The 267,914-nt window shown below is 59.7% G+C and overlaps 21 protein-coding genes and 1 long non-coding RNA gene across 35 annotated transcripts in view; 11 read left to right on the forward strand and 11 right to left on the reverse strand.

Annotated features, from left to right (window-relative positions):
• Positions 1–6,221: 6,221 nt before the first annotated feature.
• LOC138098595 (methanethiol oxidase-like) lies at positions 6,222–10,960 on the forward strand. Of its 2 annotated transcripts, XM_068995238.1 has the most exons (10): positions 6,222–6,276; positions 7,037–7,225; positions 7,424–7,544; positions 7,657–7,839; positions 8,347–8,528; positions 8,741–8,819; positions 9,101–9,222; positions 9,318–9,410; positions 9,791–9,909; positions 10,347–10,960. In XM_068995238.1, exons 2-10 carry the CDS (start codon positions 7,055–7,057, stop codon positions 10,507–10,509), a joined length of 1,233 nt encoding a protein of 410 aa, XP_068851339.1. In that variant the 5' UTR covers positions 6,222–6,276; positions 7,037–7,054; the 3' UTR covers positions 10,510–10,960. The 2 variants fall into 2 exon arrangements, with proteins under 2 accessions (XP_068851339.1, XP_068851338.1); XM_068995237.1 differs by lacking the exon at positions 6,222–6,276 and having other exon boundaries at positions 6,816–7,225.
• A 784-nt stretch (positions 10,961–11,744) lies between these two features.
• LOC138098418 (methanethiol oxidase-like) lies at positions 11,745–19,984 on the forward strand. Its single transcript, XM_068994978.1, has 13 exons — positions 11,745–11,766; positions 11,856–11,948; positions 12,868–12,921; positions 13,263–13,375; positions 14,046–14,231; positions 16,490–16,610; positions 16,875–17,057; positions 17,373–17,551; positions 17,839–17,917; positions 18,014–18,135; positions 18,211–18,303; positions 18,933–19,051; positions 19,714–19,984. The coding sequence occupies exons 2-13, from the start codon at positions 11,906–11,908 to the stop codon at positions 19,874–19,876; spliced, it is 1,455 nt and encodes a 484-aa protein (XP_068851079.1). The 5' UTR covers positions 11,745–11,766; positions 11,856–11,905; the 3' UTR covers positions 19,877–19,984.
• Positions 19,985–21,851: 1,867 nt separating this feature from the next.
• RFX5 (regulatory factor X5) lies at positions 21,852–31,938 on the forward strand. The gene is made up of 10 exons (XM_068995305.1): positions 21,852–21,996; positions 22,328–22,361; positions 22,496–22,578; positions 23,012–23,137; positions 23,263–23,379; positions 23,632–23,713; positions 23,975–24,176; positions 24,546–24,643; positions 24,729–25,288; positions 31,691–31,938. The coding sequence occupies exons 1-10, from the start codon at positions 21,878–21,880 to the stop codon at positions 31,935–31,937; spliced, it is 1,668 nt and encodes a 555-aa protein (XP_068851406.1). The 5' UTR covers positions 21,852–21,877; the 3' UTR covers position 31,938.
• An 877-nt stretch (positions 31,939–32,815) lies between these two features.
• PI4KB (phosphatidylinositol 4-kinase beta) lies at positions 32,816–53,561 on the forward strand. 2 transcript variants are annotated; one of them, XM_068995534.1, is made up of 13 exons: positions 32,816–32,931; positions 33,194–33,280; positions 35,762–36,647; positions 38,215–38,259; positions 41,537–41,764; positions 44,275–44,502; positions 46,011–46,120; positions 46,408–46,512; positions 46,887–47,010; positions 48,458–48,723; positions 49,889–50,021; positions 50,096–50,216; positions 51,673–53,561. In XM_068995534.1, the coding sequence occupies exons 3-13, from the start codon at positions 35,790–35,792 to the stop codon at positions 51,852–51,854; spliced, it is 2,400 nt and encodes a 799-aa protein (XP_068851635.1). In that variant the 5' UTR covers positions 32,816–32,931; positions 33,194–33,280; positions 35,762–35,789; the 3' UTR covers positions 51,855–53,561. The 2 variants fall into 2 exon arrangements, with proteins under 2 accessions (XP_068851635.1, XP_068851636.1); XM_068995535.1 differs by lacking the exon at positions 38,215–38,259 and having other exon boundaries at positions 32,825–32,931.
• Positions 53,562–54,937: 1,376 nt separating this feature from the next.
• On the reverse strand, positions 54,938–66,523 carry ZNF687 (zinc finger protein 687). Its single transcript, XM_068995533.1, has 9 exons — positions 66,423–66,523; positions 59,525–61,666; positions 59,007–59,185; positions 58,207–58,383; positions 57,391–57,553; positions 56,707–57,003; positions 56,367–56,479; positions 55,853–55,994; positions 54,938–55,498 (listed from the first exon to the last, which is right to left on the reverse strand). The coding sequence occupies exons 2-9, from the start codon at positions 61,646–61,648 to the stop codon at positions 55,022–55,024; spliced, it is 3,672 nt and encodes a 1,223-aa protein (XP_068851634.1). The 5' UTR covers positions 61,649–61,666; positions 66,423–66,523; the 3' UTR covers positions 54,938–55,021.
• A 1,542-nt stretch (positions 66,524–68,065) lies between these two features.
• LOC138098459 (putative PIP5K1A and PSMD4-like protein) lies at positions 68,066–98,646 on the reverse strand. The gene is made up of 25 exons (XM_068995027.1): positions 98,575–98,646; positions 94,337–94,371; positions 93,694–93,783; positions 92,760–92,890; positions 91,791–91,908; positions 90,774–90,926; positions 89,869–90,168; positions 87,690–87,892; positions 85,751–85,834; positions 84,470–84,518; positions 83,795–83,879; positions 83,223–83,360; positions 82,525–82,657; positions 82,010–82,081; positions 81,730–81,793; positions 77,740–77,903; positions 75,905–76,045; positions 72,935–73,049; positions 71,970–72,056; positions 71,107–71,175; positions 70,446–70,661; positions 69,807–69,915; positions 69,242–69,373; positions 69,051–69,118; positions 68,066–68,300 (listed from the first exon to the last, which is right to left on the reverse strand). The coding sequence occupies exons 1-25, from the start codon at positions 98,642–98,644 to the stop codon at positions 68,133–68,135; spliced, it is 2,994 nt and encodes a 997-aa protein (XP_068851128.1). The 5' UTR covers positions 98,645–98,646; the 3' UTR covers positions 68,066–68,132.
• Positions 98,647–99,077: 431 nt separating this feature from the next.
• On the forward strand, positions 99,078–102,676 carry VPS72 (vacuolar protein sorting 72 homolog). Its single transcript, XM_068995230.1, has 6 exons — positions 99,078–99,217; positions 100,118–100,270; positions 100,375–100,486; positions 100,844–101,023; positions 101,248–101,389; positions 101,993–102,676. Exons 1-6 carry the CDS (start codon positions 99,101–99,103, stop codon positions 102,360–102,362), a joined length of 1,074 nt encoding a protein of 357 aa, XP_068851331.1. The 5' UTR covers positions 99,078–99,100; the 3' UTR covers positions 102,363–102,676.
• Positions 102,677–104,927: 2,251 nt separating this feature from the next.
• TMOD4 (tropomodulin 4) lies at positions 104,928–109,804 on the forward strand. The gene is made up of 10 exons (XM_068995457.1): positions 104,928–105,317; positions 105,949–106,073; positions 106,148–106,304; positions 106,784–106,906; positions 107,937–108,026; positions 108,340–108,470; positions 108,589–108,696; positions 108,825–108,968; positions 109,320–109,464; positions 109,711–109,804. Exons 2-10 carry the CDS (start codon positions 105,951–105,953, stop codon positions 109,731–109,733), a joined length of 1,044 nt encoding a protein of 347 aa, XP_068851558.1. The 5' UTR covers positions 104,928–105,317; positions 105,949–105,950; the 3' UTR covers positions 109,734–109,804.
• A 340-nt stretch (positions 109,805–110,144) lies between these two features.
• SCNM1 (sodium channel modifier 1) lies at positions 110,145–113,639 on the reverse strand. Of its 2 annotated transcripts, none has more exons than XM_068995258.1 (8): positions 113,556–113,639; positions 112,965–113,035; positions 112,521–112,609; positions 111,838–111,926; positions 111,354–111,439; positions 110,860–110,981; positions 110,677–110,773; positions 110,145–110,320 (listed from the first exon to the last, which is right to left on the reverse strand). In XM_068995258.1, the coding sequence occupies exons 1-8, from the start codon at positions 113,604–113,606 to the stop codon at positions 110,221–110,223; spliced, it is 705 nt and encodes a 234-aa protein (XP_068851359.1). In that variant the 5' UTR covers positions 113,607–113,639; the 3' UTR covers positions 110,145–110,220. The 2 variants fall into 2 exon arrangements, with proteins under 2 accessions (XP_068851359.1, XP_068851358.1); XM_068995257.1 differs by having other exon boundaries at positions 112,521–112,661.
• A 196-nt stretch (positions 113,640–113,835) lies between these two features.
• On the forward strand, positions 113,836–116,114 carry LYSMD1 (LysM domain containing 1). 2 transcript variants are annotated; one of them, XM_068995270.1, is made up of 3 exons: positions 113,836–114,036; positions 114,592–114,875; positions 115,490–116,114. In XM_068995270.1, the coding sequence occupies exons 1-3, from the start codon at positions 113,941–113,943 to the stop codon at positions 116,100–116,102; spliced, it is 993 nt and encodes a 330-aa protein (XP_068851371.1). In that variant the 5' UTR covers positions 113,836–113,940; the 3' UTR covers positions 116,103–116,114. The 2 variants fall into 2 exon arrangements, with proteins under 2 accessions (XP_068851371.1, XP_068851372.1); XM_068995271.1 differs by having other exon boundaries at positions 115,357–115,572.
• A 515-nt stretch (positions 116,115–116,629) lies between these two features.
• LOC138098613 (rho guanine nucleotide exchange factor 11-like) lies at positions 116,630–153,125 on the reverse strand. 2 transcript variants are annotated; one of them, XM_068995267.1, is made up of 40 exons: positions 153,017–153,125; positions 147,451–147,545; positions 147,029–147,127; positions 145,604–145,653; positions 145,438–145,495; positions 144,823–144,968; positions 144,336–144,407; positions 143,587–143,706; positions 142,948–143,139; positions 142,248–142,370; positions 142,077–142,148; positions 141,500–141,601; positions 141,102–141,203; positions 140,756–140,798; positions 140,144–140,240; positions 139,859–139,999; positions 139,430–139,453; positions 138,424–138,559; positions 137,290–137,389; positions 136,654–136,683; positions 134,962–135,097; positions 133,598–133,777; positions 132,648–132,695; positions 131,740–131,999; positions 130,258–130,404; positions 129,321–129,400; positions 129,088–129,213; positions 128,894–129,011; positions 127,375–127,553; positions 124,470–124,545; positions 123,459–123,629; positions 122,608–122,695; positions 122,278–122,376; positions 121,978–122,060; positions 121,420–121,593; positions 120,573–121,247; positions 119,511–119,603; positions 118,554–118,759; positions 117,061–117,223; positions 116,630–116,712 (listed from the first exon to the last, which is right to left on the reverse strand). In XM_068995267.1, exons 1-40 carry the CDS (start codon positions 153,046–153,048, stop codon positions 116,687–116,689), a joined length of 4,962 nt encoding a protein of 1,653 aa, XP_068851368.1. In that variant the 5' UTR covers positions 153,049–153,125; the 3' UTR covers positions 116,630–116,686. The 2 variants fall into 2 exon arrangements, with proteins under 2 accessions (XP_068851368.1, XP_068851369.1); XM_068995268.1 differs by lacking the exons at positions 116,630–116,712; positions 117,061–117,223; positions 118,554–118,759; positions 119,511–119,603 and adding an exon at positions 119,635–120,294.
• Positions 153,126–156,714: 3,589 nt separating this feature from the next.
• LOC138098669 (uncharacterized) lies at positions 156,715–159,528 on the reverse strand. Its single transcript, XR_011146635.1, has 2 exons — positions 158,874–159,528; positions 156,715–158,641 (listed from the first exon to the last, which is right to left on the reverse strand). It is a non-coding gene; the product is annotated as an uncharacterized lncRNA (long non-coding RNA).
• Positions 159,529–159,596: 68 nt separating this feature from the next.
• ETV3 (ETS variant transcription factor 3) lies at positions 159,597–173,094 on the reverse strand. Of its 2 annotated transcripts, none has more exons than XM_068995377.1 (5): positions 173,023–173,094; positions 170,610–170,665; positions 167,473–167,710; positions 164,189–164,304; positions 159,597–160,765 (listed from the first exon to the last, which is right to left on the reverse strand). In XM_068995377.1, the coding sequence occupies exons 2-5, from the start codon at positions 170,653–170,655 to the stop codon at positions 159,678–159,680; spliced, it is 1,488 nt and encodes a 495-aa protein (XP_068851478.1). In that variant the 5' UTR covers positions 170,656–170,665; positions 173,023–173,094; the 3' UTR covers positions 159,597–159,677. The 2 variants fall into 2 exon arrangements, with proteins under 2 accessions (XP_068851478.1, XP_068851479.1); XM_068995378.1 differs by lacking the exon at positions 173,023–173,094 and adding an exon at positions 172,805–172,824.
• Positions 173,095–174,140: 1,046 nt separating this feature from the next.
• LOC138098635 (SLAM family member 9-like) lies at positions 174,141–179,386 on the reverse strand. Its single transcript, XM_068995306.1, has 7 exons — positions 179,106–179,386; positions 177,058–177,393; positions 176,031–176,294; positions 175,795–175,944; positions 175,401–175,492; positions 175,097–175,156; positions 174,141–174,263 (listed from the first exon to the last, which is right to left on the reverse strand). The coding sequence occupies exons 1-6, from the start codon at positions 179,179–179,181 to the stop codon at positions 175,112–175,114; spliced, it is 963 nt and encodes a 320-aa protein (XP_068851407.1). The 5' UTR covers positions 179,182–179,386; the 3' UTR covers positions 174,141–174,263; positions 175,097–175,111.
• A 54-nt stretch (positions 179,387–179,440) lies between these two features.
• LOC138098460 (germ cell nuclear acidic protein-like) lies at positions 179,441–180,231 on the reverse strand. The gene is made up of 2 exons (XM_068995028.1): positions 180,222–180,231; positions 179,441–179,970 (listed from the first exon to the last, which is right to left on the reverse strand). Exons 1-2 carry the CDS (start codon positions 180,229–180,231, stop codon positions 179,441–179,443), a joined length of 540 nt encoding a protein of 179 aa, XP_068851129.1.
• Positions 180,232–181,454: 1,223 nt separating this feature from the next.
• Positions 181,455–189,471, reverse strand: LOC138098711 (SLAM family member 8-like). 3 transcript variants are annotated; one of them, XM_068995441.1, is made up of 8 exons: positions 188,930–189,471; positions 185,847–185,939; positions 184,776–185,117; positions 183,826–184,131; positions 182,861–182,980; positions 182,237–182,328; positions 181,724–181,884; positions 181,455–181,536 (listed from the first exon to the last, which is right to left on the reverse strand). In XM_068995441.1, exons 1-7 carry the CDS (start codon positions 189,000–189,002, stop codon positions 181,732–181,734), a joined length of 1,179 nt encoding a protein of 392 aa, XP_068851542.1. In that variant the 5' UTR covers positions 189,003–189,471; the 3' UTR covers positions 181,455–181,536; positions 181,724–181,731. The 3 variants fall into 3 exon arrangements, with proteins under 3 accessions (XP_068851542.1, XP_068851543.1, XP_068851541.1); XM_068995442.1 differs by lacking the exon at positions 185,847–185,939 and having other exon boundaries at positions 188,930–189,468; XM_068995440.1 differs by lacking the exon at positions 188,930–189,471 and having other exon boundaries at positions 185,847–186,601.
• Positions 189,472–195,141: 5,670 nt separating this feature from the next.
• Positions 195,142–224,170, reverse strand: KIRREL1 (kirre like nephrin family adhesion molecule 1). 2 transcript variants are annotated; one of them, XM_068995197.1, is made up of 15 exons: positions 223,949–224,170; positions 204,405–204,554; positions 203,490–203,639; positions 202,756–202,913; positions 202,077–202,227; positions 201,058–201,163; positions 200,322–200,470; positions 200,094–200,221; positions 198,994–199,120; positions 198,274–198,374; positions 197,883–198,081; positions 197,044–197,151; positions 196,810–196,949; positions 196,181–196,258; positions 195,142–195,597 (listed from the first exon to the last, which is right to left on the reverse strand). In XM_068995197.1, the coding sequence occupies exons 1-15, from the start codon at positions 223,998–224,000 to the stop codon at positions 195,142–195,144; spliced, it is 2,253 nt and encodes a 750-aa protein (XP_068851298.1). In that variant the 5' UTR covers positions 224,001–224,170. The 2 variants fall into 2 exon arrangements, with proteins under 2 accessions (XP_068851298.1, XP_068851299.1); XM_068995198.1 differs by lacking the exon at positions 203,490–203,639.
• A 10,103-nt stretch (positions 224,171–234,273) lies between these two features.
• CD244 (CD244 molecule) lies at positions 234,274–245,656 on the forward strand. Its single transcript, XM_068995029.1, has 7 exons — positions 234,274–234,396; positions 236,828–237,160; positions 237,247–237,849; positions 244,502–244,606; positions 245,008–245,093; positions 245,369–245,434; positions 245,552–245,656. Exons 1-7 carry the CDS (start codon positions 234,324–234,326, stop codon positions 245,654–245,656), a joined length of 1,371 nt encoding a protein of 456 aa, XP_068851130.1. The 5' UTR covers positions 234,274–234,323.
• Positions 245,657–248,213: 2,557 nt separating this feature from the next.
• On the forward strand, positions 248,214–250,905 carry CD48 (CD48 molecule). The gene is made up of 3 exons (XM_068995254.1): positions 248,214–248,442; positions 248,868–249,188; positions 249,741–250,905. Exons 1-3 carry the CDS (start codon positions 248,382–248,384, stop codon positions 250,580–250,582), a joined length of 1,224 nt encoding a protein of 407 aa, XP_068851355.1. The 5' UTR covers positions 248,214–248,381; the 3' UTR covers positions 250,583–250,905.
• Positions 250,906–252,519: 1,614 nt separating this feature from the next.
• On the forward strand, positions 252,520–259,508 carry LOC138098612 (signaling lymphocytic activation molecule-like). Its single transcript, XM_068995266.1, has 8 exons — positions 252,520–252,676; positions 253,002–253,231; positions 255,163–255,483; positions 255,893–256,174; positions 257,339–257,446; positions 258,436–258,530; positions 259,204–259,350; positions 259,449–259,508. The coding sequence occupies exons 2-8, from the start codon at positions 253,180–253,182 to the stop codon at positions 259,491–259,493; spliced, it is 1,050 nt and encodes a 349-aa protein (XP_068851367.1). The 5' UTR covers positions 252,520–252,676; positions 253,002–253,179; the 3' UTR covers positions 259,494–259,508.
• Positions 259,509–259,512: 4 nt separating this feature from the next.
• On the reverse strand, positions 259,513–262,833 carry LOC138098611 (SLAM family member 7-like). The gene is made up of 5 exons (XM_068995265.1): positions 262,773–262,833; positions 261,841–262,134; positions 261,491–261,760; positions 261,200–261,226; positions 259,513–260,622 (listed from the first exon to the last, which is right to left on the reverse strand). Exons 1-5 carry the CDS (start codon positions 262,825–262,827, stop codon positions 260,492–260,494), a joined length of 777 nt encoding a protein of 258 aa, XP_068851366.1. The 5' UTR covers positions 262,828–262,833; the 3' UTR covers positions 259,513–260,491.
• Positions 262,834–264,978: 2,145 nt separating this feature from the next.
• The window catches only part of LOC138098724 (SLAM family member 9-like), a 7,976-nt gene continuing 5,040 nt past the window's right edge, over positions 264,979–267,914 (forward strand). For 4 of the 5 annotated variants that reach the window (XR_011146638.1, XR_011146640.1, XM_068995459.1 and 1 more), the window contains exons 1-3: positions 264,979–265,038; positions 266,175–266,363; positions 266,730–267,086. Coding sequence is in view for 2 of the 5 variants with exons in the window: in XM_068995459.1 (XP_068851560.1) it covers positions 267,026–267,086 (61 nt within the window). In the remaining 3 variants the exon portion in view is untranslated. Of the gene's footprint in view, positions 265,039–266,014; positions 266,364–266,729; positions 267,087–267,914 lie in introns of those variants that run through there. The other variant, XR_011146639.1, reaches the window with a different exon arrangement.

Consider the following 267,914-nt stretch of genomic DNA (forward strand, 5'->3'; position numbering starts at 1 on the left):
GGGGCTGGAAGAGTCACTGGGGACTGTCCCCAACCCCCTGGGCCAGGAACGGTCACTGATCACTGTCCCCAACCCCCTGAGCCGTGCCCAGCCCCGGGTGGCACCAGCAGCACAAAAGTGGCACCAGCCGGGGTGGATTTCCCCCGAACTGGGCTGAGGTGGCCCCAAAACAGCCCCGGCAAGGGCAGAGATCCCGGCGCAGGCCCCGAGGGCTCGCAGCAGGGTCCCCTCCCGAGGCCACCACCGGCCTGGCCGCCAGCAGTGTCCCGGGAAGGGACACTCAGCCCCCTGGAATGCGGCTCCCGGCTCTGGGAAGAGCTGCTCGGGCAGTGGGGAGGGCACAGGGACAGGGAATTGCTGTGCCAGGAATGCGGGGACACCGCGGAGGGCCCGGGAGGAGCCCGGGGATGTCCCCGGCAGCGGGGACAGCTCAGCCCCGCCGGCCACGGCTGCCCTTGAGGCTCCTCTGGCTCCGGGACAGCGCCGGGCACCGGGCGCGGGGGCACAGGGCAGCGGCCAGCGCCTCCCGGGCCCTCTCTGCACGTCGGGAGCAGCAGAGTTGGGAAAACGGATGGGATTTGGGGTGGGAAAGCACAACAAAGGCACTTCCAGGGCAGGGACAGCAGCACAGGGATCGGCACCGAGCCCAGCCAGAGCCTTCCCTGCCACCGGGGGAGGCCCAGCGGTGACCCACGGTCAGCCAGGGCCACTCCGAGGCAGGAAGGGGTTAAACAGAATCTTGCGTGAGAGCGGAAATCGCGGAAAAAGCGGCTCCGAGGCTGACGCGATGAAAGAAGCCGAGATTTAGGCAAAAGCAGCGCCGCGGGAAGGAATTTGTCCCTCACTTCGCCGGGATGGAGGCACCGCGGGAGCCTTGCCGCGGCTGCGGGATGGAGCTCGGGATCCGCCCGGGATCGGGAAGATCCCAGCGCAGGAACCGCTCCGGGGCGTCGGGAGCAGCCCAAAGGAGGGGGGACAGCCAAGGACCCCCGGAGTCGCCGTGGCTGCCCCGTCCCTGGCGGGTCCCGGGCCGGGCGGGGCTCGCAGCCCTCCCCGCATGCCCGCGGCTCCTTCCCCTGGCGCTGCACACCCGCTCATTAGCGAGCTCATTAGCCCGCCCCTCATTAGCGAGCCGCGCTGCTCCCGGTGGCTTCCCGTGGTGACGTCCCTGGGTCCCTCCCTGTCCCCGCTCGGCTGTCGCGTGTCCCGATGGCGCTGATAAGAGCGAGATAAGCGCCGGCTCAGCACAGCCCGCCGCTGCTCCCGCGGCCGCAGCACGAGCCCCAGGACCCTCCGGCCACTGCCCCCGCCCCGCCGGCCACCCCTGCCCTGTCCCCACCGGCTCCTCCGGCCCCCAGCGGGAAGGACACGCCGCAGTTTTGGCCGTGGCCGAGCCCGGCCGCTGCGGGGAGGGGCGGATCGGGACGAGACCGCGGCTCTCCCGGACCTTGGAGAGTCCCCGCGGCTCGCGAATGCCCAGCGGGAGCTCCCCGGCTCCGGGAGCAGCTCCAGCCTCCCGCAGCTCTCCGGGAAGGCTTTGGCTTCCCCCGAACCCTGTCCCGAGCCCCTGGAGCTGCCCCGGCGGGTCCGGGGCTGCTTCATCATTTCCCGTTCCTAAATCCCCTTCCCTGTGCTCTTGTCCCGCTCTCCATCCTCTTCCCAGAAAGTTACCGGGGCATCCTCATGGGAAGAAATAAATGGAATCAAGTTCTGCTCCCCGGGAACGGGGCCAGGACAAGAGGGAATGGCCTCGAGCTGTGCCAGGGGAGGCTCAGGGTGGATATTTGGGAAAATCCCTCCTGGAAAGGGCGGCCAGGCCTTGGAAGGGGCTGCCCAGGGAGTGGCCATCCCTGAAGGTTTCCCCCTGAGGGATTGCTGGACATTGTTCTGGGTGACCAGGGGGAATCAGGTACAGCTTGGACTCGGTGGTCTTGGAGGGATTTTCCAACCTCAGTAATCCTGGAATTCTCTGAAAGGTCCCAGTAACACTCAGCGCAATTTCCAAACGTTAAACCCAGCTCCGAAACTCCTCAAAATGAGCAAATCCTACAAAAACCACAGGAAAAAAAACCTTTTGGGAGAGCTCGAAATTCCCCTGCTGCAGCCTGGCCGGGAGGAGATAAAGCTGCGGCTGATAAGGTAAAGATGCTGATAAGAACCGAGCTGAGCTGCGATTATTTCCTGCTCCTCCCTGTGCCTAGGTGAGCTCGGCTGGTTCTCCCTGTGTTCATCTGCGGCTTTTCCATGACCAGAAGCGGGACCAGTGTTCCCCCAGCCCGGTTTGGAAAGTTTCCCGGCTTCTGCACATCCCCACTTCCCATGATGCGCGGAAAATCAGATTTCTCCCGTTCCTGACACTGCAGATCCCGTTTATCTCCCCGATTTGGAGCGGATTCATCCCCTCCCGCAACCGCCGAGCCGGGATCTGTCCCTCCCATCCCTAGGGAGCCTCTGGAGCTGGACATTCCTGCCCCGTGGACGGAGGAAAGGCCACCCCGAGCCTTTCAAGTCCCTCATTCCAAGCAGATCCAGAGGAGCGAGCGACGCCCTGGAATTATCTCCGGCTTTGTCGGCTCCCCAGGACTGAACGCCTGAAAAGCTTCAAAGTGTCGGGAATTTTGGGTTCCGGCCCAGGGCAGCGGCCCCTCGCCGGCTTTTCCAGTTTGTTTAGTGAGTCCGGGTGTTCCCTGGCACAATCCCGATCCCGAGGGAATTCGGGGTTTGGGCGTTGAGCTCCCCGCGTGTCCCCCTCGGCAAGGACAGGGACAAATCTCCTCCCTCCATCCTGTTCCCAGCCCGACCTGCAGGATCAGCGTCCCCGCTCGGGGCAGGGTTCGGGGGAAGCCAAAGCCTTCCCGGAGAGCTGCGGGAGGCTGGAGCTGCTCCCGGAGCCGGGGAGCTCCCGCCGGGCATTCGCGAGCCGCGGGGACTCTCCAAGGTCCGGGAGAGCCGCGGTCTCGTCCCGATCCGCCCCTCCCCGCAGCGGCCGGGCTCGGCCACGGCCAAAACTGCGGCGTGTCCTTCCCGCTGGGGGCCGGAGGAGCCGGTGGGGACAGGGCAGGGGTGGCCGGCGGGGCGGGGGCAGTGGCCGGAGGGTCCTGGGGCTCGTGCTGCGGCCGCGGGAGCAGCGGCGGGCTGTGCTGAGCCGGCGCTTATCTCGCTCTTATCAGCGCCATCGGGACACGCGACAGCCGAGCGGGGACAGGGAGGGACCCAGGGACGTCACCACGGGAAGCCACCGGGAGCAGCGCGGCTCGCTAATGAGGGGCGGGCTAATGAGCTCGCTAATGAGCGGGTGTGCAGCGCCAGGGGAAGGAGCCGCGGGCATGCGGGGAGGGCTGCGAGCCCCGCCCGGCCCGGGACCCGCCAGGGACGGGGCAGCCACGGCGACTCCGGGGGTCCTTGGCTGTCCCCCCTCCTTTGGGCTGCTCCCGACGCCCCGGAGCGGTTCCTGCGCTGGGATCTTCCCGATCCCGGGCGGATCCCGAGCTCCATCCCGCAGCCGCGGCAAGGCTCCCGCGGTGCCTCCATCCCGGCGAAGTGAGGGACAAATTCCTTCCCGCGGCGCTGCTTTTGCCTAAATCTCGGCTTCTTTCATCGCGTCAGCCTCGGAGCCGCTTTTTCCGCGATTTCCGCTCTCACGCAAGATTCTGTTTAACCCCTTCCTGCCTCGGAGTGGCCCTGGCTGACCGTGGGTCACCGCTGGGCCTCCCGTGGTGGCAGGGAAGGCTCTGGCTGGGCTCGGTGCCGATCCCTGTGCTGCTGTCCCTGCCCTGGAAGTGCCTTTGTTGTGCTTTCCCACCCCAAATCCCATCCGTTTTCCCAACTCTGCTGCTCCCGACGTGCAGAGAGGGCCCGGGAGGCGCTGGCCGCTGCCCTGTGCCCCCGCGCCCGGTGCCCGGCGCTGTCCCGGAGCCAGAGGAGCCTCAAGGGCAGCCGTGGCCGGCGGGGCTGAGCTGTCCCCGCTGCCGGGGACATCCCCGGGCTCCTCCCGGGCCCTCCGCGGTGTCCCCGCATTCCTGGCACAGCAATTCCCTGTCCCTGTGCCCTCCCCACTGCCCGAGCAGCTCTTCCCAGAGCCGGGAGCCGCATTCCAGGGGGCTGAGTGTCCCTTCCCGGGACACTGCTGGCGGCCAGGCCGGTGGTGGCCTCGGGAGGGGACCCTGCTGCGAGCCCTCGGGGCCTGCGCCGGGATCTCTGCCCTTGCCGGGGCTGTTTTGGGGCCACCTCAGCCCAGTTCGGGGGAAATCCACCCCGGCTGGTGCCACTTTTGTGCTGCTGGTGCCACCCGGGGCTGAGCACGGCCCAGGGGGTTGGGGACAGTGATCAGTGACCGTTCCTGGCCCAGGGGGTTGGGGACAGTCCCCAGTGACTCTTCCAGCCCCAAGTCCCAGTGCGGAGCTCCCCAAATCCCACTTTTGCCCAGCTGGCCCCACGTCCCCACCCGGAGGTGCCACCCTGCGAGGCCGCCCCGTGTCCTGCCCCGGCTGCTGCTGCTGCCTCAGGAGGGCTCAGGGTGGATTTCCTGAGGGTCCGCGTTGTCCCCTGGGATTTTCCCGGTTCCTGGGATCCCCTCAGCTCCCCAAGCCCATCCCACTGTCCCTGAGCTCCCAAACTCCTGTCCCTGGGCAGAGGCTGCTCTGCCGGGCCCTGCTGGGCCCCCGGGATCCTGGGCAGCCTTTGGGTGATCCCTGGGATCGGGCTGTGTCTCCTGCCGGGATCAGGATCCCAGAGGAGCCTTTGGGTGATCCCTGGGATCGGGCCGTGTCTCCTGCCGGGATCAGGATCCCAGAGGAGCCTTTGGTGCCTCCGTGGGCTCGGCCCCTGCAAGCCCCGGGAGCCGCTGGTGGGGCCGAGGCTCCGGCCGGGCTTTGGGAATGCTCTGGGCACGGGGCTGGGTTGGATGGGGCCGGATGGGAGGCAGGAGCAGCCGTTCCATGGGGAGCGAGGCCGGGATCAGATAGGGCCGGCGGTGTTTGAGGGTTTGGGAGCTGCAGGGAGCAGCAGATTTGGCCCCAGATTGGCGGCGGGGAGGCGGAAAGAAGCCGCAGCGCCGGGCTGGCACCTCCCAAGCGCTGGGCAGCCCCTCCCTGGGCTTGGCCTCGCTCCCCCCACCCTTTTCCCGGGATAAAAGGCCCCCCGGGAGCAGCCTGGGCACGGCACAGCCGCTCCAGCCCAGAGACAGCAGCTGCCCCTCCAGCTCCAGCTCCTCGGCCGCCACCACCGGGCACCCCCAAAGCTCCAGCCATGGGTAAGGGACGCTCGGAGCCTCCCCCCGCAGCTCCGGGCCCGCAGCCCCGGCCCGGGCACAGCTGGGCACAGCTGGCTTTGTCCACAGCCGGGCAGGAGGGGGGAGCTGGGGCCGAGCTTTGGCCGCGGTGCCGCTGGTCCCGAGGCTCTGCTGGGCCCTGGGGAGCTCCTGCGGGGCTGAGGGGCCCTTCCCTGCTCCAGGGGTCCGGGGTCCAGGGGGATTTTCCCTGCTGGACCTTCCCTCCCGTCCCGGCTCAGGGTGACAGCTCTGTCCCCGTCCCGGTCTCGGTCTCGGTGGCAGCTCTGTCCCCATCCCGTCCCTGCTCTGTCCCATTCCCGCGGTGCGGAGGGGTCCCCGAGGGGCTCCGAGGGCCCCGGGCAGGGCTCGGCTCCGGGCTGTCCCCGGGGTCCCCTCCTGGAGCCGGGAGGTGCCAGCACCGCCCCGAGCGCTCCCGGTGGGTCCCGGGGAGGGCTGGGGCGGCCCCGGTGCGCGGGGCGGGAGGGACCCTCTGCGCCGGGAGCCCGGAGCCGCGGCCCAGGGCCGGGCTCACGGTGTCCCCTCCTCTCCCCAGACAGATGCAGAGCTCCGTGCTACGAGTACCCCTCGTGCCCCGACGTGCTGAAAGGCGAGTGCTGGGAATGGGGCTGGGACGGGGCTGGCATGGGGGAATTTGGGCTCTTTGGGATCCCCCGAGCTCGGTGTTCGTGCTGAGCCCCTTCCCCAGCGGGAGAACTCCGGGAGGTTCCCCCCGGCTGTTCCCGGGGCAGGAGCGGCCCCGGGGCTGGACGGGGCAGCGGGAGGAGCTCGCAGCATCCTGGAAATCATTTCGGGCGTTTCTGAGAGTTGCCCGGAGCTTCTCCTGCCCTTGCTGGGGGTTCCCGGCGCGGTTTGAGCCCGCTTTTGTGTCCCCAGCCCCGAGGGAGGAGGTCGCCTACGTGACCTGCACCTACAGGTCCACCTGCATCGACCAACCCGATTTCCTGGCCACCGTGGACCTGAACCCCCGCTCCCCCCACTACGGCCAGGTACCAGCTGCCTCCTGCTGGGCTTCCTGGGGGGAGGGATCGCTGCGGGGGCTCTGCTTCCCGAGGCCTCCGGGGCGGCCTTCGGACTCTTTCTTCCTGGGAAAACCCGCTTGTCCCGCGTCCCCTCCGCTCCTGCCCGGCCCCTTCTGGGCTCGGGGCAGCTTTGTGTCCCCCCAGCCTGGGCTGGCTCTTGTCCCCCGTCCCGGCCCTGTCCCGTTCGGAGCCACCTGGGGAAGTTCTGGGAGTTTTGCCGTCAGGGGGCCGCTCCTTGCTGCTGCCCCGCTGGCTCTGCAGCGCTCAGGGATTTTTCCTGCCGGCAATCCTCCCCTTCCGTGCGCCATTCCCGCTCTCCCCCTGCCAGATCGTGCTTGGATCACCCCCAGCTCCCTGTGCTGCCTCCGACTCCCTTCCCAAGTCCCAGCACATTCAAAAATCCCCCTTGGAATCAAAGGCTCTCGGAAGGCAAAAGAGGCTTTGGAGCATTTTAAACGCGCTTTAAGCTCCATCCTCGGCAGGACTCGGCAGAGCAAAGCCCCAGCCCGGCCCAGAGGACGAACAGCAGCTCTGCACAGCCACAATTCCCCGAATTTCGGTGGGAATGCTGAGCAATCCCGGCGGGCAGCTGCACGTCCCTCATTCCCCGCGAGCAGAATTCTCCTGGCCGGGCGCTCCCGGCCGTTCGCAGCCCCTGTGCAGGGACGCCCCGAGCCCGGGGCCGCTCCCGGCGGGGCATTCCCCAATTTCCCCCGGCTGTGCCCAGGTGATCCACCGGCTGCCCATGCCCAACCTCAAGGACGAGCTGCACTGCGCGGGGTGGGGCCCCGCCTGCGGCTGCTTCGAGAGCGGCGCCGCGGCCAAAAGGACCAAGCTGGTGCTGCCCTGCCTCATCTCCTCCCGCATCTACGTGGTGGATGTGGGCTCCCAGTGCCGGGCGCCCCGGATCTGCAAGGTACGGCCGGGGGCAGCCCCGGGGGGCACGGGGAGGGATGGAGAGAGGGATGGAGGGAGGAGAGGAGGGGGCTCTGCCAGGGAGTGGCCAGAGGCTGGGCTGGACCATCCTGGGGGTCTTTCCCGGCCCCAAAGGATTCTGTGATGCCGGCAAAGGCGCCGAGCAGGCGGAGGCTGAACTTTGTGCTGATTTTTGCAGATGATCGAGCCCGTGGATGTGTTCTGGAAGTGCAACAAGGGCTACCTGGCTGTCACGCACCCCCTGCCCAACGGGGACATCCTGATCGCCAACATGGGCGACCCCGCTGGCAACGCCAAAGGTGAATTCTCCTGCCAGAATTCCCATTTCCCTGCCAGAATTCCCATCTCGGGAGTCCCGACGGAAACGCGGGAGCCCGGCTTTGTCACCGCCGCGTCCCTCGTGTGCCCCAGGTGGCTTCGTGGTGCTGGACGGAGAGACCTTTGAGCTGAAGGGGAACTGGGAGAACGAGTGCGAGGTTCCCCCGAGCGGCTACGACTTCTGGTACCAGCCCCGGCACAACGTCCTGGTCAGCTCGGCCGGGGTGGTGCCCAAAGTGGCCGGGCGCGGCTTCAACCCCGATGACTTCAAGAAAGGTGGGGACACGCGGGTGGCACCAATGCCAGCGCCGAGCCAGGGGCTGCCGGGGGCCGGTGCCCCCACAGAGGCCGATTTGTGCCCCCGGCGCCTTCGCCGGGCTCGGGCTGAGGGTGGGCAGGGGCTGCACCGGGGGCGGGCTGGTCCCGGCTGCTCCCAAATCCTGCATTTCCCTGTCTGCTCCCCAAATCCTGCATTTCCCAGACTGCTCCCCAAATCCTGCATTTCCCTGTCTGCTCCCCAAATCCTGCATTTCCCTGTCTGCTCCCAAACCCTGCATTTCCCGGCTGCTCCCAAACCCTGCATTTCCCTGTCTGCTCCCCAAATCCTGCATTTCTCTGTCTGCTCCCGAATCCTGCATTTCCCTGTCTGCTGCCCAAATCCCGCCCTTTCCCAGTTTCTCCTCCCCAAATCCCGTCCTTTCCCTGCCGATCCCCACCAGGAGCCCTCCGGGGAGGGATCCCTGGCCCCGCTCGCCCCCGACCCTTTCCCCCCGTGTCCCGCAGGGGTCTTCGGGCGCCGCCTGAACGTGTGGAACTTGTCCTGCCGCAGCCTCACGCAGTGCTTCGACCTGGGCGAGGATTCTCTGCCCCTGAACGTGCGCTTCCTGCACAACCCCGACGCCGCCGAGGGCTACGTGGGCTGTGCCCTGAGCGGGGTCGTCTTTCGCTTCTACAAATCCTGCGAGGCGAGTGCCGGGAGCGGCCCCGGGGCTGCCGGGGGGACCCGGCCGGGCCGGAGCGCGGGGAGGGGCGCGGGGAGGGGCGGGGAGAGGGAGGGTCCGGAGCCAGAGCCTGGGCGGGCCGGGATGAGCCCGGTGTGCCCCGCATCGGGATCGGGATCCCCGCAGCGGGATCGGGGGCACCGGGGGCTCAGCCGCGGCTCTGTGTCCCTGTGCAGAGAGACAACTGGGCAGTGGAGGAGGTGATCCGCATCCCGCCCAAGGACGTGTCGGGCTGGATCATGCCCAAGATGCCAGGTCCGTGTGCCCCCGGGGGTGGCATTCCTGTTCCCTCCGCGAGGTCTGCAGCCGGGCAAAGCCTGGCTGACCCCAAGGTCTGGGTGACCCCAAGGTCTGGGTGACTGTAAATCATGGCTGACCCCAAAATCTGCCTGATCCCAAAGTCTGAGTGAGCCCAAAGTCCGAGTGAGCCCAAGTCCTGCTTTAGCCCAAGTCCTGCTTTACCCCAAAGCCCAATCCTTGAGCCCAACCCCTCGTGCCCTCCCCCGGCGCTGCCCTGAGCCCGTGTGTGCCCGCAGCCTTCATCGCCGACCTCATCATCAGCCCGGACGATCGGTTCCTGTTCGTCAGCAATTGGCTGCACGGGGACATCCGCCAGTACGAGCTGAGCAGGAACTGCAAGCCCCGGCTGGTGGGGCAGGTGAGCGGCAGCCCCTGGCCCGGGGGGCCGAGCGGGGCGCGGGGCCAGCGGGGCCGGGCCCGGGGAACGCTCGTGTCCCACCGCGTCCCTTGCAGGTGTTCGTGGGGGGCAGCATCCTGCGAGGGGGCCCCGTGACCGTGTGCAGGGACGAGGAGCTCAAGTGCCAGCCCGAGCCGCTGGTGGTCAAGGTGAGCGCCTGGCAGGGCTGGCAGCGCCCGCGCCTCAGCCTGCGCTCAGCTGCTCTGAGCGGAGCCGATTGCATCGGAGATGTTCCTGATCCGCTCCTGCTCTCAGCAGTCCCTGAGCTGCTCCTGCTCTTGCTCTGACCTGCTCCTGCTCGGATTTGACCTCAGTCCCGCTCTGACCTGCTCTGACCTGCTCCTGCTCCGCTCCTGCTCTCATTTAGTCCTGCTCCGCTCCTTCCTGCTCTTCTCTTGCTCCTGCTCTGCTCCTTCTCCTGCTTTCCCCCTTCCCTTCCCCTGCTGGGATCCAGTCCCAGTGCCCCCAGTGCCCCCAGTGCCCCCAGTGCCCCCAGTGCCCCCAGTGACCCCAGTCCGTGTGTGCCCAGTGCAAGCGCGTGTACGGCGGCCCCAGCAAGATGCAGCTGAGCCTGGACGGGAAGCGGCTCTACGTGACCAACTCCTTCTACAGCACCTGGGACCGGCAGTTCTACCCCAGCATGGTCAAGTAAGGAATTCCCGGCTGGAAAAGGCTCCCCCCTTTTTCCCGGGGGCGCTGCGGGAATGGGAGGGGCGGGGGGCGGGCAAGGGGCCGGGACCCGCCCGGGGCTCTCCCGGAGCCGCTCCCGGCGGAGCCCCCGGGCGGGTCGGGACTGAGCAGAGCCAGGGATGAGCCCGGCCCGAGGGGATCCAGTCCTGCCACATCCCGTCCTCATCATCCAGAGGGAATTCGGGAGCAAAACTGAGCCCGAGCCCGTCCTGGCCCATCCTGCCCAGGGATTCGCTCACTCCCGGAGGGAATTCGGGAGCCAAAGCCGGCCCCGCTGCCGTCCCCTTCTCCCGGGGCTGGCAAATCCTCTCCCGGGCTCCGCAGCGGCTCCGGGCGGGCTCCGTGGCGCAGCCCGGGGCTCGCTGTCGCCACGAGCCCCCGCTGTCCCCACGCAGGGAGGGCTCGGTGATGCTGCAGCTCGACGTGGACACGGACAAGGGCGGCCTGGCCGTGAACAAGAACTTCCTGGTGGATTTCGGGAAGGAGCCGCACGGGCCGTGCCTGGCGCACGAGATTCGCTTCCCCGGCGGCGATTCCAAGTCCGAGATCCTGCCCTAGGGATCCCGGGAAGCGCCCGCTGTCCCCTCCCCCTGCGGTGCTGCGCTTGGGGTCCCGGCGGGTGATGGGTGTGGGGTCCCCTCGGCTGATTCCGGGCTTTGGGGTCCCCTCGGGTGTTGGCTTTGGGGTCCCCGTTCCCGCTGGAATCTCGATCCCGCTCCGGGCAAAGCAGCGCCGGGACCCGCGGCTGTCCCTGGGATGTCCCCGCCATGTCCCCGGGCTCTTCCCGGGATCCGGAACTTCGGCAGCCTCGGGAGCAGCGAGGGAAGCGCCCGGCCCGGCTCGGTCCCTGTCCCGGGACATTCCCGGGACATTCCCTGGAGCGCTCCCGGCTCCCATCCCGTGCCCGGCCCGGCTCGGTCCCTGTCTCTGTCCCGGGACATTCCCTGGAGCGCTCCCGGCGCTTTCCCGGCAATCCCGAGCCCTTTCCCGACGCTGCTCGGCCCCGGCCCTGCTTTAGCCCGGAATAAATAAAGTTGTTCCCCGCATCAGCCGCAGCTTCCCGAGTCTCATTCCCAACTCATCCGGGGGAGACAAATCCCGCCAGGGGCTGAGGGTGGGAGCGGGGCTGGGAAAATCCTCGGGATGGGGCACGGGGTGTGCAGGGATTGCTGGAAGTTTCTGGGAGAAATTCCCTTTGCTGGTTCCTCGCCGGTGGTCGCGGGTTATTCCATGGATTCCCCATCCCTGGAAGTGTCCAGGAGCACCCTGGGATGGTGGGAGCTGTCCCCGCCCCTGAATCTTTAGGGATCTTTGGGATCTTTTCCATCCCAAACCGTTCCAGGATTCCTTGGGCTGGGTCGGATGGGATTTTAGGGATAAATCCCGGAGCCTGGCCTAGGTTATTCCATGGATTCCCCATGGAATTGCCCAATTCCAGCCCGGACAGCTCTTGCAGCCACCTGGGACAGTGGGAGCTGTCCATGGGGGAAGAACGAGATGAGGCTCTAAGATCCCGTCTGTCCCACAGTCCTAAAATCCCAAAATCCCACAATCCCACGATCCCAAGATCCCTCCTGACGCCCGACTCGGCGTCCAGAAGCCGGAGCCGGCTCTGACTCAGCCTCACCCGCCGCAATTAAACCCCAGCCGGGCCCCACTTTTCCATCTTCCCCTTCCCGATAAAAATCTGCAACGTCCCAAGAACCATTCCCGCCCCCGGGAATGTGGGATTTTCCCTCCCCCATCCCAAAGGGGCCCCTGCAAGGGTCGGGAAGCTCCAAATCCCGCTGGAGCCTCTTCCCTGCACGTCCTCAGGTGCCTCCCACGCCCCCGGGGTTTTTGGGATCCTCCCCTCGTCTCCCATTTTTTTCCCAAACCCGATCCTGTTCCCTTTATATTTGGAGCTTCCCGGAGCTGCTTCTCCTCCTCCCTGGAATTTTTCCCGGCTGGAACGATGGAAGCTGAATCCGTCCCTCCGCAGGTGGAATCCGGCACTGGTAAGAGGCTCCCAAGAGGAGAAAATTTGGGAATTTTTCCTGCTCCGGAGTCTTCCTGAATCCTTTAGGAGCTGGAATTTGGGGCTTTGTGGCTCTGACAGGCAGAAAACACGGGAAAAAGGAATTTTTCCCATTTTCCAAACCCCAAATGGATTTTTTTCCTATTTTCCAAACCCCAAATGGATTTTTTTCCCACTTTCCAACCCCCAGATTTTGGGGTTTCTCTGCCCAGGAAAGGGAATTTTTTTGTCACGTTACTCAAAATCCCATGGAATATGCAGGGATTTGGATGATTAAAGGATCTTTGATGATTATTTGATTTATTCTCCTGGAATTTGGGCTGGTTCCATTCGGATATTCCCCAGCAGGGTGAAAATCCTGCTTTTTCTGGGGCTGGATTTGCAGGAAAAATCCAAGGAAAAGGGAGAAGGCTTCTGAGCCGTGCAGTTTATCCAGGATTTTCCAGGATTTCCCGGGATTTTCCTCCTTTTCCTCCTCCTCCCCACCATAAAAAGGATCCTTTGTTGTTTCCTCGCAAATTCCCATCCACATATTCCCAGGAATTTTTGTGTGGATAAAGGGCTTTTTTGGGCAATAATGGCCCCGAACCAAGGCTCGGAAGTCCCAAAGAAAAGCAGGAAGAGCCAAGAGCAAATTCTGGGATCGGCTCACGCCACAGGGAGGGGTTTCCTGGGATAAAATCCTGGAAAAATCCTTCCCCTCAGGGAGGCTCTGGAATTCCTCAGGGAATTTTTAGCCGCCCCAAACCCCTTTTCCCGAAATTTCCCAGCTGTCCCAAACCCTTTTCCTCGGATAGTCGCACCCGGCGGGATCAGCTCCAACTGGGAGCGGGATTTTTATATAAAAAGATGGAATAAAAGATGGGGGTTTTGGTCTAATTCCCGATTTTTTTCCCCAGGAAAATGCGGATCCTGTGGTCCTGGCTACGCCTCCCCTCTGGATGCCATGAAAGGTGAGCCCAGGGAATGGGAAGGGTTGGGATGAATCCCATCCTCTCACCAGGGCGTTATCCCGGACATCCCATCCTCCCAAAAAAAGTGGGACACGGACATTTACGGGATTTGGGATGGGTCACCTCGGCTTTCCTTGTCCCGCCCTTAATCCTCCCCTCCCGGGACTGGGAAACGATTCCCTGGAAATTGGGGAGCTCTGGGATTCACCTCTGGAATCAGCGGGAAAACGCGGATCCAACCATTCCACGGAATTCCCGCTCCCGGGAGAGGCTCTGGGAAGGTTTTTCCTCATCCAGACCTGGATTTTGCCAATGTTTTCCCAACATTCCCGTTTTCCCAGGCCCTCGGGAAGAGATCATCTACGTGCCCTGCATCTACAGGAACACCGGGAAGAAAATTCCTGATTTTCTGGCCACGGTGGACGTGGATCCCAAATCCCCCTGCTACAGCCAGGTACCTTCCGTGGACTTTGGAAAAATCCCAGATTTCCCAGGATCGGTGCCTGGGGATGGCGGGATGAGGGTGTGGAATTTGGGATGTGCCAATGGAATCAGAAAATCAGGGAATTACGGAATTTTTAATGCTGGAAAAGGTCTTTGGGCTCCAACCATTCCAGCACCAATTTCTGTTCCCAAAGTGCCACATCCCCACTTTTTTTGGGACATTCCAGGGATGGGGATTCCCTGCCTGATCCCCTTTTCCTGGATGGAATTTTCCCCAATATCCAATCTAAGCCTCTGCTCCCAAAACCCACGGAAAACCCACCCCGAGCCCCATGCCGGGATCCCCCTTTGGGGTGGATTTTTGGAGCTGGAGCTCCCCAGGTCTCTGTGACCCCAAAAACTGGGCAGGGATCGAGGTCAGGCAGAGCTGGGATTTCCTGGAATGGTTTGGGTAGGAAGGGACCTTCAGGATCGCCCGGATCCACGGGCAGGGACAGCTCCCACCATCCCAGCCGGATCCAAGCTGGAACTGGGCGCTCCCAGGGACGGGGAATCCACGGAATAACCTGAGCCAGGGAAGGATTTATCCCTAAAATCCCCTCCGAGCCAGCGCAGGGAGTCCTGGAACGGGGACACCTCCCGGCCCCGGGCCGCTCCAGCCCATCCCGGCCCTTTTCCAGGTGATCCATCGGCTGCCCATGCCCAACGTGGGGGACGAGCTGCACCACTCGGGCTGGAACGTCTGCAGCAGCTGCTTCGGGGACCGCGGCAGGAGCCGCAACCGCCTGGTGCTGCCCGGCCTCATCTCCTCGCGCATCTACGTGGTGGACGTGGGCACGGAGCCCCGGGCGCCGCGGCTGTGCCAGGTCCCGGGAGCCGCGGGGTTTGGGATCCATGGGGTGTGGGAGCCGCGGGGTGCGGGATCCGTGGGGTGTGGGAGCTGCGGGGTGCGGGATCCGTGGGGTGTGGGAGCTGTGGGGTGCGGGATCCGTGGGGTGTGGGAGCTGCGGGGGCGGGAGCCGCGGGATTTGGGATCCATGGGGTGTGGGAGCCGCGGGGTGCGGGATCTGTGGGGTGTGGGAGCTGTGGGGTGCGGGAGCTGTGGGGTGCGGGATCTGTGGGGTGTGGGAGCCGCGGGGTGCGGGATCCGTGGGGTGTGGGAGCCGCGGGGTGCGGGATCCGTGGGGTGTGGGAGCTGCGGGGGCGGGAGCCGCGGGATTTGGGATCCATGGGGTGTGGGAGCCGCGGGGTGCGGGATCTGTGGGGTGTGGGAGCCGCGGGGTGCGGGATCTGTGGGGTGTGGGAGCTGTGGGGTGCGGGAGCTGTGGGGTGCGGGATCTGTGGGGTGTGGGAGCCGCGGGGTGCGGGATCCGTGGGGTGTGGGAGCCACGGGGTGTGGGAGCTGTGGGGTGTGGGAGCTGTGGGGTGCGGGAGCTGTGGGGTGTGGGAGCTGTGGGGTGCGGGATCCGTGGGGTGTGGGAGCTGTGGGATTTGGGATCCATGTGGTGCGGGAGCCGCGGGGGCGGGAGCCGCGGGATTTGGGATCCGTGGGGTGTGGGAGCCACGGGATTTGGGATTAATGGAGTGTGGGAGCTGTGGGGTGTGGGAGCTGTGGGGTGCGGGATCCGTGGGGTGTGGGAGCCGTGGGGTGTGGGAGCCGTGGGGTGTGGGAGCTGTGGGATTTGGGATCAATGGGGTTTGGGATCATTGGGGTTTGGGATCAGTGGGATTTGGGATCAATGGGGTGCGGGAGCCGCGGGGGCGGGAGCTGGGGGATTTGGGATCCGTGGGGTGTGGGAGCCACGGGATTTGGGATCCGTGGGGTGCGGGATCAATGGGGTTTGGGATCCATGGGGTGTGGGAGCCGTGGGGTGTGGGAGCTGTGGGGTGTGGGAGCCACGGGGTGCGGGATCAATGGGGTTTGGGATCCATGGGGTGTGGGAGCCGTGGGGTGTGGGATCAATGGGATTTGGGATCCATGGGGTGTGGGAGCTGTGGGGTTTGGGATCAATGGGGTTTGGGATCCATGGGGTGTGGGAGCTGTGGGGTGTGGGAGCTGTGGGGTGCGGGAGCTGTGGGGTGCGGGATCAATGGGATTTGGGATCCACGGGGTGTGGGAGCTGTGGGGTGCGGGATCAGTGGGGTTTGGGAGCCATGTGGTGCAGGAGCCATGGGGTGTGGGATCAATGGGATTTGGGATCAATGGGATTTGGGATCATTGGGGTTTGGGATCTGTGGGATTTGGGATTGGTGGGGTGTGGGATCTGTGGGGTGTGAGAGCCGTGGGGTTTGGGATCAGTGGGGTTTAGGATCACTGGGGTTTGGGATCAATGGGGTTTGGGATCAATGGGGTTTGGGATCTGTGGGGTTTGGGATCGCTGGGGTTTGGGATCGCTGGGGTTTGGGATCAATGGGTTTGGGATCTGTGGGGTTTGGGATCTGTGGGGTTTGGGATCTGTGGGGTTTGGGATTGCTGGGGTTTGGGATTGCTGGGGTTTGGGATCACTGGGGTTTGGGATCAATGGGGTTTGGGATCTGTGGGGTTTGGGATTGCTGGGGTTTGGGATTGCTGGGGTTTGGGATCACTGGGGTTTGGGATCAATGGGGTTTGGGATCTGTGGGGTTTGGGATCTGTGGTGTTTGGGATCTGTGGGATTTGGGATCGCTGGGGTTTGGTATTGCTGGTAGATCAGGGAAGAGGGTTTGGGGCAGGCTGGGGGTTTTGGAGGAGCCTGGTGGGAGGTGGTGGTGGGAACATGGGTTGGGAATCCTGTAATTATTAATGTTGGAAAAGTCCTGGAGGGAGGTGGGGGTGCAAATGCTGGTTGAAAACCGTGGAATTATGGAATTACGGAATTGTTAAGGTTGGAAAAGCCCTTTAGGATCGAGTCCAATCCCCCGACACCGCCAGGTCCAACCTGGTCCGTGTCCCCAAGCGCCACCATCCCAAGGTTTTTGATCCAGGGACAGGGACACCCCTTTCCATGAAGGAATTTTCCCCATTATCCAACCTAAACCCCGCCCAGTTCTCCACCCGACCCTCGTTTTCCACGGGAAATCCCACCCCGAGCTCAGGCAGGGTGACACGAGGTTGGGAAAAATGGGATTTGGGACGTTTTTCCAGGTGGTGAATCCCGAGGATGTGTTCTGGAAGTGCGGCCTGGGATACCCCCACACCTCCCACTGCCTGGGAAGCGGAGAGGTCATGATCAGCACCTTGGGAGACCCAGCTGGAAACGGGAAAGGTATCCCAAATTCCCATGGAAAAGGGGCCGGGACACTGGGAACCGCCCCACAGGAATTGTCCCCCATTCCCGCTTGGAGGCTCCACCCAGGCCTCCAGTGGAGCTCGGGAAGGAGGATTTGGGGAACGCTGGGGGTTTGGAGGAGCCTGGGGGGAGCAAGGCTGGGAATGGTGGAATTTCGGACTCCTCAAAGCGCCCGGTTTTTAGCCCACACGAACATTAACCGGGATGACTTCCTGGGAATTTTTTTTTTTTGGGAATCAGGGGGATTCATCCTGCTGGACGCCGAGACCTTCGAGGTCAAGGGCACCTGGGAGAAGGGGGACGAGGCTCCCCCCATGGGCTACGACTTCTGGTACCAGCCCCGGCACAACGTCCTCATCAGCACCGAGTGGGGCATTCCCAAAGTCCTGGGATACGGATTCGATCCCAACGACCTCGGCAAAGGTCAGGGAACGCCTTGGAATATTCCGGGAAGCTGAATTTGAATTTGGGTTCTGTGTCCCCACGGAGGCTGCGGGGTCTCGTGTGTCTGGGGTTTTTTGGATAATTCCAGGGATGGGGAATCCATGGGATAACCTGGGCCAGGGAAGGATTTATCCCTAAAATCCCGTCTGAGCCAGCCCAGGGAATCCTGGAATGGTTTGGGATGGAAGGAACCTTCAAGCCCCGTCCAGTCCCACCTGGACCTGGATCCCACCCACCTCAACCTCCAGAAATTCCCCCAAATTCCCCCAAATTCCCCTGTTTTGCCCTTCCCAGGGCGTTACGGACGCCGGCTCAACGTGTGGGACTGGAGCACCCACAGGTACATCCAGGCCATCGACGTGGGCGAGGATTCGGCTCCGTTGGAAATCCGCTTCCTCCACAATCCCAACGCCTCCGAGGGCTTCGTGGGCTGCACCATCAGCAGCGCCATCCACCGCTTCTACAAGACCGAGGTACCCCCGATTCCCGGGAATTTGGGGCTGGAATGGTTCCGCTTTTAGTGGATTTAGAACTTCCTGGGAATATTCGCCTCAGGGGTTGTTGTGCCCAACGGGGTGAGGAGGACTGGGAGTGTTTTCCACCAAAACAGCTGGAAAATTCAACGGTTTTGGCTCCCAAAGCCCTTCCAAGCATCCCAGAGCCCTCATTCCCTGTGGATCTGGGTCTGGATGAGGATCCTGAGGGATTTGGGGTGGTGGGATCCCATCCCAAGGTCCTGCCCCACCCTCTTGTCCCACAGCGCGGCGATTGGGCGGCCGAGAAGGTGATCCAGGTGCCCAGCAAGAAGGTGGAGGGCTGGCTCCTCCCGGAGATGCCAGGTGGGCGCATTCCCAGGGCCTGGGATCATTCCCGGGGTCGGGATCGTTCCCGGGATCTGCCGCGGGACCGTTCAGCTCTGTAATTCCTTCCCGAAGGATTCATCACGGACATCCTGATCTCCCTGGACGACAGATTCCTGTACTTCAGCAACTGGATCCACGGGGACGTCCGGCAGTACGACATCTCCGACACGCGGCGGCCCAAACTCGTGGGCCAGGTGAGGCTCCAGCTGGAATTCCGGCGGGTTCTCCAGGGGATTTTTGGGATCGGCTGAGCATTTGGTGTCCTGCAGGTGTTTGTGGGTGGCAGCATCACCAAGGGAGGGCCGGTGAGGGTGTGTGAGGATGAGGAGCTGCAGAGCCAACCGGAGCCCTTCGTCATCCAGGTGGGTCCCGAAATCATCCCAGAACTCCGCCTTGGGATCGGCTCCGTCCTTCCCAAATCCCACCCCAGGATCGGCTCTGTTCTTCCCAAATCCCCCTTTGGGATTGGTTCCGTCCTTTCCAAATCCCACCCCAGGATTGGCTCTGTCCTTCCCAAATCCCCCTTTGGGATTGGTTCCGTCCTTCCCAAATCCTACCCCGGCATCAGCTCTGTCCTTCCCAAATCCCCCTTTGGAACTGGCTCCATCCTTCCCAAATCCCCCTTTGGGATCAGCTCTGTTCTTCCCAAATCCCACCCTGGGATCGGCTCCATCCTTCCCACATCCCCCTTTGGGATCAGCTCCATCCTTCCCAAATCCCACCCCGGGATCGGCTCTGTCCTTCCCAAATCCCTCTTTGGAACTGGCTCCATCCTTCCCAAATCCCCCTTTGGGATCAGCTCCGTCCTTCCCAAATCCCACTTCAGATCAGCTCTGCTCTTCCCATCCCAAATCCCCCTCTGGGATCAGCTCCGCCCTTCCCAAATCCCGCTCTGGGATCGGCTCCGTCCCCCCCGGGCCGGGCACAGCCCTGGATCCGGGCGGGATCTCCGCGTGTCCGGCGCCACCCGGAATTTTCCCCTCGATCCCAGGGAAAGAAGATTCCCGGGGGGCCGCAGATGCTGCAGCTGAGCCTGGACGGGAGGAGGCTCTACGTGAGCACGTCCCTGTTCAGCGCCTGGGACCGGCAGTTCTACCCCGAGCTCATCAGGTCAGGAGCCGCTAATTACCCAGTAATAAAGCACTGGCATTAATTAGCAATTTATAGTAAGCAACAAGTAAATACTAAATAATTGCTAAAGAATTGCTAAATAATGACGAAGTAATTGCTAAATACTGAATAATAAGCAAGAGACAGCAAATATCGGACAATTAACAAATAATATAAATAATAATTAATAATTACCGTGATAAATAGTGAAGAATTAATAAGAAATGATAGAAAATAAATGATAAGTAGTAAAAATAAACAGACAAATAATAAACAATCGACAAATAATTACTAAGCAATTACTAAATAATTACTAAATAATTACTAAATAATTAACAAATTATTATAAAATTATAATAAAATTATTATAAAATTATGATGCAATTACTATAAAATTATTATGAAATTATTATGAAATTATTATGAAATTATTATGAAATTATTATGAAATTATTATGAAATTATTATGAAATTATTATGAAATTATTATGAAATTATTATAAAATTATTATAAAATTATTAACCGACAAGAAATTTATAATTAATAATTAACAACGATTAATAATTAAGAACAAATAATTAATAACGAGTAATTAATAACTGATAATTAATGACTACTAGCGACTCATGAAGTGGTCTCGGTGTCCCCACCTGTCCCGCAGGGACGGGGCCGTGATGCTGCAGCTGGACGTGGACACGGAGCGGGGCGGGCTGAGCGTGAATCCCAAATTCCTGGTGGATTTCGGGAAGGAGCCGGGCGGGCCCTGCCTGGCGCACGAGATGCGCTACCCGGGGGGGGACTGCACCTCCGACATCTGGGTGTGAGCGGGAATTCGGGAATTCGGGATTCGGGAATGCGGGGACTGCACCTCTGGCATCTGGGTGTGAGCGGGAATTCGGGATTCGGGAATGCGGGGATTGCACCTCCGACATCTGGGTGTGAGCGGGAATTCGGGAATTTGGGATTCGGGAACGCGGGAATGCGGGGACTGCACCTCCGACATCTGGGTGTGAGCGGGAATTCGGGATTCGGGAATTCGGGAATGTGGGGACTGCACCTCCGACATCTGGGTGTGAGCGGGAATTCAGGAATTCGGGAATTTGGGATTCGGGGATTCGGGAATGCGGGGATTGCACCTCCGGCATCTGGGTGTGAGCGGGAATTCGGGATTCGGGATTCGGGAATGCAGGGATTGCACGTCCGACATCTGGGTGTGAGCGGGAATTCGGGATTCGGGAATTCGGGAATGCGGGGATTGCACCTCCAACATCTGCGTGAGACCCCCGGGATTTGGGAATGGGGGAATTTGGGGTTTGGGAATTGGGGAATGTGCGTGACCCGCGGGATGAAATAAATCCAGAGGGATCCTTCCTTTTCCTGCTCCACAGCTCTCCTTGCACGCACCTTGCACGCGCGTCACACCCATCGCGCACTCACATCCCCCCTTGCACACTCACCCCGCACAGGTGTCACACCCATTTTACACTCACATCCCCCCTTGCACACTCACCCCGCACACGCGTGTCACACCCATCGCACACTCACATCCCCCCTTGCACACTCACCCCCGCACACGCGTGTCACACCCATCGCACACTCACATCCCCCCTTGCACACTCACCCCGCACAGGTGTCACACCCATTTTACACTCACATCCCCCCCTTGCACACTCACCCCGCACAGGTGTCACACCCATCGCACACTCACATCCCCCCTTGCACACTCACCCCGCACACGCGACAGCCCCCTTGCACACCCCCCCACGTGGCCTGCCCCACGTGACCCCCTTGCACACTCGCCCCCGCCCGTTGCACACTCGCACCCACGTGACCGCGCTCCCCCGCCCGTTTGCACGCTCACCGCACGCCCGTCTCCCCTCGCGCCGCCCGCCCCAGCCAATCAGATCGCTGTTGCCAGGCAGATTTCGGCCCCTCCCGCCCCGCCGCATCCGGGCGCTCAGCCCCGGCCCCGGGGGGGGGGCGGGCTCAGCCAATCACGACCGCGGGCGCGGCCGTATCCGGGCAGACCAGCGGCGCCGCAGCCAATCAGAAAAAAGAAGGGGCCGCGCGGGGCGAGCGCGGGGCGCGTCCACTTTCGGTTCGCGCGGGGGGCGCGGGGCACGTGGCGGGACCCCTCCCCTCCCCCCCCCTCCGGGACCCCCCGAGCAGGACGGGACCAGGTGGGTGCGGGGCCGATGGGGGGGGGGGTGGGGACAGGGCTGGGGACACCCCGGGGACACCCCGGGGACACCCCGGGCCCGGCCGCGGGAGGGGGGTCCCGGCCGCCGGTGCCGCCCCGGGTCCGGAGCGCGGGGGTCGCGCCGGGCCGGGGCCGCCGGGCCGCGGGGAGGGGCGCGGAGGGTGGCGGTGGCCCCGGGGATCGCTTCCTGGTGTCCCCGGGGCCCCGGGGATCGCTTCCTGGTGTCCCACGGCCTCCCGTCCCCCGGGATCTGCTCCTTCCTGGTGTCCCACGGCCACATGTCCCCGTCTACCCCGTCCCCGGGGGTCTCCTCCCGGTGTCCCCGTGGCCCCGGGGGCCTCTTCCCGGTGTCCCCACGGCTCCCTGTCCCCCGGGATCTGCGCCTTCCTGGTGCCCCATGTCCCTGAGGAGCCCCTGTCCTGCTGTCCCATGGCCCCACCTTCCTGGGGACCCCCTGTCCTGGTGTCCCCAACACCCCGACCCTGCCAGGCTCACTGGAGATGTCCCTGTCCCATTTCTGTGGCCACCCGTGGCTCGTGTCCGTGACCACACGTCCATAACGGGGTTTATTCCCGTTTTTAAGTAAAATTCCCGTTTTTTCTCTTCCCAGCAGGCCACAGCTGCCATGGCTGACGAGGAGCTGGGTGCCCGAGGAGGCAGGAAGGGCACTTTGTCGCCCGGCAGTGCCCGGGGCAGTGCCACCGAGTCCAGCACGCTGCTCCAGGAGCTCCGGGGCAACATCTCGTAAGGGCAGCGCCTCGGGAATCCCTTCGGAGCTCCCCAAGTGGGGCTCATGGGATGGGGTTTGGGAATTTGGAGCCCCTGGGCACCGAAGGGATGAAAGATGGGGACACAGGAGGGCAGAGGTGCCCGTTTCGGGTGCCAAACCAGCCCAGCGCTTCCCTGGCATGCCGGGATCCCGTGGGGATCCATCCCATGGGATGCGGGCTTGGGAAAGGGCTGGGAGCCCTGGAATGTGGGGTCTGGAAGGACTTTGGCAGCCTCGGGAAGAGTTGGAATTGAGATCCCAGGATTTTTGGGATCATCCCTGACTCGCGGTCTCCATCCCACGCAGCAAATCCGTGCAGAGCAAGGTGGACTCCATCCTGGTGAGTGTTTCTATGGAATTCCCACCTCTCCTGGCTGATCCCAGGATCACCCTGGGCACTGCTCCTGATGGATCCTTAACCTTTTCCGTGTCCCCGGTCCCTTCCTGCTGTCCCTGCGGCCCCTGGGAGCGCAGCAAGATGTGCAGAAGTTCTCGGACAGCGACAAACTCTACCTGTACCTGCAGCTGCCCTCGGGGCCCAGCCTGGGCGAGAAGAGGTGGGGTGGGATCCATGGGATGGGATGGGATGGGATGGGATGGGATGGGATGGGATGGGATCCATGGGATGGGATGGGGTGGGGTGGGGTGGGATGGGATGGGATGGGATGGGATGGGATGGAGGTGTTGGGATGGGATGGAGGTGTTGGGATGGGATGGGACGGGATGGGATGGGATGGGATGGGATGGGATGGAGGTGTTGGGATAGGATGGGATCCATGGGATGGGATCGATGGGATGGGATCCATGGGATGGGATGGGATAGGATGGGATGGGATGGAGGATGGAGGTGTTGGGATGGAGCTGGGACGAGGATGGAGGTGGGGCAGGGATGGCTCAGGATGGAGCTGGGATGAGGGTGACGATGGCCTCTCCTCCCTCCCGCTGCCTCTCCCACGCCTCCGGAACGCCCGTGTCCCGCGGGAACAGCAGCAGCTCCCTGGAGCTGAGCTCGCTGGGCACGGCCGAGCACATGCACGCCTGCAGCTGGATCCGCAACCACCTGGAGGAGCACACGGACACCTGCCTGCCCAAGCAGGACGTCTACGACGCCTACAAGTGAGCCCGGGGCCCTGCCCTGCTGTCCCCGTGTCCCTGGGGGAACCCCCTGCCCTGGAATTCCGGGAATGTCCGGAATTCCTCCGGACTGTCCTGGGAATGGCTCCTTTTGTCCCTCCCCGCAGGCGCTACTGCGACAACCTCGGCTGCCGCCCGCTGAGCACGGCCAATTTCGGGAAGATCATCCGGGAAATCTTCCCAAATATCAAAGCACGGCGCCTGGGAGGCCGAGGACAATCCAAATATCCTTCCCTGTGATGGAATTTGTGGCGGCAGCCACTGTTTTTCCCAGGTTTTCCTGTTTTTTCCCATTCCTGAGCCTCCTGTGTCCCCATTCTGGTGTCCTGCTCCATGACCCTCCTCCTGTCCCCATCCCGACGTCCTGTCCTTTTCCATGGGCTCATCCCGGTGTCCTGCTCTGCCCCATGGATCTCCTCCTGACGGGTCGGTTCCCGGTTTTTTGGGCTCGGGAAGAATCCTTGACTCTTCCCAACGTACTGCTACGGTGGGATCCGGAGGAAGACCGTGGTCAGCCTTCCTCCCCTGCCCAGCCTGGACCTCAAAGTGACCGAGACCGTGAGTGCTCCGGACTTCCGTGGCTGAGTTATGATGGGATAATGACCCAAAGGAGGGATGGGATGGGATGGGATGGAGGCATTGAAGGGATGGGGGAGGAGGGATGCAGGTCCTGTCCTGCCCCGGGACCTCCTCCCGTGCCCATCCTGGAGTCCTGTCCTTTCTGGGGGGCTCATCCCGCTGTCCTGCTCTGCTCCACGGCCTCCTCCTGTCCCTGCCACCCCTTCCCCGATCTCACCGCGCCGTCCCATCCCTCGGCAGCAGTCGGAGCTGGCCGAGCTGGTGCAGTCCTACAGCAGCGAGGTGATGGAGGCCGCCTGCGCCCTGACCTGCGACTGGGCCGAGAAGATCCTCAAGCGCTCCTTCAACAACATCGTGGAGGTGGCGCAGTTCCTGCTGCAGCAGCACATCATCAGCTCCCGCTCCGCCCACGCCGACCTCGTCATGGCCATGGTGGTCTCAGGTGCGCCGGGGTCGTTGTCACCCGCGGGGGTCCCCGGCACCATCCTGGGGAGCGTGGGCTTCCTCATGAATATGGATGAGGGGGCGTGGCACATGTACATATATGGCATGGGGGTCGTGGCCTCGGTACGGAACGAGCCCAAGGCGCGCCCGCGGGTTCCGTGTTTAACGAAAATCGGCGTTTTTGGGGGGGAAATCGCCTCGGTTGTCACTGTCACCACCGCGGGGGGTCGGGTCGGGTTGTCCTCCCCCTTGGCGGTGCCCCTTCCCACTTGCCATGTCACCCTCCCACTTTCAGTGTCCCACTCCCTGTGTCCCCTCCCACCCCCACCGTCCCCTGCCACCCCGGTCACTTCCCCTCCTCCCACAGAAAACACGGACAAGCCCCCCCAGGACACTCGGCCACCCTCAGCCCCCAAGAAGAACGGCCTGGACCCCTCGGACAGCAGTGACCGGAGCCAGGAGCAGGTGAGACCCCCTTCCCCCATCCCGAGCCAGGGGATCACTCAGGGGTGCCCACGTCCCACTGCCACCTCCCTCCCCGCAGGCCAAGAAGGACGCTGTCCCCAAAGCCAATGTCCAGCCGCGGCCGGAGAAGAAGAAGCCCCCGGAGCCCCCCCGGCCGGCCAGCAGCCCCCAGGTGAACGCCCTGGTCGCCCGCCTGCCTCTGCTGCTGCCCCGCATCCCCCCCTCGGAGCGACCCCCGGCCCCCGGCGCCACCCCCGTGCGCTCGTCCCCTCCGGTGCTGGTGCCCAAACTGACCGCGGCGCCGCTGGCCGGCACGGTCAAGGTGGCTCTGCCCCTGCCCGTGGGCACCGCGCTGGCCCCGGGCGCCGCCGGCCCCGCGGGGCTGCTGAGTCCCCCCGCGGCCATCCCCGTGCTCAACGTGCTGCTGCCCGGCGTGGGGGTCCCCGCGGCCGAGACCCCCGGCAGCGCCCGGGCGGGAGGGGACGGCGAGGGACAGCGCGCCAAGGCCACCAAGCGGCCCCTGGAGGGAGGAGGGGACGGGGCCGCGCACAAGAGGCGGCGAGGGAGGCCCCGGAAGAGGCCGGAGGACGCGGCGGGGTCACCCGAGGACGGGGATGTCCCCAAGGGGGACGAGGGCGGGGAGTCGCCCCCACGGGGGTCTCCTGCTGGGGGGTCGCCCGGGGGTGGCAGTGCCACTGTGCCGGGTGGGGACAGGGGGGTGGCTGGCGGTGCTGCTGAGGGTGGTGGGGACAGGATGGAGGTGGACAGTGACACGGTGGCTGGTGGGGACAGGATGGACGTTGACAGTGACACGGTGGCTGGTGGGGACAGCCCGGTCAGTGACAGTGCCACTGTCCCCATTAGGGACAGCATGGTCAATGGCAGTGCCACTGTCCCCATTAGGGACAGTCCAGCTGGGGACAGTGCCACTGTCCCCATTAGGGACAGTCCAGCTGGGGACAGTGCCACTGTCCCCATTAGGGACAGCTCGGCTGGGGACAGTGCCACCGTCCCCCCGAGGGACAGTCCAGCTGGGGACAGTGCCCCTGTCCCCATTAGGGACAGTCCAGCTGGGGACAGTGCCACTGTCCCCATTAGGGACAGCCTGGCTGGGGACAGTGCCACTGTCCCCATTAGGGACAGCCCGGCTGGGGACAGTGCCACCATTCCCCTTAGGGACAGCACAGTCAATGGCAGTGCCACTGTCCCCCCAAGGGACAGTCCAGCTGGGGACAGTGCCACCGTCCCCCTGAGGGACAGTCCAGCTGGGGACAGTGCCACCATCCCCATTAGGGACAGCATGGTCAATGACAGTGCCACTGTCGCCATTAGGGACAGTCCGGCTGGGGACAGTGCCACCATCCCCATTAGGGATAGTCCAGCTGGGGACAGTGCCACTGTCCCTGTTAGGGACAGTCCAGCTGGGGACAGTGCCACTGTCCCTGTTAGGGACAGCACGGTCAATGACAGTGCCACCGTCCCCATTAGGGACAGCCCAGCTGGGGACAGTGCCACTGTCGCTGTTAGGGACAGCCCAGCCGTGGAAAGTGCCACTGTCCCCCCAAGGGACAGCACGGTCAATGACAGTGCCACCGTCCCCTCGAGGGACAGCCCAGCTGGGGACAGTGCCACCATCCCCCTTAGGGACAGCCCAGTCAATGACGATGCCACCATCCCCCTTAGGGACAGCCCGGCTGGGGACAGTGCCACTGTCCCCATTAGGGACAGTCCGGTCAATGATGGTGCCACCGTCCCCCTTAGGGACAGCACAGTCAATGACAGTGCCACCGTCCCCCACAGGGACAGTCCAGCTGGGGACAGTGCCACCGTTCCCACGAGGGACAGCACAGTCAATGGCAGTGCCACCATTCCCCCGAGGGACAGCACAGTCAATGACAGTGCCACCGTCCCCCACAGGGACAGTCCAGCTGGGGACAGTGCCACCATTCCCCCGAGGGACAGCACAGTCAATGATGGTGCCACCGTTCCCCCGAGGGACAGTCCGGTCAATGACGGTGGCACTGTCCCCTTGAGGGATAGCACGGTCAATGACAGTGCCACTGTCCCCGTTAGGGACAGTCCAGCTGGGGACAGTGCCACCATCCCCATTAGGGACAGCCTGGTCAGTGACAGTGCCACCATCCCCCACAGGGACAGCCCAGCTGGGGACAGTGCCACCGTTCCCCTGAGGGACAGCCCAGTCAATGACAGTGCCACCATCCCCATTAGGGACAGTCCGGTCAATGACGGTGCCACCGTCCCCCATAGGGACAGCCTGGTCAGTGGCAGTGCCACCATCCCCATTAGGGACAGTCCAGCTGGGGACAGTGCCACTGTTCCCATTAGGGACAGTCCGGTCAATGACGGGGCCACCGTCCCCTGTAGGGCCAGCCTGGTCAGTGGCAGTGCCACCATCCCCAGTGGTGGCTCTCCAGGTGCTGGCAGTGCCAGTGTCCCTGTCAGGGACAAGCCGGTCGCTGTCAGTGCCACCATCCCTGTGACGGACGAGCCAGACATTGGCAGTGCCACCGTTCCTGTCAAGGACAGCTCATCCAGGGGCAGTGACACTGGGGACAGGCCGGTCACTGGCAGTGCCACTGCTGGGGACAGGCCCGTCACTGGCAGTGCCGCCATCAAGGACAGCTCACCCAGGGCCAGTGTCATCGAGGACAGGTCCATCACTGGCAGTGCCACTGTCCCTGTCAGGGACGGCCCCTCCAGGGGCAGTGGCACCACGGGGGACAGGCCGGTCACCAGGAGTGCCACTGTCCCCATCAGGGACAGCCCGGCTGGTGGCAGTGGCAGTGTCCCTGTCAAGGACAGCTCACCCAGGGCCAGTGGCACTGGGGACAGGCCGGTCACTGGCAGTGCCACTGTCCCTGTTAAGGACAGCCCCTCCAGGGGCAGTGGCACCTCTGGGGACAGGCCGGTCACCAGGAGTGCCACCATTCCCATCAGGGACAGCCCGGCTGGTGGCAGTGGCACTGTCCCAGTCAGGGACAGTCAATCCAGGGGCAGTGCCACCACTGGGGACAGGCCGGTCACTGGCAGTGCCACCATCCCTGTCAAGGACAGGCCGGTCACTGGCAGTGCCACTGTCCCTGCTAAGGACGGTCCCTCCAGGGCCAGTGGCACCACTGGGGACAGGCCGGTCACCAGGAGTGCCACTGTCCCCACAGCTGGCAGCAGTGGCACCGTCCCCGTCAAGGACAGTCCAGCCAGGGGCAGTGGCACTACTGCAGACAGGCCGGTCAGGGGCAGTGGCAGCATCAGGGACAGCCCGGCTGGTGGCAGTGCCACTGTCCCCATCAAGGACAGTCCAGCCAGGGGCAGTGCCACTGTCCCTATTAAGGACAGCTCATCCCGGGGCAGTGGCACTGGGGACAGGCCGGTCACTAGGAGTGCTGGTGGCAGTGGCACTGTCCCTGTCAAGGACATCCCATCCCGGGGCGGTGCCACCACTGGGGACAGGCCAGTCAGTGGTGCCACCATCCCTGTCAAGGACAGCTCATCCCGGGGCAGTGCCACTGTCCCTGTCAAGGACAGCTCACCCAGGGGCAGTGGCACTGGGGACAGGTCCATCACTGGCAGTGCCACTGTCCCTGTCAGGGACGGCCCCTCCAGAGCCAGTGGCACCTCTGGGGACAGGCCAATCACTAGGAGTGCCACTGTCCCCACAGCTGGCAGCAGTGGCATCGTCCCCGTCAAGGACAGTCCAGCCAGGGGCAGTGCCACCATTGGGGACAGGCCGGTCACCAGGAGTACCACTGTCCCTGTCAGGGACAGCCGAGCTGGTGGCAGTGGCACTGTCCCAGTAAGGGACAAGCCGGTGAGTGGCACTGCCACTGTCCCTGTCAAGGACAGCTCATCCCGGGGCAGTGCCACTGGGGACAGGCCGGTCACTGGCAGTGCCACTGTCCCTGTCAGGGATGGCCCCTCCAGGGCCAGTGGCACCATGGGGGACAGGCCGGTCACCAGGAGTGCCACCATTCCCATCAGGGACAGCCCGGCTGGTGGCAGTGGCACTGTCCCAGTCAGGGACAAGCCGGTCACTGGCAGTGCCACCATCCCTGTTAAGGACAGCGCAGCCAGGGGCAGTGGCACCAGTGGGGACAGGCCGGTCACCAGGAGTGCCACTGGCCCTGTCAGGGACAGCCTAGCTGGTGGCAGTGGCACTGTCTCCATTAAGGACAGCTCATCAAGGGCCAGTGCCACTGCCCCTGTCAGGGACAAGACAGTCCCTGGCAGTGCCACCATCCCTGTTAAGGACAGCGCAGCTGGGGACAGTGCCACTGTCCCTGTCAAGGACAGCTCACCCAGGGCCAGTGGCTCTGGGGACAGGCCGGTCACTGGCAGTGCCATTGTCCCTGTTAAGGACAGCACAGCCAGGAGCAGTGCCACCACTGGGGACAGGCTGGTCAGGGGCAGTGCCACCGTCCCTGTGAAGGACAGCTCATCCCGGGGCAGTGCCACCACTGGGGACAGGCTGGTCAGGGGCAGTGCCACCGTCCCTGTCAAGGACAGCTCATCCCGGGGCAGTGCCACCACTGGGGACAGGCTGGTCAGAGGCAGTGACAGTGTCCCCATCAGGGACAGGTCACCTAGGACCAGTGCCAGCGGGGACAGGCCCGTCAGGAGCAGTGCCACCACTGGGGACAGGCTGGTCAGGGGCAGTGCCACTGTCCCTGTCAGGGACAGCCCAGCTAGAGACAGTGCCACCGCTGGGGACAGGCCGGGCAGGAGCAGTGCCACCGTCCCTGTCAGGGACACGTCACCCAGGGCCCCTGCCACTGGGGACAGGCTGGGCAGGGACAGTGCCACTGTCCCCATCAGGGACAGGTCACCCAGAGACAGTGGCACTGGGGACAGGCCGGGCAGGGACAGTGCCACTGTCCCCATCAGGGACAGGTCACCCAGAGACAGTGGCAGTGGGGACAGGCTGGGCAGGGGCAGTGGCACCACTGGGGACAAGCCGGGCAGGGGCAGTGGCACCGTCCCCATCAGGGACAGGTCACCCAGAGACAGTGGCACTGTTGACGACAGGCTGGGCAGGGGCAGTGGCACCATCAGGGACAGGCCGGGCAGGGGCAGTGGCACCGTCCCTGTCAGGGACAGCTCAGCTGGTGGCAGTGCCACTGTCCCTATGAAGGACAGGTCACCCAGGGCCAGTGCCACTGGGGACAGGCCTGTCAGAGACAGTGCCACCACTGGGGACAGGCCAGTCCCTGGCAGTGCCACTGTCCCTCTTAAGGGCAGCACATCTAGGGGCAGTGCCACCGCTGGGGACAGGCTGGTCAGGGGCAGTGCCACCGTCCCCATCAGGGACAGCTCATCCAGGAGCGGTGCCACCACTGGGGACAGGCTGGGCAGGGCCAGTGCCACCGTCCCCATCAGGGACAGCTCACCAAGGACCAGTGCCACTGGGGACAGGCTGGGCAGGGCCAGTGCCACCATGCCTGTCAGGGACAGGTCACCCAGGGCCAGTGGCAGTGGGGACAGGCCAACCACTGGCAGTGCCACTGTGCCCGTCAGGGACAGGTCACCCAGGGCCAGTGGCAGTGGGGACAGGCCAGGCAGGAGCAGTGGCACTGTCCCTGTCAGGGACAGCCTGCCCAGGGCCAGTGGCACTGTCCCCATCAGGGACAGGTCACCCAGGGCCAGTGGCAGTGGGGACAGGCCAGGCAGGAGCAGTGGCACTGTCCCTGTCAGGGACAGCCTGCCCAGGGCCAGTGGCACTGTCCCCATCAGGGACAGGTCACCCAGGGGCAGTGGCAGTGGGGACAGGCCGGGCAGGAGCAGTGCCACTGTCCCTGTCAGGGACAGCCCAGCTGGGGGCAGTGGCACTGTCCCCATTAGGGACAGCCCGTCCAGGGGCAGTGGCACTGTCCCCATTAGGGACAGCCTGTCCAGGGGCAGTGGCACTGCCCCTGTTGAGGACAGACCAGTCAGGGGCAGTGCCACTGTCAGGGACAGGCCGGTCACTGGCAGTGCCACCATCCCTGTCAGGGACAGCCCGGCTGGGGGCAGTGCCACTGTCAGGGACAGGCCCGTCACTGGCACTGCCACTGTCCCTGTTGAGGACAGGCCGGTCAGTGGTGATGGCACCATCGGGGACAGGCTGGTCACTCCCAGTGGCACCATTGAGGACAGGCTGGTCACTCCCAGTGGCACCATCGGGGACAGGCTGGTCACCGACAGTGGCACCGTCCCTGCCAGAGACTGCCCCTCCAGGGACAGTGGCACTTTTGGGGACAGGCCGGTCACTGGCAGTGCCACTGTCCCCGTCAGGGACAGCCTATCCAGGGCCACTGCCACCATCGTGGACACGTCAGTCACTGGCAGTGCCACCATCCCCATCAGGGACAGCCCTTTCTGGGGCAGTGGCATCATTGGGGACAGCCTGGTCGCTGGCAGTGCCACCATGCCCGTCAGGGACTGCCCATCCAGGGGCACTGCCACCATCGTGGACGCGCTGGTCACTCTCAGTGGCTCCGTGATGGACAGGCGGATCCTGGGCAGTGTCACCGTCCCCGTCAGGGACAGCCCGTCCCTGAGCACTGCCACCATCGTGGACACGCCCGTCTTTGTCAGTGCCACCGTCCTGGTTGGGGACAGCATCCCCAGGGTCACTGCCACCATCATGGACTCGGCAGTGCCCGGCAGAGCCATCCTCCCCTTCGGGGACATGCTGGCATGTGGCAGTGCCACCATCCCTGACAGGGACTGGCCAGGTAGGGACAGTGCCACCATCCCTGACAGGGACTGGCCAGGCAGGGACAGTGCCACCGTCCCCTTTAGGGAGTGTCCATCCAGGGGCAGTGCCACCGTCCCTGTTGGGGACAGGTCGGTCGGTGGCAGTCCCACCATCCCTGTCAGGGAGTGTCCATCCAGGGGCAGTGCCACCCTTGGGGACAGGATGGGCACTGGCAGTCCCCCCCTCATGGACGCACCTATCAGTGGCAGTGCCACCATCCCTGTCAGGGACTGCCCATCCCGGGCCAGTGCCACCACGCGGGACAGGCCTGGCAGTGGCAGCACTGGGGACAGGCCTGGCAGTGGCAGTGCCACCGTGCCCGTCAGGGACGGCCCCTCCAGGCCCATCACGCCCGCCCGCGTCAGCGTCATCAGGGATGGCAGGACGGGCACCACGGTGACACCGGAGGCCCTGGCACAGCGGGGCCACAGCAAGGCCAGGTCCCCCCTTGGGGACCCGCAGGGACAGCCCCGCTCCGGACACCGCGAGGGACACACGAGGGCGGGGACAGGGATGGGGTCCCATTCGTCGCACCAGTAAAAACCAGTCACTCCAGTGCGGCTGTCCTGTCTGTGAGCCGGGGAAGGGGACACGGGCACTGGGAGGGAGACACTGGAAGTGCGGAGGGGACACTGGAAGTGGGGAGGGGACACGGGCACTGGGAGGGGACACTGGAAGCGGGAAGGGGACACTGGAAGTGGGAAGGGACACTGGAAATGGGAAGGGGACACTGGAAGTGGGAAGGGACACTGGAAGTGGGAAGGGGACACTGGAAGTGGGGAGGGGACACGGGCAGCGGGAGGGCACACGGGCACTGGGAGGGGACACTGGAAGCGGGAAGGGGACACTGGAAATGGGAAGGGGACACTGGAAGTGGGAAGGGACACTGGAAGTGGGAAGGGACACTGGAAATGGGAAGGGGACACTGGAAGTGGGGAGGGGACACGGGCAGTGGGAGGGGACACTGGAAGCAGGAAGGGGACACGGGGCACTGGGAGGGGACACAGACAAGGGGGAGGACAACCTGTCCCGACCCCCCGGAGTGGTGACAGCGACAACCGAGGCGATTTTTCCCCCAAAAACGCCGATTTTCGTCAAACGCGGAACCCGCGGGGGCGCCTTGGGCTCGTTCCGTACCGAAGCCACGCCCCCGGCCGCCAGGAGACCACGCCCCCACGCCATATATGTACATGGCCCGCGCCTCATTAGGCAAATTAGCATCTAAGCCACGCCTCCATGTCCATATAAGCGCATAGACCCCGCCCCTTCTGCTCCAGAGACCCCGCCCCTTTCCCCGCGCCGCCGGTCCGCTAGGGGGCGCTGTGGCGCGGCGGCCGCCCCTCAGCCCCGTGAGGCGGCGCCGGGCCGGGCCTGGGGAGGCTCCGACCGGCCCCGCTCCGCCGGCCCCGCTCCGCCGGCCCCGCTCCGCTCCGGCCCCGCTCCGCCGGCCCCGCTCCGCCGGCCCCGCTCCGCCGGCCCCTTCCGACCCTTCCGCTGCTCTCCCCTCGGCCCCGCTCCTCCCCGGCCCCCCGAGGTGAGCCCGGCCCCGCCGCACCCTCGCCGGCCCCCCCCCCGCGGCCTCTTCCATCTCCCTCAGCCCGGTCTCCCCGGCGGTTCCGCGGCCGCTCCGTGTCCGGCCTCGCCTCCTCCTCCTCCTCCTCCTCCTTCTCCTCCTCCTTCTCCTCCTCTTGTTCCCCCCGCGGCCTTCGTGGCGCAGGAGCTCGGCGAGAAATCGCCTTTTCCTCGCGGAGGATTTTTGTGGTGATTTTTGGGTGTTTTTCCGCCTTTTCCCGCAGCAGCCGCCGGTGCCCGGGATGAGCCGCCCGCGCCGGCCTCAGGGCCGGGCTCGCCGAGCGGAGCCGCGCGGGATGGGATCGCTCCAGGTACCTCATCCCAATCCCTTTCCTCTTCCTTTTCCAGGGAATAACTCCCAAAGCCCCGCTCCCCGCGGGGGAAGTGGCGCAATTCCCCTTCCAGAGCCTTTTCCAGCCGCTTTTCCTCATGAGGATTTGCCAACCCTTCCCCCCTCCGGGCCATCTGGTGCCTCTGAGGGCTTTGGAATTGCCCAAAATCCCCTCTTAAATTCCATGGATTACGTAAAGATGGGATTGGCGAGGGTCACTCATCCCCTCGGGAATGTTTCCCCTGGAAAAACTTCGGCTGGAGTTGGTGGGAAGTTGAATAATGAGAAATAGTTACCTTTAATCCGCCCCTTTTTATTCCCTCCGCTTCCCTGTAATCCGTGAGGGAATAACTGGGTGGAAAAGGGGATTTTCCAGCTTTTTTCTTCCGGTGCTGGAAGAGTTTGTGAGGTTTTGGAGTCATTCCTGGTGTGGATGCCATGGATCTGCTCCTGCAGGATCAGCCTTGGGATTGGTGGGGAGAAAACAGTCCCTGATTTTTTGCTTGGAATTCTGAGTGGGATTTCAGGGCTGTGCTCCTGGAATTCCCCGGGGATTTCTGCTCCTGGAATTCCCCGGGGATTTCTGCTCCTGATTTCCTGGAAAATTTATGATCCCACAGTTCAGGGTCCATGCTTGGATGGACCTTGGTAGCCAGGTGGGAACGTGGATTCCTGCTTTTCCTCCTGCTTTTTTTCCAGCTTCTTTCCCAGCCTTTGGAAAAAAAGCCCAAACCCTGGGATACCTCGAAAAGGTGGAATTTGCATAAATGAAGGAGTGTGGGAATGTGGGACCTCGTGATCCATGGGAGGAGGGAATTTTCAGGATTGTGGGATTGCTCCAGGCTTTGGGATCCTGAGGGATCTCTGGGAAGAGGGAAAAACCTGGATGTGTTTTTGTGGGATGAGCCGAAGGCTTTGGGAAGGGATTCCTTGCTAAATCCTTTTCCAAAGGGTTGGGACAAATCCCAGAGGTGGGAGAGGGTTGGGCGTTCCCAGAGTTTGGGGTTTTTTTTGGGATTGGGGAAGTTCATTTCCATGGAAATCCCTGGATTTGCCTCTTTCCCATGAGGAGGAGCCAAGGAATTTGGGATTTTCAGCCTGGAGCTTCCCCTTTTCCCAGTTCCACAGAGGAAGGTGGGGGTGGAGCAGCTTGTTAATTATTCAATTATTAATTAGAAATGGTTATTAATTATTAAAATCACTAATAGCTGGCCCTGGAAGTTCAGAATTGGGATTTAGGATATTTTTCCTTGGCTGAGGAATGTTGGGAGCTGGGGTTTCTCATCCCTGGGGAGTTTCCCATCCTCTTCCTGCAATTTATTTCATCCCAAACATATTTTATTCTGATATTTTATCCCAAGAATATCTTATCCCAATAATATTTTATTCCAACAAAATTCAATTCCAACAGTTTTTTATCCCAACAGTTTTTTATCCCAGCGATCCTTGAGCCAAGTGGGAGCCCATCCATGGGCTCCATTTTGGGCCTGGAATTCCATGAGAATTCCCCCCCCGGAGTGGGATAAAACAGGGATGGGACGTGTTGAAAAGTACGAGAGGAGGGAGAGAATCCCTGAAATTTCCTGCTTGGAGCCCCAAAAATGGGGATGGAAAAGCTTTTCCCAACTTTTCCAGGCTTGGAAAATCCTTGGTGGGCACTGGGATTGCTGCTCTCCCTCTCAATATTTTAATTTTCCAGGAATTTTTTTATCCCTGATAATGTTTAGAGGAGCCCGGCAGTGCTGGCAAAGCTCTGTCGGACTTTTCCCTGGTCCCAATCCCAAATTTCCACCACTTTTTTTTTTTTGGGATTCGTTGAAAAATTGGAGCATCTGGGGATTTTTTCCGGCTCTCGAGAGGTTTTTGGGATCTAAGAGCCACAAAAATTTGAGGAATGTGGGATTTGGAGCACTGGGAACGGCGGGAACGGAGCGCAACTCTTGGACTTTGGTCAGGATTTGGTCAGCTGGGATTTCTTGGGGAAAAAAGAGGAAAAAAGAAGAAAAAAGAGGAAAAAAAGAGGAAAAAAGAGGAAAAATGGGCTCTGGGAATATTTAGGGAGAATTCCTGAGGGTTTCCTCCCTCCTTTCTCGGGGAGTTGGAGAAATAAAGGGATAAAATCCTTAAATTAACAGGGAAGTTTCTTAAATGGGAAATATCTGGAATTAACAGGGAAAAATCCAGAATTAACAGGGAAAACCTTAAATGGGAAAAATCTTAAATGAACACGGAAAAATCTTAAAATAACAAGGAAAACTGCTTAATTAATAGGGGAAAAATTCCGTCCCCAATCCCATTTCTTTCCTGTTTTTCTCCCAGTTTTTTCCCGTTTTTCTCCCAGTTTTTTCCCGTTTCTCTCCCAGTTTTTCCCATTTCCCTCCCATCTTTGAGTCCTGCAGCCCCTCTGCTGCTCCTCCTCCTGCATCCCCTCCCTAATCCCGGTTTTCCCCGTTCTCCCCAGCTCTGAGCCGCGCCGCCCCTCCTCGGCCATGGGCGACTCTCCCGCAGCCCCTCCCCTCGGGAAAAGCCCCCCGGAGCCGGCCAATTCCCAAGGGAACGGCGGGGGGGGCTCTTCCCTGAGCGTCATCACGGAAGGCGTGGGCGAGCTGGCCCTCATCGACCCCGAGGTGGCCAAGAAAGCCTGCGAGGAAGTCCTGGAGAAGGTGAAGCAGCTCCACGGAGCCGACGGAATTCCCAACGGAGAGAGCTGCCAGATCCGCTGCTTGGACGAGCCGCCGGGATCCCGGATCCAGGAGGAGGAGGAGGAGAGCTCCAACACGGTGAGGACGGCGCGGAAGCGGCAGAACCAGGCCAAGCAGTCGTGGCTCCTCCGCCTCTTCGAGTCCAAGCTCTTCGACATCTCCATGGCCATCTCCTACCTGTACAACTCCAAGGAGCCCGGAGTGCAGGCGTACATCGGGAATCGGCTGTTCTACTTCCGCGACGAGGAGGTGGATTTCTACCTGCCGCAGCTCCTCAACATGTACATCCACATGGACGAGGACGTGGGCGACGCCATCAAGCCCTACATCGTGCACCGCTGCCGCCAGAGCGTCGACTTCTCGCTGCGGTGCGCGCTGCTGCTGGGCGCCTACTCCTCGGACATGCACATCTCCACGCAGCGCCATTCCCGCGGAACCAAGCTCCGCAGGCTCATCCTCTCCGACGAGCTGAAGCCGGCGGCGAGGAAGAGGGAGCTGGGCGGCGCCGCTCCCGGGCCCGACACGGGGCTGTCGCCTTCCAAACGGACTCACCAGAGGTCCAAGTCGGACGCCACCGTCTCCATCAGCCTCAGCAGCAACCTGAAGCGCACGGCCAGCAACCCCAAGGTGGAGAGCGAGGAGGAGGTAACGGCGGGATGTTCCCCTGGGAAAAGGTCTGGGGTTGGGGCTGGGCGTGTGCTCCAAGGCTCAGGCAGCAGCCCCGAGGTAAATTCGGGATATTCCCGTGGGAAAAAGGTGTTCTGGGTCTGGGGCTGTGCTCCAAGGACGTGGTCGTTCCTTGGGATTCATCCCAGAGATGCTGCTCCAGGTTTGGCGTTGTGCTCCAAGGCTCGATGTGTCGGGAAAATGCCGTGGTGGTGCTTTGGGATTCATCCCAGAGCTGCTCTGGGGTCATGGTGGTGCCTTGGGATTCATCCCAGAGCTGCTCTGGGGCTGTGGTGGTGCCTTGGGATTGATCCCAGATTTCCTCTGGGGCCATGGTGGTGCCTTGGGATTCATCCCAGAGCTGCTCTGGGGTTGTGGTGGTGCTTTGCGATTGATCCCAGATTTCTTCTGGGGCCATGGTGGTGCCTTGGGATTCATCCCAGAGCTGCTCTGGGGCCGTGGTGGTGCCTTGGGATTCATCCCAGAGCTGCTCTGGGGTCGTGGTGGTGCCTTGGGATTGATCCCAGAGTTCCTCTGGGGTCATGGTGGTGCCTTGGGATTGATCCCAGAGTTCCTCTAGGGTCGTGGTGGTGCCTTGGGATTGATCCCAGAGTTCCTCTGGGGTCATGGTGGTGCCTTGGGATTGATCCCAGATTTCCTCTGGGGCCATGGTAGTGCTTTGGGATTCATCCCAGAGCTGCTCTGGGGCTGCGGTGGTGCCTTGGGATTCATCCCAGAGTTCCTCTGGGGTCGTGGTGGTGCTTTGGGATTGATCCCAGATTTCCTCTGGGGTCATGGTGGTGCCTTGGGATCGATCCCAGAGCTGCTCCAGGTTTGGGGTTGTGCTCCAAAGCTCAGGCAGCAACCCCGAGGTGGAGAGTGAGGAGGAGGTAGATTTGGGATGTTCCCGTGGGAAAAGGTGTTCTGGGACTGGGGCTGTGCTCCAAGGCTCATCCTGCTGGGAAATGCTGTTCCAGGCAGGTGGAAGTGCCTTGGGATTCATCCCAGAGCTGCTCCAGGTTTGTGGCTGTCCTTTGGGATTCATCCCAGAGCTCCAAGGCTCATCCTGCTGGGAAAGGGATCTCCAGGGAGGTGCTGAAATTAGGGATAAACTGAAATCTAGGGAAGGAAAAAAAAGGTGGATTTGGTGCTGGAAAGAGGCTGATCCGAGGTCAGAAATCCAAGGAATTCGGAGCTGGATCCCTCCTTGTCCTTCTGGGGCGGGATAATGAATCCCGGAGGAGGAAAACCAGGAAAATCCTGGGGGTTTTGTGGGAATTTAGCACTCGGATCTGCTCCAGTTTGATCCCATCCCGCTTGAGATCCATGGAATTTTCCCTCCTGGAATTTCTGTCTCCCAGATGGGAAAATCAGCAGAATTCCAACAGGATGGGACCAAAAAAAAAATCTGGGAATTGCTGGAAGTGAACCTGGAGCTAAACTTTGCTTTTTCTCCCCCTTTTCCCTTCTCCTTCCTCTCTTCCCTATGGAAAAAATTCCCAAAAAAACCCCTGCCACCGATCCCCCCTTTTCCTGCCTTTCCCAGGAATTCTCCTCGAGTACGGAAAGCCTGGATAAGTCCCTGGCTCCCGTAAGTTCCGTTCCCGTGCCGGAGGCTCCCTCTTCCCACGGCAGCATTTCCTCAATTCCACCCCTCTGGAATTGCCCGGCATTCCCCAAAAAAATCCCGGGATTGCCGCCACGGCGTTTCCCACCCAAAATGCCCTCGGAATGGGAATTCTGGGAAAATTCTCCCATTCTGATTGGGATAAAAGAAAGGAAAATCCCCCTTTTCCCACCGAAATCCATCCGGGAATGAGGAGATTCCCGCTTTTCCGGCCGTGTCCATTGCAGGTGGAAGAGGAAATGCTGTTTCCTTGGAATTTGGCTCCCAAAATTCTTGGCCGGATGGGATTCATTCGCTTTTTTTTTTTCCCTTGTTTTTTTTTTCCCACCGATCATTCCTTGATTTATTCCTTTAATTCCTTCCTTTTTTTTTTCCGTGAGAATTCCAATCGAATCCCGGCGTTTTCCCTGATTTTTCTCTCCCGAATGAGCCCTTTCCCCCTTTTTTCCATTCAATTTTTGGAATCCACGGCATCTCTCCCTCCTCTCTTCCCGCCGGGATTCCCAGTGGGAATGTGTAGTCCATGATTTCCTCCAGCGTGAGGATTTTTGGGAAGAATTCCAGCTTTTTTTTAGGCTTTTTCAGGAATTCCTGGATGCCAGCCCAGCTCTCATCCTGCTGGGAATTCACGGGGATCATTCCCGCGCCTCGATTTGGGAATATTGTTGGGATTTTATCCCAAATTCCGGCCTTGTCCTTCCGTTCTTTCCCAATCCCAGTGGTTTTTAGGGATAATGGGGTTGTGGGAAGCTCCAAGCCCCGAATTCCCACCCAGAATTCCAGGAATTCCTTTATTTCCACCCATTCCTGCTCCTCCCAGCCCAGCCAGTGGCTCCTCTCCGGGGTTTTTTCGGGAATCCAAAACATCAGCGGAAAACAGGGATAATTCCTCTTTCCCTGTGGAATCTTTTGCTGGAATGGGAAGCTTTGATGTGGGAAGCATCCTTGGGAATGGTGGGATGAGGAATGGGATGAGGAAGACATTTCCCTCTGGAATGGGAGGAAGAGGGATTTTCCCAGCCCCTCTGCCTGGAGGATCCAAGATCTCCACGTTTCCCACCGGACTCAGAATTCCAGAGGCTCCGAACGGATCCTGGAGCTGCTGGGATATTCCCAGGTGTTGGAAAAGATCCTTAGGAAGCGTTTTGGGATCCTCGGAAAAGACGGGAATGAAAAATTCCCGCGGCTCGAGGCGGGGCTGATCCAGAGGGATCCCTGGGCTCATCCCAAATCCCCACCAGCGGGAATTCCTTGGGATATCCCGGTGGGAAAAGCATTTCCCGGTATTCTGAGGGACAGCATCCATGGAAAACCTGGATGGGAGGAGCAGGAATATCAGAACCACCGGAATTCCATGGGAAAAGCCAGGCAGAGGGGGCGGAAGCATCCGTGGGATATCCCGGTTTTTGCAGGAATGGGATTCAATCCATGGAGGGGAAGGGATTTTTGGGATCTGGCCGGGAGCAGGAGCCTTTGGAATATTCATCCCGTGCCTGGAGCGAGGTGGGGGCAGGGAAGCCGAGCGTTATCCCGGAATTCCTGGGGAATTTTTGGCCGTGGACTACAAATCCATCGGATTCCCAGCCGGGAATCCCCATCCCGATCCTTCTTCCCCTGATTTTTCCCGATCCCTTTCTTTCCCAATTGGCCATTCCCGATTTTTCCGGCGTTTTCCCTTGCTCCCCTCTTCCCGATCCGTGGCTTTTTGCATGCGCCTTTTCCAGCATGATCGGAGCGCTCGGTGATCCCGAAAATCAGCCCTTGGTTGTTCCCGGATTTTAGGAATGTGGAGTGGAAATTTGGGATCGATGCAGGAGGGGCTCCTGCATCCAAAGGGAAATCTCAAATCCCGCTGGGATGGGATGGTCGGATTGAGGGCTGGGGGGAGGATCCTCCTGGATTCCAGGGATCCGGATCCTCCCAAATCCCGGGAATCCGGAGGGTTGGGAGTGAGGATCTCCCAGGGAGCTGGAAAATCCCAAATCCCGGGAATCTGGAGGGTGATCCAGAGGGATGGGAGTGAGGATCCTCCCAAATCCTGGGAATCCAGAGGGACCAGGAGATCCCGCTGGGAACGTTGGCTCTGGAATTCCAGGGAGGATTTTCCGGACAGTGCAACGGGAGGGGGGAAGGGAAAATGCTGGGATCCTGCTCTGCCAGTGGATGGGATCCCACATTTCTGGGATCCGGGAGGAGGGAGGGGTGGGAAGAGGGAAGAGAATCCTTTGGAATGGGATGGGATGAAGACATTTCCCTCCGGAAAAGGGAAGGGTGGGAATTTGCTCTGGCAGCACCTCCATTTTCCTCCTTTTTCCCAAACCTTTTGCTTTTCATCCCAACCTTTCCCAACCCTTTTCCAGCCAGTCCGGGGTGGGAAGAGGGAAGGACGAGGAACAGGGAAGAGCAGGAATTCGATCCCAGTGGAAAACCACCGGCATCACCTCCACTTTTCCTCCTTTTTTTCCCAAACTTTTTATTTCTCATCCCAGCCCTTTCCCAGCCCTTTCCCAACTCTTTCCCAACCCTTTCCCAGCCCTTTCCCAACTCTTTCCCAACCCTTTCCCAGCCCTTTCCCAACTCTTTCCCAGCGCTTTCCCCACCCTTTCCCAGCCCTTTCCCAACCCTTTCCCAACCCTTTCCCAGCCTTTTCGCAGCTGCTCTGGGATGGGAAGAGGGAAGAGCAGGAAAAGGGAAGGGCAGGAATTTGCTCCCACTAAAAAACCAACGGCATCACCTCCACTTTTCCTCCTTTTTTCCCAAAATTTTATTTCTCATCCCAACCCTTTCCCAGCCCTTTCCCAACTCTTTCCCAACCTTTTCCCAGCCTTTTCCCAACCCTTTCCCAGCCCTTTCCCAACCTTTTCCCAGCCCTTTCCCAGCCCTTTCCCAGCCCTTTCCCAACCCTTTCGCAACTCTTTCCCAGCCCTTTCCCAGCCCTTTCCCAGCCCTTTCCCAACCCTTTCCCAACCCTTTCCCAACTCTTTCCCAACCCTTTCCCAACTCTTTCCCAACTCTTTCCCAGCCCTTTCCCAACCCTTTCCCAACTCTTTCCCAGCCCTTTCCCAACCCTTTCCCAGCCCTTTCCCAACCCTTTCCCAGCCACTCCGGGATGGGAAGAGGGAAGAGCAGGAAAAGGGGAGGGCAGGAATTCGCTCCCACTAAAAAAAAAACCACCGGCATCACCTCCGCTTTCCCTCCTTCTTTTCCCGACGTTTTCGCTTCCCGCGGCGGCCCTTTCCAGCCAGTCCGGCTGGCTCCGGAGCGGGAGTTCATCAAGTCGCTGATGGCCATCGGGAAGCGCCTGGCCACGCTGCCCACCAAGGAGCAGAAGACGCAGCGCCTCATCTCGGAGCTGTCCCTGCTCAACCACAAGCTGCCGGCGCGCGCCTGGCTGCCCACGGCCGCCTTCGAGCACCACGTGGTGCGCGTGCCGCACTCGCAGGCCGTCGTCCTCAACTCCAAGGACAAGGTGGGAGCGGCGGGAGGGGGCTGGGGACGGGGGTTTATGGGATGGGAATGGTGGGAGGGAGCTGGGGGCGGGGGTTTATGGGAGTGGGAATGGTGGGAGGGAGCTGGGGCGGGTGTTTATGGGACGGGAATGGTGGGAGGGAGCTGGGAACGGGGTTTATGGGATGGGAATGGTGGGGATTTATGGGATGGGAACGGTGGGGATTTATGGGATGGGAGCGGCGGGAGGGAGCTGGGGTGGGGGTTTATGGGATGGGAATGGTGGGGATTTATGGGATGGGAACGGTGGGGATTTATGGGATGGGAGCGGCGGGAGGGAGCTGGGGTGGGGGTTTATGGGATGGGAATGGTGGGGATTTATGGGATGGGAACGGTGGGGATTTATGGGATGGGAATGGTGGGAGGGAGCTGGGGATGGGGTTTATGGGATGGGAATGGTGGGAGGGAGCTGGGGGCGGGGGTTTATGGGATGGGAACGGTGGGAGGGAGCTGGGAACGGGGATTTATGGGAGTGGGAATGGTGGGAGGGAGCTGGGGCGGGAGTTTATGGGATGGGAACGGTGGGGATTTATGGGATGGGAATGGTGGGAGGGAGCTGGGGATGGGGGTTTATGGGATGGGAATGGTGGGAGGGAGCTGGGGACGGGGATTTATGGGATGGGAATGGTGGGAGGGAGCTGGGAACGGGGATTTATGGGAGTGGGAATGGTGGGAGGGAGCTGGGGCGGGGGTTTATGGGATGGGAACGGTGGGAGACTCCTGGAGGTGGGGATTAATGGGAGTGGGAATGGTGGGAGGTGGGAGGGAGCTGGGGATGGGGTTTATGGGATGGGAATGGTGGGAGGGAGCTGGGGGCGGGGGTTTATGGGAGTGGGAATGGTGGGAAGGAGCTGGGGTGGGAATTTATGGGAGTGGGAATGGTGGGAGGGAGCTGGGGTGGGGGTTTCTGGGATCAGAATGGTGGGAGGGAGCTGGGAACGGGGATTTATGGGATGGGAATGGTGGGAGGGAGCTGGGAATGGGGATTTATGGGAGTGGGAATGGTGGGAGGGAGCTGGGGTGGGGGTTTATGGGATGGGAATGGTGGGGATTTATGGGATGGGAACGGTGGGGATTTATGGGATGGGAACGGTGGGAGACTCCTGGAGGTGGGGATTAATGGGAGTGGGAATGGTGGGAGGTGGGAGGGAGCTGGGGATGGGGTTTATGGGATGGGAACGGTGGGGATTTATGGGATGGGAACGGTGGGAGGGAGCTGGGGATGGGGTTTATGGGATGGGAACGGTGGGGATTTATGGGATGGGAACGGTGGGAGGGAGCTGGGGCGGGGGTTTATGGGAGTGGGAATGGTGGGAGGGAGCTGGGGCGGGTGTTTATGGGACGGGAATGGTGGGAGGGAGCTGGGAACGGGGTTTATGGGATGGGAATGGTGGGGATTTATGGGATGGGAGCGGCGGGAGGGAGCTGGGGTGGGGGTTTATGGGATGGGAATGGTGGGGATTTATGGGATGGGAACGGTGGGGATTTATGGGATGGGAGCGGCGGGAGGGAGCTGGGGTGGGGGTTTATGGGATGGGAATGGTGGGGATTTATGGGATGGGAACGGTGGGGATTTATGGGATGGGAGCGGCGGGAGGGAGCTGGGGTGGGGGTTTATGGGATGGGAATGGTGGGAGGGAGCTGGGGGCGGGGGTTTATGGGATGGGAACGGTGGGAGGGAGCTGGGAACGGGGATTTATGGGAGTGGGAATGGTGGGAGGGAGCTGGGGCGGGAGTTTATGGGATGGGAACGGTGGGGATTTATGGGATGGGAATGGTGGGAGGGAGCTGGGGATGGGGGTTTATGGGATGGGAATGGTGGGAGGGAGCTGGGGTGGGGGTTTATGGGATGGGAATGGTGGGAGGGAGCTGGGAACGGGGATTTATGGGATGGGAATGGTGGGAGGGAGCTGGGAACGGGGATTTATGGGAGTGGGGATGGTGGGAGGGAGCTGGGGCGGGGGTTTATGGGATGGGAATGGTGGGAGACTCCTGGAGGTGGGGATTAATGGGATTGGGAACGGTGGGAAGGAGCTGGAGGTGGGGGTTTCTGGGATGGGAATGATGGGAGGGAGCTGGGAACGGGGATTTATGGGAGTGGGAATGGTGGGAGGGAGCTGGGAACGGGGATTTATGGGAGTGGGAATGGTGGGAGACTCCTGGGGGTGGGGATTTCTGGGATTGGGAATGGTGGGAGGGAGCTGGAGGTGTTGGTTCCAGGATTGGGAATAATTGGAAAGGTCTGGAGGTGTCGATTCCAGGATTGGGAATGGTGGGAGGGATCTGGAGGTGTCACATCCAGGACTGGGAATGCTGGGACAGCTGGAACTGGGGACAAACCCCCTGAGAACTCCCAATCCCCCCGGAGCACCTCTGGAATCTCCTTTCCCTCCATACCCACAAGAACCACGGATTTCCCCCCAACCCGGAGAGCATCCGGGATCATCCGTGTCCCTTCCCCCGTTTCCCCAGGCTCCCTATTTAATCTACGTGGAGGTGCTGGAATGTGACAATTTCGACACGGCGAATGTCCCCGCGCGCATCCCGGAGAATCGCATCCGGAGCACGCGCTCGGCCGAGAACCTCCCGGAGTGCGGGATGGGCCCGGAGCAGCGCGCCGGCAGCTTCAGCACCGTCCCCAACTACGACAACGACGACGAGGCCTGGTCCGTGGACGACATCGTGGAGCTGCAGGTGGAGGTGGGAGCGCCGCCAGCGGGCTCGGACACGGGGCCACGGCCCCTGGAGTGTCCCTAGGGTGTTCCCGTGGAGTTTGGGACATTGGGAATGGGCTCGGACACGGCCTCATGGCCCCTGGAGTGTCCCCAGGGTGTTCCCGTGGAGTTTGGGACATCGGGAATGGGCTCGGACACGGGGCCACGGCCCCTGGAGTGTCCCCAAGGGTGTTCCCGTGGAGTTTGGGACATTGGGAATGGGCTCGGACACGGCCTCATGGCCCCTGGAGTGTCCCCAAGGGTGTTCCCGTGGAGTTTGGGACATCGGGAATGGGCTCAGACACGGGGCCACGGCCCCTGGAGTGTCCCCAGGGTGTTCCCGTGGAGTTTGGGACATCGGGAATGGGCTCGGACACGGGGCCACGGCTCCTGGAGTGTCCCCAGGGTGTTCCCGTGGAGTTTGGGACATTGGGAATGGGCTCGGACACGGGGCCACGGCCCCTGGAGTGTCCCTAGGGTGTTCCCGTGGAGTTTGGGACATTGGGAATGGGCTCGGACACGGGGCCACGGCCCCTGGAGTGTCCCCAGGGTGTTCCCGTGGAGTTTGGGACATCGGGAATGGGCTCGGACACGGGGCCACGGCTCCTGGAGTGTCCCCAGGGTGTTCCCGTGGAGTTTGGGACATCGGGAATGGGCTCGGACACGGCCTCATGGCCCCTGGAGTGTCCCCAGGGTGTTCCCGTGGAGTTTGGGACATTGGGAATGGGCTCGGACACGGCCTCATGGCCCCTGGAGTGTCCCCAGGGTGTTCCCGTGGAGTTTGGGACATCGGGAATGGGCTCGGACACGGGGCCACGGCCCCTGGAGTGTCCCCAGGGTGTTCCCGTGGAGTTTGGGACATCGGGAATGGGCTCGGACACGGGGCCACGGCCCCTGGAGTGTCCCCAGGGTGTTCCCGTGGAGTTTGGGACATTGGGAATGGGCTCGGACACGGGGCCACGGCCCCTGGAGTGTCCCCAAGGGTGTTCCCGTGGAGTTTGGGACATCGGGAATGGGCTCGGACACGGGGCCACGGCCCCTGGAGTGTCCCCAAGGGTGTTCCCATGGGGTTTGGGACATTGGGAATGGGGTCAGACACGGGGCCATGGCCCCGGGGTGTCCCCAAGGGGTTCCCGTGGAGTTTGGGACATCGGGAATGGGCTCGGACACGGGGCCATGGCCCCTGGGGTGTCCCCAAGGGGTTCCCATGGAGTTTGGGACATTGGGAATGGGGTCAGACATGGGGCCATGGCCCCTGGGGTGTCCATGGCCACCAAGGTGTTTCCATGGAGGTGGGAATGTCGGGAATGGGGTTTTCCAGAGGGTCCTGGCATCACGGTGTCCCCAAGGTGTCCCCAAGGTGTCCCCAAGGTGGCCCCAAGGTGGCCCCAAGGTGGCCCCGGGGTCGGTCCCGCCCCAGTCCGTCCCAGGTTGAATTCCCGGTGCGATGTCGTTCCGGGCTCCCCCGACGCCGTTTTCCCGGGATTCCCGCAGCTCCCAGAGATGCACACCAACAGCTGCGACAACATCTCCCAGTTCTCCGTGGATTCCATCACCAGCCAGGAGAGCCGGGAGCCCGTCTTCATCGCCGCCGGGGACATCCGGTGAGCTGGGGAGGAATCCCAGAACTTCCCTCAGAAGAGCCTGGAATTCTGGGAATTCCCCCTCAAAAATACCCCGGGATTCTGACATTCCCTGGAGGAAAAGTCTGGGAATTCCCCCTCAAAAACACCCCGGGATTCTGACATTCCCTGGAGGAAAAGTCTGGGAATTCCCCCTCAAAAACACCCTGGGATTCTGATATTCCCCGGAGCGGAAATCCGGGAATTTTCCCTGGGAAATGCGGGAGCTTTCCCAAAAATCCCTGGAGCCGCGCCGTTCCCTCCCGCAGGCGGCGGCTGTCGGAGCAGCTGGCTCACACCCCCACGTCCTTCCGGAGGGATCCCGAGGATCCGTCGGCCGTGGCCCTCAAGGAGCCCTGGCAGGAGAAAGTCAGGTAGGGGTTGGGAATTCCAGGGAATTCCAGGGAGAACGATCCGCGGTTCACCCGGGAATCAACCGCGGCCCTGCCCAAATGCAGGGATTTGCCCAAAGCCTGGGCTTTGCCGGGGATTTTTAGGCAGATCTGAGGTCCGAAGGGTTTGGCTTCTCCCGGGATAAACCCATTGGAATTCCAAGCCCTGAATTCCTCCTGGAAAAAGCGGGAAAACCCCCGGGATTTGAGGAATTTTGGGTGGTCTCATCCACGTCCTGATGGAAGAGATTCCAGGAGAGAATTGCGTGCTCAGAGCCGGCTTGGGAAGGAGCCCGGGCATTCCCAGAGCTTTTCCCAACCCGGAAGGATCCCGCTTTTCCCGACTTTCCCCTCAGGAGAATCCGGGAAGCGTCTCCCTACGGACACCTCCCCTCCTGGCGCCTCCTCTCCGTCATCGTCAAGTGCGGCGACGACCTCCGGCAGGAGCTGCTGGCGTTCCAGGTGCTCAAACAGCTCCAGGTGAGCCCTTCCCGAAGGGAATTCCCCGAATTCCCGAAGAATTCCCCAGAATTCCCCATCCCTGAAGGAATTCCCGCCTTTTTCATGGGGTTCTGTGGGGTTTGTAACGGCATTTTAGGGGGTTTTATGGGATGCTGCTGGCGTTCCAGGTGCTCAAACAGCTCCAGGAGAGCAATTCCCGAGGAATTCCCCAAAAGGAACCCAATCCCGAAAGAGTTCCCTGCTTTAGATGGGATTTTGTGGCATTTAATGGGATTTTAATGGGATTTTATGGGATTTTAGTGGGATTTTAATGGCTTTTAATGGGATTTAATGGGATTTTTTGGGATTTTAATGGGATTTTAATGGATTTTAATGGCATTTTATTGAATTTTAATGGGATTATATGGCATTTAATGGCATTTTGTGGGATTTTAGTGGGATTTTATTGAATTTTAATGGGATTTTAATAATGGGATTTTATGGGATTTTATTGAATTTTAATGGAGTTTTAATGGCTTTTAATGGGATTTTATGGGATATTAATGGGATTTTATTGAATTTTAATGGGATTTTAAGGCATTTTATGGGGTTTTAATGGCTTCTAATGGAATTTTAATGTTTTTTAATGGGATTGTAATGAGATTTTAATGGCTTTTAATGGTATTTAATGGTATTTTATTGAAATGTTACGGGATTTTATTGAATTTTAATACCATTTTATGGCATTTTATGGCATTTAATGGGATTGTATGGCATTTAATGGGATTTTAATGGGATTTTAATGGGATTTTATGGTATTTTATGGGATTTTAATGGGATTTTAATGGGATGTTATGGTATTTAATGGGATTTTAATGGGATTTAATGGGATTTTAATGGGATGTTATGGTATTTTATGGGATTTTAATGGGATTTTAATGGGATTTTATGGGATTTTAATGGGATATTATGGTATTCTATGGCATTTTAACGGGTTTTTATGGCATTTTATGCCATTTGATGGGATTTTAATGGGATTTTATGGCATTTTAATGGGTTTTATGGCATTTTATGGCATTTGATGGGATTTTAATGGCATTTAATGCCATTTGATGGGATTTTAATGTCATTTAATGCCGTTTGATGGGGTTTTAATGGCATTTAATGCTGTTTGATAGGATTTTAATGGGATTTAATGCCATTTGATGGGGTTTTGATGGGATTTAGTGCCAATTGATGGGGTTTTAATGGGATTTAATGCCGTTTGATGGGGTTTTAATGGGATTTAATGCCGTTTGATGGGGTTTTGTTGGGATTTAATGCCGTTTGATGGGGTTTTGTTGGGATTTAATGCCGTTTGATGGGATTTAATGCCGTTTGATGGGGTTTTGTTGGGATTTAATGCCGTTTGATGGGGTTTGATGGGGTCGATCGGGCTCTGGCCGGGCTCTTCGGGCTGTGACGGGTGTCGTGGCGTTGCCCGCAGTCCATCTGGGAGCAGGAGCGCGTCCCGCTGTGGATCAAGCCCTACAAGATCCTGGTGATCTCTGCGGACAGCGGGATGATCGAGCCCGTGCTCAGCGCCGTCTCCATCCACCAGATCAAGAAGCAGTCGCAGCTGTCGCTGCTGGATTATTTCCTGCAGGAGCACGGGAATTACAACTCGGAGTCGTTCCTGAGCGCCCAGAGGAACTTCGTGCGCAGCTGCGCGGGCTACAGCCTGGTGTGCTACCTGCTGCAGGTGAAGGACAGGTAATTCTGGGAATTTAATGGGAATCCTGGGGTGTGCGGGCACAGCCTGGTGTGCTACCTGCTGCAGGTGAAGGACAGGTAATTCTGGGAATTCTGGGAATTTAATGGGAATTCTGGGAGTCCTGGGGTGTGCGGGCACAGCCTGGTGTGCTACCTGCTGCAGGTGAAGGACAGGTAATTCTGGGAATTCTGGGAATTCTGGGAGTCCTGGGGTGTGCAGGCACAGCCTGGTGTGCTACCTGCTGCAGGTGAAGGACAGGTAATTCTGGGAATTCTGGGAATTCTGGGGTGTGCGGGCACAGCCTGGTGTGCTACCTGCTGCAGGTCAAGGACAGGTAATTCTGGGAATTCTGGGAATTCTGGGAGTCCTGGGGTGTGCGGGCACAGCCTGGTGTGCTACCTGCTGCAGGTCAAGGACAGGTAATTCTGGGAATTCTGGGAATTCTGGGAGTCCTGGGGTGTGCGGGCACAGCCTGGTGTGCTACCTGCTGCAGGTCAAGGACAGGTAATTCTGGGAATTCTGGGAATTTAATGGGAATTCTGGGGTGTGCAGGCACAGCCTGGTGTGCTACCTGCTGCAGGTCAAGGACAGGTAATTCTGGGAATTCTGGGAATTTAATGGGAATTCTGGGGTGTGCGGGCACAGCCTGGTGTGCTACCTGCTGCAGGTGAAGGACAGGTAATTCTGGGAATTCTGGGAATTTAATGGGAATTCTGGGGTGTGCGGGCACAGCCTGGTGTGCTACCTGCTGCAGGTCAAGGACAGGTAATTCTGGGAATTCTGGGAATTTAATGGGAATTCTGGGAGTCCTGGGGTGTGCGGGCACAGCCTGGTGTGCTACCTGCTGCAGGTGAAGGACAGGTAATTCTGGGAATTCTGGGAATTTAATGGGAATTCTGGGAGTCCTGGGGTGTGTGGGCACAGCCTGGTGTGCTACCTGCTGCAGGTGAAGGACAGGTAATTCTGGGATTTAATGGGAATTCTGGGAATTTAATGGGAATTCTGGGATTTTGATGCGCATTTAATGCGATTTTATGGGGTTTAAGGGGATTTTAATGGCATTTGATGGGATTTTATGGGAATTTATGGGATTTTTATGGGATTTTGTGGAATTCCAATGGGATTTTATGGAATTTTTATGGGATTTAATGGGATTTCCCCCAGGCACAACGGGAACATCCTGCTGGACGCCGACGGCCACATCATCCACATCGACTTCGGCTTCATCCTGTCCAGCTCCCCCCGGAACCTGGGCTTCGAAACCTCGGCCTTCAAGCTCACCACGGAATTCGTGGACGTGAGTGGGATCCGGGCGCTTCCCGGGGGCGCTCCCGGCCTTCCCGGCCATTCCCATTCCCGCTTTTCCCGCAGGTGATGGGGGGCCTGGACGGGGACATGTTCAACTACTACAAGATGCTGATGCTGCAGGGGCTGATCGCGGCCCGCAAGCACATGGACAAGGTGGTGCAGATCGTGGAGATCATGCAGCAAGGTGCGCATTCCCGGGAGGATTCCTGGCCATTCCCGGAGGCTCGGAGGGGTGGGACAGCCCCTGGAAGCACCCGCGGGCTGCTCAGGGAGATCCCACATCCCTGTGGGTCCCACGGCCCTGAGGCTGCTGAGCACTTCAGGGGGTGAAGAGGGAATTCCCGGGAATTCCCGGGAGTTTGGAGGGGTGGGAAAAGCTCTGCAAGCACCCCCGGGGTCTTCAGCCCCATTCCAAAGGCCCCTTCCCAGGGATTCCCAGCTCCCCCCGAGCCCTCGGGGGCTCCTTTTTTCCCGTTCTCCCCATTCCGGATGGAGATTCCCAACTCCCCTGATCCCATCCCATCCCATCCCATCCCATCCCATCCCATCCCATCCCATCCCATCCCATCCCATCCCGTTTTCCCTGCCGCCGGGCTCCCACCTCCCTGATCCCATTCCCCCATTCCCAGCCCCCATTCCAAACTCCCATTCCATCCCCGTTCCATCCCTGTCCCCATCCCCGTTCCATCCCTGTCCCCATCCCCATCCCCATCCCCATCCCATCCCATCCCATCCCATCCCATCCCATCCCATCCCATCCCATCCCATCCCATCCCATCCCCTTTTCCTTCCCCTTTTCCTTCCTCCTGGTCTCCCACCTCCCTGACCCCATTCCCCCTATCCCAGCCCCCCTTTTCCCACAGAATCCCAACCCCTCATCCCATCCCGTTTTTCGTGTTCCAGGCTCGCAGCTGCCCGCCCCCATTCCAAACCTAGAATCCCCCATTCCCTGCCCAGATTCCCATTCCAAGGGCAGATTCCCGCTGTTCCAGGCTCGCAGCTGCCCCCGTTCCCCCATTCCCTGCCCAGATTCCCATTCCAAGGGCAGATTCCCGCTGTTCCAGGCTCGCAGCTGCCCCCGTTCCCCCATTCCCTGCCCAGATTCCCATTCCAAGGGTAGATTCCCGCTGTTCCAGGCTCGCAGCTGCCCCAGTTCCCCCATTCCCTGCCCAGATTCCCATTCCAAGGGCAGATTCCCGCTGTTCCAGGCTCGCAGCTGCCCCCGTTCCCCCATTCCCTGCCCAGATTCCCATTCCAAGGGCAGATTCCCGCTGTTCCAGGCTCGCAGCTGCCCCCGTGCCCCCATTCCCTGCCCAGATTCCCATTCCAAGGGCAGATTCCCGCTGTTCCAGGCTCGCAGCTGCCCCCGTGCCCCCATTCCCTGCCCAGATTCCCATTCCAAGGGCAGATTCCCGCTGTTCCAGGCTCGCAGCTGCCCCAGTTCCCCCATTCCCTGCCCAGATTCCCATTCCAAGGGCAGATTCCCGCTGTTCCAGGCTCGCAGCTGCCCCCATTCCCCCATTCCCGGCCCAGATTCCCATTCCAAGGGCAGATTCCCGCTGTTCCAGGCTTGCAGCTGCCCCCATTCCCCCATTCCCGGCCCAGATTCCCATTCCAAGGGCAGATTCCCGCTGTTCCAGGCTCGCAGCTGCCGTGCTTCCACGGCTCCTCCACCATCCGGCACCTCAAGGAGCGCTTCCACATGAACCTGACGGAGGAGCAGCTGCAGCTGCTGGTGGAGCAGATGGTGGACGGCTCCATGAGATCCATCACCACCAAACTCTACGACGGCTTCCAGTACCTCACCAACGGCATCATGTGAATTCCAGAGGATTCCGGGGGAAAAAAAAAAAAAAAAGAGATACCCCGGGGGGAAAAAAAAAAAAAAAAAAGGATTCCCAGGAAAATTCCCCGTTTTTCCACCCCCCCACCCCCCTCTAAGAAAGGCCCCCCAAAGCTCGGAGCCCGCGCGGATCTCGGGGCCCGAGGGAGGGGTGGAGGCTCGGCGGCTTCCCGGGCCAGACTCTGCTGGAGGAATGGGACAGAATTCCATGGAAAAGCCAGGAAAAGCAGCGGGAAAAGCAGAGCGGAGAAGCCCGAGCGCTTTTGGGGGAATTCCTGAGTGGATCATGCGGGAATGAGGCGGGAATGGGGATGGGGATGGGGGATCTCCCCTTCCTCATGGCGTCATTCCCTGGAATTCGCCCCCATCCCAATGGAGTGTGGGGGGTGGGAGGGGGGGAGGGTCCGGCCCCACCCGTGGTTGTCTCCTGAAGGGTGGGAATCCCAAAATCCTGGAATTGCTGGAATTCCCGGCCCTGCGTGGTCACTCAAAGTCCCTGCTGCCCTCCTGAGCACCCGGGGACGCCCGGTGGCAATTCCAGGTGAGATTCCAGCTGGGAATTTGGGTGGGATTCCCTCCAGGTGAGAGATTCCAGGTGGGATTCCCAGTGGGACTGCGGGTGGGATTCCAGCCAGGTGGGGAATTCCAGGTGGGAATTCCTGGTGGGGTTCCCGAGCCCGGCGTTCCTGCCATTCCAGGAATTCGGGGTTTGGGCTGCCCCCCTCCCCCCCGCCTTTCTCTGGTAATTCCGGCCGGGAATGTCGGGCCGGGATCGGGATGGACACGGGGGGGGTCGGGGGGGCTTTGCCCCGATCCCAAATCCCGAATCAGGAAGGATCCGGAGCTTTCCAGGGAAGGGAAATCCTGGAATTTCCCCTGCCCTCGCCCCGGGCCCGGGCGGGCAGGGGCGACGCTCGGAGTGTCCCCGGTGTCCCCCCAGTGTCCCCCCGGGACCCCCCAATGTCCCCCCCGGGGTCCCCAATTTTTCATCCTTTAATTTTTAGCATTAAAAAACCCCAAAATTCCCATTTTAAACCCCGGGGGGGGGTGGGGACACCGGGAGGGGACAGGGAGGGGACCCCGGCCCTTCCCAAGCCCCTTTTTTGGGGGGCAGGACCAAAATTTGGGGTAAGTGGGAGCCACCCCAACCCCCCCCTTCTCCCCTCCCCATTCCCATTCCCAGGAGCTTTTCCTGGGAAAAGCGAAATCCAGGGAAAAGCGAAGCCAGGGCACAGCAGGGGTGAAACCACTGGAGTTTAATGGAGTCAATTCCTACAGAATAAAGAATTCCTGAGAGCCTCCAGCGCCCGCGGCTTTCCATGGAGCACATTCCCCAAATCCCGGGGGACAGCCCCGAGATCCCGGGGGGACACATTCCCAAAAATTCCAGGGATGCGGCCCCGAAATTCCGGGGACACATTCCCAAAATTCCATCCCCTCCCTCCCTCCAACCCAAATCCAGCTCAAGGCACTGAAATGCTGGAAAACCGAAGGGTCCAAAGCCATTTTTCCATAGTTTTTTTTGGGAATCTTTTTCCTTCTAAAACTCGTAGAAACTTTAATTTCTTCTCTATTTTCCAACAGAATTTACACCCGGCCCGGGGGATTTGGGAATGGCCGATTCCACCTGATTTTTCCCAGTTTTTTTCCACCCTTTTCCCATCCATCCACCTGCAGGGAAAAGGGGAGGGAGGCTTCCCCAAACTCCTGCTTGGAAAAAGTAAAAAAAAAAAAAGGGAAAAAAAGCCAAAAACAAAAGAAATCAAACCCAAAGCAGCTCCTCCATCCCGAAAAACGCAAAAACATGGGAAAAAAACCTTGGAAAACCGAACCAAATCCCGAAATGAGCACAGCAGTTGTTGGAATTTGTGGATTTTAGTGTATGATACAACTGTACAGGGAAAGGGAGAAGTTATTCACAGGGAATTCCGGGAATTCCAGGAATCTCGGCGCCAGGGACGAGTCCGAGGGGGCTTTTCCAGAGGGTTTTTTTGGGGATTTGAAGCAGGAAAGGTCCCTGGTCCCGAGGGAGAGGAGCAGCTGGAAAAGGCCTGGAAAAGGCCCCAAACCTCTCCCCCAGTCTGGGATTTGGGAGCAGCTTTCCCACTTTTCCTTCAGGAAAAGGGTCCTGCCTGGGATTTGGGGGATCCCTTCCCAGTCCTGGCTTTTCTGGAATCGTTATTCCTTTGCCAAAGGAAAAATCTCCTTTTTTCCTCCTTTTTTGCTCCTCTTTTCCAGCTTTTTTCCTGCTCTTTTCCTCCTCCTGCTCCCTCAGGAGTGTCCGGCCGCGTGTCCGAGTTTCCTGCCCAGGGACCTCCAGAAATTCCAGGAGTTTGGAATCGGCTTCTTCCCAACAAAACTCACCAGAAACATTCCCAAACAGGAAAAGAATTCCAGGAAAAACAAAGAAAAGCCAACAAAAAAGGTGGATTTTGCTGGAAAAGCTTCCCTGGTCCCGTCCAGCTCCGGGAATTCCTGGGAAGCACCCGGCGGGTCCCAGAACAGCGACAGGGAATCCCAAATCCCCCCAAAATCCAACATTCCCGGGGGAATCCCGGCCGGATTTGGGATCCTCCCAGCCTGGATCCCAATCCCAGCGAGGTCTGGGATCATCCCAATCCCAATCCCAATCCCAATCCCATCTTTCCCTCGGACACCGGGAAGGGCTCGGGGAGGTTTTATGTACACGGCGCCAACTCCCGGCTCGGAGCCGATTCCCAGGGCTGATCCCGGAATTCCGGGAATGCTGAAGTTCCTGGGAACGCTCAGCTGTCTGCGGGGCCGATCCTGGAATTCCGGGAACGCAGAGATTCCTGGGAACGCTCGGCTCTCCTCGGCGCTCTGCCGGGCGCGGATGAAGGCCACCCCAGCGTTCTGGGAATGCCGAGATTCCCACGCTCGGGGCTGGTTCTGGGGGGATCCCGGAAATCTGGGAACACCACAATTCCTGGGAACACTCAGTTGTCCTCGGGGCCAATTCTGGAATTCCAGAAATTCCAGAATTCCCGGGAATCTCAGTTCTCCTCGCTCTGCCGGGTGCGGCTGAAAGCCATCCCGTGGGTCCGGAAGTGCCAGGATTCCCAGGAACGCTCAGTTCTCCTCGGGGCCGATCCCGGAATTCCAGGATTCCCGGATTCCCGGGAATCTCAGTTCTCCTCGCTCTGCCGGGCGCGGATGAAGGCCATCCCGTGGGTCCGGAAATGCGTCTTGAGGCTGAGCTGGCTCTCGAAGCCTCTCCCGCAAACTTTGCATTCCAACTTTCCCTCGGATCCGTCCGCGCCGGCTCCGGAATTCCCGTTCCCGCCGCCTTGGGAAGCGCTTCCCGAATCCTCGGGATCGGCCGCTCCCTTCTTCTTTTTGTGGGAGATGAAGCGGTGGCGGTTGAGGGAAATCTGGGACGTGAAGCAGAGGCCGCATTCCCGGCACTGCTGGGAATTCCCGTCCGTGCGGTGCTGCGGGATGTGGGCTTGGAATTCCGCCCGGCTTCCCGCCAGGAATCCGCACTTGCGGCAGCGGAACGGGGCCTTGCCGCCGGCTTTGGGGGTCTTGGAAGGGGGGGTGGTGCTGTCGGGCTCCTCGCTGCAGGAGTCGTCCGAGGAGAGCTTCCGCTTGCGGCCGGACCCCTGGGAGAAGGGGAAAGCTGGGAATTTTAGGGGTTTGGATTCAGGCTGGGGTTGGGAGTTGTGGGTGGAGAACGCCTTGGGAACTGGGGCGACTCCCAGCAGGAATTCCGGGATGAGGAGTTTCCAACTCGGCCCCAAACCCCCCAAATTCCCAGGAAATCCCAGGGAATTTGTAGCTGGCAGTGTCTGGAAAAGGGGGAATTCTGCCTCTGGGAGCTGGGGTTGGACAACCCCTCAGGAAGTGGGGCCGCTCCCAGCAGGAATTCCGGGATGAGACACCCCCAATCCCACCCCAAACCGCCGAAATGCCCGGGAAATCCCGGGAAATGCCGGGGGATCCCACGGCGTCCCCACCTGGGCGGGCCCGGAGCCGAGGCGGGCGATGACGACCTCCTGGCTCTTGGCGGGGTCGGTGACTTTGATCCCGTGCCGCACCTGGATGTGCTTCTCCAGGATCAGGCGGCTGCTGAACGTCCTCTTCCCCTCCGTGCAGTACCTGCGGCAAACGGCAAGGGAGCAGCCGGCTCTTCCCGGGAATTCTGCCTCTGGAACCCCCAACCCGGCTCATCCCGGTTGGTATCAAACCCTGGAGTCCTTCCCAGCCCCTCCCAATTCCCAGAGATCCAATCAGGGGCACGCCAGGAAGGGATGAGCCACCCTCCAAGTCCTGCTTTTCCCAGGAATTCTGCCTCTGGAATCCCCAACGCCAACCAGGCATCGACAAAGCCCCCGGAATCCTCCCCAGATCCCTCCCCGTTCCCAGATATCCCAACCCCCACCCCCTGCAGCTTCATCCCCCCCACTTTTTTCCCCAAACCCCGCCAATTCCCTGTTTTCCAGCCCCGAAATCCCGGGGAAGCGCCGGTACCTGCAGGGATAGACGCGTTTGATGCCCTCGTGGTTGACCCGGACGTGCCTGCGGAGGCTCGGGGCGGAGCAGAAGGAGCGCTCGCACAGGTGGCACGGGAATTTCTTCACGGACTGCCGGGAAAAAGCCGTGTCCGGGATCCGGGAGGGATCCACGAGGATCCACGAGGATCCAAGAGCCGCGATTCCCGCTCCAGCTCAAGGTGGGAATTTGGTTCTCCCTCAAATCCCCGCTCCCGCCTGGGATTCATCCAGGCGGGAATTATCCCAAGAATCTCAATCCTGATGGATTTTCTCCCGGGAATGCCAGGAAATTCCCATTCCCATTCCCAAATCCTCACCTTCCCGTGCTCCTTCTTCATGTGGGACACGTACTCGTCGCGCTCAGGGAACCAGGAGTGGCAGACGCCGCACGTCCACCCGCTGCCCTTGGATTTATTCCCAGATTTCCGCTGGAATCGGCTCCGTTTGGTTTTCCGCAGCTCCGGGGAGCTCGGGGGCTCGTCCTCCTCCGTGGAGGACGAGGATTCCTCGGAAATCTTGGACACCGGAGTCTCCAGAGGCTCCGGCTTCGGCGTCAGCAGCGCCGGGGATTTCTTGGAAGCGTCTTCCTTGGATTTCTGGGGCTGGTGGGTGTTCTGGGAAGGGAAAATTCGGGATTTGGGGGCGGGAATTTTGCTGGAGGAGGGAATTCTGTCCGGCTGTGGGTCAGCAGGGAACGGGAGGGATCAGCCAGACCAAGGGCAGGGACGTTCCCGCTGTTCCAGGTGGCTCCAGGGATGGGGAATCCATGGGATAGCCTGGGCCAGGATCTGGGATTTATCCCTAAAACCCCCTCTGAGCCAGCACGGGGAGCCCCGGGAGGGTTTGGGGTGGAACAGCCTCAAACCCCACCCGGCCCCGGCCGGGGCTCCCGTTTCCCTGCACTCCCCACCCAATTCTCGCTCTCCGGGGACACTCCCAGGGCTGGAATCCCGGCACTCCCGGCCGGAATTCCGGCATTCCCGGCCGGAATGCCGGCTGACCTTGAGGTGCTCGAGCATGGTGCGCTTCTGGGCGAAGAGCAGCGGGCACTGCGGGCAGCGGAAGACGCTGACGCGCTGCGGGAGCAGGTGCTGGTCAAAGTGCGACGAGAGCAGCGGCTTGTGCGTGAACACCGTGTCACACATGGCGCACTTGTAGATCATCCTGGGCAACGGAAACGCCGGGATTCGGCACGGGAAGGGGGGAAAAGGGATGGGAAAGGGATGGGAGAAGAGGGGGGGGAGGGGAGGGGGGAAGAGGGAGGGGAAAGAGAGGGGGGAAAAGGAGGGAAAAGGGAGGGAGAAAGTAGGGAAGAGGGAGAGAAAAGGAAGGGGGAAGGGAAAACAGAGAAAGAAAAAGGGAAGGAAAAGGAGGGGAAGGGAAGGAAAAAAGAGAGAAAAAATGGAAAAAAGAGAAAAAAATGGAAAAAAGAGAGAAAAAATGGAAAAAACGGAGAAAAAAGGGAGGGGAAAGGGAGAGGGAAAAGGAGGGAAAGGGAAAAGGAGGGAAAGGGAAGGTGGGGGTTGAGCTCATCCCACCCACGGAGGAGGCCCTGCCCACCATGGAATATCTGAGGCTGCATTCCCAGCTCTCCCAATCCTGGAATCGCTCAGGCTGGAAAAGCCCCCTGGGATCAGCACCCCCACCATTCCCAAGCGCCACATTCCCAGATTTTCCAGCCAGCTCCACCACCACCAACACCCCCCACGTTTCCCACACCAAAGCATTCCTGAAAATCCCATCGCAGCCTCTCTGGGATGAGCCCGAGGCCATTCCTGGGATCGATCCATGGGAGTTCCTTTCCTGGGAATACTCACTTGGACTGCTGGTTGCTGAAGCCCGGGTGCTGCGTGTAGACGTGGGCGTGGGCGCTCGGGGCGGACTTGAAAGCCATGGGACAGATGGGACATTTATGGAAAACCTCGCAGTGGGAACTCTGGATGTGGGATTTGATGGAATTGACGCCGCCGAACACCACGGAGCAGCTGGGACACCTGGGGAATTCCAGCAGGGATCAGCATCCCAACCAGCCCTGGGGAACTGCAGCTGAAAGCAGGATCCCAGCAAGTTCTGGGGAATTCCAGCAGGGACCAGGATCCAAAATGGTTCTGGGAGCTCGGAAAATTCCAGCGGGGATCAGGATCCAAATCAGTGTTGGATTCTTGGGAAATTCCTATCAGGGACCAGGATCCCAGCAAGTTCCGGGAAAATTCCAACACCAGGATCCAAACAAACTCTGGACTCTGGGAAAATTCCCAGCAGAAAAACCGGGATCCCAAAAAGGTCTGGGAAAATTCCAGCAGGGATCAGGATCCCACTCAGTTCTTGTTTAGGCTGGAAAAGCTCTCCAGGATCACCAAATCCAACCATTCCCCCAGTACTCCCAAGGCCACATCCATGGGTTTCCCTTTACAATCCCGGAATCCGGGAATCGTTTGGGCTGGAAAAGCCCTCTGGGAGCACTCCCACAGCACTCCCAAGGCCGCATTCCCAAGGCCACATCCATGGGACGCTTCCGTGGCCAACGTGTCCGTTTCTGAACCTCTCCACGGACAACGCCTCCAGCAGCGCCTCCCCTGGAATTCCCGGCGCTCCCGGCGTTCCCGGCGCTCCGTACCTGTATCCCACCCTGCGGGAGAAGTGCAGGCAGGAGTCCTTGAGGTGCGCCTCGAAGTTGGCCAGCAGGAAGTTGCCGCCGCACTCGGGGCACACGTGGGGCGGGCGGCTGCGGTGCATGCGCTGGTGCGCGCCGAAGCTGCAGCGGTTGGGCAGGATCATGGGGCACGCCGAGCACACCTGCAAAACCGGGATTCGCCCACGGAACGCCGGGAACGCCGGCCCCGAGTGCCTCGGGGGGTGGGGTCCGGGCTCCGTCCCGCCGATCCCGCCGGGATAACGCGGCTCGGGATCCGCTCGATCCCTCTTGGATCGCCCCAGGAGGCCGCAGCTCCTCCGTGGAAAGCTCTCAGGGAAGGTGGGTGGTGGATGGAGGGATGGGGTGGGATGGGGTGGGATGGATCCACGGATGGATGGATGCTCTCACTGCTCTGCCATCCTCTCCCAGCCCCTCCTCGCCATCTCCCACCTTCTCCCGCCATCTCCCAGCCCGTTCCCAGCCCTGCCCCGTGCCCTCACCGTGCTGCTGCTGCTGGAGGCCACCCCGACCTGCTGGAAATGCGCCGCCAGCCCGGCCTTGTCCTTGCACTGCTCCTTGCACTCGAGGCACCGGAAGCAGCTGTAGCTGCTCTGCTCCGAGCCCAGCGGCAGCACCGGCAGCTCCTGGGCGCCGTTCCCGGCGTCCTGCGCCACCTTTCCCGCCGGGAACGCCAGCGACACCAGGGGGGTGATGTCGGGCTGGCCGATCATCTGCTCCAGGGCGATGGGCCGCATGACCAGGTGCGAGCACTGCATCACCAGCCCCTTGTCCTTGTGCTCGCGGGCGTGCAGCAGCAGGCTGCACTTGTTGAAGAACACCAGGCGCTTGGCGCAGTGGTTGCAGGTGACCTCGATGCGCATGCTGCGCCGGTCGTAGTGCCGCGCCAGGCTCTTCTCCAGCGCGAAGGCGTCGCCGCACTCCAGGCAGCGGTAGCCGAAGGGCGGCAGCGCCAGGCTGGCCTCGGCCGGGGGGCTCAGGTTGGGTTTGTAGGTGGGCAGCAGGTTCTTGCTGTTGAGGATTTTGTTGAAGGCCTCCACCAGGCTGGACTGCGAGCGGGAGATGACGGTGCCGGCCACGCTCGGCGCCGCTTTGGGCAGCGCCGCGCCGCCGTTGGCCTTGGCGCTCTGGGCGGCCGCGCTCCCGTTGCTGCGGCCGTCCCCCTTGGGAAGGGGCTGCGGCACCAAGTTCAGGATGTTCTTGGCCACGGATTTTCCGGGTTTTCCCGGGAGAACCACGGATTTCTGCTGGGCCACGCTGGCGGCGATGAGCATGGCGCTGCTGGCGCTCTGGATGGTGGCCACGGGCAGCACCGTCCCCTTCAGCTTCGCGCCGTTCCCCAGCTGCACGCTGACGATCTTCGGCCCTTCCGCCGCTTTCAAAGGGCTGGGAAGCTCCGTCTTGTCCTTGGCTGCCTCCGCGGCGATCCCGCCGGGACACTCCAGGCTTTCCTGGGAATTCTGCTTGGTGGAGGCCGGCTCCGAGTCCGAGGACACCCTGGTGACCGTCCTGGTGATGCTGCCGCAGGAGGTTTTGATGGTCTTGATGCGGACTTTGAGCGGCCGCGAGGAATTGGAGGACGGGGAATTGGTGCTCTCCTCCTCCTCCTCTTCCTCCTCCTCCTCCTCCTCGCCGCTGGAAACGCTCGGAGGGCTTCCCATGGACCTGTCCAGCATTTCCTGCTCCTCCTTCAAGGAGAGGCTCTCCAGCTGTTTGGGAGAACTGGGGATGTGGATCCCCGGAGAGGAGAAGGATTCCCGAGGGCTCCCAGGGGAGTGTTTGAGCTCGGCCGCGTTCCCGGCGCTCCCGTCCAGCGCCGGATCCGATCCCGGCCACGCGGCCACGGGAGAATCCTCCGTGGAATAGCGGACGGTGACGGATTTCAGGTGCTCCAGGGGGCTGTCCCCGAGGCTCACGGCCAATCCCTTGGGACTGGAGCTCCGCGGCGTCGCCTCTTCCGAGTCCGATTCCTCCTTTTTGATGCAGGGAATGGGATGGGCTCCGTCGGCGGCCGCTCCCGCCCGGAACGGCGGCGGAAAAGCCGGATCCAAGCTCTCTGCGGCTTCTCCCAAGGGCTCCTTGCAGTCCAAGGACGGGGTGGGGGACGGGGCCAGCGAGGGCACAGCCAGGGATTTCTCCTTGGCTTTGCATTCCCGGGACCTGTCAATCAGATTGGCGCCGTCCTCGTTGGGATCGGGGCTGAAATGGGAGAACAAATCCAAAGCTTTGGCATTCTTCTCCTTCCCCCAACACTCCCCGTTGGACGACGCCTCCACCCCGCGGGAGCTCGGGGATCTGGGAACGTCAGCGGCTCCGAAGCCGTTCTGGAGGAGCCTCGGGGCCATCCCGTGCCCGTCCTTCCCGCGGGATTCCAGGTTCTCCAGCTGCTCCGGGCACACGGTGTTCTTGACGATGACGCTGACGGCCGAGATGTCGGGGTGGGGCAGGACGTGCTCCGGGGCGGCGGCTCCCGGCTCCCCCGCGAGGGCTTTGCCGTGGGGCTCGGGCTCCTCGTGGTGCGAGTGGATGGCCTCGTTGGCGTCGATGTCGGGGATGTCGAAGGCGGCCAGGAGGTCGTCGAAATCCGGGGTTTTCATGTCCCCCATGGCTGGCAGCGGGGGGGGCTGGGGGGGAACGGGAAAGGAGCTCTGGGAATTCGGGGCTTCCCCTCCCTCGGAACACCAGCAAATCCTGAAGTTCCTCAGCCTCTTCCATTCCCATCCCTTTCCCACCCCTTTCCCATCCCATTCCCATTCTCATTCCATTTCCATCCCATCCCATCCCATCCCATCCCATCCCATCCCATCCCATCCCATCCCATCCCATCCCATCCCATTCCCATCCCATCCCCTTCCCATCCCATCCCATCCCATTCCCATCCCATCCCATCCCATCCCATCCCATCCCATCCCATTCCCATCCCATTCCCATCCCATCCCATTCCCATTCCCATCCCATCCATCCCATCCCATCCCATCCCATCCCATCCCATCCCATCCCATCCCATCCCATCCCATTCCCATCCCATCCCATCCCATCCCATCCCATTTTATTTCTATCCCATTCCATTCATTTTCCGTTCCCATTTCCATCCCTTCTCCGTTCTATTCCCATTCCATTCCCAAAATCCCCTCTTTTAGGGAGATTCTGGAAACGGGGATTTTGGGATTTGAGGCGGGGACAAGGAGAATCCAGAGGCTTTGGAAAAACAACCCCTGGGAAGAGGAAATTCTGCTTTTCCTGGTTTTTCCACCCAAATCCAGGTGTTTCCCACCAGTCCCAGGGAACTAGATCTGGCCCCAATCCCAAATTTGAGGACAGAGATCCCGGACCCATCGGGATCAGGGAACATCTCCTGGGTTTTTTTGTTGGAGCTGTCCCTGGAATTGCCTTTCCCAAGTCCATCCCATGGGATGAGAAGCCTGGGATATCCGGGATGTGGAAAAAAGGGATGGAAAACCAGGAACTGCAGCTCCTGTCAAGCCCTGCCCCTGGGGCAGGCGAGAATTCCCAACCTTTTCCCTCTCCCAGCACAAACCAGGATCGGGATCCCCCTCGGAGCTGCTCCCGGGGGGGTTTTGCTCCCTTTTTCTGCCGGATCCAGGCTCAGGAATGGGAAAACTCCGGAGGTTTTCCCGCCGGGAGCTTAAGCCGGAGCTTAGTCTGGGTTTATTTTTAACTCCCCGGAGGTCAGGCCAAGGGGATCCGCTCGGGATCTGCTCGGGATCCACGGGATCACCGGGAATCGGCGGCTCCGAGGCCACATTCCAGAGCCCCCCCCCGGATCCCGGCTCTGGAATCTCCCCCAAATCCAAAGGGGAAGAGGCTCCAAGGGGAAAAAAAGAAGGATTTGTGCTGGGAAAGCAGCAGGGATTTGGTTTGGGAATAAAGGGCTGGAAAAGGGGGAGGGGACTGGAGAAGGGAATTCCCGCTGGGAAAAGGAGGAAGATTCCCAGGAGATGTTCTGTGCTCCAAAGCAGCCCCTGCCTGGTTTCCATCAGGATCCCCTTCCCATCCCAGAGATCTCCCTTTTATCCCAAAGATTCCCTTCCCAGCCCAGCCCCTAAACGCCGGGAGCAGCCGGGAAAGCCTCTGGATCCGGCCCCATCCCGGCTCCGGCCCCATCCTGGCTCAATCCAGGCCCTGTTCCCGACCTGGAGCTGAGCCCGGGATCCGTCACATCCCAGGGACAACAATTCCCTGTTAACCCCCGGAATTCCGGCACTTCCAGCAGGCCTGGAAGCTCCAAGGGTTTGGATTTTTAGGGAAAAAGCTCCATTCTGGAGGGGGAGAGGGAAAAGGGGTTTGATCCCGTGGTTTTCCAGCTTGGAAAACCGGGAGAAAGGGAAGAGAGCCACGGATCCAACCCCAATTCCAGCCCCAAATCCGGGTTATTTGGGAAGTGATCCCTGCTCCAAAGCTCTTTTTCCCCAGGAAGAACAGCGGGATTTAAGGAGCCCAACCGGGGTTTCCAATCCCCTTTTCCTGGGGTTTCCAATCCTCTTTTCCTGGATTTTCCAAGCCCCCTTCCCAAGGGAAACCTCCCAGGCAATCCCCCGGGATGTGAGGGGAAAAGCCGCCGGTTCTGTGGGAAGAATCCCAATCCCAAACTGCTCCAGCCCACCCCACATCCAGAGGCTCCCGGAAAACCCCCGAGCAGGTGGAATTCCATTCATTTTCCCTCTGGAATGTGCCTTTTCCTTCCCAAATCCCCTTTTTCCTGCCCTTTCAGCCCATGAAAATCCTCCCCACAGGGTGCCAGGGAGGGAATAATCCTTTGGAAAAGCTGGGAATTGTTCTCCAGGGATTTCTCACTGTCCTGTCCCATTCACATCCAAATCTACCGGAATGTCCGGGATGGATCCGGGATTTCCTCACCCCAATCCCTTCTTCCCATGAATCCCAAAGGTTTGGGATCCCTTCCTGGGGTTTGGGATCCCTTCCCGAGGGGAACAGGCAGCTTTTTTTGGGAACAAACACATCCAGGCCTGGAAAATCCCAAGGGAGCTGTTTGGGATCAGGAGCAGGGCTTGGAAAACCTTTCCCGGCTCAATTTCCTATGGAAAAGGAAGCGGGAAAAGCAGGAGAGCCACGAGCAGAAAAACAGGGAGGGGCTATCCCAAAAATCCACCAGTGGCAAATCCGATCCCAAACTCCCCACCCTGATCCCAAACTCCCATCCCGATCCCAAAGCCCTGATCCCAAACTCCCCATCCCGATCCCAAACTCCCATCCCGATCCCAAACTCCCCATCCCAATCCCAAAGCCCTGATCCCAAAGCTCCCCATCCTGATCCCAAACTCCCATCCCGATCCCAAACTCCCCATCCCAATCCCAAAGCCCTGATCCCAAAGCTCCCCATCCCGATGCCAGGCCCCTGATCCCAGACTCCCATCCCAACCCCAAATCCCCGATCCCGCCCCCATCCCGGTGCAGCTGCTGCCTCCCGAGGGAGCCGTGTGGGATTAAATTCCCAGCGTTTGCAGGGAATTAATTCCCGGCCATCTGCCGGCCCCGGAGCCGCCGGCACCACCCGGGGCTGGCCCCGATCCCGGGATCCCGACAACTCCAACGGGAAAGGGAATTTTCCAGCCCGGCAGGAGCCGGGAGGGTTTGGGATTCCTGTTTTTCCCGGGATTCCCGCCAGGGCTGCATGGGTCTGGGCAGGGATTCCGTGGAATTCTGGGGTCTTCCCAAAGATTCAGGATGCCAAGGCACCCACCCCGATCCCAAACTCCCCATCCCAAGCCCCTCATCCCAACCCAATCATTCCCAGTTTTCCAGGGGGTTTTCCCAACCCAAAATCCCTTTGGCCAGCCAGGGAATCCCGCTGAAATTCCAGGAATAGAAACGGAAAAGCTCCTCCATGGGATCCCAAAAAACCCCAGGCAATTCCCTCCCTCGCTCCCAGCGCATCCCAACGGCTTCTCTAGGACCTGGATGCCAAAACAAATCGAATTCCTTGGAATTCTCTTTCAGGAAGAGGGATTAGATCTGGAAAATCCCAACTGCGATGGGATAAACCTGGAAAACTGGAATTCCTGGGAATCCCAGGGCATCCCAGGAGATCCTGAGGCACTTCCAGGCCTCTCCAACTGCTCTGGAAGAGCTCAGGGAAAATTCCAGGGGAAGAACAGCTCGATTCCCAAACCTCCCCGCTCCCAAACATTCCTAGGGAATTCCCTGCTATTAAGTTAATTGTGGGCAGGGAATTCCAGCCTCCCACGGGATCCTGGGATTTTCCAGGGGCAGGGCCCAGGAATGGGGAGGGGAAGAGAAGCTGGGATTGGGAAGGAAAAACCCTGGAGAAACTTCCCTGGGAAAGATCCATTCCTGGGCCTCCTCCTTTTCCTTTCCTCTCCGCACTTCCCAGGTTTTTTCCTCCCACCAGAACCAGGGAAATCAGGGAATTCCTGAATTCCCAAAACCACTCAGGAGCCTCCCAGGGCATTCCCAGGAGGAATCTCCTGTTAATCCACCCTATTCCCAGTTTTCCCTTCATGCCCAGGTGTTCGTTTTTCCCTATTCCCAGATTTTCCCTTATTCCCATTTCCCCCCAGTTTTCTCCCAGCACAAAGTCAAGGCGGATTTATCCCCAAACCCAGGATGATTCCCGCTTTTCCCACCCGGAATCCCACCAGGAACCTTCCCAAACATCCCTGGAAATTCAGGAAGTTATTCCAGGCCTGGAAACCTCCACATTTCCCACGTTCTCCCACCGAAAAACCCTTGGGAGTCACGGAATTCCCACACCCCCAAACCCCACTCTGAAACTCCCGGGGTTCCTGGGAACCTCCCCGGGGATCTCCAGGGATCTGGGAAGATCCAAAGGGATCCCAAATCCCTCCCCCCTCCCGGATTCCCATGGCCGCTCCTCAAAAAAATCTGAAGGAGGGAAGGAAGGAATTTGGGGGGGGGATTCCCCGTTTTCATCCTCCCCCCAAAAAAGCTCAGTCCCAGGAATTCCAGGTGGGAAGAACAACCCCCAAATCCCTGGATTCTCCCAGGAGCTCCCAATCCCCCTTCGCTCCCTTTTTCCTCCGGGAATTCCCGAAGGGAACGGCCGATTCCAAAGGGGGAAACGCCACCGGAGCTTTGGGCTGCCCCCTCCCCAAAAAATTGACAAAATCAGGCAATGACCCTGATCGCCCCAAATCCCGGGATTTCGGATTGGGAAGGGGCGCGGGGTGAACGTGACCCTTCAAAATTCCAGGATGGGGGGGATGACCCCGATCCCACAAAATTCCCGGGATCTGGGGGGCTGTGACCGCCGCCCCCCTCCCCCCCCGGGCCCCCCTCAGGCCGCGCTTCCCGCCCAGGCCTCGCCCCCCCTCAGGCCTTGACCCCCTCAGGCCGCTCCCGCCCCTCAGGCCCCGGTACCTGGAGCTGCGCGCGGGGGCCGCTCCCGGCCGCCGTTCCCGGTTCCCGATCGCGGTTCCCGATCCCGATCCCGGTTCCCGATCCCGATCCCGATCCCGATCCCGATCCCGATCCCGATCCCGATCCCGGTCCCGCTCGGGCCCCTCGGCGGCGCCGCTTCCCCTCCGCCACTTCCTGCTTGGCCCCCCCGCCCCGCCGGCCGCTCGCGCCGCGCTCTCCCGCCCTCGCTCCGCGTCTCTATTGGCTAAAACTCCCGTCACTCATCGCAAGACACATTCCCATTGGTCTCCTCAGCTGTCACTCAATGATGATCGCGACCATCCGCACTCCCCATTGGCTGAGTAGGGCCCGCCCCACGCCGGGGGTGTTGATTGGGGAACGCGGGTGTCATTCAACCCGAGAGGCCCCGCCCACCCCGGCTGGTGGCGCTTCCTATTGGTTGCTGGTGCATCTCCTGCTGATTGGCTGAGAGCGTTGTCTATCAATGAACCCCCGCCTCATCTCGCTTCTCATTGGCCAAGGCGCGCTGTTTCTCAAGCGCGGGTTCCGGCCGCCATTGGCCTCAGGGAGCGTCCATGGCGGCGTCTCCCTGCTGGGGGGCTCCTATTGGGCGCGGGATTTCTCCCTCGGCACCAAAACCCGCCCACACCGGTCCCGGAATGGCTCCAACCCCCTCCTCCCATTCGCTGCCAGCGCTGTCACTCACAGAGGCATCTGAGGGATGCCTCGCCCACGTCCTCCTGCCGCGCGATGCCATTGGCGGAGAGCGCTGTCACTCAAGGCAGTCCCGTCTTCTCGCGCTCCCATTGGCTGAAGCGCCTAAAAACCCGCCAAGCCAACCCTCGGCGCTCATTGGTGGCTGGATCTGTCACTCATTATCAACCCGGCCCTCCTCCCAATCTCATTGGCCAGCTCAATGACAACATCCCCTTCTTCCGTACGCTGACTGGTCGGTTCTCCTGTCAATCAACAGCCAAGCCCCGCCTGTCGCCCTGACTGTAAACAGGCCGCGGGGGATGCCGGGAGCTGCTGCAGGGGGCGGGGCACCAGTGACACCAGTGACACCAGTATGGGGGGGGGGTCCCAGACCAGTGACACCAGTGACACCAGTGACACCAGTATGGGGGGGGGGTCCCAGACCAGTGACACCAGTGACACCAGTGACACCAGTATGGGGGGGGGGTCCCAGACCAGTGACACCAGTGACACCAGTGTGGGGGGATCCCAGACCAGTGAGACCAGTGAGACCAGTGACACCAGTATGGGGGGGGGGGGGGGTCCCAGACCAGTGACACCAGTGACACCAGTATGGGGGGGGGTCCCAGATCAGTGACACCAGTGACACCAGTACAGGGGAGGGTCCCAGACCAGTAACACCAGTACAAGGCAACCCAGAGGCCCAGTTTCCCCAATACAGGGAATTCCAGGGGCCCAGTTCCCCCAGTCCAGGGATATTCCTGGTCCCAGTTCTCTCAGTCCAGGGACATTCCCGGTCCCAGTTCCCCCAGTCCAGGGATATTCCTGGTCCCAGTGCCCCCAGTCCAGGGACATATTCCCAGTCCCAGTTCCCCCAGTCCAGGGACACATTCCCGGTCCCAGTTCCCCCATCCCAGCGCCCCCCCCCGGAACCCCCGGCACAGCAATTCCCAAGAAATTCCTTTTATTGCCGCAATTCCCGCCTTTCCCGCGGCATTCCCGGGAGCCCGGCGCTCATTTCTTGTCCTCGTCCTTCTTGTCCTTGCTGTCCTTGGCCGCCTGCGAGGCCAGGGAGCCCATGGCGTTCCGGATGGCCTCGTTGTTGGGATCCACCCCGGGAAGGTTCTCCAGGACGCTCTGCAGGAACTCCGGGTCCTGCATCACGTCGTAGTCGTCCTCCTCCTGCGGGAAAAGCCCCAGGAATTCGGGATGAGCTGGGATCCGGAGGAATCTGGAGGGATCCGGAGGGAGGATGGGAGCAGGAAAATGGGGCGGGGCGGGAGGAGCTCAGGGATGATCGGGATCCGGGGATCCCAGCGGGGCTCGGGCGTTCCCAGGGATGGGGAAATCCACGGGATAACCTTGAGGATTTGTCCCGAAAATCCCATTAAACCAAGACATGGAATCCTGGAATGGTTTGGGATGGAAGGGACATCCCATCCTATCCTATCCTATCCCATCCCATCCCATCCCATCCCATCCCATCCCATGGCAGGGACGTTCCCCCTGTCCCTGGTGGCTCCAACCCGGCCCGGGACACTTCCAGGGATGGGGAATCCATGGAATCACCTGGGCCAGGCTCCAGGATTTATCCCGAAAATCCCAAATAAACCAGCCCAGGGAATCCTGGAATGGTTTGGGATGGAAAGGACCCCAAAGATCCACGGGCAGGGAGAGCTCCCACCATCCCAGACAGCTCCAGGCTGGAACTGGGCACGCCCAGGGGTGGGGAATCCATGGGATAACCCGGGCCAGGCTCTCACAGGGAAGGATTTATCCCAAATATCCCATTTGAACCAATCCCTGGAATCCTGGAACGGTTTGGGATGGAAGGGACCTTAAGCATCATTGAATTCCCACCCCGTGGACGGGCTGGGGCCGGAACAGGCCAGAACATTCTGGAATGAGCCGGGAATTATCCCCCAGCCCCACCTTGGTGGGCTCGGACGTGTCCATGGCCGTGCCGCTGTCCACCTCGGCCGCCTCCGCTTGGGCAAACTCTGGAAAACACCGAATCCCGCCCCAAAAAAACGGTGGGGATGCAGCCTGGGGCCCCGCGGGCGGCGCCTCCCGGGGCTCTCCCGAGGCTCTCCCGGCGCTCTCCCGGCGGGAGCGGCACCCACCGGCGCCCTGCAGGGACATCTGCATGGCGTAGGCGATCTGCTCCTCCTCCGTCATGGAGCTCAGGTCCGGCAGCCCCGCGCGGCCGAAGTCCGGCTGCCCGATGGTCATCTTGAGCAGGGCGTCGTCCGACTCTGCGGGAAGCCGGGAGCCCTGAGCGGCCGGGAACGGGCGCGGCCGGGGGGTTCCCGGTGGGAACTCGGGGGGGGGGGGGGGTTTGGGGTGGATCCTTTGGGATTCTCCTGGATTCACCCTGAGGAACTCCCAGAGAATTCCCTGAGGAACTCCCTGCCTGCTTTGTTCATGGAATCCCGGAATGCTGTAGGCGGGAAGGGACCTCGGGACATTCCCCTGTCCCAGGTGGCTCCAAGCTGGAATTGGACACTCCCAGGGACGGGGAATCCATGGAATGAGCCGGGCCAGGGCCTCCCCACCCTCACAGGGAAGGATTATCCAACCAAACATCCAACCCAAACTCACCCTCCTTTTTATTCCCCCTCATTCCCAGATCTCCATTCCCAGCTCCCCATCTCCTCATTCCCATCCCAATCCCAATCCCAGCCTCACCATCCCCCCCAGCCGCAGCAATCCCGGCCTCCGCCGCCGACGCGGCCGCCGCCCTCCGGGCCTCCTCCTCCTGCCGCTGCCGCTGCTCCTCCATGGACACCCGGAGCGCCTGGAAAACCCCGGAGATCCGGATGTGGGATACAGGGAGAGCTGGGAGCGAGGGATCTGCTGGGACTCAGAGGAGCGGGAGGCCTGGGGTTTCATGGAATTCTGATGTTGGAAAAGGTCTCCAAGACCATCGAATGCAACCATCGAGGACCCGGCGCGTTCCCACCAGGACGGGAAGGGTTTGGGATACAGGGAACGGTTGGGAATGAGGGCTCAGAGGGCTCTGGGAGCCCGTGGGGGTCAGTGCTGGAGGCCTCAAGGGATTTAGGGATTTGTGATACCCTGAAACTGGAAATTCCCCCATCGCTGCTTTCAGGCCTCTCAGACTCTGGGATTTTCAGATTTTGGGATCCTCAAACTTCGGGATCCTCACCAGTGCGAGCTTGGGATCAGCACTGGGATCCACGCCGAACTCACAGTCCTGGCCCAGCCCGGCCGTGGGGTTTGCAATGGGGGAACCGAGGGGATTCGGGTTCTTATGGGATTCCGGCCCTGCCCATCCCCAATTCCCGGGAACTCCGGGATCCTCACCAGCGCCAGCTCGGGATCAGCACTGGGATCCACGCCGAACTCGAAGTCGGAGGCGCCCAGGCCCAGCATGGCACCGCCCTCGCCCGCCAGGATGGGGGAGCTGATGAGGGCGTCGGCCAGGCTGGGCCCCGGCGGCACCGTCACCAGGTGGGAGCCGCTGCCGTCCTTCCCGTTGAGCGCCGTGATGAACGCCGTCAGCTTCTCCGTGTTGGCTTCCTGGGAAAAACCGGGATGTGGGAAGGACCGGGGGGCCCGGAGCTGCCAGGCGGTGCCGGAGGAGCCGAGGGGTTTGGGGTCTGTGGGATTGAGATGCTGGGAAAGGGCTCCAAGAGCGCCCAACGAGGCCAAGCGGAGGCTTCCCAGCAGGAGTCAGGGATGGGAAGGGTTCGGGATACAGGGAAAGGCTGGGAATTGGGGTTGGCCGGGCCGGACGTCGCTCGGAACTGAGGAGCCAAAGGATTCGGGGTCTGTGGGATTGTAACCTCGGGAAAGGCCTCCGGGATCATCAGGTCCAACCCCCAAGGACTCAACACCTTCCCAGCAGGAAATCAGGGATCCCAAAAAACGGGTCAGGATTTTCCAGCTCCCACACGGGGACAGGGGAGGCGTGGGAAAGGCCCCAGGATTCCTCCCTGGAACTGGGGGATCCCGGGATTCTCACCTCCTCCCCGAAGTTGATGATGTCCACGTTGACCTTCTCCTTCTTCAGGCGCTTGGCCAACTTCACCAGCTGGGAATGGGGAGATTCCCTGGGATCGGCGGGATCTGGGATCTGTCCCAGCGCCCGGATCCCACAGAAACTCGGGGTTTGGCCCCGCATCGGCTGCCCAGCTCCAAGGGATCCATCCCAGGATCCACCCCAGGGATCCATCCCAGAGATCCATGTCAAGGGTCCAAACAAGGGATTCATGCTGAGGATCCATCCCAGGGATCCACCCCTGTGACCCACCCGATCCTGGGCTGATCCCAGAACCAATCCCAGGCTGATCCCAGAACCGATCCCAGGCTGATCCTGGGGCTGATCCCGGGGCTGATCCCAGAACCAATCCCAGGCTGATCCCAGAACCGATCCCAGGCTGATCCTGGGGCTGATCCCAGAACCAATCCCAGGCTGATCCCAGAACCGATCCCAGGCTGATCCTGGGACTGATCCCAGAACCGATCCCGGATTTTCCGTGAGCCAATCTTGGGCTGATCCCAGAACTGATCCCGGGGCTGATCCCAGAACCGATCCTGGGCTGATCCCAGAACCGATCCCAGGCTGATCCTGGGGGTGATCCCAGAACTGATCCTGGATTTTCTGGGAGCCAATCCTGGGATGATCCCAGAACTGATCCTGGGATGATCCCAGAACCGATCCTGAGGCTGATCCCAGAACCGATCCCGAGCTGATCCTGGGGTTGATTCCAGAACCGATCCCGGATTTTCCAGGAGCCAATCCCGGGCTGCTCCCGGAGCCGCTGCAGGGCCCACCCCGGCCCCATCCCGTGTCCCGAATCCCGAATCCCCGCCCTTGGCACTCACGTCCTTGTCGCTGTCGTGCACGGGGCTGCCCACGAAGGCGATGATCCTCATCTTGTGGTTCTTGCCCTGCCGGTGCTTCAGCGCCAGCTGCGGGAGCATCCCGGCATCGATCCCGGCACCCGGGGCCGTTCCCGGGAAAACGGGGATCCCCCCACCCCCACATCCCGGGATCGGCTCCCCGGGGGACGCTTGGATGGGGCTGAACTCAAATTTCCACGGATTCGTGCGGCATCTCCGTGGATTCAGGGTGGATTTCCATGGATTTATGCGAATTTAAGGTAGATTTCCAAAGATTTCGATTGGATTTCCATGGAATTGTGTGAAACTTCCACGGATTTAGGTTGGATTTCATAAGATTTATGTTGGATTTCCACGGATTTAGGTGGGATTTCCATGGATTTACGTGGCATTTCCTAAGGTTCAGACTGGATTTCCATGGATTTAGGTTGGATTTCCATGGATTTAGGCGGGATTTCCATGGATTTAGGCGCGATTTCCACGGATTTAGGTGGGGTTTCCTAAGGTTTAGGTGGGATTTCCATGGATTTAGGTGGGATTTCCTAAGGTTTATGTGGGATTCCCATGGATTTACGTTGGATTTCCATGGATTTACATGGGATTTCCTAAGGCTCAGACTGCATTTCCATGGATTTACGTGGGATTTCCTAAGGCTCAGACTGCATTTCCACGGATTTAGTTTGGAATTCCTGAGATTCACGTTGAGATTCCCATGGATTTCAGTTGGATTTCCACAGATTTACGCTGGGCCTTAAAAACTTCCCCACCACTTCAACCAAGAAAAAAAACCCAGGGAAAACCCCAAATTTCCTCCGGCTGAAAACCCGGGAAGAGCCGATTTCCCGCGCCCACGCCGCTGCCCTCGGGAAAAGCCCCGGGAAAAGCCCCGGGAAAAGCCCCGGGATGCCGGAATTCCGGGGGGGAGGTGCCCAGGGAGCGGGACTCACGTGAGCCACGCGGATCCCGGTGCCGAAGGTGATTTTGCCCTTGGGCTGCACCGTGTGGAGCTTGGACAGGATGCGCCCGGTGTCCGGAGTCAGCGTGGTCAGCACCTCGCAGTTACTGCGGGACAGCGGCCGCCGTGGGGGCTCCCGGCAATTCCGGAGGGAATCATCCCCCCCCCGGGAGCGACTCCTTTGGGAATCTCAGAGGGGATTCCCTCCGGAACTGAGCTTGGCGTCAGCTCCGAGGCTGGGAGCACTTCACAGTTACGGGGGCAATTCCTTTAGGAATTACTTTGGGAATCCGGGAGGAGATGCTCCCAAAAGTCCTCCTTCAATGCTTCCAGGCCAGTCCAATTCCGACTGGGAACGAGCCATTCCCAGCACTCCCCAATGACCCCAAAATCCCCCCCAATCCCACCAGGAAGGAGCCATTCCCATCTCCAGTGACCCCAAAATCCCCCCCATTCCCGCCGGGAAGGAGCCATTCCCAGCACTCCCCAATGACCCCAAAATCCCCCCCATTCCCACCAGGAAGGAGCTATTCCCATCTCCAGTGACCCCAAAATCCCCCCCAATCCCACCAGGAAGGAGCTATTCCCATCTCCAGGGATCCCAAAATCCCCCCCAATCCCACCAGGAAGGAGCCATTCCCATCTCCAGTGACCCCAAAATCCCCCCCAATCCCACCAGGAAGGAGCCATTGCCATCTCCAGGGATCCCAAAATCCCCCTCAATCCCACCGGGAAGGAGCCATTCCCATCTCCAGTGATCCCAAAATCCCCCCATTCCCACCAGGAAGGAGTCGTTCCCCGCGCTCCCCAATGACCCCAGACTCCCCCCCATTCCTGTCGGGAAGGAGCCGTTCCCCGCGCTCCCCAATGACCCCAAAATCCCCTCCATTCCCGCCGGGAAGGAGCCATTCCCAACGAGCCATTCCCAGAGATCCCCAGCTCCTTTTCCCTGCATTCCCAGCTGTCCCCAGCTCTGGGGATCCCAGAATCTCCCCCATTCCCACCGGGAAGGAGCCGTTCCCATCTCCAATGACCCCAAAATCCCCCATTCCCGCCGGGAAGGAGCCGTTCCCAGCACTCCCCATTGATCCCAAAATCCCCCCAGTCCCACCGGGAAGGAGCCATTCCCATCTCCAATGACCCCAAAATCCCCCCATTCCCGCCGGGAAGGAGCCGTTCCCATCTCCAATGACCCCAGAATCTCCCCCATTCCCGCCGGGAAGGAGCCGTTCCCATCTCCAATGACCCCAAAATCCCCCCATTCCCGCCGGGAAGGAGCCGTTCCCATCTCCAATGACCCCAAAATCCCCCCATTCCCACCGGGAAGGAGCCATTCCCATCTCCAATGACCCCAGAATCCCCCATTCCCGCCGGGAAGGAGCTGTTCCCATCTCCAATGACCCCAAAATCCCCCCATTCCCGCCGGGAAGGAGCCGTTCCCATCTCCAATGACCCCAAAATCCCCCCATTCCTGCCGGGAAGGAGCCGTTCCCATCTCCAATGACCCCAAAATCCCCCCAGTCCCACCGGGAAGGAGCCGTTCCCATCTCCAATGACCCCAGAATCCCCCATTCCCGCCGGGAAGGAGCCGTTCCCATCTCCAATGACCCCAAAATCCCCCCAGTCCCACCGGGAAGGAGCCATTCCCATCTCCAATGACCCCAGAATCTCCCCCATTCCCGCCGGGAAGGAGCCGTTCCCATCTCCAATGACCCCAAAATCCCCCATTCCCGCCGGGAAGGAGCCATTCCCATCTCCAATGACCCCAAAATCCCCCCATTCCCACCGGGAAGGAGCCATTCCCATCTCCAATGACCCCAAAATCCCCCCATTCCCGCTGGGAAGGAGCCATTCCCATCTCCAATGACCCCAAAATCCCCCCATTCCCGCCGGGAAGGAGCCATTCCCATCTCCAATGACCCCAAAATCCCCCCATTCCCGCCGGGAAGGAGCCATTCCCATCTCCAGGGATCCCAAAATCCCCCTCAATCCCACTGGGAAGGAGCCATTCCCATCTCCAGTGATCCCAAAATCCCCCCATTCCCACCAGGAAGGAGCCGTTCCCCGCGCTCCCCAATGACCCCAGACTCCCCCCCCATTCCCGCCGGGAAGGAGCCATTCCCAACGAGCCATTCCCAGAGATCCCCAGTTCCTTTTCCCTGCATTCCCAGCTGTCCCCAGCTCTGGGGATCCCAGACTCCCCCCCATTCCTGCCGGGAAGGAGCCGTTCCCAGCACTCCCCATCGATCCCAAAATCCCCCCATTCCCGCCGGGAAGGAGCCATTCCCATCTCCAATGACCCCAAAATCCCCCATTCCCGCCGGGAAGGAGCCGTTCCCATCTCCAGTGACCCCAAAATCCCCCCCATTCCCGCCGGGAAGGAGCCATTCCCATCTCCAATGACCCCAAAATCCCCCCATTCCCGCCGGGAAGGAGCCATTCCCATCTCCAATGACCCCAGAATCCCCCCATTCCCGCCGGGAAGGAGCCGTTCCCATCTCCAATGACCCCAAAATCCCCCATTCCCACCGGGAAGGAGCCGTTCCCATCTCCAATGACCCCAAAATCCCCCATTCCCACCGGGAAGGAGCCGTTCCCATCTCCAATGACCCCAAAATCCCCCATTCCCGCCGGGAAGGAGCCATTCCCATCTCCAATGACCTCAAAATCCCCCCATTCTCGCCGGGAAGGAGCCATTCCCATCTCCAATGACCCCAGAATCCCCCCATTCCCGCTGGGAAGGAGCCGTTCCCATCTCCAATGACCCCAAAATCCCCCATTCCCGCCGGGAAGGAGCCGTTCCCATCTCCAATGACCCCAGAATCCCCCCATTCCCATCTCCAATGACCCCAGAATCCCCCATTCCCGCCGGGAAGGAGCCGTTCCCATCTCCAATGACCCCAGAATCCCCCATTCCCGCCGGGAAGGAGCCGTTCCCCGCGCTGCCCGGCTCCGGCCGTACTTGGCCAGGGTGATGAGCCCCACGTTGTTCTCGGGGTTGCTGCGGGTTTTGGAGTGGCACACGATGTTGACGGCGTCCTGCTGCGCCTGCAGCCGCGTGGGCAGGAAGTCCCCGTTCCGCATGTACTCGCTGTTGTCCACGCTGCAATTCCAGGGGCGCGCCGGGAATGCCTCGGGGCCCCCCACGGTGCCGGGTTCCCCCCCCCCTAAGACCCCATAAACCTCCCCCCCCCCCCCCGGTTTTGGGGAAGGATGAACTTCACCCGTCCCTAAAAGCGGATTTTAGTGGGAATTGCTGAGGTTTGTCCCACCCCCTCCCCGCCCCAAACCCTCTTTTTTTGGGAATGGCTCCCATAAAAGTCAGGGTTTTTTTGGGAATGGCTGAGGTTTATGCCTCAAAATGCCAATGACCCCAAAATCCCCCCCAATCCCACCGGGAAGGAGCCATTCCCATCTCCAGTGACCCCAAAATCCCCCCCATTCCTGCCGGGAAGGAGCCATTCCCAGCTCCTTTTCCCTGCATTCCCACCTCCAATGACCCCAAAATCCCCCCCATTCCTGCCGGGAAGGAGCCATTCCCAGTGAATTCCCAGCTCCTTTTCCCTCCATTCCCATCTCCAATGACCCCAAAATCCCCCCCAATCCCACCGGGAAGGAGCCATTCCCAGCTCCTTTTCCCTCCATTCCCATCTCCCTGCATTATTATTTTTGGGATTGGTGCAGATTTAGCCCACGCAGCCTGGGGGTTTTTTGGGAATATCGCAGGATCATCCTCCCACATCTCCGTTTTTCTGGGAACGGCTCAGGTTTATCCCATAAAACCTGGGATTTTTTTGGAATGGCTCAGATTTATTCCCCTAAAGTCTCATTTTAACGGGAATGGCTCAGGTTTAGCCCGTGGAACCTGGGGTTTTTTGGGAATTGTGGAGGTTTATCCCTCCAAAATCTGCATTTTTTTGGGAATAGCTGAGCCACATCCCAAATCCTGGGATTAAATCCCTCCCTCAGAGCTGGTGGGATCATCCCTTTTCCCAAAGAACCAGAATTAAATCCTAAAAGTCGATTTTACCCCCAAGTTTAAGCCTTTCCTGAGGAACATTCCAAGTAATCCCAGTTTTAGCAGCATGGGAAGGGTTTTTTTTTGGAAAAACAAGGAATTGCTCCTGCTGTCCCAGGAGGTTTGAGGGCCTCGGCTGTGAGTCAGCAGAAGAGGGAATTTGATCCCAAAGGGATTTGATCCCAAGGGATTTGATCCAAAGGGATCACGGGATCGGGGAGCGGCTGCGCCCAAAAATCTGGGAATATTCCAGGGGTTTTCCTTCAAATCCCGTGGGAATGGGGAACCTCCTCCTTCCCTGTTCCACAGGGAATGGGGACACCCCAGGATATCCCACAAGGGCCCCCCCAGACCCCTCTGGGTCTCCTAAGACCCCCCCATCCCCTCTCTGTCCCCCCCAGACCCCTCTGGACCCCTCAAGATCCCGCTGATCCCTCCCGGTCCCTGTCTGTCCCCTCAGAGCCCCCTCAGAGCCCCCTCCCACCCCCCTCAGTCCCCTCACACCAGCGGCCTCGGGCTCCCCAAACCCCCTCGGGCCCCGGCTCCCCCTCAGATCCCCCCAAGTCCCCTCACCCCACCCCCCCGAGCCCCCCAGAAGCCCCCGAGCCCCCTCACACCCCCCCACCCCTCAGGCCCGGCCTCCCCCGGGCCCGGCCCGCTCCGCCTCCCCCACCGGGATGACTCAGGGAAAGCGGCGGCGGCCGGGGCGGGCCGGGGGCTCCCGTGAGGGTGCCGGGGGGTGGCGGGGGGGGTCCCGGGGCCGCCGCCGCCGCTCTCACCACACCATGGTGCTCTCCAGAACCATCGTGGCCCCTTCCCTCAGCACCGGCCCGCTCCTCGCAGCGCCCAACAACGCGCCCGCTGATTGGCCGGGAGTCCGAAGCCAATCAGCGCGCCCCGTCTTTAGCGGGGTGTGGCGCGGGGCGCGCTGGGAGTTGTAGTTCTGGGAGGGACATGATGGCGGCCCGGCGACACGGACGTGCCACCAGGGTCCCCGAAGCCCCGGGACCGTCCCCTCCCTCCGCCCCCTCCTCCGTGGGGTCCGCGAGGAGCTCTCGTGTCCCCCCCAGCCCAAGAATACCCGGGGGGGGTCTCCTGTCCCCATGCCCCCCCCACCCTAGGGGGGTTCTCCGTCCCCATGTCCTCCCAGAGCCACCCCAGAAATGTCCCCATGGCCCTTTGCCCCCCAGAGCCACCCCAGGGGTGTCCCCGTGTCCCCTCCCGCCCCAAGGGGTGTCCTCGTCCCCTTCTTCCACCACCAGGGCCACCCCAGGAGTGTCCCCGTGGCCCCTGAGCTGTCCCCCCGTCCACCCCCCTGTCCCCAAAGCCACCCTGAGCTGTCCCCGTCCATTCCCGTCTCCCCCTGTCCGTCCTCCTGTCCATCCCTCCATCCATCCCTGTCCCCAAAGGCACCCTGAGCTGTCCCCCTGTCCATCCCCCTGTCCCACCCCCATCCATCCCCCTGTTTCCCTTGTCCGTCCTCCTGTCCATTCCCCCGTCCCCAAAGCCACCCTGAGCTGTCCCCCTGACCACCCCCGTCCATGCTCCTGTCCATCCCCCTGTCCCCACGTTCATCCCTCTGTCCATCCCCCTGTCCCCCCGTCCATCCCTCTATCCATCCCCCATCCATCTCCCCGTCCATCCCCTGTCCATCCCCCCGTCCATCCCTCTTTCCATCTTCCCCGTCCATCCCGTCCCTCCGCTGTCCATCCCCCCATCCATCCCCCCGTCCATCCCCCCGTCCATCCTGTCCATCTCCCCGTCCATCCCTCTGTCCCTCCCCTGTCCATCTCCCCATCCATCCCCGTCCCCCCGTCCATCCCTCTGTCCATCTCCCCCGTCCATCCCTCTGTCCATCCCCCCGTCCATCCCTCTGTCCATCCCTCTGTCCATCCCCCCGTCCATCCCCCCCACACAGAGGCACAGCCGGGGGGGTTCAGCAGCACCCGGAGGTTCTTGGTGGCCCCGCCCGGGGACCTCCGGGGGGATGGAGGGGACGGAGGGGACGGAGGGGATGGAGGGGATGGAGGGGATGGAGGCCTGGGGGGCTGGGAAAGGCAGGAAAAATCCAGGAGCAAATCCAGGAGCAAATCCAGTCCCAGTCCAGTCCCAGTCCGGGAACACCCCGTGGGCTCCATCGGCGTGGCCCGAGGGGACGGCGGCGACAGCGGCTCCCGACCGGGCAGGAAACTCCAGGAATTCCATCCCAAATCCAGGAATTCCATCCCCACTCCAGGAGAAATCCATTCCCAGTCCAGAGAAAATCCATTCCCAGTCCAGGGAAAATCCATCGGCGATCCGGCAGCATCGGATCCTCCCGGGGACGGCGGCTCCGTCAGGGCACAACGGGGACTTTAATTCCAGGGAAGTCCGCTCCCAGGCCAGCAAAATTCCATGAATTCCAGCCCCAGGCCAGGAAAATTCCACCCCCATTCCAGGGAAAGTCCATCCACGATCCGCAGCCGCTCCGGAGGCACCGGATTCTCCCAGGTTGAGGTGACAGAAACTCCCAGCCGGGCACGAAAATTCCATGAACTCCATTCCCAATTCCAAGGAAAGTCCATCCGTCCCCGGAGAAGCCAAATCCTCTCTTCTATCTCCTGGAAAATCCTCCCCGGAATTCCCAAACCCTCCCCCCATTCCGGCCCCTTTGGAACAGGCAGATCCCAAAAAAAACCAACCAACCCCAGCCCAGAACATCCCAGCCTGGCCCAGCCTCCGGAGGAGGAGAATTCCCAGGAAAAAGGGGAAGCATCCCGAAATATTTAAATACTTCATAAATATTCGATCCTGGGGGGGGGGGGGGGGGGGAAGAAATCGGGAAAATCGGGTCGGTTTTCCCCCTCCTGGTCCGATAAAAAATGGGAATAAACAGGGATGGGGAAGGGAATGTCTAATATAGACAGTTATTCCAAGGGAAAAGGGGAAAAGCCACGGGAAAAGGGGAAAATCCAACGGAATCTTCCCCAGATTTCCTCTGGGAATCTTGGAAAATCCAGGTGGGAACTGCTGAGAGCCCTTGAAATCCAACCAGCTCCGGATTCCCGGGATAAGGCCATTCCAGGGGGGGGTTTTGAGGGAAAAATCCGGGATTTTAGGGGTGGGGGGGAAGAAAACAGCTTTTCCTTAAAAAAATATGGAGAAGGGGAAAGTGGGAAGAGCCTTGGGAATCTCCCGGAAAAAATTCCCTTCCTGCTCTACATTCCACGATTTCTTCGGCATAGAAAGCTCGAAATTCCGGGTTTTTTTATAAAAAAGTGGGAGTTTTCCAAGCGGGAATCTTGGGAAAAGTTGGTTTTTTTCCATAAAAAAAAAACCAGGGATGGAGTGAAAAGTCAGCTCCAGTCCGAGAGGCTGCTCCGGGATTTTGGGATTTGGGATGGATCCAGGTGGAAAATCCTCATTCCAGCTTTTTTCCCCATCCCAAAATCTGCTCCAAACGCAGCTGGAGTTTTGTGGGAGGCGGGGATTTTGTGGGAATCTCAGAGCCAAGCTCTAAAAAATGGGATTTGGGGCTCGGAAAACTGGGATTTGATCCGGGATTTTTGAGGGAAATCCTTAAAAAAACAGGGCTGCAAATCCCAGGAAGGGCTCGGCTTCTGAAGATCCCAAAAAATCCCCAAAAAATCCCCAAAATTCTTCCCTGATTGTGGGAAAAGCTTCCCAAAAATCCTGCTGGGAAAAGGGAGGAGGAGCCAGGAGCTTTTCCATGATTTCTGCTCCTCTTTTTCCCTGTTTTCCGTGGGATTTTTCCTTGGAAAAGCCGGAATAAATCCCGATTTATCAATAAAAAATAATAATTAATAATTAATAATCCCAAGAATTCCTGCAGGACTAAAAACTGGGATCGGATCCAAAGGAACTTCCAAAAAAATCGGGATAAAAATACCAAATAAAAACCCCAAACCAATTCCCGGTGCGGCTCCGATTCCCGCTGGGAATTTTCCAGGAATTCACCCCCCTTTTATCCCAAAATTCAGGAATTCCTGGGACGTTTCAGCTCCCTCTTCCCAAGGGTTTCATCCCTTAGCTGGAGCAGCTCCTCTTCCTCAGTTTTCCAAGGAAAGCGGCGGCTCCGAGAATTCCAGGGGGAATCCCGACGTTTTTCCCGGGTGCCATTCCCGGTTTTCCAAGGGGATTCCCGGTCTTCCAGCTCCCAGGATTGGTGGCAAAGTGGGAATTCGAGGGATTTTTGGGATTCCATCCGGGAGCCGTCGGCACCGCTTCACTGGGAAGAGAGAAACAGGGAATGAGGGGAAAGTTGGGAATTGCCCTATGGAATATTCGGGGCCTTTCCCGAAAATTTCCCCCCCTGGGAGAGGAGGGGGAGCCCAGGATTATCCCAAATCCCACTGGGATTGAAGATGGAAAACCTGGGAATGCTCGGGATGGGATGTGGGATATTCCAGGCTCATTCGAGGCCTTGGGAATGAGGAGTTTTCCCCCTTTTCAGCCAGTTCCAGGGATTTGGGGGCAGTTGAATCCATTGGGATTGAAACTGGAGAGTCTGGGAATGCTCAGGATGGGATGTGGGATATTCCAGACCCTTGGGAATGAGGGATTTTCCTCCTTTTCCTCCAGTTCCAGGGATTTGGGGCTCCCCAGGACCCTGGAATTTTCCCGGCTGAGCTTTGGGAAGGAGGGAGGAGCCGATCCCACTCCACTCCCCCATCCCGGGATCCGCGTTCCCAGCAAAGCCCGGGATCCAAACCCCCCCAGTCCCTCCCAAATCCCTCGGAATTCCCGGTTTTTCCTTGGAAAACACTCACAAAGCTGATCTCGGTCTCCTGCAGCTCCTCCAGCTCCAGGGGCAGGGAAGGGCCGGGGGATCCGCTGCAAACACAACGGGAAAAGCGGGAATTTGGGGAATTCTTGGGAATCAATCCAAGAAATCCCAGCCGCAAATCCCGATCTCCTGCTGTTCCCAGGCCGGAATTCCCAGGAAATCCCAAAAACTCCGAATGCTTGGGAAGGAACCGACCCCAAAAGCAGCCAAATCCCGGGATTTCCCGGAGAACATTCCATGAAAAAGGCTGGATCCTCCCTCACCTGGGCAGGGAAGCTCCGGGAGCTGCTCCGGGCCTGGAGCCCTCGGCCGTGTGAACCTCGACCCCCACGGACCTGCGGGAATCTGGGATCAGCCGGAAAATCGGGAATGCCGGGAGCGGCCCCGGGGGGGGATCCCAACCACAGGGAGGATTCCCGGTTTTCCAGAGGGTTCATTCCGCTTAAATCCCCTCCTGGAGCTTGGGAAGGAGCAGGGAATTCCAGGAGTCCATCAGGACATCTCCCAACTCTTTTCCAAGTTTCCAGAGGTTTCCAGAGGTTTTATCCCAACCAAACCTTCCTGGAGCACGTCTGGGAGGGGTGGGGAGAATTCCCAACGTTTCCAATCCCACCCAGAAGTTTCCAGGTTTTCCAGAGGAGTCCATCCCAGTTTAACCTTCTCCTGCAGTTTATGATCCCCAAACCCTCGGGAACGACCCCAAAACCCTCGGGATTGATCCCAGGCCCCTGTTCCCGCCCCATCCCGCCGGGATGGCTCCCGGAATTCCCAGCTTTACCTGCTGGGGGGGGATCCGGCGCCGGCGCTGCCGAGGGAGGGGCTGGACAGGGACAGGGACGTGGCCACGGAGTCACTGCCGGGATCGGCCCCGGAGCCGGGGAGCGGCCGCGGGAGCAGGTCCGGCCGGGAACCTGGGAACGGGAATGAGGTCTGGGAATGGGAACTTGGGAATGGGATTGGGAATGGGAATGGGGCCTGGGAACCTGGGAATGGGAACCTGGGAATGGGAACGGGAATGGGAACCTGGGAATGGGAACCTGGGAATGGGGTCTGGGGACCTGGGAATGGGATCGGGGTCAGGAATGGGGCCCGGGAACCTGGGAACGGGATTGGGAATGGGGTCTGGGATCAGGAATGGGGTCTGGGAACCTGGGAACAGGATCAGGAATGGGAATGGGGTCTGGGAACCTGGGAACGGGATTGGGGTCAGGAATGGGGCCCAGGAACCTGGGAACGGGACTGGGATCAGGAATGGGGTCAGGACCAAACCAGGGATTTGGGATCAGGGCTGGGAACACCCCAGGGGCAGCCCAGGGATTCGGGATCAGGGCTGGAGCCCCCTGGAAATAACCCAGGAACCTCTGGAAGTTCAGGATCAGGATCATTCCCACACCAGGAGCAGCTTGGGGATGAAAATGGGGATTTTTGGGGGATAAAATTGGGGAATTTTTGGGATAAAAATTCCCTGGAACCCACCTTGCTCCACGTCCGCCTCGGTGGTCAGCTGGGCTTTGGCGTCCCCGGATCCCAGGATTTGGGATGGGATCCCCCCCTGGCAGCTCCTCCTGGGAACGGCGGGGCCGCTCCGGCTCTTCTTGGAAGGGGAGGGTTTCACTGGGAAAAGGGGAGAATTCCATGAGAAATGGGATTTTCTGGGATTTTCCAGGGGTCTTAGGGAGGAAAGAGGGGGAGAAGGAGGGAAAGGGGGGAAAATCCTTAAAAAAAGCCTTTTCCAGGAAAAAAAACCCACTTTTCCAGCTTTTCCAGGGCGTTTTTAGGGAAAGAGGAGGAAAAGAGGGCTGGGAAAAAGCAGGGAAAGGGTGGAAGAGGGGAAAAAACCAAAACCCATAAAAAACCCCCCACTTTTCCAGCTTTTTTTTTTTTAATGGAAAAATCAAAAAAACGAGCCGAAAAAAGCAGGGGAAAAGCTGGGAAAAAGGGGGAAAAAAAAAATCAGGAGCGGGGCCGAGACCTGGGAATTCCTCGGGGTGCGCTGGAGGGAATTTGGGATAAAAGGAGGGGAATTTGGGAACTGCAGAGGCACTCACGTGGGATTCTGCGGAACACCGTGTGGCACATGAAGCGCTGGAAGCGCTCGGCGTAGAAGCTGGGCCGGTGCACGGACACCGTGTCCTGGCAGGGGGAAAAAAACGGGATTCAGCCCCAAAATCCCGGGAATTCCGGCCGGGGAGGAGGGAAACGAGAGGGGTTTGAGGAGGAATCCCAGGGAATTTGGGTGGAAAGTCCGGGAATTCAGGGAAAAATCGATGGGAAAAGTGTTTTTTGAGAGGAATCTCAGGAATCTGGGTAGAAATCCTGGGAATTCAGGGGAAAATCAATGGGAAAAGTGTTTTTTTGGGAGGAATCCCAGGAATTTGGGTAGAAATCCCAGGAATTCAGGGGAAAATCGATGGGAATGGCAGTTCTGGGAGGGATCTTGGATAGAAATCCTGGGAATTCAGGGGAAAATTGATGGGAATGGCAGTTCTGGGAGGGATCTTGGATAGAAATCCCAGGAATTCAGGGGAAAACCTTAAAAATGGAGGGTTTTCCACAAAAATGGGCAATCTTTCCTTAAAAAAGAGGATTTTCCCTAAAAAAAGTCCCTTTTCCCCTTTAAAAAATCCCTTTTTCCTTTAAAGAAATCCAGTTCTTTTCCACAGGAATCCCATTTTTCCATGAAAATTCCCATTTTTCCATGAAAATTCCCATTTCCCACTCACCCCATCATGCACCAGGGCCTTCCAGGAGTGCTCCAGCTTCTTCACGAACCTGCAGGGAGGGAGTGGAGCAGGAATTCCCAGGGAATTCCCAGGAAATTCCCACACAATTCCCAGGCTTTGGATTTTTCCCCTTATCCCGTTTTTCCCAGATTTTTTCCCCCAATTAGAGACTTCCAATTGTGTTCAATTCCCAACGTTTTCTGGGAATGGGAAAGAAATCCGGGAAAATCCAAGGGGTTGAGCCCCAAAATGCCAGAAAATCATGGAATTAATGGAAGTGTTCAGGAAATGAAGGAATTAAGGAAACGAGAGAAATGAAATCAGGACGTAATTAACGAAGTCATTAAAAGAACTCATTAAATAATTAAAGGAAAATTAGATCCATTAAAGGATGAAATAAATAAAATAAAATAAAATAAATAAAAAATATTACATCAAGTAAATAGATAAAATAAATAAAATGATGAAATAAATAAAAGAAATAAATAAAAGGATGAAATAAATAAAATAAATGACACAAACAAATTAATAAGAATTAAATTCATGAAAGGAATTAAATAAATAAAAGAATGAAATAAAAGAATCAAATAAATAAGTAAATAAAAGAATGAAATAAACAAAATAAAGAATGAAATAAATGAAAGAAGGAAATAAATGAAATTAATGAAATGAAAGAATGAAATAATGGGAAATAATGATGAATAACAATGATACTGATGCAATAATAATAAAATAAATAAATTGATTAAGTAAATCATTATATAAAGAAAGATTTAATTAAATAAATGAACTAATGAAATAAAATAATTGGATAAATAAACAAATCAAATGAATCAAATAAATACAATGAAAGAAATGAAATTAAAAAATAAGCAAGTAAATGAAAGAGTTAAAAAATAAACCAGCAATTAATAAAAGAAATCAGCAAACAAGTAAGTCCATAAATAAAAGAATTGGATAAATAGGATAATGAAATAAATAAAATAATGAATTTAATTAAATGAATAAAATAATTAATCAAAATCATTAATCAAAATCATTAATGAAATAAAATAATTCAATCAAATAACTTTTAAAATAAACAATGAAAGGAATATAAAAATTATCAATAAAATAAGAAGAAGGAAAGGTTTCTTAGGTGGATTTTTGGGAGTTAATCCCAAATAAAAAAAACCCCGGGAGAAGCCGATGGTGGAAATTCCTGATGCAGGGGGGGGATCCAAAGGCTCAGGAAATGAGGGATCCGTGAAGGAATTGATTAATTAATAAGCAATTAATGACCTGTAGGACTGCAGGACGTCGATGATGCCGATGTAGAGCAGCAGCCGCTCCCCTCGGGAATTCCTGGCGGGAATTCCGCCCATCCTGGGAAAAGGCACAGCGGGGTCAGGGATGGGGTCAGGGAATGGGGTCGGGGAATGGGGTCGGGGAATGGGGTCGGGGAAAGCATCCACAGGATCCCATCCAGGGCAGGGAGCAGCTCCCAGCGTCCCGGGGGGCTCCGGGGAATCCATGGAACAGCCTGGCCAGGGCCCAGCATTTACCCCTAAAACCCCACCTGACCCAGCCCAGGGAATCCTGGAAAGGTTTGGGATGGAAAGGAACCTTAAAAAAAAAATCAGGATGAAGACCAGGACCCTTCCCAGTGCCAGCAAAGCCTTTCCAGCTTCCCAGGAATCCCAGTGAACCCCAGGATCTCACTGGGCATCGGTCTCGATGGATTCCACGGCTGTGGAGTTCCCAAACCCAGAAATCCCCAACCCCAGCGACTCCCAGTGATTCCCATTAAGCCCCAGGATCTCACTGGTCACCGGCCTTGATGTATTCCACAGCTGTGGAGCTCCCAAATCCCGATCCCAGCCCCAGAAATCCCCAACCCCAGTGACTCCCAGAGACTCCCAGTGATCCCAGCCAGCCCCAGGATCTCACTGGTCGTCGGTCTCGATGGTGCCGCCCCTGCGGGCCTCCCCCTGGATGGATTCCATGGCTGTGCAGTTCCCAAATCCCGATCCCAGTCCCAGAAATCCCCAACCCCAGTGACTCCCAGTGATCCCAGTGACCCCCAGGATCTCACTGGTCGTCGGTCTCGATGGTGCCGCCCCTGCGGGCCTCCCCCTGGATGGATTCCATGGCTGTGCAGTTCCCAAACCCAGAAATCCCCAACCCCAGTGACTCCCAGTGATCCCAGTGACTCCCAGTGACTCCCAGTGACCCCCAGGATCTCACTGGTCGTCGGTCTCGATGGTGCCGCCCCTGCGGGCCTCCCCCGGATGGATTCCATGGCTGTAGAGTTCCCAAATCCCGATCCCAATCCCAGAAATCCCCAACCCCAGTGACTCCCCAGTGACTCCCAGTGACTCCCAGTGACTCCCAGTGACCCCCAGTGATCCCCAGGATCTCACTGGTCGTCGGTCTCGATGGTGCCGCCCCTGCGGGCCTCCCCCGGATGGATTCCATGGCTGTGGAGTTCCCAAATCCCGATCCCAATCCCAGAAATCCCCAACCCCAGTGACTCCCAGTGACTCCCAGTGACTCCCAGTGATCCCAGTGACCCCCAGGATCTCACTGGTCGTCGGTCTCGATGGTGCCGCCCCTGCGGGCCTCCCCCTGGATGGATTCCATGGCTGTGGAGTTCCCAAATCCTGATCCCAGCCCCAGAAATCCCCAACCCCAGTGACTCCCCAGTGACTCCCAGTGACTCCCAGTGATCCCCAGGATCTCACTGGTCGTTGGTCTCGATGGTGCCGCCCCTGCGGGCCTCCCCCTGGATGGATTCCATGGCTGTGCAGTTCCCAAATCCTGATCCCAATCCCAGAAATCCCCAACCCCAGTGACTCCCCAGTGACTCCCAGTGACTCCCAGTGACTCCCAGTGATCCCCAGGATCTCACTGGTCGTCGGTCTCGATGGTGCCGCCCCTGCGGGCCTCCCCCTGGATGGATTCCATGGCTGTGCAGTTCCCAAGTCCTAATCCCAATCCCAGAAATCCCCAACCCCAGTGACTCCCCAGTGACTCCCAGTGACTCCCAGTGATCCCCAGGATCTCACTGGTCGTTGGTCTCGATGGTGCCGCCCCTGCGGGCCTCCCCCTGGATGGATTCCATGGCTGTGGAGTTCCCAAACCCAGAAATCCCCAACCCCAGTGACTCCCCAGTGACTCCCAGTGACTCCCAGTGACTCCCAGTGACCCCCAATGATCCCAGTGACCCCCAGGATCTCACTGGTCGTCGGTCTCGATGGTGCCGCCCCTGCGGGCCTCCCCCTGGATGGATTCCATGGCTGTGGAGTACAGGGCTCTCTGCGCCGCCGGCCGCCCCCGCCCGTCCCAGCCGCCGTTGCCGGCCGCGCGCTCCCGCTGCGCCTGGTCCAGGTTGTGGATGGCCACCAGCAGGCTGTAATCCATGATCTTGAAGCTCTGGAGCACCTGGGACGGGCACAAAGGTGGGGGATTTGGGAACGGGGAGGGCGGGTTTCCACAGGGGAGTTGGGTTTGCCAAGGGGGAGTGCTGGAAACGCTCAGGAAATGGGATGTGCCTCCTGCTTTTGGCACGGAACGCCCCGAAATTCCCAGGTTTTCCAACTCCACGGCTCCCAAGGGTGCGTTTTTCCACAATAATCCCCCCAAAAGGCCTGGGGAAACTCACCACACAAACCCTCTGCAGCGTCTTCCACGGAACATTACACGGTTTTAAATCCAAGGAGAGGATTTTTACCAATTCTGACCCAATCTAAGCTGGATTCAGCCCAGAATTCCCTGGATTTTGCTCTGCTCCAGAGTTCGGAGGATCCTTCCTCCACCTCTGGGGGCTTACTCCTAAACATACTGAAAAAATCTGGGATCCAGCTCCTGTTCTCACCCAAAACACCTCAAAATTCCCAAGTTTTGCAACTGAACCGCTCCCAAGGGTCAAACACCCACCATTTTTGCACAAAAAAACCCCAAAAATCAGGAAAAAGGGCAGAACCTTCACTATTCTTCCCACAAAAAAACAGGAAAAAGGGCAGAGCACCTACAAATTTTCCACAAAAAAATCCAGAGAAAGGGCAGAACATGCACCATTTTCTCACAAAAAAACCCTTTAAAAAATCAAGAAAAAGGGCAGAACACCCCCACTTTGTCCATAAAAAAAAACAATCAGGAAAAAGAGTGTAACACCCTCACTTTTTCCACAAAAAACACAAAAAAAACAGGAAGAAGAGTGGAACACCCCCACTTTTCCCACAAAAAAACCATGAAAAAAATCAGGAAAGAGAGTGGAACACCCCCACTTTTTCCACAAAAAAACACAAAAAAAACCAGGAAAAAGGGCAAAACACCAACAATTTTTCCCACAAAAAACACGAAAAAAATCAGGAAAGAGAGTGGAACACCCCCACTTTCCCACAAAAAAAAACCCCAAAAATCAGGAAGAAGAGTGGAACACCCCCACTTTTCCCACAAAAAAAACATGAAAAAAATCAGGAAAGAGAGTGGAACACCCCCACTTTTTCCACAAAAAAACCTCCAAAAATCAGGAAAAAGGGCAAAACATCAACAATTTTTCCCACAAAAAACATGAAAAAAATCAGGAAAGAGAGTGGAACACCCCCACTTTCCCACAAAAAAACCACCAAAAATCAGGAAAAAGAGTGGAACACCCCCACTTTTCCACAAAAAAAAACCCTAAAAAAAATCAGGAAAAAAAGTGGAACACCCCCACTTTTTCCACAAAAAACCCACAAAAAATCAGGAAAAAGAGTGGAACGCCCCCACTTTTTCCACAAAAAAACCTGAAAAAATCAGGAAAAAAAGTGGAATGCCCCCACTTTTTCCACATAAAAACTCCAAAAATCAGGAGAAAGGGCAAAACACCAACAATTTTTCCACAAAAAACACGAAAAAAATCAGGAAAAAGAGTGGAACACCCCCACTTTTTCCACAAAAAAATCAGGAAGAAGAATGGAACACCCCCACTTTTCCCACAAAAAACCTGAAAAAAATCAGGAAAAAGAGTGGAACACCCCCACTTTTTCCACAAAAAACACAAAAAAATCAGGAAAAAGAGTGGAACACCCCCACTTTTTCCACATAAAAACTCCAAAAATCAGGAAAAAGGGCAAAACATCAACAATTTTTCCCACAAAAAAACATGAAAAAAATCAGGAAAAAGAGTGGAACACCCCCACTTTTTCCAGAAAAAAATCAGGAAGAAGAGTGGAACACCCCCACTTTTCCCACAAAAAACCTGAAAAAAATCAGGAAAAAGAGTGGAACACCCCCACTTTTCCCACAAAAAACCTGAAAAAAATCAGGAAAAAGAGTGGAACACCCCCACTTTTTCCACAAAAAACACAAAAAAATCAGGAAAAAGAGTGGAACACCCCCACTTTTCCCACAAAAAACCCCGGAGAAAAACTCACCAAACAATCCCTCTGCAGCGTCTTACAGAGAGCGTTGTACATATCCGAGTCCAGGAAAAGGCCGTCGGGAATATCCTGCATGAAATCCAAGTCCTTGAAGGTGGGGAAAACCTTTTCCCGCTCTTTTTGGGACGCCCGGCGTTTGTAGGTGGAGCCCTTGAGGTCGTACTTGAGGTGCATCCGCACGGAGCGGGGCAGGAGGTTGTTCATCACCACGATCCGGATGTTCTTGCCCCCGGCCTGGACGCAGTACAGCCCGTAAAATTTGGGAAGCAGGGTCCGGGGGTTTTGGTTCAGGTTCTGCAGCGGGGGGAAAACGTGGGAATAGGGTTAGGATTGCTGTGGGTTTGGGGGTTTTCTATGGGTTTTTGAGGGTTTTTTAATGGGGTTTTGGGGTGGGGATGGGTGAAGATCAGGGATGAAACATGGGAACGATGTCAAAATCCCACTGGGTTTTGGGATTTTGGGGTTAGGAAGGGGTCAAAATCCGGGATAAAACGCAGGAATAGCATCAAAATCCCGCTGGTTGCTTTGGACTGGGGGGGGTTTTATGTGGAAATGGGTCAAAATCAGGGATAAAACACGGGAATACCACGAAAATCCATCCAATTGTTTGGGATTGGGAATGTAGCAAACTCGGGGGAAAGGGCACAGGGAAGGGATTCCAGGATTCCATGAGGTAGCTCAGATTGGATTTCAGGGATAAATCCTTCTCTTGGCCCAGGTTATTCCCTGGATTCCCCGTCCCTGGAGGGCCCAGTTGGATCCCCCTGGCACAGGGGGAGCTGCCCCGGCCACGATCCCGATGACTCCACAGATTTTCGGGGATTCGCACGGGGCTTTTTCATCCTTCCCCCATTCCGGGCGCTTCCCAAGGTTGGGAATTCCCGGAATCCCGGGCTCACCATGTAATACCCGGGCAGGAGCTTCTGCAGGAACTCGGCCTCCTTGTGCTGCACGGTTTTGATGATGAACTCGTCGTCGCTGGAGACGTAGAACAGGGAACCGCTGGCGCCGGAGTTGGAGAGCTCGATCAGGGGGTCGTTGCACAGGGAATACTGAGGGGGAAAAGTGGGAAGAGCAGCTGGAATTACATCGGGAATGTCGGCTCGCATTAAGAATTAGCGGGGAAAATGGCGGGAGCGGGGAAGGGCAGCGGGACTTTGTGGGGTGGAACCGTGAGGAGAAATATTCATGGGAAAGGTGAGAAACGGGAAGGAAAAGGGGGAAAAGCCATCCCGAAATGTGGGAAAGGGAGGGAAGAGGGAAGAAAGAAAGGAAATGGGGAAAAAATGGGAAAAAACAGGAGAAAAGGGGGGGGGAGAGGGGGGGAAAAAGGGGGAGAAAAAAAGGGGGGAGGAAGGGAGGAAGGGAGGAAGGGAGGAAGGGAGGAAGGGAGGAAGGGAGGAAGGGAGGAAGGGAAGGGAGAGGAAGAAGGGAAGGGAGAGGAAGAAGGGAAGGGAGAGGAAGAAGGGAAGGGAGAGGAAGAAGGGAAGGGAGAGGAAGAAGGGAAGGGAGAGGAAGAAGGGAAGGGAGAGGAAGAAGGGAAGGGAGAGGAAGAAGGGAAGGGAGAGGAAGAAGGGAAGGGAGAGGAAGAAGGGAAGGGAGAGGAAGAAGGGAAGGGAGAGGAAGAAGGGAAGGGAGAGGAAGAAGGGAAGGGAGAGGAAGAAGGGAAGGGAGAGGAAGAAGGGAAGGGAGAGGAAGAAGGGAAGGGAGAGGAAGAAGGGAAGGGAGAGGAAGAAGGGAGGGAAGGGAAGAAGGGAGGGAAGGGAAGAAGGGAGGGAAGGGAAGAAGGGAAAAATGGGAAAAGGGACGGGCGAAGGGCAAAGGGAAGGAACGCCGGGGAAGGAACGCCGGGGAAGGAACGCCGGGGAAGGAACGCCACGGAAGGAATGCCGGGGAAGGCTGGCGCTCCCACTCACCAGGTAATCGTCCGGGCGGATCCCGAAGAGCTCCCGGAAGTAGCGGAAGGCCACGGGCGCGTAGGTCTTGAAGCGGAAATCGTTGTAGTGGTGGGCGGGGGTCAGGTTGCTGCCCTCGCTGCGGGACACAGAGCAGTGGGATTGGGGCTTTCCAGAGGGAATGCGGCCCCAAAGCGCCCCTGGGTGGGTGATTCCAGCCCCAGGGAGAGGAGGGGAAGGGGAGAGGTTGGGGGGGTCAGGTTGTTGCCCTCGCTGTGGGACACAGAGGAGTGGGATTGGGGCTTTCCAGAGGGATCCAACCTGGACCAGCCCCATGGGGAGGAGGGAAGGGGGGTAAAGGGAAGGGGAGGGGATGGGGAGGAAAGGGGGAAAGGGAAGGGGGGGCAAAGGGAAGGGGGGGCAAAGGGAAAAAAGGTGGGAAGAAAGGGGGGAAAAAGGCAAAAAAGGGGAAAAAAAGGGGGGAAAAAAGGCAAAAAAGGGGGGAAAAAAAGGCAAAAAAGGGGGGAAAAAGGGGGGGAAAAGGCAAAAAGGGGGGAAAAAAGGGGGGGGAAAAAAGGGGGGGGAAAAAGGGGGGGAAAAAAGGGGGGGAAAAAAGGGGGGGAAAAAAGGGGGGGAAAAAAGGGGGGGAAAAAAGGGGGGGAAAAAAGGGGGGGAAAAAAGGGGGGGAAAAAAGGGGGGGAAAAAAGGGGGGGAAAAAAGGGGGGGAAAAAAGGGGGGGAAAAAAGGGGGGGAAAAAAGGGGGGGAAAAAAGGGGGGGAAAAAAGGGGGGGAAAAAAGGGGGGGAAAAAAGGGGGGGAAAAAAGGGGGGGAAAAAAGGGGGGGAAAAAAGGCAAAAAAAGGGAAAAAAGGGGGGGAAAAGGCAAAAAAAATGGGATAAAAGGGGGGAAAAAAGGCAAAAAAGGGGATAAAAAGGGGGGGAAAAAAGGCAAAAAAAGGGGAAAAAAGGTGGGAAAAAAGGGAATGGCAAACCTCGGGAAGAAGATGCTCTCCACCACGTAGAAGTCCTGCATGAGCACGTCCCGCTCGGGCTTGGTGCTCAGGCTGCCCACGGTGTGCGTGATTCCCAGCTGGATCGCGCCCTTCAGCGCCGAGGAGGTCGTCTGGAACGGCAGGAACGGGAATCACACCCGGAAACGGGAGTGGGAATGGGAGCTACAGCAAGAAACGGGAGTGGGAAGGGCTGGGAATGGGAATTACAGCGGGAAATGGGAGTGGGAAGGGCTGGGAATGGGAATTACAGCGGGAAATGGGAGTGGGAAGGGCTGGGAACGGGAATTACAGCGGGAAATGGGAGTGGGAAGGGCTGGAGCTCAGTGGGAATGGGAGTGATTCAAAGGGAACGGGAGGAGTTCAATGGGAATGGGAATTCGATGGGATTTCAATGGGAATGGAAGGGATTCAATGGGAATTCAGTGGGAATGGGAATGGGAATTCAACGGGAATTCAATGGGAATTCCACAGGAAAGCAGGAATGGGAATGGATGGAGTTCAGTGGGAATGGCAGGAATTCAGTGGGAATGGGAATGCAGCAAAAATGGAAATGGGAATTCAATGGGAATGGGAGAAATTCAGTGGGAATGGGAATTCAATGGGAATTCGATGGGAATTCAAGGGAAGAGCCCCCAAAAAAACCCACATTTACAAATTCCCAAGTAATTCCCTCTTTGCCCAGCAAACTCCAGCCATTCCATGGGATTCACGGGAATTTCCGTGCCCTTGGGAAGTGCTCAAGAAACCTGGGAAGTCGGGGCTTAAAAATCCTCTTCCCAAAGGCTCTGGAAAAGCAGCCGAAAAGCCCCAAAAGATTCCCTTTTCCCTTCATTTCCATGGAATCCCCTCCCCTTCCCACAGCGATCCCAGGCAGAATTCCTTGGGGAAAAGGGGTGGAAAAGCGGGAATTTACCTTTTTGTAGGTGGTTTCCCCCGTGGAATCCACTCCTCTGTGGCCTTTCCGGATGGTTTGGGATCCAGGCTGGCCAGAACCTCCCGGCATCTTGGGAAAAGGGAAAACGGGAAGAGCAAAAAAAATGGGGAAATTCAATTTTTCTGAGGATTTTTCCCACCCAAAAGCACCGGGAAAAGTTTGGGGTTTTCTTCCCGAAATCCACAGAAAGCTGGGCTGGGCTTTTCCCCACAGTAATTCCAAGGTTTTGGGAGGAATTTTGGGAAGGCTGCAAATCCCAATCCGGTGGTTCCCAGCCCAGGAATCCATGGATTCATCCAGGAGTTGTTAAATGGAGTTTTCCAGGATAAATTTGGGGTTTGGAGCAGGAATATTCCATTGGGAAGGGCGAATTCCCGGAATTCCCACAGGGGAAGCTGCTCAGAGTCGAGGCTTGGAAAAGGAGCAGGAAAAGCTGGAATTTGGGATTTTCCCAGCCAGGGAATGACTCAGGTTTGGAAAAGGAGCAGAAAACCCTGGAAAAGGAGCTGGAAAAGGAGCAGAAAAAGCTGGAATTCAGGATTTTCCCAGTCAAGGAACAACTACAGCTCGGAAAAGGAGCAGGAAAAGCTGGAATTGGGGATTTTTCCAGCCTGGAACTCACCTCAGGAGTCAGGGATTTTTTGAAGGTGTTGGATCCTGTCAAGAAAAAGGAAAATCCACACTCAGAGAGCATCAATCCCAAAAAAAATAATTTCAAAAAGATCCTGGAAAAGCTCTGCCGCAGCCCTTTCCCAGCCCAGGAGGGTTCCAGGAATTCCAAGCCCCAGGAATCCCCCAAAAACCCGGATCTAAGGGATCCAGAGGCAGCTCCAGCCCTACCCCCGCTGGATTTTCCATCCCTAAATTCCATGGATTTAATTCGAGCTCCCTCCCCAGAGCATCCCAAATATCCCAAATTTCCACTGCCTGAACACCTTAAGAACGGGAATATCCCAAAAATTCACAAATATCCCACAAATCCCAGAGCATCCAGCAGCGCTTCCTGGGATTTTTGGTGGCAATTCCAACCCCTGGAAGCCCTGGGAAAACTGGGAAAGGCTCCAGGAGCATCTCCTGGAGGTGTAACAGGGATTATTTGGGAACTAATCCCGGTCTGGACCCGAAATTCCTGGATCTTACAGCCAGATTTTCCACCCAAACACTCCCAGAATTTAGAATTCCAGCCCCTCCCTGCTCCCAGCAGCTCCAGGAACCCAAATCCGCCCATTTTTCCATGGAAATGGATTTAAAACTCCATTTTTATGGCAGTCGGGGAATACAAATACCCCCAAAAATGCCCCAAAAATCCCTTTTCCAGCCTCAATTCCCAGAAAAAAAAGGGGGTCCCCAGCCCCTTTTCCAGCTGGGATGGCTCCGATGGAGCAGGAAAATCGGGATCAGCTTTGTGGGAATAGCAACAATTCTTTCCCAAAAAAAGGGGAGGATTTGGGTCAGGTCGGTTCCCGGGAGCGCTGGGAATCCGCAGGGATTCAGGGAATGTTTAATTACTGCTGGAAAAAAGGGCAAGAATTCAGCCTAATGCCTTGGGACGGAGCCCAAATCCCAGGAAAAGCAGCTCAGGGAGCAGAACACCGGGATTATCCCCAAAAAAAAGGATTCTTAGGGATGGCAGAGGGAGAATTCCAACCCCGAGTGGACAAAGGCCAAGGGAGAAGGGGGAGGGAGGAGCAGATTCCACTTCCCGAAGGGAATTCCAGGGAAAATTCAGGAAATGGGGTTTGGGGGCGGTTGAAGAATCCCCAAACCCCCGCGGTTTTCCCTGGTTCCCAGAGAATTTTCCATGGATTTCCTTCCGGTTTTGCTTTTTCCACCTGAATTTTTCAACTCCAGGCCAAAGTAGAAAAATCCGAAGGAATTTTGGGGTCTTTTCGTGGGAAGGGATTTTTCCCGTGGGAAAAGCACCCCTGACTGGGAAAACCCACAGCGATTCCCAGGGAAAAAAAAAGGGAATTGTATCCCAAATCCGGGTTTGGAGTCACTTGACAGAACTATTTTGAGCCTCTCAGATGCTGCTGGATAAATTGGGATCAGGGATTGTCCCGATTTCCAGGAATTTGGGAAAACATTCCTGGCTGTTCCCACCTCTTTTTAAGGCTCAAAATTCGGGATTTTGCTCCCAGCTCCTGGGTTTTTTCGAGGGATTTTGGGAGGAATTCCCTCAGCCTTGGCATTCCCAACTCAAACCCCGGAGTTTTGGGCATGAGGGAAGCAGGAAAATGAGGAAAACCCCTATGGAAAACAGGGAAAGGCTCCAAACCCGCCCAAATTCCCTGGATTTAGGGTGGGAAACCTTGGGAAAACAACACAGGGTGTCCCAAAAAATCCCCAGGGAAGGGCTTGGAGTGATTCCAGGATTATCCAGGAGCAAAACAAACCCTTAAATCCAAATAAAACCTTTTTTAACCCAAAAATAAACCAGGATTCCCAACTTTTCCAGCACCTATTCCAGGATCACCCTCATTATTCCAGGAAAATCCTGGGAAATAATGGGAATTATTCCAGCAGGAAAGGAAAAGGGGTTTTATTTGTGGAGTTGGGAGATTTTCTCTCAAATCCCATCCGCTTCTTCCTCGGGAGAAGCTCCAAATCCCAAATGGGAAAAACAGGAAAAATCCCAGAAAAACAGGGAAAAAAAACCCAGAAAACCAGGGGAAAATCCCAGAAAAAGGGGAAAGAGTCCCAGAAAAAGGGGAAAGTTGAATTTATCCCAAGCCCCCACACTGCTCTCCAGGGGTTCGTGGCTCCAAATTCCCAAAACACCCCATGGATAAAGAGGCAGAAAATCAGGGATCAGGCCCTAAATCCTTCCAGGGGAGCAGGGAACACCCCCACTCCTTCCCATATGGAGTTTTCGTGGATCTGAGAGAGTCACAGCCTAAATTTAAGGTGGAAAAGGCGATCTGGAGCTTGTAGGAAACGCAGGGTAAGGGGTTGGACTCCCCCAGGCTTCTGCCAAGTCCAGGAAAAACCGGGAAAAGGCAAAATCCCAGGTTTAAAGGCCAAAAATTCCCTGTTTTATCCCTAAACAAAGCCTCCGGGCCCGCGAATTCCCGGTTTCCAGAGCGCCGGCTGCACTTCCAGCCCTTTCCCTGGCTGCCATTGCCGCTTATCCAAACAAACCCCGTGCTCTCGTCGGTGTTCCCGCAGGATTCCCGGGCTCGGGAAGGGATTCGGGGGATTTCGGGATCCCGCTTTGGGAGCCGGGAGCCGCTCCCACCCCCTGAGTCACCGGACGGGAACGGGAATCGAATTTCCCTGGCACCAAAAAACTTCTCCCTCCCCGCCCCGATCCCACTTTTTTTTTTGGGAGGGGGGGGGGAGGAATTTCGAGCCCTCCCAAATCCCCCCCTGTGCATTCCCAGGTTTTCCACAGGGAAAGGGCAGCTTGGAATTCGATTTTTTTCCACGGAAAAGTCAGGTCCAGACCCCCCCAGGAAATTCCAAAAAAAAACCACCCCAAAAAATCCCCCTCAGCCCCACAGTTCTGCACCCCCAGATCCCCCCAAAAAACTCCTCATAAGCCCCACAGTCCTACACCCCCCCAAAAAGCCCCAAAGACCTCCCAAAAAAGCCCTCTCAGTCCCAGAGCTCTACACCCCCCAAAAAACCCCAAAGACCCCCTAAAAACCCCTCAGCCCAGAGAACCCTCAGGCCCTCAGAGCGCCCTCAGCCCCACACCCCAAAGACCCCCTAAAAACCCCTCAGCCCCAGTCCTACACCCTCCAAAATCCCCTCACCCCAGAGGCCTCTGAGACCCTCAGATCCCCCTCCCGCCTCCAGACCCCTCATAACCCCCCCAAAATCCCCCCATTCCCCTCAGCCCCTCCCGCCTCCAGACCCCTCATAACCCCCCCAAAATCCCCCCATTCCCCTCAGCTCCTCACGCCCCCAGACCCCTCATAACCCCCCCAAAATCCCCCCATTCCCCTCAGCTCCTCACGCCCCCAGACCCCTCATAACCCCCCCAAAATCCCCCCATTCCCCTCAGCCCCTCCCGCCCCCAGACCCCTCATAACGCCCCAAAATCCCCCCATTCCCCTCAGCTCCTCACGCCCTCAGAGCCCCCTAAAAACCCCCAAATCCCCCCATTGCCCCCGTCCCCTCACAACCCCCCCAAAATCCCCCATTCCCCTCAGCCCCTCCCGCCCCCAGACCCCTCATAACCCCCCCAAAAATCCCCCCATTCCCCTCAGCTCCTCACGCCCTCAGAGCCCCCTCAGAGCCCCAAAATCCCCCCATTCCCCCCATCCCCTCAAACCCCCAAAATCCCCCCATTCCCCCCCGCCCTCAAAGCCCCCTCACACCCCCCGAAATCCCCCCATTCCCCCCATCCCCTCAGACCCCCCAAAATCCCCCCATTCCCCCCGTCCCCTCCCTCCCTCAGAGCCCCCTCAGACCCCCCCAAATCCCCCCATTCCCTCCCGCCCTCAGAGCCCCCTCAAACCCCCCAAATCCCCCCATTGCCCCCATCCCCTCACAACCCCCCCAAAATCCCCCATTCCCCTCAGCTCCTCCTGCCCTCAGAGCCCACTCACACCCCCCCAAATCCCTCAAACCCCCCAAATCCCCCCATCCCCTCCTGCCCTCAGAGCCCCCTCACACCCCCCCAAATCCCCCCGTCCCCTCAAACCCCCCAAATCCCCCCATCCCCTCAAACCCCCCAAATTCCCCCCATCCCCTCCCGCCCTCAGAACCCCCTCACCCTCACGCCCCCCCCCCCAGCCCCTCACGCCCCCAGCCACCCCCCACCCCTTCCCTCCCCACCCCGCCAGCCGCGCCCCCCGAGGAGCCCCCTCCGAGCCCCCCAGGGCCATGCCGGGCCCCGTTCCCGGCCGGTACCGCCGAGGCCGCCGCTGCTGCCGCTGCTGCCGCCGGACTCGGGCCCCGCCGCCGCCGCCGCCGCCGCCATCTTGGAGCGTGCGCTGCGCCCCCCGCCCCCTCAGCCCGCCCCCGCCCCGCCGGCCGCGCCCACGGGAGGCCACGGACGGGGACACGCCCACTCCTTAAATTCGCATTAAATTCGCCTCACATTCCCGATCATGACGTCACCGAGACACGCCCTAACGTGCCACACCCCACCCCGTGACGTCACGCTGCTACGACCCCCCGCGTTTATGCCTCTATCGTATGACGTCACAGAGCCGTACCTCCCCCCCCCCAAATGCGTCACACCCCACCCCGTGACATCACAGAGCACGCACACAACCCCCGGACAGCCCATGACGTCACAGCGTCGCCCGATGACGTCACCCCGCACGTCGTTTCCCCCCCCCCGCGCGGTGCCGCCCTCACTCCCCATCGATCGCTCTGCGCTCGCTCTCTCCCCGCTGGGCGGTCCCGGCAGGCGGCTCAGCCGAGCGCCGAGATGAGCCTGGCCGAGGGCCGCGCCCCGCGGAGAACGGCCGGGAATCGCCTCTCGGGGCTGCTCCAGGCCGAGGAGGAGGACGAGTTCTACCAGACCACCTACGGCGGCTTCAACGAGGCGAGCGGCACCGGGAGGGACCGGCGGGAAAGGGGGGAAAACCCGGCGGGAACGGGCCCGGCGCGCGCCCGGCGCTCTGAGGGGGAGGAACGGGGAGTGGCGGGAAACGTGAGGGGAGTGGGGGGGGTGGGGGAGGTTGCGGGTCCCAGGCGGGGATGTCCAGGGACGTGGGGATAGCCGAGGATGAGAAATCTCGGGAGCATCAGTGGGATCCCCTGAGGTGATCCATCCTGTGTCCTGTGGGAATCCGGGACAACGGGTACCGGCGCATCTCCGGGGGATCCATCCCGTGTCCTGTGGGAATCCGGGACAACGGGTACCGGCGCATCTCCGGGGGATCCATCCCGTGTCCTGTGGGAATCCGGGATAACGGGTACCGGCGCATCTCCGGGGGATCCATCCCCGTGTCCTGTGGGAATCCGGGATAACGGGTGCTGGGGGCATCTCCGGGGGATCCATCCCATGTCCGGGGGATCCATCCCGTGTCCTGTGGGAATGCAGGATAACGGGTACCGGGGCATCTCCGGGGATCCATCCCCGGATCCCGCAGGAGTCTGGGCACGACGAGTCCCGTGAAGATCCCTCGGGGTGGCTCCGGAGTTACCGATGCCGTGTTCCCGATCTCCGCAGTGTCCCGCAGGAATCGGGGGATGACGGGGGGTTCTGGAGGAGCCGATCTCATATTCCCGATATCCCACAGGAATCCGGGGATGACGGGGGGTTCTGGAGGAGCCTGTCTCATATTCCCGATATCCCACAGGAATCCGGGGATGACGGGGGGTTCTGGAGGAGCTGATCTCATATTCCCAATATCCCACAGGAGTCTGGGGGTGATGAGCACCACGGGGAGAGCTCGGGGGGTTCTGGAGGGGCCTGTCTCATATTCCCGATATCCCACAGGAGTCCGGGGATGACGAGTACCGCGGGGAGCACTCGGACAGCGATGACGAGGTGGACTCGGACTTCGACATCGACGAGGGGGACGAGCCGGGCTCGGAGCAGGACGAGGCCGAGCCCCGCCGCCGCCGCCGCGTCCTCACCAAGGCCTACCGGGTACCCAGCCATCCCCGGGGATTCTCCCGGGAAAACCGGCGCCAAATCCACGGGTTTGGGGTTTTTTTTTTTTTTATCCTCACGTTTCCGTTCCGGTCCTTCAGGAGCCGCTCAAGAGCCTCCGGGCCAAGAAGGCCGAGGGGCCGCGGGGAGGATCCCAGAAAAGTCGGGAGGTGAAATCCGTGCCCTTGGAGCTGCAGGAGGATGTGGGAGACAGTGAGTGTGGGGTGGGGTGGGAGGAGTCCGGGGAAATTGGGCTGGGAGCGGGGTTTTGGTGATCCCGGCTGGAAATGGGGTCCTTTGGGAGAGCTCCTGCTTCAGAAATGGGGTCCTGGCGATCTCCCGGTGCTCTGGGCTGGGAGTGGGATCCCGTGGGAGCACTCCCGGGATTCCAGCTGATCCGAGTGTCCCCGCAGGCCGGAAGCGCGTGCGGCAGTCCCGGCAGGCGAGCCCTGGGAGGGGGATCCTTCGGGAGAACTCCTGCTTCTCCAGGAGCTGGGAACGGGGTCCCGGGGGTCTCTGGGTGATCCGGGCTGGGAACAGATCCCGTGGCTGATCCCGGTGTCCCCGCAGGCCGGAAGCACATGCGGCAGTCCACGACGGAGCACACCCGGCAAACGTTCCTGCGGCTCCAGGAGCGCCAGGTGCAATCCAAGAGGAAAAAGGGAGGCCCCAACTACGAGCGGCCCCTGACCCAGGAGGAGCTGCTGGAGGAGGCCAAGATCACCGAGGAGATCAACCTGAGATCCCTGGGTGAGTGGGAGCGGCGTCGGGAGTGGGATCAGCATAGCGGGAATGGGGCTGGGGCGCTGAGAAGGGCACGGGGAGTGGGATTGGGGTCGGGAATGGGGCTGGGAATGGGACAGGGCTGCCAGGAGCAGCACAGGGATCCCAGGAGCAGCCCTGGCACCCCATAACGTCGCCGTCCGGGGCTGAGCCGTTCCCGATGCCATTCCCGACCCCGTTCCCAATCCCAGAGAACTACGAGCGGCTGGAAGCGGACAAGAAGAAGCAGGTGCAGAAGAAGAGGAAGATCGTGGGCCCCGTGATCCGTTACTGGTCCCTGACCATGCCCCTCCTGCCCGAGCCCGGCCGCGACGATCCCGTGGATGTCGAGGGGTGAGTGGTGCCACAATCCCAAATCCCAACCTGGATCCTGCCCTGGAGCTGCTCCAGAGGGGCTGGGCAGCGCCTCGGAGCTCCCAAATCCCAAATTCCTGTTTTGGGGGGTGGATTTGGGCACTGAATCCCAACCTGGAGCCTCCCTTGGCTCTGTCTGAGCTTTGGGGGGGAAAAGCAGCTCGGAGACCCCAAATCCCATGGGAAAAGCAGGGCTGGGGCACCACCTTGGAACCCCCAAACCCTATTGGAGAAGCAGTTTTTGGGCACCCAAATCCCATGGGAAAAGCATGTTTGGGACCCCAAATCCTGCAGGAAAAGCAGGTTCTGGGCACCACCTTGGAGCCCCAAATCCCATGGGAAAACCAGGATCTGGGCACCACTTTGGAGCCCCCAAATCCCAAAATCCTGTGTCAGCAGCAGGTTCTGGAGTCCCCAGACCCCCAATCCTGTCGGGAAAGCCGTTTTCAGCCATCCCCTCGGATGCCCCAAACCCTGCAGGAAAAGCAGGTCCTGGGCACCACCTCGGCACCCCCCAAATCCCGCGGGGGGAAAAGCAGCTTTTGGGCCCCAAACCCCGACCCATCCCCGTGCCCGTCGCAGGCTGGACCCCGACTCCCGGCCCGCTCCCGCCCCGTTCTCCCCCGGGAAGTGCTCGCGCACCTTCATCTCCTTCAGCGACGACGCCACCTTCGAGCGCTGCTTCCCCAAGTGCCGGCCGCCGCGGCTGCCGGTGCGGGAGCTGTGCCCCGTCACCCACAAGCCGGCCCTGTACCGCGACCCCATCACCGACATCCCCTACTCCAACGCCCGCGCCTTCCGCATCATCCGCGAGGCCTACAGGAAGTACATCACCGCCCACGGGCTGCCCAGCGCCGCCGCCGCCGCCGCCATGGCAGCGGGCACCGAGGGCCCCGCGGCGCGCCCCGGCCGACAGAAAATCGTCATCAAGCAGAGCGTTCCCAGCGCCTGAGGCACGCGGCGTGCGGGGTAGCGGGATGTTGGGGTGTTGGGGTGTCGGGGTGTTGGGATATCGGGGTGTCGGGATATGGGAGCGTCCAGTCCCGGAGCCCACCCAGGCTGGCGGAAAATTGTCACCAAACAGAGCGTTCCCAGCGCCTGAGACACGGCATTTGGGATTTGGGATAGTGGGGTAGCGGGGTGTTGGGATATCGGGGTGTCGGGATATGGGAGCGTCCAGTCCCGGAGCCCACCCAGGCTGGCGGAAAATTGTCACCAAACAGAGCGTTCCCAGCGCCTGAGACACAGCGTGCGGGGTAGCGGGGTAGCGGGATGTTGGGATATTGGGGTGTTGGGGTGTTGGGATATCGGGGTGTTGGGATATTGGGGTGTTGGGGTGTTGGGATATCGGGGTGTTGGGATATTGGGATATTGGGGTGTCAGGATGTGGGAGCGTCCAGACCCGGAGCCCACCCAGGCTGGTGGAAAATTGTCACCAAACAGAGCGTTCCCAGTGCCTGAGACACAGCGTGCGGGGTAGCGGGGTAGCGGGGTGTTGGGATATCGGGGTGTTGGGATATTGGGATATCGGGGTGTTGGGATATCGGGGTGTTGGGATATTGGGATATCGGGGTGTTGGGATATCGGGGTGTTGGGATATGGGAGCCTCCGGACCCGGAGCCCACCCAGGCTGGCGGAAAATCGTCACCAAACAGAGCGTTCCCAGCGCCTGACATGTGGCATTCGGGATAGTGGGGTAGCGGGATGTTGGGATGTTGGGGTGTTGGGGTGTTGGGATATCGGGGTGTTGGGATATTGGGATATTGGGGTGTCGGGATGTGGGAGCGTCCAGTCCCGGAGCCCACCCAGGCTGGTGGAAAATCGTCATCAAACAGAGCGTTCCCAGTGCCTGACACTCGGGATTTGGGATAGCGGAGTGTCAGGATATTGGGGTGTTGGAATATCGGGGTGTTGGGATATGGGAGCCTCCGGACCCGGAGCCCACCCAGGCTGGCAGAAAATCGTCACCAAACAGAGCGTTCCCAGCGCCTGAGACACGGCATTTGGGATTTGGGATAGTGGGGTAGCGGGGTGTTGGGATATCGGGGTGTTGGGATATGGGAGCGTCCAGACCCGGAGCCCACCCAGGCCGGCGGAAAATCGTCATCAAACAGAGCGTTCCCAGCGCCTGACACTCGAGATTCAGGATAGCAGGATATTGGGATTTGGGATATCAGGATCTCAGGGTGTTGGGATATTGGGATATCAGGGTATCAGGATATCGGGGTGTCGGGATATCGGGGTGTTGGGATATGGGAGCGTCCGGACCCAGAGCCCACCCAGGCTGGCGGAAAATCATCACCAAACAGAGCGTTCCCAGTGCCTGAAACCCGGGATTTGGGATAGCAGGATATTGGGATATTGGGATATCGGGATATTGGGATTGACGGCAGCGATGGTTTTATTGGGGGGCTCCACCCAGGACACCAAAAAATCGTCATGAAAGAAAAGTGTTCCCAGTGCCTGAAATCCCAGGATTTTGGGATACTGGGATGCCAGGATACTGGGATGTGCAATTTGGGGGGTTGGGGTATTGGGATATCGGGATTGACAGCAACGATGGTTTTGTTGAGGAAGCTCCACCCAGGGTGACACAAAATCATCGTGAAGCAAAATGTTCTCAGTACTTGAAAGCCTGGGATTTTGGGATATTGGGACTCTGGGATATTGGGATTCTGGGGTATTGGGATTTTAGGATTTGGGGTATCGGGATTGACAGCAGTGATGGTTTTGTTGAGGGGCCCCTGCCCAGGACACTGAAAAATCGACGTCAAACAAAGTGTTCCCAGTGCCTGAAATCCTGGGATTTTGGGATATTGGGATTTGGGGGTGCTGGGGTGTGGGGATTTAGGGATGTAGGGATATGGGATCACCCGGAGTGATGATGGGGTTTTTTGGGGTCGGTGTTCGCCAGGGGTGTGGGAGGAGGGAATGAAGTGGAGGTGGGGCTTGGTTTGTGTGGGGTGGTGAGAGGTCCCACAAAAACATGGGGCGGGAGCCCCTTTTCCAGGAGATCCTATGGAAAATCTGGGGCGGGAGCCCCTTTTCCAGGAGATCCTAGAGAAAATCTGGGTGCGAGCCCCCTTTGCAGGAGATCCTACAATAAAAGAAGTGGTTTGTGGAAGCCTTTCCCAGAAATCCCAGAATAAATATGGAGTGGGAGCCCCTTTTCCCGGAAATCCCACAACAAACAAGCGGTTTGTGGGATCCATATTAACAGGTTTATAGGATCCTCCTCTTTTCCAGCGAATCCTACAACAAACGAATGATTTATGGGATCCCACAGAAAACGGGGCTGTGTGGGATCCCCATTTTCCAGGAGACCCTACAATGCACAGGGCTTCACGGGATCCCCTTTCCTGGGAAATCCCACAACAAGCAAAGTTCATTCCCAGCTCCCCCAAACCCCTTCACCCCCTAAACTCGGCACTTGTGGGGCCAAACCCTCCTTGAGACTTGTAGGATCTGTAGGATTTGGGAAGGATCCCTCCCCCCTTTCCCCCTCCCCCCTTTCCCCCCGGCGGTTTTTGGGGTGGGAGCCTCGCAGGATCTGTGGGATTCGGGAAGGATCCGCGCTCCCTTCTGCCCCCGGCGGTTTTTGGGGTCGGCGGGGCCCCCGCGGGGCCGGGGCGGGGCCCCCCCGGGGCCCGATAAGGGCCGGGACACGCGATCCGCCCCTCCCGGCCAGAATAAAGCGCTGATCTCATGCCCTGCGCGGCTCCACCGCTTTGGGGTCGGCGCCGGCTTTTGGGATCGGCTCTGGCATCGGCGCCGGCTTTTGGGATCGGCTTTGGCATCGGCGCCGGCTTTTGGGATCGGCTTTGGGATCGACCCCGCAGCTTTGGGATCGGCCCCGCGATTTAGGATCGGCCCCGGGATCAGCCCTGGCGTTTGGGATCGGCCCCAGGTATGGCCCCGCGGTGTCCCCGCGGGGGTGCCGGGGGTGTCACCCCCCCCCCCCTCCCGCGACACAAATTTTGGGGTGCGGGTCGGGGGCTCCCGGAGCCGCTTCCCGAAGGAATTCCCACGCTCCGAGGGGGGCGGGGCGCGGCAGGTGTGTCCCCTCCCCCCGGTTTGGGGACATCGCGGAGCGGCGTTTGTGGGGTCGCGACATTTGGGGACTCGGGGCTTGTCCCCTCCTGCCACTCCGGGGGGTTTGGGGGGCTGGGATCTGGGGGGGGGGACGCTGGAATTGGGGGACACGCTGGAATTGGGGAGGGGCGGAGCGGGATGTGCCCCCGCCGGGAGGCGACAGAGCTTGGGGACAACTTTAGGGGACGCTTTTGGGGTGCGCTCGGTGTCCCCAAGCGCTGCTCCCCGCGGTGTCCCCGCAGGGGTGGCACGGAGGGGTCCCCCGGTGTCCCCCCGTGTCCCGCGGTGTCCCCAGCGCTGTCCCCCCGTGTCCCCAGCGCTGTCCCCCCGTGTCCCCAGCGCTGTCCCCCCGTGTCCCCCCGTGTCCCCAGCGCTGTCCCCCCGTGTCCCCAGCGCTGTCCCCCCGTGTCCCCCCGTGTCCCCAGCGCTGTCGCCGCTCTCCGCAGCCATGACGCCGTACCGGCAGGAGCTGGAGAAGTACCGCGACATCGACGAGGACAAAATCCTGCGGGAGCTGTCCCCGGAGGAGCTGGCGCAGCTGGACGCGGAGCTGGCCGAGATGGACCCCGAGGTGGGCGCGGGGGCTCGGGGGGGGTCCCGCTGGTCCCCGGGGCCACGCGGGGGTGACACGGGCGGTGTCCCCAGAACGTCCTGCTGCCCGCGGGGCTGCGACAGCGCGACCAGACCCAGAAGAGCCCCACGGGACCCCTGGACCGGGACGCGCTCCTGCAGCACCTGGAGAGGCAGGCGCTGGAGGCCGAGGAGCGCCAGGACCTCGTGCCCTTCACCGGCGAGAAGAAAGGTCTGGGGAGAGCTGGGGACCGTCTGGGGACAGCGTGGGGACCGTCTGGGGACAGCGTGGGGACGGTCTGGGGAGAGCTGGGGACGGCCTGGGGACATTGAGGGGACCGGGCCCCCAGGGTCGGGTATATTTAGCTCGGCCTCGCCAGCGGCTCGGGTGTCCCGGGCGAGCTGGGCCCCCGCCAGCCCCGGGCACGGCCACCACCGCTGGCAATGTGACCCCTGGGATGGACACTGGCAGTGTCACCCCCCAGCAGTGCCAGCCCTGGGCACGGTGTCCCCCCCCCAGGACACATCCCCAGGAGCCCCATCAGCCCCATCCCTGGGCAGCGCCATCCTGTCCCTGTGGCCAGTGTCCCCGTGTGGCCAGTGTCCCCGTGTGGCCAGTGTCCCCGTGTGCCCGGTGTCCCCAGGCAGCGTGAGCCTCTCCTGGTGCCACCGTGCCCGCTGTGACCCCGTCCCTGTGTCCTGTGTCCCCAGGAAAGCCGTTTGTCCCCAAGGGCCCGGGGCCGGAGCTGCCGCAGGAGGAGCAGGTGACGCTGGAGCCGGAGCTGGAGGAGGCCCTGGCCAATGCCACCGACGCCGAGATGTGCGACATCGCCGGTGGGTGCCGGGGGACCGGGAATGGGATGGGAATGGGAATGGGAATGGGAATGGGAATGGGAATGGGATTGGGAATGGGATTGGGAATGGGATTGGGAATGGGATGTGCGACATCGCCGGTGGGTGCCGGGGGACCGGGAATGGGATGGGAATGGGAATGGGAATGGGAATGGGAATGGGAATGGGATGGGAATGGGAATGGGATGTGCGACATCGCCGGTGGGTGCCAGGGGACCGGGAATGGGGCCGGGAATGGGATGGGAATGGGAATGGGATTGGGAATGGGATTGGGAATAGGATGTGCGACATCGCTGGTGGGTGCCGGGGGACCGGGAATGGGGTCAGGAATGGGACTGGGAATAGGATGGGAATGGGATGTGCAACATTGCTGGTGGGTGCTGAGGAATGGGGCTGGGAAGGGGATGGGGATGAGATGGGCGACGTTGCTGGTGGGTGCCCAGGGAAATGGGAATGGGATGAGGTTGGGAATGGGATCAGGATTGGGATGGGATGGGATTTCCATGGGATGGCGTTGGAACAATGGGAACGAGGCCAGACTCTGCGCAGGTCAGGATCCCTGCAGGGCTGGGATCGGCACCAGGAAGGGCCTCGGCCGAGGGTAACGCTGTCGTGGGGACACCCCTGTGTCACACAGCGTCACACGGGGACGGGACACTGAGCACGAGGCCAGCGTGGCACACCTGTCCTGTGTCACTGTCACACACCCCAGTGTCACACACATCCCTGGCACACCTGTCCTGTGTCACACACATCCCTGGCACACACCTGAGTGTCACACACATCCCTGGCACACCTGTCCTGTGTCACTGTCACACACCCCAGTGTCACACACGTTGTCCCCCAGTGTCACACTCGGTCCCCCCTCGCCCTCTGTGTCCCCTCAGTTAAAGCGGCTCCGACCCCACCTTCGGCTCTCAGAGCCACCTCCCCGAGGGGACAGCGGGCTCCTGTGCCCCCTGATGTCCCCGATGTCCCCCTGGTGTCCCTGATGTCCCCCATGTCCCTGCAGCCATCCTGGGCATGTACACGCTGATGAGCAACAAGCAGTACTACGACGCCATCTGCAGCGGGAACATCTGCAACACCGAGGGCATCCACAGTGAGTGACCCAGGGACACGGCCGGGGACAGCGCTGGGGACGTGGGGACAAACCCCCGGGACAGGACACGTGGGGAGAAACCCCTGGACAGGGGACGTGGGGACAAACCCCCGGGACAGGACACGTGGGGACAAACCCCTGGGACAGGGGATGTGGGGACAAACAGCTCCCCGGGGCAGTTGGGGCAGGATTTGGGGACCCTGAGCGCTGTCCCTGTGGTGTCACCCGCGGTGTCCCCGTGGTGTCACCCGCGGTGTCCCCCTGTCCCTGAGCGCCATCCCCACGTGTCACCCGCGGTGTCCCCGTGTCCCAGGCGTGGTGCAGCCGGACCGGTACCGGCCGGTGCCGGACGAGCCTCCGAACCCCACGGACGTGGCCGAGACGCTGCGGCGGCTGCAGGACAATGACCCCGCGCTGCTGGACGTCAACCTCAACAACATCAAGGTGACGCCGCGCTGCCGCTGTCCCCAGGCTGTCCCCAGGCTGTCCCCAGGGTGATGGATCCCACCCGGGGTGTCCCCAGCCCCCCGGTGACCCTGTCCCCAACGTCCCCTGTCCCCAGGACATCCCTGTCCCCACGCTCGAGGCCATCTGCGAGGCCATCAAGACCAACACCCACGTGCGCAGCCTCAGCCTGGTGGCCACGCGCAGCAACGACCTCGTGGCCAACGTGAGTCCCCCAAATGTCCCCAGGTGTCCCCTCAGGGGGTGGGGACGGTCCCTGCCCTGTGTCCCCCGTGTCCCCAGCCCCGATGTGACCCTTGGGTGCCACTCCGGTGTCCCCGCGGTGTCCCCCAGGCGGTGGCGGCGATGCTGGAGCAGAACCAGAGCCTGCAGAGCCTCAACCTCGAGTCCAACTTCATCACCAGCGCGGGGATGCTGCGGGTCCTGGCAGCCATCGGCCACTGCCGGACACTGACCGAGCTCCGCGTGGACAACCAGGTGACAGGGACAGCAGGACAGCGGGACAGCAGGACAGCGGGGACAGCGGGACAGGGGGACAGTGGGGACAGCGGGGTCAGAGGGACAGCGGGACAGCGGGACAGCGGGGACAGTGGGAACAGTGGGGACAGTGGGGACAGGCGGACAGGGGGGACAGCGGGGACAGCGGGACAGGGGGACAGTGAGGACAGCAGGGACAGGGGGACAGTGGGGACAGGGGGACAGTGGGGACAGCAGGGACAGCAGGGACAGTGGGACAGTGGGAACAGGGGGACAGTGAGACAGGGGGACAGTGGGCACGGCAGGGACAGCAGGGGTGTGACAGTGGCCTCAGTGTCCCCAACCCCGCAGAGCCAGCGCCTCGGGGACTCGGTGGAGATGGCCATGGCGGCCATGCTGGAGCGGTGCCCGGCCGTGCTGCGCTTCGGTTACACCTTCACCCTGCAGGGCCCCCGGGCGCGCGCGGCCGCCGCCCTCACCCGCAACAACGAGCTCCGTGAGTGTCCCCAGTGTCACCAAATGTCACCTGGGGTCACCTGGGGTCACCTCAGGGGGTCCCCGAGCTGAGCCCGCCTCGGAACGAGCTCCAGGAGTGTCCCCGAGGGTCCCCAGGGGCTCTGGGGCAGTGAAACCCCGATCTGAGCCCCCTCTCATTGTGAAGAGCTCCTGAGGGTCCCCAGGTGTCCCCTCCAGGCGGGAATTTGGGGTCCCACCCCTGACTCCCCCTTTTCTCTCCCCCCAGGTCGCCAACAGAAGAAATCCTGAAATTCCCCCCGGCCCTGGCCTGAGCTCAGGAGCCGCTGGGAATAAAGCTGGGAAAACGCTGGGAAAACGCGGATTCGGGGTCCCTCTGTGGTTTGGGATTTTGGGATGGGCCGAGGTGGCCACGTCCCCACCGTGTCCCCCCGGATCCGCGGGAAACCCCAAATCCCCCAATTCAGGGGCTCCTGAGGCGTCTGTAGGAAAATCCTGTAAATTCAGGGGGGGAATCCCACAGGGATCCCCCTGGGGATGGGATGGGGGAACAGGGACAGGAGGGGACAGGAGGGGATAGGAGGGGACAGGAAGGGACAGGAGGGGACAGCCCCAGCCCCAACCCCCCCCAGGCCAAGCCGGAAAACCCCGGAACCCCCAAATCCCTTCCCGGACGATTCCCAACACTCCGACACCTCCGTGTCCTCTCCAGGCCTGTATTCCCGGGGCTCTGGGGACGTTTGGGGACATTTGGGGACATTTGGGGCCGCCGGGGGGGTCAGGCCGGCGGCAGCGGCGGCGGCTCCTCCTCATCGGAGTCGAACTCGGCGTTCCCGTCCTTCACCCAATTCCCGGCGGGATCCTGGAGCCAGCCCCGGCTGGGAGCGGAGGGAGTGTCAGGGAGAGGGGACTGGGGGGGTTTATGGGGATTTCGGGATTTGGGGATTTTTTGGGATTTTCTTTTTGGGTTTTGGGGATTTTTTGGGATACTTTTGGGATTTTTGGGGGATGTTTTGGGGGATTTTTTTTCTGTTCTTTAGGATTTTTTGGGGGGGACTTTCTGGAGTTTTTTTGGGAGATTTTTCTTGGATTTTCTTTTTCATTTTTTGGGATTTTTTGAGATCTTTTGGGAGGATTTTTGGGGGATTTCTTGGGGGATTTTTTTGACTTTTGGGGATATTTTTTGGGATTTTTTTGGTGGGATTTTTCCCGGGATTTCCAGAGCCCAACCCACCTGCGCAGGTGCAGGTGGTGCCGCAGGATCCGGAGCCGCTCTGGGCTCAGCCCCTCGGAAAATTGGGAATTTCCTTTCCTTCCCGCCTTGGGAACACCTGAGGGAGGGAGGAGAGGACTGTGGGAACTCCGGGAATGGGGAATTCCCAGGAAAACCCCCTGGAATGGGGCGGGGGTGTCTCACCCTCTCTGTGTGTGGGGCCAGAGCCTTCGGGGTTCCTGGGATTCTGGGGTGCCTCCGGCGCTGTCTGGGAATTGTTTGGGATCATCCCAGAGGTCCCGGCCCGGGAGCTGCTGCCCTTGGTCCTGGGCGGGGGAAGGGAGTGGGGATGAATCCCATAAAATTCCCTTTCCTAGGAATTCCACGGTTTCCCTCACCCTCCTCATCCCACCAGTCCCTCCCCAGGAATTCCAGACCTTTCCCTGACCCTTCCAGTCCCTTTCCCAGGAATCCTGGAGCTTTTCCCAGCTTTTCCTGGCGTCCTGCACCCCACCAGTCCCTTTCCTAGAAATCCCATGGCTTTTCCCAATCTTTTCCCAGTGTTCCTGGGCCCCTTTCCCAGGAATCCCATGGCTTTTCCGAGCGTTTCCCAAGGTTCCTGGGTCCCTTTCCCAGCTTTTCCCAGTGTCCCCACGTCCCTTTCCCATCTTTCTCCCGTTTTTCCCGGCGTCCCTGACCCCGCTCTCCGGCAGCAGCTGCTGTAGGGAGCCGATTTCAGGAGCGCGCTCCGGGCGATCCGACGGGTCCGGGCCAGCAGCGGGGCCTGGGAACGGGACAGGCACGGCTCAGGCCACGCCCACGGGGACACACCCATGGGACACACCCACGGGACACACCCATGGGACACACCCACGGGACACACCCACGGGACACACCCACGGGACACACCCACAGAGGACACACCCACAGAGGACACACCCATGGGACACACCCACGGGGACACGCCCACGGGGACACACCCACAGGGGACACACCCATGGGACACGCCCACGGAGGACACGCCCTCAGGGGCCACACCCACGGGGACACGCCCATGGGACACACCCATGGGACACACCCACAGGGACACACCCATGGGACACACCCACAGAGGACACACCCATGGGACACACCCACGGAGGACACACCCTCAGGGGCCACACCCACGGAGGCCACACCCACCTGCAGGGCCGGGGCCACGCCCGAGGCCTCCTGGGGTCCCTGCGGGGTCACCTGGGGCGAGCGGTGCCGGCCGTAGGAGCGCTGCAGGCCTGGGACAGGGAGCGGACACGGGGACGTGGGGACGGGGACAGGGAGGGGACAGGGGGATGTGGGGACAGGGAAGGGACACAGGGGACAGGGGGATGTGGGGACCTGGAGGGGACAGGGGGACAGGGAGGGGACATGGGGATGTGGGGATGGGGAAGGGACGCAGGGGACAAGGGGACAGGGGGATGTGGGGACAGGGGCACAGGGAGGGGACATGGGGACACAGGGACATGGGGACAGGGGGACATGGGGACAGGGGGACATGGGGATGGGGCGGGACATGGGGACAGGGGGACACAGGGACAGGAAGGGGACAGGGAACAGGGAATGTAGGGATGGGGAAGGGGACAGCAGATGTAGGGACAGGGACAAGGGGACAGGTGATGTGGGGACAGGGGACAGGGAAGGGGACAGGGGCAGGACATGGGGACAGGGAACAAGGGATGTAGGGATGGGGAAGGGGACACGGGGACAGGGGATGTGGGGACAGGGGGACAGGGAGGGGACAGGGAACAGCAGATGTAGGGAAAGGGGATGTGGGGAGGGGGATGTGGGGCCAGGGAAGGGGACACGGGGCCCCCCCGCCCCTCACTCACTGTCCAGGTGCTTCCTGCCCGCCCTGTGCAGCACCAGCGTCTCCAGAGTGTCACACACGGGCCGGTGGGGACACACCGAGCACGCCAGCCTGGCGGGGACAGCGTGGGGACACCCTGGGGACACCGCCAGGAGCCCCCAGACTCGGGCCAGGGGAGGGGGACAATGTCAGGACCCCCCAAAGCGGTGTCCAGAGATGGGGGGACACCCCGGGGACACCGTGGGGACACCTGGGGACACCTGGGGACACCTGGGGACACCCCGGGGACACCGTGGGGACACCGTGGGGACACCTGGGGACACCTGGGGACACCCTGGGGACACCTGGGGACACCTGGGGACACCCTGGGGACACCCCGGGGACACCCTGGGGACACCCCGGGGACACCGTGGGGACACCCCGGGGACACCTGGGGACACCCCGGGGACACCGTGGGGACCCTCACCTGCCGTCGCGCAGCAGCAGCGCCTCGTCCTCGGGGATGGCGCTGGCCAGCAGCTCGGCCACGCGGCGTTTCTGGGGGGCAGCGGGGTCACCTGAGGGGCCACCCCCGCCCTGTCCCCGCCCTGTCCCCGCCCTGTCCCCCCGCAGCTCGGGGACCCTCAGAGCCCGGCGGGACGGGGCTGACGGGACGAACTGGAGCCGGGGAAGGACCGAGGGGGGGCTCGAGGGGGCTGAGGGGACAAAGGGAGACCCCGGGAAGGGTTGGGGGTCCCCGGGGGTTCAGGGAAGGGCTCAGGGGACCCGGGGAAGGACGGAGGGGGCCTCAAAGGGACTGAGGGGACACGGAGGGACACAGGGGGGACCCAAGGATGTGTTGGGAGTCCCGGGAGGGTTCAGGGAAGGGTTGGGGGGACCCGGGGAGACCCAAGGAAGGGCTCAGGGGACGCAGGGAAGGCTCAGGGGACCCGAGGGGTTCAGGCCGCGCCCAGGGGGTGAAGGCGGCGGTGGCGCGGGAAGGCCGGGACCGGGGTTGGGGGTGCCGGGGGTCCCCGAGAGGTGTCCGGGGAGGGGTCCCGGGGAGTCCCGGCCCCACCTGCAGCGCCCCGAGCGGCCCCGGGTCGGTCTCGTCGCGCTTGAAGGACATGGCGGCTCCCGCCAGGCCGCGGTCACCATGGCAACTGCGCCGCCGCTTCCGGGTTGCGCTTCCCAGCGGGCAGTGCGCGGGGAAAACGACCAATCAGCGAGCGCTCGGCGCGACCCCGCGGTATGATGGGAGTTGTAGTTTGGATGCGGGGATCCGCCGTGAAGATGGCGGCGGAGTTAGCCCGTCCAGGACTACAGCTCCCAGAAGGCGCCGCGAGGCCGCGCCGGTCCGGCGGGGCCCGGAGCCGAGCGCGCCCCGTGAGCGGCGGGGCCGGGCGGGACCCCCGGGCGGGACCCCCGGGCGGGACCCCCGGGCTGGGAGCCCCGGGCGGGCCATGGCGGGGAGCGGCGGAGCCGGGGCGGCCCCGCGGGAGCACCGCCTGCAGCCCGGGGACACCCTGCCGGGGCTGGCGCTGCGCTACGGGGTGACGGTGAGCGGCCCCGGGACACCGGGGGGAGGGAAGGCCCCGGGGGTCCCCAGGGGTCATCGCGGGCCCCTCCTGTCCCGGTTCGCTTCCCTCGCCCGGCCCGGTCCGCATCGCGTCCTGTCCCTGTCCCCTTCCCGTCCCTGTCCCCATAATCGGTCCCCGTCCCACCTCATCCAATCCCTGTCCCCATCCCCGTCCCTGTTCTTGTCCTGTCTCCATCTCATCCAATCCTTATCCTTGTCCCTATCCCTGACCCCATCCCATTTCATCCCTGTTCCTGTCCCCATCCCATCCCATCCCATCCCATCCCATCCCATCCCATCCCATCCCATCCCATGGATCCCATCCCATCCCATCCCATCCCATCCCATCCCATCCCATCCCATCCCATCCCATCCCATCCCATCCCATGGATCCCATCCCATGGATCCCATCCCATCCCATCCCATCCCATGGATCCCATCCCATCCCATGGATCCCATCCCATGGATCCCATCCCATCCCATGGATCCCATCCCATGGATCCATCCCATGGATCCATCCCCTCCCGCCCTGCAGATGGAGCAGATCCAGCGCGCCAACCGCCTCTACGCTTCGGACACCATCTTCCTGAAGCCCACCCTGCTCATCCCGGCCCCGGCGCGGCCCCAGGGGCCCTTCCCAAGGGATGGGGACCGGGATCGGGACCGGGACATTCCCGGGGACGCCCCTGGGGACAGCCCGGAGCCCCCCAGCCCCTCCCGCCACGACCTCTCGGCCTCGGATTTCCTGCAGCGCTTGGACGCCGAGATCGGCCGCTCCAAGGAGGCGGCGGCGCAGCGGCTGCGGGGCCACGACACCGGGTGGGAACTGGGGCAAACTGGGAGGGAACTGGGATGAGCCGGGCTGGAAACTGGGGGAAATTCTAGGGGGGAAACTGGGGCAAAATTTGGGGGAAAATGGGGGTGAAATTGGGGCTTCTCGGCCGCTCCGAGGAGGCGGCGGCGGCGCAGCGGCTGCGGGGCCACGACAGCGGGGGGGAACTGGGGGGAACTGGGGGGAAACTGGGGGGAAAATTGGAGGGGAAATGGAGAAAAATCGGAGCAAAATCGGGGGGAAAATTGGGAGTTAAATTGGGGCAAAACTGGGGTGGAATTGGGGGGAAAATTGGGATAAAAATTGGGGAAAAAATTGGGCAGAATTGGGGAAAAATTGGGGGGAAGTTTGGGAAAACTGGGGGCGGGGGGGGGGGGAGAAATGGGACAGAATTGGGGTGAAATTGGGGTTCCTCGGCCCGGGGGTGGTGGCGGGGCCACCCTCGGTGTCAGCGCCGTGTCCCCGCAGCCCCGGCCCGGCCGGGGGGGGCCGCAGCCCCTCGTCCCCGCGGGGGGCCCGGCTGGGACCCCGGCCCCTGACCAGGACCCCGCGGGCGGCCGCGCTCAGGGACAGCGAGGACGAGATCTTCACCTTGTGACAGCGGGGACAGCGGGGACAGCGGGGACAGCAGGACACCCAGGACACCCAGGACACCCAGGACAGCGGGAACGGGACTTTGGGGACACCCAGGACACTGGGAATGGGACACCCAGGACACCCAGGACACCGGGAATGGGACTTTGGGGACACCGAGGACACCGGGAATGGGACACTGGGGACACCCAGGACACCCAAAATGGGACACTGGGGACACCGAGGACACCCAGGACATCGGGAATGGGACACCCAGGACACCCAGGACACCAGGAATGGGACACTGGGGACACCGAGGACACCCAGGACATCGGGAATGGGACACCCAGGACACCCAGGACACCAGGAATGGGACTTTGGGGACACCCAGGATGAGATCTTCACCTCGTGACATCGAGGACACCACTCCAGGACCTCCAGAACCCCCTCCCCAAACCCCAAATCCAGGACTTTGGACCCCTCCCAAACTTGCCATAAATCCCCCCACACCATGGAGAAAACTCCTAAATCCCATAAAACCCCCCGAATCCCATAAAACCCCCAAATCCCATTTAAAAAAACCCCGAAATCCCATAAAAAACAACTCCAGAACCCATTTAAACCCCCCCAAATCCCATTAAAAAAAACCCCAAATCCCATCTAAAAAAACCCAAAATCCCATAAAAAACAACTCCAGAACCCATTAAAACCCCCCCAAATCCCATTTAAAAAAAACCCAAATCCCACCAAAAAAACCCAAATCCCATAAAAACCCCCCGAATCCCACAAAAAACAACTCCAGAACCCGGGAATTCTTTCCAGCTTCCAGCGCCCCCCCGGGCTCTATTATTTATAATATTTATATATGGGATTTTATAAATCCCCCCCGGGGTTTTGGGGGGAAAATCCGGGGTTTTGGGGGCGCTGCGTCCCCCCCCCGGCCACCCCCCGATTGTCACCGTGTCACGGGGGGGGAGGGGACACCCGGGGGGGGTCTTGGGGGGTATTTACAGGGTGGGGGAGGGGCGAAGTACGTACATATTTATAGGATTTGTTTTGTTTTTGTTTTTTTTTGGGGTGGAAAAGGGGGAATTCCCAACAAAGTGCATCTGTCCAGCTTCCGGCTTGTCCAGGGGGTCATTCCCGGCCGGAATTCCCTGGAAAATCTCCCGGGATTGTGGGGGAGGGGGGGGGAATCCTGGCCCAGCCCATCCCCCACCCCGGGCTAAAGGTGGGCGGGGGCTTCGGAGCCTGGAAAAAAATGGGGGAAATAATGGGGAAAATGGGAAAAAATGGGGGAATAAAGGGAAAAATGGGGGAATAATGGGGGAATAATGGGAAAAATGGGGGAATAATGGGGAAATACTGGGGGAATAATGGGGAAAATGGGGGAATAATGGGAATAACGGGGGAATAATGGGAATAATGGGGGAATAATGGGAAAAATGGGGGAATAACGGGGGAAAATGGGGGAATAATGGGGAAATAACGGGGAAATAATGGGGGAATAATGGGGGAACAATGGGGAAAGTGGGGGAATGATGGGGCCGAGGGTGGAATGGGGGGACGTGGAAGGGGACACATGCCGGGGGGTCTCACCTGTGCCGTGGGTGGCAGTGCCGGGGTGTCCCCGCGGGGCCGGGCCCCGGGAGGAGCCGTGGGGGCCGGGGGGCGGCGGGGCCCGGCCGGGGCCAGCGGGGGCAGCGGGGGCATCGCCCCCCCCCAGCGAGCGCAGCAGCTGCCAGTGAGCGGCTTCCAGGGCCTGGGGGACGTGGGGACAGGGCTGGGGACGGGCTGGGCACCCCCGGGACGCCTTTAGTGTCCCCCCAGTGCCCCCCTGGGACCCCTTAATGGCCCCATGACACCCCCGGTGTCCCCCCACATCCCCTTTAACGTCCCCCCTGTGCCCCCATCCCATCCACCCCACATCCCCTTTAACGTCCCCCCTGTGCCCCCATCCCATCCACCCCACATCCCCTTTAACATCCCAATGTCCCCATCCCATCCACCCCACATCCCCTTTAATGTCCCCCCTGTGTCCCCATCCCATCCACCCCACATCCCCTTTAACATCCCAATGTCCCCATCCCATCCACCCGACATCCCCTTTAACGTCCCGTGTCCCCATGCCATCCACCCCACGTCCCCTTTAATGTCCCCTCTGTGTCCCCATCCCATCCACCCCACGTCCCCTTTAACGTCCCAATGTCCCCGGTAACGTCCCCCAGTGTCCCCCTGTTCGGGGTCTCACCCGCACCCGGAGCCGCCCCTGTCCCCGTTTATGTCCCCCTTAACGTCCCCCCATTGATGTCCCCGTTGATGTTCCCCCGCCCCCCCCCGATGTCCCCACTGACATTCCCATTAATGTCCCCCCATCCCCATTGACGTCCCCATTGATGTCCCCACTGATGTCCCCCCATCCCCGTTGGTGTCCCCCCATTGATGTCCCCATTGATGTCCCCCCATCCCCATTGATGTCCCTGTTGGTGTCCCCATTGATGTCCCCCTATCCCCCCTGATGTCCCCGTTGATGTCCCCGTTGATGTCCCTGTTGATGTCCCCCCGATGTCCCCATTGGTGTCCCCACTGATGTCCCCATTGATGTCCCTGTTGATGTCCCCATTGATGTCCCCATTGATGTCCCCCTATCCCCCCTGATGTCCCCGTTGATGTCCCCGTTGATGTCCCTGTTGATGTCCCCCCGATGTCCCCATTGACGTCCCTGTTGATGTCCCCCTATCCCCCCGATGTCCCCCCTGATGTCCCCATTGGTGTCCCCATTGATGTTCCCATTGATGTCCCCCCTGATGTCCCCGTTGGTGCCCCCCGGCCCCCCTGCTGTCCCCGTTGATGTCCCCGTTGGTGTCCCCCCCATGTCCCCCCCGCTGTCCCCATTGATGCCCCCCGTCCCCCCCGCTGTCCCCATTGATGTCCCCGTTGATGTCCCCGTTGATGCCCCCCCGATGCCCCCCGTCCCCCCTCTGTCCCCCCCGCTGGTGTCCCCATTGATGCCCCCCGTCCCCCCCGCTGTCCCCATTGATGTCCCCATTGGTGTCCCCCCATCCCCGCTGGTGTCCCCGTGGGGCTCTCACCCGCAGCCGCAGCACTTTCCCCCTCAGCTCCTGCAGGGTCCCCAGGATGAGCTCGGTGTCCCCGGGGTGTCCCTGGGGGGGGTCCCCGCTGTCCCCTCCTGCCCGGGGGGGTCCCGGGGGGGGGTCCCGGGGGGCGGCTCCGGGGGGGGGCCCTGAGGGGGGGTCCCGGGGGGGTCCCGTGGGGAGGCTCAGGTAGAAAAAATTCCCTGGAAAAGGGACAGGGGGGGAACCTCAGTGGCCCCCAGGGGGTCTGGGTGGCCCCTGGGGACCCTTTGAGGGTCCTGGTGGCCCTCCCGGGGGTCTTGGTGGCCTCTCAGGAGGTGTTTGGTGGCCCCTGGGGACCCCTTGAGGGTCCTGGTGGCCCTCCCGGGGGTCTTGGTGGCCTCTCAGGAGGTGTTTGGTGGCCCCTGGGGACCCCTTGAGGGTCCTGGTAGCCCTCCCGGGGGTCTTGGTGGCCTCTCAGGAGGTGTTTGGTGGCCCCTGGGGACCCCTTGAGGGTCCTGGTAGCCCCCCATGGGGTGTTGGTGTCCCCAGGGGTGTTCTGGCGTCCCCAGGGGGAATTTGGTGGCCCCTTGGGGGAGTTTTGGTGGCCCTTGGTGACCCGGGGTCCCCTCAGGGGAGGGTTTGGTGGCCCCAACGCCCTTTTGACGGTTTTTGATGTCCCCCGGCGTGGCTTTGATGTCCCCAGGGGCGTTTCGGTGGCCATTTTGGGACATTTGGTGGCCCAGGGACCCCTCGAGGGGACGTCTGGTGTCCCTTTTAGGGATGTTTTGTGTCCCTTTGGGGTTTTTGTGCCCATTTTGGTTTGTTTTTTTTTTTTTGTAGCCCTTTTGAGGTTTTTGTGTCCCCGGGGATGTTTCGGTGGCCCTTTGAGGTTTTTTTGTGGCCCTTTCGGAGTTTTTGGGGCCCTCGGGGTGGGGGGTTTTTTTTTGGGGGGGTGGGGGAGGGGCCGGTTACCCTCGGCGTTGGCTCCGCCTCCTTCCCGCAGCTCGGGCTCTGATTGGCTGCAGCCGCGCGGGGGCGTGGCCTCCTCCGCCCCCTCCTCCTGGGCTGGGCCCCCAAAAAAAGGGGGGGGGGGGGGGAAGGGGGGGGGGGAGCGGCCCCGCCACCGGAATGCGGTAATTAGCACCCCAATTAGTTCATTAGCACCCCCGAGAGGCACCCGAAATTAATCGGTACCCCCGAAGTTCATTAGCGCCCCCAATTAGCACCCGGCACCCCAAAATCGGCACCCAAAATCAGCACCCCGAATGAGCACCTGAAATTAATTAGCACTCGAAATTAGCACCCCAAAATTAATTGGCACCCCCCATTAGCAGCCGGCACCCCAAAATTGATACCCAAAATCAGCACCCAGCGCCCCAAATTAGCACCCGGAATTAATTGGCACCCCAAATCAGCACCCGGCACCCAAAAGCAGCACCCCAAAATCGGCACCCCAAATCAGCAACACCCGAAACCCAAATCCCAAAATCGGCACCCGGCAGCAGCAGCAGCAGCAGCACCCCAAAATCAGCGCCCAGCACCGAAATCCCGAATCAGAACCCCAAAATCAGCACCCGAAATCAGCACCCCAAACCCAGCCCCCCCCGGGCCCAGCTCTGATCCGGGGAAGCTCACGCAGGGAGCGGGGAAGGAGACCCCAAATCCGGGAAGGAGACCCCAAATCCGGGAAGGAGAACCCAGTCCCAGAGAGGGACAGGGACTGAGACCCCAAACCTCAGGAATGAGACCCCAAGTCCTGGGAAAGGGGAGGGAATGAGACCCCAGATCCCAGCAAGGACCAGGGATCGAGATCCCAAATCCCAGGAATGGGCAGGGAATGAGACCCCGGATCCCAGCAAGGACCAGGGATCGAGAGCCCAGATCCCAAATCCCAGCAAGGCAGGGAATTCCTGTCACTTCCCACCCCAAATTCCCCCAAATCCCACCCCAAATTCCCTCAAATCCCACCCCAAATGCTGCCCCAAACCTGCCCCAAATTCCCCCAAATCCCGCCCCAATCCCATCCCCCTTTACCTTTCCGGACGATTTGGATCCCGTTGGGCTCCGGCCCCTCCGGCTCTTCCCGGGATCCGTCCTGGGCGGCCGAATCCCGGCTGGACATTGGCAAATCCCGGCCGGACATCGGCAAATCCCGGCCAGACATCACCGAATCCTGACTGGACAGCGCCGAATCCCGACCAGACACGGGCAAATCCCAACTGGACACGGGCAAATCCCGACTGGACATGGGCAAATCCTGGCCGGACATGGGCAAATCCCGGCCAGACATGGGCAAATCCCGACTGGACATGGGCAAATCCCGGCCGGACATGGGCAAATCCCAACTGGACACGGGCAAATCCCAACTGGACACGGGCAAATCCTGGCCAGACATGGGCAAATCCCGGCCGGACACGGGCAAATCCCGACTGGACATCACCAGATCCTGGCTGGACATCGGCGAATCCCGGCCGGACGTCACCGGATCTTGACTGGACACCGATAAATCCCGGCCAGACAGCGGCAAATCCCGGCTGGACATCGCTGAATCCCAACTGGACATCACCGAGTCCCGGCCGGACACCACGGAATCCCAGCCCTGGCCGGAGGCTGCTCCGGCCACCGAGGGCGTGGGGGTGACGTCGTCCTCGGGATCGGGGTCCCGGCCCGGCCGGAGCCACCGGACGATCAGGAGCTGCAGGGTCTCCACTGGGATTGGGACCGGAGGGAGGGAAAAGGGGATTTGGGGTTATCCCAGGGGGAGATGTTCCAGGACGGGGCAGTTTTGGGGTTTCCAGAGGGAAAAATGTCCTGGGATGGGGAATGGAGGGAGGAGAATTGGGGGATTTCGGGTTTTCCCGAGGGTCCCCCCCGGCCTCACCGTCCTGCAGCGCCGCCTCGGCCACTCCGGCGCCTCCGAGGTATTTGGGGACCCCCGGGATGGGGTCGGTGACCCCGATCCCGGCCTGTCCCAGGTCCCCCTCCTGTCCCCCCGGCTCCTCCAGCAGCTCCTCCAGGGGTTTGTCCCTTCCCGAGGGATCGGGGTCGCTGTCGGCTGCGGGAACAGGGGACATGGAGCTGGGGTGGCCCTGGGGCAGGAGGGGACAGGAGGGGACAGGGATGGGGACGGGGATGGGGACAGAGATGGGACAGGGATGGGACAGGGATGGGGACAGGGATGGGACAGGGATGGGGACAGGGATGGGGACAGGAGGGGACAGGAGGGGACAGGGATGGGGACGGGGATGGGGACAGAGATGGGACAGGGATGGGGACAGGGATGGGGACAGGGATGGGACAGGGATGGGGACAGGGATGGGGACAGGAGGGGACAGGGATGGGGACAGGGATGGGAACAGGGATGGGGACAAGGAGGGGACAGGGATGGGACAGGGATGGGGACAGGGATGGGGACAGGAGGGGCCAGGGCCAGCCCTACCCGAGGAACAATCCTCAGCCTCGGGCTCGGCTCCGGAGCCTCGGGACAGCACCGGGGACACGTCGGGATCCGGCAGCTCCAGCCTGGGAACGGGACGGGAGCGTCACCGTGGGGGCACGGCCCCCCCAGTGTCCCAGAGAGCCCCCCCGGTGTCCCCATCCCAGGAACCCTCTGGGGACATCAGGAACCCCTTGAGCTCCATCCCATTCCCATCCCATCCCATCCCATCCCATCCCATCCCATCCCATCCCATCCCATCCCATCCCATCCCATCCCATCCCATTCCCATTCCCAGCTCACCCGGTGGCCGCCGTGGTGGCCTCGCTGTGGTGCTGTTTTGGTGGCCCGGTGACGCTCCTGGTGGCCCCCTGGACCGCCTGCTCCAGCAGCTCCATCCACCTGCCCCAGGAGGAATTCCGGGAATTCCAGCCCATCCCACGGAGTTTTGTCCCCCCCAGGGAATTTTCCAGCCCCTCTCAGGGAATTTTTGGGCTCATCCCGAGGGGTTTTTGTCCCCCCAGGGATTTTCTGGCTCATCCCAGGGATTCCGGCCCCTCCCAGGGAATTTCCCAGCCCGTCCTGGGGAATTTTCGGGCTCGTCCCGGGGGTTCCTGTCCCCCTTTCCCTCACGTGTTCTTCTCGGAGGACGTCAGCGCCACCAGCTCGTAGATCTGGGGTCCCAGCTCCGAGGTGCAGATGATGAACAGGGCCCGCTTGTCTGGGGGGACGGAAACCCTCAGGATGAGCCCGGAATTCCCGGGATGAGCCCGGAATTGCCCCCCCGGGGACACCCCCGGCCATCGTTCCATGGATTCCCCATCCCTGGGAGCGCCCAGCTCCAGCCTGGAGCCGCCTGGGATGGTGGGAACGTCGCTGCCCTCGGATCTTTGGGGATCTTTTCCATCCCAAAGCATTCCAGGGTTCCCTGCGCTGGCTCGGAGGGGATTTTAGGGATAAATCCTGGATTCCTGGGAGCGCCCAGGAGTCCCCTGGGACAGTGGGAACGGGATAATCCTGAAGGATTTTCCACCCCAGACCATTCCAGGATTCCCTGGGCTGGTTTATTTGGGATATCTGGGATAAATTCTGGACCCTGGCCTGGGTTATTCCATGGATTCCCCAGCCCTGGATCCACCTGGAGCAGTGGGAATGTCCCTGCCCTTGGATTTGGGACGATGCCTCCCACCCCAAACCACTCCTGGATTTAGATGGGATTTCTAAAGGCTCCTCCCACCCTTTAAACTCCTTCCCACCCCCAAAATCCCCGGAATTCCAGGATTTCCAGCTCCCACCGGTGCCCACGGAGCAGACAAGCACCGAGCTGAGCTCGAGGCCGGGGCTGAATCCCCATTTTTCCACGTGAATCCCTCATTCCCACCCCCGTTTTTTAACAAAACCCCCGTTTTTCCCCCCCCGTTTTCCCCTTCCCACCCCCGAAATCCCCCGAAATCCCCCGGAATTCCCGGATTTCCGCCTCCCACCTGTGGCCACGGAGCGGATGAGCACCGAGTTGAGCTTGAGGACGGGGCTGAAGCTGCCCTTGGTGTCGGAGGAGGCCCCCAGGGCGCTCTTGCTGTGACACTTCAGCACCAGCCGCTCGTCCTGGCGCTGCAGCAGCACCAGCAGCTCCTCCAGGAGCAGCACGTGCAGCTCTGGAATTGCCGGAGTTCCGGGAAGTTCTCGGGAATTTTTGGGGAATTTTTTGGGGGGGAGTTTTGGGAAGGGATGGGGAGGGAAGGCAGGAGAGAGCTCCCTTGGACTTAGGGTGGACGCGGGGGTGGGAGGTCAGATCCAGCAGGAGCAGCACGAGCAGCTCTGGAATTGTGGGAATTTTGGGGAATTTTTGGGAATTTTGGGGAATGGTGGGAATGCCGGGAATTTTTTGGGAATTTTTCTGGAATTTTTGGGGGAATTTTGGGGCTGGGAAGGCAGGAGAAACTTCCCGTGTTTGGTGGGAAAAGGGGGGAAGAGAGATTGGGGTGGAAGCTCAGATCCGGGAGGAGCAGCACGAGCAGCTCTGGAATTGTGGGAATTCGGGGAATTTTGGGAACGGTGGGAATGATGGGAATTTTTGGGGAATTTTTGGGGAATTTTTTGGGGAATTTTTTGGGGAATTTTTTGGGGAATTTTGGAACAGGAGGTCAGGAGAAAGCTCCCTCGTTCCATGGGATGTGGGGTAGAGGTGGAAGCTCAGCCCTCCAGGAGCAGCTCTGGAATTGCGGGAATTTTCAGGAATTCCGGGTTGGGAATTTTGGGAAGGGAAGGCAGGAGAAGATTCCATTGTTCCAGGGGAAAAGGGGCTTGGGGTGGGGATGGAAACTCGAACTCGGGAGGGAAGCAGGGAGGTCTCCCAGTGCTCCCAGCCCCTCCCAGTGCTCCCAATCCCCCTCTCCCAGTGCTCCCAGTCCCTCCCAGTGCTCCCAATCCCCCTCTCCCAGTGCTCCCAGTCCCTCCCAGTGCTCCCAGTTCCTCCCAGCTCCCCCAGTCCGTACCCACGGTCTTGTCCTTGGCCACTCGCCAGGTCAGGGGCCCCTCGTGGATCATCCTGTGCGAGGTCAGGTCCAGGTTCTGCAGGAGCCAAAATCCATGGAAAAACACCCCAAAAATCCATGGAAAACACCCCAAAAATCCATGGAAAAACACCCAAAAAATCCATAGGAAAAGACCCCAAAATCCATGGGAAAACACCCAAAAACTCCATGGGAAAAGACCCCAAAATCCATGGGAAAACACCCCAAAAATCCCCACTTTTCCCATTATTTTTCCCATCTCATTTTCCCGTTGGGATCGGGATATGGGGAAAAGAGGGGAAAAGTGGGAGATTTCCATGGGGAAATGGGGTGCAGGAATGGGGATTCCCATGGAAAACGGGGTTGGGAAGGGGCATTCCCATGGAAAAGGGGACATGGAAAGAGGGATTCCCATGGAAAAGGGGGCTGGGAAGGGACATTCTGGCGGGAAGCAGGGCTGGGAACAGCAATTCCTGTGGGAAACGGGGCAGGGAAGCGGCCTTCCCTTGGGAAAGGGGATTGGGAATGGGCATTCCCATAGAAAAGGGGGTTGGGAATGGGGATTCTGGTGGAATAGGGGGCTGGGAAGGGGCATTCCCATGGAAAACGGGGCTGGGAATGGGGATTCCCTTGGGAAGTGGGACTGGGAAGGGGCATTCCCACGGAAAGTGGGGTTGGCAAGGGGCATTCCGGTGGGAAGAGGGTCTGGGAAGGGGCATTCCTGTGGCAAGCAGGGTTGGGAAGGGGCATTCCCATGGAAAAGGGGGCTGGGAATGGGCATTCCCGTGGAAAAGGGGGCTGGGAATGGGGATTCTGGTGGAATAGGGGGCTGGGAAGGGGCATTCCCATGGAAAAGGGGGTTAGGAACGGGGATTCCCATGGAAAAGGGGTGTTGGAAATAGGGATTCTGGTGGAATAGGGGGTTGGGAATGGGGATTCCCATGGAAAAGGGGGTTAGGAACGGGGATTCCTGTGGAATAGGGGGCTGGGAAGGGGCTGGGAATGGGGCAAGCAGGGTTGGGAAGGGGCAATCCCATGGGAAGCGGGGTTAGGAACGGGGATTCCCGTGGAAAAGGGGGCTGGCAAGGGGCATTCCCGTGGCAAGCGGGGCTGGGAATGGGGATTCTGGTGGAATAGGGGGCTGGCAAGGGGCATTCCCATGGAAAAGGGGGTTAGGAACGGGGATTCCCGTGGGAAGCAGGGCTGGCAAGGGGCATTCCCATGGCGAGCAGGGTTGGGAACGGGGATTCCCATGGAAAAGGGGGCTGGGAACGGGGATTCCCATGGAAAAGGGGGCTGGGAAGGGGCATTCCCATGGAAAAGGGGGCTGGGAATGGGGCATTCCCATGGAAAAGGGGGCTGGGAATGGGGATTCCAGTGGAAAAGTGGGCTGGGAAGGGGCATTCCCATGGAAAAGGGGCTGGGAATGGCGATTCCCATGGAAAAGGGGGCTGGCAAGGGGCATTCCCATGGAAAAGGGGGTTAGGAACGGGGATTCCTGTGGAAAAGGGGGCTGGGAAGGGGCATTCCCGTGGCGAGCAGGGTTGGGAACGGGAATTCCCATGGAAAAGGGGGCTGGGAAGGGGCATTCCCGTGGAAAAGGGGGCTGGCAAGGGGCATTCCCGTGGCAAGCGGGGCTGGGAATGGGGATTCTGGTGGAATAGGGGGCTGGGAAGGGGCATTCTCATGGAAAAGGGGGTTAGGAACGGGGATTCCCGTGGGAAGCAGGGCTGGCAAGGGGCATTCCCATGGCGAGCAGGGTTGGGAACGGGGATTCCCATGGAAAAGGGGGCTGGCAAGGGGCATTCCCATGGAAAAGGGGGCTGGGAAGGGGCATTCCCGTGGGAAGCGGGGCTGGGAAGGGGCGTTTCCGTGGAAAAGGGGGTTAGGAACGGGGGTTCCCGTGGAAAAGGGGGATGGGAATGGGGATTCCCATGGAAAAGGGGGCTGGCAAGGGGCATTCCCATGGAAAAGGGGGTTAGGAACGGGGATTCCTGTGGAAAAGGGGGCTGGGAATGGGCATTCCCATGGAAAAGGGGGTTGGGAATGGGGATTCTGGTGGAATAGGGGGCTGGGAAGGGGCATTCCCGTGGGAAGCGGGGCTGGGAAGGGGCATTCCCGTGGAAAAGGGGGCTGGCAAGGGGCATTCCCGTGGGAAGCGGGGCTGGGAATGGGCATTCCCGTGGCGAGCAGGGTTGGGAACGGGGATTCCCATGGAAAAGGGGGCTGGGAATGGGCATTCCCGTGGGAAGCGGGGCTGGGAAGGGGCATTCCCGTGGGAAGCGGGGCTGGGAAGGGGCGTTCCCGTGGAAAAGGGGGCTGGGAAGGGGCATTCCCATGGAAAAGGGGGCTGGGAAGGGGCGTTTCCGTGGAAAAGGGGGTTAGGAACGGGGGTTCCCGTGGAAAAGGGGGATGGGAATGGGGATTCCCATGGAAAAGGGGGCTGGGAAAGGGCGTTCCCATGGAAAAGGGGGTTAGGAACGGGGATTCCTGTGGAAAAGGGGGATGGGAATGGGCATTCCCATGGAAAAGGGGGTTGGGAATGGGGATTCTGGTGGAATAGGGGGCTGGGAAGGGGCATTCCCGTGGGAAGCAGGGCTGGCAAGGGGCATTTCCGTGGAAAAGGGGGCTGGCAAGGGGCATTCCCGTGGGAAGCGGGGCTGGGAATGGGCATTCCCGTGGCGAGCAGGGTTGGGAACGGGGATTCCCATGGAAAAGGGGGCTGGGAATGGGCATTCCCGTGGGAAGCGGGGCTGGGAAGGGGCGTTCCCGTGGAAAAGGGGGCTGGGAACGGGGATTCCCATGGAAAAGGGGGCTGGGAAGGGGCATTCCCGTGGGAAGCGGGGCTGGGAAGGGGCGTTCCCGCGGGGAGCGGGGCGCCGCGCACCCGGAACTCGGCGGCCAGCGGGTTGCTGGTGCGCTCCAGGGCGGCCGTGTCCAGGCGCCGCTGGTAGCCCTGCAGCCGGTGCCGGTTCTCCGCGCGCCGCACGGCGTCGTTGACGAAGCGCAGAACGTCCCGGCACTGATCCCGCGCCCGGCACAGCTTCTCCTGCTCCGGAGAGCCCGCTGGGAAAAGAACGGGATAACGGCAACCAGCCGTGGGGAAACGGGGCGGTAACCCCTGGGGAATGGGGGGGGGGGGAATGCATGGGGGGAATGGGGGAAATCCGTGGGGGAAATGCACGGGGAATGGGGGAAATGCACAGGGAATGGAGAAATCCATGGGGGGAATGGGAAATCTGTGGGGAAATGGGGGAAATGCATGGGGGGAATGGGGGAAATGGGGGAAATGCACGGGGAATGGGGGAAATCCATGGGGGAAATGCACGGGGAATGGGGGAAATCTGTGGGGGAAATCCATGGGAAATGGGGGGAATCCACGGGGGAAATCCATGGGAAATGGGGGAAATCTGTGGGGGAAATGGGGCAAATGCATGGGGAATGGGGGAAATCCATGGGGGAAATCCACAGGGAATGGGGGAAATCTGTGGGGGAAATCCACAGGGAATGGGGGAAATCTGTGGGGGAAAAGGGGGAATTGCATGGAGAATGGGGTAAATCCATGGGGGAAATGGGGGGAAATCCATGGGGGAAATGCACAGGGAATGGGGGAAATCCATGGGGGAAATCCACGGGGGAAATCCACGGGGAATGGGGGAAATCCATGGGGGAAATGGAGGGGAAATCCATGGGGCAAATGCATGGGGAATGGGGGAAATCCATGGGGGAAATCCATGGAGGAAATGGAGGAAATCCATGGGGGAAATCCACGGGGAATGGGGGAAATCCACGGGGAATGGGGAAAATCCATGGGGGAAATGGGGGAAATCCATGGGAAATGGGGGAAATCTGTGGGGAAAATCCATGGGGAAATGGGGCAAAATGGGTGTGGGAATGGGCACAGCTTCTCCTGGTCTGGGGAGCCGGCTGGGATAGTGGGGAAAATGGGAAAAATGGGGCTTTTCCATGGAAAAATGGGGGATGAACAGGGAAAAATGGGATAGGGTTCAGGGAGCCCGCTGGGAGTGGGATATATGGGAAAGGGGGAAAACCAGGAGATTTCCAGGGAAAAATGGGGTGTGGGAATGGGGATTTTCAAACAAAAATGGATGCAATTCCCAACCCTTTTTCCACGATTTGGAAAAATCCTCCCAAATCTCCAACCCTGGCACAGCTCGAGGCCGTTCCCTCTTGTCCTGTCCCGTTCCCTGGGATCAGATCCCGAATTCCCCTCCGGAATCACCCAGAATCCCCTCTGCAACGTCCGGGTGGGAATTTCCCCCATTCACCACCCCCTTCTCCCTTCCCTCCACTGCGGGATTCCCTCAAACCCACGGAGGAGAGAACCCCGAGGATGGGGAATTTCGGGCCGAGCCCCCGGAATTCCCGGGAATCCCGGAGTTTACCCTCGGTGCACTTGATGATGTTCTCCAGGAGCAGCGGGTACTTGGTGAGCCGCTGCATCTCCGACACGATCAAATCCTTCAGCTGCAGCCTCCGGCACTGCGGGTTGCTCTCGGCCTCCTGGGGAGAGGGGGGAAAAGCCCCTCAGAATTCCATAAAAAAACCCTGGGAAAACCCTCTGGAATGACGGCCGGACCTGCATGAAGAGCTGGAACCGGCTCTCCTTGCGCTGCTTGGTCTTGATGAGCTCCAGGGCGATGGATTGGTAGGAGCAGAAGGTGGCGGCCACCCTCTGGAATTCCTCCTTGGCTGCGCCGTCAAACTGGGAATTCCCATGGGAAAACGGGGTCAGGGGTCGCCAAAATCCCGCCCTGGAATTCCCCGAGCCAGCCCGGAGCGGACAAAGGCGGCTCGGCCGCTGTTCCTCACCCGGGCCAGCATCAAATCCCCGATCTCCCGGATGATTGGTCCCTCTTCCCGGAGCTTCTTCATGGATTCCGAGAGGGAATCTGGGAGCGGAGGGAAGGGTCAGGGATGGGGGGCTGGGAAGGATCCCGGAGGGTTTGGGAATGGGGGATGGCGGGAAGAGGGGTGGGGAGACCCAAAGCGTGGTCTGGGATGGAAAATCCTGGAAAAAACGGGAGCTGGGAGAGGGGAAAGAGAGGGAAAAGAGGGAAAAAGAGGGAAAAAGAGGGAGAAGCGAGGGAACGACGGGAAGAGGGGTGAGGGCCACAAGGGAGAGGTCCTGGGATGGAGAATCCTGGAAAAAACCAGGATCTGGGAAAGGGGGATTTTGGGAGGAGCCTCACTGCAGAGCTCAGCGAGGTCGGGGGTTTGGGAAGGAGCAGATTCCCAGTGGGATTTTGGGATTTCAGGATTCGGGGATTTGGGGATTTTGGGGATTTCAGGATTCAGGGATTTGGGGGATTTGGGGATTTCTGGATTTGGGGGATTTGGGGATTTCTGGATTTGGGGATTTGGGGGATTTTGGGATTTCTGGATTTGGGGATTTTGGGCTCACTGTGGACGTCAACGAGGTCGGGCTGGCTGGGGCAGAGCAGGATCCCAGCGGGGTCAGGATTTAGGGGAAGGAGCAGATTCCCGCTGGGATTTTGGGGACCAGTGGGGCCAGGGATTTCGGGATTTTGGGCTTCGAGGATTTCAGGGTTTCAGGATTCCGGGGTCTGGGATTTTGGGATGAAGCTCACTGCGCACGTCGATGAGGTCGGGCAGGTTGGGGAAGAGCAGGATCCCAAAGAGAAGGTTGGGAATGGGCGGGATCTGAGTGGGATTTTGGGAAGCAGTGGGGTCAGGAATTTGGGGATTCCGGGATTCCGGGATTTCGGGGGTTTGGGGAGGGGCTCACTGTGCACGTCGATGAGGTCGGGCAGGTTGGGGAAGAGCAGCCCCAGCTCCTCCCGGCTCAGGAGGTTCTCCCGGCGCAGCCGCTGGTAGAAGAGCAGGTCCAGCACCCGCAGGATGCGCAGGTGGGAGCCCTCGGTGCCAAAGAGCTCTGGGGACACGGGGGGACAGCGGGGGGGACATCAGGGGGGCATTGGGGACATTGGGGACATTGGGGACATCAGGGGACATCAGGGGGCATCAGGGGGGACATTGGGGACATCAGGGGGGCATCAGGGGACATCAGGGGGGACATTGGGGACATCAGGGGGGACAGCGGGGGGGACATCAGGGGGGACATCAGGGGGGCATTGGGGACATCAGGGGACAGCAGGGGGGCATTGGGGACATCAGGGGGGCATTGGGGACATCAGGGGGGACATCAGGGGAGCATTGGGGACATCAGGGGGGCATTGGGGACATCAGGGGACATCAGGGGGGACATCGGGGGGACATTGGGGACATCAGGGGGGCATTGGGGACATCAGGGGGGACATTGGGGACATCAGGGGGGCATTGGGGACATCAGGGACATCAGGGGGGCATCAGGGGGGCATTGGGGACATCAGGGGGGACATCAGGGGGGACATCGGGGGGCATTGGGGACATCAGGGGGGGCATTGGGGACATCACGGGGGCATCAGGGGGGCATCGGGGACATCAGGGGGGCATTGGGGACATCAGGGGGGACATCAGGGGGGCATTGGGGACATCAGGGGACATCAGGGGGCATTGGGGACATCAGGGGGGACATCAGGGGGGACATCGGGGGGCATTGGGGACATCAGGGGGACATTGGGGACATTGGGAACATTGGGGACATCGGGGGGGACATCAGGGGGGACATCAGGGGGGCATTGGGGACATCAGGGGGCATCAGGGGGCATCGGGGACATCAGGGGGCATCGGGGGGCCATTTGGGACATTGGGGATATTTGGGATATTGGGGACATTGGGGACATCAGGGGGACATTGGGGACATCACGAGGACATCAGGGGGACATCGGGGGACATCAGGGACATTGGGGACATCAGGGGGGACCCCAAACCCTGGGAATGGGACCCCAAATCCTGGGAATGAGCCCCAAAGGTGGGAATGAGCCCCCAAGGGTGGGAATGAGCCCCCAAACCCTGGGAATGAGCCCCCAAACCCCAGGAATGAGCCCCCAAACCCTGGGAATGAGCCCCCAAACCCCAGGAATGAGCCCCCAAGGGTGGGAATGAGCCCCCAAACCCCGGGAATGAGCCCCCAAACCCCAGGAATGAGCCCCCAAACCCCAGGAATGAGCCCCCAAAGGTGGGAATGAGCCCCCAAACCCCAGGAATGAGCCCCCAGACCCTGGGAATGAGCCCCCAGATGCTGGGAATGAGCCCCCAAACCCCGGGAATGAGCCCCCAGACCCCGGGAAGCAGCAGCCCAGGAGCAGCCCCCCCCGGCCCGCGGTACCGTTGATGACCTCCTGCCGGTCCACCTCGCGCTGCGGCAAGCTGGCCACGAGCTCCCGGGCCACCGAGTGCTGCCAGCTCTGCGAGCCCTGGGAATGCTGCTGCCAGCCCTGGGAATTGCTGCTCCAGGCCTGGGAATTGCTGCTCCAGGCCTGGCATTCCGGGTCCGGCTCCAGGTCGGGAATGGGGCCCTGCTCGTCCTCCAGGAGGTGCGGCAGGAAGGGATCGGCCCCGAAGCCCAGGCTGGGAGAATCCACGCTCCTGGGAAATGGGGAGAAGTGGGAGGAATGGGGGGGGAAAGGGGGAATTGGAGGGGAAAATTGGGGGAAAAAAGGGGGGAAATTGGGGGAAAATTGGGGGAAAAACAGGGAAAAATTGGGGGAAAAATGGGGAAAAAAATTGGGGGAAAAGTTGGGGGGAAAAGGAAAAATAGGGGGAAAAACTGGGGAAAATTGGGGGGAAAATTGGGGAAAAAATTGGGGGGAAAAAGGGGAAAATTGGAGGGGAAAATAGGGGGAAAAGTTGGGGGGAAAGAGGGAAAAATTGGGGGGAAAATTGGGAGGAAAAAGGGGAAAATTGGAGGAAAAAAGGGGAAAAATTGGGGGAAATAGGGAAAAATTGGGGGGAAATAGGGAAAAATTGGGGAAAAAAGGGGAAAATTGGGGGGAAAATAGAGGGAAAAGTTTGGGGGAAAGAGGGAAAAATTGGGGGGAAAATTGGGGAAAAAAGGGAGGAAAACTTGGGGAAAAAAGGGGGGAAAAGGGGGGAAAGAAATGAAGGGGAAAAGGGAAAATAAAGGGAAAATAAAAGGGAGAAAAGGGGAGGAAAAGCAAAAATGGGAAAAAAAGGGGAAAAAGGAGGGAATGGGAATTCCCGACGGGAATGGGAATTCCAAAGGGGGTCACTCACCTGCGCCCCATCTTTGGTGTGTAGGGGGGGGTGGGGTTTTCCACAGATCTGGGAAAAGGATGGAAAAATCCCCCTGGGGTGTCCCGAAATCCCAAACCCTCCCTTCCCACCCCCGCGTCCAACGGCGTTTTCCTAAAGATCCCCTGGAAATCGGCATTCCCAGCCCAAATCCCGGTGTTTTTCCCAGGGATTTTCCTGATTTCCGCGGATCCCGCAGGAATTTGGGAGCCACAGGGACGGGATCACCTCGGGATTATCCAAAGTTTTCCCAAAAAAAAGGCAATTCCCAAAGTCTTCCCCAATCCCAAAGGGTCCAGATTCCAAACCCAAGGATTTCAGCCCAAATCCCGCCATTTTCCATGGATATTCCCATGGATTTCTCCATGGATTCTGCAGGAATTTGAGAGGATTTCAGCCCAAATCCCACTGTTTCCCATGGATCTTCCCATGGATTTTCCCATGGATTTTCCCATGGATTCTGCAGGAATTTGGGAGCTGTACGGACAGAACCCCTCCCTCCGACCCCCTGACTCCCAAACCCCCTTCCCTAAAAACCCCAAATCCCAGCTTCCCCAATCTCAAAGGATTCCAAACCCAAGGATTTCAGCCCAAATCCCGCTGTTTCCCATGGATTTCTCCATGGATTCTGCAGGAATTTGGGAGGATTTCAGCCCAAATCCCGCCGTTTTCCATGGATCTTCCCATGGATTTTCCCATGGATTTTCCCATGGATTCTGCAGGAATTTGGGAGCTGCACGGACAAAACCCCTCCCTCCAACCCCCCTGACTCCCAAACCCCCTTCCTTAAAATCCCCAAATCCCAACTTTCCCCGCGAGCCCAACCCTCCCCCCTTCCCATCCCTTTCCCGAGGCCGATCCCAAATCCCGCCTTTTCCCGCCCTTTCCCGCCCTTTCCCGCATTCCAGGCCGGCAGTTCCCGCCTTTCCCACCTGGCTGACAGGCTGGAGGCGGAGGACGAGGCCGACTGGTGCAGCCGCGAGGCCTCGGCCGCCGCGTCCATGTCCACGTCGCTGCGGGAGCGGGGAACCAGCTCGGATTTCCGGGATTTCTTCAGCTCTTCCCGACCCTTCAGGCTCTCGGAGCGGCCCAGCCGCACCTCGGAGCGGGAGCTGGGGAAACCCCGGGATTCAGGGGGGAAATAATGGGATTTAAGGGGGGAAATCCTGGGAATTACGGCAGAAATCCTGAGATTTTGGGGGGGGGGGAAATTCCAGGATTTAAGTAAAAAATCCTGGGATTTAGGCCAAAAATTCCAGGAGTTAGGCCAAAAGTTCCAGGATTTAGAGGGAAAATTCCGCGATTTAGATCACAAATCCTGGGATTTAGGGGGGAAATGAGGGGTCCTCCCCCTACCCCATGGAACAACCCCAAAATCCCATTCCTGCCCCATTCCCGCGTTCCCCGATCCCACAGACCCCACAGACCCCACAGACCCCATGGATCCACAGACCCCAGAGACCCCAGAGATCCCACAGACCCCACAGACCCCACAGATCCCAGAGACCCCATGGATCCACAGACCCCACAGACCCCACAGATCCCAGAGACCCCCCAGACCCCCAGGCCCCCCTGGACCCCCCCGGACCCCTCCAGACCCCCCCAGGCCCCCCAGACTCCCCAGACCCCCCCAGACCCCCCCGGACCCCCCAGAACCCCCAGATCCCCCCAGACCCCCCAGATCCCTCAGACCCCCCAGAACCCCCAGACCCCCCCAGACCCCCCAGATTCCCCCTGGCCCCCCAGATCCCTCAGACCCCCCAGAACCCCCAGATCCCCCAGAACCCCCAGAACCCCGGACCCTCCCAGATCCCCCCCAGACTCCCCAGACCCCCCAGATCCCCCAGATCCCCCAGAACCCCGGACCCTCCCAGATCCCCCCCAGACCCCCCAGACCCCTCAGACCCCCCAGATCCCTCAGATCCCCAGACCCCCCAGACCCCCCAGAACCCCCAGACCCCCCAGATTCCCCCAGGCCCCCCAGATCCCCCAGACCCCCCAGATCCCCAGACCCCCCAGACCCCCCAGATCCCCCAGACCCCTCAGACCCCACAGACCCCACCAGACCCCCCAGACCCCTCAGACCCCCCAGATCCACCCAGACCCCCCAGATCCCCCCAGACCCCCCCAGATCCACCCAGACCCCCCAGATCCCCAGACCTCCCAGACCCCCCAGATCCCCCCAGGCCTCCCAGATCCCCAGACCCCCCAGACCCCACCAGACCCCCCAGAATCCCCCAGATCCTCCCGGCCCCCCAGGCCCCCCCAGACCCCCCAGACCCCTCTCTGGTCCCACCCGTCGGCCTCCCGGGGCCCCTCGCTGCCGCCGCCGCCGCTGTCGGGGCTCTCCCGCGGCGCTCCGGGCTCGGCGCCGTCGCCGTGGCCGCTCTCGAAGTGCTGGATCATGGTGCGCACGTTCCCCGGGCGCAGCGCTGCGGGAGCGCCCCGGCCCTGAGCCCGGGCGGCCCCGGCACCGCCCCGTCCCCAGTCCAATCCCAAATACCAAATCCCCAATCCAATCCTAAATACCAATCCCATCCTCAATCCAATCCCAAATACCAACCCCATCCCCAATCCAATCCCAAATACCAATCCTCAATCCAATCCCAAATCCCCAATCCCAACCCCATCCCCAATCCAATCCTAAATACCAATCCCATCCCCAATCCAATCCCCAATCCCCAACCCCATCCCCAATCCAATCCTAAATACCAAATCCCCAATCCAATCCCCAACCCCATCCCCAATCCAATCCTAAATCCCCAATCCCAACCCCATCCTGAATCCAATCCTAAATACCAAATCCCCAACTCCATCCTGAATCCAATCCCCAATCCCCAATCCAATCCTAAATACCCAACCCCATCCCCAATCCAATCCTAAATCCCAACCCCATCCTGAATCCAATCCTAAATACCAAATCCCCAACCCAATCCTGAATCCAGTCTCCAATCCCCAACCCCATCCCCAATTCAATCCCAAATCCCAACCCCATCCCCAATGCAATCCTGAATCCCAAATCCTAAATCCCAAATCCCCAATCCAATCCCAAATACCAACCCCATCCCCAATCCAATCCCAAATCCCCAACCCCATCCCCAATCCAATCCCCAATCCAATCCCAAATCCCCAATCCCAACCCCATCCTGAATCCAATCCTGAATCCCCAATCCCCAACCCCCATCCCCCATCCCAAATCCCCATCCCCAATCCAATCCCAAATCCCCAATCCCAACCCCATCCTGAATCCAATCCCAAATCCCCAATCCCCATCCCGAATCCAATCCTGAATCCCCAATCCCCATCCTGAAGCCTGAATTCCCATCCCCAATCCCAAATCTCCATCCCGAATCCAATCCCAAATCCCAAATTCCCCAGGCTTCACTGCTGCGGGATCCGGGAACAGCCCCGGGTGAGCCTGGGCAGCCCCAATCCAATCCCGAATCCTGAATTCCCATCCTAAATCCCAAATCCCCATCCCAAATCCCAAATTCCCTGGGCTTCACCGCTGCGGGATCCGGGAACAGCCCAGCTGAGCCTGGGCAGCCCCAATCCCATCCTGAATCCCAAACTCCCATCCCAAATCCAATCCTAAATCCTGAATCCCAAATCCCCATCCCAAATCCCCATCCAAAGTCCCCAATTCCCCATGCTAAATCCAATCCTAAATCCCAAATTCCCAAATCCCAAATCCCAAATCCCAAATCCAATCCTAAATCCCAAATCCCAAATTTCCCATCCCAAATCCAACCCTAAATCCCGAATTCCTGGGCTTCGCCGCTGGGGAAATCCCGGGAAACGCCCCTGGGTCAGCCTGGGGATCCCAAATCTCCCAACCCCAAATCCCAACTGCCCACCCCAAATCCCATCCCACATCCCAAAATTCCCGGGAATGTCGCCAGGGGGAGGAAAAAGGGGATAAAACCCAAAATGGAGGGAAAAAATGAAGGAAAAATGGGCAAAGCAAAGGAAATCTGGGAATTGTTACCTTCCACGGGGGACAGGGGGACATGAAATGCTGGAAAACAAAGAGGAGATGTCAAACCCATCCCGAAAATCCCGGGAAAAGCTGGGAATTCGGGAATGCTGATGGGATGAGAACTCAAAAAACCAGGAAGGGAGGGTGGGAATGAGGGGATTTTGGGGATAAAACGGGGAATTCCAGGGAAGTTTGGGATTCCAGGTGGGATTTTGGGATGGAATTCCATCCTGGCGGCTCAGGTCTTTCCATGGATTTTTTTGGGGTTTTTCAGGATCTTTTAAGGATTTTTTTTTCCACCCCAAACCATTCCAGGACTGGGTTACGTCGGATTTTAGGGATAAATCCTGGAGCCTATCCCAGGTTATCCCGTGGATCCCCCAGCCCTGGGATAATGGGAATATCCCCAGGATTGGAATTTTCTCCATCTTTGGGATTTTTTTTTCCCCATCCCACCCCATTCCCAGATTTCCCCCTCCCCAAAGATCCGGAGCTCCAGGAGGATCTGGCCAACATTCCCAAGGATTTCACGGGAATTTTGGGAATTGCCAGCCGGGAAAAGGCGGCAGCTGGGCGGGAATGGATCCCAGGGTCCCTGGAACGATCCCGGAGTTGGGGAATTCCCGGGAAAAGGGCGGCACTCACTGCTCTGCGAGGAGATCCGCGGCTTCCCGATGTATCTCAGGATGGGATTCCGCCGCTTGTCCGATTCCAGGGAATCCTTCTCCTTCTTGGAGCTGCTGCTCTGTTGGGAAAAACAACCTGGAACCAGCGGGATCCCGGAATTCCAGAGGCTCTGGAGAAGGGGTGGGGCTGGGACATGGGGATTCCCCCAAGGTCGGGGAAAAAATCCCAGGATTTAGGGCAAAAATGGTGGGATTCAGCGGAAAACCACGGAATTCAGGTCCAAAATCCCTGGATTTCGGGGGAAAATGATGGAGTTTAGAGAAAAGTCCCAGGATTTAGGGGAAAATCCTGGAGTTTAGGGGAAAAATCCCCGGATTTAGGGGAAAAATAATGGAATTCAGGGGAAAACCCTGGAATTTTGGGGAAAAATCATAGAATTTAGGGGGAAATCCTGGGATTTCAGGGAAAAATCTCAAAATACAGGGAAAAAATCCTGGAATTTAGGGGGAAAAAGTCCCAGGATTTAGGGGGAAAATCGCGGGATTCAGCAGAAAACCACGGAATTCAGGTCCAAAATCCCTGGATTTCAGGGGAAAATTAGGGAGTTTAGAGAAAAGTCCCAGGATTTAGGGGAAAATCCTGGAGTTTAGGGGAAAAATCCCAGAGTTCAGGGGAAAAATCATGGAATACAGGGCCAAAATCCCAGGATTTAGGGGGAAAATCCCACAATTTCGGGGGAATATCCTGGAATTTAGGGAAAAATCCCAGGATTTAGGAAAAAGTCCCAGGATTTAGGGGAAAAATCATGGAATTCAGGGGAAAACCCTGGAATTTTGGGGAAAAATCATAGAATTTAGGGGGAAATCCTGGGATTTCGGGTGAAATCCCAGAGTTCAGGGCAAGAATCATGGAATTTAGGGCAAAATCCTAGGATTTAGAGGGAAAATCCCACAATATAGGGGGAAAAAAATCCCAGGATTTTGAGCAAAAATCCCTGAATTTCAGACAAAACTCCTGGGATTTCGGGCAAAACTCCCGGGATTTGGGACAAAACTCCCGGGATTCGGGACAAAACTCCTGGGATTTTGGGCAAAGCCCCGCTCCCAGAGCCGCTGCCCGCGCTCTTCCCGCGGCATTCCCGGCAATTCCCACCTTTTTGGCCTTGGGGAAGAAGGGCAGCCACTTGTCCTTGTCCGGGAGCTTCTCGGGGGCTCCGGGCGGCCGCGGCTCCCGGCTCCGGATCCCGGCGTGCGCCAGGAAGGCGCCCAGGGCGAAGGCCAAGGCCGAGCTGCGGAGGGACGGAGCTCCAGGAGGGAATTCCCGGAATTCGGGAGCCGGGAAAGGGGGTGAGGGAGGGGAGAGGGGCCTGGATGTGCTGGGAAGAGGATCTGGGATCTTCCTGAGGGGTGGGAAAGGGAGAAGGAGGGAAAATTGGGAATGGGAGAGGGGGGAAAGGAGGGAAAATTGGGAATGGGAGGGGGGGGAAAGGAGGGAAAATTGGGAATGGGAGAGGGGGGGAAAGGAGGGAAAATTGGGAATGGGAGAGGGGGGAAAGGAGGGAAAATTGGGAATGGGAGAGGGGGGAAAGGGAGGGAAAATTGGGAATGGGACGGGGAAAAGGAGGGAAAATTGGGAATGGGAAGGGAAAAAAGGAGAAAAAACTGGGAATGGGATGGGGGGAAAAAGGAGGGAAAATTGGGAATGGGAGGGGGGGAAAAGGAGGGAAAATTGGGAATGGGAGGGAATTGTCCCTACCGGGAGAACTGGGAATATCAGGGAAGGGAAAAAGGGGAAAGATCCCAGATGGAAAACTGGGAATCCCAAGGAGAAGTCCTCAGGGAAAATTGGGAATGGGAGGGGAAGAAGGGAGGGAAAGAGGGGAAAGGAGCCCACAGGGAAAATTGGGAATCCCAGGGAAAACGATCCCAGAGGGAAAATTGGGAATGGGGGGGAATTGTCCCCACCAGGAGAACTGGGAAGAGGGAAGGGAAAAAGAGGGGAAAGATCCCCCATGGAAAACTGGGAATCCCAGGGAAGAGTCTACAGGGAAAATTGGGAATTGGAGGGGGAAGGATCCCACAGGGGAGGTTGGGAACGGGCGGGAATTGTCCCCAGTTCCCGGTTTTCCCTCCTGGATCCCTCTGGAATTGCCGCTCACCTCCGCTCCTCCTCGTACTTGGACCTGCGGGAGAACAGCGATTGGGAATCCCCATCCCAAAAATGCCATTCCCAATCCCCCAATCCCCATTCCCACCTCCCCTTCCCAATCCCAGGGTGGGATAAAGGAATTCCCTTGGCTCCGGCCCCTTTCCCATCCCAAAAATCCCATTCCAGCCCCGAATCCCCCAGGGAATTCCCATCCCAAATGCCCATTCCCACCTCCAGAAAAGCCCATTTCCAATGGGAGGGAGCAGGGAAGTTCCCGGGATCAGGACCCTTTCCCAGATCACTTCCCCATCCCCAAAAACCCCCCAATTCCCACCCTTTTCCCCATCCCCAAATCCCAACCTCCAGGATAAAGGACCGCAGCCGGACGTGCTCCCCCATCCCGGAATTCCCGGCGGGAATTGCCCTTCCCGGCACTCACAGGATGTCCCCGAGGTGCCCCAGCTGCCGCTCGGCCACCGCCCGCTCCCGCTGCTCCCGCTGCTCCCGCTGGGAATTCCCCTCCAGCTCCTGGAGCTCGTTCTCTCCGTACAAACTCCCCAGTCCCAGCGTCCGCTTGGTCCTGGTGGAAAAGCCGGGAAAAAAAAAAAACAAAAACCCCAAAACAACAAAAAAACGGGATGGGGAGGGCCCGAAATTCCCGGAATTGCCGAAATTCCCGAAATTCGAGGGGGGTTTTCCCGGGATTTCGGGGGATGGATCCCACCTGTACTCGCGGAGCTGCCCCTGGATTTCCGGGAGAACGGATTCCTGCGCGCCCTCCAGGGAGTGCTGCAGGTCGCCGCCGTTCCGGAGGCAGTTGTCTGGGAATTTGGGGAAAATTCGGGATGTTGGGAATGCTCCCGGCGGCCAGGGCTGATTCCCGACCCAGGAAAATTCCTTCCCCTTTTCCTTGGGGCTCCAGGAAAAGCTTGGGAACCCCTGGGATCATTTCCCGGGTTTGGAATCCCAACCGGAGAGCGGATTTTCTGGGAATTGGTGGAAAAATTGGGATATTGGGAATGTCCCCGGCGTTCCCTTCATTCCAGAGCTGATTCCCAACCCTGCCCCATTTTTCTTGGAGCACCAGGGAAAGTTTGGGAACCCCGGGATCACTTCCCGGGTTTGGAATCTCAAGGATTCCAAAGGAGAGGAGCCCCAGGAGCCCAAATTTTCTGGGAATTCAGGAGGAAATTTGGGATGCTGGGAATGCTCCCAGCGTTCCCTTCACTCCAGAGCTGATTCCCGATTTTCCCGTGACTCCAGGAGCAGTTTGGGAACGCCAGCCCCGCCCCTGGGCTCCTTTTCCCGTGGAGAATTCCCGGAATTCCGCACTCACCGATGTCCGTCAGGAGCTGCTCCGGCACCTTCACCCGGAGGGGCTGGACAAGAGGGAAAATCCCATCAAATCCCGGGATCCCGCTGGAATTTCGGGAGCTGGAGCCCAGAATTCCAACCCCGCCTCCCCATGGAATCAGAGAGGGAGATCCCACAGAATTCCCAGCGGGAATTCCCCCACTCCAAAGGGATTCTGGGTTCCTGGATCCCCATCTTCCCTTCCAGGACCCTTCTCCCCAAAATTCCAAGGAATTCCCCCTTTTCCAACACCAAATCCAGCCTGAAATCCCAGAAAATCCTCCCGAAATTCCGGGAATCCCACAGGGATTGAGGATCCCGGCCCTCACCGCGTTCCTGTCCAGGAAAATATTCCAGATGTCCCTTCCAAAGGCTCGGGAATCCTTGGGATTGCTCTGCTGGCGGCAGACGTCACAGCACAGGTAGAAAAGCTGCCAGGAAAATTCGGGAATGAGGAGGGAAAAGGGATCAGACAGAATTCCCAAAGAGAATTCCAGGGAATGGGATCCCCAGGGGAGGAAATCCCGGGATTCCTGCTCCATCCCCATTCCCAGGAATATTCCTGGAAGCTCTGGGAGGTGCCACAGGGTTGGGAATGGGATCCCCAGGGGAGGAAATCCCGGGAATTTTGCTCCATCCTGATTCCTGGGAATGCTCTGGGAGGTGCCAGGGGTCGGGAATGGAATCCAAGGGTCAGGGAATCCTGGGAATATCCCCAGTTCCTTACCAGAGGAGTGGGATCTGCCTGGGAGAAGAGGAACCTCAGGAAAACTCCCAGGTGAGCCGGGCGGGATTTGAGCCTTTTCAGGTCCTGGAACAGGGAATCGCTCTGGGAACAGAGGGAGGGAGGCGGGGCTCAGGAAAAGCGGGAATTCTGCAGGAATCGCAGCCCCTGGGATGGGGAATCCACGGGAGAACCTGGGCAGGCTCCGGGATTTATCCCAAAAATCCCAACTAAACCAGCCTGGGGAATGCTGGAATGGTTTGGGATGGAAAAGATCCCGAAAAATCCAATCCCAGGGACATTCCTGCTGTCCCAGGTGGATCCAGGCTGGAATTCTTTTCCAGGGATGGGGAATCCATGGAATCACCTGGGCCAGGCTCCGAGATTTATCCCTAAAATCCCCTCTGAATCCACAGAATCCTGGAATGTTTTGCCTTGGAAATCACCTTAAATCCAATCCCATCCCACCCACGGAGCAACCCCTGAAATCCCAGAATGCTCCGTCCGGGAAAAGCCTTCGGGAATCCCTGAAATCCCACCAGGAATTCCCAAATTCCCAGATTTTTCCCGGCTTTCTCACCTCGTTATTGGAATACCCGGGCTCGCAGTCCTCCTCGGGGCCAATGATCAGCGGCTTTCCCGATGCCAATCCCTAAAAAAAAACCGGGATCAGGCGGCGGGAAGGGCTTTGGGATCCCCGTGGGTATTCCCGGGATATTCCTGGGATATTCCCAGGATATTCCAGCCCCACCTGATCCGTCGGGAAGGGAAGGTCGGAGCCCTGGCGCCGGAGCTGGGAGAGGCGGGAGCCGAGCACGGGAGACGTCCGGGGGCTCTCGGGCTCGGAAAGGCCGGAATTCCGGGCCAGGGACACCTGGAATTGCGGGATTTGGGAGGGATTTGGGATCAGGAGCCGTGAAAAAAATGAATTCAGGGCAGCTGGAAACCCCCAAATTCCTTGGGAAGCACGGGAAGAACTTCCAGCGGGGGAGAACAAACTGGGAATGCCGGAGAATTCCCGCGCCTCGGGGGAACGTCGGAGGAATTTTGGGATCCCTCGTTTTGTGAATTCCCCCCTGGAATTTCCCCCTCTCCTGGAATTTTCCTCCCTCCTGGAATTGTTTCCACCTCTCCTGCAATTTCCATCCCCCCTGGAATTTTCACCCCTCTGGATTTGTTTCCACTTCCCCTGGAATTTTCACCCCCTTTTCCCAAATTTTCCCTGGAATTTCCGCCCGCCCTTTCCCCAAATTTTTCCCGGAATTTTCACCCCCTTTCCCCACATTTTTCCTGGAATTCCACCCCATCCTTTTCCCCCTATTTTTCCCAGAATTTTCTCCCCCCGCCTTCTCCCGAACTTTTCCTGGCATTCTCACCCCCCTTCTCCCGCATTTCTCCCGGCATTTCCCCCCATCCTCTCCCCTCTTTTCCCGGATTTTCCCGCCGCTCACCTCCCCGAGGGACGGGAGCCGCTCCGGGCCGGACTCCAGGCCGCTGTCGCCATCCTGGGAATCCATGGAAAAGCGTCCTGGGAGCTGCGGGGATCCCGACCCCGACCCCGATCCCGATCCTGCCCTGCCCGAGCCCGGGAACGCCGGGAGGCTCCGGAAAACTTCCCCTTCCAGCGGCCGGAACCCCGAATCCTGGGAAAAGGGACAGGGAGGCTTGGAAAAACCAGGAATGGGGGAGTTCTGGGAGTTCCCAGGGCAGGAATTCCCAGGAAATGCAGCTTTGGGGTCATGGAAAACCTGGGAATGGGGGAATTCCGGGAATTCCCAACACAGGAAATGTCAGGAATTGGAGCTTTGGGATCAGGGAAAACCTGGGAAAGGGGGAATTCCGGGAATTCCCAACACAGGAAACGCAGCTTTGGGAAGCTGGGATGGCTCCAGGTGGAAAAAGGGATCAGTGGGATCATGGAAAACCCAGGACTGGGGGAATTCCCAAAATTCCCCCCACACACCCCACCAGCAACCCCCCGATCCCCAGCAACCAACCCAACTCCCAGGCATTTTTTGGGAAAACAGGGAATCCCAGAGCTCTGGGAAGGGCTCAGGAAGGGCAGGAAGGATCCCAGAATTCCCAAATACCGCGGATCCCTGGGATTCCTGCAGGATTTTCAGCTGGAGCTGGCTCACTCTGCGCCGGGCCCCTTCCAGCTGCTCCTCCACGGCCGCTCCCGGATTCCGGCTCAGGAGCTCCTGGAAGCGCTGGGAAGGGAAAATCCCGATGGTCCCGATCCCCAAAATCCCCCAAAATCCCCCAAATCCCGGCCCAGGGATTCAGGGAAGGGTTTAAAAGGGGTTTTCCTGGGATCTGAGGGAGGTGGGAGGAGGGAGTTGGTGCTGGAGGAGGGGGAACCCATCCTGGAGAATTCCAGGGTTTTCTGGGATGGGCCAGGTGGGATTCAGGGATAAATGCAGGATCCTGGGCCAGATTATCCCAGGGATTCCTCATCCCTGGAGTGTCCAAGGCCAGCCTGGAGCCACCTGGGATGGTGGGAATGTCGCTGCCCTTGGAATTGGGGTGGGACCGGGATAATCCTTGGGGTCACTTCCACCCCAAACCACTCCAGGATTCGCCGGGCTGCTTTATTTGGGACAAATTTGGGATCCTGGCCTGGGTTATTCCAAGGACTCCCCATCCCTGGGAGTGTCCAGGATCACGGTGGGACAGCGGGAATGTCCCTGCCTTTGGGACTGGGACAATCCTTGGGGTCCTTCCCGCCCAAACCATTCCATAAATCCCGGATTTGCTGCCAAGACAACACCAGGGCAGCACCAAAAAGTGGGAAAAGAGGGGGGAAAATGGGAAAAAAATGGGAATGAGCCAATCCTACCTGGAGCTCGGCCTCCTCCTGGCGCAGCATGTTCCGCAGGATCTGCGCCGCGTGCTTCTGCACCTCGGGATCCTGCAATTCCAGAGGCAGGAATCACCCTGGGAACGGCCTGGGAGGGCTCTGGGATGCCCTGGGGGAATTTTGGGATCACCAGGAGGGGTCTGGGATCAACTGGGGGGGTTTTGGGGTGACCTGAGAGAATTCTGGGATCTCCTGAGGGAATTCTGGGATCACCTGGGGGGGGGGGTTTAGGGTGGTCGGGAAGAGTTTTCAGATCCCCTGAAGGAATTTTGGGATTGCCTGGAGGAGTTTAGGGTGACCTGAGGGAATTCCAGGATCTCCTGAGGGAATTTTGGGATCACCTGGGGGGGGTTTAGGGTGACCTGAGGGAATTCTGGGATCTCCTGGGGGAATTCTGGGATCACCTGGGGGAGTTTTGGGGTGCCCTGCCGGAATTCTGGGATTCCCCCTGGAATTCCGGGCTCACCTGGAGCGGCCTGGGCTCGGTGATGCGCTGGGGGGGCGGCGGGGCCGGGGGGGTCCCTTGGGGACATCCCGAGGGCTCCGGGTCCTGCTGGGAGCCGGAGATTCCAGGGGGGGATCCCAGCAGGGTCAGGGCCACGTAGGCACCAGCTGGGAAAAAAAAAACAAAACGGGATACGGGAACGTCAGAAGGGTTTCCAGGAAAAGTTTGGGAAAAGGGGTGAGAAGGATTTGCAGGGAGAAATGTGGGATAAGGGGTGAGAAGGATTCCAGGAAAGAACTTGGGATAAGGGGCGGGGAGAAGAAAGATTTCCAGGGAAAAGAAGGATTTCCAGGAAAAATCTGGGAAAAGAGAGGATTGGGAGTCGCCGGTAAAGATTTGGAATAAAGGGAATGAGAAGGATTTCCAGGAAAAATTTCCAAGAGAAATGACGGTGAGAAGGATTTCCTGGGAAAAAAATTTGGGAAAAGGGGGTGAAAACACTTCCAGGAGAGCTGGAGACACTTCCAGGCTCCCTCCAAATTCCCAAAGGATGGAAAATGTTCTCCCCTTACCCCAACTCCCCCTTTTCCCACAGGATGGGAAGAGAATTCCCAGGAATTCCGGCCCCATACTCACACTTGATCAACTTCACCACTTCCAGGTGGGAGCTGTTGGTCACCATCGTCCCGTTGACCTGGGAAAGCAGGGAAAGGGTTGGGAAAGGGGCTGGAAAAACAGGGATTTTCCTGGGAATGTGGAGAAGGGGCTTGGGAATGTGGGGAGGGGATTTGGGAACGCCGACCTTGACGATCCGGTCGCCTTCCTGCACCCCGGCCTTCATGGCAGCCCCACCTGGGCACGGGCAAGAGACCCCGGAGTCAGGAACGGATCCCCACGGCCCCGGATTGTCCCGGAATATTCCATAGGGACCTTTCCACCCCATCCCATCCAACATTTTGGAGGGAAAACCCCGTTTTTTCCCATATTTTCCCCACATTTTCCCTCACATTTTCCCCACAGTTTTTCCACATCTCCCCTCCCATTTTTCCGCCGTTTTCTCCCCCCATTTCCCTGCCATTTTCCCACCCGTTCCCCCACATTTTCTCCTTTTCTCCCACATTTTCCCCACATTTCTCATTTTCCCCACAGTTTCCCCACAATTTCTCCGTTTTTCCTACATTTCTCTGACACTTTCCCCACATTTTCTCCATTTCTCCCACACTTTCCCACATTTCCCATTTTCCCCACATTTTCCCCACATTTTTACCACATTTTTCCCAGTTTTCCCACAATTTCTCCATTTTTCCCACATTTCTCCCACATCTCCCCCACAGTTTCTCCCCCATTTCCCTGCCATTTTCCCCCACTTTCCCCCACATTTTCTCCATTTCTCCCACACTTTCCCCACATTTCCCATTTTCCGCACAGTTTCCCCATACTTCCCCCACACTTTCCCCACACTTTCCCCACAGTTTCTCCATTTCCCCCACATTTCCCCCACAGTTTCTCCCCCATTTCCCCCCTCCCATTTCCCCGCCATTTTCCCACTTTCCCCCACATTTTCTCCATTTCTCCCACACTTTCCCCACATTTCCCATTTTCCCCATACTTTCCCCACACTTTCCCCACATTTTTCCCACAGTTTCCCCACAATTTCTCCATTTTCCCCACATTTCCCCCACAGTTTCTCCCCCATTTCCCCCCTCCCATTTCCCGCCATTTTCCCCCACTTTCCCCCACATTTTCTCCATTTCTCCCACACTTTCCCCATATTTCCCATTTTCCCCATACTTTCCCCACACTTTCCCCACATTTTTCCCACAGTTTCCCCATTTTCCCCACATTTCCCCCACAGTTTCTCCCCCATTTCCCCCCTCCCATTTCCCCGCCATTTTCCCCCACTTTCCCCCACATTTTCTCAATTTCTCCCACATTTTCCCCACATTTCCCATTTTCCCCATACTTTCCCCACACTTTCCCCACACTTTCCCCACACTTTCCCCACACTTTCCCCACACTTTCCCCATTTTCCCCACATTTCCCCCACAGTTTCTCCCCCATCTCCCCCCTCCCATTTTCCCGCCATTTTCCCCCCACATCTTCCCGCCATTTTCTCCCCCCGGGGCTGAGGCTGGGGACGGCTGAGGGGATCCCTGGGGATTGTCCGGCCCCGTGTCCGGCCTGTCCAGCCCCGTGTCCGGCCGTGTCCGGCCGTGGTCACTCCCACCTGGCCGCACGGACTGCACGAGGACGACGCGGTCGCCGCTGACGGTGAAGCCGAAGCCATGCTGGTCCCGCTGGATGACCACACAGCGCTGCACCAGCCCTGGGGATGGCGGCGGGGACGCGGGGACAGAGGTACAGGGACACAGGGACAGCAGGAAGAGGAAGAAGAGGAGGGAATGAGGCTCTGGAGCCCAGGTTTGGCTCTTGGGACCCTCCCCAGTCTGAGGGGCTGCAAGGCCTTGGGGTCCCTGTCCATCCTTGGCCAGCAGCTCCTGTGGCCACTCGTGACCTCGCGGTCATTGTCCACCCTTTTGGGACATCCCCCCCTGAGAGCCCAAATGCCAACGTTGCACGAGCACGGGGAGAGCTGGAACACCACGCCCGGCCCCGAGCCCGGAGCCCGGACATTCCCGGAATTCCCACCTGTGGACTCGGAGGCGTCCGAGGGCTGCCGGGTGTGGCCGGGGGACCTTCGCTCCGAGGGGGAATCGCCCAAGGATGAGGAGAGGCTGCTCAACCTGGGATGGGGAACGGGAGCTGGGAATTCAGGGCTGGGCAGGGATGGCCGGAGACGACCCCTGGGCACTGCCAGGACAGCCGGCCACGCTCTCCGGCCACTCTGGGAAATCCCAATCCACGGAGCGGCGAGGCCGAGCTGGGACCGATCCTCACTTGGGTCAGCCAGAGGAATCTCCAGGAATTCCTTTTCCCCTAAACCCTGGGATTTTTGCCCTAAATCCCGGGATTTTTGACCTAAATGCCAGGATTTTTCCCTAAATTTCCAACCTGGCATAGATCAAGGCCACTCCCTCTTGTGCTGGCCCCGTTCCCTGGGATCAGATCCCAAATCCCCCCTGGAAGAGCCTGAAATCCCCCCTGGATCTCCCTTTTCTCCGGGATGAGCCCCCCCAGCTCCCTCAGGACTCTCCATTCCCTTTTCCAGCCCCATTCCCAGCTCCTTTCCCGCTTCCCATCCCCTTTTCCCACCAGCGGCCCCAGACCTGGACACTGCCCTGGACGTTCCCGGCCAATCCCTGCCCCAGGGGAGATCGGGATTAACCCTCGGGATTATCCCACGGACAACCCCAGGTCAGCCTTTGTTATGCACGGAAAAATCCGCTTTTTTTCCCAAAAAATCCCAGAATTTCGGGATTTACGGCGCTCCCGGGATGTTTTCCCTTAAAAAACCACAATTCCAGGAATCCCAAAATCCCACCCAGGGGTGACCCAAGGGTATCCAGAGGCTTTTCCGGCCCCTCTGGGAGCAGCCAGGGCTTAATGAGGCTATAAAAAAGTCGTTTAATTGGGATTAATTAAAGCTCCTTAATTGCCTCAGGGGCGGCCAATCCACGGCAATTCCTACAATTCCCATTCCAGCGGCGGCTCCGGAGGGATCCCACCCCATTTCCCCACTTCCCAACTCCCAGAAATGCGAAATTCCCCAAAAAATTTGAGCGGGAAATGGGAAAATTTTACAAAAATTGCCCCAAAATCACAGCCCTGAGGCCTCATCCCACTGCTCCCAAAAATCCTGGATTTTGGGGGTTCCCAGGGAAATGCTGGATCTGTTTCCCCAGTTTCTGTGGGATTTTCCAGCTGGGAATTGCAGACGTGTTTTGGGAAGGAAGGCAGTGGTTGGAAAGGGTGGGAAATGGGATTTTTCCCGTTTTTTTCCTGCCTTTAATCCCTGGGTTATCCCAGGTTTCCATGGGATTTTCCAGGTGGGAATTCTGAACCTGTTGAGGGCAGAGATGGGAAGGAACCCAGTGGCCAGAAATGCTGGAAAATGGGGATTTTTTCCCCCCATTTTTCCTGCTTTAAACCCTGGTTTATCCCAGGTTTCCATGGGATTTTCCAGCTGGGATTTCCAAACCTATTTTGGGAAGGGATCCTCATAGGCTGACAGAGCCTGGAGCGATCCCAAACCTCGGAAAACGGGGATTTTTCCCGTGTTTTCCCCATTTTCTTCCCCCCTGGCACCATCCCAGGGAGCCGGAGCAGCTCCGAGCTCGTTCCCAAGGGACGGACACCCCGTTCCCACCGGGATGTGGGAGGAAATCCCTGGAATCTGCACATCCTGGGGCTGGAGCTGCTCCAGAGGAACTGTGGGATCGTTTTCCATCCATCCGAGATGGGGGAAGGGGAGGAATCCGAATCCTCCTGTGCCAGCCCATCCCGGCTCCTTCCCAAAGTGGCTCTGGAATTCCCAGCTGGAAAATCCCACAGAAACCTGGGATAAATGGGTTCAAGGAAGGAGGAAAAGAGGGAAAAATCCCCATTTTCTGACACTTGGGATCGCTCCAGGCAGTGCCACCCCATCCCAGTTCCTTCCCAAAACAGCTGCAGAATTCCCAGTTGGAAAATCCCATGGAAACCCAGCACAAACCAGGGTTTAAAGCAGGAAAAATGGGGGAAAATCCCATTTTCCAACATTTTGGGCCGCTGGGTTCCTTCCCATCTCTTCCCACAACAGGTTCAGAATTCCCAGCTGGAAAATCCCACCAAAATCCGGGATAACCCAGGGTTTAAAGGCAGGAAAAACGGGGGAAAATCCCATTTCCCACCCTTTCCAACCACTGCCTTCCTTCCCAAAACACGTCTGCAATTCCCAGCTGGAAAATCCCACGGGAACCCGGGAAAAACCCGGTTTAAGGCAGGATAAAAAGAGGGGAAAATCCCATTTTTCTCCCCTCTCCCCGCAGTTTTTCCTGGTGTTTTTCCAGGGAAAGGCGCGGAGCCGCAGCCCCCGGCAGGGAGGGAGCCTCATGTTGCAAATCCGAGGAGAAATTCCAGCGGGATCCAAACTCCCGGAATTGCTCCCAGAACTCTGCCGGAATGTGGGAAAAAAAACTTTCCCCGAGATCCGGAGTTTTAATTCATTCGGGAATCAAAGCTGTTCCCACATTCCCGATTTTCTGAGCGTTGTGGATTTGGGAGATCCCCGTTCCCTGTGGGAAAAGGACTCGGGAATTTTGAGTTGTTTCCAAAAAAATTTGTGGCATTTCGGGAATCACGGCTCCTCGGAGAGCTCGGATTTCCCGTGGGAGATTCCCAGCGGGATCAGATCCCAAAAAAAACCCCATGGAATCCCAGCAGGGATTGGGAAAAGCTTGGAATTATTTTGGGATTCAGGGAAAACCCGGGAATTGCGTCATCATCCCGCAGCATTCCCGACATCCTGCTCCATAAAAACTTGGGAATTTTATGGGAAAACCCTCCAGGCTGCCCCTGGAATTCCACTTTTCCTTGGAAAACCACGGTGCAGAGGGAATTCCCAGTGCCAGGATGGGGAACCCATTGGTCAGGAACGATGGAAAATGGGATTTTTTCCCGATTTTCCTGCCTTCAAGCCCTGGTTTATCCCAGGTTTTCCATGAGATTTTCCAGCTGGGAATTCCAAACATATTTTGGGAAGAGATGGGAAGGGATCCCCACGGGATGACACCGCCTGGAGCGATCCCAAACGCTGGGAAACGGGAATTTTTCCCAGCCTGGAGAACGCTGTTCCCGCCCCGGGTTTTTTTTTGGGAATTCTGCACGGGAATTCTCCAGGAAGCTGCTCCAAATCCCAGCTCCAGGACTTCCCAGCGGGGTAATGATTAACGGGAAGCCACTCCTGGAAAAGCAGGAAGTGGCCGAGCTGGTTTGGCCGGGAATGCCGGATCCAGGGAATTCCCTATCCTGGGGGGATCCTTTTTTCCCGTTCCTGACCTTTTCCCCTCCATCAAAGCCACGCCTGGGAAAGGGAATCCTTGGGATTCTTTGGGATTCTTCGGGATTGCTGGGGGGATCCTAAAGCTCCCGGGATGAGGCAGGGACACTTTTCCCTGTCCCAGGTGGATCCCAGCTGGAATTGGGCACTCCCAGGGATGGGCAATCCATGGAATAACCCGGGCCAGGATCCAGGATTTATCCTGAAAATCCCAAATAAGCCAGCCCTGGAACGCTTTGGGATGGAAAAAAATCCTTAAAGATCCCAAAAAATCCCAAAGATCCCCAAAAATCCAATCCCAGGGACATTCCCACTCTCTCAGGAATGGGGAATCCATGGAATAACCTGGATCCAGCCTTTATCCCTAAAATCCCGTCCAACGCAGCCCAAGGAATCCTGGAATAATTTGGGATGGAAATCCCATTCCAGGGACCTTTTCCCCCATCCCAGCCCCATCCAGCATTCCCAGGGATCCACAATTCCCTGGGAATTCTCTCCCAGCAGCTCCTTTTCCCATAAAAACCTTGGGAACACCAGAGCAGCCCCCAAATCCATGGAAAACCCCATTCCCGAGGCGACTCCCGGCTCCTTCCGGATCTCCCAGTCCAGCCGACGATCCGGACTGGTTTGTACTGGTTTGTACTGGTTTCCCTCTCCCTATGGATTGGGAATCCCTGGATTTCTGCTCATCCCAGCGCTGGAAAAAGCAGGAGCTGCTGGAGTGGAAAAAACCCCGGAATTTGGTGGGGAAAAGATCCCATTTGGTTTTTTTTCCTGGAATTCAGCACTTTTAACATTTCCTCGTTCCCGAATCATTCCCAAGGCGGATCCAGGTCCCCAGGGGGATTCCAGGCTCGGAATTCTGGGCCTGATCCCGATCCTTTTCTCCCCTTTCCAGCCAGGATTGGGATTGGGAATGAAATCCAACAGCTCCTGAATTCCCGCTCCGGAGAGCTCCCGTTCCACCTGGGACCACCCCAAATCCCGGTTTTCCCATTAATTTCCATGGAGGAAAAGTGGGATCCAGCCCAGCCCACCCCAAAGACGTTTTTAACCCCAAACTGGGGAAAAAAAATCCCTGGAAAAGGACAAGATTCCAAGCAGGGATGTTCCCAGAAAAAGTGATGCTGCAGCCATCCTGAAATTCCCAGGATCGGCTTTTTCCAGGCCCAAAATTCCTTGTTTTCCACCCAAATCCATGTGGGAAAGATGCTGTGGCTAGAGCAGGGATCCCAATCCGTGAATCCTCACCCAAATTCCTAAATTTATCCCCAGAAAAAAAACCCTCAGGGTTTTCCAAGGGTTTATCCCAGACAGAATTCCCAAATTCACCCCCAAAACAAATGAGATTTTCCAGGGGTTTATCCCAGACAAAATTCCTGAAACACTCCCCCCCACCCCCCCAAAAAAAAAAAAATCGGGATTTTCCAGGGGTTTATCTCAGACAGAATTCCCAAATCTGCTTTAAAATGGAGCAAAATAAATCGGGGAAAAGACAATTCCCAGTGAAAGACATTGGAAATATCCCAAAAATCAGAATGACTTGGGATATTCCCCCCTCCCCTCCCAAAATCCTGGAATTTTACCCCAAAACGCTGCTCCCCCGAGAGATTTATGGAAATGTGGGATGGGCTGAGCCCTCCCCATTCCCAAAATCCCAGCATTTTATCCCAAAACGCTGCAGGGATGGGGTGGGAGGGTCCAGGGCGGGCTGAGCCCCCCGGAACTCCCCAAATCCCAGGATTTTATCCCAGAACGCTGCAGAGATGGAGTGGGGGGTCCAGAAGGAGCTGAGCCCCCTCCCTGAGACTCAAAATCCCCGAAATCCCGGAGTTTTATCCCAAATCATCGTTTTTCCCCCAAGGGATGGGGCGAGAGCTCCGGACCGGGCTGAGCCCCCTCCCAGAGCTCCCAGACCCCCAAAATCCCAGCGTTTCCCCCCAAATCACTGCAGGAATGGGGTGTGGGATCCAGAGCGAGCTGAGCCCGTTCCCCCAACCCCCCAAACCCCCAAAATCTCAGCATTTCACCCCAAACCGCCGCTTTCCCCCGGAGGAATGGGATGAGGGCTCCAGGCCGAGCTGAGCCCCCTCCCTGAAACCCCCAGACCCCAAAATCCCAGACTTTCCCCCCCCAAAGCCCCGTCCCCCTCCCCTCCAGAAATGGGGCGGGGGCTCCACCCGAGCCAAACCCCCTCCCCTTTCCCCTTCCCCCCTAAATTGCCCCCAAAGGCCCCGTCCCCCTCCCCATTCCGGGGGTCCCCCCTCACGGCCGTACCTGTCCAGGGCCTGCGGAGGCCTCACGCTCATGGTGCTGGCTCTGTCAGGGCGCCCGGAGCCGCCGCCCCGCTCCGGCCGCCCCCGCCACCATCCCCGGCCCCGGCGGCCTCGGGGGGCCCCGACCGACCCCCCCCGGCCCCCCGACCCCCCAAAGCTCCGGTTCGGTGGCGGCCCGGCTGTGGGGGGAGAGGTTCCCCCGCCCGCGTTGGGGGCCGGGCCGAGGGAGAGGCCTGGAGGCCGCTCCCAATCCCCGGGCTCGCCCGGCCCCCCTGGCCGGGCACGGCGGGGCAGCGCCCGCGGGGGCGGGGGGACGGCGGGGACGCTGAGGGGGAGGACGGGGACGCGGAGACTTGCGGGGGTGCGGGGTGGCGGGGATTGTGTGGGTTTGGGGGTGTGAGGGGACACGGGGTGACCTCGGGGTGCCGGGGGCATCGGGGACAGTGTGGGTTTGGGGGTGTGAGGGGACACAAGGTGACCTCGGGGACACCGGGGACTGTGCGGGTTTGGGGGTGTGAGGGGACACAGGGTGACCTCGGGGTGCCGGGGGCATCGGGGACAGTGTGGGTTTGGGGGTGTGAGGGGACACAGGGTGACCTCGGGGACAGTGTGGGTTTGGGGGTGTGAGGGGACACAGGGTGACCTCGGGGTGCCGGGGGCATCGGGGACAGTGTGGGTTTGGGGGTGTGAGGGGACACAAGGTGACCTCGGGGACACCGGGGACTGTGCGGGTTTGGGGGTGTGAGGGGACACAGGGTGACCTCGGGGTGCCGGGGGCATCGGGGACAGTGTGGGTTTGGGGGTGTGAGGGGACACAGGGTGACCTCGGGGACAGTGTGGGTTTGGGGGTGTGAGGGGACACAGGGTGACCTCGGGGTGCCGGGGGCATCGGGGACAGTGTGGGTTTGGGGGTGTGAGGGGACACAAGGTGACCTCGGGGACAGTGTGGGTTTGGGGGTGTGAGGGGACACAGGGTGACCTCGGGGTGCCGGGGGCATCGGGGACAGTGTGGGTTTGGGGGTGTGAGGGGACACAAGGTGACCTCGGGGACAGTGTGGGTTTGGGGGTGTGAGGGGACACGGGGTGACCACGGGGACAGTGTGAGTTTGGGGGTGTGAGGGGACATGGGGTGACTCCGGGGTGTGGGGACTGTGTGGGTTTGGGGATGTGAGGGCACACGGGGTGACCTCGGGGTGTGGGAACTGTGTGGGTTTGGGGGTGTGAGGGGACACAGAGTGACTTCGGGGACACCGGGGACTGTGTGGATGTGTGGGGGACACGGTGATCTCTTGGTGTGGGGGACAGCGGGGATTTGGGGGGGACATCTGGATGTGGGGGACGTCAGGGACAGCGTGGGTTTGAGGGGGACGCGGTGTCCTGGGGATGTGGGGGACGTTGGGGGCAGCGAGGGTTTGAGGGGGACACGGTGTCCTGGGGATGTGGGGGACACCGGGGACAGCGTGGGTTTGAGGGGGACACGGTGGTCTCTTGTGGGGGGACACCGGGACAGGGGGGATTTGGGGGGAGCATGGGGACAGCGGGGATGTGGGGACACCCATGGGAACAGCAGGATTGGGGGGTGCCAGCCCCGAAATCCCCCCGAGGACCCCCCACCTTCGCCACCCTCGGTCCCCACGTGTGACACGAGGAGAGGCCACAGCGGGTCCCCAAAAGCGCCTGCCCTCCCCCCGGCCCATCCCAGAGAATTCCCAGCGTGGGAAACACGGAAAAGTGAAAACGAAAATGAACCGTTTTCCCGGAATCTCTGGGAATGAGGAAGCGAGCGGCGGCTGCTCCGTCCCATCCCCCGACCCCAAAGCCCCAACCCCACCCTGGGATGGACACGGCCACGTCCACCACCGGAACGGCCACATCCAGGCCGGAATGTCCATCCCAACCCCACGTCCACCACCAGAACGGCCACATCCACGCTGGAATGTCCATCCCAAACCCACGTCCACCGCCAGAACGGCCACATCCACGCTGGAATGTCCATCCCAACCCCATGGCCACCGTCAGAACGGCCACATCCACGCTGGAATGTCCATCCCAACCCCATGGCCACCGCCAGAACGGCCACATCCATGCTGGAATGTCCATCCCAGTCCCACATCCACGCTGGAATGTCCATCCCAACCCCACGTCCACCGCCAGAACGGCCACATCCACGCTGGAATGTCCATCCCAACCCCACGTCCACCCCTGGAACGGCCACATCCAGGCCGGAATGTCCATCCCAGCCCCACATCCACGCCGGAATGTCCATCCCAGCCCCACATCCACACCGGAATGTCCATCCCAGCCCCACATCCACGCCGGAATGTCCATCCCAGCCCCACATCCACACCGGAATGTCCATCCCAGCCCCACGTCCACGCCGGAATGTCCATCCCAACCCCACGTCCACCCCTGGAACGGCCACATCCAGGCCGGAATGTCCATCCCAGCCCCACATCCAGGCCGGAATGTCCATCCCAGCCCCACATCCACACCGGAATGTCCATCCCAGCCCCACATCCAGGCCGGAATGTCCATCCCAGCCCCACGGCCTCCCCGCTGCCCACCCCTCGGTGCCCGCAGGCCGCGGCTCCGGCCCTTGCCCGTTCCCGGGGGGCTCCGGCTGCTGTGCGGGAATTCCGGAGGATTTTCCCATCCTGGCTCCCTCCCCACTGCCGGAGCCTCTGGAATCTGCCTGGACCCCCCTTGTCACCCCCCAGCCGGATCCCGGGAGAGGCTCAGCATTCCTGGGAATGTGCCCCCCCTACAAAGGGCAGGGACCAGTTCCCCCCACAATGGACCAGTTTGGGGACTGGGATCCCGCCGTTCCCAAATCCGGTGACCCCACAAAGCCCCCGGGATCGTGGGGGGGACGCCACGTCCCTGTCCCCGAGGCCGGGATGTGCAAAGGGGATTTTGGAATATCGGGATGGGGACAGGGGGACACCCCAGAAGCTGCTGGGGCCCTGGGAGCAGCGAGATTTGGGATTTGGGATTTGGGGTTTGGGATGGAGCCACCTTCATCCCTTGAGCCCCATCCTAATCCTGAAAGCTCCTCAGGATTTTCCCAAATCCTCTTTGGAGCCAGGAGAGGGAGGGGCCAGAGGGAACAGAGGGAAATTGGGGAAAATGTGGGGAAATGGAGCCCAGGCAGATGCCATTTGGAACCCATCCTGGATCCCAAGCCTTGGGAAAACATTGGAAAAACCCCAAACAAACAAAACCCCAAAGACAGAAGCACCGGGGCCCTGGGAACACCGGGAATTTTCAGATCCAGAGCCTTGGGAACACCAGAATCTTTGGGATCCAGAGAATTCCTGGCTGCTCCTTCCCAGAACTTGGGATCCTCCCGCCTCCCAAACTCCATAAAAACCTTGGAAAAACACCAAACAAACAAAACCCCTGAAGGTGGGACCACCCCAGTTTTGGGAACACCGGAATTTTTGGGATCTGGGACATTTCGGTTTCTCCTCTCCAAAAGTTTGGAACCTCCCGGATCCCAAACTTGGGGAAAACCTTGGAAAAACCCCAAACAAACAAAACCCCCCAAGAGCCACCAGAACGTTGGGAACTTTTGGGACCCAGGGCAGACCAGGGAATTCCTGGATGCTCCTCTCCAAAATTTCGGCTCCTCCCACCTCCCAAACTCCACAAAAAACCTTGGAAAACCACCCCGAGCTCCGTAAGAACCAGCGGCACCTGTCTGTTAAAAGGTTTTTATTTAACGTTTTTTCAATTTGAGGTAAAATACTTTTTTATTTTTCATCCTTTTTTTTCCTTTTTTTTTTTTTTTCTGTGTTTTTTTTTTTTTTTTTTTCTCAACTTCCATAACAAAATACGGAGCTATGGGATACCTCTGGAAAAAATATGTATATTATACATATATTTCTCTAACATTCCATCATATATATATATAATATATATATGCAACCCTTTTTCCTTGGAATTTATAGAAATCGGAATTTTCTAAAGGCACAAAATTTGGATTTTTTTTGTTTGTTTGTTGTTATTTTTTTTTTTTCTCCTCTACTTTACACCGTATGTACAAAGACACACTCCCAATCCCAAATTCCATAGGCTTTTCCCGATGGGATTCCTGCAAGATTCGCACCAGGAAAATCAAAATCCCTCAAAAAGGATTTTTCTTTCCCTCCCCCCCCAAAAAAACCAACCCTGCTAGCGGTAAATATTTCTTGAAAAAGCGCTAAAAAAATCAAAGTTTTTCCGTGAATTTGATGATTCCAACCGAGAGAAAATTCCTGGGTTTTTTTTTTTTTCAATCCCACCAGGATGCAAAAAAAAAAACAAAACGAAAAAGAGAGAGAGAAACCAACGGAAAAACAGCTTAAAATAAAAAAACCCAACATAATTACGGAATAAATAAAAAACTCCGGGACAACCCCATTAATGCTGTTGGATTTTTCCTCCTTTTCCTCCTCCCAACGGGAAATTCCCAAAAAAAAATTCCCCCTGGGGTCGTCCCATCAAAAAGTTTTGTTTTTTGTTTTGTTGTTTTTTTTGTGGTTTTTTTGTTGTTTTTTTTTTACATTTTTCCTACGGATTCGCTACGAAAAAAGAAACAAAATGGAAAAAAAAACAAACAAACAAAAACAAAGCCCAAAAAACTGCTGGAAAAAAACGGGATCATGCTCCGGGTTCAATTTATCCAGGAGAGAATTCCAACCATTCCCAACTTCCCGAGGGTTTTCTTGGTTTTTTTTTTTTATTAAATAGTTTGGCACATTGGAATTTTAGGAATTTTTTCCTTAAAATTTTATCTTTTTCTAAACATTTTTTCCTTAAATTTTGATTTACTTTTTTTTTCAATTTTTTTTTTTTTTTCCTTTAAATCCGATTTTTTTTTCTTTCTAAACGTTTTTTATCCTCTTCCTGGTTTTTTTTTTTTTTTCCTTCCTCTTCCTGCTTCTTTTTTTTTTCCTTCCTCTTCCTCCCGGGCTCCGTTGGGAAATCTGGGATTCCCGAGGCGCCGGATCCGCCGTCCTGAGTCCGGAATTCCCTGAACTCTCCCAGTTTTTAATTCTTTTTTTTTTGTTTTTTTTGTCCTTTTTTTTTTTTTTTTTGCAGTGCAATGGCTGTGGAAAAACCAACATTCCCACCCTTCCCAAAAACCCCCCATCCCAAAAATCCTTTTTTAAAGCCACAACGATTCCGACTTTTTTTCTGTGGGATTTCGAATCCAACGCTTGGGGGGTGGGGAAGGAAAAATCCAGGATTTCCCCCCCCCCCCCCCCCGCCCTTTTCCCGACGGCTCCGGCACTTGGATTTGGGATCGGCGGCGGGAATTTCGGGAAAGGCCTCCTCGTGTAATTCCTGAGTTCATCCTTGCGCCCTCTCCGGGGTTTGTTTTTATTTTTGGGATGATCCAGGGGTTTCTCACCCCGGTTTTTAACTCCACATTCCAAGAATCCCGAGCCCGGCCGGGCTGGGAAGCCGGGGAATCGCTCCCGGTTCGTTCCGGCAGGGAATTTCTTCCCCTCCCCCCTTCCTGCTCCCAGAATTCCCAAAATCTGTGCTCCGAGAGCGAATCCTTGGGAATCTTCGGCTCCGTCGCTGCGTTTCCTGCGGATTTATCCCGCTGGGAGCACGATCCAGAGCCTAAGGAATTCTGCTGCGTGGGGAAAGAGCGGATTTACAGCACGGCAACAGCGGGAGATTTGGGACTTCCTCCCCCCCCCCGCCAAAAACCGAGAAGCATCCGGAAGGATCCGCGAAATCCGAGCGCTCCCGGGAAAAATTCCCAGCAAAAGTCCACGTGGTTTAAGGCATGAGTCAAAGGGGAGGGGGATCCAAACATTGGGAATCTCAGCGGGAATTCCGGCATTCCCGCTCCCGGGACTCACCACAATCATTCCAGCGTCCAATCTTCCTTCCAAGCATTCCCAACTCCACCCACACGGATTCCGGAGCGGGGAAAAATTCCCGCTCCGGGCAAAAAAACCCAAAAAATAACATTTTAATGCGTTAGGATTAAAGGCATCCGGTTAATTTTGTGTTATCCCGTTCCCATTCCCGTTCCCTGAAAAGTTTGGAGAGTTTTGCTCATGGCTTCTGCGAGAGAGAAGAAAAAAAAAAACAAAAAAAAGGCGGGAAAAGGGAAATTTTTCCAGGGTTTTCCTTCCCGGAAATCCACCGGGAACGCGGCCTCCATCCCGATTTTCCGAGTCTTCCTGAATCCTTTCCCCTGCTCCATGGACAGTGCAAAATTCCCGAGCTCCCTTTTCCCAAAAAAAAAAACCAAACCAGCTCCTGGATGGCCGGGAAAGCCTCGCATCCGTGAAGAAAAAAAAACCCCGAAAAACCCCCGGATCTGGAGATTCCCGTCCATCTAAAAACAGCGGGAATAACCCCGAGGCTGCGCCTGGAATTCCTCCATCCCGGCCCCGCTGGAGTCCTGAAGCTGAGCCGGCTTTTCCCGGGAAAACCCAGCGGGAATTCCGGCGTCTCACCTGCAAGTCAACAACGAAAACAAAGAACACAAATCCCAACGCCCCCCCCTCCCCTCCCTTCTCCCACCCCTAAAATTCCCTAAAAATTCCCAAATCTACCCCACCCCCTCCCCCGCCCTTTTCCCAAACTGCTCTGCAACCTTGCTACATAAATACACGGATTTTTATGGATGTTTTCCAAGGTTTTTCCAGCCGGGATTAGGTGTCGGAGGCGGTGGCCACGGCCTTGGGCAGGTGCCAGATCCCGTTGGGAATTCCCTCGGGAATCTCCTGCCGGGAATCCCCGTTCCAGCGGCGCTTCAGCCGCAGCTTGGGGGGCATCAGGGCGTCCTCCCTCTTCTCCTGATTCCCCGGATCTCCGCAGGAATCCCGGGATGGCTTTTCCACGCCGCCTTCCGCCGCCTCCTCGCCGGACGATCCGGGATGGGCGGGAATCGGGATCCAGGCCGGAGCTGCCGGGCGGGCGAACACCGGCAGCTTTTCCTCCTCTTCTCCAACCTCATCCCGCTTTTCCAGAGCTTCCTCCTCCTCTTTCTCCACAGCCGGCTCCACTTTCACCCTGGCCGGAGGGTTGGGCAGCTGCGGGGTTGCCGCTCCGGCCGCCGCTTCCTCGGGGCTTTCCATCCTCTCCCGGTTTTTCCGGCCGGCCGGAGGAGGCTGGAGCTTGATCGGGAACTGCGGCTGCTCTTCCAGAGGCACCTGGCATTGGAGAGGGGGAACCACGAGGGGATAACGTGGGAAAGTCCGGGGGCTCAGGTGGTAGTTGAAGACGGAGCAGGCTTGGGAATGCAGGTAGTGCTTCATTTCCTCGGGATTGAAGGAAAAGCAGCTGCTCCCGGCGAACGGGCTGAGCCCCGGGGAGGGGCTGTAGGAAAACAGCGTGGGAGTCAGGGACAAAGCGGGAGAAATGGGAACGTTGAGCATTCCGGGACGCCCCGGAAGCGGCGACACGGCAAAGGGGCTGTGGGGGTGATCCGGGAAAATGCCCGGCCTGGAAAACAGCGGCAGAACCACGTCGGGCTTGCGCTTCTGCGCCGCGGCGCTGCCGGAAGGGTGGGACGGAGCCAGCAGGTCCCGGCGCCAATCCGAGGCGTTCTCCTCCAGCTCGGGGGCTTCCGCTTTCCTCTCGGCGTCTCCCAGAGCTTCGGGGTGGGACGGGAGCAGCGATCCCGGCGGGAAGCGGGCGGCGGGCTGGGAATCGTCGGTGGGAGAGTGCGGATCCAGCGGCGGGAAGTGGAAGCGGGAGGAGGCGGTGGGGACGGGGGGAGCGCTCTGGGGGACCACGCCTGGGAACGGGGGAGAACGGGGAGGGGGAAAAGTTAGGGAATGGTGCTGGTGGGATGGGGGAATTCGGGGGTTGGGCGTTGGGAGATGGATCTGAGCGAGCTGTGGGAATAGCTCGTCACAATCCACGGAAATACCGGGAATAGCCATGGAAATATCGCCAATATCCACACAGATCTCTGATCTGAGGGGGGATCTCATCCATCCATGGAAATCTCTCCAATAGCCATGGAAATCTCCTCAATATCCACACAGATCTCTGATCTGAGGGGGGATCTCATCAGTCCATGGAAATCTCTCCAATAGCCATGGAAATCTCTGATCTGAGGGGGAATCTCATCAATCCACGGAAATCTCTCATAAATCCATGGAAATCTCCTCAATATCCACACAAATCTCTGATCTGAGGGGGAATCTCATCAATCCATGGAAATCTCTCCAATATCCATGGAAATATCGCCAATATCCACACAGATCTCTGATCTGAGGGGGGATCTCATCAGTCCATGGAAATCTCTCCAATATCCATGGAAATCTCCTCAATATCCACACAGATCTCTGATCTGAGGGGGGATCTCATAAATCCATGGAAATCTCTCATAAATCCATGGAAATCTCCTCAATATCCACACAAATCTCTGATCTGAGGGGGAATCTCATCAATCCATGGAAATCTCTCCAATATCCATGGAAATATCGCCAATATCCACACAGATCTCTGATCTGAGGGGGGATCTCATCAATCCATGGAAATCTCTCCAATAGCCATGGAAATCTCTGATCTGAGGGGGAATCTCATCAATCCACGGAAATCTCTCATAAATCCATGGAAATCTCCTCAATATCCACACAAATCTCTGATCTGAGGGGGGATCCCATCCATCCATGGAAATCTCTCCAATATCCACAGAAACATTCCAACTCCAGGCCCTGCATGGGTCATCCCCAAATGCCACCCTGTCCCTTGGGCAATCCTGGGAATCCTCAAGCTCTCCTGGCTGGCTGAAAATCCCAGATTCAAGCGCTTTTTTTTTGGGAAAAACTCTCCTGCGTTGCTTCCGGCTCCTGCCGGCTCCTTTTCCAGAGCCTACGGAGCCATTTTGAGGAAAATTCTCCCATTTCCACCTCCTGGATCCCCTTTTCCCACCAAAACCCCTCCATTTTGGATGGGGGGGGGGGGGGGGGAAACCCTGGCGAAAAAAAAACCCTAATTCCAGGTTTGATATCCCAACCCCCACCCCAGCGGGAAAGAAAAGGGCTGGGATTAACCAAGAGCATTCCAAGTTCTCCCAGATTTGTTGTTTTTTGTTTTGTTTTGTTTTGTTGAAGCGCCCCAGGGACAGGAGGGAGCGGCCGGAGCAGGGAAAGGGAGCCGGGAACTGCCCGGACTCGTTTGCCCCGAGTTAATTACGGATTTACACCGAGCAGCTCCAGACACATCTTCCCACCCCCGTTCCTTGGCTTGGAAATGACATTCCCTTCTCCCAAAAAAAAAAAAAACCCAAAAAAAACCCAAACCAGCCCCAAACCCCAGCAGGGCCCACAGGGGTGAAGCACCAACACCTCGAGGAGTTTCTTTTCCCCTCGTTTCTGGCCTTCCGGGAGCCTCGGGAAAACAAAACCTCGGCGGCAGCTCCGGGATTCCCTCAGGGAGGGGAGGCGGCTCCAGAGCCGGCGCCGGACGGAGGCTCCAGCCTGGAAAAATCCCTTTTCCCCCACACACAACCTGCTTTTTCTGCTCCCATCCCTATTTTCCCTGCTTTTTTCCCTGCTGGATTGGCGTTCCGGGTTTGTCCCTGGAAGCTGGATCGGGATCCTCCAAACCGGCATTTTTTTGAGGAGGAAAGTTTGGAATTTTTCTGAATAATGACTTCCAGAGGGGATTTTTATCTTTATGGATTCAGTAATCACCAATTTCCCTATTTTCCCTGCTTTTTTCCCTGCTGGATTGGCGTTCTGGGTTTGTCCCTGGAAGCTGGATCGGGAACCTCCAAATCGGGATTTTTTTGAGGAGGAAAGTTTGGAATTTTTGGGAATAACGACTTCCAGAGGCTTTGGGTTTTGTTTATGGATTCAATAATCACCAATTTCCCAACTTTTCCTGCTTTTTCCCTGCTGGATTGGTGTTCCAGGCTTTCCCCTGGAGGCTGGATCAGGAACCTCCAAATTGGGATTTTTTTGTGGAGAAAAGTTTGGAATTTTTGGGAATAACAACTTCCAGAGGGGTTCTCTATTTTTATGGATTCAGTAATCACCAATTTCCCTACTTTTCCTGCTTTTTCCCTGCTTTTTTCCTGCTGGATTCGTTTTCCAGGCTTTCCCCTGTGGCAGCTCATGCTTGGTCTGAATCCCGCAAATTTTGGGGTTTTTTTTGTGGAGAAAAGTTTAGAATTTTTGGGAATAACGACTTCCAGAGAGGCTTCCTATTTTTATGGATTCAGTAATCACCAATTTCCCTACTTTTCCTGCTTTTTTCCTGCTGGATTGCCCTTCCAGGCTTTCCCCTGGAGCAGCTCGTGCCGGGCCGGGCTCCTCCAAATCAGGATTTTTTGTGGAGAAATGTTTGGAATTTTTGGGAATTGTGACTTCCAGAGGGGTTTTCTATTTCTGTGGATTAAATAACGACCAATTTCCCTACTTTTCCTGCTTTTTTCCCTGCTGGATTGGCCTTCCAAGCTTTCCCCCCTGGAGCAGCCCAGGCCGGGCTCCTCCAAATGGAGATTTTTTTTTTGTGGAGAAAAGTTCGGAATTTTTGGGAATTGCAACTTCCAGAGGGGTTTTCTATTTTTACGGATCGTGACAATCCCCCAGCTGTAGGAATTTGGCTCTTAGGGGACTTAATTCCCCCAAAAATCACCTTGGAAAGGCCCTTTCCCCATGAAACCGCTGCTGACCCCGGGATAAACCTGGCGAAAGCCTTTTAGGGCAAAAAAGGGACATTTCTGCTCCATTCCCAAACTTTTCCTCATTATCCTGACTGTCTCCTCCAGGGAAAACCCTGCGATTTCAGCCAAAATCCAAGGAATTCCCGTTTTCCTCTGGGAACGCTGCGACCTCTATGGAATCCCTCACACCACCGGGCAGCGACGGGTTAAAAAATCCCCTTTTTGGTTTAAAACGAGCGGGGAAAAGGAGGAGCCAAAGGAGAAAAATCCATGGATTTTCTATCCCTGCAGCTCCTCTGCAAGGCCCCATAAACTCACCTGGAAGCCGGGATCGCATCCCAAGGCCGTGGATCCTCTTATCCCCCGATCCCAAGGATCCCGAGGGAGACGAGCCCGGATCCCTCTGCCCGCAGCCCCCACAGCCTCTGTGGCCCCCGGGATTCGCTCCCAGCCTTCTCCAGACCCACGGGGGTCACTCCCGGGCTCCTTTCCCCGCATTCCCACCCGGAATTCCCGAATTCCCGGCGTTCCCGGGCTCACCGTTGGGCCGGATGTTGATGAAGGGATAATTGGGCATCACCAGCTTGTTGAAGTTGAACTTGTAGGTGAATCGTTTGCCCTTGGTCTTGTGCAGGATCCTCTTGTTGTAGTAATATCTGGGAATTGGAAATAAAAACGGGGAAGAGCTGGATCAGAGCACTCCAAAGCCCGCAGGTCCCTCCGAATCCCTGGAGGATTCCATCCCAGCGTCCTGACGGAACCAGGAGGTGGAATTCTGGAAGGGCTCTGGGGATGGAAGGAGCTCAAACAACGGATCAGAGCCACTCCCTCCCAACTCCTGAAGGATTCCATCCCAAAGTCCTGCTGAATATGGAACTCTGGAACAGTTTTGGGATGGAAGGAGCTCAAATATCCTTAAAAATCCATGGGCAGGGACATTCCCACTATCCCAGGCTGCTCCGAGCTGGCCTTGGACACTTCCAGGGATGGGGAATCCAGGGGTTTTTTTGTGTGCTGACAGCCCAGAGACTTTGGAAAAGGCTCCCAGGGACACGCTGGGATTTTTGGGATGCCCCGTGCAAGACCTGGACTTGGATTTCCCCCTTCCCAGCTCAGGATATTCCATGATTTCCTTCCTAAACACAAGGAAACCTCCGTGGATTGGGAAGTGGGAATTTGGGTGGGAATTTGAGGGATTTTGGGTGGGAATCTGAGGGACTTTGGGCAGGAATCTGAGGGATTTCCATGGATTTATGGGATCCCCTCTCAGATCAGAGATTTGTGTGGATATTGAGGAGATTTCCATGGATATTGGAGAGATTTCTATGGATTGATGAGGGATTTGTGCGGATAGCTGAAATATTTCCATGGATTGATGAGGGCCCCCCTCAGACGAGAGATTTTTGTGGATTTTGGGGATATTTCTGTGGATATTTCAGAGATTTCCATGGATATTGCAGAGATTCCCGTGGATTCATGGGATCCCCCCTCAGAACAGAGATCTGTGTGGATGTTGAGGAGATTTCCATGGATATTGGAGAGATCTGTGTGGATATTTCAGATATTGATGATTGATGAAATCCCTCCTCAGGTGAGGAATCTTTATGGCTGTTGGAGATATTTCCATGGATTTATGAGAGATTTCCATGGATATTTGAGCTATTTCCATGGATTCCCGAATTCCCTCCCCTTTCCCACTCCCTGACCCACCCAGCACCCAAACCCCCCTCCCTCCAACCTCAACCAACCCCAAAAGGACCCGGAACTCCCTAAAAATCCCACCCCGGCCCCAAAAATTCCCACTCCCAGCTCTCCAAATTCCCATTTTCCTTCCTGTTCCTCCCTGGAATTCCCGGTGTTTGCCTTGGGCAGCTCCACCCAGGAGTATCAGAGGGCGGGAGTCCAGGCTGGGCACTGATAAAGCCCTGACCCCGCCAGGGATTTGGGAATCGGCCGCTCCTGGAAAACCTGGGAGAGCTCCCAGGGGCTGGGATGGGTTTTCCATGGGCTGGGTTGGGAATATGGCAAGGAAATGGGGATAAAAAGGGTGGGAATGGGGATAAAAAGGGTGGGGAGGAAAGAGGGGAGTGTTGGAGTGGAGGGTTTGGAGGTGGGAAGTGGCAATCCTGGAATTCATCCCTAAAATCCCGTCTAAACCAGGACAGGGAATCCTGGAACGGTTTGGGTGGGATGGGAACTTAAAAGATCCTTAAAAATCCACGGGCAGGGACAGCTCCCACTGTCCCAGGGTGCTCCTGGACACTTCCAGGGGTGGGAAATCCATGGGATAACCCAGGCCAGGGTTCTGAATTTATCCCTAAAATCCCATCTGAGCCATGGAACGAATCCTGGAACTGGTTTGGGATGGGAAGATCCCTAAACCCCATCCAATCCCACCCCAATCCCACCATCCCAGCTCGCTCCAATCCCTTCCCAACCTCCCTTCAAACACCCCCAAGGAACGAGATGACAACAACACCCCAACATCCCAGTTCGGGAAAACTCCCCAAAATTCCAGCTGGGAAACAAAAAAACCCCCCCAAAAAAACCCCCAAAAAAACCCCAACCCCCCCCCCCAAAAAAAACCCAAAAAAAGGCAAAAGAAACCCAAAAAAAACCCCCAAAAACCCAAAAAAACCCCAAAAAACCCCAAAAAATATCCCCCAAAAAAACCCCAAAAAACCAAAAAAAAACGAAAAAAGAATCAAAAAACCCCAAAACCCCAAAAAACCCAAAACAACCCCCAAAAACCTAAAAAATACCCCAAAAGAACCCAAAAAAACCCCCAAAAAACGTCAAAAAAACTCCAAAAAAACCCCCCCAAAAAAACCAAAAAACCCGAAAAAAAAGCCCAAAAAACCCCGCAAAAACCCAAAAAAACCCCTAAAAAACCCCCAAAAACCTAAAAAATACCCCAAAAGAACCCAAAAAACCCCCCAAAAAACTCCAAAAAAAAAAAACCCAAAAACCCCCCAAAAAACCAAAAAAAAGCCCCAAAAAAACCCCCAAACCCCAAATAAAACCCCCCAAAAAACCAAAAAAACCAAAAAAAACCAAAAAACCCAAAAAAACCCCCAAAAAAACCCCAAAAACCTAAAAAAAACCCAAAAAAAACCCCAAAAAACCCAAAAAAACCCCCAAAAAACCCAAAACAACCCCCAAAAACCTAAAAAATACCCCAAAAGAACCCAAAAAAACCCCCAAAAAACGTCAAAAAAACTCCAAAAAAACACCCACAAAACCCCCCCCAAAAAAACCCAAAAAACCCCAAAAAAGCCGAAAAAAAAGCCCAAAAAACCCCCCAAAAACCCAAAAAAAACCCAAAAACCCCCCAAAAACCTAAAAAATACCCCAAAAGAACCCAAAAAACCCCCCAAAAAACTCCAAAAAAAAAAAAAACCAAAAACCCCCCAAAAAACCAAAAAAAAAGCCCCAAAAAAACCCCCAAACCCCAAATAAAACCCCCCAAAAAACCAAAAAAAAACCAAAAAAAAACCAAAAAACCCAAAAAAAACCCCCAAAAAACCCCAAAAACCTAAAAAAAACACCAAAAAAACCCCAAAAACCTAAAAAAACACCAAAAAACCCCCAAAACCTAAAAAAACACCAAAAAAACCCAAAAACCCCCAAAAAAACCCCAAAAAACCAAAAAAAACCCCCAAAAAACCAAAAAAAAAACCAAAAAACCAAAAAAAAACCCCAAAAAACCAAAAAAAACCCCCAAAAAACCAAAAAAAAAAAAACAAAAAACCCCAACCCCCCCCCCCCATAAAACCCCCAAACAAACCCCCCCAAAGAAGCCGCGCGGCGCCGGCGGCACCGACCTGAGCGCCCGGCTGAGTTTGTCGTAATTCATTTGGGGTTTGCACTTCCGCCGGCCCCAGAGCCGAGCGACCTCGTCGGGGTCCTTGATGACGAACTCGCCGTACTCGCCCTGCTGCCAGGCGATGACGTGCCGGAACTCCTCCTTCTGCAGCAGCTCCAGGATGAAGTGCCACAGCTGGATCTGCCGGGAGCCCGGGCTCGACTCCGTCTTGTAGGCCCACTCCGGGAAATGGTACCCTTGGGATGGGGGCACCAAAAAGGGGGGCAGAGAGGGGTGGGGGGGGGAAAAGGGGGGAAAGTGGTTTAGGGAGGAACGGGAGCGCGGAGGGGGAGTTCTGGTCAAGGTTCCATGGGGGAGCAGGGAAACCCAGGTGTCCCATCCGGCCCCGTTTTCCTTGGAAAATCTCCCCAAAAAGCACCTAAGAATGTCAAAAATGAGCTGGGTTCCATCGATTATTGGTGGCTGGAATTCCATTGAATATTCCACGGGGGAGAAGGGAAACCCAGGTGTCCCATCCAGCCCCATTTTCCTTGGAAAATCTCCCCAAAAGCACCTAAAAAATGGCAAAAATGAGCTGGCTTCCATCGATTATTGGTGGCTGGAATTCCATTGAATATTCCACGGGGGAGCAGGGAAACCCAGGTGTCCCATCCAGCCCCGCTTTCCTTGGAAAATCTCCCCAAAAAAACCACTCAGAACCACCAAAACCCGCCAAAAAAAGGGTAAAACTGAGCCACTGGTGGCTGGAATTCTGTTAAATGTTCCATAGGGGAGCAGGGAAACCCAGGTGTCCCATCCGGCCCCGTTTTCCTTGGAAAATCTCCCCAAAAGCACCTAAAAATGGCAAAACTGAGCCACTGGTGGCTGGAATTCCATTGAATATTCCATGGAGGAGCAGGAAAACCCAGGTGTCCCATCCAGCTGCTCATTTCTGACTCTATCCAGCCCCGTTTTCCTTGGAAAATCTCCCCGAAAAGCACCTAAAAATGGCAAAAATGAGCTGGGTTCCATCGATTATTGGTGGCTGGAATTCCATTGAATATTCCATGGAGGAGCAGGGAAACCCAGGTGTCCCATCCGGCTGCTCATTTCTGACTCTATCCAGCCCCATTTTCCTTGGAAAATCTCCCCAAAAAGCACCTAAAAATGGCAAAAATGAGCTGGCTTCCATCGATTATTGGTGGCTGGAATTCCATTGAATATTCCATGGAGGAGCAGGGAAACCCAGGTGTCCCATCCGGCTGCTCATTTCTGACTCTATCCAGCCACGCTTTCCTTGGAAAATCTCCCCAAAAAGCCACTCAGAATCACCAAAACCCGCCAAAAAAATGGTAAAACTGAGCCACTGGTGGCTGGAATTCCATTGAATATTCCATGGGGGAGCAGGGAAACCCAGGTGTCCCATCCAGCCCCGCTTTCCTTGGAAAATCTCCCCAAAAAACCACTCAGAACCACCAAAACCTGCCAAAAAAAGGGTAAAACTGAGCCACTGGTGGCTGGAATTCCATTGAATATTCCATGGGGGAGCAGGGAAACCCAGGTGTCCCATCCGGCCCCGTTTTCCTTGGAAAATCTCCCCAAAAAACCACTCAGAACCACCAAAACCCGCCAAAAAAAGGGTAAAACTGAGCCACTGGTGGCTGGAATTCTGTTAAATGTTCCATAGGGGAGCAGGGAAACCCAGGTGTCCCATCCAGCCCCGTTTTCCTTGGAAAATCTCCCCGAAAAGCACCTAAAAACGGCAAAAATGAGCTGGGTTCCATCAATTATTGGTGGCTGGAATTCCATTGAATATTCCATGGGGGAGCAGGGAAACCCAGGTGTCCCATCCAGCCCCGTTTTCCTTGGAAAATCTCCCCAAAAGCACCTAAAAAATGGCAAAACTGAGCTGGGTTCCATCAACTATTGGTGGCTGGAATTCTGGTAAATATTCCATGGAGGAGCAGGAAAACCCAGGTGTCCCATCCAGCCCCGCTTTCCTTGGAAAATCTCCCCAAAAAAACCACTCAGAACCACCAAAACCTGCCAAAAAAAGGGTAAAACTGAGCCACTGGTGGCTGGAATTCCATTGAATATTCCATGGGGGAGCAGGGAAACCCAGGTGTCCCATCCAGCCCCGCTTTCCTTGGAAAATCTCCCCGAAAAGCACCTAAAAACGACAAAAATGAGCTGGGTTCCATCAATTATTGGTGGCTGGAATTCCATTGAATATTCCATGGGGGAGCAGGGAAACCCAGGTGTCCCATCCAGCCCCGTTTTCCTCGGAAAATCTCCCTAAAAAACCACTCAGAACCAACCAAAACCTGCCAAAAAATGGTAAAACTGAGCCACTGGTGGCTGGAATTCCATTGAATATTCCATGGGGGAGCAGGGAAACCCAGGTGTCCCATCCGGCTGCTCATTTCAGCCCCGTTTTCCTTGGAAAATCTCCCCAAAAGCACCTAAAAATGGCAAAACTGAGCTGGGTTCCATCAATTATTGGTGGCTGGAATTCTGTTAAATATTCCATGTGGGAGCAGGCAGATCCAGGTCTCCTCTTCAGCCCCTTTTCCGTGGAAAATCCCCCCAAAAAAACCCCACCCAGAAATAGCAAAACGGAGCAGGGAAAAGCCCCAAATCCTTGGGAAACGCTCCCGTTTGGAGCTGGAAAAAAACCCTAAATGAGTGAATTTGGCCGAAGTTGTGGAATTATGGAACGGTTTGGGTGGGAAGGATCTTCCTGTCCCACCCCAATTCCACGGGCAGGGACACTGCCCGCTATCCCAGGCTGCCCCAAGCCTCGTCCAACCTGGAATTAAACAATTCCAGGCACGGAATTCAGGCCAAAAAAAAAAAAAAAAAAATCCTGATTTGGAGGTTTTGGAGGTTTTTTTTTTTTATGGGAAAAATCCCCTCCTTTTCCAGAGCCACCCACACCCCTGCCAGGAGACAAATCCCGGCAGGGAATCATCCCAAATCCACCCCAAATCCACCTCAAATCCATCTCCAAGGAGGGATTAATTTGAATTTCAAACCCAGCACCTCCACCCTCAGTTCCCCCCCACGGGCTGGAGATTTCGGGAGAGGCGGGGATGAACATTCCCAGAGCTTCTTCATCCCGGAAAAAACTCGGGAAAAGCCTCTGGAATTCCTTACCTCCTCCTCCTTCGGGCTTATCCACGATGCTGCAGCCGGCTTTCATTTTCTCCCTCCTGCCAACAAGAGGGAAAAGCGGCGTCAGGCGCCATTCCCGACGGGATTTTTCCGGGAGAAAAAGGGGGGGGGGAGGTAGAAAAAAACGGGTTTTCCCGACAAATCCCTGCCTGGAATCCCGGGAAAGGGGCCTGGAGCCCCGGGAAGGAGCCGTCAGACAGACAAAACAAGCCCTGCACAGTTCCCCTCCTGTTCCCAGACGGGCTCGGCTGCCAAAATACACAACTGGGAGCTCGCCCAGATGTGCCAGGGAAGGAGGGAGGGAAAAACGGGAAGAAAGGGAGGGGAGGGGAGTGGAATCCCAGCTGCTGATCCCGCCGGGATTTTCCAGTGGATTTTCCGATTTTCCCCGCTTGCTGTTGGGGGGGGGGGGCTGGAGATGGGGTTTGCTCGTCGTCATCCCATAAAGGAACGGGGTTTGGGGAGGGATCAGAGACCCCCGGGAGGGATCAGAGACCCCCAGGACTGGGAATGAAAGGGGATTCCCGGGAGGGATCAGAGACCCCCGGGAGGGATCAGAGACCCCCGGGATCGGGAACCAGAGGGGATTCCCGGGAGGGATCAGAGACCCCCGGGATCGGGAACCAGAGGGGATTCCCGGGAGCAGGAATCAGAGACCCCCAGAGGGACTGGAGACCCCCGGGATCGGGAACCAGAGGGGATTCCCAGAAGGGATCAGAGACCCCTGGAAGGGGTCAGAGACCCCCGGGATTGGGAACCAGAGGGGATTCCCGGGAGGGATCAGAGACCCCCGGGAGGGATCAGAGACCCCCGGGATCGGGAACCAGAGGGGATTCCCGGGAGGGATCAGAGACCCCCGGGATCGGGAACCAAGAGAGGGATCAGAGACCCCTGGAAGGGGTCAGAGACCCCCGGGATTGGGAACCAGAGGGGATTCCCGGGAGGGATCAGAGACCCCCGGGACTGGGAACCAGAGGGGATTCCCGGGAGCAGGAATCAGAGATCCCCGGAGGGACTGGAGACCCCCGGGATCGGGAACCAGAGGGGATTCCCAGGAGGGATCAGAGACCCCTGGGAGGGATCAGAGACCCCCGGGATCGGGAACCAGAGGGGATTCCGGGGAGGGATCAGAGACCCCTGGGAGGGATCAGAGACCCCCGGGATCGGGAACCAGAGGGGATTCCCGGGAGGGATCAGAGACCCCCGGGAGGGATCAGGGGTTGGGAATCAAAGGGGATTCCTGGAAGGGATCAGAGACCCCTGGGAGGAATCAGAGACCCCCGGGATCGGTACTGGAGACCGCCGGGGAAGGATTTGAGATCCCCAGGATTAGGAAAAAAATGAAGCCCCCGAGAGGGACCGGAGACCCCCGGGAGGGGCCAGAGACCCCCAGAGCCAGTGACCAGCGACCCCCCAGGAAGAACCGGAGCCCCCCGGGCCTGGAACTCACACGAGCCCCGCGGGAGGGGCCAGAGCCCCCCGGTCCCGACACCCAAACAACCCCCGGTCCCACCCGGAGCGGGTCCGCTCCCCGCTGCCCACCACTGGGACACCCCCCCCCTGCTCCGGCATCGACCGGAGACCCCCGGGACGAACCAGAAACCCCCGACAGCGACCGGAGACCCCCGGCACCGACACCCCCGCGGCCCCCCCCCCCGCCCCCGCCCCGTCCCGGTTCCCCCGCGGGCCCCGCCAGCCCCGGGAGAGCTTCAAAGGCCGTAAATGGCCGCCGGGAGGGGCCGAGGCGCCGCGGCGGCGGCGGGGCCGGGGCTCCCGCTCCGTTACAGCCCCGCCGGCCTGTCCCGGCCTGCCCGGCCCGGCCCGGCCCCGCCGCCGCCCCAGCCCCGGGCGGTGCCGCTCCCCGGCCACCCCCCGACACCCCCGGGAGCCGCCGCCAACCGGGGCCTCCCACGCTGCCCGCCCCGGGATCGGCGCTCCCGCGGCCCCCCCTGGGCCCCGCCGCACGCTCCCCCCGCCCCCGGCTGCCCCCACGCACCCACCCGGCAACGGAGGGGGGGGCGGGGGGGAGAGGTCGGTGTTTACTCCACCCCCGGTAACCGGGGGGGCGTCCCGGCTTACCCCCGCCCCCCCGGCCCGGATCCGCCTCCTCGGTACCTCCCTGTTTACCCAACCCCCTCCCGGTAACCGGGGCCTCCCCCGGGCACCCCCCCGCTCACCGGGGGCTCCCCTTCGCGTCTCCGCGCTGAGCGCAGAGCCGCCGTTCCGCGCTTCCCGGTAGCCGGCGGGGGGGTTCTCTTTACTCCCCACCCTCCGCCAGCCCGCAGCTCCCCGTTCACCCCCCTCCCCCCCCGGTAAATCCCGGCTCCTCCCCCCCCCCCCCAAATCCCGCATCGCCCCCACCCCGCTCGCCGTGACCCCCCCCCCCCGGACGCACCTGCGGGGGCGGCGCGGGCCGGGCCGGTGGCGGCGGGAGGAGCGAGGCGGGTTCCGGGAGAAGGAGAACGGAGGGGGGGCGGGGGGGGAAGCGGGGAAGGGGGCGGGCGGGCGGGCGGGGGGGGGGGGGGGCCGGGGGGAGATCGTTCCCGGTGCGCGGGGCGGGGAGAGGAGGAGATCCGGTTCTCTTTGCGTTGCCGCTTCTCCCGCTGCCGCTGCTGCTGCTGCTGGTGGTGGTGCCGCTGCCGCCGCCGCCGCTTCTCCCGGTGCCTCCCCCGCGCCGCCGCCGCCGCCGCCGCCGCCGCCGGAACCGGAACCGCCGCCGCCGCCCACGCGCTTCCGGGCAGCGCGCGCGCCCACGCGCTTCCGCTTCCGGTCCCGGGGAAGGGGAGGGGGGAACGCGCCGGGAGCGCGCGCGCGCGGGAAACGCCCCTCCCTCAGAACCCCGGCCCCGAAACCGGCCCGAACCGGGCCGAAACCGACCTCAAAACAGCCCGGAAAACAGCCCCGAGACGGAAACAAATCCAGGGCCAAAACAGGCCCAAAAAAACAGCCCCAAAACACAACACAACCCAGGGCCCAAACAGGCCCAAAACCAGGCCCAAAACAGCCCCGAAAACGGGCCCGCAATACCCCAAAACCGGCCCCAAAACAGGACCAAACGCAGGGCCGAAACAGGCACAAAACAGACTCAAAACACCCCAAACCAGCCCTGAAAACAGGCCCAAAATACCCCCCAAACGAGCCTCGAAACAGCCCAAAAACCAGCCCCAGAACAGGACCAAACCCAGGGCCAAAAAGAGGGCCAAAAATGGACTCACAACAGCCCTGAAAACAGCCCCAAAACAGCCCCAAAACAGCCTTAAAGCTGACCCAAAAAATGCCCGAAACATCCCCCAAAACACCCCCAAAACCAGCCCTAAAACACCCCCCCAAAACCGCCCTCAAAACAGTCCCAAAACACACTCGCAACACCCCAAAACAGCCCCCCCAAACACACCCCACCCAGCCCCAAAACCAGCCCCAAATACCTCCCCAAAACACCCCAAAACCCACCCCAAACCCACCCCAAAACACCCGCGGGCTTTGACCCCAAATAAACCCAGCCCCGGTTTCACCGTTCCCCGCTTTTATTGGAGCCAGGAGCGATCCTACAAAAAGCGGGATTGGGGAACACGAGGTGACATCCCAGGGGTGACACCGGTGTCCCCCACTCCGCGGTGGCCGCTCCTGCCCGGTGTCCTGAGGGGGACAAAGCAGGGTGGGGACACTTTGGGGACACGGCTGGGGCTGGCAGGAGCCACCTGGGGCTCGGAGCGGGATGGGGACACTTTGGGGACCCGGCTGGGGCTGGCAGGACCCGGCTGGGGCTCGGTGCGGGATGGGGACACTTTGGGGACACGGCTGGGGCTGGCAGGACCCGACTGGGGCTCGGAGCGGGGTGGGGACACTTTGGGGACCCGGCTGGGGCTGGCAGGACCCGGCTGGGGCTCAGAGCGGGGTGGGGACACTTTGGGGACACGGCTGGGGCTCGGAGCGGGGTGGGGACACTTTGGGGACCCGGCTGGGGCTGGCAGGACCCGGCTGGGGCTCGGTGCGGGGTGGGGACACTTTGGGGACACGGCTGGGGCTCGGAGTGGGATGGGGACACTTCGGGGACACGGCTGGGGCTCGGAGTGGGGTGGGGACACTTTGGGGACACGGCTGGGGCTCGGAGTGGGGTGGGGACACTTTGGGGACACGGCTGGGGCTCGGTGCGGGGTGGGGACACTTTGGGGACCCGGCTGGGGCTCGGAGTGGGGTGGGGACACTTTGGGGACACGGCTGGGGCTCGGAGTGGGGTGGGGACACTTTGGGGACCTGGCTGGGGCTCGGAGTGGGATGGGGACACTTTGGGGACACGGCTGGGGCTGGCAGGACCTGGCTGGGGCTCGGTGCGGGGTGGGGACACTTTGGGGACCCGGCTGGGGCTCGGTGCGGGGTGGGGACACTTTGGGGACCTGGCTGGGGCTCGGAGTGGGATGGGGACACTTTGGGGACACGGCTGGGGCTGGCAGGAGCCACCTGGGACTCACCTGGAGCCGCCCGGCTCACGCCTGCAGCAGGCTGTAGATGGTTGTGGGGTTGTCCTGCGGCTTGGGGACACAAAAGAGGTCGTGTCCACCCCCCCTTTTCGGAGCCACCAGCCCTTGGGGACAACCGTGGTGGCCCTGGAAAAGGCCCCTCCCAGCCCAGGAAAACAGCAGGAGGTCGGAATTGCGGGGAGATGGGGATGGGGAAGGGACGGCACCCCTGGATCAGGGGACATCGGGGACACGGAGGGACTTCCAGAAGCTGGGATTTGCTCCCAAAAGGAGCGGAATTCGTCCCAAACCTCACCCGCTCCTGCGGTTCCAGCGGGATCCTCCTCTGGATTTCCGCGTACTGCACCTCCGAGGAGGGGTCCTGGCTGGGGCGGGGGGCGAGGGCGGCTGTCGGGGGAAGAGCAGGGATGGAGCCGCCCTGGAATCCCCAAATCCCCGAATCCCGGAGTTCCCGAGGTCAGGAAAGAGCTCCAGGATCCCCCAGTCCAAGCTGTGTCCGGTCCCCAGAGCGATGTCCAGGGATCCCTCGGACACCTCCAGGCCACTCCAGCCCTCCCTGGGCAGCCCCTCCCGAGGCCTGGCCGCCCTTTCCAGGAGGGATTTTCCCAAACGAAAGGAAAAGTCGCCTCCCCCTTTCCCAGATCCCCTTTTCCCACCTCTTCCCCCTTTTCCCTTCTCCCTTTCCCCACCTCCGTCGGGGCCATCCCGAGCCGAGCCGTGCCCACTTCCCGCAGCTTTTTTCCTCCTTTTTTTCCTCCAGATCCAGGCGATTCCAGCCGCTCCCACGCCCAGGGCCACCAACCCCAGGCAGAACACGACCCTCAGCCTGTCCCTGTCACCTGCAGGGGACACACAACCCTTGGTGGCCACCAGGACCCGGCTGCGGGGTCAGATGGAGTCCGGGGGTGGGGAGGGGAGGTTTTACCCTGCGGGCGGCACAGAATTCCCGTGTGGATGGCGGCAGTCCGCCTCTGGATGTCATTCCCGGCCACGCAGGTGTAGCTGGAGCTGGAGGCGGTGGCAGGCAGGGACAGGCACAGCGTCTGGCTGTCCCCGCAGAGGTGTCCCTGTGGCTGCCAGGTGACCTCGGCACCGCTGCCCGCCGGCGCCTGGCACCGCACGGTCAGGTTGCATTCCTGGGAGGTGAGGGCTCGCCGCTGGATTCGGATCTCGGGCTCCGGCAGGGGCTCTGCCGGGGGGGATGCGAGCGCCGTGTCGGTCACACCCGAGCCGGCGACACCGCGGTGACACCGCGGCGACAGCGGGGGGCGCAGGGAAGGGGAAGCGCCGGGAGGGACTCGCGGTTTGGCAGAAACGCAGGAAAATCCACGGCACAGACGCGGCTTCTGTTCCCCTTTTCCCCAGCGCCCGCAAATCCCCGGCTCCGGGAGTGTGGGATCGGCTGGGGTCCTAAATCCACCCCCGGCTCCGGGAGTGTGGAGTGGGCTGGGGTCCTAAATCCGCCCCCAGGTCCAGGAGTGTGGGGTGGGCTGGGGTCCTAAATCCACCCCCGGCTCCGGGAGTGTGGGGTGGGCTGGGGTCCTAAATCCGCCCCCAGGTCCGGGAGTGTGGGGTGGGCTGGGGTCCTAAATCCACCCCCAGGTCCGGGAGTGTGGGGTCGGCACGGGATGGTCCCACCGGGGCCCTAAATCCATCCCCGGGGCCCTAAACCCACCCCCGGCTCCGGGAGTGTGGGATCGGCACGGGATGGACCTGCCGGGACCCTAAATCACCCCTGGGTCCGGAAACCCACCCCCGGCTCCAGGAGTGTGGGATCGGCACGGGATGGTCCCGATGGAGCCCTAAATCCATCCCCCGGGGCCCTAAACCCACCCCCGGCTCCGGGAGTGTGGGATCGGCACGGGATGGTTCCACCGCGGCCCTAAATCCATCCCTGGGCCCGGGAATGCGGGATCTCCTGGAGCTGGGGGATCTGGACCTCCCGCACCCACCGTAGAGGGAGAGGTTGAAGGATTGATCCTCCACCAGCGCCGGGAGCAGCTGAATCCGAGCTTGGTAGATCCCACAATCGCCCCTCTCCAGCACCGTGATCCTCAGCGCCGTCTCATTCACCTCCAACCTGTCCCCAAAACGGTCCCGGGGGTCGGGGCGCAGGGATCCACCGGGAATGACCTCGGCCACGAGGATGGCGGCACCGGTGGCACCGGTGGCACCTCTAAAGGTCCACTCGAGCTTCTTCACGATCCCGTTGTGGGACAAATCCAGAGAAAACACCACGGATTCCCCCAGGACGCTGCTCACCTGCCGGGGCTCGGCGGCCACAGCACCTGGGCACGACAGGGAGGTTCTGGAGGATGGAGACCCCCAGGACCCCCCATTCCCCTTCCCCCCAGCCCACCCCAAATCCTCCCCCCGCCCCGAGGAGTCCCCCGTGGGCAGCTGCCCACCGGCGCTTTAGTCATGGGATGATTCATGGAAATCCCACATCCAGCCCCAATCCCGGCAGCGTTCCCGGCAGCCTGGGAGCACCCGCGGGGCTGGGAACACCCGCGGCACCGGGGGGATGTCACCCCCTGTCACCCCCTGTCACCCCACACGTGATAGGGACGAACAGGGGACGCTTTCCGCGTTGGGTCTGTGCCCAAACGGGGCTAAACCCGGACGGCTTTAGGGTTAAACCTTCGGGAAACGTCCCCAAGGATCAGGTGCCACCCCGGGGGTCGGGGAAATGTCCCCCACTGTCCCCCGCTGTCCCCCCACACGCGCCATCCCCACCACAGGGACAGGTCAGGGGCCGCTGTCCCCCCCCCCAAACCCGGCCGCACCTTCGGGCCACATCCCCAAGGACCCCCGAGAGCCGCTCCCTCCTCATTCCCGGGGGGGCCAACGAGCCCCTCCCGCCTCTCTGAGCCCCCAGACCCCGCAGGGCACCGGGGGGGGGGGGTGACAAAGGGACAGCGAGGGGACGGCGAGGGGACGGCGAGGGGACGGCGCTCCCACCCACGTTCGGTGCGCCCGGGGCCGGCCCCGCTCTCGCTCTCCGCAGCCGCTTTGGTTTTGCAGGGGAGGAAGGCGAGGCGAGAGCGACGGCGACGGCGACGAAACCGCAGCCCCGGAGCGGCCCCGAGGCGGGGGCGACGCCGCCATCCCCGGGCCGGGGGGCAGGGGACGCGTTTGGGGACCCCCAGCCCCATCTCGGCGGCTCAGGAGCACCCGCGGCGCTGGCGGGTTCAGATAAAAAACGTCAGAATTCCAAATTTCACCTCCCCCCGCCCCCCGCGCGCGTTCCTGGAGCTCATCCAGGGTGTTCCGAGGGTTTCGGGATGCAATTCCCGGCCCCTCGCCGAGGGTTTCGGGGAGGGAGCGGCCTTGGGCCTCAGTCTTCCGCCTCCCGCCACGAATTTCGGTCCGCAGTTGTCCCAAATTTGCCAAAATTCCTTTTCCCCTCTCCAACGGCGGCTTGACCCAGCTGAGGGAGGGGGGGGGGAGGTCCCAGGGTACCCAAGGATCCCTTTTTCCCCCAAAAAACATCTCCTCTAATTCCCCCCCAGCCCCATTTCCCAACCCCGCGCTGCTGGCTCTGTCCCCAGCACCTCCGAGGCCCCCCAAAAATCGGGCTTTTTTTGCTAAAAACGGGAATCAGGAGGTTGGGAAAAGCTGAATCCCGCAGCGAATCCCTGTTTCTTACCCCAAAATCTCCTTTAATTCCCCCCCCCCCCCCCACCACCATTTCCCACCCACACTCCCGGCTCTGTCCCCACCACCTCCAAAGCACCCAAAACTTGGGTTTTTTTGCTACAAGCGGGAGTCGGGAGGTTGGGAAAAGCCGAATCCCGTGGCGAACCCCTGCTTTTCCCCCCCAAATCCCCTTTACTTCCCCATTTCCCACCCAGGACCCAACCCCGCGCTGCCGGCTCTGTCCCCATCACCTCCGAGGCGCCCCAAAACTCGGGGTTTTTCGCTAAAAACGGGAGTCGGGAGGTTGGGAAAAGCCGGGATTCCCTGGCTGCTCGCCCATCCCGTCGCATCCCTGACCCACCTGCCACGCCGAGGAGCAGGGCCACCAGCCGGGGGACAGGGCCGGGGACGCGCGGGTGGCCCGGGCGTGTCCCCATGTCCCCGGCGAGCGCGGAGCCCCGAGCGGAGCTCCAGGAAGGGAAGGCGAGCGCGCCCAGAGCACCGCGAGCCACTCGGGGCGGGTGGCGACAACGCGGGGACAACGCGGGGACGGGCGGGGACGGGCCGGGGGGGGCTGTCCCTGCCTTTCCGGGGGTCGCCCGGAGGCGAGTCCCGGAACGCCGGGGCCCAGCCCTGGTTTTCCAGCTGGGATCGGGGGAGGAAAGGAAAGGAGGCGGATGCTGCCCCGGGCTTGTGTCAATAAGCGACAGCTGCGGTGGCCGCGGAGCAGGTGCCAGTCACCTTTGTCCTCAGGGTGGGACACGGCGGGGGCTGGGAGTTAAAGAAGGGGGGTCCTGAGGGGTCGGGGGTGTCCTGGTCGGGGTCGGCGATGTCCTGGTTGGGGTCAGGGCTGTCCTGGTGAGGGTCAGGGGTGTCTTGGTCGGGGTCGGGGATGTCCTGGTTGGGGTCGGGGGTGTCCTGGTGGGGGTCGGGGATGTCCTGGTTGGGGTCGGGGGTGTCCTGGTCGGGGTCGGGGGTGTCCTGATTGGGGTCGGGGGTGTCCTGATCGGGGTCGGGGATGTCCTGGTTGGGGTCGGGGATGTCCTGGTCGGGGGTGTCCTGGTGAGGGTCGGGGGTGTCCTGGTCGGGGGTGTCCTGGTGAGGGTCGGGGCTGTCCTGGTGGGGTCCTGGAGCCGGGCTGGTGCTGGAGGCCGCCCTGGGGATGCGCCTCACGTGAAACGGGCGGTCCTTTGTCCCCGGCCCCGGGATGCGCCGATGGCCCGAACCTGGGATGGCCCGAACCTGGGATGGCCGGAACCTGGGATGGCCGGAACCTGGGATGGCCCGAACCTGGGATGGCCCGAACCTGGGACACACCCGGGCGCTCCCGGGCGCTCCCGGGCACTCCCTTGCACACCCACGCCCAGCCTTGCACGCCCTTGCACACCCGGGCACCCGAGCGCACCCGAGCGCACCCGAGCGCACACGAGCGCACCTGCGCACACCCCGAGCGCTCCCAGAGCGCACCCGAACGCACACGAGCGCATCCCGAGCGCACACGAGCGCATCCCGAGCGCACACGAGCGCACCCGAACGCACACGAGCGCACCCGAGCGCACCCCTCGGCGCTCCCGAACGTACCCGAGCGCACACGAGCGCACCCCCTTGCACCCCCTTGCACACCCCTTGCCCCCCCTTGCACACCCCTTGCCCCCCCTTGCCCCCCCTTGCCCCCCCTTGCACACCCCTTGCACACCCATTACACGCCCCTTGCACACCCCCTTGCACCCCCTTGCACCCCCTTGCACGCCCCTTGCCCCCCCTTGCACGCCCCTTGCACCCCCCTTGCACGCCCCTTGCACGCTCACTCCCGTTCACACCTGCCCGCCCCCGGCTCCTCCCGCTGACGTCACCAACATTTATTTGCTCGTTTGTTCCGCCCGCGGGCGGGGGGTGCGGGACACACACGGGCGGTGTCGCGACAGTGTACGCCCCCCCCTCTGTCGCGACAGTGCGCGGGCGACACGTGCGACAGCGAGGGGAGGGGAGGGGGGTGCGCTCCGTGGTGGCGCCGGTCCCTTCTGGGCCCCCGCAGGTGCCACCCCAGGGCGGGGACGCGGGGCGGACACGCCGCTGCCACCCCCGCCCCGCGTCCCCTCCCCACCCTGCGGCACCCCCGGAGGGCTGGAGGGGGTCCCTGTGCCCCCCCAGGTGCCGTCTGTCCCCACAGGGGGGGGGGCTCGCTGTGTCCCCGCCGGGCCAGGGGATGTCCCCGTGCCCTCCCCGGTGTCCCCAGCCCGGTGACAGCCGCGCCTGGCGGGCGAGTCCCGAATTTTCTCGCATCCCGGAGCATCCCAAAACTCGCGGGGAACACCCAGGGACCCCCCCCTCCCCCAGTGCCACCCCCAGGGCCACCTCTGGCCGGGATCCCCCTCCCCAAAACAGTCTCGGGGGGCTTCAGGCAGGGAACTGGGGAGAAACCCGAGGATTTTGGGGGTGGGGAATGGGGAAAAGTCCGTCCGGTTGTGGGGCCGAGGGGATCCCCACACCCCAAAACCCGCGGGGACCGCGCAGGGACCCCCCCAGTGCCACCTCTGGCCGGGATCCCCCTCCCCAAAGCAGTCTCGGGGGGCTTCAGGCAGGGAATTGGGGAGAAACCCGAGGATTTTGGGGTGGGAAGGGAGGGAAAAGTCCGTCCGGTGGTGGGGCCGAGGGGGCTCCGGTGCCGAGGGGGCTCCTCCCGCGGCCGGAGCCGGAATTGGGGCGCTGGATTTGGGATTCGGTTGGGGTTTGGCACACGACGCACTCTGACAGCCCTTCCAGGAGATCCCGGAGCTCCGGCGCTGCGGGGCCTGCGGGACAGAGACCCCGTTCTTGTCCCCAAAAAGGGAGGAGACCCCGGCGCCGGTGACTTTTGGGGGGCAGCCCCCCCACACCAGCCCTCAAATCCCCTTTTGGGGACAGCCCCCGCCCCCCCCCAGCCCTTTAACCCCGGCTCGTTTGGGGTCCCCCCAATGTCCCTTTTTGGGGCCCCCTCACCTGCGGCCCTATGTCACCTCCTCGGCCGTGTCCTCTGGGGGTCTCTGGCCCTGCTCGCCGCCCCCCGGGGGGGATTTTGGGGCTGCGGCCTCTTCTTTTTGGGGTTCTGCTTTTTGGGTCTCGCTGGGGGGCTCCTGGGGGGCTTCGGGGGGGCTGGGACCCTGTGGGGACAAAATTTGGGGCGGGGGAGCCGCTGAGGGACGGGGCGAAACCCCAACCCTAAATCCTGTGGGGTGGCCGCGGGTGGGGCCCCCACGGTTTTTGGGGACTCCTCCCGGTTTTTGGGGATCCCCGCGGTTTTTGGGGCGGCTTTTTGGGGACCCCTCCCGGTTTTTGGGGTCCCCCCCGGGTTCTGGGGACTCCCACAGTCTTTGGGGACTCCCACGGTTTTTGGGGATCCTCCCGGGTTTTGGGGACCCTCCCGGGTTTTGGGGACTCCCGCGGTTTTTGGGGACCCTCTCCCGGATTTTGGGGACCCCCTCCAGATTTTGGGGACCCCCGGGGGGGCCCGACCTGGTCGTTGCCCTCAGGGGGGCTCCTGCAGACGATGTCGCTGTACTGGGGCTCCGCGGGGCTCTCCTCGGCCGGCACCGTGGGCGTGGCGGCTGCGGGGAAAATCCATGGAAAAGTGGGAAAATCCATGGGAAAAACCCCAGGGAAACGGTCACCTCAGCGCGGCGGGGTGGCAGGGGAAATGGGGAAAAAAACGGGGAAAACGGGAAAAACGGGGGAAATGGGAAAAGAGGGAAAGGGGGGAAAATGGGGAAAAAACAGGGAAAATGGGAAAAATGGGAAAACAAAGAAAGGGGGGACGGGGGGAAACGGGGAAATAGGAAATGGGGAAAGCAGGGAAAATGGGGAAAAAACCGGGGAAAATGGGAAAAATGGGAAAAATGGGGAAAATGGGAAAACAGGGAAAGGGGGAAAGGGGGAAATCAGGAAAACAGGAAAACAGGAAAGTGGAAAAATGGGGAAACAAGAAAAATGGGAAATCGGGCAAACAGGGAAATGGGGAAAAGGGGAAAACAGGGAAACAGGACAACGAGGAGACGGGAAAGCGGGGAAAAACAGAGACACGGGGAGACGGGAAAAAACCCGGGAAAACAGCCCCGCGGGGAATCCGGGGCATCTCCGCACCTGGATCCGCCGCCTTGCCGCTGTTCATCCTCCAGCACCAGAAGGCTCCGCCCAGGCTCACGGCCACCAGGATGAGCGTGAGCACGATGTAGCCCGACTTGGAGAAGGCCGACGGTCCCCCTGGCAGGCGGCAGAGGGTGGCACCGTGAGCCGCGCTGGGCCCCCCCCGGGCTCGCCCCCAGCCCCCCCGGGCTCGCCCCCGGCCCCCCCGGGCTCGCCCCCAGCCCCCCCGGGCTCGCCCCCGGTCCCCCCTGGGCTCGCCCCCGGCCCCCCCGGGCTCGCCCCCAGCCCCCCCGGGCTCGCCCCCGGTCCCCCCTGGGCTCGCCCCCGGCCCCCCCGGGCTCGCCCCCAGCCCCCCCGGGCTCGCCCCCGGCCCCCCCGGGCTCGTCCCCGGCCCCCCCGGGCTCGCCCCCGGCCCCCCTGGGCTCGCCCCCAGCCCCCCCGGGCTCGTCCCCGGCCCCCCCGGGCTCGCCCCCGGCTCCCCCGGGCTCGCCCCCGGCCCCCCCCCGGGCTCGCCCCCCGGGCTCGCCCCCGGCTCCCCCGGGCTCGCCCCCGGTCCCCCCTGGGCTCGTCCCCAGCCCCCCCGGGCTCGCCCCCGGCCCCCCCCCGGGCTCGCCCCCGGCCCCCCCCGGGCTCGCCCCCGGCTCCCCCGGGCTCGCCCCCGGTCCCCCCTGGGCTCGCCCCCGGCTCCCCCGGGCTCGTCCCCAGCCCCCCCGGGCTCGCCCCCGGCTCCCCCGGGCTCGTCCCCGGCCCCCCCCGGGCTCGCCCCCGGCCCCCCCGGGCTCGCCCCCGGCCCCCCCCGGGCTCGCCCCCGGCCCCCCCGGGCTCGCCCCCGGCTCCCCCGGGCTCGCCCCCAGCCCCCCCGGGCTCGCCCCCGGCTCCCCCGGGCTCGCCCCCGGCTCCCCCGGGCTCGCCCCCCGTCCCCCCCGGGCTCGCCCCCCCGGGCTCGCCCCCCGGGCTCTCACCTCCGCCCTGGCACAGGGCCTGCAGGTCGAACAGGGCGACCTTGTGGTCGGCGGGGTTGCTGACGGTGCAGGCGTAGGTGACATTGGCGGCCGTGGGTGGCAGTGCCACGCGCAGGGTGGTGCCGTCGGGGGACAGCTGGTGGCGGCCGGTGCCCAGCTCGCCGGGGCTGCCCCAGGTGAGGCTGTCGCGCTTCCAGGTGACGTTCACGGCGCCTTTGCCGGCGCCCTGGCACTGCAGGGTGAGGTTGCACCACTCCAGGGTGCTGGCCAGCAGCTGGCTGCGGGTCCGGGGGCTGGGCACCGACTCTGTCGCCGGGAACAGGGGTGATGCCACCTCGAGGCCACCCTGGTGGCACCGCGAGCCTGAAACCACCCGCCCTGGGGAGCTGGGCACCGACTCTGTCGCCGGGAACAGGGTTTTGGCCACCTCGAGGCCACCCTGGTGGCATCGTGACCCTCGAAGCACCCCCCCCGCGGCAGAGCTTGGGGGGTTAAAATTACTCTAATGAAGGGAATTTTTGCTCCGTGCCTCGGTTTCCCCACCTCAAAAGGGATGAAATTTCCGATTCGGGGCTTTTTATTCACCCTCACCCCCCATTTTTGGCTCCGTGCCTCAGTTTCCCCACCTGAAAAGGGATGAAATTTCCGATTCGGGGCTTTTTATTCACCCTCACCCCCCATTTTTGGCTCCGTGCCTCAGTTTCCCCACCCCAAAAAATGGATTAATTTTCACACCCGGGACCTTCTCTTCCCCCTCCAACCCCATCCTTGCTCCGTGCCTCAGTTTCCCCACCTGTAAACGGACCCACTCTCACACTCAGAGCTCTTTAGTCCCCCCTCCAACCCCATTTTTCGCCCCGTGCCTCAGTTCCCCCACCCAAACCCGGATTTAATTCCCCCACTCGGGACTTTTCCCCCCTCTCCCACCCCTCCCGCGCCCACCCACGCACCGTAGACCGAGAGGTTGAAGGACTGATCATCCACCAGCGCCGGCTGCATCTTAATCCTGGCCCCAAAAACGCCGCTGTCGCCCCTCTGCAAGTCCCGGATCCTCAGCGCCGTCTCGTTGTACATCTCCAACCTCTTCCCGAAGCGATCCTTGGGATCGGGGCGGTCGAAGCCGCCGGGCCCGAACTCGGCCACCTGGATGGTGGCCCCGGTGCCGCCGGAGAAGCTCCACTCGATCTCCTTGACCGTCTTGTTGGGGGGCAGAGCCGGCGACAGCAGCACGGACCCCCCCAGGACGCCGTTGACCTGGCGGGGTTGAGCCCGGGCTTGGCCGAAGAGCAGCTCTGCGACAGAAAAGTGTCACCGAGGGGCGGGGGACGGGCTGGGGACACGGGCGGGGGGCGGCGGGACCCTCGCGGGGACAGGCGGGGTGGAGAAGGAGCCTCCTCAAAGCAGCGTTGCCTGGTTTTGGAGCGGTTTGCGAGCGGGGAATCCTCAAAAAAACGGCGTTTTTTGGGGGGGGGGAAATCGGCAAAAAAAGGTGGATTGTTTACGGGTCTCAAGAGAGGGGAAAAACGGCGGTTTTGGGGGGAAAATCGGCGGAAAAAGGTGGATTATTTACGGGTCTCAAAAAAAAAGAGAGGGAAAAACGGCGGTTTTGGGGGGAAGATCGGCGGAAAAAGGTGAATTATTTACGGGCCTCAAAAAAAAGAGAGGGAAAAACGGCGGTTTTGGGGGGAAAATCGGCGAAAAAAGGTGAATTATTTACGGGTCTCAAGAGAGGGGAAAAACGGCGGTTTTGGGGGGAAAATCGGCGAGAAAAGGTGAATTATTTACGGGTTCGATGTGGGGCCTGCGAGCGTCGAGAAAAGAAAGGGAAAGACAGCGGTTTTGGGGGAAAAAATTGCTTAAAAAGGTGAAAACGAACTACGGGTTCAGATGCGGGGCTTGCGAGCCTCGAAAAAAGAGAAGGAATGGACAGCGGTTTTGGGGGGAAAATCGGCCAAAAAGGTGAATTCTAACTACGGGTTCAGATCTGGGGTCGCGGCCCCATCTGAACTCGGGGCTCTCACCAGAACAACGCTCCAGGAGAGACTGGGTGGAATTCCCAGCCAGCATCTCCAAAACCTCATTGTCCGCCTCAAACCGCGCCTCCTGCAAGAGCCCTGCGGAAAACCGATAAGGGTTTAGGGCGGGGAGAGAGATAAGGGGTCGGGGGGGGGGCTCCCGGTCGGGATGGGACCCCGAAATCCTGTGGGATGCGCGGGATTCCCGCCGGGATGCAGCTCCGGCTTCAGCCCAGCGACTCCTCCGGGCAGGAAGAGAAACATTTGGGGGTTTTCGGGCAAAATTCGGGCAGGAAGAGAAACATTTGGGTTTTTTTCGGGCAGCGTTTCTGCAAAATTCCCGATGCCGGGAGCCGCTCGGGAGCTCCAGGCAGGGATAGAGTCCCAAAATCCCGTGGGATCGGTGATTCCCACTGGGATGGAGCCTCACCCAGCAGCTCCAGCCCCTCCATCTGAGCCTCCCCCGCTGCGATTTGGGGTTTTGTTTTTTAGGAGCAGCCCGAGCTCCCCGCAAAATTCCCGATGCCGGGAGCCGCTCGGGAGCTCCAGGCAGGGACGGAACCCCCAAAACCTCGGGATGGAGCCTCATTCCGCGGCTCCCAGGGGCAGCTCCAGCCCCTCCATCTGATCCTCCCCCGCCACCGGGGTTGGATTTGGGATCGGTTGTTTTTTGTTTTTTTTTTTTTTTTTTTTTTTTTTTTTTTTCTTTTTTCCCTGGCATCTCCCTGGAAAAATTCCCGATGCCAGGAGCCGCTCGGCGCCGCCTCCCCCGCTCCTGGCAGCTCCCTCCTCCTCCCAAGCTGTCACCTGCGCCACCCGCCGCCCCCGCGGCCCCCCCACGCCCCTCCGCCACCGGGAACATCCCCCCCAAAACCCCCCCTTCTCTCCCAATCCCACGCACGGCGCTGGAATTTTGGGATCGGCGGCTCCACCCTGGATGGGACGGCTCCTGCCGGCCTCGGGGACGCTCCCGGTGTCCCCTCCCTGCCGTCCTTGTGCCCGCGGGAGCTGCGGCCGGGGTTTCAAACCCCCCCCGGGAGGAGCCGCCGCCTCTTTGCTCCTCTTCCTAAAGCGCTTCCAGCGTCTCCCGGAGGTTTTTTTTTTGGGAGCTCTGATCCCGCTTATCCCCGGGCTTGGTTCCTGCTTTTCCAGCCCGGTCTTAAAAGCCGAGGGAATTCTGAGCGCTCCCGGAGAAGTTTTTTTTTTGGGGGGGGGTGAAGCATCACCCGGCTGGAGGGGAGGATGCTGAGAGCAAAAAGGGGCTGGGGGAGGCTTCCAAAATCCCCTCGGGATCCTCCCGGAGCAGCTCGGGCAGCTCCTTTTCCTCATTTTCCCCGCTGGAATCTCCATCCATCCCTCCCCGATGGGATCCGTCCCTCCCCGATGGGATCCATTCCCCCAACTGGGATCCATCCCTCCCCGATGGGATCCGTCCCTCCCCCGATGGGATCCATCCCCCTCCCGACGGGATCCATCCCCCTCCCGACGGGATCCATCCCCCCAATTGGGATCCATCACTCTCCCGATGGGATCCGTCCCTCCCCCGACGGGATCCATTCCCCCAACTGGGATCCATCCCCCCAATTGGGATCCATCCCTCTCCCGATGGGATCCATCCCTCTCCCGATGGGATCCATCCCTCCCCGATGGGATCCATTCCTTCCCGATAGGATCCATCCCCCCAATTGGGATCCATCCCCCCCCGATGGGATCCATCCCTCTCCCGATGGGATCCGTCCCTCTCCCGACTGGGATCCGTCCCTCTCCCGACGGGATCCATTGCCCCAATTGGGATCCATCCCTCCCCAATGGGATCCATCCCTCTCCCGATGGGATCCATCCCCCCCAATTGGGATCCATCCCTCTCCCGACGGGATCCATCCCCCCCGATGGGATCCATCCCTCTCCCGATGGGATCCACCCCCCCCGATGGGATCCATCCCTCTCCCGACGGGATCCATCCCTCTCCCGATGGGATCCATTCCTTCCCGATAGGATCCATCCCTCTCCCGACGGGATCCATTCCTTCCCGATAGGATCCATCCCTCTCCCGATGGGATCCATCCCTCTCCCGACAGGATCCATCCCTCCACCACCGCGTTTCCCCCCAGGAGCTGCAGCCCCCAAGGGCTCCCTCATCGTTCCCCGGGAGTTTTCCCACTTTTCCCCCGCCAGGATTCGGGGCCGGGGGGATTCGGGGCCGGGAGAGGCGCGGGGTTGCTGCCCAGGCCTCCCGTGCCCAGCGCCTCCCGGCTCATCCTGTTTATCCCAGATTTTTTTTTTTTTTTTTTTTTTTGGAACACGAGGCTCTCCCGCAGCCCCGAGAGCGCGGCAGGAGCCGGGGAGGGGAGGGAGAAGGAAAAGAGGGATCCATCCATGCTCCCGGCACTTGGATTAACCCATCCCGAGCCTCAAATCCCCCCCCTAAAACCCCCCAAAAAACCCAACTCCAGGCTTGCTTTTAACCCCGAGTTTCTTCACCCTGAGCCTGGTTCTGCTTTTCCTCGTCCTCCCCCGCTCCCCACGCTCCGGGCTGGAATCGTTCGCATCCCAGAAAGCCGCTGGAGCGCTCCAAAACGTGGGAATTCGGGTTTTTCCCACCTTTCCGAGGCAGATTTTTTTTTTGGGGGGGGGGGGGGGCATCACCTCGTGGGCACAGCCCCATCCCGCTCGCGAGGCCAAGGAATCATTAGGCAAATTAACCCCGCCGCCCCGTAATTAATCCGCCTGTCCGATTAGGCGCTTTCCTGGAGGAATCGGAGGGTTTTACGGGAATTATGGAATGTTTGGGATTAGCACGCCGGGAATTAAGGGGATTCCTCGCTCCTGCTTTACGTAAGGAGCCGCTTCCCTTCCCGGGCGGATCCCGGGGGGCTCCGGGGCAAAAAAATCGCAGCCTCCCCCCCCCTAAAAAAAACAACCCCAAAACCGTGTGCGTGTTCGGGGGGGTGGATTCCAAACCCTCTGGATCCAGCATCCCAAACCCCAGCAGGGATCCGGGAGAGGCGGGATGGGGTCGCGCAGCCCCCCCCCCCCCCACCCCTAAATCCCGGGAGGGTCCCGCGGGTTCGGGGTCGCCCCTCACTCACCTGGGCCGAGCCCCAGCAGCGCCAGGAGCAGCGAGGGCAGCCGGGATTTGCTCCGGGGCAATTCCCGCTCCATGTTTTTTTTTTTTTTCCCCGGGAATCCGCTCAAGGCTCGGAGCCAGAGGAGGAATCAGCGGCCGGAGGAGCGAGGAGAGGGAGGAAGGAGGAGCGACCACCCCGGCGCCGCCGCGAGCCGCGGGGTGCGGAGCATCGCGGGTTCAACGGGATGAGCTTCCCATGGGCGAAAAAGCCGGGAATGGGGCTGGAGGGAAAGCCGGGAATGCCGGCAGTATGGCGGGGGCTGCCGGTGACCCCCGACCCTGCGGCATCAGCGGGGATCAGTGCCCGGATTAACGGCGGCGGCGCCGGGCACGGCCCTGCCAAAGCTCCCGCTGGCCTGGAAAAACGCCTGGAAAAGCGCCTGGAAAAGCAACTTCCCGGGATCCCAGAGCGCTTCCCAGCCCGGTCCCGCGGTGTTCCCACCCTCCCCGCGGGCAGGAAAACGGCGCCTGAGGAGCTGCGGTGGATCAGGAAGGGTTGGGAAAAGCGGCGCCGGAGCTGCCAAAATTCCTCCCTCCGGATGCTCCCGCGGCGTTTTTTTTTTTTTCCACGATTGGGAATGCGGGAAAAGCCCCCCCCGAGCTCTCCCAGCCGGGATTTGGGAGTCGCGGATTTGTTTTGGATTGAATTCCCGGTGGAAAATTGGGATTTTGGAGGGAAGGGGGGAAAAGAGGATCCGCGGCGGGGTTGGGGTCTCCGAAGCCGCACGGACAGCGGGAATTGGCATCCAAGGGGTTAATCCCAGCTTTTTTCCCTGGAGCAGCTTCCAGCGGGATTCCCAAAACGGGCAAGGAGCATCCAGGTGTCCCAAAAAGTCGGTTTTTTTGGGGGGGGCAGCCAGGAGTTTTTGGGGCGCCCCGAATCCCTTCAGGATCCCCCTTTTCCCTCCTCTCATCCCGACCGAACTCCGGGAAAAACGGGATGCGCCTGGAACTGAAAGGTCCTGACCACCAGCGAAGGGTTAATGAACAGCAATTAAGGGTGAACGAAGCGTTCGAGGCGGGAATAAAACCGCTGGAATTTCGCTGACGGGACAAAGGGGAGGGTTTGGAGGGAGCGGAGCGTTCCCCGTCCAGTTCCAGGGGGGAAAAGCCACGGGAAGAGCGGGATCCCGCTGCGGGGGGAAAAGCCGGGATGGAAAGTTCTGGATGTTCCCCCTGCCCGGAGGAATTCCGCTGCTCCCTTCCTCCAGCCCGGACAGCGGGGACGGACAGGATTCCCGGGAGGAGAATTGGAACTGATTCCGAAGGAATTTAGGGATCCCAAAGTGGAACAAGGCAGAAAAATTGGGAATGGGGATTTCTGGGGGGGGCGGTTTACCGGGATCAGAGCGAGGAAAAAACCAAGGAGGATCCAGGGAAGAGTCCATTTCCAGGGTCAGGAATATCCTGGATGTGCCAGGATCCTGTGATGGCGTTTTAGGGAATCCTGGAATAATTTGGGTGGGAAGGAGTGGAAATACCCCAATTCCAGGGGCAGGGGCATTCCCACGATCCCAGGGCACTTCCAGGGCTGGGGAATCCACGGGATCCCGTTAACCCGGGGCCCTCCCAGGGAAGGACTGATTCCCAAAATCCCGTCCCAACCTCCTCCCTGAACCCGTTCCCTGCTTTTCCTGGCCCTCCAGGCCCTTGGAATTTGTCTCTTCCCACTTCTCCTGCAGCTCCTGCAGGGCCCCAGCGAGGTCACCCCAAAGCTTTTCCTTTTCCGGGCCGAACATTCCCGATTCCCGAACACCTCCCGTCACCCCGGCGATCCCTTCCCGCGGGAATCGCGGAATTCCCGCTTCCCCCCAGCCCTGTTCCCACCCCCAGAGGGGTCAGGGGTGGATCCATCCCCTCCTCCCCTCCATCCCGGAGCTTTTCCGCCTTCCAGCCCGTTGGGATCCCCCGCTCCGGGATCGGGGGAAGGAGCCCGGGGTGGAAATTCCCCACGGGAGGGGAGCTCGGCGCTGCTCCCACCCCGATCCCGACGGCTCCCGGAGCTTCCCGGGATGCGCCCGGCGGCTTTCCCGGCACAGGGAAGGGCGGCCTCGGGAAAGGGCCCCGGGGGCAGCGGGAACGGCGGGGAAAGGCCTCGATCCAGGGGGATCCTGAGGGATCCACAGGGATCCACCCAGAGGCCTCGTTCCAGAGGGATCCACAGGGATCCACCCGAGATCCACAGGGACCCACAGGGATCCACCCAGAGGCCTCGTTCCAGAGGGACCCACGGGGATCCAGAGGGATCCACCCAGAGGCCTCGTTCCAGAAGGATCCACAGGAATCCAGAGGGATCCACAGGGATCCACCCAGAGGCCTCGTTCCAGAGGGATCCACAGGAATCCAGAGGGATCCACAGGGATCCACCCAGAGGCCTCGTTCCAGAGGTATCCACAGGGATCCACCCGAGATCCAGAGGGATCCACCCAGAGGCCTCATTCCAGAGGGATCCACAGGGATCCACAGGGATCCATCCGAGATCCACAGGGATCCACCCAGAGGCCTCGTTCCAGAGGGACCCACGGGGATCCATTGGGATCCACCCAGAGGCCTCGTTCCAGAAGGATCCATCCGGGATCCATTGGGATCCACCCGGCTGCTCCCAGGGCTTTGCTTCCAGCCCCAATTCCATGGGGAACCCATCCAGGGCCCTGATCCCGGTCAGTCCCAGTTCCGGGGGGGATTCCCTGCCCAGGGCGCCGATTCCAAAGCCAGGGAATGGGGGACCCCAAATCCAGGGAATGGGGGGGGGGAGGGCAAACCCCAAACACCAGGAAAAGGGGACCCAAATCCAGGGAATGGGGGACCCCAAATCCAGGAAAAGGGGATCCCAAATCCAGGGAATGGGCGACTCAGAATCAGGGATGGGGACCCCAAATCCCGGGAATGGGGACCCCAAATCCCGGGAATGGTGGGGGGACAGACTCCAAGTGCTGAGAAGGGGGGGAAGAACCCCAAATACCAGGAAAAGGGGACCCAAATCCAGGGAATGGGGATCCCAAATCCAGGGAATGGGGGACCCCAAACACCAGGAAAAGGGGACCCCAAACCCAGGGAAAAGGGGACCTAAACCCAGGGAATGGGGGAGGACATCCCCCCAACCCCATAAAACTGGGGGGGACCCTCAAACCCCCCCAGAGCTCCCCAGCCCCGTTGGGGACCCCCGAGACCCCCGGGAGATCCCCCCAGGAGCGCGAAGGGAGCAGAGAGGGGACAAATGAGGGACTTTGGGGCTTTTTTGTCACCGCCGCGGCCCCTCCTGGGGGTCCCCAAAACCCCCCGGGCCCCCCCCACCCCTCCTTGTCGCGCAGCGATGACGTAATAACGGCAAACCCCGCCCATGACGCTGTGGCGGGACGGCAAATCTCGCGAGATCCTGCGAGATTCCCGAGGTTATAAATAGCCCCGCTGAGGGGCGCGGTTCTTCAGAGCCCGCCCAGCCGGGGGCGGGCGCGGGGCGGGGGGAGGGCGCGCTGCGCCCAGGGCGCGGCCAGGCCTCATCATGGCGGAGTTTGTGAGGGATGAGGGGGTGAATCCCGGGAATGAACCCCGGGAATAAACGCCGGCAATGAGCCCTTGGAGTGACAGCGGTGTCTCCGTGCCCCGCTGTCCCACGGCTGTGGGGTCCCCGGCGCTGGGAAAGCCTTGGGCGGGTGGGGAAACTGAGGCGCGTTGGTGGCGCCTGGATCGCGCTTTTCCATTTTTCCATGAAAAATCCGGGAAAAAACCGCCCTGATTCCGGCTTTTCCTCTTCCAACAGCTCGTGGTTTAAGGAGAACTCCAATGATGTTAATAAAATTACCGTATTTTATCACCAGGCCCGGGAAGGGAAGGGCTGGAAGGCGAAATTCCAGCGGGAATGGGGGGAAAAAAATGGGAATTCTGTGTGTGGTGGCTCTGAGAGACAAATCCCGGATTCCTTGAGGGAACCCCGATTTAATTCTTGGATTAAAATAATTTTTACGCGAAGGGGAGCAGGAGGAAAGACGAGGCGAGGGATCAGTGGTGAGAATTCCTGGGGAATAAACCGGGGATAAATCGGAATAAATCCCTGGGATGAATTTATAAGGATGGAGAGGAGGGAAGGTTTTTCTCCTGGGAATTGGGGTTGCCTCCGCAGCGGAGCAAAAACCCCTCCGGGGACTTGGGAATATTGGAATTGTAAGAATTACGGGTGGAAAAGGAAAATATTTTTCCCTCCCTCCATCCGTTCCTCAATTCTCCCGCTCCGGGAAAACCATTCAGGAATGGCAAAAATCCCTTTTTTTTTTGGGGGGGGGGGTAAAATAGTGAAGTGAGGGATTTCTGGGGGGAAAAAACCCCGAATTGTGGGTGTGAAACAAAGCTGGGGAGGGCTGGGGAAACTCCAGGTGGGAATTGGGGCCAAACCTTTTCCCCGGGATGCTCCCAAAAATATAAAAATAAATAAAACAAAATAAAGGAAAACGCGGAGCCGTTCGTTTTCGGTTTTTTTAACCATTTATATTTATATATATATATATAAAAAAATTAAATATATTTAATATATCGTGTTTAAGACTAAAAATATAGTACAGAATATTTAAAAAAAAAGGGAAATGCAACGTAAAAAAAAAAAAAACAAAAATGGGAATGGGGAGGGATCGCGGAATTTTGGGAAAAGGGGAGTGGGGAGGTCTCTAAACCAGCCTAAAAACGGGGGGGGGGCGGGGGGGGGAGGGCGGGGCAGGGGGGGGGCTCCCCATTTTCCAGCCCCGGAACGGGGTTGGAATTGTGGAATTTTAAAGCTTCCCGGTGGCCGGGGCGGGGCCCCCGCCGCTCCCGTGGGATATTGCTCTGGATGTGGGGCTGCAGCACCTGGAGCGGGACCTCCCTGCCCCCCCCCCCGGGGGTTTCTGGGGTGAATTCAGGCACCTTTGGGACTCCCGGCTCCGCGGATTCCCAGCGCTTCTCGGCCCGTCCTGACGGGACTTTTTTTTTTTTTTTCCTTTTTTTTTTTTTTGGGAATTCCGGGAGAAGGAATATTTGGGAAGGAACGGGGTCGGGGGGAGGGGGGGGGTGTCCCGCGGCTCGTACCGGGATGGATCCCACCGGGATTTGGGAATGGGGGGATTTGGGAAGCCTCTTGAGGGGTGGGGAGGGGTCTCGTACCTGATCCCGGGGGTTTCTTCGGGAATCAACCGGGAATGCTCCGGGAATCCCCTCCAAAGCTCGGCCCCCGCATTCCCTGCTCCCAAATCGGGCTCCCCGGGGCCCCCCCCGGGCCCTGGAACTGCGGGAGCGGGACCGCCCGAGCTCCTGATCCCAACGTTTTGGTTCGTCCCGGCTCCCAAAATTCCCGGGAATGCGATTCCCACCTGGATTTACATTCATAGGAGGGACCTCCCCCCCCCCCGTGTCCCCAACGTTGGGGACACCCCCGGAATCCGGGATTGGGGCCGGGGCCGCATCCCGGCGCTGCCTTTCCCATGGGAATGATGTGCGTATGGAAAGGGGGGCTGCTCCCAAAAATCCCCCAATTCCAACCCACCCCCACCCCCCGCGACCACCCAGAGCGGCTCCAGGGGGATTTTTGGGATGGGGGGAAACGGGGCGGAAGGAGAGGAGCCGTCCCTGAGGGAAGGGTGGCCCCAAAATCAAGGCACAGGGAACGGGAATGGCCGGGACGGGGCTTCTTTTTTTTGGGAATTCGCGCGTCCCCGCGGCTTTAGGGACACGCGGAGCCCCCCCCGCTGATCCCGGCGGGATCGGGGAACGGGAATGGCCGGGATGGGGCTGTTTTTTTGGGAATTCGCGCATCCCCGCGGCTTCAGGGACACGCGGAGCGGTCCCGCTGATCCCGGCGGGATCGGGGAACGGGAATGGCCAGGATGGGGCTGTTTTTTTTGGGAATTCGCGCATCCCCTCGCCTTTAGGGACACGCAGAGCCCACCCCCCCGCCGATCTCTGGGACGGCTCCGGGGACGAGGAGGGCGCAGAGCCCCCCGTGGGTGACACGGAGGGGACAAAGCGCTGAGACCCCCCCCCCCCCCCGCCCCGCAACCCTCGCTGCGGGAAAAGTACCGGCAAAACAACCAACGGAATGAATGGAAGCTCCAAGAAAACTCGGGATCGGGGCGGCTCGGGACGAGCCCCCTGAATATCAGGGGACGCTCGTGAAGGTCCCTCCGCCACCCTTTTCCCCGCCCGCCCGCCCTAAACGTGCGTCTGCATCCGCTGCTGGAAGCGCTGCCCGTAGTCCGAGTGCTGCGAGGTGTAGGAGAAGCGCGTGGCGCTGGCGAACTTGCCCATGGGGTCGTAGCCATCGTAGGGACCCCTCTCGAGGCCCGCGGCGTTGCCGAAGCCCAGCCGGTACGTGGCGTAGCCGGGACCTGCCGGGAAGGCGGTGCCGCCGTAGTTCTCGTAGGAGAGCTGGCTGGCCGTGTCCCCCCCGGCCGTCCCCGGAGCCGCCGCGGCCTCGGGTGGGGGGAACTCGGGGCCGCTGCGGGGGTAGGAGCTGAGCTGGGCGTAGCCGCTGGAATGGGATAAGCGGGAAGGCGGCCGCGCGTCGAAGCGGCCGGGGCCGGGGGCGCGGTAGTCGCCGTAGAGGACGGAGCGCGAGGCCGGGCGGTCCTCGTGGGCGCGGACGTTGTAGTAGCCGTTGGTGGGGTCCTGGTGGGGGAGAAGAGGAGGGAGAGTTCCGTGGGGTTCGGGGAATTGAGGGGGGGGGGGGGGTTTGGGGCTTGGGGGGGGGGTTCCTTCGGGTGGTTCTTGGGAGGGTGGGAACCCTTTGGAGTGGCCTGGGAGATGGGGCTGGGGCAGGGCTGGGTCTCGCGGGGTTCTGGGTCCGGTGGGGTTCTGGAATATCCCGACTGGGGCGGACCCGCCAGGATCATCCGAGTCCCGCGTCCCCCAAAACTCCGCCCCGTCCCTGGCAGCGTTGTCCGAACGCTCCTGGAGTTTCTGGGGCCGTGACCATTCCCTCGGGAGCCTCCCCTGGCCCCTAAAATCCATCCCAAATCCCTCCCTGGAACATCTCCAGCCGTTCCCTGCGATCCCATCCCCGCTCCCAGAGATCGGAGCTGCAGATTCCCAAGATTTCCCCTCCATCCGGACACAATCCAAGCGATGTCAGCCCCTCACACCCGAAACCCCAGGAGTTCTCCACCCATTCCAGGAGGGAAAAAAACCCCCCCAAAATTTGGGATCTGCCCCTCTTTTCCCGCCCTGAAATCCTGGTGGGACCATTCCGGACCTTGAGCTCGTACTCCTCGCGGGTGTCGATGGTGTCGCAGCGCAGGTCCTGCTTCAAGTCCACGTCATCCTTGAACGACTGGAAAATCATGGAATCATGGAATGGGGTGGGCGGGGAGGGGCCTTGGGACTCATCCCATGGGCAGGGACAGCTCCCTCTGTCCCAGGTGGATCCAAGGTGGATCCGTGGGCGCTTCCAGGGATGGGGAATCCATGGGATAACCTGGGCCAGTTTATCCCTAAAATCCCACCTGAGCCAGCCTGGGGAATCCTGGAACGGATTGGGATGGAGGGGCCAAGGGTGGGGACATTCCCACCATCCCAGGTGGCTCCAACCCATCCTTGGACCCTTCCAGGGGTGGGGATCCCATGCAGTGACCTGGGTCCAGCATTTATCCCTAAACAGACCCCATCCGAACCCCATGGAATCCTGGAATGGTTCGGCTCGGAAAGACCCCGAAGATCATCGGGACCTTGGCACCTCCCACCATCCCAGGCGGCTCCAGCCCCTCCTTGGGACGCTCCAAGGCTGGGGACATCCACGGGCCACCCTCTTCCAGCATCCCCCCACCATCCCAGGGGACAATTCCCTCCCCAGCTCCCATCCCGAGCTCCGGGGGTGTCCCTCACCGAGTAGATGGCCTTCATGACGCGCGTGGCCGTGGACACGCTGGCCGTGTCCTCCTCCCTGTCCGTGTGCAGCGTCAGCGGCTCCCGGTTGACCGTCTCCACCTTGATGTCCAGCTTGCGCAGTGTGACGTCCTTGCGGCCTGTGAGGTGACCGTGGGGTGACCACGGGGTGACCACGGGGTGACCACGGGGTGACCACGCGGCTCTTGGTCACCTCCCTGTCCCCTCACTCACTTCCTTTGCGGCGCCGGTACAGGAAGCAGGCGAGGGCCACCAGGAAGCTGATGAGGAGGATGCTGGCCCCGATGGTGGCCCCGGCGATGATGCCCACGGGCAGGACCTCTGCGGGGACACGGCGGGGGCAAGTTGGGGACGGGGGCAGTGCCACACCCGAGGGGCTCGCGGAATCCCAGGATTTTTGGAGTTGGGAAAGAGCTCCAAGGTCATCGAGTCCAAGCTGTGTCCGGTGCCCCCCGGTCACCCAGACCAACGTCCAGGGATCCCTCGGACACCTCCAGGGATGGCCACTCCAACCCTCCCTGGGCAGCCCCTCCCAAGGCCTGGCCGCCCTTTCCAGGAGGGATTTCCCCAAATATCCACCCTGAGCCTCCCCTGGCACAGCTCGAGGCCGTTCCCTCTTGTGCTGGCCCCGTTCCCTGGGATCAGATCCCAAATCCCCCCTGGAAGAGCCCCAAATTCCCCCTGGATTCCCCTTTTCTCTGGGATGAGCCCCCCCAGCTCCCTCAGGACTCTCCATTCCCTTCTCCTGCTGCTCCAGCCCCGTTCCCATCCCGGGATTTCCCAGCCCCAGCTCCTTCCCACCTCCAGCATCCACAAATCCCTAAATCCCTGAGGTTGGAGAAGAATTCCAAGGTCACCGAGTCCAGCCTGTACCCGACCCCCAAACCAACGTCCAGAGACTCCTCGGACACCTCCAGCGATGGGAAACCCAACCCCTTCCACCACCTGGTTGCCCTTTCCAGGAGGAATTCTCCCAAATTCCCGACCCGACACAACTCGGGGCCGTTCCCCGTGTCCCCCAAACCCCATCCCCGACCCTCCTCCGGCGGCACCTTTCTCCTCCAGCTGGATGATGGCCGTGCCCGGCCCGAAGCTGTTCCAGGCCGTGCAGTTGTAGCGGGTCTGGAAGTCGGCGTCCATCACGTTGTTGATGGTCAAGGTGGACAAAACCCCGCTGCCCGTGTTGCTCCTCTCCACCGTGTACCTCTCCAGCGTGCCCGCTTCCAGGATGTTCTCCTTCCACGCCCACGCCTGGCACCGGGAGAAGCCGGAGAAGTGTCCGGGTCAGTGCCGGGGAGGCACGTCCGGGTAAGCGCCAGGGCGCTGTCCGGATCAGCGCCGGGATACGTCCGGGTCAGCGCCAGGGGGAAACGTCCGGATCAGCACCAGGGGGGCTCTGGGGACCCTTCCCCGGCGTCCCCGAGGCGTCCGCGGGGCACTCACGATGCGGTCCGGCGGCGGCGTGCTGCCGATGAAGCACTCGACCTTGCCGCGGTCGCCGCGCGCCGCGTACTGCACCGGCTCGCTCGAGATGATCGGGGGCCCTGAGCGGAGGCGAGAAGAGGGAATTTCGGGGCGTCGCGGAGGGATTTGGGGAGTCACGGGGTGAGGGGCTGGGGAGGAGATTGCGGAGGCGCTGCCGGGTGAGGAATGAGGGAAACGCCCCTGGGGGTCGTGGGTTCGAGGAGGGGAAAAAAGCTGGAATTGGGTGAAAAAAGAGTGGGAAGGACTCAGGGATCAGGGGTTTAAGAGGGAAAAGGGTCCGTGGTGCAGCTGGAGTTGGGGGAATCTCCCATGGGAAATTCCAGGTTGAAATTCCTGAAATTTCTCCCATGGCAGCGACTCCTGACTTTTCCCCGACCTCCGTTCCCATCACCCTGGGAGGAGGGATGGGTGTGGAAAATCTCATTTTAGGGTTTATTTCCCTTCCCATCATCCCGTTTTGCCTCTTCCCCTAAATCTTGAATCAAAACCCCAACAAAACCCCCAAATCCCATTTCTTTCCCCCGCGTCCGCGTGATCCCAACTCCGTAAATGTTTTAAACTCCCTCTCCCTCACCCAACCGAAAACGACAGAAACGGAGAACTTTTGGGATCCGCCCCATTCCCGGGGATTCCCGGGAGCTTTTGGGGGATTTCGGGGGCGTTTTTGGGGTCACTGACCGTTGACGAAGAGGGTGACCTCCCTCTCGCCCACGCCGATCCGGGGCACGATGGCCTTGCAGACGTACTGGCCGGCGTCCGCCTGCGTGACGGACTTGAGGTACAGCTGGTTGCTGTTGCTCAGCACCTGGGGACAGTTGGGGACAGCAGGGAGGGGACACAGGACACCCCCGAAGCTCAAAGGCCAGGCCAGGCTCTAAATCAGTCCCGTGGGAATCCCAATCCCCGTTTCCATGGGGTCGTGGGAAGAGGGGAGGGACACAGAGCCACAATGGGGACGTTTAGGGGTTGTGTTTGACCCCAATCCCAAACTCAATCCCAAACCCAATCCCAATTCCAGTCCAAATCCCGATCCCAAACCCAATCCCAAACCCAATCCCAAACCCAATCCCAGTCCAAATCCCAAACCCAATCCCAAACCCAGTCCCAATTCCAGTTCAAATCCCGATCCCAATCCTCATTTCCAGAGGGTTGTGGGAAGAGGAGGGGACACAGAGCCACAGGGGGGACATTTAGGGATTGTGTTTGACCCCAATCCCAATCCCAGACCCAATCCCAATTCCAGTCCAAATCCCAATCCCGATCCCGATCCCAATCCCCATTTCCAGGGGGTTGTGGGAAGAGGAGGGGACACAGAGCCACAATGGGGACATTTAGGGGTTGTGTTTGACCCCAAACCCAAACTCAATTCCAGTCCAAATCCCAACCCCAATCCCAATTCCCATTTCCAAGGGATTTGGGGAGGGGGCACAGAGCCACAGTGGGAACATTCTGGGGCCGCGTCCGACCCCAATCCCAACCCCAGCGGGAATCCTGCGCCTGTGGAAAGTGGGGTCTCCGCTGCTCCCAAAATTCCCCAATCCCGACCACCCCGTGCCCCCTGCGAGCGGCTCCGGGGGATTTTTGGGATGGGGGAGCCCCCCCCAGGAAGGGCCGGCCCCAAAACCGAGGCCCAGGGAATGGGAACGGCCGGGATGGGGCTTTGTTGTTTCTGTTTTGGGATTTGGCGTCCCTGTGGATTTCGGGGCACGCGGAGCCGCCCCCCGCTGATCCCGGCGGGATCGGGAACGTTCCGGAAAGACCCGGGAACGGGGTCCTACCATGTTGGATTCCTTCTTGGTCCAGGTGAGGGTCAGCGGGGGGTTCCCTGACCACACGCAGGTCAGGGTGACGTCGGAGCCGATGTCGGTCACCGTGGGCTTGGGGTCCACCACGATCCGGGGGGCGACTGGGGAGGGGGGGAAACAACAACACCCCGGGGGGAGGGAAATGAGGAGCGGCGCTGGGGAAAGGGGGCTTTGGGGCCGGCCGGTTTTGGGGTCACTCACAGTGGACGTCCACCAGGGTGCTGACGTTGGTGCTGCCGATGTCGTTGTGCACCTCGCAGGACACGGGCTCCGTGAAGAAGGTGTAGTCCACCTGCGTGTCGTACCGGTTCTCCGTGGCCTCCTCGATGATCACCCCCCCTTTGGCCCACCTGGGGGGACAGGGGGCGTTCGGGGCCGCCGTGGGACCCCGATCCCAATCCCAACCCCGATCCCAATCCCGATCGCCGTTTCCAGGAGTTGTGGGGAAGGGCGCAGAGGCACGGCGGGGATGTTTAGGGGCACCGTTGGTCCTTGAACCCAATCCCAATCCCAATCCCAATCCCAATCCCAATCCCAATCCCGATCCCGATCGCCGTTTCCAGGGGGTTGTGGGGAAGGGCACAGAGGCACGGTGGGGACATTTAGGGGCACCGTTGGTCCTTGAACCCAATCCCAAACCCAATCCCAATCCCAATCCCAATCCCAATCCCAATCCCAATCCCAATCCCAAACCCAAACCCAATCGCCGTTTCTGGGGGGTTTTGGGGAGGGGAGGGGGCACAGAGCCACAGTGGGGACAATCAGGGGCCATATTTGACCCCAATCCCAAACTGAATCCCAATCCCAACCCAATTGTGGTTTCCGGGGCGTTGAGGGGAGGGGACACAGAGCCACAGCGGGGACGTTCAGTGGCACCGTTTGACCCCGATCCCGATATCCCGATGCCGATCCCGTTCCCGGCGGGTTCGGGCCTCACCTGTAGCCTCTGATCTCGGGGTTGGCCGTGGCCATACAGGTGAACACGACCCTCTCACCCTCCTGCACCGTCTGGGGCTGGATGGACAAGGTGACCGTCGGGGGATCTGTGGGGACGGCGCCGTCACGGGGGGCTCAGAGTGGCACGGGGGGGACACGGAGGGGTCCCCAAAGCTCTGGGGTGGGGCATCCCCCGTCCTTGTCCTTGTGGGGACCCTAAATCCCATCCCAGTGTGGTCACCCCCGTCCCTGTCCTTGTGGGGACCCTAAATCCCTTCCCCGTGTGGTCATCTCCCGTCCCTGTCCTTGTGGGGACCCTAAATCCCATCCCAGTGTGGTCACCCCCATCCCTGTCCTTGTGGGGACCCTAAATCCCATCCCAGTGTGGTCACCCCCATCCCTGTCCTTGTGGGGACCCTAAATCCCATCCCAGTGTGCTCATCCCCCATCCCTGTCCTTGTGGGGACCCTAAATCCCATCCCAGTGTGCTCATCCCCCATCCCTGTCCTTGTGGGGACCCTAAATCCCATCCCAGTGTGGTCATTCCCCGTCCTTGTGGGGACCCTAAATCCCATCCCAGTGTGGTCATTCCCCGTCCCTGTCCTTGTGGGGACCCTAAATCCCTTCCCCGGCGTTGTCACCCCCCCGTCCCCTCCCGCGTGGCGCTGGTGGCCGCCCCTTCCCGCAGCAGCCACCGGAGGTCGGTGTTGGCCACCGAGTGCCGGCCCTGCCTCCTCCTCCTCCTCCTCCTCCTCCTCCTCCTCCTCCTCCTCCTCCTCCCCCTCCTCCTCCTCCTCCTCCTCCCTCCAGCAAATCCCATCCACGGCAACCGCTCCCACCCGGGACACCCCAAACCCCCTGAAAATCCCCCCAAATCCCCCAAAGTTCGCATCCACCTCCACGCCCCCGTGTCCCCACGTGCCCCCCCCCGTGTCCCCCGTGTCCCCCCGTGTCCCCCCGTGTCCCCCCTTGTCCCCCCGTGTCCCCCCGTGTCCCCCCGTGTCCCCCAGCGCCACGCACGGTGGACATTGAGCTTGACGAAGGTCTCTTTGCCGGCCGGGATGGCCTCGTTGGAGCTGCGGCACGAGAAGACCCGGCCGATGTCCAGGTCCGTGGGGTTGATGGCCAGCAGGCTCGTGGTGGTCTCCCGCTTGCCATCGGCCAGCACCTCCTGTGGCGGGAGGGGACACGGTGACAGCGCCAGCAGGGCTGGGGACAGCGGGGGGGGACGGCCACCACCCGGGGGGGGTCAGGGTGACAATTCAGGGGACAGCGGAGGGGACATGGTGACAGGTCAGGGGATGGCGAGAGGGGACGGCCACCACCCGGGGGGGGTCAGGGTGACAATTCAGGGGACAGGGGGGACACGGTGACAGTTCAGGGAACAGGGGGAGGACAGGGTGACAGTTCAGGGTACAGCAGAGGGGACGGCCACCACCCGGGGGGGGACACAGGGTGACAATTCAGGGGACGGAGGGGACTCGGTGACAGTTCAGGGAACAGGGGGAGGACAGGGTGACAATTCAGGGGACAGGGGAGGGGACGGCCATCACCGGGGAGGGACACGGTGACAGTTTAGGGGACGGGGGAGGGACAGGGTGACAATTCAGGGGACAGGGGAGGGGATGGCCACCACCCGGGTGGGGAGGACACGGTGGCAGTTCAGGGGACAGGGGACAGGGGACAGGGGAGGCCGTACCGTGCTGGTGACAGCGCCGTCCTGCTGCTGCCCGTCGCGGAACCACGCGATGGTGGCGGCGGGTTTGGCGCTGCGGGCGCGGCACGTCAGGTTGTAGGGGGTCCCCGCCCTCAGCAGGATTTCGGGGGCGCCGTCGATCGTGGGGTCCTCCGGGGGGACTGCGGAGGGGACAGAGGGGACAGCGGCTCGGGAGGGTCCCGCTCGGGGCCGTGGGGTGGGGGAAAATCGAGGCCGATGGGGTTGGGGGGTGGCTCAGGGGCAGGGTTGGGGTGGGAGATGGGGTTAATCCTGGTTTTGGTCCCGTTATAAAGCCCCGCGGCCGATTTGGGGGAATTCCCCGGCGGGGAGGGACATCCAGGGACCCAAAAACGTCACCCTGTCCCTGTCCTGGCCGTGCACAGGCACCCCAAAATGCCACCCTGTCCCTGGGAGCGGCTTTTGGGGCCGGTCCCTGGGCAGGGGGACCCCACAGAGATGGGCAGGGGACACGGGGGGACCCTGGGTCTGCCTGTCACGGGACATCGGGGACCGTGGGGGACACGGGGGCGTGGAGGGGACATGGGGGGCTCGGGGGGGATGTGAGACAGGATGGGATACGGGGCGTGGAGGGGACACGGGGCGTGGAGGGGACACGGGGTACAGTGGGGACACGGGGTGTGGTGAGGGGACACGAGGTGCCCTGGAGGACACCGGGGACCGTGTGGGACACCGGGGGACGCGGGGCCACCCCTTACTGAGCACGGTGAGCTTGGCGCGGCGCGAGCGCAGCGCAGCCTCGGTGGCCTGGCACTCGTAGACGGCGTCATCGGAGAGCTCGGCGTCGCTGATCTCCAGGTTGTACTGGCCCGAGTCGGCCGTGCCCACGATGCGGTACCGCGGCCAGGCTGCGGGGATAGCCCCGGGGTCACCCCAGTGCCACGGGGACACCCCAATGCCACGGGGACACCCCAGTGCCACGGGGACACCCCCGGGGTCACCCCAGTGCCACGGGGACACCCCAGGGGTCACCCCAGTGCCACGGGGACACCCCAGTGCCACAAAGACACCCCCGGGGTCACCCCAGTGCCACGGGGACACCCCAGGGGTCACCCCAGTGCCATGGGGTCACCCCAATGCCACGGGGACACCCCAGTGCCACAGAGACACCCCCGGGGTCACCCCAGTGCCACGGGGACACCCCTGGGGACACCCTAGTGCTACGGGGACACCCCAGTGCCACGGGGACACCCCTGGGGACACCCTAGTGCTACGGGGACACCCCGATGCCACGGGGACACCCCCAGGGTCACCCCAGTGCCACGGGGACACCCCCGGGGACACCTCAATGCCACAGGGACACCCCAGTGCCACGGGGACACCCCTGGGGTCACCCCAGTGCCACGGGGACACCCCAGTGCCACCGTGCTCACGATGCGGTACCACGGCCAGGCTGTGGGGACACGGGGAGATGACGTGGGGACAGCAGCGGGGTCACGCAGGGGACACCCCAATGCCATGCCCAGGCTGTGGGGACAGCACCGGGCTCACACGGGGACGCCTCCAAAGCTGCCCCCCGTCCCTGCGGGTCCCTTTGAGCCCCTGCCCTGGATGGTGACACCCCTGGCCCGGGTGCGGTGACACCCCCAGAGCCACCCCCGTTTCCCGGGTACCTTTGAGGCCCTGCCCCATGCCCAGGGCCAGCCCGTCCTTGGTCCATTGCACGATGCCGGAGTAGTTGAGGACGACGCAGGACAGGACGATCCTCTGGCCGGCCACCACCGTCTGGTCCTCGGGCTCCTCCACGAAGCGCGTCTGCACCGCTGCGGCCACAGCGCCGCGGTCACTGCGGAGCGCCCGGCACCCCGGCCCGGCCTGCTCCGTCATCCCCGCGGCTCCGGGATCCCCCTGGAGCCGCCCGGGATCACCCCGAGATCCCCCGAATCTCCCCAGAGCTTCCCCGGATCCCCCTGGAGCTGCCTGGGATCACCCCAGAGCTGCCCAGGATCACCCCGCGATCCCCCGAATCTCCCCAGAGCTTCCCCGGATCCCCCTGGAGCTGCCCCGGATCCCCCTGGAGCTGCCTGGGATCACCCCGAGATCCCCCGAATCTCCCCAGAGCTTCCCTGAATCCCCCTGGAGCTGCCCCGGATCCCCCTGGAGCCGCCCGGGATCACCCCGAGATCCCCCGAATCTCCCCAGAGCTGCCCCGGATCCCCCTGGAGCTGCCCCGGATCCCCCTGGAGCCGCCCAGGATCACCCCGCGATCCCCCGAATCTCCCCAGAGCTTCCCTGAATCCCCCTGGAGCTGCCCCGGATCCCCCTGGAGTTGCCCCGGATCCCCCTGGAGCTGCCTGAGACCCCCCCAGAGCTGCCCGGGATCTTCCCAGAGCTGCCCAGGATCCCCTTGGAGCTGCCCCGATCCTCCCAGAACTGCTCCAATCCTCCTGGAGCTGCCCCGGATCCCCCTGGAGCCGCCCAGGATCACCCCGAGATCCCCCGAATCTCCCCAGAGCTGCCCCGGATCCCCCTGAAGCCGCTCGGGATCACCCCAGAGCTGCCCAGGATACCCCTGAGATCCCCCTGGAGCTGCCCGAGATCCCCCCGGAGCTGCCCAGGATCCTCCTGGGATCCCTCTGGAGCTGCCCGTGACCCCCGGAGCTGCCCAGGATCCCCTCCAGGATCCCTCCGGCGCTGCCCCAATCCCCCCGGAGCACCCCAGGATTCCCTCAGGATCCCCCCCAGCGCTGCCTGCGACCCCCGGAGCAGACCGGGATCCCCCCCCGGGATCCCCCCCGGAGCTTCCCGCGACCCCCGGAGGTTCCGGAGGTTCCACCGGAGGTGCCGGGGACCCCCCTCCCCCCCGAGCCGGGCCCCGCCGCTCCCTCTCCCGGTCCTGTGCGGCAGCCGGGATCGATCCCGGTGTCCCGCTCCCGCTGTCACGCGGGGATCGACCGGGATGTGACAGAGGGGGAGGGGGGGGTTGGGAATGTGGCCGTGCCCTGGAGCAGGGAGTGGGGAGCGGGACCCCCGGGAGAGGGGCGCGGCCGCTGTTCCCTGCTCAAAATCCTGTTTTTTTAGTGGAATATCCTTGCTCAAATCCCGGTGTTTTTTGTATTTTTTTTTTCCCCTGGAATATTCCGACGGTTTGTGCCGCGGGGAGGGAGAAATCCCTTTTTGGGGATGAGGGAGCTGCGGTGACGGAGATGCCGAGGCCCCACAGGGCCTGGCTGGGTCTGGAATGGCCTGGAACGGCCTGGAATGGCCTGGAATGGCACAGCTCGGGGTCCCTATCCTGCTTCTCCCCTGCTGAATCCCGGGAAATCCGCAGGCCCCGGATCCCTCTCGCTTTTGATCCAAAAAACAAAGCCCCTGGCGGCTCCCAAAATCCCCTCCCCAAAATTCCCGGCATCCCAGGATCCCTGGGAGCCCCGGATCCTCGGGATGGGGGATCCAGGGGGTCCCTGGAATAGGACACCCCCAGATCCACGGGATGGGATACACAGGAATCCTCAGGATCCGTGGGATCCCTGGGATAGGGTATTCAAGAATCCCCGGGATAGAACACCCCCGGATCCCCCGGATCCCTGGGATGGGGTAGCCAGGGATCCTTGGGATAAAACACCCCCGGATCCGTGGGATGGGGTACCCAGGGATCCTCAGGATCCGCGGGATCCCCGGGAATAGAACAGCCCCGGATCCCCGGGATGAGGCCCCGCCAGCCTGGCGCTCCTTCCCCCTCCCGATTTGGGGACAGCCACCGCCCCGGGCCACCCCGGGCTGCCCCAGGGCTACCCCGGCCGGGAGAGAGGGAGGGAGGAGGGAAGGAGGAGGATGAAGGGAAAGGCGGGGGCTGCCGAGGAGGGGATGGAGCAGGGAACGGGAGCCGGGAGATCAAAGAGGGAAAGGTGCCGGGAGAGAGGGGGGTGGGAGGGAAGATCAGAGCCGGGAAAAGGAGCGGGGGGAGACACGAGACGGGCGGGGGGGAGCGGCGGGGGGGACCCGCAGCCCGCGGGCACCGCGGTGGCACCGGGATGGCACCGGCCCAGCCGGGAATGGTTTGGGATTTGGGGCACCGGGATGGCACCGGCCCAGCCGGGAATGGTTTGGGATTTGGGGCACCGGCCCAGCCGGGAATTGTTTGGGATTTGGGGCACCGGCCCAGCCGGGAATGGTTTGGGATTTGGGGCACCGGGATGGCACCGGCCCAGCCGGGAATGGTTTGGGATTTGGGGCACCGGGATGGCACCGGCCCAGCCGGGAATGGTTTGGGATTTGGGGCACCGGGATGGCACCGGCCCAGCCGGGAATGGTTTGGGATTTGGGGCACCGGGATGGCACCGGCCCAGCCGGGAATGGTTTGGGATTTGGGGCACCGGGATGGCACCGGCCCAGCCGGGAATGGTTTGGGATTTGGGGGAAAATCGAGGGGAAAACGGGCACTGGGATGACACTGGCCCAGCCGGGAATAGCCCGGGATTTGGGGCACCAGGATGGCACCGATCCAGCCGGGAATGGCCCCGGGATTTGGGGGAAAATCGAGGGGAAAACGGGCACAGCTCGGGATGTTGTGCCCACCTCCGCCCGTGCCACCACTCCCAGTGTCGCTGTCCCCTGCCCGGCCGAATTCCAACCCGAACTGGCAGGATGAGGGCCCTGGTGCCACCACCCCTCTGTCCCCAGCCTCGAAAGGCCGGCGACGGGTCCCCGCGGTGCCGGTGCCACCGCCAGTGCCAGCCGCGGTGACAGATCGCCGCCGGGGGCTGGTGGCGGCTGTCGCAGCCGCGATCTGTCGGAGCCACCTCCCGCCACTTTCCCCGTCCCTCCTCCTCTGGCAGGGACCGGCGTGGCGTGGGGAGGGGTCTGGCGGTGCCACCCCCTCCGGTGTCGCCGTGCGGTGGCCGCGGTGGCGGCACGGGGTTGTTTGGTCTGGAGGAGCTGCGGGGGCGGCAGCGGCGACAGCGCTCGGAGGCTTTTGTCGCGTGGCCGAGGTGACAGCGGTGGCCCCTGGCCGCTGTTGGCCCTCCTTGTCGCCACGGTCCCCCGCCCGCTGTGCCCAACCCCCCCTCCCCGGGTCGCCGTGTCCCCCGTCACCACCGTGCTGGCGGTGTCACCAGGGCCCCCTTGGCGCTGTGCCACCCCCCCCTCCCCGGGTCGCCGTGTCCCTCCTCGTCACCACGGTCGCCTCCCGCGTGGCAGCGCGCGCCTGTGCCCATGGGAATGTCCCCGTGTGCCGGGAACATGCCTGGGACACTGGGAATGTCCCCTTGTCCCCAAAGCGGGCAGCACCAGGACCCCGCTGGAGCTCCCGGTGTCCCCCCCCCCCCGGAGCAGGAGCCCCTTCCCTTCCCTTCCCTTCCCTTCCCTTCCCTTCCCTTCCCTTCCCTTCCCTTCCCTTCCCTTCCCTTCCCTTCCCTTCCCTTCCCTTCCCTTCCCTTCCCTTCCCTTCCCTTCCCTTCCCTTCCCTTCCCTTCCCTTCCCTTCCCTTCCCTTCCCTTCCCTTCCCTTTTTCCCTTCCCGGGCCGTCTCCCCGGATTTATCCGCGGGAATGTCCCCCTGTCCCCAAACCGGGCAGCACCAGGACCCCTCCGGAGCTCCCCGTGTCCCTCCCCGTGTCCCTCCCCGTGTCCGCCCCGTGTCCCCCCGGAGCAGGAGCCCCTTCCCGTCCCTTCCCGGGCCGTCTCCCCGGATTTATCAAGCGCGGCGCTGATTAAGCCCCGGGGCCGGGGCCGCGGCCCCTCCCTCTCCTCTCGCCATTAAACTCCGGGATTCAAAGCCGAGCTCTGGATTCGCGCTGACAGCTTTCAGATGGAGCCAAATCTCTCGGCGCTCGAGCTTTTTTTTTTTTTTTTCCCCTTTTTTTCCCCTTCCCTCCCCCCCCTCCATTTTATCTCTCCCTCCTTCCCTCCCCCCCCTCCTCCTCCTCTCCTCTCCGCTCCTCGTGGTTTTTAAATTTAAGCCTTCCCCCCCTTCCCTCTTCCTGCTATTTTTATGGGGGAAAAAAAAAAATAAAACCAACCGGGCGGGGAGGGAGGAGAGTTCTAAAAAAAAAAAAAAAAAAAAAAAAAAAGCTCTTCCCTGGGTTTCTATTTTTTTTTTTTTTTCCCCTTTTTCTGCGGGAAAGAAAAGAGGATTTGGATTTCTTGGGGCCCTGCCCGGCGGAGCGGAAAGGAAAGACGGGAGAGGCCAGGGATGGGTCCCCGTGTCGCTGTCCCCCCCCCCCCCGCGCTGCGGCAGCCCCGGGGTGACCCCGCGGGGATGGAACCGGCGGCACGGGGACCCCGAGACAGCGGGATGGGGTGGGATCCATGGGGTGGGATGGGATCCATGGGGTGGGATAGGATGGGATCCATGGGATGGGATCCATGGGGTGGGATGGGGTGGGATCCATGGGGTGGGATCCATGGGATGGGATGGGATCCATGGGGTGGGATAGGATGGGATCCATGGGGTGGGGTGGGATCCATGGGGTGGGATCCATGGGGTGGGATGGGGTGGGATCCATGGGATGGGATGGGATGGGATCCATGGGGTGGGATGGGATCCATGGGGTGGGATCCATGGGGTGGGATCCGTGGGATGGGATCCATGGGATGGGATGGGGTGGGATCCATGGGATGGGATGGGATGGGATCCATGGGATGGGATCTATGGGATGGGGTGGGATAGGATGGGATCCGTGGGATGGGGTGGGATCCATGGGATGGGGTGGGATCCATGGGGTGGGATAGGATGGGATCCATGGGGTGGGATCGATCCATGGGGTGGGATCCATGGGATGGGATCGGATCCATGGGGTGGGATGGGGTGGGATCCATGGGATGGGATCTATGGGATGGGGTGGGATAGGATGGGATCCGTGGGATGGGGTGGGATCCATGGGATGGGATGGGATGGGATGGGGTGGGATCCATGGGGTGGGATGGGATCCATGGGATGAGATCCATGGGATAGGGTGGGATGGGATGGGGTGGGATCCATGGGATGGGATCCATGGGATGGGATGGGATCCATGGGATGAGATCCATGGGATAGGGTGGGATGGGATGGGGTGGGATCCGTGGGATGGGATCCATGGGATGGGATCCATGGGGTGGGATCCATGGGATGGGGTGGGATGGGATGGGGTGGGATCCATGGGATGAGATCCATGGGATGGGATGGGATCCATGGGGTGGGATCCATGGGATGGGATGGGGGGGATCCGAGCTGGAGACCCCAGCCGTGCTGGGAGTGTGGGGCACATCCTGATGGGGATTTGGGATCCTATTTCACCAGGAATGCGGGATCCCATTTTGCCAGGGATCGATCCCACCCTTTCAGGGGATGCCGGATCCCCTTTTCCCGGCAATTCTGCTCCCCGTTTTCCCGGGAATTCTGCCCCCCATCCTGCCGGGAACGCCGGGCTGCGCCGCCGGGCTGCGCCGGCTCCGAGACGAGATGAGCCCTGGCACATCCCCGCTCCCCCCCTGCTCCGCCCGGCGCCGCGAACTATTTTGGGATCCAGGAATTTGGGACTTTCAGCTAAACCCGGCCACGGCTCCGGGGCAGGGACAGCGCTGGCGGGCGAGGGGACGCGAAGGCACCGTGTCCCCACCCCGGGGGTGCCCCCACACCACCGGGATGAGGCTCCAGGGAGGATTCCCAGAGGGAAATCGGCGCAGCCCTGGATTTTGGGATACACCCCCCTTCCCGAAAATCCCCGGCGGGTTCCAGCCCTGCTGATATTCCCGGGATTTGACGTTTCCTAGGGAATACCATCAGCAATTCACGATCCCGGTCCTCCGCCAGGGTCCCGGGAAGGGGCCGGGAGAGCTCGGGAAGCGGCTCCCGCTGCTCCTTGGGAAACGCTCTCTGCCCTTTCCCGTTCCATTCCCTCTCTCCTCGGCTCTGGAAAAGCCGGAGCAGCTCCCGGGGGGAGCTGCGGGATCACGGAATTCCAGGATTTTTTGAGGTCGGGAAAGAATTCCAACAGCGTCGAGTCCGAGCTGTCCCCAGTCCCCACCTTGTCACCAGCCCAGGGCGCTGAGTGTCCCCTCCAGGCTTTCCCTGGACATCGGGATGGGGATCCTGGGAATTCTGGATTCCAGGGATCCATCCCGGTGCTGGATGCGCCATTTGGGGGGTCCCAGCCCGGTGTCCGCCCCGCCCCCGGTGTCATTCTGAGCCCTTTTGTCACCCCAAAGTCCCCGACCCCGTTTGGCCACAATCCCCGTCCCTTAATCCCGCCGGCATCGGCATTAATTAAATATTACAGCCCTTAATTCCTCGTTAATTGAATCCCGCAGCCCCAATCCCGGGAGTGGGTGGGACACGGGCGATGTCCCCGCTGTGCCACCGGCCTGGCGGAGCAGTGGCCCTGGCCCCGGCCCCGTTCCTGCCATGCTGCCACCCTCGGTGGCCGTTTGTCCCCATCCCTGTCCCCATCCCGGCCATCCCAACCTCCCCAGTGTCGGTCTGTCCCTGTCCCTGTCCCCACCTCCCCAGTGTCCCCGTGTCCCCATCCCTGCCATCCCCACCTCCCCAGTGTCCCCTTGTCCCTGTCCCTGTCCCCATCCCTGTCCCTGTCCCCGTCCCTGCCATCTCCACCTCCCCAGTGTCCCCTTGTCCCCATCCCTGTCCCCATCCCGGCCATCCCAGACTCCTCAGTGGTCATTTGTCCCTGTCCCCATCCCTGCCATCCCAACTTCCCCAATGTCCTCTTGTCCCCATCCCTGCCATCCCAACCTCCCCAGTGTCCGTCTGTCCCCATCCCTGTCCCCATCCCCACCTCCCCAGTGTCCCCGTGTCCCTGTCCCTGTCCCCGTCCCTGCCATCCCCACCTCCCCAGTGTCCCCGTGTCCCCGTCCCTGTCCCTGTCCCCATCCCTGTCCCCATCCCCACCTCCCCAGTGTCCGTCTGTCCCTGTCCCCATCCCTGTCCCCATCCCCGTCTCCCCAGTGTCCCCGTGTCCCCGTCCCTGTCCCCACCCGGCCCCGCTCCCGTCCCGGCAGCCACGGAAAGAATTCCAGCGCCACCATCACATGATCCCGGCGCATCCCTGGCCCGTTCCCCGTGCCCGGCCCCGGGAGGCTCCGGGACGGGGCCACATCCCCCCCCCAGGGCGATGTCACTTTGTCACCGCGGCAGCGACAGAACCGGCGAGAGAGGGAAAATCGGGAACGGGGCGGGGAGGGGGCACCGGAGGATCCCGCGGTGTCCCCGGGGGTGGCACCGGGGGGTGGCGGGGGCTGCTCCCGGCCTCTCCCCCCGCTCCTTTCCCGGCTCCCGGAGCCGCTGGAAGGAGCGGAGCTCTCCGGGGAAGGGATGCTCCAGTTATTTCCCTTTTTTAAAAGGCGGAATTAGAAAAACAAATGAGGAGAGAGCGGCTCCCCTCCCCCTCCCCCGGCCCCGCCGCCGCCCCTCCCCCCCGGCCACCGGCAGGGTCCCCGTGTCCCTGCCGGGGTCACCTTGGCGGGGACAGCGCGGCGGGGTGGGGGCTGGGGGACACAGGGGGGACCCCAGGCTGCTGGCACCGGGATGTGGGACTGGTGTCCCCAGACCTGACCCCCAAACCACGACCTGACCCCTCAAACCCCGACCTGACCCCTCAAACCCCGACCTGACCCCCCCAAACCCCGTCCCGACCCCCCAAACCCCGACCTGACCCCCCAAACCCTGACCTGACCCCCCAAACCCTGACCTGACCCCCCCAAACCCCGACCTGACCCCTCAAACCCCGACCTGACCCCCCCAAACCCCGTCCCGACCCCCCAAACCCCGACCTGACCCCCCAAACCCCGACCTGACCCCCCAAACCCTGACCTGACCCCCCCAAGCCCCGACCTGACCCCTCAAACCCCGACCTGACCCCCCCAAACCCCGACCCGACCCCCCCAAACCCCGACCTGACCCCTCAAACCCCGACCTGACCCCCCAAACCCCGACCTGACCCCCCCAAACCCCGTCCCGACCCCCCCAAACCCCGACCTGACCCCCCCAAACCCCGACCTGATCCCCAAACCCCGACCTGACCCCCCCAAACCCCGACCTGACCCCCCCAAACCCCGACCTGAGCCCCCCCAAACCCCGTCCCGACCCCCCCAAACCCCGACCTGAGCCCCCCAAACCCCGTCCTGACCCCCTCAAAGCCCGACCTGACCCCCCCAAACCCTGACCCGACCCCTCCAAACCCCGTCCCGACCCTCAAACCGAGTTCCCAGAGGCTCCAGGGACCCCTCCCCAAATCAGAGCCCCCCAAACCCCGACCTGACCCCCGCAAACCGAGTCCCCCCCCCTCCCCTCCCCCCTTATTCCCTCTTCATTCCTTGGGCTCTCGGAATTTCTGGAGCGGCCGCCGTTGATTGGCTCGGCTTTAATTAATTTGTGGAGGAACAATGTCTAATTAAGACTTTTGTTTGTGTGCGCGCGTGGGGGGGGCGGGGGGGGGGAGAAGTAAAAATCCCAAATTTAATGAGAGGGAAAATAAAAAAAATATGGAAAAAAAAAAAAAAAAAAAAAAGCTCTGGCACCGTCCCCCCCCTCCCCCCGGAGCTGCGCCCTCGTTAGCAGATGTCTTAATGAGACATCGCTAATTAATGGGATTAATGGGAGGAGGAGCGGGAGAGGCGCACGAATCCCGGCCCCGGGATCCGCAGGGATCAGGGGAAGGAGCGGGACTGGAGCGGGACCGCCCGTGCCTCAGTTTCCCTATGGAAATTCAGGAGCGGGACCGCCCGTGCCTCAGTTTCCCCATGGAATTTCCGTGTCCAAGGAGCTCCGCGGAGACCCCGGGACCGCCCGTGCCTCAGTTTCCCCATGGATCTGAGGCCAGGGAGATCCACGGAGGGTCCGGGACCGCCCGTGCCTCAGTTTCCCCACGGATCCATGGACCTGTGCCTCAGTTTCCCCATGGAATTTCAGGACCGGGATCGTCCGTGCCTCAGTTTCCCCACGGATCTGAGGCCAGATCCGGTGTCCAAGGAGCTCCCTGGACCCGTGCCTCAGTTTCCCTATGGAATTTCCGTGTCCAAGGAAATCCGTGAGGGCTGGGGATCGCCCGTGCCTCAGTTTCCCTATGGAAATTCAGTGTCCAAGGAGCTCCGTGGAGACACCGGGATCGCCCGTGCCTCAGTTTCCCCACGGATCCGGTGTCCGGGGAGATCCATGGAGGGACCGGGACCGCCCGTGCCTCAGTTTCCCTACGGAAATTCAGGAGCGGGACCGCCCGTGCCTCAGTTTGCCCACGGATCCATGGACCTGTGCCTCAGTTTCCCCATGGAATTTCAGGACCGGGACCGCCCGTGCCTCAGTTTCCCCACGGATCCGGTATCCAGGGCGATCCATGGAGGGATGGAGGGACCGGGACCGCCCGTGCCTCAGTTTCCCCACGGATCTGAGGCCAGATCCGGTGTCCAAGGAGCTCCCTGGACCCGTGCCTCAGTTTCCCTATGGAATGTCGGTGTCCAAGGAAATCCGCGGAGACACCGGGACCGCCCGTGCCTCAGTTTCCCCACGGATCCATGGACCCGTGCCTCAGTTTCCCTACGGAAATTCAGGAGCGGGACCGCCCGTGCCTCAGTTTCCCCACGGATCTGAACCCCTCAAGGAGCGGAGGGGAGCGTGGGTTCCACACGGCAGCGGAATTCCCACCTCGTTCCCAGCCCTGGAAAAACGGGGATTTCACACCAAGAAAATCCCGAATCCAGGAGAAAAACCGGGTTTGGAACGGGGGCCTCAAACCGCTCCCACATCGGCCTGGCTTCTCCCTTCCCCCTCTGCTTCCCAAGGAAAATTCCCGAGGAATTTGGGGGGCGGGGACCCCCCCTTTTGCCCTCCCCCCGCTCCTCTTTGCCGCCACAAACCCCCCCAAAAAATCCACTTCAGGCTCACCCCGTGACCCCAAATCCCACTTGGAACGCGACGCGCTGGAATTCCGCCCCCCCCCCCCAAAAAAAAACCCCACCCGGATTACCCCAAAAAACGATCCCAACAAAAGTGAAATTTTTGGAGGGGGGGTGGGGATTTGGGGCTTTTTTTTGGGGTGCCCCGAGCCCTCCGCGCCCCTCGGGGAGGAGCGGCCGCGGCTCCCGCTCCCTTTTCCCTGCGGTCGGAGCCCAGCGATGATCCCACACTCCTGGAATTTGAGGAATTTCCTGCCAAGGCTCCCTCTGGAAGGCGAGGGAAAGGGGAAAAAAAAAAAAACAACTCCGAGTTTTTAACCCTCAGCTCCCCGCCCCGGCTGAGTTTTGGTGGTTTTCTTTTTGGGGAGGAGATTTTGGGGAGGTTTTGTTCAGTTTTGGGGTTATTTCTGATTTTTCCCTGATTTTGGTTGTTTTTTTGTTTTTTTTTTTTTTTTTGGGTGGGACGCGGCGGGAGAGGCCGGGAATGTCCCGGGATCGCGTTTTTCCGTGGGATAAAGCCAAGTTTTGTGCCTCAGTTTCCCTCCCTGCCGCCCGCCTCGGCGCCGAGGGTTCCATTCCTGCCCCCAAACCCATCGCGAGCCGCCCTAAATCCCCCTAAAAGCGCCCCCAAACTGCCCCAAAACCCTCTCTGCCCATCCCAAATCCCGGCCGGGTGGGAAATCCCCTTTTTCCCGACGTTAATTTAAATCCAACCCGCTTGGAATTGTCTTTTTTTTTAACCTTGTTTTTCTTTTTTTTTTTTTTTAAATAAAATTCCACCGAAATTGGGAAAGGAGGGAGGAAAAGGGGCCTGGAATTGCCCCCACAAAAGCGGCCCCAAATAGCGGGATATTCCCATTTCCAGCGCCCCGTGCCCCAAAAGGGGGTGGAAAACGGGAAAATCCACCCGGGGAAGGGGAAAAACGTGGAATTTCGGGGAAAACCCACCTGGGGAAAGGGGAAAAATGTGGAATTTGTGGGAAAATCCACCTGGGCAAAAGGGTCCCGCCCCCCAATGCCGCAGCTCCCATGGGATATCCAGAGGATTCGGAGCCCCCGGGATGAGCCCGGAGCCTTCATCCCGCTCCTCCTCCCACCCCCGCGGGGGTCCCACGCCCCTTCCCGATTTTTAAATTTTTTAAATTTTCATTTTTTTTTTTTAAAAAATCCCCCCTCCCCGTTGCCATGGCAACGCCTCCGACCGCTCTCGGCTTGGAAATAAAAGTTGTTTTTTCCTTTCCCCCCCCTCCTCCTCCTCCTCCTTTTACTCCACTCTTTCCCCTCCTTCCCCATTCCCATTCCAAACCCCCCCCTCCTTATTTTGATTTCCATTTGGATCATAATCCGCCCGTTGCCATGGCAACGCTGGCAGCCCTTTATGTCCCAGCCCTTGCAGAAAAGGCCTCATTCCCCCTTTTTCCCCCCTTTTTTCCCCCCTTCCCCACCCCCTTTTCCCCCTTTTTCCCCCTTTTCCCCCCGCATGGGTTCGCTCCTTAAATCCCCTCCTTCCTGCCATCCCCACGGTCCTGGCGTCACCTTTCGGGGGGGGTTTGGGGGGGACACAGGAGGGGCTTTTCCAGCTCCCGGCGCCTCTGGATGCATCCTGGAGATCCCAAATCCCAGATCCCAGACCCCACATCCCAGATCCCAGAGATCCCAAATCCCAGATCTCAGACCCTACATCCCAGATCCCAGACCTCACATCCCAGATCCTGGAGATCCCAAATCCCAGATCCTGGAGATCCCAAATCCCAGATTCCAAATCCCAAATCCCAGATCCCGGAGATCCCAAATCCCAAATCTCAGCTCCCAGATCTTGGAGATCCCAGATTTCAGATCCCAGATACCCCAAATCCCAGACCCCAAATCCAAATCCCAGATTCCAGATCCCAGAGATCCCAAATCCCAAATCTCATCTCCCAGCTCTCAGATCCTGGAGATCCCAAATCCCAGAGATCCCAAATCCCAGCTCCCAAATCCCAGAGATCCCAAATCTCAGCTCCCAGATCTTGGAGGTCCCAGATCCTGGAGATCCCAAATCCCAGACCCCAAATCCAAATCCCAGATTCCAGATTCCGGATCCCAGATCCGGGAGATCCCAAATCCCAGCTCCCAGAGATCCCAGATCCCAGACCCCAAATCCCAGCTCCCAGATGCCAAATCCCAGTTTCCCAATCCCAGATCCCAAATCCCAGCTCCCCAGTCCCAGATCCCAGCTCCAGCCCCTTTTTCCCTCATGCCCCCCCTAAATCTGCCCCGGCTCCTTGGGGTGTTCCTTGTGGGGTGTCTGTGGGGTGGGGGGGTCCTGGGGGGGGGGTCCTCAGTCCCGGGGGTGGTTCTGGGGGGGGTCCTGCCCACACCAACTGATCCTGGGGTCCCTCTCACCCCATGGATCGATCCTGGGGGGGGGGGTCCTCAATCCATGGGGTGGTGCTGGGGGGGCTTCTGACTCCACGCGCTCATCCTGGGGGGGGCCCTCACCCCACGGATGCTCCTGGGGGGCTCCTCACCCCATGTCCCGACCCCTTGGGGCCCCCTCACCCCACGGATGCACCTGGGGGGCTCCTCACCCCCTGCCCTGACCCCTTGGGGCCCCCTCACCCCACGGATGCTCCTGGGGGGCTCCTCACCCCCTGCCCCGACCCCTTGGGGCCCCCTCACCCCACGGATGCTCCTGGGGGGCTCCTCACCCCCTGCCCCGACCCCTTGGGGCCCCCTCACCCCATAGGGGGATCCTGGGGGGGCTCCTCACCCCAGGGACTCATCCTTGAGGGGCTCCTCACCCCACGGGCAAATCCGTGGCCCCTCCTGCAGGGAAACTCTGGTGCCACCTCGGTGTCCCCCCCTTCATCCCAGTGCCACCTCAGTGTCCCCCCCTTCATCCCGGTGCCACCTCGGTGTTCCCCCCTTTTTCCTGGTGCCACCTCGGTGTCGTCCCCCTTTATCCCAGTGCCACCTCAGTGTCCCCCCTCTTCATCCCGGTGCCACCTCAGTTTTCCCCTCCTTCATCCCGGTGCCACCTCGGTGTCCCCTCCCTTCATCCTGGTGCCACCTCGGTGTCCCCCCCTTTTTCCCGGTGCCACCTCAGTTTTCCCCCCTTCATCCCGGTGCCACCTCAGTGTCCCCCCCTTTTTCCCGGTGCCACCTCGGTGTCGTCCCCCTTTATCCCGGTGCCACCTCAGTTTTCCCCCCTTCATCCCGGTGCCACCTCGGTGTCCCCCCACTTTTCCCCGGTGCCCCCCCCTTTTTCCCGGTGCCACCTCAGTGTCCCCCCCTCGCTCCTTTTCCCGCTGCCACCTCGTGGATTTTGGGGGGGAAAAAGTGGATTTGGGGAAAAATCCACCTGGCTAAAGGGTGTCCCCCCCACCCCCACTCCTTTTCCCCGGTGCCACCTCGGTGTCCCCGCGTGTCCCCCCCTTCCTTTTCCCGGTGCCACCTCCTCGTCCTCCTCCTCCTCCCGCGCCGTGCCTGCTCCTGGCTGGGAGCAGGAGGTTATGAAAATGAGCCGCGTGCCCAGGAGACCGTAATTATCCGCTAAGTGTGAAAGCCGGAGTGATTAATTAAGAGATAATAAAAAGAAAAGGAGGCTGGAGAGGGAATTGCGGCGAGGCTTTGATGATAAAACCTCGAGGTAAGGCGAGCAATTAGGTGGGGGGGGATCTTTATGGGGACATCATTCCCCGGAGAGGGGCGGGGGGCTCCGGGATGCCGGGATGGACCCCCCGGAGCCGCAGCCGGGCCGGGCATTCCCAGGATCCATCCAGGTGGGATTTAGGACGGCGGGATTAAAGCAATCCTGAATTAAAAAGGGGATAAATTAATGGATTAATGACCTGGCACCGAGGTGCCCCCGCGCCGCCCCCTGAGGTCCCCTCTGGGAGGGTGGCAGGGGACGAAAAGGGCGGCCCTGGGAAGGAGGAGGAGATTCCAGGGGGTTCCAGGGTCGGTGATTCCCACCCCAAATCCACCGAAATCCCGTTCCCGGCGCGGCTCCCGGTGATTCAGGCCTGGCACTGGATGCCCAGGCAAGCCCTGGCACGGCGGGTGTCGGGGCAGGGCCCGGCCCCAAAACCTCCCCGACCCCATCGCCGGCTCCTGTGGGGCCGCCCCGAGTCCCCGTGGAAAGACGGGAGCAGCCCCGAGGTGGGAAATGGGTGGAAAAGGGGGGAAAAACGGGCAAAATCCACCCCCAGCGCCCGCGGGTGCCAATCCCAGCGCGGCAGAGCCCGTCCTGATGACCCCAAAACCTCCCTGACCCCATCGCCGGCCCCGGTGGGGCCTCCCGGAGTCCCTGTGGAAGGATGGGAGCATTCCCAGACTGGGAAATGGGTGGAAAAATGGGCAAAATCCACCCCCAGCGCCCGCGGCGCCAATCCCAGTTGCCAAAATGGCTTTTCCCGGTGTTTCTCCAGGGCCGGGAATGTCACCGGGGGGTGACAATGAGGGGACAAAGCGGTGCCGGGGCCGGCGGCACACCGGGGCCGGGCATGGATCGATTTATCCCGGGAGCGGCTCCGGATGGAGCGAGGGGGTCACCCCGGGCCACGCCAGGGTCCCCCGAGGGTCACCAGGAGCTCCCCAAATGTCCCCCGTCCTCAGGCTGGAATCGCCTCCAGGGGAATCCCGAATCCCGTCCGGGTGGGAAGGAGGGGGGGGCAGCGGCCGGCGCCGTCCCCACGGCTCTGCCGGGACATTCCGTGGGCCCCGTCCCCCTCGGGAGCCACCGGGGGCGGTAAAATCCGGGATTTGGGATAGCCAGGGTGGCCCTGGAGCTGTCCCCGGCACCCTGGAGCTGTCCCCGGCACCCTGGCACCAAATCTGGGGTCAAGGGGTCACATCCCAGCTCCATCCCAGTTCCATCCCAGTTCAGTACCAGCTCCCAGTTTAATTCCAGTTCAATCCCAGCTCCATCCCAGTTCAGTACCAGCGCCCAGCCCCATCCCAGTTCAATCCCAGCCCCATCCCAGCCCCATCCCAGCTCCATCCCAGTTCCATCCCAGCTCCATCCCAGTTCAGCCCCATGCCAGCCCCATCCCAGCTCCATCCCAGTTCAGTACCAGCTCCCAGTTTAATTCCTGTTCAATCCCAGCTCCATCCCAGTTCAGTACCAGCACCCAGCCCCATCCCAGTTCAATCCCAGCCCCATCCCAGTTCCATCCCAGCTCCATCCCAGTTCAGTACCAGCTCCCAGCTCCATCCCAGTTCAGTACCAGCTCCCAGCTCCATCCCAGTTCCATCCCAGCTCCATCCCCGTTCAGTACCAGCTCCCAGTTTAATTCCTGTTCAATCCCAGCTCCATCCCAGTTCAGTGCCAGCGCCCAGCCCCATCCCAGTTCAATCCCAGCCCCATCCCAGTTCTATCCCAGCTCCATCCCAGCTCCATCCCAGTTCAGTACCAGCACCCAGCTCCATCCCAGTTGAATCCCAGCCCCATCCCAGTTCAGTACCAGCACCCAGCTCCATCCCAGTTGAATCCCAGCTCCATCCCAGTTCAGTACCAGCTCCCAGTTTAATTCCAGTTCAATCCCAGCTCCATCCCAGTTCAGTACCAGCGCCCAGCCCCATCCCAGTTCAATCCCAGCCCCATCCCAGCCCCATCCCAGTTCAATCCCAGCCCCATCCCAGCCCCATCCCAGATCTCCTGAAGAAGCCGCCATCCAAAGGGACCCGGCCTGACCTCAAACCACCCAGAGCCACCTCAGCTCCAGCATCACCCCCAGGACCCCAAATCCCACTGGATCCCAAATCCCACTGGATCCACGGGCTCAGCTGGGCCGGGAGGTCTCAGAGCCACCCTGGGGTGTCCCAGGAATCCCAAATCCCTCGGGGACGGGTCCCTGTTGTCACCTCTGCCGTGTGAGGGGAGGGAAGGAAAAAGGGGGGGATAAAATGAAATAAAATATAAACCCACCCCCCCCCCCCAAAAAAAAAAACACAGAGAGAAAAAGAATGGCCCAGAAAATGAATAAATATTTCAATTTGAGGCGCAATCACGGCGAGTGATTGAAACGGGGGGAAGAATAATGGCTTTCATTTAGATAAGATACAGAAAATTATTTAGTGAGAAATGAAGAGTGATGAAACCCATTCAGCATCGCCGCGTGCGCCAGGACGTGAATGGCACCGAATCCCACCCCAAAGCGGGCCCACCGGCGCGCTCCCGGCTCCAGGGGGAGGGATCCCAACATTCCGGCCTTTTCCGGAGGGAAAAACCCCAAATTTTGGCCCAAACAGCAGCGGGTTTGGAGCAAGGTGGGGATGGTGCCTCAGAGGTGATGGCGGAACTGGAGGGGTGGGAAGGGGTGGGGAGGGGGAGTTTGGGATGGATTTGGGGGCTACTGGGGGTGGCATGCAGGGGTGTGACCCCGATCCCAAACCAGAGCTGTCCCATCCCAAACCGGAGCTGTCCCATCCCAAACCGGAGCCGTCCCATCATTAACTGGAGCCATCCCATCCCAAAATGGACTCATCCCAAACCGGAGCCGTCCCATCCCAAACCGGAGCCGTCCCATCCCAAAATGGACTCATCCCAAACCAGAGCTGTCCCATCCCAACCCGGAGCCGTCCCATCCCAAACTGGAGCTGTCCCATCCCAAACCAGAGCCATCCCATCCCATCCCAAACCGGAGCCATCCCATCCCAAACCGGAGCCGTCCCATCCCAAAATGGACTCATCCCAAACCAGAGCTGTCCCATCCCAAACCGGAGCCGTCGCATCCCAAACCGGAGCCATCCCATCATTAACTGGACTCATCCCGTCCCAAAATGGACTCATCCCAAACTGGAGCCATCCCATCCCAAACCGGAGCTGTCCCATCCCAAACCAGAGCCGTCCCATCCCTGAACCGGAGCCATCCCATCCCAAAATGGACTCATCCCAAACCGGAGCCGTCCCATCCCAAACCAGAGCCGTCCCATCCCAAAATGGACTCATCCCAAACCGGAGCCGTCCCATCCCAAACCAGAGCCGTCCCATCCCAAAATGGACTCATCCCAAACCAGAGCCGTCGCATCCCAAACCGGAGCCGTCCCATCATTAACTGGACTCATCCCATCCCAAAATGGACTCATCCCAAACCGGAGCCGTCCCATCCCAAACCGGAGCCGTCCCATCATTAACTGGACTCATCCCATCCCAAAATGGACTCATCCCAAACCGGAGCTGTCCAGTCATAAACCAGAGCCATCCCACCCCAAACCAGAGCCGTCCCACCCCAAACCGGAGCCATCCCACCCCAAACCGGAGCCTTTCCCCGTGCCGGGAGCGGGGAGAGCCGGGCCCCTCTCTCCGCTCTCCACACGGCGCCGGGGCGGCAGCTGCGATGGGATGGGGCTGTTCGGGATGGATTTGGGGTGGCCACCGGCATTGCCACGCAGGGATGCGACCCCTTAATCCCAAACCGGAGCCCTCCCGCCCTTCCCGGCCCCTCTCTCCGCTCTCCACATGGCACCGGGGCGGGAGCGCGGCCGCTTTTGTTCCCGGGAGGGCAGCGGAGCCCCCGGCGCTTCCCCCCAGCCCAGCCGGGGCTTGAGGGGGGGTCTCGGGCCGTGCCCCCCGGCCCCATAAGAGGCTTTGCACGCTCCTTTTAAAACCCCCGGGTCGAGCCGATTTTTTTCTTCTTTTTTTTCCCTTTTTTTTTCTTCTTTTTTTTTTTTTCCCCCCCCTCTCTCCTCTTGGCATCTTAGCAACGCCGCCCCCTTAATTAAAAATTAGATTGGATTTTGCAGCTGGGAAGGAGCCGGAGGCCGCGCTGGGGCTGCCTGGGCGCGGGGCAATGCCCGGCCCCGGCCCTGCAGAGCGGGGGGGACCCCCCAAAAGTCGCCGCAGGGATGGGGGCGGCCCCCCCCCCGCCTTCCCTCCCGAGGGGAGGGGGGCACAGCGCGGTTCTCCCCCCACCCCGCTGCTTTTTCTCGGCGTGACCTTGGCACAGCAGCTCCCCGTGCCTCAGTTTCCCCCGGGGAGGGCACAGCGCAGCTTTTGGGGGGTCTTGGGAGGGGGAGGGGGGGGGGTCCGGGTTGTTCCCCCCTCCCACCTCGCCTCCCCCCGCCGGGTGGCAGCTCTGGAGGGGGTGGGGGTGGGAAAAGGGTGGTCCAGGCTCCTTCCCAGTTCCTTTTCCAAGGAATTCATGGGTTGGGAGCTGGGGGTCTTGGGGGCCCCCCCGGACGTGGCCCCTGCGCTCTCCACGGACAGACGGACAGACGGACGGACGGACGCTCCCCCCTCCTCCGAGCCCCCCCGGCCGGGTCACGTCCCCTCATCATCCTCAGCCCTCTGCCCCCCCCCCGGGGGTCCGGTCCGACCCCGCGGTCCCCGACCCCCCCTCCGGCCACCGCTGCCCACCCCGAACCGGCCCCGGGAACCGGGATGGGGGCCCAGGATCCAGATCGGGGGGGCCCAAAACCTTGATCCCGGTGCGGGGGATCCAACAGGACCGGAACCGGGGGAAGAGAGCGGCGCCGGGGGTGGGGGGAGAACCGGGCCCGGTGCCATCGAGACCCCCCGGTACCGGAGCGGGGGGGTCCACAGGAATCAACCTCAGGACTGGGGAGAACCGGCCCCGAATCCAACGGGACCTCCCGGTACCGAAAGCAGAACCGGGCCCAGGATTGGGGAGAACCGGGCCCGGTCCCACCGGGACCCCCCGGTACCGGAGGGGGGGGGGTCTACAAGAGCCAGCTCCGGGTGGGGAGAACCGGGCCCGGTTCCATCGGGATCTCCTGGTACTGGATCAGGGGAATCCATCAGAACCAAGCCCAGGATCGAGGAGAACCGGCCCCGAATCCATCGGGACCCCCGGTACCGGAGGGAGGGGGGGGGGTCCACGAGGACCGGCCCCGGTTCCTTTAGGACCCCCCGGTACCGGAGCGGGGGGGGATCCACAAGAACCAACCCCAGGATTTGGGCGAACCGGGCCCGGGATTGAGGAGAACCGGCCGCGGTTCCATCCGAACCCCCCGCTACCGTAACGGCGGCTCCACGAGCACCAACCCCGGGGCCTCCAGCACCCCCGGGACCCCGCCGGGACCCCCCCCCCCCCCCCCCTTCCCGGAACGCCCCGCGGGCTCCCGAGCTCCGATCCCGGCCGGAGCCGCTCTCATCCCTCCGGGAACGGGCGGGACCGGCGGCGAGCGGGGCTGGAGCGCTGCCCGCGGAGTTGGGAACGGCGCTCCGGGCGGCCCCGCGCTGCCTCCGCCCGCTGCCCGCTGCCCCCTCCCCGGCACCCCGATCCCCGCCGCCCCATCCCCGGTACCGCCCGCCCCGCGGTGCGCGCTGCCCCCCCGGCCGCGCTCGGCGCCCGCTGCCCGCTCGCCCGTGGCCGCTGCCCGGTGCCCACCTTGCCCGCGGGTCCCGGCGAGAGTCAGCAGGCACAGGAGGAGGATCCGCATGCTCCCGTCCCGTGGCGGCCGCGCTCCGGGCAGGGCCCGCCGGGGCTCCGGGGGGGGTTCGGGGGGGGGTGATCGCCGCCCCTCTCGGCCCCGCGCCCCCGGTACCGGCAGCGCTTTCGGAGCCTGGCCCGGCCGGGCCGGGGCCGGGCAGGGGCCGGGAAGGGCCACGGGCTCCGGCGGCTCCGCTCCGCGCCGAGCCCCGAGTGAGCGGCGGCGGGGGCGGGGCGGGCGGGGGGCGGGCCGGGGGGGCGGAGGGGGCGAGGAGAGGGGGAGAGGGAGCTGCGTGTGCGGGGGGAGGGAGGGAAGGAGGGAGGGAAGGAGGGAAGGAGGGAGGGAGGGAAGGAGGGAGGGAAGGAGGGGGAGAGCGGGGACGTGCGCGCGTGTCACGCGTGGGGCTGCGCGGGGGAGCGTGTGGGGAGGGTGTGCAAATGCGCGGTGGGGCGTGCGAGCGTGATTTGGGGGTGTAAGCGCGGGTTTTGGGGTGTAAGCGCGGGTTTTGGGGTGTAAAAGCGCGGGTTTTGGGGTGTAAACGCGGGTTTTGGGATGTAAGCGCGTGTTTTGGGGTGTGCACACACATTTGGAGTGTAAACGTGCTTTGGGGTCTTCACACGTGTTTTGGGGTGTAAAGGCGGGTTTTGGGGCGTAAAGGGGTGTTTTGGGGCGCAAAGGGGTGTTTTGGGGTGTAAACGCGTGGTTTGGGGTGTGCACACGCACGTTTGGAGTGCAAACGTGCTTTGGGGTCTTCACACGTGTGTTTTGGGGTGCGCGCACGCGCGTTTTGGGGTGTAAAGGGGTGTTTTGGGGTGTAAACGCGTGATTTGGGGTGCGCACACGCGTGTTTTGGGGTGTAAATGTGTGATTTGGGGTGTAAGTGTGTGGTTTGGGGTGTAAACGTGTGGTTTGGGGTGCGCACGCGCGTGTCGCTGTGTCCGTGTGTTTCGGGCTGTTTGTGCGAGCCTCTCCTCGCACGTCGTCCGTATTTGCACACGTGTCGGGTGCACAGCTGTATTTTGGGGCGCGCCATCCGTATTTTGGGGTGCGGATGCGCGTTTTGAGATGCGGATGCGCGTTTTGGGGTGCGGATGCGCGTTTTGGGGTGCGGATGCGCGTTTTGGGGTGTGCACACGCGCGTGCGCGTGGGGCAAGCCGGGGCTTGTGCTCCTGAGTGCACATCTGGACTTGTGCGCGTGCACATCTGGGCGCGTCTCGGAACCCCTGGACACATCTGGGCGCCCGCACCTGGACGCATCTTGACCCGTCTGGGCACATCTGGGCGCGCGCACACCCGGGCACATCTGGGGGTGCGCGTGGGCACATCTGGCCGTGTCTGTGCACATCTGCGTGCACGGGAGCCCCTCCGTCTTTCCGGAATTTTTCAGGGCTGGATTTTTTTCCCTTTCCTCTTTCCGAGCCTCTCCTTTTTCTTTTCCGTTTGGTTTTTTTTTTTTAATTTTTTTTTTAATTTTTAAATTTTTTCTTTACTCTTAAATAGATCTTCCCCCCCCCCCGCCTGGAGGGATTTGGAGGAAACCTGGAAAAAACGAGAAGCGGCGCCTGACTCAGCCCCGGCCCTGCTCCACTCCCGGAGCTTGGCCAAGGGGGTCGGAGAGCAGCGGGATCAGAGGCCGCCCAGCTCCTCCTTCCCAGATTTTTTTCCATGGAAAAGACCATTTTCCCCTCTCTCCTGGGGATTTCCAAACATTTTTTCCCTTCCCTGGCTACGATCCCGGGCCCTGTCCTGGTGGCTGTACATTCCCGGTGTTCCTTATCCAACACACGAGGGGCTCTGGGCTCCCTCCTCCCTTTTCCATGGATCCCCCAGCTCCAGGAATTCCCAAATTCCCCCTGGCACAGCTCAGGGGTCACCGGGAGCTTCCCATTCCAGGCTCCAATGCACCCGGGATGGACTGCAACAAGAAAGGGATGAAAATAACGGAGATTTATTCGAACGAATCCCATGGGACTCATCCGTAGGGGAATCCAGGCTGGGATGACATTCCCGGGCATCTCCGTGCCCACGGATTCTCTCCCGAATCCACCCAAATTCTTCCCTCGGTGCTGGAGGGTCCCTGGAGCAGGAGAGGCCCCTCGGAGCTGCCCCCACTCCCGGGAATTTGAGGAGGAGGAGGAGAAGGAGGGAAACGAGAGGGAGCTCGTGGGGCGCGGAGAGAGGTCAGGGAGGAGCCGGGAATTTGCTGACGGCGGGATTGGGAAAAGCCGCTGTGTCCGCACTCGGGAGCCGGGGATGGGGCTGGGGGGGCTGGGAGAGGCAGCGGGAGACCCCAAAATCTGGGAAGAGTGGAAGGAGAAGGCGTCATGGCCCGGACAGCCCAGCTCCAGCTGTTATCCCAGTGTTTGGTCCATTATCCCGGTGTTTGACCCGGTGTTTGGCCCATTATCCTGGCATTTGGCCCATTATCCCGATATTTGACCCATTATCCTGGCATTTGGCCCATTATCCCGACATTTGGCTACTAATTCCAGTATTGGATCCCAAATCCCGGCCTCGCATCCCTCATCCCGCCATCGGGAAGCGTTGAGCGGCTCCTTGTGCTGATCCCAGACCACGGGGCCACACCTGCTCCCCAATCCCAAAACCCCACATCCAATCCCGGAACAGCTGGGGGGGGACACGGCCCCTCCATCCTGGAGGTGACGGATCCGGGATTGGCATCCGGAGATCCGGAGTTGGCACCAGCTGCTGCTTTTCTCCCGCCCGGAGCGCCGGCGGCGGGCAGGGATCTCCGGTGGGCCGTGAAATCCCAATCTGTGCCGGGAATCATCGGGATATTTATCCGGAGCCTTGCGGCTCCCAGCAGCTCCCGGTGGGAGGCAGCCGCTGGATTTTCCTCATTCCTGGCGCTGCCAGGGAGGGATGGATGAGGAGAACATTTGGGAATGGCCAAGGAAGGTCTTTGGGATGGATGAGGAAGATCCTTGGGATGGCCAAGGAAGAGGTTTGGGAATGGCCAAGGAAGAGGTTTGGGATGGTCAAGGAAGGTCTTTGGGATGGATGAGGAGAACATTTGGGATGGCCAAGGAAGATCCTTGGAATGGCCAAGGAAGGTCCTTGGGATGGCCAAGGAAGGTCCTTGGGATGGATGAGGAAGATCCTTGGGATGGCCAAGGAAGGTCCTTGGAATGGCCAAGGAAGGTCTTTGGGATGGCCAAGGAAGATCCTTGGGATGGATGAGGAAGATCCTTGGGATGGCCAAGGAAGGTCCTTGGGATGGATGAGGAAGATCCTCAGGATGGCCAAAGAAGAGGTTTGGGAATGGCCAAGGAAGATCCTTGGAATGGCCAAGGAAGAGGTTTGGGAATGGCCAAGGAAGGTCTTTGGGATGGCCAAGGAAGGTCCTTGGGATGGCCAAGGAAGGTCTTTGGGATGGCCAAGGAAGGTCCTTGGGATGGCCAAGGAAGGTCTTTGGGATGGCCAAGGAAGATCTTTGGGATGGCCACGGAAAACGCTCATGGTCAGCCCCGGGATCTCCAGCGGGATTCCCTGGAGGGCTGCGGCCCTGGAATTGGGACGGAGAGAAGGAATTTTGCCGATTTCCACGAGGTTCTGGCTTTTGGGAAGTGTTTCCGCAGGGAAAGGAGGCCGAGCTCCCGGCCTAAGGAGCAGCTGGGCCGGAGCAGTCTCCGCTCCAGCCCTTCCCACCAAAGCCTCGCTCCTCAGGATTATTTTTCATAGGTTTTTTTCCCCAAAAACTCAATTCCCAGGAAGCCTCTCTATCCCTGACCTCCATCCCGCGGGAATTATCTCCCTTCCCGGAGCCCGGCGCCGCGGATTGGGATTTGCGGAGCCGCAGGGAACTCGATTTCCCAAGGAAAAGCCTCTCCGGCCCCAAAATAACTCCTGAGCTCCTCGGGAGGTTTCTGGCAAATTCCAGGAGTGGGAGGCAGGGGGGAGGAAGGGGAAAGGGTGGGAGAGAGGCGGGAAGGGCCGGGGGCTCCGGATGAGGCATCGGAGCATCCGGACCTGGGGGTGCCGGACACTGGTGGGCACTGGTGGGGGCTGATGGGTACTGGACACTGGTGGACACTGGTGGGCACTGGTGGGGGCTGATGGGTGCTGGACACTGGTGGGTGCCGGACACTGCGCGGTGCTGGTGGGCACTGGACACTGGTGGGCACTGGTGAGTACTGGACACTGGTGGACACTGGTGAGTACTGGACACTGGTGGACACTGGTGGACACTGGTGGGTGCTGGACACTGGTGGACACTGGTGAGTACTGGACACTGGTGGGTGCTGGACACTGGTGGACACTGGTGGGGCTGGACACCGGTGGACACTGGTGGACACTGGTGAGTACTGGACACTGGCTGGTGCTGGACACTGGTGGACACTGGTGAATACTGGACACTGGTGGGTGCTGGACACTGGTGGACACTGGTGGACACTGGTGAGTACTGGACACTGGCTGGTGCTGGACACTGGTGGACACTGGTGAATACTGGACACTGGTGGGGCTGGACACCGGTGGACACTGGTGGACACTGGTGAGTACTGGACACTGGCTGGTGCTGGACACTGGTGGACACTGGTGAATACTGGACACTGGTGGGTGCTGGACACTGGTGGACACTGGTGGGGGCTGGACACTGGTGGACACTGGTGAGTACTGGACACTGGCTGGTGCTGAGTTCTGGGTGCTGCTGGGCGCCGGCCACCCCATTCTCACCCCCACCCCACCCATGGGACCCCATCCCCATTCACCCCCACCCCCAGCCCCCCTCTCCCCTCCCCCCCCAGGATCTCCTCGGCCTAATCCTGATCCTGGTCCTCCGTCCCCTCCCGGCCCCAGACGGCGGCCGAGGGCTGAGCCGGCTCTCCCGGCCCTAATCCCGGCCCCAATCCCGGCCCCAATCCCGGCCCATCTCCTGCTGCTCCGGCTGCTCCAGGGGAACTCCCCACCCGGGGCTCCTGGAGATCTCCCTGGGTGCTGCTGACTGGGCCCGGTGCCTCTCGGTGCCTCAGTTTCCCCAGTCCTAAATCCTGATGCTCTGTGGGTCCCAGAACCCCAGAATCCCAGGATCCCAGAACCCCAGGATCTCTGGATCCCAGAACCCCAGGATCCCAGAACCCCAGGATCTCTGAATCCCAGAACCCCAGGATCCCAGAACCCCAGAACCCCAGGACCTCAGATCCCCGGAATCCCAGAATCCCAGAACCCCAGAATCCCAGGACCCCAAAATCCCAGAATCCCAGGATCCCAGAACCCCAGAATCCCAGAACCCCAGGATCCCAGAACCCCAGAATCCCAGAATCCCAGAACCCCAGAATGCCAGGACCCCAAAATCCCAGAATCCCTGGATCCCAGAACCCCAGGATCCCAGAACCCTAGAATTCCAGAATCCCAGGATCCCAGGTTTCCAGAATCCCAGAACCCCAGAACCCCAGGACCCCAGAATCCCAGGGTCCCAGAATCCCAGTACCCCAGGATCCCAGGGTCCCAGAATCCCAGAACCCCAGGATCCCAGAACCCCCAGAATCCCAAAATCCCAGAACCCCAGAATTCCAGAATCCCAGAATCCCTGAACCCCAGAATCCCAGGATTCACGAGGTTGGCAGGGCCCTCCAGGACCACCGAGCCCAAGCCGTGCCCGATGCCCACCCGGCCACCCAGACCAAATTCCAGGGATCCCTTGGCCCCCTCCGGGCCTGGCCACCGCAGCCCTCCCTGGGCAGCCCCTTCCAGGAGGAGATTCCTCCCGAAATCCCCGGTTCTGGAGAACAGACCGGGAATTCTGGGGACAGCAAAGGGGACGCCACCCCTGGAGCAGCTCTGGGTGTGGGATCCCGCTCCGGCTCCATCCCAAGGCTTCTCCAGCTCCATCCCAAAGCTTCTCCAGCCCCATCCCAAAGCTTCTCCAGCCCCATCCCAAAGCTTCTCCAGCTTCTCCAGCCCCATCCCAAAGCTTCTCCAGCCCCATCCCAAGGCTTCTCCGGATCCATTCCAAGGCTTCTCCAGCTCCATCCCAAGGCTTCTCCAGCTCCATCCCAAGGCTTCTCCAGCTCCATCCCAAAGCTTCTCCAGCCCCATCCCAAGGCTTCTCCAGCCCCTCTTTTCCCTCATCCCGGCCCCCCAGGAATCACGGGAATATTTATTCCCAACCCCCCTCCCCCTTTTCTCCCGCTAATTCCCGACGTCTCCTTGTTTTTGTCTGGGGCTGTGGGACGGAGGTGACGATAAAGGCGACATCTGTCCCCCGGGATTAGATCCGGGATTAAATCGATCGAATAAAGGATTAATTAGTTAAATAAATAATTAAAGGAACGGACAAATAAATAATAAATTCAACAACAGAACAGTAAAACAATAAAACAATAAAATAACAAAACAATAAAACAACAAGACAATAAAATAATAAAACAATCAAGCAATTAATTATCAACCCGCAAATCAACGATTAATTATTAACCCAAACATCACCGGCGGGTGCGTGAGGGGCCAGGGGGCCTCCCCTCGCCTGGAGAAAAATTCCAGCCTGGAAAAAATCCCGGTTTTTCCCCCTTCTTCCATGAACCCCCCTGGGTTCGGAATTTGCCTTTCCCAACCCTGCCCCTTCCCAAAATTCGGCTGCTCGGCCCCATCGGATCCGCGGCGCTTCCCCATCCCGCCCTCCACGGCGCCGAGCTGCGGGATTAATGAATTACTTTAATTAGCCCCGCCCCGTCCCTGGGATCCGAGGGATTCTCTGGAATTTGCAATTCCCGCGCGATGGGATGGATCAACCCCAGGGATCCCTTCCCGGAGTTTGGGATCTCCTGGCGCCCTGGTGACTGCAGCCCCTCCCCCCTTTCCCCAGGGTGCTTTAATGACACCAAAAACTCGGGAAATAAAATTCCTGGGATGGCCGAGACGGAGCAATCCCGGGGCTTGGGCCTTGCCGGGAGTTGCACCCACGCCAGGAGGATTTGGGGGAGATTCCCTGAATCCAGCAGGGCTGGGAGTGGGAGCTGCTTCCCCAGGTTTTGGGGACGTTCCCGCGGCTGGAAGGATCCCTGGGATTGCTGGAAGGAGCCCTGGGATCCCTTTCCCCATGGATTGAAGGATCCCTGGGATCCCTTTCCCTACGGCTTGAAGGATCCCTGGGATCCCTTTTCCCACTGATTGAAGGATCCCTGGGATCCCTTTCCCCACGGATTGAAGGATCCCTGGGATCCCTTTCCCCACAGATTGAAGGATCCCTGGGATCCCTTTCCCCATGGATTGAAGGATCCCAAGAAAGGAACCACCCAGGATGGGCCCAACCCCTTTGGGATTGGGATCCCTGACCCCAATGGGCAGCACTGGGATGCTCCCGGCGAACCCAAATCCCGGGATCTCCTGGCAGAACTCCTTCCTCCCCCTCCCCCTCCTCCTCCTCGTTCTCCTCCTCGTCCTCGTCTTCGTCCTCCTCCTCCTCTTCCTCCTCCTCCTTTGCCCAGGCCTAACTCCCACCCCAGCGGATTTCCCGGGAGAGCGTTTAGGCGGGAGGTTGGATGTGTAATTTCCCGGGAAGGCCCGGGCCGGCATGGGATGAGTTATTTATGAGGGAATTCGACGGCTCTGCCGCTCAATAATTGATGCTGCGCCGCCTCCGCCGGGGTCACCGCTGAATAATTCACTTTTCCGAAACCACCGGAGCTTTCGGGGATCCCACGGCGGATCCGGGCTGGGAACAGGAATCCCGGGAACGGAGGAATCCCGGGAACGGAGGAATCCCGGGATTGGGTGTGCCAGGGTGTGGTTTTGGTCCTGCCAGGACCTGGCAGCTGCCAGGGGCTCTGGTGGTGTCTGGGAGGAAGCGGCGTTGTCGCGTTTTAGGGCAGCTGCTTGTGCGAGGGATGAGGAACCCGGATTATTCCCGGGCTGTCCTGGTTTTCTCCCGTTTTCCCCCTGTTTTTCCCATTTCCCCCTTTTTCCCCTCATTTTTCCCTGGTTTTAGCCAGTTTTTCCTGGCCCTTTTCCCATCTCATCCCGACCCTTTTCCCATCTCATCCCGACCCTTTTCCCATCTCATCCCAACCCTTTTCCCGTCTCATCCCGACCCTTTTCCCCTCTCATCCCCTTTTCCCGTCTCATCCCAGCCCTCTTCCCATCTCATCCCGACCCTTTTCCCCTCTCATCCCGACCCTTTTCCCGTCGGAACCAGCCCGGACACGGCTCCAGGATTTTATCTGGGGCTGGGGGAGGCCGGCTCACCCCATAAGGCGCAGCTCCATCCCGGTCGCTCCTTCCCCGAAGGGATTTGGGATCAGCCGCGCGCGGTCTCCTGCTGCCACCTCCCGGTCCTTTGGCTTTCAAAGAATTCCCTGGATTTTCCCTCCCTGCCGGCTCGGGATGGGGCTGGGATGGGGCTGCGGTGGGAGGGGGTTAAAAGGAGAAAATCCCATAAAAATCGAGGTTTGGGGGCTCTCCGTGGGATCCTCCCCGCTCCCATCCTGCAGCATCCCCGTGGAGCTGGGAAAGCAGCGGCGCTTCCCAAAGAATCCCGGTGCACCCCAAAGGATCCCAGAGAATCCCGGAGCATCCCAAAGGATCCCGGAGCGTCCCAGAGAATCCCGGAGCATCCCAAAGGATCCCGGAACATCCCAAAGAATCCCGGTGCACCCCAAAGGATCCCGGAGAATCCCAGAGAATCCCGGAGAATCCCGGAGCACCCCAAAGGATCCCGGAGCATCCCAGAGAATCCCGGAGCATCCCAAAAGATCCCGGAGCATCCCAGAGAATCCCAGAGCATCCCAAAGCCGTGCCTCAGTTTCCCTCCCCTGGACACCCACCCCAGGCCATTCCAGGCTTTGGGAATCCCACTCCCACTGCCCATCCCACCCTTCCCATCCCCACCGCGACGTTTTTTCCCGGGAATCCGCCCCTTTCCCACCCCTCCAGCACATCCAGGACCGCTTGTCCCCGACTCCAAACCACCGGGAATGGCCGGGAATGGCCGGGAATGAGCAATGAGCTCGGCCTAAGGTGATTAAAGAGGAGCAGCAGACGGCGCAGGGATCGGATTTAGGGGCCGCTGACCCTCTTTGCTCTCTTCCAGCGCCGCTTGGGCACGGCTGAAATCCCGGGAAAAGCCGCCGGGAGCAGGGAAAAACCACCCCGGGAACAGCGATTTAGTCCCTGATTTATTCCCAGATCCCGAGCTCAGATTTTGGGGAAAAGGGGAAAAAAACCCACAAAAACTTCTGGAGATCGCCCCCTGGGGCAGCCTGGGAGCAGCTTGGGAATTGTCTGGGAATTGTCTGGGAATTGTCTGGGAATTGTCTGGGAATTTCCTCCTCCCCTCGCATCCTCCCCTCGCCTTCCTCAGCTTTCAGGTTGTTTATTCTCGGTAAATTTGGGTTCATCTTTTCCAGTATCATTTTGGTATCCCGGCTAAAATAAAGGGAATCCCGTTTTCCAGAGGCACGGGAAGCTCCGGAGCATCACTCCCCGCTTTGCTCCCCAAAACCGGGAAAATCCCTGTAAAATAAAAGTGCGGCTTTTTCTTGGAAAACAGCCTTTCCTTAACAAAAAACCCAAAACAAACAAAAAACCCCCATTGTTTTTTAACAGCAATTCATTAATAACGTCTCCATTAATTGACCGGAAATTCCTGACCCGCCCCAGAAATGCTCCCAAACTCACCTGGAGCTCAGCAGAGGACGAAGGAGAGGAGGAAAAAGGAAAAAATCCAGGGAAAAGGTGGAAATCCGAGTGGGGTCGAGGCAGGGCCGAGCATCCCAAATCCGCCGGGTTCCCCCTCGCATCCCTGGAATCCCAAGGAACGGGGATTTGAGGCTCGAACGGGGAGGATTTTGAGGCTGGAACGGGGATTTGAGGCTGGAACGGGGAGGATTTTGGGGCCGGATGGGGATTTTAGGGATGGCACGGGAATTTTGGGGCTGGAGAGGGCATTTTGGGGTTGGATATTCCTCCCCAAAGGTCCCGATCCTGCCGCGGGGGGCTCCCAGCTGGGGGGGGGGACACGGGACCCGTGGCCACGTCCCCAACTGTCCCCGGGGCTCGCTGCAAAGGGAAAGCAAAACTCCCCCCCAAAAAAAACCCCAAACGGCACCCTCGCCCTCCTGGGGCAATTAAAATTAATTAAATGCCAGTTTTGGGGCACTCGCGACATGTCCTTGTCCTCCCCCCGCGAGAGGGGTGTCCCGGGGGGTGACAACGCGCCCTGAGCCCCCCCCGGAGCAGGAGGAGGAGGAGGAAGAGGAGGAGGAGGAAGGAGCGAAGGAGCCGCACGCAGGAGCAGAGGAAGTCCCGGCCGGGCACTCGCCAGCCCCGAGGGGTCCCCGCAGCTCCCGCGGCTGCTCCGGGGGGGTCCCCCCGAGATGTCCCCGCCCGGGGGTCCCCGCTGTGCCCCGGTGCTGCTGGCGCTGCTGCTGGCGCTGCCTGGGAGCCGAGGTGAGCAGGGGGGCGCGGGGTTGGGGTCGCCTGGGGAGCGACCCGCTGGCCTTTGGGTGGGGATGGAGAGGGCAGGAAGGGTGCGGGAATGCGGGAATTGCAGGGAAAAGCCGGAGCGGAGCAGGCAGAGCAGGGAGAAGGGGGGATTTGGGGGAGGGGGGGATGGAGAGGGGCTGGGTGGGGTTTTTTTTGGGGGGGTTTTCTGGCTTCTCTCACCCCGCCCTGCCCAGGGAAAGTGGAGTCAGACCGGGGCTGTGACCCGGGGCCGGTTCCCCTTCCTGGGCAGCGTTTTGGCTCTGGAATTTGTCTGAAGGGCGCGACTTCCCTGCGCCGGCAGGTCCGGAACTTCGCAGCCGGGGCTTCTCCCGCTTGCCAAGCCCAAATCCATCTGCCGAACCCGCACAGCCTCGTTTTCCCAGGATTTTGGGGCAGCTGGTGGGGGCTGAGGGTTTTTTTTTCCCCTAAAACCAGCGATTTTTGGGCGTAGGGAGCAGGGAAACAGGGGGATTTGGGAGAGGGTTTGGCCCTGGAGCATCGCCAGTGCCCGGAGCATCTTCTGGCCACACCTTGGGGGTGGTTTGGCGTCGTTTCTTCCCTGGCACCTCCCGGATTTGCAGAATCCCAGGATTTCTGAGGTTGGGAAAGAGCTCCAAGGTCACCGAGTCCAAGCTGTGTCCGGTGCCCAGGGCGATGTCCGGGATCCCTCGGACACCTCCAGGGATCCCTCGGACCCCTCCAGGGATGGCCACTCCAACCCTCCCTGGGCAGCCCCTCCCAAGGCCTGGCCGCCCTTTCCAGGAGGGATTTTCCCAAATACCCACCCTGAACCTCCCCTGGCACAGCTCGAGGCCGTTCCCTCTTGTGCTGGCCCCGTTCCCTGCGATCAGATCCCAAATCCCCCCTGGAAGAGCCCCAAATTCCCCCCGGATCCCCCTTTTCTCCGGGATGAGCCCCCCCAGCTCCCTCAGGAGAACTTTGGGACCCTCCCACGCCTCCCTGGCAGCACCAGAGAAGCGGGAAGGGACAATCCCAGCGTCCTGCAGGAATTTTGGGACCTGGAGCAGTGGGAAAAGCCCCTTCCCGTGAGCTGCAGATCCCTCCGATAAATACTCCCTGCTCCCGTTCCTCCTGGGAAGGATTTCCCGCTTTTCCCTGCTCCAGCCTCTGGAATTCCCGGATTTCCCGAGCCTTGGGGGTGTCCCCACACCTGCAGCTTTGCCAAGACTCGGAGCTGGGAACTCTTGGCATTCCCACAGCCAAGCTGGAGGCTCTGGATGGGCCCCAGGAGGGATTTCCTGGTGGAAAAAAACCCCGGGATGGGTGGGATTTGCACTCAGGGCTGGGGGAAAAGGGTTTTTTTTGTTATTTTGAGCCGTGCAAAGCTGCCCCCACAGCTGCCCTGACCACACGGAGCCACAGGAAGCAGCATTGGCCCTCCGGATGTTCAGCGGGTTTTATTTTGGGGGCTTTTTTCATCACCCTCGACATCCGGGGCTGCTCTGAGACGAGAAAGTCAGAAAGTTGAGAGAAAAAGGGGGGGCAAGGGGTGAAAATCCCTGGGGTTGGGGGGTTGGGGGGGAAACGGGCACCGAACCAGTCTGGGGTGGGGTGCAGAGAGTGGAACCCCTGGAACGGGGAGCGGGCACTCGACCAGCCTGGGATAATGGGGAGAGGGTGGAAATTCTGGGATGGGGGTGGGGAACGGACACAGGACCAGTCTGGGATGGCGTGGAGGGGATGGAACTTCTGGGATGGGAATGCGGAACCAACCAGACCGGGATGGGAATTGGGAACCAACCAGACCGGGATGATGAGGAAAGGATGGAACTTTTTGGGATGGGGAACGGACACAGGACCAGCCTGGGATGGTGTGGAGGGGATGGAACTTCTGGGATGGGAACGAGGAACCAACCAAATCGGGATGGTGAGGAAAGGATGGAACTTTTGGGATGGGGATGGGAAACCAACCAGACCGGGATGGTGAGGAAAAGATGGAACTTTTTGGGATGGGGAACAGACACAGGACCAGTCTGGGATGGCGTGGAGGGGATGGAACTTCTGGGATGGGAACGAGGAACCAACCAGACTGGGATGGTGAGGAAAGGACGGAAATTTTGGGATGGGGATGGGCAACAGGGTCGCAGCCTCTCCGGGATCGTGAGGAGGGAACGGATTCCCTGGGATAGGGATCGGGACCAAGGCCAGGATGGCGTGGCAAGGATGGATTCCCTGGGATGGGGAACAGACACAGAGCCAGGCCAGGATGGTGAGGCAGGAATGAATCCCTGGGATGGGGGATCAGGAATGGTTCCCTGGGATCCGGAGGGGCCGTGCTGGGAGCTGCAGGTCTGCGACAGGAGCTGCTCCTCCGCAGCTCTGGAGCCTCTCCTGGGGTCACAGACTCACCCGGGGCTCCCCGGCTCTGCTTTAGGATTCTCGGAATGCCGGGATCAAACCGTGTCCGTGGACGTGTCCACTGCGGGATCGCTGTGTCTGGCGCCGGAGAAACCCCGACGGGAGTGGGGTGAGGTGGAGTGGAGAGTGAGGAAGGACTCAGGACCGCAGCAGCGCATCCTGACAGCCAAGAGGGCCGGCTCTCCCGAGTATCCCAAGGGTTCCTTCCACGGGAGAGCCGATTTCCAGCCCGAGACCCTTTCCCTGTGCATCTCCCCCGTGAGGAAGGAGGACAGTGGGGTCTACAAGGTCGAGATCGACCCTTCGCCATGGGAGATTTCCTTTCGCTGCTTCCGAGTGTCCGTGTGGGGTGAGCGGCCGCGCCCCCATCCCTTTGTCCTTCTGTCCGTCCGCCCCCTGTCCCCCCGGCCCCTCTCACCCTCCCTGTCCCCGCAGACCCCGTCCGGCAGCCGCGGCTCGAGGCCCAAATCCAGCGGCAGGATCAGGGCTGGTGCCTCCTGTCCCTGCTCTGCTCCAGCACCGGGAACGTCTCCCACAGCTGGGCCTGTCCTGGGGATCCCCCGGGAACGCCGGAGAGCGGATCCCAGCTGGAAAAGGGATCCCAGCTGGAAAAGGGATCCCGGCTGGAGAAGGGATCCCGACTGGAGAAGGGATCCTGGCTGGAGAAGGGATCCTGGCTAGAGAAGGGATCCCAACTGGAGAAGGGATCCCGGCTGGAGAAGAGATCCCGTCTGGAGAAGAGATCCTGGCCGGAGAAGGGATCCCAGCTGGAAAAGGGATCCTGGCTGGAGAAGGGATCCCAACCAGAGGACGAATCCTGGCTGGAGAAGGGATCCCAACCGGAGAAGGGATCCCAACTGGAGGACGGATCCCAACCAGAGGATGGATCCCATCTGGAGAAGGGATCCCAGCCGGAGAAGGGATCCCGGCTGCTCCGGAACGTCACCGAGGGCGCGGAACCCCAAATCTGCCTCTGCAACGTCAGCAACCCCGCGGGCTGGAGCGCGGCCAGCACCGAGCTCGCCTGCCCCCCCCCAGGTGGCTTCTCCGTGGCGTTGGGGGATTTGGGGATCCCGGGGATCTGGAGGTGTCGAAATTGATGGTGATGAGGGTGTGGGTTCGGTCGGGCCCGGCCGGAGATGGACGGCGACGAGAGATCTCTATAAGCAGGTCTTTGGAGCATGCAGTTTATTGCAGAGGGCGTGGGTACAGAGGCACTGCTTAGAGCTGCCAGCTGCAGCTCCAAGCAGGCCCAAGGTGTAAGAGAGGGAGAGAGAGTGAGCGAGAGAGCTAAGAGCTAAGAGAGTTACTAAGAGAGGTAAACTGAGAGAGAGAGAGAACTAAGAGGTAAGAGAGACGAATTAAGAGGAGAGCTGAATTAAGAGGAGCCGCGAGGTCCTTGTTACAATACAATAAATCATCTTCTGTAGTGAATATTCTAATTCTCACTAGCCAATCTAATACAAGGTACAAATCCTATAGCATTTACATACAGCCTATAAGAGTTCTTACATTACCATAGAGTGTTACATTTTAACTTCTAAAAACTACTCCTTGGACCCCTTCTGCTGAGCTAGTAGGGTCTGCTCTGACCCTTGGACCTGTCTGCAAGCAGAGGGTATTGTTCAATCAAGAGGGGATTACCTTCAGCCGGCTATACCATTGTTTTCTAGTTGTTCAGTAACTAAGACTCTATATCTCAAAGATGGCCTTCATTTCGATGTCGCTCACAGTTTTCATATTCCCAAAATCTTTTGTTAGGCAATCATATTTATAAGGCTTTCCTGTTTCATCTTCCCCAACATCTCCCCCGTTCTGATGAACAACTAAGATATTAGATACAGTCCTACTCGTTATTTTTTGCACACACTGAAGTATACAAGGTACTGCTACTAATACTATAATTATTACTACTAGAATAATCAAGCCTATTTTACAGAGTTCCCTTAGCCAAGGTGCAAAGCTCCAATCATCAAACAAACTGTCTAGCCAAGACGGGTCATCTGTTGTGATTTGGTTAGCTAGGTCAGATTTATCAATTTTAGAATTATCAATATAAGTTTGGTGTCTATGGCTGGGAGTTGGAGATACATGATGATCGTCTTATGGCCAATATTTATCAAGAGTAATATTATCAAAACCTTCTGGAAGAGGTATTCCAACTAAACAGGTTGAAAAAGGTTTGTCAGGGCTTGTGTCATATAGACAGATGGTATCGGAGCCTGCAGATTTGCCAAAGCAACCCAGACATTTGTCTTTGGTTGATTCACAGGTAAAGCTTCACTACAAAAACTAAAACAAAAGAATAAAAGCAACATGCACGCGCACAAATGAGAAAACTCCATTCTTTTCTTGAGCTGTTCTTGGCAGATCACTTTCTTCTGGTGATTCTGCGCAGTTCAGGTCTGGGTGCTTGCTTCCTGGCTTCCACTTGCAGGGTCACTGGCTGGTGTGGTGGCATCAGCAGGCTTTGATGCGAGGTATGGCTTCACGTTTTTTGCTGGAACCCACTTGATTCCTTCACCTGTGGAAACACATGCAAACCCCTTCCCCCACATTATAAGATTGTATGGTCCTTCTATTTTTCCTGAATCTGGATTTTTAATCAAAACTGGGGGACGTTCTTTCAGTTTTGCTTTTTTGTTGTTCAAAAAATGTCTATAAATGGGGGGATCAGGCTCTTCTGCAGAGCTATTCAAAAAATTGTAGACATACAAAGCCTTGTTCAACCTCCTTTGAGGTGTATCCTGGACTTCTCCCCCTCTCTGTTGATCAAAAATGCGTTTTAGAGTTTGATGTGTTCTTTTTAGGGTACTTTTTAGCAGTTGTTTAAGATACGGTGAGCAAATACCACTATCTCTTACCGCCCTTCTTAGTTCTTTAATTTCGTGAGTGGGGATGGGAACCCACGTTTTGGGACTGTCAGGCTGTTGGCTAGCTATCACAGGCTTAGCTAATAGACTTTCATCTTTACAGCTTTGGAGTCTTATTTCATGCCAATCTGTTAATTGAGAATAATCTGAGCACTTTGGAGGATTTTTTGATTCAGAAAGTAGCGCTAACAAACTCTCAGAACTCGTTTTCTCCTTATGGGTTGCAAGATCCCAGCCGCTCGCTGGCGGGACTCTGGGGCTCATTGCAAACAAATCTGGCTGCTTTTCAGGGTTTCCTGGTGTTAGATTTAAAGCATCAGCTCGGGCAGAGCGGCTCTCCGTCTCCCCTGCCACCGGAGCTGGACCATTGCCCTCCGTTCCCCCCCTGTTTGCGGCTTGTGAGGCGAGGCTGAGCTGCGCGGAGGGATGTTGCTGGGCGGCGGTAGCCGAGGGATACAGCTGCACGGTGCCGGAGGGCCCCGGCGGGGGCGGCGATGGCACTGCCGATCTCCGCGGTGGCGGGCGAGGAGGCGGGGGGGCCGCGAGCAACCGGCTCCGCGGCAGCGGGCGAGGGGGTGCGGGTGGCTGTATTGAAGGCGAGGTGAAAGCCGTGGGGGGCGGTGGCGGAGCTAGTTCCGTGAGCAGTGCTGTGGTTGGAGAAGTGTGAGCGTGCGTGGGTTGCGCCATCAGGTCAAGGTGGCGGACTGTGATGGCCGCTGTCTGTGTGTCGGGGAGAGCGGGGGGTGGCAGGGCTGTCCCGTCGGCAGGAGACGATCCCGGGGCTGCGGGAGGCGGGAGGGCCGGCGTGGAGGCGGCAGGAGTATGTTGCGGTGGGGCCATGGCGAACGGTGGGCCAGGCGGCGGCTGGACCGCGGCGTGCTGCCGCTGGGAGTTTGCAGGCTGGGCTGGTGTGGCTGCCGGCGCGGCGGTGCCGGGAGACGGGGCTGGAGCAGCGGCAGGCACGGGAGAGGCAGCAGCCATCTGTGTAGGCGCTGCAGCGCCGGCACCAGGTGGCTCGCGGGGCTGGGGCGCTCCGTGTCCCACGGACGCGGACGGGACGTTGGCCACCACCGGCGCCGTGTCGGTGGCGGCGAGGGGGACCTGGGGGGCTGGAAGAAGGGTCGCCGCCTGGCTTTGCGGGGGGCCGGCTATGATGGCGGCTACAGCCATAACAGGCGCGGCTGGGGGATCGGTAGGACCCGTAGGTGGCAGGGGAGCAGCCGCTGGCCCCGCGGGGCTATCGGCGGGGGGCGGGGCCACGAAGACGCTGGAGCCGAGGGCGGGGATCGCGGGAGCCGGGGCAGCAGGGAGGAACGGGATGGGGGGGGCGGGGATGGGGGGAGCGGTGAAGGGGGTCGTAGGGTCCGGTGGGGCAGGGGTGACGGCTGCCGGGACAGCGGGGGCGGGGGGCGGGGCGGCACGAGTCAGTCGGACCGCGGGTACCGGAGCCGCGAGAGGCGGGACAGCAGGGACTAACGGGACCGTGGGGGTGGGGATGACGGGGGCGGTGGGGGGGGCGGTGGAGTCCGGTGGGGCAGGGGTGACCGGTGCAGGGACCGCGGGGGGGTGGGGCGGGGCGGCACGAGACAGCCGGACCGCGGGTACCGGAGCCGTGAGGTCCGGCGGCGGGGCGGGGGCCGTGCCCTGTTGCAGGCTCGCGGCGGTGAGGGGCGGGCTCGCAGTAGGAGCGGGACCCGGCGGGGTGAGTGCTGCGGGCGGCGCCTTCGCAGCAAACAGCTCCACGAGCGCTCTGCAAGCCGGGACCAGCTCCGCGGCAGCCATATCCCGGCGGGAGATATTATTAAAGAGTTTAACCCCAACTGTGTCCCAGAAGTCTCTTGTAAAGACGGCTGAACGGTCAGCATTTGGGAAATTAATCAGAGTCCATTCTAAGAGGTTTTTTAGCTCCTGTTTAGGTAATTGACTTGGACCGGAGCTTAGTAAATACTTAAGTTGCTTATAGAGATGTCTGTCATGGGCAGAGTGAGTTTGTCCCATTATTGACCAGTATGATACTCACCTAGATGTCGCAGGGGGCAGGGTCCTTAGTGAGGGATCCGTCGTGGGGGGCTGGCCAGGCTCTCCACACGGCGCTCAGGACGCTGCTGTCGGGTCCCTCCTCAGAGCTCCGGTTTCAGGCGTCGCTTGGCAACGGCTTTCCGTGCTCGGGACCTCGCAGGTGTCTCCACTCAGAGCTCCAGCGCGGGCGGTGCTGAGCAATACCCGTCTGTGCTCGGGCGCGCGGCTGGGTCCCTCCGTAGAGCTCCGGTCTGCACTGCTTAGCAGCGTGTCCGTGCTCGAGGGGTACCGCGGCAAACTTCCTCAAAGAGCTCCAGGTAACCGCTGCGCAGCAGTGGCCGTCTGTGCTCGAGGACTGCCAGGCAATTTCCTCCCTCCGAGAGCTCCAGGTAATTGCTACGAAGTAACGGCTCCCCGTGCTCGAGGGCTGCCTCGGCAGAGTTATAGAGCTCCGGCTTTTACGCTGCGCAGCAACGGTATGCCGTGCTCACGACACGTTCCAGGTGGCTATAACTGGTCATTTAGCTACCGTCCATGGAGAAGTCTCCCACTGGTGGAAGAAGCTGAATCGGGCCTTCACTCACGTTTGGGCGCCAGTTTGTCGAAATTGATGGTGATGAGGGTGTGGGTTCGGTCGGGCCCGGCCGGAGATGGACGGCGACGAGAGATCTCTATAAGCAGGTCTTTGGAGCATGCAGTTTATTGCAGAGGGCGTGGGTACAGAGGCACTGCTTAGAGCTGCCAGCTGCAGCTCCAAGCAGGCCCAAGGTGTAAGAGAGGGAGAGAGAGTGAGCGAGAGAGCTAAGAGCTAAGAGAGTTACTAAGAGAGGTAAACTGAGAGAGAGAGAGAACTAAGAGGTAAGAGAGACGAATTAAGAGGAGAGCTGAATTAAGAGGAGCCGCGAGGTCCTTGTTACAATACAATAAATCATCTTCTGTAGTGAATATTCTAATTCTCACTAGCCAATCTAATACAAGGTACAAATCCTATAGCATTTACATACAGCCTATAAGAGTTCTTACATTACCATAGAGTGTTACATTTTAACTTCTAAAAACTACTCCTTGGACCCCTTCTGCTGAGCTAGTAGGGTCTGCTCTGACCCTTGGACCTGTCTGCAAGCAGAGGGTATTGTTCAATCAAGAGGGGATTACCTTCAGCCGGCTATACCATTGTTTTCTAGTTGTTCAGTAACTAAGACTCTATATCTCAAAGATGGCCTTCATTTCGATGTCGCTCACAGTTTTCATATTCCCAAAATCTTTTGTTAGGCAATCATATTTATAAGGCTTTCCTGTTTCATCTTCCCCAACATGGAGGGATCCCGAGGGTCGATCCCGCCCGGGGGGGGCCTGAGGATTCCGGGTTTAAGTGGGGGGAAAAGTGGGGTTTTAGGGCTTGAAAGGAGCAGGAAACCATCGTTTCTGTAGGGGTGAAATTGGTGCTTTGGGTGTGATTTTTGTCCGTGAGAGGCACAAATTTGGTGTAAATTCTACATGAAATCTGTAATTATTTTATATATCTATAAAATCCGCACTTATGTGTATGTAGGAGGTATATCCTTATTTATAGATATGAAATACGTACCTTAGATATGTGATTTACACCTATTTTTATATCAAAATAGACTTATTTTGGGGTATAAACCATATTTTTATGTACATAGAAAATCCGTATTTTCATTTATCAAACACTTATTTCTATATTTAAAATATATTCTGATTTATAGATATAAAAGAAATACTTAGACATGTAATTTATCATTATTTTTATATAAAACATACTGATTTTTGTATATAAAACATATTTTTTGTGTATATATTATAGGTAAAATCCTTTTTTTTTCACATATAATACGCTTATTTATATATTTAAAATATATTCTGATTTATAGATATAAAAAATATATTTAGATATAGAATTTATACCGATTTTTATATTAAAATATACTTATTTTTATATGTAAACCATACTTTTAATGGATATATTATGTATAAAATCCAAATTTTCATATATAAGACACTTATTTATAGATATAAAATATATTCTGATGTATATATATAAAAAATATATTTAGATATATAATTTCTACCTATTTTTAAACATAAAATATATTTATTTTGTATATAAAATACACTTTTTATCTATATAATACATATAAAATTATTTTTCATACATAATACACTTATTAATATATAAAATATATTCTGATTTTTAGATATAAAATATATACTTAGACGTATAATTTTTACCTCTGTTGATATATAAAATATCCTTATTTTTATATACAAAACATACTTTTTATATATATAAAATCCATATTTTCATCTATTTTTTATATATATATATATATAAAATAGATGCTTAGCTAGATAATTTAAACCTGGTTTTATATAAAAAGGGACTTATTTTTATACATAAAACATACTTTTAATAGCTATTATATATAAAATCCATATTTTCATGTACAATACACTTTATATCAATTTTAGAGATCAATTTTTAGACATGAGCTGACATAAAATCGATATTTCTATATAAAATATGCACGGATTAATTTTTATTAAAATTCGGCACTTTTTAAATATCGATAAAATCCCTCCTTTTATCCACAGACACAGAAAATACAAACTTATTTCTCCGTATTTAATCCACAATTATTTGCTTATTAATTCGATACGAGGCTGAAAACTTTCATCTGGACCTTCAGGGAATCCTGGAATGGGTGGGGTGGGAAGGGGACCTGAAATCCCGAATTTCCCACGCCAATTCCAGGATTTTTGGGATTCCTTTCCAGGGATTTTCGGCGCGTGGGTGGCGGCGGCCGCGGGGCTGACGCTGCTGCTCGTGGGCAGCGGCTGCTGCTGCTGGAGGAGGAAGCGGAGCCAAAATTCCCGGGAAGGTTTGGCCGGGATGGCGGGGCTGGAGCGCATTTTGGGGGGGCTGACCCCGCCCTGACCCCCGGAGCCCCCAATTTGGGAATTCTGACCCCGCACTGATCCCTGGATCCTTCCCTAAAATCTGGGAATTCTAACCCCGCACTGACCCCTGGAACCCCCCAAAATCTGGGAATTCTGGCCCCACACTGACCCCTGGAACCCCCCAAAATCTGGGAATTCTGGCCCCACACTGACCCCTGGAATCCCCAATTTGGGGGGGCTGACCCCACACTGACCCCTGGAACCCCTCAAAATCTGGGAATTCTGACCCTGCACTGACCCCTGGAACCTTCCCCAAAATCTGGGAATTCTGACCCCGCACTGACCCCTGGAACCCCCAATTTGGGGGGCTCTGACCCCACAGCGACCCCCGGAACGCCGCCGGGACCCCCGGAGCAGCCGCTGACGATCTACGCCGAGGTGGGAGTGAAGAAACCCGGCCAGGACCCCGTGAGTGCCGGGAACGTCCCTTCCCCCACAGAATCCCGGGAATATTGGGGTTGGAAAAACCCTCCAAGGCCTTCGAGTCCAACCTGGCACCGACCCCAACCTGGTCACGCCATGTCCGGTCATTCCTTGGACACCTCCTTGGGCAACTCCGAACCTCCCTGAGACCCTCCCGTCCCTGACCACCCTCTCCATGAGGAAATTCCATCTGGGAATGTGGGCAGCCCCAATTTGATCCTTTTAACCATTCCGGGCTTTTTAAAAATTTTTCTCCCCAGACCGGGACCAGCGAGGCCACCCAGGAAGGAGCCACCATCTACGCCATGGTCTCTCCCAGGACACTGGTAGGGTCATTCCTGTGGGATCCGAGCTGATCCCAGGCTGGATCCATTTCCCCCACTCTTTTGATCCCAAACTTTGCGATTTTTTTTGGGTGCGTTCCACCCCTTTTTCCCCGGCAGGAGCTCCCCAGGTGCCCGGAGGAGCCGGGGACTCGCACCGTTTACTCCACGGTCCAGTTTGGCCACAGGGTGAGGCTGCCCTGGAGTGTCCCCAATCCTTGGTGACACCAAATCCCTCACCCCAGGGTTTTGGGATCATCATCCCGCCCCCGCTTTTCCCAACGGGAATTTTTTTCCTCTTTCCCGCAGCCTTCCTCCTGCAAGAAAAAGAGGCTGGACCGAGCTTTGGTCTCCACCGCCTACTTGGAGGTAATGGAAAATCCGTGTGTTTCTTTGGGATCAAAAATCCCCCAAAATGTCCTAAATCCCGCCCATTTCCTTGCAGGATAACAGGGATTACAGGCGCTTGGGATTCCCAACTCCCGCCGGCCACCAGCACCCCTGAAACCCCGGAATTCCCATCCCTATGGAATTCTTCTCCTGGAAGCTCCAGCACCCACCCAGGGGTTTCTTTGGGATAGAAACATCCAGAAATTCGGGATTTTTTTCCCCCCGAGATCCAGCCCCCAGCTGCGCCTCGGAGCAAAGACTTGGGGGTGGAAAACTCTCTGGAGCTGATGGATTTGGGATTGGACAGGCGGGATCGGCGGGGAGTGGGAATTTTGTGGGGTTTTTAGGGTTCGGAATGTTTGGGAATTCGGTTTTTTGGGTGCAAATACGGCTGAGCTGCACAATTAACCGGTTTAATTAGGGTTAATTAATTGGCTGCTTAGAGCCCGAGTTACACCTCGGGCGCAGGGAGGGAGCGGGGGTTCTTTGGGAGTCGGGAAGTGCCGATGTTTTGGGGTGATTCCATCGGCGCTGACGGCTGCGGGATTGGGTGGGGAAAGCTCGGGGTTGGTGAAAAGGGTGGAAATTCCTTTGGAGAAGTGCTGGGAACGCCTGGGTGACAGCAGGAGCTGCGTTTTGTGGAATCAGGGAATGTCCGGATCGGAAAAGACCCTCCCGGATCAATCAGAGCCACCCCAAAACCCCGCGCTGTCCCTTGGGAGCGTCGTCCAAACCCTCCCGAAGCTCCTGGAGCCGTGGCCGTTCCCGGGGGAGTTGTTCCAGCGCCCGACACCCTCTGGGAGAAGAATTTTCCCTAAAATCCATCCCCAAATTCCCCCCGGAGCAGCGCCAGCCCCTCCTCATCCCAACGGACGCCCCCGCCCAGCCCAAACCGACACGCGGAGCGCAGGCCACGCTCCTGTCGGCAGGGCTGTAATTTATGCTAATGACCCTCATTTGCATACCGGCATTAATTTGCAGACCTCCCCCCCCCCCATCCGCTTCGCTCCCCGCCGGGAATTCCGCGTCCCCATTTCCCACCCCTTCCCCTCGCGGCTGCCACCGGGAACGGGGACGAAGCCGGCGGTGTCACCGCGGCGAGGTGACATCGGATCCGTCCCCTCCCCTCCCTCCCGAGGGCTGCGACAGCTCCGGGCTGCCCATGAAGTGGGTCAGGGCTCAGCGGGGGTCGCGGGGGTCCCTTTGTTCGCTGCCCCCCGAGCCCCCCGCCCGCGGCCGGGGCCGTGCGTGGGAAGACGCCGGCGGCCGTTTGTCCCCAAGGAGGGGCCAGCGGCGGTGGCGGTGCCCCGCGGGACCCCGGACAAAGGCGCCGAGTGTCGCCTGGCGGGAAGGAATCCGGCCTGGAATTAAAATCCTTCCTCTCCAGCGTCTGGCCCGGCTGGAGGGCGGCGCGTGTGGGGCAGAGGGGAGGGGGAGGGGGGGGGGGGGTCATCGCTGAGATCCCACAGAATTCCGGGGTTGTTTGGGGTTGGGAAAGAAGTCCAGGAGCGTCGAGTCCAAGCTGGTGCCCCAGCCCAGCGTCCAGGGATCCCTCGGACACCTCCAGGGATGGCCACTCCAACCCTCCCTGGGCAGCCCCTCCTAAGGCCTGGCCGCCCTTTCCAGGAGGGATTTTCCCAAATATCCACCCTGAGCCTCCCCTGGCACAGCTCGAGGCCGTTCCCTCTTGTCCTGGCCCCGTTCCCTGTGATCAGATCCCAAATCCCCCCTGGCTGCCCCCTCCTGTCATGGAGTTGTGGGGACGGGGACACTCCGGACCCCGGTGCTGGTGGCCTCTGCTCGAGCTGGGGTTGCCCCCGTGGCACATCCGGGCTCCGACCTCAGCATGGACACAGCCCTGGGTGGGACAACGGGAATCCTGCGCACTGGGGACCCTCTGGAAAGGGGAGATGTGACCCTTGGGGTCAGTGTCCCGTTGGCTGTGGGATGGTTTTGGGGTCGCTCTGGTGACCCGCTGGACAGAGGAGATGTGGGGTCAGCGTCGCATTGGCCATCGCGATGGCTTTGGGGTCACTCAGCGTGGGGGAGGTGACCCCTGGGGTCAGTGTCCCATTGGCCATCAGGACAGCTTTGGGGGTCACTCTGGTGACCACTGCGAAGAGGAGAAGTGACCCCTGGGGTCAGCGTCCCATTGGCCATCAGGACGGCTTTGGGGGTCACTCTGGTGACCACTGCGAAGAGGAGAAGTGACCCCTGGGGTCAGCGTCCCATTGGCCATCAGGACGGCTTTGGGGGTCACTCTGGTGACCACTGCGAAGAGGAGAAGTGACCCCTGGTGTCCCTTCCGGGGGCAGCCGCGCCTCCTGTAGGGCGGCATCGTGGTTTTTGGGCGGTTAATTCAGACAGGAACCATTGGCGTCACCTCCGTCACGCGGCCACTCCCCACTTCCCTCAGAAACCCCGCTGGTCCTGGGCTTTGGGGTTCCAGGAGCTTCCAGCCTTGGAACTCCTTGGGGAGCAGCTGCCCAGCGAGGAGAGGTCCGGGGGGCTCCCACCCCCCGATTTGGACGCGAATGTGGGGGCGACGCAGGGACAGGAGATGGCGCCGGGGCCGGAGTTGAACCTTCTCTTCCTCCTCTTGCTGCGAGGCGCCGGGCTGGGTGAGGCGACGCTTTGGGGTCGTGGCTCTGGGGACAGCGCGGGACCTCGGGGTGACCCGGCCTTGTCCCCACTCTCTCACCGGGCTCTTCCCCCAGGGTGTCCCCCACCGGGTCCTTCCCAACGGGAGCCACCGCGCTGTGGGGGAGGGGCTGATCTGGGTGAGGTCCCCGAAAAGTGGAAGAGAGGGGGGGAAAAAAAATCATCCCCGAGGAATTTGGGGTGGGAAAATTTGAAATCCTTGTGCTGCGCCTTTTAAATGCGAAGGTGGCCGGGAACAGCGGATTCTTTGAATTTGATTTTTAATATTTGAGGCTTTTTTTGCATTTTAAACGTGTCTGGAAGGAACCAAATTCCACACGGGACGAGACCTGGAAAAGGGGGAATGTGACCCAGCAAAACCATCCCTGGTTATTTTTTCTGGCAGCCTGGCCACAGGAAGCCCAACCCTCGGAAGTGACCGGAGCCGTTGGTGGGGTGGCATTTCTGAATTCCCGCACCTCCCTAAACCCCTCCAAATATTCCCAAATCCACTGGCGCTGGAAAAACCAGGTGAGAATCGCCAGCCAGAGGCGGGGGAAGAAGGCCGAGTACCCCCAGAGCCTCCTCAAGGAGCGGCTGGAGCTCTTCGAGAACTACACCCTCAAAATCAGCCACCTGCGCGTCGGGGACAGCAGCGAGTACCGGCTGTACCTGGAGGACGACTCGGGCAAGGAGAATGTGGAGAGGGTCCTGCTGAAGGTCTACGGTGAGTTCGGGGATGGGGAATTGTCCCAGAGCTCCACAAGAGGCTTGGGGACATTGGGATGTCCTCGAGAGGTTGTCCCAGAGGTCCACAGGTGGCTTGGGGATGTTGTGGTGTCCTGGAGGGGTTGTCCAGGTGTCCAGGTTGGGGATGTTGTGGTGTCCTGGAGGGGTTGTCCAGGTGTCCCATGGGTGGCTTGGGGACGTTGTGGTGTCCTGGAGGGGTTGTCCAGGTGTCCCATGGGTAGCTTGGGGAAGTTGTGGTGTCCTGGAGGGGTTGTCCAGGTGTCCCATGGGTGGACTGGGGATGTTGTGACATCCTCAAGACATTGTCCCTCAGGGGTTTTGGGGACTTTGGGATGTCCTGAGGGGGTTGTGCCAGCACCTCATGGGACCTTGTGGCATCATGGGTGGCTCATTCCGGTGCTTCGCAGGCGGGTTGGGGATGTTGTGACATCCTGGGGGTTGTCCCAGAGCCCCATGGGGACCTTGTGACATCCTGGGGGTTGTCCCAGAGCCCCGTGGGGACCTTGTGACATCCTGGGTCCTCCTGCAGATCTGGTCCCCAAACCCAACGTCAGCGCCATCACCAACGGTGACTCCCAGCGGTGCGACGCCATCCTCAACTGCTCCGTGGCCCTCAAAGAGGTCACCTACGAGTGGATCCCACCCCAAAAGCTCCCCATGAAGGGGGACCCTGTCCTGAGGGTCTCCTTCGACCCCGAGGTCGAAACCTACGTGTGCAAGGTCAGCAACCCGGTGTCCTCCAACAACGCCTCGCTGACCTACCGGCACCCCTGCAGCTGGACAGGTACGGCCACGGCCGCCCAGAGCTGCGGGGAGGGGCGGCCTTGCCTTTGGAATTGCCTGGAGTGGCTTTGGGGGGCACCTGGGGACTTTCAAAGCAATTCCCAGAATTATTTGGGCTGGGAAAGAGCTCCCAGAGCATCGATCCAAGGTGGGGCAGATCCCACTTGGTCATCCAGAGGAATCTCCAGGGATCCCTCGGACACCTCCAGGGATCCCTCGGACACCTCCAGGGATGGCCACTCCAACCTTCCCCGGGCAGCCCCTCCCAAGGCCTGGCCGCCCTTTCCAGGAGGGATTTCCCCAAATATCCACCCTGAGCCTCCCCTGGCACAGCTCGAGGCCGTTCCCTCTTGTGCTGGCCCCGTTCCCTGGGATCAGATCCCAAATCCCAGTGGGGATCCCAGGAGTGGTGGGACCCTTTTCCCTCTGCCCCGTGGGGCTGGGGAGGGGTTTGGGGACCATCCCAGAGCTCCTGCTCTCCCTGTGCCTCCAGGTGAAACCTCGTCTGTCACCTCCCGCCCCACTCCTGGCGCCCTGGTGGCCCTGGGACACCTCATCCTCCTCTTCCTCCTCCTCACCATGGCCTGAGGACACCGCAGGTGACAGCTCCCGTCACCTCCTCGCCCACCACCACGATGGGACCAACATCTGGATGAGGCTCCCAAATCCTCTGGATGCAGAGAGACGCAGCTGCTCGAGGAAACGGAATCACTGGAATCGTTCAATCAACCCGGAATTCCTCCTCCCCCCCATCCCAAAGTCTGCGGGGAGACCCAATCTGAGCCTTTCCTGGGGTTCCCTGGGATTTTGGGGGATCCTCCCTTTTTTGGGATGGTTTTCCCTTTCCAAGGGAGGGTTTGGGGTCGGTCTCTGCCTTCCCAAATGATTCTTTGCACATTAAATTTGATCCTGAGCACCGCATTTTTAGGATTTCCTGGATTTTTCCCTGGGATGGGACATCCCACGGCTCAGGGATCAGGGGGATGATGGAAAAAGCTCTGAGATGTTTTCCCCCAGCACCGTTTTTGGGGACAAAATTCCTTCCTTTATCCCCCAGAGGAGGGTTCGGCTCTGGAGGGTGGGACACGGATCCAGCGGGGTGGGAAGAAATCTTGGGAATGACAGAGGTGATCCCTCAGCCTGCAAGAAAAAATGGGGACACTTCCAGCTCCACCAGCCCAGCCCAAAACAGGGGAAAATCAGGGGTTTCACCTCCATAAATCCCAAAAAGCTCCACTTTAGGGGAAGGTTCCCGAGGCCGGAATCATCCAAGAGTCAATTTTCCAACCTTGGAAGATTCCAAGTGATTCCAGCCCTGCCTAAGGAGCGACTCGGGATCATTCCTGCGCCCTGGATGAGGATTTTAACACCAAAGTTGAGTTTTCCGATGATTTAATATTTTTTTGGGGGTCTTGGTCCTTTCCCCTATGGAGATTTTGAGGTTTTCTTCCACTTATAAAATCCAGAATATCCAAAAAACCTCTGGAAATGAACAAATATTGATCCAGGCGCTGAATCTCAGGCGATTTTCCAGCCGGAAAATTCCAGGCTGAGCTGATGGGGAAAAGAAAGGATTTGGGATTATTTCCACTTACAAGAGGTTTTTTTTTCCCCCGGTCACTTTATGTTCCTTTTCCCACAAACTCTTCCCGAAAGGAATTTTTTCTGGATGGTTTCGCTGCTTCATTAATTTTTCCTGCCTGATGCCAAAACCCAGGTGGGGAAAATTGTTTTTTTTTTTTTAATTTTTTGGCTTTTCTGGACCATTTCGTGGTCAAAAATCTTCCTGGTGAGGCCTGAGGGAGCTGAGCTGGTGGAGAAATCCATGGAGAAATCCATGGAGAAATCCTGCCTGGCCATTGGATTTCCAGGTGGGATTTGTGCCTCTAAAAACACCCCCAAAACCCCCCAAAATACCCCAAATACCCCCCAAAATACCCCAAATACCCCTCAAAAATCCCCAAATCCCCCCAAACACAGCTTTGCCACCCCAAAATCCTTCCAAGCGCCCATTCCAGAAGTTTCTGGGAGGAACCACCACAGGTTTTCTCATCCTGCCCTTCCCCGTCCCGTATTTTTCTGTAAACGTCTGATTTTTGGGAAATGACGGCTTTGGGTTTTTTACCTCATCAGGTGCTTTCTGAGCAGGGGGGGAGGAGCTTCACAGGATGTTCCGGGTGGGTTTTTTTGGGTGGTTTTGGGTTTTTTTAGTATTCAAAAATCATTTCCCGGCAGCAAAACCTCTTGGAAAACTCCGAGCTGGGCTCGTCTGGGAAGCAGTGGGATGTGAGCTCATCCTGGGATTCCCTGGGGTTGGATTTGGGTTAAAATCCTGGAGTTTCCATCCCTGGAGGTGTCCAAGGAACAACTGGATGGTGACAAAGTGGGGTTCAGGCACAGCTTGGGTTCTTTGATCCCAGAGCTCTTCTCCAGCCTCAGGAATTCTGGAATTCCCTCTCCACACTCGGAAAATTGGGAAAAAGTGGCGAAATCCAGAGAAAGAAAAAGGCAAAAAACCTCGGATTTCGAAGCTCCTCCACTAAAGCCAAGATTTTCCAGCAGCAGATCCACGACTGAATTTTCCCAGCTCCATTCCCAGCCATCCAGGAAGGACCATCCCCATCCCCAATGGATCCCAAAATCACCCAAATTCACTGAGAATGAGCATCTGGCTTCTCCCAGGTGAGTTTTTGGGGACCTCCCATCTTCCTCCTCCTCGCTGCGGATCCCACGGAGCTCCAAGCTGGGAGATTTCTGGGAAATTTGGGGTTTTCCCACCCCCTGGGGGGGACGGAGCAGCTTTTGGGATGTTCCCGCACGGCCCAGGAGCTGCCCACGTCCTTTAGCGGGATCGCCTTGAAGCTTCCACCTCCCCGGAGCTGGAAAAATCCTGGAAATTCCTTCAAAACTGGATTTTTCCTCTTCTTTTCGGAGCCCTTTGAGGACCCTCCAGAGGATGAGGCGACTCTGGCGGAAAAAGAAATCCATTTGCTGCTTCTTTCCGCAGCTTTGTGGGGCCGAGGCACAACCTCGCGCTTTGAATAATTTCCGACCGAAGGAAATAAAAGGCAAAGGTTCCACTCATTCAGCCCCGAAAAAACAGGAAATGAGAGGCCCAGGGGTGAAGAACCTCCCGTCATCACCTGGTTTGAGCCCCGGAGTGGTGGAGGCTCCGTGATCCCGGGATGGGCTCCGGCGCTTGGCTCCGGCTGCTCCTCGCCCTCGGAGCTCTTTGGGGTACGTCGGTTTTCCTCCCGGATTCTGGGGGGTGTTTTTTGGGTGGTTTTTCCTGGATTTTGGGGGGGTTTTGGCGGGCTCTGAAGGGGTTTAGGACTTTGGGGTGGAGGAGCTCCAGGTGGGATGTGAGGAGCGTCCCTAAAACTCTCCGAGAAGGAGGAGGGGTAAAAAGTGATGGAAAAAATTCAGCTGGAAAAGCGAAAAATTTGGGCAAATTTTAGTGGGGTTTTAAGAGCCCTGAGGATCTAATTCCGTGCCAGAGGGATTTGGGGTCCTCCAGAGGATGATTCCCGGTGGATTGGCTCAAATCCGAGGGCTGGGAGATGGTTCCCAAGGAATAAAATCATGGAATGGTTTGGGTTGGAATGACCTTGAGGATCATGGGACAAATCCATGAAAATGGGGTCAATCCCTGTTTTTGGAGGGGTCTGGAGAGCCAAAATTCCCTCCAGGCTTCCAGCTGAAATTCCAGGATCCACCAGTGGGAGATTCTTTCCCTTTTCCTTCTTCCTTTTTCCTCCTTCCTTTTCCCTTTTTCCGTTTTTTCCTTTTCCCTTTTTCCTTTTTCCGTTTTTTCCTTTTTCCTTTCCTTTCCGGGGTGAAACTGATGGAAAAAACACTTTGGGAAAAGTGGGGGTGGCACAATGGGGACCCTTCCCTGCTCTTGGGAGCTCCGGATTTGCCTCCTCCCCCTCCTCCTCCTCCTCTTCCTCTTCCTGCTCCTCCCACAGTTTCCTACAAAAACAAAAGTTGTTTGCCCAGAAACGAAGGAAAAATCCGAATCGAGGAAAATCTGAATCGAGGAAAATCTGAATCGAGGAAAATCCGAATCGAGGAAAATCTGAATTGAGGAAAATCCGAATCGAGGAAAATCTGAATCATTGCCTTGGAATAAAAAACAACAAAGGCGTTTCTGGGGGAAAATCCTCCCCCGGGAACCTGGGGGTGTGGGAGCTGAAACCCCTCAGAAAAGTTTTTCCAAAAAAACAACCTGGGACCACCTCAACCAGGAGGAAAACGGGGGATTTATCCCCGAGCCCGCTCCCAGGTGGCCGCGCTTCCCGGAATTCCGGAATTCTTGAAGCTGGGAAAGAATTCCAAGGTCATAGAATCCAACCGGGTCACCCAGAGCAGCGCCCAGGGGTCCCTCGGACACCTCCAACCCTCCCTGAGCCCCTTCCAAGGCCTGGCCACCCTTTCCAGGAGGAAATTCCACCTGGAAAAATCCTTTTACCCCTCCCACGTCTCCTGCAAGGAAAATCCCACGGAAACTTGGGATTTTGAGGAGCTTGAGGGATGCAGGAGAGACCTGGAATTCTGTGCCCAGTTCTGGAAGAACCTGGAGCTGCTGGAGCCAGGCTGGGGGAGGCGCCCTTGGATTTGGGGTCTCTCCCTTGGATTTGGGGTCTCTCCCCCTTGGATTTGGAGTCTCTTCTTTGGATTTGGGGTCTCTCCCTTGGATCTGAGGTCTCTCCCTTGGATTTGGGGTCTCTCCCTTGGATTTGGGGTCTCTCCCTTGTATTTGGGGTCTCTCCTTTGGATCGGAGGTCTCTCCTTTGGATTTGGGGTCTCTCCCCCTTGGATTTGGGGTCTCTTCTTTGGATTTGGGGTCTCTCCCTTGGATTTGGGGTCTCTCCCTTGGATTTGGGGTCTCTTCTTTGGATTTGGGGTCTCTCCCTTGGATCTGAGGTCTCTTCCTTGGATTTGGGGTCTCTCCTTTGGCTTTGGGGTCTCTCCTTCGAATGTGAGGTCTCTCCCTTGGGTTTGGGGTCTCTCCCTTGGATTTGGGGTCTCTCCCTTGGATCTGGGGATCCCGTGGATCACCAGGATGGATCCAGCATCATCCCTGCCTCGATCCCAGAGCATTTCCTCTGGATTGGGAGGGGGATGATCCCTGTGAGCCTCAACCCTTCTCCCTCCTCTCTTCCCAGGGATTGGAGCCAGGGAAAAGGTGCTGGGAACCTTGGGAAAGGCGACGCTGCTGCGGATCCCCCGCCAACTCCAGGAACGCACCCTGGACTTCGGGGAAGCCTCCTGGAAAAGATCCACGGAGGAGCCGCAGAAGAAGAAATTCCTGCTGAAGTTTTCCGGCGGGAATTACACGGAGTTCGAGCCGGGGCGGATGCGCTTCCACACGCTGGACTTTTCCCTGGAAATCCTCAACACCAGCCGGGGGGACGGGCAGCTCTATGAGTACAGCGTCAGCAAGGGGCCGGAGGAGGAGGTCTGGCAGGTCCAGCTGGAAGTGTTCGGTAAAGAATCCTTTGGGAATCGCCGTGACGGATGATCCCGGCTTTTTCCTGGATATTCCCGGCTTTTTCCTGGACAATTCTGGCTTTTTGGGAGCAGGTCTGGGAGGTGGGTGGTGGTCAAGGAGGTGGAAAATGCGCTCCTTGATATCCAGAAAATCCTGGAATTTCCATCTCTCCCTTTTTCCAGAGCTGGAGGCTGATCCCAGCATTTTTTGCGGGAATATCCTGGCTTTTTGTTGGATATTCCCAGCCTTTTCCTGGAATTTCCTGGTATTTTCCTGGATGTTCCTGGCTTTTTTTCTGGATGCTCCTGGCTTTTTGGGAGCAGGTTTGGGAGTTGGGTGGTGGTCAAGGGGGTGGGAAACGCCCACCCTGATGTCCACCAAATCCTGGAATTCCCATCTTCCAGAGCCGGTGGCCAATCCCAGCATCCGGATCCTCCATCAGGAGTTGTCCAATGGCAGCTGCTCCCTCACCCTCCTCTGCACCTCGGAGCGGGGGGATGAGGTTTCCTACAGCTGGGACAGCCGGGACAACGGGACCTGGGAGATCTGCTCCGGGAACGGCAGCTTCCTGAACCTCTCCTATTCCCTGTGGAGCGCGGGCTTCGGATGCGTCTGCACCGCCAGGAATCCCGTGAGCAGCCGGGATGTGGCCTTCGACTCTTCCCAGTGTGGCTCTGAGCAGCCCGGTAGGTCCCAGAATCCCAAAATCCCAGAATCATGGAATCCTAAAATCCCAGAATCCCAGAATCCTGGAATCATGGAATCTCAGAATCCTGGAATAATGGAATCCCAGAATCATGGAATCCCAAAATCCCAGAATCCTAAAATCCCAGAATCCCGGAATCATGGAATCCCAGAATTCCAGAATCCTGAAATTCCAGAATCCCAGAATCCCAGAATCCCAGAATTTCAGAACCCCGGAATCCCAGAATCCCGGAATCCCCAAATCTGAGAATCCCAGAATCCTGGAATCCCAGAACCCCAGAATCCCAGAATCCTGGGATTGTGGGGGTGGGAAGGGACCTCTGGAGATGTCACCCGGAGCAGGGGACACGGGGACACGGCCGGGGGGGGAGGGGGGATGGCTCCAGAGGGGGAGACTCCACGGGAAGAGGGGGAATTCCTTGGGGTTGGGTTTGGGGCTGTCACTCCTGGGCCTGTGCTGGGAGCACTGGGAAGGGGCTGGGATCATCCTGAGATCCCCTGGGGGGATTTGGGTGGGAATTTGAGGTATTTAGGTGGGAATTTGAGGGATTTGGGTGGGAATTTGAGAGATTTGGATATTTGAGAAATTTGGATATTCGAGATATTTCTATGGATTGATGGGATCCCCCTTTAGACGAGAGATTTTTATGGATATTGGAGATATTTCCGTGGATATTTGAGATATTTCCGTGCCTCAAGCCCCCCTTAAAGCCACCGGGGAGATTTTTAGGCTTTTTTTTCCTGACCCCAAATCCAGCCTCCAGCTGCAAAAAAGGCAAATGAAGAGAGCTCAGAGAGGCATTTCTGGCCCTTTGTTTCCTGTTCTACCACAGATCAAGCCCAAATTCAGGTGACAGAGGTGACAAAAATCCACCCCCAAATCAGGTGACAGCGGTAAAAAACTCAGCCCCAAAATCAGTGACGAAATTTAGAACCAAAATCAGGTGACAGGTGGCAAACGTCAGATTCAAAATTAGGGGACAGAGGTGACAAAAATCCATCCCCAAATCAGGTGATGAGGTGACAAATTCAGACCCCAAATTAGGGGACAGAGGTGACAAAAGCCCACCCCCAATGGGGTGACAGGTGACCCCGGGCTCTGGCTGACCCGGGGCCACCTCCCCGTCTGTCCCCTCCCGCCCCAGGTGACCCCGGGCTGAGGACGGAGCTCCTCGTGCTGCTGGCGGGGCTCGGTGCCGTCGTCATCGTCATCGTGGTCATGGTCGCCTTCAGGGCCACCCACTTGGCCAAACGTGAGTTTGTGGGGTTCCTGGGATGGGTGGGGGTCCCCGAGGGCTGATTCCCAAAATCCCTGAGGTTGGGAAAGAGCTCCAAGGTCGTCGAGTCCAACCTGTGGCCAGTTCCCACCTGGGCACCGCCCAGTGTCCGGTGGTTCCTTGGGCACCTCCAAACGCCCCTTCCAAAGCCTGACCTCTCTTTCCAGGAAAAGAATTCCTCCTGAAAGGGTTAAAAACCTTGGAATGGATTATCCCGACCCTTGGGAAGGAGAAAAATGTAGTTTTCTCCAAGGGTAAAAAGAAGGGGGGAAAAAAAGGCTTAAAACCCAGGAGAAAAATTAAAAAATAGGAACAGATTCTTTTCCCACGGGGATGGGTGTCCATGACCATCTGCCACGATTCCAACGGGAATTGGATGATCCCAACCCAAAAACTGCAGGGAGGAGAATCTTTTCCCATTCCTCGGGTGGAGACCAATTCCCAGAAATGTCCAAATTCCCAGAAATGGCCAAATGAGCTGGAAACCCTCTGGCCACGGAGCTGGTCATCCCCGAGGGACTGGGTGTGGCTGGAATTGGGATTGGGATCCCCTTCCAGCTCCCAGCTCATCCCACACTTGGAGAGTGAATCCTAAAAGGAGAATTCCTGAGGGAGCTGGGGGGGCTCAGCCTGGAGAAAAGGGGGATCCAGAGGGAATTTGGGGCTCTTCCAGGGGGGATTTGGGATCTGATCGCAGGGAACGGGGCCAGCACAAGAGGGAACGGCCTCGAGCTGTGCCAGGGGAGGCTCAGGGTGGATATTTGGGAAAATCCCTCCTGGAAAGGGCGGCCAGGCCTTGGAAGGGGCTGCCCAGGGAGGGTTGGAGTGGCCATCCCTGGAGGGGTCCGAGGGATCCCGGGATTTGGGCTGGGTGTCCAGGGGCAACCGGACACAGGCCAGACTTGGTGACCTTGGAATTCTTTTCCCACCTGGCTGATCCCGGGATTGTGTGACACCCCCCACAGGTGACCAGGACCCCTCCTGGCCAGTCCCGGACCTCTCCCAGGTCACTCCGGCCAGCACCAGCCCCACCATCTACGCCCAGGTGCAGAGGGTGCAGGTGAGCCGGGAAAAACGGGGACAAATGGGGAAAATGGGGAACAATGGGATGAGGGGGGAAAAAGGGGAAGAAAGGGGGAAAATAGGGGAAAAGGGGAGAAGAAAGTGGGGGGGGAAAGGGGAGAAAAGGGGGAAAGAAGGGAAAAATGGGGGAAAAGGGGGAAAAGGGAAAATGGTGGAAAAAGAGGGAAAAGGGGGAAAAGGAAAAAGGGGGAAAAGGGGAAAAAGGGGTAAAAGGGGAAAAAGGTGAAAAAGGGGGAAGAAAGGAGGAAAAAAAGGTGTTAAAAGGGGAAAAAGGGGGAAAAGGGGGAAAAAGGGGGAAAAAGGGGGGAAAAAAGGGGGGAAAAAGGGGGAAAAAAGGGGGGAAAAGGGATAAAGGGGGAAAAAAACAAGGGGAGCAAGGGGGGAAAAAGGGAGAGGGTAACATTGTGGGGTGGCCACCCACCCCTGCCGCCCCTGGTTCCGGGGAATTTGGGAATCTCCGGGAATAAGGCCGGGTGACAAAACTTCCTGAGCCCTCAACTTCCCGCGATGCCTTTGGGGGCAAACTCCGGGGTTTTGCCCCTTTTCCAAGCCCCGCTGGGCCCAAACCGGGCAGGAAAAGGGGGCGGCAGGGCCGGGCTGGCCCCGTGGGGACCCCGGGGTCGCTGCCCACCCTTTGTCCCCTCCCTCAGAAGCCCAAAGGGACCGTCCCCAACGCCACCTCCTCCTCCTGCGCCACCATCTACACCGTGGCCACCGGGCCACCCCCGGCCCCCGACGGAGCCCCCTGGTCCCCGGCAGGGTCCCCAACCCCGCAGGGACACCCCCCGCTGTCCCAGGTAAGGGGGACTGTCCCCAGCCCCTGCCCGTGGGACGCTGCCCGGCCAGGCCACCTCGCTGAGCCCTTTGGCCACCCCAAATTTTTGTCCTCTCCAAGGAGCCCACGACAGTTTATGCCAGCGTGACTCTTCCTGTGGCCTGAGCTTCTCTGGGATCCACGTTCCGGGCTGGATTCTCCCGCTGATCCCTGGGGAATCCCTTGGGGATCCCTTGGGAATCCCTGAGGAATCGGGGGAAAAACTCTCCGAGTGGGCGGCGTGTCCGGCGCGGTGGCCGGAGAGGTGCAGGATGGTCAAGCAAGGGCTTGGACACCGGCAAGGAACCTCCCCTGGGTGTGGGGGAGAAATTCCAGCGGGATCCTGGAGCGATGGGAGAAGGGAGAAAGGCTCTGGATCCACCTCGGAGCTGGGAAGGAGGGAGGATCCTGACGGGAAGGGTCATTCCCGCTCCTGCGGCCCCGGGAAAGGCGTCCAGGAGCGGATTTGGACTCCGACCTCATCCCTGTGGAATTTGACGCCAGGATCTCATCCCGTGGTCCTGATTCCCCAAGGGAGCCCACAGGGACTTCTAAGTGGAAAAATGAGAAGTTGGTTTTATTTTTTGGGCTCTGGAATGAGTGAAAAATCCTGAATCCGCCAGATTTTGGCTGAAGGAGTGTGGAATTTTGGCAACCCCTCTGTGGGAGAAGCCATGTCCCACCAGACTTCCCCATTCCCATCCTTCCCCACTGATTTTATGGGAACAGGTGAGGTTGTCCCTGGTGGAATTAAAGCTGAATTTAGGGCTGAGAGGGGGCCCGGCCACCCCCTGCCCTGATTCCCTGTGGGAATATCCAGTGTGGGAATGCTGAGGGGCCAGGGCTGAGCAATCCAACCCTGCCCCAATTTTGGGGATTTTATAACCCCAAAACGTCTCAGGTGTCTGCAGCTCCGAGCTCGTGGATTGTGGCAGAGGGAAAGGAAAATAAATTGGGAATAAAACGTTTTAGGATGGGATTCTGGGGGAACTTCCCAGGCTGGGCCTGGATTTGGGGGAAGAGGAACCAAAAGATTTGCCCGGGGAAGGGCAGGTCAGGCTCATCCTTGTGCCTTGAAAATGGTGGGAAACCCCCAAATTCCATCACCCTGGAACGGCCCAGGATTAACCCCCTGAGCTGCTGAGTTGAGCTCCTCGTTGGCCTCTGCAGTGGAACAGGAGGAAAATCGAGGAAAGCACCGCGGCTTCGGCCACAGCCACAGCCAGGACCCTGCCCAGGCTGCCGGGGTGGGGCTCTGGAGAGAGAAGAAGTCCATGGATCACATCCCAAAATAAACCTGGCTCTTCCTGGCACGGGGACAGAGGGAACCTGGCCCCAAATCCCTCCCTGAGCCCTCATTCCAGGAGAGCTCGCTCCGAGCCAGGGCTGCCCGAGGACGAGCGGCTTTGTGGAAGCAGCACCCAGAGAATCCCGGCCCGGCCCCTCCCGGCCACGGCCCTTGGCCCATGTCTCTTTGCCCTCCAGGGACCTCGGGGGGCTTTTTGGGGAGCAAAGCCCGGGAGGAACCCGCAGTCCCACACCCACCTTGGCTCTGGGGCACGGATGGACTCAGTGCTCCCATCCCAAACTCTGGGGGGACTCCTGCCCTCCCGAAATCCCCCAGGGGACAGAGCCAGCCCGGGGGTGCTGAGGGCACTGCCCAGAGAGCCCAACATTCCCTGGAAAGGGCTTTGGGAGGAGCTGGAGGGTGCTGGGCTCAGGCTCCCCAATCCCCCTCCCCGGCCACACATGGAAAAGCTGCCCCGGGCACACGGGGACGCCTGGGGACGCTCGGGAGCGCGGCTGGACATGGACAGGGGGTGGCAGCTCACCGGGGCCGGGAGGGTGCGTGGCGTTTTCTGGTGAGGGGAGAGAACAGGGAGAGAGGTCAGCACTTCCCTCTGCATCCCAAGCCACCGCTCCGGGGAAAAGCTGGAGCCCTGGAGAGTGGGATCAGCCCATCCCATCCCAATCCCATCCCATCCCATCCCACCCCACCCCATCCCAATCCCATCCCATCCCATCCCATCCCAATCCCAATCCCATCCCATCCCATCCCATCCCAATCCCAATCCCATCCCATCCCATCCCATCCCAATCCCAAACCTTCCCACGGCTCTCACCTGTGCAGAGGTCCCCAGGTGCCACCACGGTGACGTTCCGGCTGCTGATAGGGTTCCGTGCCGTGCACGTGAGTGACTCCGGCCCGTTCCCGGATGATTTATTCACCACCAGCACCGTGGGCCCCTCATCCCACGGCCGTTCCCCCTTGCTCCAGAGGTAGGAGATGCTCCCGAGGCCGGTGCCGGGCACGGAGCAGCGCAGGGAGAAGCGGCAGCTCCCGGCCGAGCAGTTCCGGGCCTCGCAGGTCACGGTGGGCTCTGCCAGCTCCCCTGGGGACAGGGGCAGACGAGAGTGTCAGGAAACCCCTTTGAGCAGAACAAACCCCAAAAGCAGCGCTAGAAGCACCTACCGTACACGTGTAGGGTGAACGTGGATATTTTCCCACCGATCTTTACCGAGTAGATCCCGGCGTCCTCCAAGCTCAGCTGGGAGATGCTGAGTGCGCTGCCGTTCTCGGCGAAAGTGAAGCGCTTTTTGTATTTTTCTTCTCCAAACACGACCTCAGGGGGATCCTTGGGTAGCACGGTCGCTATGGGATCATTCCCAAAGTTCCAGAACCCTGCACTTCCAGCCGGGATTTGGATGGGGAAGGTGACGGACGCGCCCACGGCCCCGATCACCTCTCTGGTGCCATCGGCGCACACTGGGGAGAGAAGGTGGGATGGAGGTGGGATGAGGGTGGGATGGAGGTGGGATGGAGGTGGGATGGAGGTGGGATGAGGGTGGGATGGGGGTGGGATGGAGGTGGGATGAGGGTGGGATGGAGGTGGGATGAGGGTGGGATGAGGGTGGGATGGAGGTGGGATGGAGGTGGGATGGAGGTGGGATGAGGGTGTGATGGAGGTGGGATGGGGGTGGGATGGAGGTGGGATGGAGGTGGGATGGAGGTGGGATGGGGGTGGGATGGAGGTGGGATGGAGGTGGGATGGAGGTGGGATGAGGGTGGGATGGAGGTGGGATGGAGGTGGGATGGAGGGTGGGATGGAGGTGGGATGGAGGTGGGATGAGGGTGGGATGGAGGTGGGATGGAGGTGGGATGGAGGTGGGATGGAGGTTCAGTGCCCGGGGAGGAAGCCCAGCAAGGCTGGGGGCAGTTGAGAAAGAGGCAGAGGTGGGGCAACCTCTGCCCGAGCTCCAGCCAAGCCACAACCCCGGCCTCGCCACGAGGGAACGCCCTGTCCTGCTGCCTGGCGACCTCACCCACTGCCTTCAGCCACCTCCTTCTCCTCCTCGCTCCAGCCCCACACCCCGAGGTCCCCGCGGGCCCCCGGCCCCACTCACCGGCCCCAGAGCAGAGCAGGGCGAGGCAGAGCCCCCGAAAGCCGCTCGGTCCCATCCTGCTGTGCCCTCTCCCCACCCCGCCCCCTCCTGAAACCTCTTCCTTCCTTTTTGTTGCCACGGGAGGAGTCGCTTGGGCCATAACGGCACCGAAACTGGGGAAGGAGTGGGCAAAAGCCACCCCAGGGAGTGGTTTCTCTGTGGGAAGGGGCAGGGAAAGGGTTGGAGGTCTGGGCAAGGAGCGGGGGAAGCTCCAGCACTGTCCTGAATCCCTTCAGGACAATCCCTGGAGCCACCGGAGCTTTCCCAACCCCAATCCAAGACAACGATTGGATTTCCAAGGACAGATTTGGAGGCACGTGGGCAAATCCCTCGATAAACCACTGAGGGCTGTGCTTTTAATCCGCCCTAGGGACCCGAAACTGCCGGGAGAACACAAATTATTCCATAATGAGGCTGTTTCTATTCCAAAAAATAGGCAGGAACAGAACTGGGAAGCACCTGGAATTGTTATTCCAGAGGCTCCTGGAGCCGGGCACTTCAAAGGCAAATCCAGCCCCAGCAACGCGGCACCGATCCCTCACCCCACATCAAAACCCCACATCCAAACACTTCCAAGTCGTGTCCCGTTTTCCCTCAAAGCTGTCCTGAATCCCTGATCCCCGATCCCAAATCCCAGCCCTGCAGGGATTGGTGGGGCTGAGTTTTTCTGGGGGGAGGTGCAGCAGATTTTGGAAAGTCCTGGCAGCATGGGAAGGGAGCAGGTGCTGAAACCACAACTCTGAGGTGAGATGGGGGAAGGTTGTTGTGGGTCTGTCTTCAACTTCCTGGGCTTATTTTTGGTTGTTTTCAGCTGGGTGAGGAACTGGAGGTTTGCAACGTTGAAAATGTGGCACGCAAAAACATTTACACCATTTACAAGGAGATTCTGCGAGAATTCCTTGAAAAAATGGGTTTTCCACATTAAAAGGGGCCGGTTTGGAGGCGCCGTTCCTGGAGGTGTCCAAGGAACCGCTAGACCTTGCTCTGAGTGGCCAGGATTGGTCCCAGGCTGGAACTGATGGTCCTGGAGGGATTTTACAATGTCAGGAATTCTGGGATTTCATGAAAAAACCCTTTTAAGAGGCTCCTCCAGCCCGTCCGGGCATCCTGAGGCTCGGCCCCAAATCCTTGCAGCGTTTGCAGAGCTCTGGTCCAGGATCCCGGTGGGAGAGGGTGGGAAAAGAAGCCCGAACCCCGTGGAGCTGCCAAAATCAAGGGGAAAGACCCCAAAGGGCTCCGAATGCTCCCTGAAATAGTGAACTGAGGCTGCCCGGGGAGATCCAAGGCAGCAGCCATGAGGAGGGAAAAGGGAGGGTGAGATCCATGAGATCCCATCAGGGCTGGGGCACTCGGGGAAGGGCCCCGGATGAAGAAAGAGCCTCCCCCACTGTGGTCCCAGCACTGGGCCACCACCAGGCTGAGCCCTCAGGGCACCCGGAATTGCCCCCAGCCCCGAGGTTGTCACTTCTCCCTGGGCTTGGAATTCCTGGTTACTCAGTCTGGCCCTGCAGGGACACCTCTGGGACCGACCCATCCAAACCCAAGAAGGAGAAGGCTGGTGGGGAAGATAAACTCGTGGGAAATTTGCTGATTAACACAGCTCAGGATGGGCCCTGTGGTGATAAAACCCCCTGGGGGGGCCGCGGGGAAGAGCTGGGGCTGAGCCTTCCCGAATTTCCTTTAGACTGAAACGAGGCAGAAACGGCCCAAGGTGAGAGCACTGAAAATTGGGAGACAATGTGGAGGGGAGAAGGAGCTGAAGGAAGAGCAGCACGTCCGGAGAACCTCGGGCTGGGACGGTGTCGCTCGTTACCAGAGGGTTCCCATGCCCGCGAGGGGCCAGCATCTCTTTCCTGCCGGTTGCCCAGTCCCTGGGAGTTTGCCCAGTTCCCCACCCTGCAGAGCTGCTCCGCTGGTCCAGCACGGCCCCTCCCTATCAGAGAAGGAGCATCTGGCACTTAACTCGCCTGGTTGAGGAACATGAGGAGGATCCTGAGTGGCAGAAAGCGGAACAGACCCACGGCCCGAAGCCGGCAGCGGCACCACGCAGCAAAAACGGCCACCGAGAACTTGCAGTTCTTGACTACGGGTCCAGAACCACGCGGCTTTCACAACAGCTGGGTGGGGCCACGACATCAGGGGCTTCCAGGGGGGCATCGGGGTTGGGGGACACGTCAAAGAAGGACAATCCACAGCGGTGACGGAAAGGAGCTGAAAAGCTTCCGAGGTGGGTGCTGGACCGAGGGTGTTGCCGTGGCCACCTAACAAATGTCCCTGGTGCTCCGTGGGGAGCAGGCTGGAGAGGGAATTCAGTACGGGAAGGAAGCGAGAGGATCTGAGGGATGGAGCAGCTCTGCTTGGGGGAAAGGCTGGGAGAGCTGGGATTGTTCAGCCTGGAGAGGAGAAGCTTCAGGGTGACCTCACTGTGGCCTTGCAGGACCTGAGAGAACTACAAGGAACATAGGAGGGACGATTTCCAGGGGTCTGAAGTGACAGGAAAAGAGGGAATGGCTTCAAACTGGTGGAGGGGAGATTTAAATGGGATATTGGGAAGAAATTCCTCCCTGAGAGGGTGGGGAGGCCCTGGCCCAGGTTATTCCATGGATTCCCCATCCCTGGAAGGGTCCAAGGCCAGGCTGGAGCCACCTGGGACAGTGGGAGGTGTCCCTGCCCACGGCAGGGAGTGGCGCTGGGTTACCCTTATGGTCCCTTCCAACCCAAACCAGTCTGGGTCAGCAGCTCCCAGTTCCTCACTGCAGCAGAGGAACTGTTTTTGTTTTTTTTTAATGTTTTTAACCCAGCACTTCCCCTTCATCCCAAAATTTCACCAGAGGCATCTGACTGTGACCTTCCGAGAACAACTCGGACTGGGGAAGTGCTGCTTTCCAAAGACTGCCCCGTGCAGCTTTGGGGTGGCTTTGGGGTGGCTTTGGGACTGGAGCAGCTCCTTTATGGACTGAGGGAATTGAGGCTGTTCAAAAGGTGAAGCTGGTGTGACAAAGAGGGGTGTGAACAGTCATCAACAGGAAATTCTGTAGCTTGAAACCAACGGTGATAACGCCTCGGTTAAAAGATAAAAATATAAAAATACCATGGAGCGAGGCAGGCTGATGAAGGTGTTTGTGTCGTTTTCTCACCCACGGCTGGGTCAGGTAGGGTGCAACAATTTAGGCCCCATGGTCAGGATGACATGCCAGGGGTGGGCAAACCCAAACTCGTCATGGAAACTTGAGTTGGAAAAGTCCATTTCCAAGCAAAGATGAGTGTGGCAGCACGGACAAAGAGCATTGCTGCCACCCGAAAACCAGAGATGAACAAATACTAACAAATATCCAAATATCCAAATATTAACAAACATCCCAGGAACCTCTCTGGGGACCAAGCTGGAGAGTGGGACCTGGAGTTGCTGAGAGAGTCCAGAGGAGGCTCCAGGATGATCCGAGGGATGGAGCAGCTCTGCTGGGAGGAAAGGCTGCGAGATCTGGGACTGTTCAGCCTGGAGAGGAGAAGCTTCGGGGTGACCTCAGTGTGGCCTTGCAGGACCTGAAGGAGGTACAGGAAAAATGGAAGGAGACAATTTCCAAGGGTTGGAGGGACAGGACCCAGGGAATGGCTTCCCAGTGCCAGAGGGCAGGGCTGGATGGGATCTTGGGCAGGAATTGTTCCCTGGGAGGGTGGGCAGGCTCTGGCACAGGGTGCCCAGAGCAGCTGGGGCTGCCCCTGGATCCCTGGCAGTGCCCAAGGCCAGGCCGGACATTGGGGCTGGAAGCAGCCTGGGACAGTGGGAGGTGTCCCTGCCATGGCAGGGGTGGAGCTTTAAGGTCTCCCCCAAACCATTCCATGGCTGGACTCGGCTTCACTCCTCAAGGACGTTCTGGAGACACCAACCCACGGTGTCTTCCCATATTCCCGAACCAGGACACTCTCCAGACCGTGGAGCACCTGAGTTGTTTGTCACACGTGGCCACGATGACACCCTTGGTCCGGCTGCCACTCTCCTCCGTGCTTGGAAATGGAATTTCTCACCCCCAAGTTTCTGTGGGAGTTTGGACGTCTGTGATTGACAGGTCCTCATCAGCACAAGCCACATGAAAGCAAAAGACGCGCCTGCGCTGCACCCCGCTGTGGTCAAAACTGCAGAAGCGCTCTCGTTCTTCCTCTCACTGCAAAAGTTCCTGAATGCTTCATGACCCAAGATCCTCTCCACGCTCTGCATGTCCATGAACTCTTTCCAGCTCCAGCTTCTCGCCCTCCTCATGCTCCTCCACACAGCCGGTAAGTGCCAGGCGCTCCTCGTCCCTGAAGGGAAGGAGATCTCGCGGTGGTTTTAGGGATGAGGGATAACGGGGACGTGTGGGACCAGGGGAGCAGCTCTGCAGGGTGGATTGGTACCCAGATGTTGGGCAACCAGCGTGAAAGATGCCCCTGGCTCTCGTTGCCATGGAAACCTGTTGATAAACAGTGATCACGTCCATCTCTGGTCCAGCCTCTGTCCAGCTGCTGCCTGGGGAGCTCCTGGCCCAGGTTATTCCATGGACTCCCCATCCCTGGAGGTGTCCAAGGCCAGGTTGGAGCGACCTGGGACAGTGGGAGCTGTCCCTGCCCGTGGCAGGAGGTGGAGCGGGATAATTTGAAGCTCCCTCCCAACCCAAACCATCCCATGATTCCACAACTCTCCTACACGGAGCAGCCGCACACCGGACCAGGAGCTGCCTCTCCTGCTCAGGTCACCGAGCGAACCTCCCTGACCTTCCCAAGCCACCTCCAGCTCCTCGTTCCTTCATCCCTTCCATTTCACCTCCAGGCTCCATCCGTGCAGCCCTCTGCAGAAGGGAAGGAGCCCTTGGGGGATCGGGATGGGCTTAGGAACCCCCAGGAGGGTGGGAACATGTGGGACCGGCTGCACTGGGGTGGAGGATTGGGCGACCTCCCAAGGATGGGGCAACCAGCAGCACAGATGTTTTGGTCCCTTTTTGCCACGGAGCGATAGCTTGGGTTCTCAGCTCTGGGGCAGCAGCTGTGCAGCTGCTGCCAGATGTTCTCCGGATGTCCTGCTCCGCCTTAAGTTCTGCTCCCCTCCACGTTGTCTCCTATTTTTGGAGG

The sequence above is a fragment of the Aphelocoma coerulescens genome, chromosome 25 (genome assembly GCF_041296385.1).
Source record: "Aphelocoma coerulescens isolate FSJ_1873_10779 chromosome 25, UR_Acoe_1.0, whole genome shotgun sequence".
Classification (NCBI taxonomy): Eukaryota; Metazoa; Chordata; class Aves; order Passeriformes; family Corvidae; genus Aphelocoma; species Aphelocoma coerulescens.

Coding starts and splice junctions, on each gene's coding strand:
- LOC138098595 (XM_068995237.1), top strand. CDS start 6,875: ATGCTGAGCAATCCCGGCGGGCAGCTGCACGTCCCTCATTCCCCGCGA. Junction 7,840..8,346: donor CCCCGATGACTTCAAGAAAG/GTGGGGACACGC, acceptor CGTGTCCCGCAG/GGGTCTTCGGGCGCCGCCTG. Junction 9,910..10,346: donor TTCTACCCCAGCATGGTCAA/GTAAGGAATTCC, acceptor GTCCCCACGCAG/GGAGGGCTCGGTGATGCTGC.
- LOC138098418 (XM_068994978.1), top strand. CDS start 11,906: ATGGAAGCTGAATCCGTCCCTCCGCAGGTGGAATCCGGCACTG. Junction 13,376..14,045: donor AATCCCCCTGCTACAGCCAG/GTACCTTCCGTG, acceptor GCCCTTTTCCAG/GTGATCCATCGGCTGCCCAT. Junction 17,918..18,013: donor GCTCCTCCCGGAGATGCCAG/GTGGGCGCATTC, acceptor TCCTTCCCGAAG/GATTCATCACGGACATCCTG.
- RFX5 (XM_068995305.1), top strand. CDS start 21,878: ATGGCTGACGAGGAGCTGGGTGCCCGAGGAGGCAGGAAGGGCACTTTG. Junction 21,997..22,327: donor GAGCTCCGGGGCAACATCTC/GTAAGGGCAGCG, acceptor CATCCCACGCAG/CAAATCCGTGCAGAGCAAGG. Junction 25,289..31,690: donor GGGGACGAGGGCGGGGAGTC/GCCCCCACGGGG, acceptor CACTGGGGACAG/GCCTGGCAGTGGCAGTGCCA.
- PI4KB (XM_068995534.1), top strand. CDS start 35,790: ATGGGCGACTCTCCCGCAGCCCCTCCCCTCGGGAAAAGCCCCCCGGAG. Junction 41,765..44,274: donor TCCTCAACTCCAAGGACAAG/GTGGGAGCGGCG, acceptor CCGTTTCCCCAG/GCTCCCTATTTAATCTACGT. Junction 50,022..50,095: donor TCACCACGGAATTCGTGGAC/GTGAGTGGGATC, acceptor CTTTTCCCGCAG/GTGATGGGGGGCCTGGACGG.
- ZNF687 (XM_068995533.1), bottom strand. CDS start 61,648: ATGGGGGACATGAAAACCCCGGATTTCGACGACCTCCTGGCCGCCTTC. Junction 59,186..59,524: donor CCTCCAGCAGCAGCAGCACG/GTGAGGGCACGG, acceptor CCGGTTTTGCAG/GTGTGCTCGGCGTGCCCCAT. Junction 55,995..56,366: donor AAACGCGTCTATCCCTGCAG/GTACCGGCGCTT, acceptor CGTTTGCCGCAG/GTACTGCACGGAGGGGAAGA.
- LOC138098459 (XM_068995027.1), bottom strand. CDS start 98,644: ATGGCGGCGGCGGCGGCGGCGGCGGGGCCCGAGTCCGGCGGCAGCAGC. Junction 87,893..89,868: donor CGCTGCAGAGGGATTGTTTG/GTGAGTTTTTCT, acceptor TGCCCGTCCCAG/GTGCTCCAGAGCTTCAAGAT. Junction 77,904..81,729: donor AGGAGACCGAGATCAGCTTT/GTGAGTGTTTTC, acceptor TGTCCCTCCCAG/AACTACAACTCCCAGCGCGC.
- VPS72 (XM_068995230.1), top strand. CDS start 99,101: ATGAGCCTGGCCGAGGGCCGCGCCCCGCGGAGAACGGCCGGGAATCGC. Junction 99,218..100,117: donor CCTACGGCGGCTTCAACGAG/GCGAGCGGCACC, acceptor GATATCCCACAG/GAGTCCGGGGATGACGAGTA. Junction 100,487..100,843: donor GCAGGAGGATGTGGGAGACA/GTGAGTGTGGGG, acceptor GTGTCCCCGCAG/GCCGGAAGCACATGCGGCAG.
- TMOD4 (XM_068995457.1), top strand. CDS start 105,951: ATGACGCCGTACCGGCAGGAGCTGGAGAAGTACCGCGACATCGACGAG. Junction 108,027..108,339: donor CAACACCGAGGGCATCCACA/GTGAGTGACCCA, acceptor CCCGTGTCCCAG/GCGTGGTGCAGCCGGACCGG. Junction 109,465..109,710: donor CACCCGCAACAACGAGCTCC/GTGAGTGTCCCC, acceptor CTCTCCCCCCAG/GTCGCCAACAGAAGAAATCC.
- SCNM1 (XM_068995257.1), bottom strand. CDS start 113,635: ATGGTGACCGCGGCCTGGCGGGAGCCGCCATGTCCTTCAAGCGCGACG. Junction 113,036..113,555: donor GGCCGCTCGGGGCGCTGCAG/GTGGGGCCGGGA, acceptor GCTGCCCCCCAG/AAACGCCGCGTGGCCGAGCT. Junction 112,662..112,964: donor CTGCTGCTGCGCGACGGCAG/GTGAGGGTCCCC, acceptor CCCTGGCCCGAG/TCTGGGGGCTCCTGGCGGTG.
- LYSMD1 (XM_068995270.1), top strand. CDS start 113,941: ATGGCGGGGAGCGGCGGAGCCGGGGCGGCCCCGCGGGAGCACCGCCTG. Junction 114,037..114,591: donor CGCTGCGCTACGGGGTGACG/GTGAGCGGCCCC, acceptor CCCGCCCTGCAG/ATGGAGCAGATCCAGCGCGC. Junction 114,876..115,489: donor CTGCGGGGCCACGACACCGG/GTGGGAACTGGG, acceptor ACCTTGTGACAG/CGGGGACAGCGGGGACAGCG.
- LOC138098613 (XM_068995267.1), bottom strand. CDS start 153,048: ATGAGCGTGAGGCCTCCGCAGGCCCTGGACAG. Junction 147,128..147,450: donor GGACGCCTCCGAGTCCACAG/GTGGGAATTCCG, acceptor CGCCATCCCCAG/GGCTGGTGCAGCGCTGTGTG. Junction 132,000..132,647: donor ACACCAAAGATGGGGCGCAG/GTGAGTGACCCC, acceptor CCCATTTCCCAG/GAGCGTGGATTCTCCCAGCC.
- ETV3 (XM_068995377.1), bottom strand. CDS start 170,655: ATGAAAGCCGGCTGCAGCATCGTGGATAAGCCCGAAGGAGGAGGAG. Junction 167,711..170,609: donor TAAGCCCGAAGGAGGAGGAG/GTAAGGAATTCC, acceptor CCCCATCCCAAG/GGTACCATTTCCCGGAGTGG. Junction 160,766..164,188: donor CATCAACATCCGGCCCAACG/GTGAGCCCGGGA, acceptor CCCCGTTCCCAG/GCGTGGTCCCCCAGAGCGCT.
- LOC138098635 (XM_068995306.1), bottom strand. CDS start 179,181: ATGGGGACACGCCCGGGCCACCCGCGCGTCCCCGGCCCTGTCCCCCGG. Junction 175,493..175,794: donor TCGGGATGGCCCCGACGGAG/GTGGGGAAAGGG, acceptor TTCCCCCGACAG/CCGCCCTCGCCCCCCGCCCC. Junction 175,157..175,400: donor CGCTGGAACCGCAGGAGCGG/GTGAGGTTTGGG, acceptor TGTGTCCCCAAG/CCGCAGGACAACCCCACAAC.
- LOC138098711 (XM_068995440.1), bottom strand. CDS start 186,561: ATGCCAGGGAAAAAAGAAAAAAAAAAAAAAAAAAAAAAAAAAAAAAAA. Junction 184,132..184,775: donor CTTCAACCTCTCGGTCTACG/GTGCGTGGGTGG, acceptor TCCCGGCGACAG/AGTCGGTGCCCAGCCCCCGG. Junction 182,329..182,860: donor CGGCAAGGCGGCGGATCCAG/GTGCGGAGATGC, acceptor TTTTCCCCGCAG/CCGCCACGCCCACGGTGCCG.
- KIRREL1 (XM_068995197.1), bottom strand. CDS start 224,000: ATGCGGATCCTCCTCCTGTGCCTGCTGACTCTCGCCGGGACCCGCGGG. Junction 202,228..202,755: donor ACGGCGCTGTCACCAGCACG/GTACGGCCTCCC, acceptor CTCCCGCCACAG/GAGGTGCTGGCCGATGGCAA. Junction 198,375..198,993: donor GGTCACCCTCTTCGTCAACG/GTCAGTGACCCC, acceptor GCCTCCGCTCAG/GGCCCCCGATCATCTCGAGC.
- CD244 (XM_068995029.1), top strand. CDS start 234,324: ATGTCCCCGCCCGGGGGTCCCCGCTGTGCCCCGGTGCTGCTGGCGCTG. Junction 234,397..236,827: donor GGCGCTGCCTGGGAGCCGAG/GTGAGCAGGGGG, acceptor GCTCTGCTTTAG/GATTCTCGGAATGCCGGGAT. Junction 237,161..237,246: donor CTTCCGAGTGTCCGTGTGGG/GTGAGCGGCCGC, acceptor CTGTCCCCGCAG/ACCCCGTCCGGCAGCCGCGG.
- CD48 (XM_068995254.1), top strand. CDS start 248,382: ATGGCGCCGGGGCCGGAGTTGAACCTTCTCTTCCTCCTCTTGCTGCGA. Junction 248,443..248,867: donor GCTGCGAGGCGCCGGGCTGG/GTGAGGCGACGC, acceptor TTTTTCTGGCAG/CCTGGCCACAGGAAGCCCAA. Junction 249,189..249,740: donor GGTCCTGCTGAAGGTCTACG/GTGAGTTCGGGG, acceptor GTCCTCCTGCAG/ATCTGGTCCCCAAACCCAAC.
- LOC138098612 (XM_068995266.1), top strand. CDS start 253,180: ATGGGCTCCGGCGCTTGGCTCCGGCTGCTCCTCGCCCTCGGAGCTCTT. Junction 255,484..255,892: donor GGTCCAGCTGGAAGTGTTCG/GTAAAGAATCCT, acceptor CCCATCTTCCAG/AGCCGGTGGCCAATCCCAGC. Junction 259,351..259,448: donor GACACCCCCCGCTGTCCCAG/GTAAGGGGGACT, acceptor GTCCTCTCCAAG/GAGCCCACGACAGTTTATGC.
- LOC138098611 (XM_068995265.1), bottom strand. CDS start 262,827: ATGGGACCGAGCGGCTTTCGGGGGCTCTGCCTCGCCCTGCTCTGCTCT. Junction 261,761..261,840: donor GTTCACCCTACACGTGTACG/GTAGGTGCTTCT, acceptor CCCTGTCCCCAG/GGGAGCTGGCAGAGCCCACC. Junction 260,623..261,199: donor CACGCACCCTCCCGGCCCCG/GTGAGCTGCCAC, acceptor TTCTCTCTCCAG/AGCCCCACCCCGGCAGCCTG.